Here is a 288,358-nt window from a genome sequence, read left to right as displayed (position 1 = left end):
TACACTTACATGTTGCATTTGATCATTCATTTGTTGTTATTTATATTTTTCTGTATAAATTATGTGATAATGTTCATCAGACATTGGTGTTAATTTTAATTAATTTTCAATCTATCAAGATAAAAAAAATTATATCAAAATCACATTCCAGGATGTTATTTATGTAGTTTGCTCATTTTCATAGGCTCCATCTAGTGGTACGCCAAAGAATCACTTGAATAAAGTACAGTGTTTTATTTTCTTGATTCAAACAGTGTTTTTTTTGTGTGTTTTTGATTGATTGAAGCATTTATTAGCAGATTGTGAGAGAAGTGAATACATCATATAAATCGGTACAGTTTACAGCAGGGGTGTCAAACTAATTTTAAAACGGGGTCCACATGGAGAAAAATCTACTACCAAGTGGGCCGGACTGGTAAAATCACGACGCGATAACTTAAAAATAAAGACTACTTCAGATTATTTTCTTTGTTAGCTCAAGCACATTCTGAAAATGTACAAATCATAATGTTGTTGTTGCTGTTTTTTTACACTTACATGTTGCGGTTAATAGTATTCTATCTTTATTTGTCATTATTTATATTTTCTGAATTAATTATGTGAAAATGTTCATCAGTCAACTCATTAGTGTTAATTTTCAATTTATCAAGATAAAAAAATATATCAAATTACAGGATGATATTTATGTAGTTTGATCATTTTCCTAACATCATGTGTTTTATCTTGTACATATGTAGCATCATCTACAAAGAATTGCTATTGCGACATCCAGTGGACACATTCAGAACAGTACCCGGAGGGAAACCATGATAAAAAGTCATAATTATGAGATACAAAAAAAACAAGTTATATTTATGAGACAAAAAGTCAAAATCATGAAATAGGAAAGTCGAGATTATAAAATATATACATTGAACATTTTAGATAAAAAATAATAATTATGACATTTAAAAGTGCTATAAATAAGAAGGGGGATCAAAATTATGGGATAAAAAGACAAAATAATGTGATAGGAAAGTCCAAATTATGAAGTAAAAAAGTCACAATAATGAGATCAAAAATCTAAATTATGAGATGAAACAAAATTATGAAAGACATTTTTAGATAAGACACCATTTTGAGATGAAAAAGCCCTTATGAGAGAAAAAGTCAAAATTCCGAGTCAATAAAGTCATAATTATGAGATAAAAAGTTTCAATTAAGACATAAGAGGTCGAAATTATGATAAAAAAAGTCCCAATTATGAGATACAAAAAATGCAGTTCTATTTATGAGATAAAAAGTCAAAATCATGAAATAAGAAAGTCGAGATTATAAAATATATGAATTGAAAATTTGAGATAAAAAGTCATAATTATGAGATACAAAAAATGCAGTTCTATTTATGAGATAAAAAGTCAAAATCATGAAATAAGAAAGTCAAGATTATAACATTTTTACATTGAAAATTTTAGATAAAAAGTCATAATTATGAAATTAAAAAGTGCTATAAATAAGAGGGAACGGGTGTCGAAATTATGGGATAAAAAGACAAAATAATGTGATAGGAAAATCCAAATTATGAAATAAAAAAGTCATGAGATCAAAAATCTAAATTATCAGATAAATCAAAATTATGAAAGACATTTTTAGAAAAAAGTCACAATTTTGAGATGGAAAAAGCCCTTATGAGAGAAAAAGTCAAAATTCTGAGTCAATAAAGTCACAATTATGAGATAAAAAGTTTCAATTATGACATAAGAAGTCGAAATGATGATAAAAAGTCCTAATTATGAGATACAAAAAATGCAGTTCTATTTATGAGACAAAAAGTCAAAATCATGAAATAAGAAAGTCGAGATTATAACATTTTTACATTGAAAATTTTAGATAAAAAGTCATAATTATGAAATTAAAAAGTGCTATAAATAAGAGGGGTGGGGGGTCGAAATTATGGGATAAAAAGACAAAATAATGCGATAGGAAAATCCAAATTATGAAATGAAAAAAAGTCATAATCATGAGATCAAAATTTGAAAGTATGAGATAAAACAAAATTATATACGTAGTATCATCTACAAAGATACAAATAATTGCCATTGCGACATCTAGTGAACACATTTAGAACAGCACCCGGAGAGAACCCATAATAAAAAGTCATAATGACATACCAAAACAAGGTTCTATTAATGAGATAAAAAGTCAAAGTCATGAAATAAGAAAGTCAAGATTATAAAATGTTTACATTAAAAATTTGAGATAAAAAGTCATAATTATGAAATTAAAAAGTGCGATAAATAAGAGGGGGGGTCGAAATTATGGGATAAAAAGACAAAATAATGCGATAGGAAAGTCCAAATTCTGAAATAAAAAAAGAGTCATAATCATGAGATCAAAAATCGAAAGTGTGAGATAAATCAAAATTACATATGTAGCATCATCTACAAAGATACAAAGAATTGCTAGTGCGACATCTAGTGGACACATTTAGAACAGCAGTTTCTTTCATTCAAAAATTTCAGGTTCATTTTAATACTTAGCAAACTCATCCCGCAGGGCGGATTAAAACCTTTTCGCCGGCCTGACCCGGCCCTCAGGCCATACATTTGACACCCCTGCATTAGAACAGTGCATCTTTCAGTGGGAGGTCAGTGGTAGCCTTGGGCTCTTTTGTTTTTGCTCAAGGGAACTTCAAAAAATGGTGCAGGGACTCAAACGTTAAACGCAGGGTGGAGTATTAGGTCAAATTGTTCAAACCCAGCTGGCAATTTCCTTTCAACAATGGAAATACGCCATGCTTTGTGCACAAAGAAGCTCATGCACACTTAAGTACACACGTCCAAGTGCACTTTGCAAAGAAGGAATATCACTCCACTGACCTGGCTGTCGTGGCGATCCCAGCGCTCTGCAGTTTTGCAGCGCGGCCACGAGAAGCCCCGCGAGGAAGAAGAAGTGGAGGTGAAGCCCACAGTCCATGTCTGCAGCACGCAGGACTTGAGGAACATGGAGGACTCACTTGTGTGACTTGACACTTCAGATCATCCGCGCCGAGGCTGCGGCGAGAGAACACGCGTCGTGGACGACGACGAACGTTTCATGCCTTCGCATGCCTTTGTGCTCCCAGTTGTCCATCCGCGCCGACAACTGGTGACAAGCCTGGAAAGTTTGCAAAGTTTGGCAGAAGAACCACCCCCACGGAAGGGTGGACCTAAGACAATAGGCGTTTTAAGGGGACTCGGAAGAAATGTGAGATCCGGTTGGAAGATGCAGGAGAGAAATGTGCAGTTCATGAACGAGTCGTTTTTCCCCCCCCTCACTGACTTGAGACTGGGTTGTACTTTTAAGTGTCTGTTAACTCTACTTCACTTACTCACAAAACATGTTTGGTTTAGTTTAGTTTAGTTTAGTTTAGGGAAGACCGTTTCCCGCTACAAAAATGTCATAACTATGAGACATAAAGCTATAATTGTGGGATAAAAAGTTTGAATTATGACCATACTTGCCAACCTTGAGACCTCCGATTTCGGGAGGTGGGGGGTGGGGGGCGTGGTAGGGGGGTGGGGCGGGGCGTGGTTGGGGGCGTGGTTAAGAGGTTGAGGAGTATATTGACAGCTAGAATTCACCAAGTCAAGTATTTAATACATACATATATATATACATACATACATACATACATACATACATATATATATATATATATATATATATATATATATATATATATATATATATATATATATATACACACAGATAAAAGCCAGTAAATTAGAATATTTTGAAAAACTTGATTTATTTCAGTAATTACATTCAAAAGGTGTAACTTGTACATTATATTTATTCATTGCACACAGACTGATGCATTCAAATGTTTATTTCATTTAATTTTGATGATTTGAAGTGGCAACAAATGAAAATCCAAAATTCCGTGTGTCACAAAATTAGAATATTGTGTAAGGCTAATACAAAAAAGGGATTTTTAGAAATGTTGGCCAACTGAAAAGTATGAAAATGAATAATATGAGCATGTACAATACTCAATACTTGGTTGGAGCTCCTTTTGCCTCAATTACTGCGTTAATGCGGCGTGGCATGGAGTCGATGAGTTTCTGGCACTGCTCAGGTGTTATGAGAGCCCAGGTTGCTCTGATAGTGGCCTTCAACTCTTCTGCGTTTTTAAGTGTGGCATTCTGCATCTTCCTTTTCACAATACCCCACAGATTTTCTATGGGGCTAAGGTCAGGGGAGTTGGCGGGCCAATTTAGAACAGAAATACCATGGTCCGTAAACCAGGCACGGGTAGATTTTGCGCTGTGTGCAGGCGCCAAATCCTGTTGGAACTTGAAATCTCCATCTCCATAGAGCAGGTCAGCAGCAGGAAGCATGAAGTGCTCTAAAACTTGCTGGTAGACGGCTGCGTTGACCCTGGATCTCAGGAAACAGAGTGGACCGACACCAGCAGATGACATGGCACCCCAAACCATCACCCAACCATGCAAATTTTGCATTTCCTTTGGAAATCGAGATCCCAGAGTCTGGAGGAAGACAGGAGAGGCACAGGATCCACGTTGCCTGAAGTCTAGTGTAAAGTTTCCACCATCAGTGATGGTTTGGGGTGCCATGTCATCTGCTGGTGTCGGTCCACTCTGTTTCCTGAGATCCAGTCTACCAGCAAGTTTTAGAGCACTTCATGCTTCCTGCTGCTGACCTGCTCTATGGAGATGGAGATTTCAAGTTCCAACAGGACTTGGCGCCTGCACACAGGTGTTGGGATGGGCGGGGGCGGGGTTAAGGGGGGAGGAGTATATTTATAGCTAGAATTCACTGAAATTTAGGTATTTATTATATATATATATATATATATATATATATATATATATATATATATATATATATATATATGTATATATCAGTGACGTGCGGTGAGGTTGATGGCTGGTGAGGCACTGACTTCATCACAGTCAGATTTACAAACATATGAACCCTAAAGAGTATCGTATTCACCATTTGATTGGCAGCAGTTAACGGGTTATGTTTAAAAGCTCATACCAGCATTCTTCCCTGCTTGGCACTCAGCATCAAGGGTTGGAATTGGGGGTTAAATCACCAAAAATGATTCCCGGGCGCGGCGCCGCTGCTGCCCACTGCTCCCCTCACCTCCCAGGGGGTGATCAAGGGGATGGGTCAAATGCAGAGGACAAATTTCGCCACACCTAGTGTGTGTGTGACAATCATTGGTACTTTAACTTAACTTTAACTTTACACATACAAACTGTAGCACACAAAAAAGCACATTTAATTAAAAAAAACATTATTATGGTCTTACCTTTACTTATAAGTGCGGGAACAGTGGTGTTCGTGTTGGAGGAGTTGTGAATGAATGAAATATAAAATCCGTGCTGCAGTCTGCAGGTGTACCTAATGTTGTGTCCCTGCGGTCGTTCACGGCTCCTCCGGCGCAAGCATTGTTGTTTTTGCACTTTTTGGCTTCTTGTTAAGTGACTTTTTTTGGTTGGATTCAGTCTTACACGTGGAGGGTTTGGGTGTGGGCTTTGGTTGGTGTGGCGCTCTCGCCAGGGGGTGCATTCTGCGGCGGGGTGCATTAACCGGCACCAGGAGGCGGGATTACTGTGAGCCTCACACAGTGCGTCTTCGCAGCAGTTTTATGATTGCTCAGCACAAGAAATACTCTACACACATACAGTTGTTGACAAAATACACTGTACATTATATACCTCAGCTAACTAAACTATGGAAATGTATAATATAATTCATTTAGCAATACGGTCTCACTGCACAGCAGGCCAGCAGTTAGCCGAGTCCGCAATCCATGTTGAGGCACAACTGAGTGACGTGCCTCAACTGGCTGCTGATCACCGCAAGTCTCTTCTCAGTATTTGAACGGCAAATGTGAAAATTCAGCGATTTTGAATAAAAATAATCTAAAACTGGTTAAGTTAAATGGAAAATAACGTAATAGTATAATCACTGAATACATATAACAATTTAATTAATTTTTTTTCTTTTCATGATGGCAGGTGAGGCCCCGCCTCACCAGTGACCGCACATCACTGACATATATATATATATATATATATATATATATATATATATATATATATATATATATATATATATACACACACATACATACATATAAATAAAATAAATACTTGAATTTCAGTGTTCATTTATTTACACATATACACTCATAACACTCCTCTTCATTCATTGTTGTATTTGAAAGTGCAATGCTTTGCAGCCAGTAGCACAGCCTTTGAAGGAACATAGGTATGGGCAGTGTAATATTCTGGGTTGGAGTCAATAACCAGGTGAGGTAACGAAGTTACGTCTCTTTACTTCATACTTCAGAACCGACTCCCACACTTGCCGTCAGGGTGCGCAATACAACGTAAACCGTTGGCCAACCAAAAAGTAACCACAGCACACTATAAGTTTTAATTGTGACATAAAAAGCCAAAATTGTGAGATATGAAAGTCTAAATTATGATAAAAAGTCATGAGATACAAAAAAAGATGTTCTATCTATGAGATAAAAAAGTCAAAATCATGAAATAAGAAAGTTGAGATTGTAAAATATAAAAATTGAAAATTTTAGATAAAAAGTCCAACCATCCATTTTCTACCACTTGTCCCTTACTCTGCATGTGTTCAAGACAGTGTCCAGTTCTTCTACATTCGCCACTGATGTATTGTTGTGTCATCTGCATACATAACAACATACATAACAACATGTCATTAATTAGAGATGGGATTTCGAAGGGAGCAAGATCTTAAGGGGCCATTCTTGAATGGCTTTTTATAATGGTTTTAAATCACTGGTAGCAAAAATGTGGCTGAACTTTACACAAATGTCACTCTATTGATGGGGATTATTCTAAAATATTGAATATCATTTAATTTTTGTTGTATTTTCATTGTAAATATTCCATAAGGTGTTGCCATATCCCCATGTTTTGACAGTGACGTCACTATTTTGAGTTTCCCTTAATGTCAGCTGTTGGCGTGATCCCGGGATGCAAAGAAGTGTAGGCAAAGTGCAATCATGGGGTCCCTTTATTCGCTACCAGGCAACAACACACACAAGATAATAAACCGGCACATAAAGAGGGAACAAGGTGGAACTAAATAGAACTAATTAACAATTAGGAACAAGTGTGTTGACAGGACAAGGAACCCAATGTAAAGATGCTTTAAAAACAGAGAGACTAAACAGGAAATAGTGACAAAAAAGGGCCACCAGGACAGGAAATGTTACCAAACACAGGTAATAAAAGAACTAAGTCCAAACTGTCAAGTGGGATCATGACATTGTTTTCTCCTAAAATAACACAAGAGCATTTTAATAAATAACAAATAATAGGTAAAAATAAAATATGTTTACACTGTATGTATAAAATAAAACATAATGGGCACCCTTGCTCCTGATGGGTCGTGGTTAGCACCTTGCATGTCAGCTCCCGCCATCAGTGTGTGAATGTGTGTGTGAATGGGTGAATGTGGAAATAGTGTCAAAGCTCTTTGAGTACATTGAAGGTAAAAAAGCGCTATACAAGTATAACCCATTTACCATTTAACAGTTGGGTTTCATATGACGTCATACTCGTTTTTCTTCTTCGCGGCTTAATTCACACGTTGTTCAAGCAGCTTGAGTGTATAGCATTAAAACAAGTGAGAGTGAGTGTAGAGTTTGAGCAGAAAATGCCGTATTGCTGTTTTGTTCTTGGGTGTTCCAGTCGTTCAAATAGAGAGATAGTAAAAAGCTTTCAAAGAGTCCCGAAAGAAGTCGGTTCTTAAAGGTCGTAAAGACAGGAAAAAAACAAACAAAAGTGCGTAAAAGGAAATGGCTCTTAAAAATACCACTTTAATCATCTTGTGGAATACAATCGGACCATGCTCGTGTCTGCAGCGATCACTTTGTAAAATGTTTGTACATTTGAGAAACTTTCTGTGATGCAATAGAGTTTATTCTCTTCTGTATTAGTAGTGTTTTAGAACGAGAACTAAACGTGAGAAAAGGACAAGCGATCGCATTAGTTTGTGTTCTTTTGTGGTTGCTATGCCTAAATATAACTACGAAGACCTGGTTGTGCAAACAAACTAACGTCATGTTAAGTCCTAGTATTAATATTGTGATTGTTGGTCCAATCCACTGTATTTTCATTGACCATTTTCACACGCACATACAACAAACTCTGGTAACATTTACATTGTTAATTCTACACATCGTCTTGCACCATTCCCGTTTAGTAGCATACACACCCCAACACCTCATCTGCATCAGTTTCAATAAACCTATTGAACTGATCTCTGCCGTTTTGTCGTCTCCTTCCCCCGCCGTACGTAACAATGCCTCAGGGATCTGTATTGGGGCCCCTCCTAATTATCTTATACATCAATGATCTCGAACAACATTTCTCTGATGTTAATATGCATTTTTATGCTGACGATACAATTATTTATTGCTCTGGATCAGTGGTTCTTAACCTTGTTGGAGGTACCGAACCCCACCAGTTTCATATGCGCATTCACCGAACCCTTCTTTAGTGAAAAACAAAATGTTGTTCTTTTTCAAATTCAAGACAAAGTTATATGTTTTTGGTAACACTTTAGTATGGGGAACATGTTCTAAGTAACAAATACTTAATTTAGAGTCATTTGGACACTAGGGGAACATATTCTAAGTAACAAAGACTTAATTTAGAGTAATTTGGACACTAGGGGAACATATTCCAAGAAACAAAGACTTAATTTAGAGTCATTTGGACACTAGGGGAACATATTCTAAGTAACAAAGACTTAATTTAGAGTAATTTGGACACTAGGGGAACATATTCTAAGTAACAAATACTTAATTTAGAGTTATTTGGACACTAGGGGAACATATTCTAAGTAACAGAGACTTAATTTAGAGTTATTTGGACACTAGGGGAACATATTATAAGTAACAAAGACTTAATTTAGAGTTATTTGGACACTAGGGGAACATATTCTAAGTAACAAAGACTTAATTTAGAGTTATTTGGACACTAGGGGAACATATTCTAAGTAACAAAGACTTAATTTAGAGTTATTTGGACATTAGGGGAACATATTCTAAGTAACAAAGAATTAATTTAGAGTTATTTGGTTAGGGCCAGGGTTAGAGGGTTTGGGTTATAATAAGGCCATGCCGAATAAGGCATTGATAAGTACTTAATAATGATCTTGTTAGGAGCCAATATGTTACTAATTTGCATGTTAATAAGGAAGTAATTAATGGTGAATATGTTCCCCAAACTAAAGTGTTACCATGTTTTCTTTACTGGTGCACAAAATGAACCGTGCATGAACATCACCTTGTTCAAAGAACAAAACCAACACAGTGCATAAACTCACAACAAATTACACACCTGCAAATCAGTGTAACTTTTGCTGTTGCCGTATCCGAAATACGCCGATAGGGAGAAGTTTTTATTTACACGATGAGTCGGGTGTGTTTTGACCACCGCCGAACCACTGAAGCCGAATCACCGAACCCCTAGGGTTCGATCGAACCCAGGTTAAGAACCACTGCTCTGGATCATCTGTTGAGCAGGCTGTTAATTCCCTGCAGAAATCTTTTGTCACTGTGCAGAATTCACTTACTGACTTAAAACTGGTTCTCAAGGGCTGCCAAGACAAAACTTATGCTGTTTTCCAAACATAAAAAAGGTGCCTCAAACTCCCCCGGTAGTGTCCACTCTTGAAGTGAATGTTATAGAAGTGGTGCATGAATATAAATACCTTGGTGTTTTAATTGATGACTCTCTCACTTTTAAACATTTTATTGATCAACTGGGGAAGAAACTAAAACTTAAATTGTTTTTTTTTCTTCCGTAATAAGAGATGATCTTTTTTATATGAATGCTATTCATTCCTGTCTACAGATGGTGGACTGTGTTTACTATGCTTCTTTGAGGTTCATCACCAAATGTAGAGCCATGACACACCACTGTGACTTGTACTCTCGGGTGGGATAGTCTTCTCTGTCCATTAGGAGACAGTGTCACTGGTACATTTTTATTTACAAAGCTCTTCTGGGACTATTGACAGATTTTATTTGTGCATTGATTTCACAGAGAAGTACAGACTCTTATACACTGAGATCCAACAATCAGCTTTTGCTCTCCCTTCCCTTTTGTTCGCACTGAGCTGGGGAAAAAAACTTGCGTCTATGCAGCTCCTTGTGCTTGGAACATACTACAAAGAGACTGGATTTGTATCCTTAAATGCATATACCGTATTTTTCGGACTATAAGTCACAGTTTTTTTCATAGTTTGGCCGGGCTCCAGTGCGACTTATGTTTTTTCCCTTCTTTATTATGCATTTTCGGCAGGTGCGACTTATACTCCGGTGCGACTTATACTCCAAAAAATACGGTATATATAAACTGAGAGCATTTGAAGGAGCCTCAGTTATCTGTAACTGTTTTACTTGATGGCCATCCTGTCATTTTAATGTGTAATGTGAATGTCTTTTTATGTGTTGCTGCCTCTTGACTAGGACTCCCTTGAAAAAGAGGTTCTTAATCTCACTGGGATTGTTCCTGGTTAAATAAAGGTTAAATGAAAAAAAATATATATATTATTATCTCGCCATTACTGAAACAATGAATTATTAAAATGGGAAATGACTGCCATATATATTTTCAGGAGCAAAAAATACATATACCACACTGCAAAACGTCAGTGTTCAAAAACAAGAAAGAAAAAAAAATTTGGGGTATTTTATTTGAACTATGCAAAATTATCTGCCAATACAACAAGACAATTCGGCTTGTCAAGACTTTCCAAAACAAGCAACATTAGCTAACCTCAATGAACCCAAAAATACCTTAAAAAAAGTATATTCCCACTAATAAGTGCACTTTTCTTGGTAGAAAAAAAAGACACCTTTTTTGCTCAATATGTTGAAAAATATTCTTAAATTAAGTAAATGCTAGTGCTATTTTCTTGACATAATGATACGCGCTCGGCATTACATTTCTTGAAACCGGCAAACTTATACTAAGACGGATTTATTGTTCTTAATGGAAAGGCAACAAGGCAACCGCTTGTTACTCTCGGGGTCTCCTAGCCGCTCAGGCGAATCATATGGTCTAAAGATGCATTTTTCCATCGATAACATGACATCATCGCGCCAAGTGTGTGCTCTTTCAGTCAATTAGAGCGCATATATACAGCCGGGCCCCCCGGCCAAATTTTTTTTATTGTCATTTTGAAGAATTTATCTGAATGTGCATGAACTATTTCTGTTCAAAATTGTTAGAAATGTCACATGTTAAATGTTTAAATATTAACTGTCAGTTTACTGCACTGTGCCAGCTGTACTACTATATGAGTACGTATATTCAATTGTTTCATTGAAAATAAAACAGCAAAGTCCATTTGGCTGTCATCTGTTTTAATTATGAGACACATTTGTGTCAAAATCATGATTTTTTTTTTTTCATGCTTGAAATAAAAAATGACTACTTTAAAAAAGTAGTTTTATACTTGTGAGTGTTGATGACACAGCTTTGCAACAGTTGATATTCTAGTTTCAAGCATGTTTTACTCAATATAGGTCATAAAATCTCAGCAACAAGCTATAATATCTTACTGAGATAATTTAGGACCAAAACGCTTAAAACAAGTAAAACACTAAAATAAAATCTGCTTAGTGAGAAGAATGGTCTTATCTGACAGAAAATAAGCAAATATCACCCTTATTTGAGACATTTAGTCTTACTTAGATTTCAGTTTTTGCAGTGCAAGTGGCATCTGGACGTTACGGATCCTTTAATGGATCAAACATCCATCCATTTTCTACCCGTTATTCCCTTCGAGGTTGCTGCAGCCTATCTCAGCTACAATCGGGCGGAAGGCGGGGTACACCCTGGACAAGTCGCCACCTCATCGGAGGGCCAACACAGATAGACAGACAACATTCACACTCACATTCACACACTAGGGCCAATTTAGTGTTGCCAATGAACCTATCCCCAGGTGCATGTCTTTGGAGGTGGGAGGAAGCCGGAGTACCTGGAGGGAACCCAAGCAGTCACGGGGAGAACATGCAAACTCCACACAGAAAGATCCCGAGGCTTAACTCGCTCACCCCGCAAGTTTCACTGACTCACTGATACCCGAGTCTTTGGGGGAACTCGTTGCGCTTCAGCGAGTTTTTGCACATGAGCCCAGCTGTGATGGGTGACTCGAGTAAATAGACTACCCGATTCACTTCAGTTTTTCAACACTAATGAAGATGCTGTACTTCTGACCCACCTTGACTCACAGCTTCAGGGAAAACAAACATACCTTCCCATTTCAAAGTGTGCAATAATATGGATGCGATACCAAGTATGATGTACAGTATTATCGATGCGATACCAAGTGAAATGTGCAATACTTTCGATGTGATACCAAGGTAGCTGTGTAACAAAATCGAAGCAATACCAAGTAAGACGTGGAACACTATCAATGTGATTACAGGTAAGATGTGCAACACTATCGAAGCGATACCTAGTAAGATGTGCAATACTATCGATGCGATTTCAAGTATATTGTGCAACACTATTTATGCGATACCAAGTTAGATGTGAAACACAATCAATGCAGTACCAAGATGTGCAATACTATCGATACGATACCAAGTTAGATGTGCAACACTATTAATGCAATACCAAGCAAGATGCGCAACACCATCGATGCGATACCAAGTAAGATGTGCAATATTATCGATGCGATACCAAGTAAGATGTGCAATATTATCAATGCGATACAAAGCAAGACGTGCAATAATATTGATGCGATACCAAGTAAGAAGTACAATATCATCGATGCGGTACAAAGCAAGACGTACAATACTATCGATGCGATACAAAGTCAGCTGTGAAATACTATCAATGCAACAAGATGTGCAATACTATCGTTGGGATACCAAGTAAACTGTGCAATCCTATCGATGCAATAACAAAATGTGCAATACTATCAATGCGATACCAAGTAAGCTGTGCAATACTATCGATGCGATTTCAAGTATATTGTACAACACTATTTATGCGATACCAAGTTAGATGTGAAACACAATCAATGCAGTACCAAGATGTGCAATACTATCGATACGATACAAAGTTAGATGTGCAACACTATTAATGCAATACCAAGCAAGATGCAACACCATCGATGCGATACCAAGTAAGATGTGCAATATTATCGATGTGATACAAAGCAAGACGTGCAGTACAATTGATGCGATACCAAGTAAAAAGTGCAATATTATCGATGCGGTACAAAGCAAGACGCACAATACTATCGATGCGATACAAAATCAGCTGTGATATACTATCGATGCAATAACAAGATGTGCAATGCTATCGATGGGATACCAAGTAAACTGTGCAATCCTATCGATGCAATAAGAAAATGTGCAATACTATCGACGCGATACCAAGTAAGCTGTGCAATACTATCGATGCGATACCAAGTAAGCTGTGCAACACTATCGATGCGATACCAAGTAAGCTGTGCAACACTATCGACGCAATAACAAGATACGTAATACTGTCGATGTGATACTAAGTAAGATGTTACCATGCCAAATAAGACATGCAATACTATCGATGCGATACCAAGTAAACTGTGCAATACTCTCCATGCAACACCAAGTAACTTGTGCAATACTATCGATGCAATACCGAGTAAGATGTGCCATACTATCGATGTGATACCAAGTAAACTGTGCAATACTATAGAATTGAAGTATTTATTTCAAACCTGCACAGTACAACAGTTTTTTTTACATTTTGGCAGAGACATTTATGCAAGGCTTGAAAATGCTTATATCCACCCTTCTCACTCATTCCACATTTAACCTAAACAAATACAAGAACAATACTATACAAACAAAAACAAGAAAAACTCCTGTACACTAACAATACAATAGTACCACTGTTACTATGAGACAAAACAAGACGAGACTGTCACAGAGTGTTGGTGACGAACCCCAAGATGCAGAGACGGCAGGCTTGGTGTAGGAAAACATAATTTAATGTCCAAAATAAAAGTAAAACACAAACCAGGAACCAGGAAAGGCCAACTGGTAACAGGAAACAGGAACCAGCATACAGGACACGAGGAACAAAAAGACAGCAATCTGCAAACAGCTACAGAATACAGCTTACCGTTACAACGACAGGTAGTAATGACATCGACAATACTCCAGCACAGACTGGATGGCAAGGCAGGTTTAAATAGTTGCTGGCTGATTGACACCAGGTGTGGCCAGGTGCCTATCAGCCGCAGCTGAGGGGAAACAGCGCTCAGGGAGACAAGCAGGAAACAACCAAAATAAAAGCGCTGGCAGGAAATAAAGACAAACACAGAGGAAAAACTAACATAACCAAACTGTCAGGGACAAACCTGACCCGCCTTCCAATAACGGATACCAGACGTTCTAGAACCCCCCCCCAAAAAAACAGTCCAAAGTCACGGGAGGGTGGAGGGAGGATAAGGCGGTGGGCCGCCAGGCCAAGTATCCCGCAACCAGCGGGGAAGAGTCAGGTGGCGACGGCGAGTTGAACGCCGCCGCAATTGGCGAGGCGGCTCGTCCGCCGGCGTGGGAGGGCCCACCAGACATGATGGCGGCGCCCTCTGCTGACCCACCGGAGAGGATGGTGGCGCCCTCTGCTGGCCCACCGGAGAGCATGGTGGCGCCCTCTGCTGGCCCACCGGAGAGCATGGTGGCGCCCTCTGCTGGCACACCGGAGTGCATGGTGGCGTCTGTTGGCCCACCGGAGATGATGGCGGCGTCTGTTGCAGACCCACTGGGGTGAGAGGTAGCTGTGCCTCCCCAGCTGCACAGCTAATCATAGCCCCCCCCCCTCAAGGGACGGATCCCAGATAGGCCCACAGACGAAAGGGATGCTTACCGTTACAATGACAAGTAGTAGCTACAACGACAGGTAGTAATGACATCGACAATACTCCAGCACAGACTGGATGGCAAGGCAGGTTTAAATAGTAGCTGGCTGATTGACACCAGGTGTGGCCAGGTGCCAATCAGCCGCAGCCGAGGGGAAACAGCGCTCAGGAAGACAAGCAGGAAACAACCAAAATAAAAACGCTGACAGGAAATAAAGACAAACACAGAGGAAAAACTAAAACCTAACCTAACTGTCAAGGACAAGCCTGACAGAGACAAAACACACACACACACACACACACACACACACACACACACACACACACACACACACACACACACACACACACACACACACACACACACACACACACACACACACACACACACACACACACACACACACACACACACACACACACACACAGGCCCAAACACTCTCTGACCATACACCTCTCTCTCATCGCTCTGTGCTGAGGGCATCACTCTCTTTCCTCCTCGTACTTCTTCAGTACTTCTTTTTTTAAACAGTGTTTTAAATTGAATCATGTTAGAACACGTTTTTAACTCGTTCCCTAAGTTGTTCCCCAGACTGACTCCACACACTGAAATGCACATTGATTTTAAAGTTGTTCTAAATTTAGGCAAATATAATTTGTTGTTTCCTCTTAGACTGCAACTATGGTGAGCATCTCTATCCTGGAATAGGTTCTGTATATTGGATGGTAGAGAGTTTTGGGATGCCCTAAACATAATTTGAGCAGTTTTAAAGTTGAGCACATCGTACAGTTTAAGTTGCTTTAACTCCATGAATAGTGGATTTGAATTATGTCTGTAGTGAATATTGGACACAATCCTAACTTTTATAGACTTTTATAGAAAGTCAATGACTTCACTATAAAAGTGGGTGACATTGTGATCACCAGGAAGGATGAGGTGACCTACCTAGGTTCCATTCTAGAGGCTAATCTTTTCTGTGATAAAATGGCAACCAAGGTAATCAAAAAGGTCAACCAACGAACGAGATTTCTCTATAAAATCTCCTCTCTGGTCAACAAAAGCACCATGAGGGTTCTGGTGGGAACTCTCGTTCAAGCCTTTTTCGATTACGCATGCACCTCCTGGTACCCTAGCACCTCCAAAACCCTCAAATCTAAACTCCAAACATCCCAGAACAAGCTAGTCAGATTACTTCTAGACCTCCACCCCAGATCCCACCTCACTCTTACCCACTTCTCCAAAGTGGGCTGGCTCAGGGTGGAGGACAGAGTAAAACAACTTGCATTGAGCCTAGTCTATAAAATCCGCTACATCTCCCTGATACCGAAGTACATGTCAAACTACTTCCTTAACGTAAATGACCGCCATAACCACAACACCAGGGGGAGCTCCACTAACCACGTTAAACCCAGATTCCGAACTAACAAAGGTCTTAACTCATTCTCTTACTATGCCACATCAATGTGGAATGCGCTCCCAACAGGTATAAAAGAAAGTGCATCTCTATCCTCCTTCAAAACCGCAATAAAAGTTCACCTCCAGGCAGCTACAACCCTAAACTAACACCCTCCCTGGATTGTTGTTAATAATCAAATGTAAACAATCAAATGCAGATACTTTTTCTTATGCCTTCTGATCTCTCTCTCTCTCTCTCTCTCTCTCTCTCTTTCTCTCTCTCTCTCTCTCTCTCTCTCTCTCTCTCTCTCTCTCTCTGCCCACTACTTGCTGTCCATATCCTACCAAGTCAGATCTACACTGTTCCAATATCCATTTCTCTGTTCTCAATTGTTGATGACTGATGATAACAACCAAAACCTAACCTTTTGTCCTCAGGTAACTTATATGAGGCTTCCATGAGATATTTTCATCTATTGCCACTCCTAAGAATGAATTTTGTTGAACATATTCTATTGGTGTATTGTCAATAACAATCCTGATGGGTATATTACTTTTGCGATTGCTAAAGAGCATGATTTTGGTCTTCTTTACATTCAGAGACAATTTGTTGGTATTAAACCAAGTTTTTAACTTTATCATCTCCTCAGTTACAGAGGCCAGAAGTTGCTTCACGTCGTCACCTGCACATGTAATGGTTGTATCGTCAGCAAAGAGGATGAACTTCAGCAGTGTTGATACTTTACATATTTCATTGATATACATTATAAATAGTGTGGGTCCCAGTATCGACCCCTGGGGGACTCCACAGGTTATGTTCATGAGTGCAGATTGATGTTGGTCGATCTGAACAATCTGCTGTCTCTCATTCAAGTAGCTTTTCAGCCATATCCCTGCCACTCCCCTTATGCCATAGTTTTCCAGTTTATTTACCAAAATCTGATGGTCAATGGTATCGAAAGCCTTTTGCAGGTCAATAAAAATTTCTATAACAAATTTGTTCTTCTCGATACCATTATCAATGTTCTCTATTAAATCACTTAAAGCTAATGAAGTTGACCTATTTTGTCGGAACCCATATTGACAATCAGATAATAATTTGTGCTTTTCAATGAAGCCACGAAGTCTATTATCAAATAATTCTTCCAATATTTTTGACAACTGTGGCAGAAGGGAGACGGGCCGGTAATTTGTGAAGTGGTGTTTGTCTCCAGATTTGAAGATGGGGATGACTTTGGAGAGTTTCATTAGTGAAGGAAATTGTCCAAGTTGAAAAGATAAATTGCAGATGTGTGTGAATGGTTTGATGATTTCTTCCGCTACGTTCCGGACCGTCCTCATGTCGAGGTCATAAATGTCACGTGATGTTTTGTTCTTGCTTTTCTGAGTAACCTTTAAGACTTCCTTTTCGACAGTCAGAGTAAGGAGTATCGGATAAGAATTTTTTTCAATAAGTTCTATGGGATTTTTTTTTTGCCAGCTCAGGCCCAATATTAACAAAACACATATTGAAGCCGTCAGCAATCATCTTATTGTAACTTATGATTTGGCCGTTCTCAACAAAAAACTCCGGATAACAAGGACTGTTTGAACCATGCCCAATAATTGTAATTAACACCTTCCAAATTCCCTTTATATCATTTTTCTTTTGGATTAATAGTTTGGTGGTGTATTCTTTTCTGCTTGCTCTTAATATGCTGGTTAATTTATTTTTTATATGTTTTTCACTTTTGTTCTGTTTCTATGGTTTGATGTCTAAAAAAAGTCCTACATAAATAATTTTTCTTTTTGCAAGCGTTCGCAAGCCCTTTGGTTATTGATGCGATACCAAGTAAGCTGTGCAATACTATTGACGCAATAACAAGATACGTAATACTATTGATGCAATACCAAGTAAGATGTGGAATACTATCGATGTGATACCAAGTAAGCTGTGCAATACTATCGACGCATTAACAAGATACATAATACTATCGATGCAATACTAAGTAAGATGTGCAATACTATCGACGCATTAACAAGATACATAATACTATCGATGCAATACTAAGTAAGATGTGCAATACTATCGTTCCGATACCAAAAAAGATGTGCAATAGTATTGATGCGACACCAAGTAAACTGTGCAATACTATCGACACAATAACAAGATACGTAATACTATCGATGCGATACCAAGTAAGATGTGCAATACTATCAATGCAATACCAAATAAACTGTGCAATACTATTGATGCAATACCAAGTAAACTGTACAATAGTATTGATGCGATATCAAGTAAGCTGTGCAATACTATCAACGCAACAACAAGATACGTAATACTATCGATGTGATACCAAGTAAACTGTGCAATACTATCGATGTGATACCAAGTAAACTGTGCAATACTATCGACGCATTAACAAGATACGTAATACTATCGATGCAATACTAAGTAAGATGTGCAATACTATCGTTCCGATACCAAAAAAGATGTGCAATAGTATCGATGCAATACCAAGTAAACTGTGCAATACTATCGACACAATAACAAGATACGTAATACTATTGATGCGATACCAAGTAAGATGTGCAATACTATCAATGCAATACCAAGTAAATTGTGCAATACTATTGATGCGATACCAAGTAAACTGTGCAATAGTATTGATGCGATATCAAGTAAGCTGTGCAATACTATCAAGATACGTAATACTATCGATGCGATACTAAGTAAGATGTGCAATACTATCGTTCCGATGCCAAAAAAGATGTGCAATACTATCGATGTGATACCAAGTAAACTGTGCAATACTATCGATGTGATACCAAGTAAGCTGTGCAATACTATCGACGCATTAACAAGATACGTAATACTATCGATGCAATACTAAGTAAGATGCGCAATACTATCGTTCCGATACCAAAAAAAAAGTGCAATACTATCGATGCAATACCAAGTAAGCTGTGCAATACTATCGACACAATAACAAGATACATAATACTATCGATGCGATACCAAGTAAGATGTGCAATGCTATCAATGCAATACCAAGTACATTGTGCAATACTATTGATGCGATACCAAGTAAACTGTGCAATAGTATTGATGCGATATCAAGTAAGCTGTGCAATACTATCAAGATACGTAATACTATCGATGCGATACTAAGTAAGATGTGCAACACTATCGTTCCGATGCCAAAAAAGATGTGCAATACTATCGATGTGATACCAAGTAAACTGTGCAATACTATTGATGTGATACCAAGTAAACTGTGCAATACCATCGATGCAACACCAAGACGGATGTGCAATACCATCGATACAACACCAAATCGATGCGATACTAAGTAAGATGTGCAATACTATCGTTCTGATGCCAAAAAAGATGTGCAATACTATTGATGTGATACCAAGTAAACTGTGCAATACTATCGACGTGATACCAAGTAAACTGTGCAATACCATCGATGCAACACCAAGAGGGATGTGCAATACTATCGATACAACACCAAGTAAGGCATGCAATGCTATCAATGCGATACAAAGCAAGATGTGCAATACTATCAATGCAATGCCAAATAATATCGGGCCAGTATTGTCAATACTATTATTTCAAACTCGGACATCATTGAAAATTGTATATGAAAGAAAAAAACAGGACAAACAAATATACTTGTAGCGACACACTTATTTCTGATCACTAAATGATTGTAACATACAATTGTTTATGCAACATAACGTTGAAATAATAACAAAGTAAACAAAAGCAAAAAACCCAACGTTTTGCATTCAAATCCCACAAATTCCGCCTGTGTCCAATACCATTTATTCCCAGAGGTTATGAATATATAGGAATACATATTCAAACAACTAAAATCAACATAGATTTGGGAAAACAAAGAAAAAAAATGAAAATGATTCTATTTTTCAATCCACCCACCTCCATTCTCATTTAAACTGTGTGCAAATGGGAATAACATACATTTTTTAAGTTGTGTATATTCTAGAAGACATTCCATTTACTACATTTGTCCAAATATGAGATGAATACAAAATAAAACAAAAATCAACATTTTGAACCCAACTGCTCTATCTAGTGGACAATATGGATACTGCGCACAGTTATAATATACCGTTATAGTAACCATCCATTTGCTACCCTTTGTCCCTCTCGGGGTCGTGACCCATACGTGATAATACTTGTTGAAATAAAAATTATTTTGTGAAAGATTAGGAAATACCTTTAAAAAAATGATGTTAATATTTTACGAGTGTTTTGACGTCTTAAAATTTTGATTAACAAGCTTTTATGAGATTTCAGAGTGTTGAAACATTGCGTGTTCAGTTTTCCTTCATGGTTCGCCTACTTTTAAATTGTCTACTTTATTGAAAACTGTTCCAAACGGTCAAGTATTTAGGATAATTGTGCGTCAACATCGTTTTGTACAGAATTCAAATCGCAGTAACAGCTGTCATACATTGAATAAAGAACGACACTGGTCGATAACCTCCCAGTATCAAATGAAAAAACAATATTGTGCTTATAATATGCCATAAATAATAGTCAACTAAAATAAATGTATGGAAGATTAGCTCTTTTTTTTTTTTTTAAAGAGAAAGTGTTGTTTTTCGAGAATTGACAAGGCTCACTGAGTAAAAGATGTGTTTGGAATGACAATAGAAGGGTTTGGATTTTTCCCCATTTTGCAGGGCGAGCGTCATTGTTCACGATAACGCTACACGTAACATTTCCGAACTATTCAGTGGAAAATAACATTGCACCGACTGTGATACGTTGGAGAAATACTGAGAGTCATTAGATAAAAAGTCCCTTTGTGCTTATTATAAGGCGCAAACAGTCGTAATTGGATGCAAGGATCCGTGCAATATTGACAAGTCTGAGTGGAACAAAGACCACGACGTCTTCCCTCATGTCTCAAACCCGGACTTTGGGAACGACTTAATTGTTCAACCCAGACCATTTTACACATTGAAACACTTTCAAAATAATAGGAGTCAAGACTGCTATGGCGGCTTTGTTTGTGGATGGGATAGTGACGTTTATGTTTATCTCTATAAACCCATAGTGGACAAGCCGGTCCATACTTGCCAACCTTGAGACCTACGATTTCGGGAGGTGGGGAGTGGGGGGAACGGGGGTGGGGGGTGTGGTTAAGAGGGGAGGAGTATATTTACAGCTAGAATTCACCAAGTCAAGTATTTCATATATATATATATATAAGAAATACTTGACTTTCAGTGAATTCTAGCTATAAATATATATTTATTTTATTATATATATATATTTATATATATATATAAATAAAATAAATACTTGAATTTCAGTGTTCATTTATTTACACATATACACACACATAACACTCATCTACTCATTGTTGAGTTAAGGGTTGAATTGTCCATCCTTGTTCTATTCTCTGTCACTATTTTTCTAACCATGCTGAACACCCTCTCTGATGATGCATTGCTGTGTGGCACGCACAAAAGTGCTTTCATCAAATGCACTAGAGTCTGGAATCTTCCATCTCTCCCTAGCATGGCCCAAAACCGGTCAATCTTTGCTTCCTGAGGAAGATCTTCACTGCCAAGCACTTGGTAGTCCACTACTTCTTCCCGGAGGCTATCCAGGTCCAATCGTAGCTGCGGCTTGGAACTTATAAGCGTATTTTTTCATCTTACTCGTCGTCGGCGTCGCCATGGCTGTATCTTCCTCTTTCTTCTGCTTCGTCTCCTTGTTGTGTGCGCAGTTGTGCACTGCACACTCTAAAAGCCGTAGATGTTATTGTCACATATGCATGTACAGTAGATGGCAGTATAGTCCTGTTTAAGAGTGTCACAACATTGCTGTTTACGGCAGACGAACTGCTTTACGGTAGACGAAAACGTGACTGCTGTTGTTGTGTGTTGTTACCGCGCTGGGAGGACGTTAATGAAACTGCCTAACAATAAACCCACATAAGAAACCAAGAACTCGCCCTCGATCATTCTACAGTTATAACGTGATTGGGCAGGCACGCTGTTTATATTGTGGGAAAGCGGACTCAGGTCCGCATGGAGCTGGAGGCCATGCCTCCTCCAGCTCCATGCGGACCTGAATTTCGGGAGGTTTTCGGGAGAAAATTTGTCCCGGGAGGTTTTCGGGAGAGGCGCTGAATTTCGGGAGTCTCCCGGAAAATCCGGGAGGGTTGGCAAGTATGAGCCGGTTTAGAGTAATGCACTCTCAGAAATGATCCGACTCAAGTTTGACACCCAGGATAACCACGGATAACCAATCTAATAGCATCTCAGCACACTGTGACTGTAAGGCAGGATGGAGATAATGTTGTTCTCATGTCGCTTCACTTTTGTTTTATGTGGCGACTACAGAGAATTGAGTACTGTATTTTTCAGACCATAGGGCGATTATAAGGCGCACTGCCGATGAGAGGGTCTAGTTAGGTATATTTTCATACAAAAGGCGCACCGGATTATAGGGTGCATTAAAGGGGTCATATTATTATTGTTTTTTTCTAAATGGAAAACACTTCCTTGTGGTCTACATAACATGTAATGGTGGTTCTTTGGTTCATAATGTTGCATAGATGATGTTTTACAGATCATCTTCAAGCCGCTTTCTGACAGTCGCTTCAGGATGCGCCGTTTTGCAGGCGGTCTTATTTACGTGGCTCACCATCGGCAGCGTCTTTTCTCCGTCATCTTTGTTGTAGCGGTGTAGCGTGCAAGGACAGGAGTGGAAGAAGTGTCAAAAGATGGAGCTAACTGTTTTAATGACGTTCAGACTTTACTTAAATCAATAACGGAGCATCATCTCCTCATCCAGTGGTTCACTAGTGCAACAACAACGCCGGAAATATGTCCTGTGAAAAACCGTCCGACCGGAACTCTCTAAACTGCAAAAATTTAAATCTAAGTAAGATTAAATATCTCAAATAAGGGTGATATTTGCTTATTTTCTGTCTGATAAGATTTTATGTTAGAGTGTTTTACTTGTTTTAAGTGTTTTGGTCCTAAATTATCTCAGTAAGATACTACAGCTTGTAGTTGAGATTTTATGACCTATATTGAGTAAAACATGCATGAAACTAGAATATCAACTGTTGCAAAGCTGTGTCATCAACACTCACAAGTATAAAAGTACTTTTTTAAAGTAATAACTTCTTACTTCAAGCTTGAAAAAAAAAAATCATCGCATATCATTAAGTCAAGATAATGGCACTAGCATTTACTTAATTTCAGAATATTTTTCAACATATTGAGCAAAAAGGTCTCTTTTTTTCTACCAAGAAAAGTGCACTTGTTATTAGTGAGAATATACTTATCTGAAGGTATTTTTTGGGTTCATTGAAGTTAGCTAATTTTACCTGTTTTGGAAAGTCTTGACAAGCCAAATTTTCTTGTTCTATTGGCAGACAATTTTGCTTAGTTCAAATAAAATACCCCTCATTTTTGTATTTTTTTTTCTTGTTTTTGAACACTGCCTTTTTGCAGTGTAATAACTAAAGTTCCTTGGGTGAATAATGTAAATTCACTACACCAGTATGTTTTTGCGCTTTCATGGTAAGTTTACTGACAGATATAAGTAAGAACTTTGCACTACTTTATATTAGAAATGGCAACAGCAGAGGAGGAATGTCACATAACAAGAAGATAGAGAAAAAAAAGAAGCTTATCGACTACAAAGGCGTCTGCCTTTGTCGTCTGAGATTTTATGACGTATATTGAGTAAAACATCCTTGAAACTAGAATATCAACTGATGCAAAGCTGTGTCATCAACACTCACAAGTATAAAACTACTTTTTTAAAGTAATAAATTCTTACTTCAAGCTTGAAAAAAAAATCATGATGCCGAGCGCATATCATTATGTCAAGATAATGGCACTGGCATTTACTTAATTTTAGAATATTTTTCAACATATTGAGCAAATTTTAAGAACTTACGCAGATCCCAAAAACAGATCAGCAGGTACCAGAAGGTAAGAAACGTTGCTTTTGCATAATATTGCGAAAAAAAACGCCAGATAATATGTCTTACCTTATACACACACCATAATAATACTTGTATGTTGAAGCACAGTACAATTCATCAAGCGGTGCGGCTTCATAGCTTACCAAAGTCGTACTAAAACATTTTGATGGATTTTTGAGCGCTGTGCGTAATATTCTATATTCTCAATGGAATATATAACATTTTGGTGTTGTTTACTTGAGTCATAATACAGTCTACACATATGTCTTATGGTCACACATATCATTTCACCATGTACCAAATAAAATAGCTCCGGGGTCGGTAAGCACAACCAAAATTATTCCGTACTTTAGGCGCACCGGGTTATAAGGCGCACTGTCAAGTTTTGACAAAATGAAAGGATTTTAACTGTGCCTTATAGTCCGACAAATACGGTACTATTTTTTATCAATACAACTATTATCAAAGTTTTATGACCAAGAACATCAAGTTAATGCAATGCAAGACTGTTATTTATGTTAGACTCTTTTTTACTTACAAAATATTGTACCCGAAATGATCTGAACAAACACAAAGTCATCAGCACGTCACATATCGGTTAAGTGCAGCAATCCATGCTGGTGATTGCCGTTAACTCTTCTTTTCAGCCGCTTTTGTTTGTCCAGAAATACACTCAAAAATGTGACACAAGCTAGGAATTCTGAATGTTACAGGATAAATTATCGGCGACAATTAGCGTTTAGCTTTTAGAAGGTAACTTTCGCCCTTCAATATGGATGCATTTTGGGAAATATAAAAAAATCCGAACACCTCCATACTGAAGAAAATCAACTATCGTAGTATTTGTTGTGTGTTGGTATCAACCTGGCGTCACAGTATCGATACTTTTGACAACCCTAGTGTTGCGTTCGGTTCGCACGTCTGCGACGGTCATGTTTTCAGGATGCAAAAAGACGGGAAGCGGCAGAAGCAGCGTGCAAGTACCGTATTTTTTCAGAGTATAAGTCGCACCGGAGTATAAGGCGCACCGGCCGAAAATGCATAATAAAGAAGGAAAAAAACATATATAAGTCGCATTTTTGGGGAAATTTATTTGATAAAACCCAACACCAAGAATAGACATTTGAAAGGCAATTTAAAATAAATAAAGATTAGTGAACAACAGGCTGAATAAGTGTACGTTATATGAGGCATAACCAACTGAGAACGTGCCTGGTATGTTAACGTAACATATTATGGTAAGAGTCATTCAAATAACTATAACATATAGAACATGCTATACGTTTACCAAACAATCTGTCATTCCTAATCGCTAAATCCCATGAAATCTTATACGTCTAGTCTCTTACGTGAATGAGCTACATAATAGTATTTGATATTTTACAGTAATGTGTTAATAATTTCACACATAAGTCACTCCCAAGTATAAGTCGCACCCCCGGCCAAACGATGAAAAAAACTGCGACTTATAGTCCGAAAAATACGGTAAGTCATTTCTTACACAAGTCGGAAACAAAGATGATGTGCCGCTAAGAAGCGCAGGGAAAGCTCAGGAAAAACTTTGAGAGTTAGCAACTCAACAAACCTAAGCAGCTTGTAGCAGACAAGGTGTACCTATACAGGTAAAAGCCAGTAAATTAGAATATTTTGAAAAACTTGATTTATTTCAGTAATTGCATTCAAAAGGTGTAACTTGTACATTATATTTATTCATTGCACACAGACTGATGCATTCAAATGTTTATTTCATTTAATTTTGATGATTTGAAGTGGCAACAAATGAAAATCCAAAATTCCGTGTGTCACAAAATTAGAATATTACTTAAGGCTAATACAAAAAAGGGATTTTTAGAAATGTTGGCCAACTGAAAAGTATGAAAATGAAAAATATGAGCATGTACAATACTCAATACTTGGTTGGAGCTCCTTTTGCCTCAATTACTGCGTTAATGCGGCGTGGCATGGAGTCGATGAGTTTTTGGCACTGCTCAGGTGTTATGAGAGCCCAGGTTGCTCTGATAGTGGCCTTCAACTCTTCTGCGTTTTTGGGTCCGGCATTCTGCATCTTCCTTTTCACAATACCCCACAGATTTTCTATGGGGCTAAGGTCAGGGGAGTTGGCGGGCCAATTTAGAACAGAAATACCATGGTCCGTAAACCAGGCACGGGTAGATTTTGCGCTGTGTGCAGGTGCCAAGTCCTGTTGGAACTTGAAATCTCCATCTCCATAGAGCAGGTCAGCAGCAGGAAGCATGAAGTGCTCTAAAACTTGCTGGTAGACGGCTCCGTTGACCCTGGATCTCAGGAAACAGAGTGGACCGACACCAGCAGATGACATGGCACCCCAAACCATCACCCAACCATGCAAATTTTGCATTTCCTTTGGAAATCGAGGTCCCAGAGTCTGGAGGAAGACAGGAGAGGCACAGGATCCACGTTGCCTGAAGTCTAGTGTAAAGTTTCCACCATCAGTGATGGTTTGGGGTGCCATGTCATCTGCTGGTGTCGGTCCACTCTGTTTCCTGAGATCCAGGGTCAACGCAGCCGTCTACCAGCAAGTTTTAGAGCACTTCATGCTTCCTGCTGCTGACCTGCTCTATGGAGATGGAGATTTCAAGTTCCAACAGGACTTGGCGCCTGCACACAGCGCAAAATCTACCCGTGCCTGGTTTACGGACCATGGTATTTCTGTTCTAAATTGAAATACCATGGTACACGGAGCTAGACCGTGTAGTATTTTATACGTAAGTAGTAAAACCTTAAAGTCACATCTTAAGTGCACAGGAAGCCAGTGCAGGTGAGCCAGTTCGAGACGAGACGTAACGAACGCATGAATAATAATACTTGATTTATTTTGTTAAAACCAAATGGGACCAAAAAGTGTTTAATAACAACTTTCTCAAATACTTTTTGGACCCATTTATCATATCATAATATCATTATGATAATGTTTTTATGAAAGCAAATGAATCCCTTCTTTTTCTTGTTATTCTAATGTGCAACCTAATGATTAGAGCTGCACATATGAATGTAAGTACAAAAAAAAAGAAAGAAAAAAACCTCCAAAAGTATCTTTGCCTCACCTGGTGTATAGTTCACCGCACGTCACTGGTCCACGCACAGTTCAGTGGGAAGTCTCGGAGCGTGTACTTTCCCCCCCAGCCAATCGTAGCCCAGCTGCGACACAACCAACATAAAAGCGCGGCTGCAGTCAGCCGTCTTTCAAAGACGGAGTGAAGATGGAGAACATCCCCGCCACATCCCGAGTGAGCTGACGATGCTCTGCGGTGTTTGCTCCTGTCCGAACTGAAGATGGACGACACGTCGAACCAGAGCGAGGCATCCAACGTCAGCACGCAGGCGGGCGATTATCGCTTGGAGGACATCGACCTGGGCGCGGACGGGAGCGCGTTTCTGCGCATCCTCATCTCCGTGGTCTACTCCGTGGTGTGCGCGGTGGGTTTGATAGGGAACCTGCTCGTCTTCTTCTTCATGCGGCTCCGACAGGGGCGCAAAAAGTCGGCCATCAACTTTTTCATCATCAACCTGGCGGTGACGGACTTCCAGTTCGTGCTGACGCTGCCTTTCTGGGCGGTGGACACGGCGCTGGACTTCAGCTGGCCGTTCGGGAACGCCATGTGCAAGGTGGTGCTGTCCGTCACCGTCATGAACATGTACGCCAGCGTCTTCTTCCTCACCGCCATGAGCGTCACCAGGTACCTGTCCGTCACCTCGGCGCTCAAGAAGTCCTCGCACCGGTGGTCGCGGTGCGTAAAGTGGGTGTGCGCGGTGCTGTGGGTGGCGGCCACGCTCGCCACGGCGCCCACCGCCGTCTTCTCTGCAGTGACTGTAGTCGCCGGGGAAAAACTCTGCCTGCTTAAATTCCCGGAGGGACACGACTGGCTCGCTCTTTACCACATCCAAAAAATACTGGTGGCGTTTATCATCCCGCTGCTGATCGTCTCCGTCAATTACATCATGCTTTTGCGCTTCATTAAGCGCAAAAGCATGCGCGCCAGCAACCAAAAGAGGAGATCAAAAGTCACCAAATCCGTCGCCATCGTCGTTTTGTCCTTTTTCTGCTGCTGGATGCCCAACCACGCCATCACCTTCTGGGGCGTCCTGGTCAAATTTAACGCGGCCAATTGGGATAAGTCCTACTTCATGGTGCACACCTACGTGTTCCCGGTCACCGTGTGCTTGGCGCACGCCAACAGCTGCTTGAACCCGGTACTCTACTGCCTCATGAGGCCAGAGATCAGGAAGATGCTCAGCGCGTTAGTCTGGAGGACTCCCAGTCCGTGCGCCAACACCAGCGGCAAGGCATGCAAGGCGCGCTCTTTTACGCGCGGAGACACCCGTGACGCAGCACGGACTGCCGAAAACGCGGAGTTGAACTTGTCCGTGGTGGACCACAAGGGAACCACTAGCTCCAAAATGGTCCCGTTCAGCTCTTAAGTCAGTGGTTCTTAACCTGGGTTCGATCGAACCCTAGGGGTTCGATGAGTCGGCCCCAGGGGTTCGGCGGAAGTCAAGACACACCCGACCAGGGGCGCCGCTAGGGATTTTGGGCCCCATGAAAATAATCTTTACAGGGCCCCCAACACATTGTCATTATTATTTCTGTATTATAATTTCATCATCATTAGGGGCCTCTCTGGGCCCCCCTCCATCATGGGCCCCTAGAATCCGTCTCCTTTACCCCCCCTTTTCGGCGCCCCTGCACCTGACTCATCGTGTATATAAAAACTTCTCGCTATCGGCGTATTTCGGATACGGCAACAGCAAAAGTCACACTGATTTGCAGGTGTGTAATTTGTTGTGAGTTTATGCACTGTGTTGGGTTTTGTTGTTTGAACAAGGTGATGTTCATGCACGGTTCATTTTGTGCACCAGTAAAGAAAACATGGTAACACTTTAGTATGGGGAACATATTCACCATTAATTAGTTGCTTATTAACATGCAAATTAGTAACATATTGGCTCCTAACTAGTCATTATTAAGTACTTATTAATGCTTTATTCAACATGTCCTTATTATAACCCTAACCCTCTAACCCTGACCAAATGACTCTAAATTAAGTCTTTGTTACTTAGAATATGTTCCCCTAGTGTCCAAATAACTCTAAATTAAGTCTTTGTTACTTAGAATATGTTCTCCTAGTGTCCAAATAACTCTACATTAAGTCTTCGTTACTTAGAATATGTTCCCCTAGTGTCCAAATAACTCTAAATTAAGTCTTTGTTGCTTAAAATATGTTCCCCTAGAGTCCAAATAACTCTAAATTAAGTCTTTGTTACTTAGAATATGTTCCCCTAGTGTCCAAATAACTCTAAATTAAGTCTTTGTTACTTAGAATATGTTCTCCTAGTGTCCAAATAACTCTAAATTAAGTCTTTGTTACTTAGAATATGTTCCCCTAGTGTCCAAATAACTCTAAATTAAGTCTTAGTTACTTAGAATATGTTCCCCTAGTGTCCAAATAACTCTAAATTAAGTCTTTGTTGCTTAAAATATGTTCCCCTAGAGTCCAAATAACTCTAAATTAAGTCTTTGTTACTTAGAATATGTTCCCCTAGTGTCCAAATAACTCTAAATTAAGTCTTTGTTACTTAGAATATGTTCCCCTAGTGTCCAAATAACTTTAAATTAAGTCTTTGTTTCTTGGAATATGTTCCCCTAGTGTCCAAATAACTCTAAATTAAGTCTCTGTTACTTAGAATATGTTCCCCTAGTGTCCAAATAACTCTAAATTAAGTCTTTGTTGCTTAGAATATGTTCCCCTAGTGTCCAAATAACTCTAAATTAAGTCTCTGTTACTTAGAATATGTTCCCCTAGTGTCCAAATAACTCTAAATTAAGTCTGTGTTTCTTGGAATATGTTCCCCTTGTGTCCAAATAACTCTAAATTAAGTATTTGTTACTTAGAATATGTTCCCCTAGTGTCCAAATAACTCTAAATTAAGTCTTTGTTACTTAGAATATGTTCTCCTAGTGTCCAAATAACTCTACATTAAGTCTTTGTTACTTAGAATATGTTCCCCTAGTGTCCAAATAACTCTAAATTAAGTCTTTGTTGCTTAAAATATGTTCCCCTAGAGTCCAAATAACTCTAAATTAAGTCTTTGTTACTTAGAATATGTTCCCCTAGTGTCCAAATAACTCTAAATTAAGTCTTTGTTACTTAGAATATGTTCCCCTAGTGTCCAAATAACTCTAAATTAAGTCTTAGTTACTTAGAATATGTTCCCCTAGTGTCCAAATAACTCTAAATTAAGTCTTTGTTGCTTAAAATATGTTCCCCTAGAGTCCAAATAACTCTAAATTAAGTCTTTGTTACTTAGAATATGTTCCCCTAGTGTCCAAATAACTTTAAATTAAGTCTTTGTTTCTTGGAATATGTTCCCCTAGTGTCCAAATAACTCTAAATTAAGTCTCTGTTACTTAGAATATGTTCCTCTAGTGTCCAAATAACTCTAAATTAAGTCTTTGTTGCTTAGAATATGTTCCCCTAGTGTCCAAATAACTCTAAATTAAGTCTCTGTTACTTAGAATATGTTCCCCTAGTGTCCAAATAACTCCAAATTAAGTCTGTGTTTCTTGGAATATGTTCCCCTTGTGTCCAAATAACTCTAAATTAAGTCTTTGTTACTTAGAATATGTTCCCCTAGTGTCCAAATAAGTCTTAATTAAGTATTTGTTGCTTAGAATATGTTCCCCTAGTGTCCAAATAACTCTAAATTAAGTCTTTGTTACTTAGAATATGTTCCCCTAGTGTCCAAATAACTCTAAATTAAGTCTTTGTTACTTAGAATATGTTCCCCTAGTGTCCAAATAACTCTAAATTAAGTCTTTGTTACTTAGAATATGTTCCCCTAGTGTCCAAATAACTCTAAATCAAGTCTCTGTTACTTAGAATATGTTCCCCTAGTGTCCAAATAACTCTAAATTAAGTCTTTGTTACTTAGAATATGTTCCCTTAGTGTCCAAATAACTTTTAATTAAGTATTTGTTACTTAGAACATGTTCCCCATACTAAAGTGTTACCAAAAACATATAACTTTGTCTTGAATTTGAAAAAAAAACAACATTTTATTTTTCACTAAAGAAGGGTTCGGTGAATGCGCATATGAAACTGGTGGGGTTCGGTACCTCCAACAAGGTTAAGAACCATTAGACAAACTGTCTTAAGTTATCGTGTTTATGTACTTTTGCGTGTCGCTTACTGTAAACTTAAAGCATGTGGTGACCGTGCGTAATTGTGTGTTGCTGATGTTTACACAAAGCGTTGCATCATGTAAGACTTGCTGGCTGGCACAAGAAAAAATACAATATTTATGAAGGGTGTAAATATGTAAAAACAATAAAAAATAAATACATATTTTCATTTATCTGTAAATATTGGCTATTTTGTGTTTGTTGTACAAGCCCCGATTCCATATGAGTTGGGAAATTGTGTTAGATGTAAATATAAACGGAATACAATGATTTGCAAATCCTTTTCAACCCATATTCAATTGAATGCACTACAAAGACAAGATATTTGATGTTCAAACTAATAAACTTTATTTTTTTTTTGCAAATAATAATTAACTTAGAATTTCATGGCTGCAACATGTGCCAAAGTAGTTGGGAAAGGGCATGTTCACCACTGTGTTACATGGCCTTTCCATTTAACAACACTCAGTAAACGTTTGGGAACTGAGGAGACACATTTTTTAAGCTTCTCAGGTGGAATTCTTTCCCATTCTTGCTTGATGTACAGCTTAAGTTGTTCAACAGTCCGGGGGTCTCCGTTGTGGTATTTTAGGCTTCATAATGCGCCACACATTTTCAATGGGAGACAGGTCTGGACTACAGGCAGGCCAGTCTAGTACATGCACTCTTTTACTATAAAGCCACATTGATGTAACACGTGGCTTGGCATTGTCTTGCTGAAATAAGCAGGGGCGTCCATGGTAACGTTGCTTGGACGGCAACATATGTTGCTCCAAAACCTGTATGTACCTTTCAGCATTAATGGCGCCTTCACAGATGTGTAAGTGACCCATGTCTTGGGCATTAATACACCCCCATACCATCACAGATGCTGGCTTTTCAACTTTGCGCTTAAAACAATCCGGATGGTTCTTTTCCTCTTTGGTCCAGAGGACATGACGTCCACAGTTTCCAAAAACAATTTGAAATGTGGACTCGTCAGACCACAGAACACTTTTCCACTTTGTATCAGTCCATCTTAGATGAGCTCAGGCCCAGCGAAGCCGACGGCGTTTCTGGGTGTTGTTGATAAACGGTTTTTGCCTTGCATAGGAGAGTTTTAACTTGCACTTACAGATGTAGCGACCAACTGTAGTTACTGACAGTGGGTTTCTGAAGTGTTCCTGAGCCCATGTGGTGATATCCTTTACACACTGATGTCGCTTGTTGATGCAGTACAGCCTGAGGGATCGGTGAATGCGCATATGAAACTGGTGGGGTTCGGTACCTCCAACAAGGTTAATAACCACTGGGTTCGTGCATGTGCCTCACAATATGAAGGTCCTGAGTTCAATCCCCGGGCTCGGGATCTTTCTGTGTGGAGTTTGCATGTTCTCCCCTGTGACTGCGTGGGTTCCCTCCGGTTACTCCGGCTTCCTCCCACCTCCAAAGACATGCACCTGGGGATAGTTTGATTGGCAACACTAAATTGGCCCTAGTGTGTGAATGTGAGTGTGAATGTTGTCTGTCTGTGTTGTCTCTGTGATGAGGTGGCGACTTGTCCAGGGTGTACCCCGCCTTCCGCCCGAATGCAGCTGAGATAGGCTCCAGCACCCCCCCGCCACCCGGAAAGGGAAAAGCGGTAGAAAATGGATGGATGGATGGATTATAGAAAATATTTGGTTGAATTGAAGTAAAAAGTGATTATTGATGATATGTTGATATACAACAAGTCAAAAATCTTCACATCTCATTTTTCCTGTTTAACTGGACTAACAGTGCATTACAGAGCACTGTGTTACGTGTACAGAAGGAGGAGACGGCAGAGACAGGAGGGGCGATGCTTAACTCTATTTGATATATACAGTATATATATATATATATATATATATATATATATATATATATATATATATATATATATATATATATATATATATATAAACCATGGTATGTGAATGCTCCCATTAAAATCTCCTGATGATTGAGGGAACCCCCCCTCATGAAACAGGCCTGGAGAGATGAAATAGTCTTGTGATTTTTTCCCCACACATACATATATATATATATATATATATATATATATATATATATATATATATATATATACATATACATATATATATATATATATATATATATATATATATATATATATGTGTGTGTGTGTGTGTGTGTGTAAATACAAAATAATAATATTAATAAACAAGGGCATGGAGTGTGTGAACTAATTCAAAAATGTATGGTGTGTGACTATGTGTGGAGATTACCTGAAGAGTGTTACACAAAGCGTTGCATCATGTAAGACTTGCTCAACACTTCGCTCAACCGGAAGTGTTGAGCGAGGTACGGTAGTCCGAGGGGGGGTGGGCAAGGCAAGCTCGGAGATCCGTCATACTTGCCAACCTTGAGACCTCAGTAATGAAAACACAGTTGTTCTACTAACTGTACTGTACTTGCTGGTCATGAAAAACATGTTTTTTTGTTACTGTCATTGTAAGAGGGCAAAATCACTTATATCAGAAAATTATTTTAATAAAATATTTAAATTGTTATGATGTCAGGTTTGGGACAGGTGTGACGCTTGTGTGGCCACAATGTGCACATCTGAAGTTTCTCACATGTGCTCCACTGAATGCTCAGGGAGTTTGTGTGTTTGCTCACACACAAGAAAAATTAGAGGGAACATTGCTGTACAGGACAGGTCGTTACGTTCTGGCCCTGGATAGCAGGTAGTGCTGCTTAAAGAAGGCAGGTCTTCTCATCAGCGACAGGTGCGTTGATTGCTGGCGATTGATTACAGCTGCTTGCTGCAGCCGGACTGGCGCCCAGCGCAGCGCACAGATGAATGCGCACTGGTGTGCGCCCGGGCCGTGACAAAATATTTCTTTAAAGTTTCAACACAGTCAAGATCACGGAGGGACTGGTGCAAATTGTTCCAGAGTCTGGAAGCTATAGCCTGGAATGCCAGGTCTCCAAAGGTTTTAAAACAAGTTTTTGGGATCTTTAGAAGACCCTGGCCTGAAGACCGGAGGCTGCACCCTGAAGAGTAGGGGCATAGCAAGTCAGTGATGTACTGAGGGGAATGTCAGGACTAATGCAAAATTTAACTGGAAGCCAATGAAGACTGGATAAAACGAGGGTAATATGGGCTGTTCTGGGTGCACCGGTCAAGAGTCTGGCAGTTGCATTTTGTACAGTCTGAAGTCTCTTTAGCGTTGACTTGTTAAAAAGAGTGAAAAGAGAATTGCAATAGTTAATACGAGATTAAGTGAACGCGTGAATGATCATTTCCAGATCCAATTTTGACAAGTATTTTCCTATGCAGTGGTATAGTTAAATTTGCGAGTGTTTTGAGATAAAAGATGTCCCTCTGCTAATTGTTATGCTTTAAGTTGCAAACAATAATTTGAGTTACAAGAATCCCCGACATTAGTTTGCATAGCAAATGTCACAGTGTACCCAGTAAGATCCGCCCAAAACACCCGGTCTTAGCCTATAGCTTTAGAGATTGACATACCTTTGTTTTCCAACCATGGGAAAAATGAGATTTAAGGACACAGATGAGAAGAAGAAGTGGATGACATTCATTGAATTAAATAAATAAATAATCAAAAACATGACTAACCTTGCAGCAATTGGAGTGTATCACTGCTAGTCTGGAGCAGAATGAGTCCAACGCCATCCAAGAATGTTCAAAGATTTTACAATTATTGGACAACATTTCTTTATGAGATTACTAGATGTTAAAATGGTGCTGTTTTTGCAATAATTAAATGTATTTAAATTCAAGAGTTTTAACTAAGAGCTCCATAACAGAACCAATTAAGCTTATAAATGGAGGTACTTTACATAAAGCTATCAGCCTAAATTATTTGTTGAGAACAGGAACATGAAATGCATCTGCACATCGTAGGTCTACAATCTGATGAATGAACACCGTCCAATTTTAGTTTGGCTTAATTATATATTGATCAAAACAGCACGATATGTAACATGCCTTTAAAAAAAAACAACTAGATAAGAACTATTATATAAAAACAATACAATAGAATGTACTACGAACAACTACAGTAGTTTTATGAAGTAATGTAATATTTAATAATGTACAACATTGACCATGGAGAGTGGACTTCTGTGGAATCTCCTTTCAGCTGCCTCTCTGTCAAACACATCTTTGAGCAGCTTTTCCATACTTTCGTGAATAAATGTCCGAGGTTTGGATATTCTTTTAACATTATTGGCTAGTGTTAGACTCGTTCTGCTTTGGTATGGTGCAGACTGGTGGTGATACGTTCTAACGGCTTCGATAGTTGGCGACACGCTCTGTCATGTTTTTGATTAATTTATTTATTTTAATTTAATGAATTTCATCCACTTCTTCGCATTGTCCTTCACACACACTCACTTCCCTCTTTTGCATGGTTGAAAACAAAATGATGTTGATCTCTAGCTATAAGCCAATGCTAGCGAGTAAGACCAGACATTTTATTGTAATCTAACAGGGTTCATTTGCTACATCAACTAATGGCGGGGATGCTCGTAACTCAGATGTTTGCTTGTAACCTAAAGCATAACAATCATCCGAGAGACTATCTCAAAACATTCTTAAATTGAGGTGCCGCTGTATTAATTTGATACATTTTCATATTTTGGCTACCTATCATTAAAGTTTCAGGTAGATCTCTGAGTGTAGTGCACTTCCACCTCCACTGCTGTAAACTACATCCATAACAATCATAAACGCATTGTTACACCTCTATGGCAGTAGTCAGTAATCCAATCCAATCCACTTTATTTATATAGCACATTTAAACAACAAAAATGTTTCCAAAGTGCTGCACAACAATATTAAAAAAACAATATTAAAAACAATATTCAAATATTATCCTTAGCTCCACCAATGACTGAATAAAAACAATAAATAAATAAATATAAAACAATATAAAAACAATATAATAATACATATGATCAAAAACGATTTTAAAAGGAAAAACCAATTAAAACAGTAAATAGAAATCAAAATGTATTAAAAAAAACACACAGAGGACAACAGAGGACAGAGGACCACACAACTCACGTAGTGTTAAAAGCCAAAGAATAAAAGTGGGTCTTAAGACGAGACTTAAAACACTCCACTGTGGGAGCAGTTCGAACATGGAGGGGCAGAGTGTTCCAGAGTTTAGGGCCGACCACAGAGAAGGCCCTGTCTCCCCTGGATTTAAGTCTGGTCTTGGGCACCACGAGCTGGAGCTGGCTCTCGGACCTCAGGGCGCGCACAGGAATGTACATTTGGATGAGGTCCGAGATATCATCAGAGAATATCAGTAAAAGCTCAGCATTGTTTTATTTGTAGATGAAGACATTTTTTTTTGGATGTCCTCTTTAGTTTGGTGGGATATTACCGCAATACCAAAGAGTGTGTCCTCACCAAAAAATTAAGCCTTGATGTTACTGAAAACAGATCTGTCATGAAAAAAAAAAAACATCATGTATGCTTGCAATTCCCAAGGACCTTTGATATTAGGCCCCCAAGCTTTAGCATGTTGTTCTCTCTTTCATTTAAGAAACATAATTTTGAATGTTCTATAAGATGGCTAAAGAAGTGGCAGTCGAAGGTCAACCCTATGAACTTAAACACATCTTTACTTAGTTTCAGGAGGGATTGCATTGAAAAGAATTGGGATGAGCTGACTTTGAAGATAACATCTTATAATTCACATCGTTTTCAACTCATCAAGTCACTCAGTAAGCCTTGAGTGTATGAATCTGCATTCATTATCTTTCAACTGTATTAATGCAGAGTTCATTAAAGTATTCTGCATAGAATATCAGCGTGTGGTATTTTTCTTCCCTATTAAATTCTTATGTCATAGTTCAGAACAGTGGTTCTCAAACTTTGTTCCCAAAGTACCACCTCGGAAAACACTATGCTCTCCAAGTACCACCATAATGACCAACATTAAAATACAATAGAGTACCTAAGTGTTCATTGAAAACAAGGCACAGGTTTTATTTAACAAATATATTTAGTATTTTTGGCCACTGTGTCATTAAAAATAATTTGAACAGTACCACTCCGAATATAGGAAAATAAATCACTGTACTTTTGTCAAGGCGTGGACTATGGGTTGTTTGTTTTCCCGAGTTGCAAGGAAAGTTGGACTGGACATGGCGTGAAGGTAAAGACATTATTTATTTTTAACACTAACAAAAGGTACAAAACTAAAGGCGGGCACAAAGGCGGAGAACAAACTTGACTAATGAAACAAAAACTAGCACTTGGGCAAAAAACTATGAACATGAAACAAATAAACACTTACTGTGACAGAACTCACTTGGCATGGAACTATGGTAGCATGGGTAACATGGGTAGCAGAAGTCAAACAGAGTTAATGTCGCCAGACAGACTGCCTGGCAACTGAAAGCTTAAATAATACCGACATGATTAGTGACAGGTGCGCGAGTGCAAAATGTGAGACAGGTGAAACTAATGAGTAGTCATGGTGACAAGGCAAGGGAGTGAAAGCAGGAACTAAAAAGTATCCAAAAACCAAGCAGAACATAACTAAACAAAAACATGATCAACAGACATGACAACTTTATACGAATGATTCTTTGACGTACCACTAGATGGTACATGTACCACAGTTTTGAGAATAGCTGGTTTAGAGGTTGCTCACTCCTCTTAGCGCTTCTCTGCACTCTATAAGTTGTTTGTTTGTCCTTCTAAACCGGTGGTCTGCAACCTGCGGCTCTTTAGCGCTGCTCTCGTGGCCCACCCCAAACTAAATGTGAGCGCTAAATGTTGAATGTAAATGTAAATGTAAATCTTAAATCCAAATCTAAATGGTAAACTTAAATCTAAATGTTAAACCAAATCCTAAATGTTAACTCTAAATCTTAAATCTGAATGTAAATCATAAATCTTAATCTAAATGTGATCACTAAATGTTCAATCTAAATAATAATGGTAAATTTTTATTTAAATCTTACATTTAAATCTAAAATTAAATCTTGAATACAAATGTTAAATTTATACCTAAAGGTTAAATCTAGATCTCAAATCTAAAAGTAAATCTTAAATGTACATCTTAAAACTAAATGTGAGCGCTAAATGTTGAATCTAAATGTAAATGTAAATCTTAAATCTAAATTTAAATGTTGAATTTAATTCTAAATGTTGAATCTAAACCTAAATGTTAACTATAAATCTTAAATCTGAATGCAAATCATAAATATTAATCTGAATGTGATCGCTAAATGTTAAACATAAATGTATGAGGTAAATCTAAATTTAAATCTTAAAAGTAAATCTAAAATTAAATCTTAAATCTGAATGTTAAATTTACACCTAAATGATAAATCTAGAGCTCAAATCCAAATGTAAATCTTAAATGTACATCTTAAAACTAAATGTGAGCTCTAAATGTTGAATAAATGTTGAATATAAATGTAAATGTAAACCTTAAATCTAAATCTAAATGTTAAACTTAAATCTTAAATGTACATCTTAAAACTAAATGTGAGCTCTAAATGTTGAATCTAAATGTTGAATCTAAATGTAAATGTAAACCTTAAATCTAAATCTAAATATTAAACTTAAATGTAAATGTTAAATCTAAAGCTAAATGTTAAATCTAAATCTTAAATCGGAATTTAAATCTTAAATCGGAATCTAAATCATAAATCTTCATCTAAATGTGATCGCTAAATGTTCAAACCTAAATTTAAATCTTAAATTTAAATCTAAGATTAAATCTTAAATCTAAATGTTAAATTTACACCTAAATGGTAAATCTGGATCTCAAATCTAAATGTAAATCTTAAATTTACATCTTAAAACTAAATGTGAGCTCTATACCCTTTTCTCAGTGGCCTAGTGGTTAGAGTGTCCGCCCTGAGATCGGTGAGTTCAAACCCCGGCCGAGTCATACCAAAGACTATAAAAATGGGACCCATTACCTCCCTGCTTGGCACTCACCATCAAGGGTTGGAATTGGGGGTTAAATCACCAAACTGGTTCCCGGGCGCGGCCACTACTGCTGCCCACTACTCCCCTCACCTCCCAGGGGGTGAACAAGGGGATGGGTCAAATGCAGAGGACAAATTTCACCACACCTAGTGTGTGTGTGACAATCATTGGAACTTTAACTTTAACGTTAACTTTGATATGTTGAATCTAAATGTAATGAAATTAATGTAATGAAATCTAAATCTAAATCTAAATCTAAATCTAAATCTAAATGTGAGTGTTAAATTGCTTGCCCAAGCACGACTCGCAACAATCAACCCTTCCTGTTGATTCCTGCGTTCAACCCTACCGCTTGTTTAGGCCAACGTTATAATGTTGCTCATATTCAAGCAAGAAACATGCGTGCAAAAAAAAAAATCGGGGCTGTTGTTTTCCACCCACTGAAGGAGCTGCGTATTCGACAACATAGCAAAATGCCACAGGTGGGGGCATGATGGATGTGGAGGAAAGCCTTCTGACTGTGAGGCACACTCCAAGACTGTGCACTCACAGAAACCGATGTATTCCCCGGTCCATTCATCAGTTTTCTATTCCAACTATCCTGTTCAGGGTGCAGTTGAGCTGGAGCCCACCCCAAACAGATGGTGAAAGACAGTGTTTGCAAATCAGTCGGAGGGCACATTTCCTCTTACTGTAAGAGCCAGCGTCCTCAACAGTTATGTTTTGCATAAAAGGGTTATTTTCTTACAGAATGTTTTAACTCTGACAAAAGAAACAGACAACACGTCCGCTGCAGATGACGCTCTTAGGAGGGTAGATACAGACTGCGGTAAATCACCAATGCTTAATATTTCATGCACAGAGAGGGAAGCTTTTGACGATGGTGAAGAGTAAGACGTTTGTAAAATTAATGTGTAAAAGTACGTTTAAATAGCCCCTTCGTTGCTGACAACATTGGTACTTGTTTCATAGTTGTGGACCTAAAATGTAATATCTATAGGTCAAATCCCCACAAAAAAGACAGTTTCGGCTTGTTTTTGTCAGTTTGGTTATGTTTTGTTTTTTTCCTCTGTGTTTTATTTCCTGTCAGCGCTCTTATTTTGGTTCCTTTTCCTGCACGTCTTCCTGAGCGCTTGTTTCCCTCACCTGTACCTGATTGGCAGTCTGGCACACCTGGTGGCAATTGCCAATCAGGCAATTGGGAGAGTGGCCGTACCAGCAACCTGAGGGTTCCTGGTTCAATCCCCACCTTCTACCAACCTAGTCACGTCCGTTGTGTCCTTGATCAAGACACTTCACCCTTGCTCCTGATGGGTCGTGGTAAGGGCCTTGCATGGCAGCTCCCGCCATCAGTGTGTGAATGGGTGAATGTGGAAATAGTGTCAAAGCGTTGTGAGTACCTTGAAGGTAGAAAAGCGCTATACAAGTATAACTCATTTACCATTTACTATTTATACCTGCCTCGCCCTCCAGTCAGGGCTGGAGTCTTTTTTGCTGTATGCTGTGAGCTGTTCCCTGGTTCCTGATTCCTGTTGGCTGTTTCCTGTTTCCTGGTTCATGTTTTACCTGCATTTTTTACATTAAAACTATGTTTTCCTGCATCAAGCCTGCCATCTCTGCATCTTGGGGTTCATCACCAACTCTTCCCGACAGTTTTCTCAGTACCTGTATTATGATTTTCCATATCAAATGAATACATACATTTTTTTTTTTTTTTTAAAGAAGAAATCTGGCTGCCAGATGCATTGTTGCAGGTTGTATCAATACAACTAAAGAAGGGGTCGGACTGCATACATTTCCAAATGATGGGAATTTGAGGAAAGTATGGACCTCACCAGTCAAATTGACTTATGCGAAATGAGACGAACCAAGCGAGATGAGTGTTATTTGCAGCACACATTTGAATGAACCTGACTTTAGAACAAGAATGTTTGATCGTATTACATCTATACTGGCTCACCTGCACTGGCTTCCTGTGCACTTAAGATGCGACTTTAAGGTTTTACTACTTAAGTTCAAACCCTGTTTCCATATGAGTTGGGAAATTGTGTTAGATGTAAATATAAACGGAATACAATGATTTGCAAATCATTTTCAACCCATATTCAGTTGAATATGCTACAAAGACAACACATTTGATGTTCAAACTCATAAACAATTTTTTTTTTTCAAATAATCATTAACTTTAGAATTTGATGCCAGCAACACGTGACAAAGAAGTTGGGAAAGGTGGCAATAAATACTGATAAAGTTGAGGAATGCTCATCAAACACTTATTTGGAACTTCCCACAGGTGAACAGGCAAATTGGGAACAGGTGGGTGCCATGATTGGGTATAAAAGTAGATTCCATGAAATGCTGAGTCATTCACAAACAAGGATGGGGCGAGGGTCACCACTTTGTCAACAAATGCGTGAGCAAATTGTTGAACAGTTTAAGAAAAACCTTTCTCAACCAGCTATTGCAAGGAATTTAGGGATTTCACCATCTACGGTCCGTAATATCATCAAAGGGTTCAGAGAATCTGGAGAAATCACTGCACGTAAGCAGCTAAGCCCGTGACCTTCGACCCCTCAGGCTGTACTGCATCAACAAGCGTCATCAGTGTGTAAAGGATATCACCACATGGGCTCAGGAACACTTCAGAAACCCACTGTCAGTAACTACAGTTGGTCGCTACATCTGTAAGTGCAAGTTAAAACTCTCCTATGTAAGGCGAAAACCGTTTATCAACAACACCCAGAAATGCCGTCGGCTTCGCTGGGCCTGAGCTCATCTAAGATGGACTGATACAAAGTGGAAAAGTGTTCTGTGGTCTGACGAGTCCCCATTTCAAATTGTTTTTGGAAACTGTGGACGTCGTGTCCTCCGGACCAAAGAGGAAAAGAACCATCCGGATTGTTATAGGCGCAAAGTTGAAAAGCCAGCATCTGTGATGGTATTGGGGTGTATTAGTGCCCAAGACATGGGTAACTTACACATCTGTGAAGGCGCCATTAATGCTGAAAAGTACATACAGGTTTTGGAGCAACATATGTTGCCATCCAAGCAACGTTACCATGGACGCCCCTGCTTATTTCAGCAAGGCAATGCCAAGCCACGTGTTACATCAACGTGGCTTCATAGTAAAAGAGTGCGGGTACTAGACTGGCCTGCCTGTAGTCCAGACCTGTCTCCCATTGAAAATGTGTGGCGCATTATGAAGCCTAAAATACCACAACGGAGACCCCCGGACTGTTGAACAACTTAAGCTGTACATCAAGCAAGAATGGGAAAGAATTCCACCTAGAAGCTTAAAAAAAATGTGTCTCCTCAGTTCCCAAATGTTTACTGAGTGTTGTTAAAAGGAAAGGCCATGTAACACAGCGGTGAACATGCCCTTTCCCAACTACTTTGGCACGTGTTGCAGCCATGAAATTCTAAGTTAATTATTACTTGCAAAAAAAAAATAAAGTTTATGAGTTTGAACATCAAATATATTGTCTTTGTAGTGCATTCAATTGAATATGGGTTGAAAAGGATTTGCAAATCATTGTATTCCGTTTATATTTACATCTATCACAATTTCCCAACTCATATGGAAACGGGGTTTGTACTAATGTACTTTTGGCAATATAGTGTAGGTGTGTAGCCTCTGTTTAGTCGTCATATGAGCTGTTGTTCTGCATGCTGGGGGAGCAGAAGCAATTCTTTGATTGTACTATAATTGCACTGCAACAAGGAACGTGCGATTACTGACGGCAGCTTATTGTTCTTGGCCCCTAATCAGAACTACTGTTCTAAACGACATGCCATATGGCAGCACAATATGGAGCTGGACCTTCTCAAGAGGGTGAGAGTTCTAATCTTGGTAACACTAGTGGGAAAAGGAAAAGAATGGCGAGAAGATGGCTGACAGCCGACAAATTTACACAATACATTGATTAATTTATTCAATGCCAACAATGGTTACACAAAGGCACCCAGCAACCTTTATATATAAAATATGTATGGAAGTAGGATCAGGCTCCTCGTACATTATACAGACTGTATAATGTAAGGAATTCACATGACGATGACCAGGGTAGCGGAACTAGACTGCATCAAAGGCTATGTCTGATATTCTGGTTACCTTGGGAGTTAGAAACACGCAGAAGGAATTTTATAGAGAAAAATAAAATCTTTCAGGGTGCTTCACCAGCCGGCCGTGACGGCTGCGGCGTCCTTCCTTCGAAGGGGGCGAGCAAGACCCGTGGGAGAGGATACTTGTGTGGGGTTGAGGACAGATTTTCAGCTTGGCGTGTGGCTTGACTTTTCTTTTCCATTCAAACTCCCGCCAAAATATTTCTTCTTTAAAGTCAATCAGTCAATCAAAGTATATTTATATACATCCTCGGCTCAGAGCCCACATCCGGGCAAGGAAAAACTCAACCCAATGGGCCACAATGAGAAACCTTGAAGGGGACTGCAGATGTGGTCAGCAGCGCAGAGACGTCCCCAACTGATGCACAGATGAGTGGTCCACCCCGGGTCCCGACTTTGAAAAGCTAGCGCGTCATCTGTGGTCACCTAATCTGCGAAAGAGAGGGGGGCAGAGCAGAAAAGAGACGGCAGATCAACTGGTCTAATATGGGGGTCTATTAAAAGGGTAGCGTATACAAATTAGTTTTAAGATGGGACTTAAATGCTTCTACTGAGGTAGCATCTCTAAATGTTACCGGGAGGGCATTCTAGAGTACTGGAGCCCGAATAGAAAACACTCTATAGCCCGTAAACTTTTTTTGGGCTCTGGGAATCACTAATAAGCCGGAGTTCTTTGAATGCAGATTTCTTGCCGGGACATATGGTACAATACAATCAGCAAGATAGGATGGAGCTAGACCGTTTAATATTTTATACAAACCCCGTTTCCATATGAGTTGGGAAATTGTGTTAGATGTAAATATAAACGGAATACAATGATTCGCAAATCATTTTCAACCCATATTCAATTGAATGCACTACAAAGACAAGATATTTGATGTTCAAACTCATAAACTTTTTTTTTTTTTTTTTCAAATAATAATTAACTTAGAATTTCATGGCTGCAACACGTGCCAAAGTAGTTGGGAAAGGGCATGTTCACCACTGTGTTACATGGCCTTTCCTTTTAACAACAAATGTTTGGGAACTGAGGAGACACATTTTTTAAGCTTCCATACATATTTTATATATAAAGGTTGCTGGGTGCCTTTGTGTAACCATTGTTGGCATTGAATAAATTAATCAATGTATTGTGTAAATTTGTCGGCTGCCAGCCATCTTCTCGCCATTCTTTTCCTTTTCCCACTAGTGTTACCAAGATTAGAACTCTCACCCTCTTGAGAAGGTCCAGCTCCATATTGTGCTGCCATATGGCATGTCGTTTAGAACAGTAGTTCTGATTAGGGGCCAAGAACAATAAGCTGCCGTCAGTAATCGCACGTTCCTTGTTGCAGTGCAATTATAGTACAATCAAAGAATTGCTTCTGCTCCCCCAGCATGCAGAACAACAGCTCATATGACGACTAAACAGAGGCTACACACCTACACTATATTGCCAAAAGTACGTTTGTACAAACCCCGTTTCCATATGAGTTGGGAAATTGTGTTAGATGTAAATATAAACGGAATACAATGATTTGCAAATCCTTTTCAACCCATATTCAATTGAATGCACTACAAAGACAATATATTTGATGTTCAAACTCATAAACTTTATTTTTTTTTTGCAAGTAATAATTAACTTAGAATTTCATGGCTGCAACACGTGCCAAAGTAGTTGGGAAAGGGCATGTTCACCGCTGTGTTACATGGCCTTTCCTTTTAACAACACTCAGTAAACATTTGGGAACTGAGGAGACACATTTTTTAAGCTTCTAGGTGGAATTCTTTCCCATTCTTGCTTGATGTACAGCTTAAGTTGTTCAACAGTCCGGGGGTCTCCGTTGTGGTATTTTAGGCTTCATAATGCGCCACACATTTTCAATGGGAGACAGGTCTGGACTACAGGCAGGCCAGTCTAGTACCCGCACTCTTTTACTATGAAGCCACGTTGATGTAACACGTGGCTTGGCATTGTCTTGCTGAAATAAGCAGGGGCGTCCATGGTAACGTTGCTTGGATGGCAACATATGTTGCTCCAAAACCTGTATGTACCTTTCAGCATTAATGGCGCCTTCACAGATGTGTAAGTTACCCATATCTTGGGCACTAATACACCCCATACCATCACAGATGCTGGCTTTTCAACTTTGCGCCTATAACAATCCGGATGGTTCTTTTCCTCTTTGGTCCGGAGGACACGACGTCCACAGTTTCCAAAAACAATTTGAAATGTGGACTCGTCAGACCACAGAACACTTTTCCACTTTGTATCAGTCCATCTAAGATGAGCTCAGGCCCAGCGAAGCCGACGGCGTTTCTGGGTGTTGTTCATAAACGGTTGTCGCCTTGCATAGGAGAGTTTTAACTTGCACTTACAGATGTAGCGACCAACTGTAGTCACTGACAGTGGGTTTCTGAAGTGTTCCTGAGCCCATGTGGTGATATCCTTTACACACTGATGTCGCTTGTTGATGCAGTACATCCTGAGGGATCGAAGGTCACGGGCTTAGCTGCTTACGTGCAGTGATTTCTCCAGATTCTCTGAACCCTTTGATGATATTACGGACCGTAGATGGTGAAATCCTTAAATTCCTTGCAATAGCTGGTTGAGAAAGGTTTTTCTTAAACTGTTCAACAATTTGCTCACACATTTGTTGAAAAAGTGGTGACCCTCGCCCCATCCTTGTTTGTGAATGACTGAGCATTTCATGGAATCTACTTTTATACCCAATCATGGCACCCACCTGTTCCCAATTTGCCTGTTCACCTGTGGAATGTTCCAAATAAGTGTTTGATGAGCATTCCTCAACTTTATCAGTATTTATTGCCACCTTTCCCAACTTCTTTGTCACGTGTTGCTGGCATCAAATTATAAAGTTAATGATTATTTGCAAAAAAAAAAAAAGTTTATCAGTTTGAACATCAAATGTGTTGTCTTTGTAGCATATTCAACTGAATATGGGTTGAAAATGATTTGCAAATCATTGTATTGCGTTTATATTTACATCTAACACAATTTCCCAACTCATATGGAAACGGGGTTTGTATTTGGCCACCTGCCTTAACTCACATATGAACTTGAAGTGCCATCCCATTCCTAACCCATCGGGTTCAATATGAAGTCGGTCCACATTTTGCAGCTATTACAGCTTCAACTCTTCTGGGATGTAAATATAAACGGAATATAATGAATATGGGTTGAAAAGGATTTGCAAATCATTGTATTCCTTTTATATTTACATGTAACATAATTCCCCAACTCATTAGGATACGGGGTTTGTAATTCATCCCAAAGGTGTACTATCGGGTTCAGGTCAGGACTCTGTGCAGGCCAGTCAAGTTCATCCACACCAGACTCTGTCCTCCATGTCTTTATGGAACTCGCTTTGTGCACTGGTGCACAGTCATGTTGGAAGAGGAAAGGGCCCGCTCCAAACAGTTCCCACAAGGTTGGGATTATGGAATTTTCCAAAATGTTTTGGTATCCTGGAGCATTCAAAGTTCCTTTCACTGGAACTTAGGGGCCAAGCCCAACTCCTGAAAAACAACCCCACACCATAATTCCTCCTCCACCAAATGTCACACTCGGCACAATGCAGTCCGAAATGTACCGTTCTCCTGACAACCTCCAAACCCAGACTCGTCCATCAGATTGCCAGATGGAAACACGTGATTATCACTCCAGAGAACCTGTCTCCATTGCTCTAGAGACCAGAAGCGACGTGCTTTACACCACTGCATCCGACGCTTTGCATTGGACTTGGTGATGTATGGCTTAGATGTAGCTGCACGGCCATGGAAACCCATTCCACGAAGCTCTCTGCGTACTGTACGTGGGCTAATTGGAAGGTCACATGAAGTTTGGAGCTCTGTAGCAACTGACTGTGCAAAAAGTTGGCGACCTCTTTGCACTATGCGCTTCAGCATCCGCTGAGCCCTCTCTGTCACTTTGTGGCTGAGTTGCTGTTGTTCCCAAACTCTTCGATTTTCTTATAATAAAGCCGAAAGTTGACATTGGAATATTTAGGAGCGAGGAAATTTCACGACTGGATTTGTTGCACAGGTGGCATCCTATGACAGTTCCACGCTGGAAATCACTGAGCTCCTGAGAGTGGCCCATTCTTTCACAAATGTTTGTAGAAACAGTCTCCATGCCTACGTGCTTGATTTTATACACCTGTGGCCGGGCCAAGTGATTAGGACACCTGATTCTCATCATTTGGATGGGTGGCCAAATACTTGTGACAAAATAGTGTATTTTGTAGGACCATTTTAATGTAACTCAATAAAATATTCTTCCACATATTCTGTCATCGATTTAATATCCTGGTACTCTGAAGATGACCCGGAAAGAGATAAATGTCCATTCCAGGTGTCACTTGGTATTGAGCGGGGATGCGCAGCCTTTTCTGTCCGCTCTACAAACAAAATGTAGACAAGCCTGAGGGAGTCTCAGGCGTCTGGGACTTTTGCCAGTTTTGTCCGCTAATGATGTCTGAGCCGTTCTCTTCTGTAGCCTTTACCTGTTATGGACCTGAGCCTCTGCATTGTGTTACAGTAGCTGTTTCAAAGCAGCTGAGGGCTGCAGCTTGGTGTTGGGGAATACAAAAGCGCTGATGTATCCAGTCGTACAACGCAGAAATCAATCATGTTGAATAACCTTAATGTGCAGTCAAAAATAGTCTTTTCTCAGAGCAGACCTTCATCAAGGCCAAACAACCTTTATTTGGACAAATTGAAGTCTTTCATCTACATGATATGTTTAAATTAAGCAATTAGTACTCTTGCATTATGAAAACTAAAGATATCAAAGTGGGAGGAACACCTCCCTGCAGGGGACCCGAGAAGTTCAGGGTAAGTGCAGTAACTGACTACAAATAAAGGGAGGACAAAAAAACCAAACAAAACTAATCCAAGTTATATTAAAAAGGGAACAATCATTATTTTCCAGTTCCCACTAAGAGAAAAGGAGGCTGGGGTGAGCAGAGAATCAATAAAGAATGATTTTGATGGTGAACGTTGTAAACAAATATTTTTTAAGAAACTTAAGTTATATATATATATATATATATATATATATATATATATATATATATATATATATACACTGCAAAAAATCAGTGTTCAAAAACAAGAACAAAAAATACAAAAATTAGGGGTATTTTATTTGAATTAAGTAAAATTATCTGCCAATAGAACAATCAAATTTGGCTTGTCAAGTCTTTCCAAAACAAGTAAAATTAGAGCTGCAAGCAGCGATGGACGGGACCGACTTTGACGGCACATAAAATCCAAACCGGAGCAGTAATTAAAACTCTTTGGTCAACTTTTAATCAGAAGGGTTCAATCTCTCTCCTGTGCTAGATTGAAGCCGACACGACAAACGCGCTCAGAGGAGATAATGTTTGAAAAAAGGTGACCGGTTTTTACAAAACTTTTGTTTTGAAGGGGGAATTGCAAACTTCCTGTTGATTTTGGGGTTGTCAATATATGAAATGTAGGTCTAAGTCAGACCTACATAGAGGTTTTTGTTTCATGTCTCTAAGACATTCCTACTGGAAGTTACAGGCAGTTTTGTCTGAGTTTTCTTCCTAGGAGCAGTTGTGTCTGTGTTTTCTTCGTAGGGGGCACTAGAGCACAATTTTGAGTTTTGGGGTTGGTTTTTTTTTATTAGTTCACAATTTTTGCCAGTCCTGATATGTGTGTTCAGTTTGGTGAGTTTTGAAGCATGTTAAGGGCAGTGATGTGCGGTCACTAGAGGCAGGTGAGGCCCCGCCTCACCTGCCATCATGGAAAGAAAAAAGATGTAAAAAGAAAACAAATTAATTAAATTGTTATATGTATTCAGTGATTATACTATAAAGTTATTTTCCATTTAACGTCACCAGTTTTTGATTATTTTTATTCAAAATCGCTGAATTTTCACATTTGCCGCAATCCATGTTGTGCCTCAACATGGATTGCAGACTCGGCTAACTGCTGGCCTGCTGTGCAGTGAGACCGTATTGCTATATGAACTATATTATAAATTTCCATAGTTTAGTTAGCTCAGGTATATAATGTACAGTGTATTTTGTCAACAACTGTATGTGTGTAACGTATTTCTTGTGCTGAGCGATCATAAAACGGCTGCAAAAGACGCACTGTGTGAGGCTCGCAGTAATCCCGCCTCCTGGTGCCGGTTAATGCACCGACGGGAGCGCCACACCAACCAAAGCCCACACCCAAACCCTCTACGTGCAAGACCGAATCCACCCCAAAAAAAGTCACTTAACAAGAAGCCAAAAAGTGCAAAAACAACAATGCTCGCGCCGGAGGAGCCGTGAACGACTGCAGGGACACAACATTAGGTACACCTGCAGACTGCAGCACGGATTTTATATTTCATTCTTTCACAACTCCTCCAACATGAACACCACTGTTCCCGCACTTATAAGTAAAGGTAAGACTATAATAAGGTTTTTTTTAATTAAATGTGCTTTTTTGTGTGCTACAGTTTGTATGCGTAAAGTTAAAGTTAAGTTAAAGTACCAATGATTGTCACACACACACTAGATGTGGTGAAATTTGTCCTCTGCATTTGACCCATCCTCTTCTTCACCCCCTGGGAGGTGAGGAAAGCAGTGGGCAGCAGCGGCGCCGCGCCCGGGAATAATTTTTGGTGATTTAACCCCCAATTCCAACCCTTGATGCCAAGTGCCAAGCAGGGAAGAATGCTGGTATGAGATTTTAAACATAACCCGTTAACTGCTGCCAATCAAATGGTGAATAAGACACTCTTTAGGGTTCATATGTTTGTAAATCTGACTGTGATGAAGTCAGTGCCTCACCAGCCATCAACCTCACCGCACATCACTGGTTAAGGGGGTCAAATTACAGCTCAAAGAGGCAAAAGTGACTGTTTTTACTACACTTTTGTTTTGAAGGGGGAATTTCCAACTTCCTGTTGATTTTTTCTGAAGGATGTTAATGAATTAAATTTAGGTCTAAGTCAGACCTACATAGAGGTTGTTTTTTCATGTATCTACAACATTCCTACCGGAAGTTAGAAGCAGTTTTGTCTGTGTTTTTTTCCTAGGGGGCGCCAGAGCGCAATTTTGAGTTTTGGGGTTTGGTTTTTTATTAGATAGCAATTTTCGCCAGTCCTGATGTGTGTGTCAAATATGGTGAGTTTTAAAGCATGTTAAGGGGGTCAAATTACAGCTCAAAGAGGCGGCGGAATAATAATAATAATATAAAACGCACGAAATACAATAGGGTCCTCTGTCCCAACGGGACATTGCGGTCTCTAATTAGCTAACCTCAATGAACCCCAAAATACCTTAAAATAAGTATATTCTCACTAAGACCAACTGTCCTACTATATGAGTACGTATTTTCTATTGTTTCATTGAAAATAAAACAGCAAAGCCCATTTGGCTGTCATCTGTTTTAATTATGAGACACAATTGTGTCAAAGTCATGATTTTTTTTTTCTCATGCTTGAAATAAGAAATGATTACTTTCAAAAAGTAGTTTTATACTTGTGAGTGTTGATGACACAGCTTTGCAACAGTTGATGTTCTAGTTTCGAGCATGTTTTACTCAATATAGGTCATAAAATCTCAGCAACAAGCTGTAATATCTTACTGAGATAATTTAGGACCATAACCCTTAAAACAAGTAAAACACTCTAACATAAAATCTGCTTAGTGAGAAGAATTATCTTATCAGACAGAAAATGAGCAAATATCACCCTTATTTGAGATATTTAATCTTACTTAGTTTTCAGTTTTTGCAGTGTATATATATATATATATATATATATATATATATATATATATATATATATATATATATATATATACATGTGTCTATTATGGCTCTTAGAAATGACAATGAATCACAATAAATGTTTGACAAAATAGTTATGCTAAGTATATTAAAATGTTTTATGTGTCATATATGTGTATATTGGCGACTTGTCCAGTGTGAAGCACCCTGAAAGATTGTATTTTTCTCCAAAAGTTTCCTTCTGCGTGTTTCTAACTCCCAAGGTAACCAGAATATCAGACATACCTTAGTCATCGTCATGTGAATTCCTTTGCACAGCCAGTCTGTATAATGTACAAGGAGCCTGATCCTACTTCCATACATATTTTATATACATCAAGGTTGCTGAGTGCCTTTGTGTGACCATTGTTGGCATTGGACACCCCACATCTGCGGTCCCCTCCAAGGTTTCTCATTGTCATCCCTTTGGGTTGAGTTTTTTCTTGCCCTGATGTAGGATCTGAGCCGAGGATGTCGTTGTGGCTTGCGCAGCCCTTTGAGACACTCGTGATTTAGGGCTATATAAATATACTTTGATTGATTGATTGTGCTGCAATGTTGTTTACAACAGTGGTTCTAAACAACACTCGCACATTTGGTCCCATCACTACGTTTGACCTTGCAGTCTTTTTTCGCGGTGCTGTTTTTGTTCTTTTTATGCACTGCAGTTTTTTGTTATCTGCCTAAGTTTTGCTCTTAAAGGGGAACATTATCACAATTTCAGAAGGGTTAAAACCATTAAAAATCAGTTCCCAGTGGCTTATTTTATTTTTCAAATTTTTTTTCAAAATTTTACCCATCACGCAATATCCCTAAAAAAAGCTTCAAAGTGCCTGATTTTAACCATCGTTATATACACCCGTCCATTTTGCTGTGATGTCACACAGTGAAGCCAACTCAAACAAACATGGCGCATAGAACAGCAAGCTATAGCGACATTAGCTTGGATTCAGACTCGGATTTCAGCGGCTTAAGCGATTCAACAGATTACGCATGTATTGAAACGGATGGTTGTAGTGTGGAGGCAGGTAGCGAAAACGAAATTGAAGAAGAAACTGAAGCTATTGAGCCATATCGGTTTGAACCGTATGCAAGCGAAACCGACGAAAACGACACGACAGCCAGCGACACGGGAGAAAGCGAGGACGAATTCGGCGATCGCCTTCTAACCAACGATTGGTATGTGTTTGTTTGGCATTAAAGGAAACTAACAACTATGAACTAGGTTTACAGCATATGAAATACATTTGGCAACAACATGCACTTTGAGAGTGCAGACAGCCCAATTTTCATCAATTAATATATTCTGTAGACATACCCTCATCCGTGCTCTTTTCCTGAAAGCTGATCTGTCCAGTTTTGGAGTTGATGTCAGCAGGCCAGGGAAGCTAGGGTCGATATTCTTCTCTTGATCATCTTCGGTGGCATACGGGACGGTGTGAGCCAAGACATCCAGGGGGTTTAGCTCGCAAGCCATTGTTTGCCATGCTACCGAGGCCCTTTGTCCCTGAATTGCTCACACACTCCGGCAGATTCAATGGGGGTCTGGCGGCAGATTTCTTTGACTTTATCGTTGGAAATGCATCTGCTTTGAGTGTCGCAGGATATCCACACATTCTTGCCATCTCTGTCGTAGCATAGCTTTCGTCGGTAAAGTGTGCGGAACAAACGTCCAATTTCTTGCCACTTTCGCATCTTTGGGCCACTGGTGCAACTTGAATCCGTCCCTGTTCGTGTTGTTACACCCTCCGACAACACACCGACGAGGCATGATGTCTCCAAGGTACGGAAAACAGTCGAAAAAACGGAAAATAACATAGCTGATTTGACTCGGTGTTTGAGAAAATGGCGGATTGCTTCCCGTCATTGCTCCGAGAGCGAATAATAGAAAGGCGTTTAATTCGCCAAAATTCACCCATTTAGAGTTCGGAAATCGGTTAAAAAAATACATGGTCTTTTTTCTGCAACATCAAGGTATATATTGACGCTTACATAGGTTTGGTGATAATGTTCCCCTTTAAACACTGTCTTAAGCAATAAAGTCAATTTTTTTGCATACTCTTACCTTGTGTTTGCATCTTGGGATCCGCTAGTCTATTGGTGAGTTTTACCAAGCGTGACAATGCTGTAAGTATATATGTAATATAGTAACGGGTACATTTAGGATAATATTTATTATTTACGTACAGTACAGGCCAAAAGTTTGGACACACCTTCTCATCATTCAATGCGTTTTCTTTATTTTCATGACCTTTTACATTGTAGATTGTCACTGAAGGCATCACAACTATGAATGAACACATGTGGAGTTATATACTTAACAAAAAAATGGGGAAATAACTGAAAACATGTTTTATATTGTAGTTTCTTCAAAATAGCCACCCTTTGCTCTGATTACTTTTTCACACACTCTTGGCATTCTCCCGATGAGCCTCAAGCACACCTGTCAAGTGAATACCATTTCTGGTGACTACCTCTTGAAGCTCATCGAGAGAATGCCAAGAGTGTGCGAAAAAGTAATCAGAGGCGCATTTTGAAGAAACTAGAATATAAAAGATGTTTTCAGTTATTTTTTTTTGTTCAGTACATAACTCCACATGTGTTCATTCATAGTTTTGACGTCTTCAGTGACAATCTACAATGTAAATAGTGTTGCGTTTGGACCAGTTGTTCCTCCCAGGGAATTCAGGTTTCTGGTCGTCGCTCCCAAGCTCTTTACGACACTTAAAGCTGAGTAAAAGAACCACCAGAGACACAATAGGTATTTTGTAATATATTTGCAAAGCTTTGTAAATATCATGAGACCAGTCCAGCATAGAACATTCAATCGCGCAGCTAAGATGGTCTGATCTAAAAAATGGAAACCTTCTCTTCTATAAAGTCTCTCTCCCTCCCACCCTCACTGTCTTGTCTTTCCAGCCCAAACACATGCCCATTGTCCTCCGCACCTGGACATAAGAAGAGTTAAAAGAAGGAGTACCTCTCCTCCTTACATTCCACACTCAAGGTTAGCACACAGTATTTGCAGACCACCAAAAGACCACAATTGGAAGAAAAACACTAGCTGTTTTGTAATATGATTATGAAAGTAAAGAAGTAACACTTAAATACGGATATATGTAAATATCTGCCTCCGACAATAGTCATGAAAATAAAGAAAACACATTGAATGAGAAGGTGTGTCCAAACTTTTGGCCTGTACTGTATTTTGCTCATTTTAAGCATACGCGGCACATTAATTTAAAAAACGCGTCACAACATTCGCCTTTTTTTTCAACATCACTGATTTTTACTCAATGCAGAACTCAGGTGAGCCAACAAACATAATAAAACATCACTTACTGTACAGTGTCTGCTGTCATTAGGATGCTAATTGATAGAATCGTTATATATTCCCCTTTAGATGAAGGATGACTCAAAATCATCGCGAAGCAAAAGGGGGTGGAGCGAAGCGTCTTTTGGTGTCGTTCCCGGTCTAAATTGGCTGTCAAAGTGTACCAACTTGTCGGAATACGTCCTCATCCTTTTACTATCCAGGGGAGAGGCATGGTTTATGATCTACAATAAACTTCCACGAATGAAGAAGCAGATGAACACTCGATGATGTCCATATAGTGTTGCCAACTCCTCAGCAAAGAAGTAGTTATTGGCTGTCCTAAAAGTCTCTAAGATGACGTCATCACCTCGCTTGCATAATGTCTTGCTGTAGGAGAGATACAAAAGTGAGTTTAAAAAAAGTATGATTAGAACTGCAAATTAACTTTCTTCTTTGATTCTTAGTTGGTTTTTTTTATATTTTTTTATGCATTGTTAAATATTTAAGTATGACATTTGATCAAAAGAATGGAGGGTTTTGATATTCACTAATGATCCAATTCTAATGACTGGCTCATTAACATGAACAATGGAATTGGGATGTTGCAGTCATTTATATTAGCTTGACTTGACAGTGAAGAAATATTTACACCTCGCTCTCTAAACCGAGTCGGAAAAAGTGGCGGCTTTGCGCATGCGCATCTCATTTGCAATCTGGAAGTGTGAGGGTCTCTTCTGCACTGAGACATGATGAGCTAGCTAGTTAGATGTTCAACTTTTGTCACAGAGAGACACACATACTTGTCGCCAGTAGCTGTTTACAAAATTGGAAAGTGAAATTAGCGACAAGGTCGCCAAATTGGCAACATTGTGCACACAAGTTGGTGATCACGGCGCCGCTTTAATTAGTCCAGTGGTTCTTAACCTGGGTTCGATCGAACCCTAGGGGTTCGGTGAGTCGGCCTCAGGGGTTCGGCGGAGGTCAAAACACACCCGACTCATCGTGTAAATAAAAACTTCTCCCTATCGGCGTATTTCGGATACGGCAACAGCAAAAGTCAGACTGATTTGCAGGTGTGTAATTTGTTGTGAGTTTATGCACTGTGTTGGTTTTGTTGTTTGAACAAGGTGATGTTCATGCACGGTTCATTTTATGCACCAGTAAAGAAAACATGGTAACACTTTAGTATGGGGAACATATTCACCATTAATTAGTTGCTTATTAACATGCAAATTAGTAACATATTGGCTCCTAACTAGTCATTATTAAGTACTTATTAATGCCTTATTCGGCATGGCCTTATTATAACCCTAACCCTCTAACCCTGGCCCTAACCCTAACCAAATAACTCTAAATTAAGTCTTTGTTACTTAGAATATGTTCCCCTAGTGTCCAAATAACTCTAAATTAAGTCTTTGTTACTTAGAATATGTTCCCCTAGTATCCAAATAACTCTAAATTAAGTCTTTGTTACTTATAATATGTTCCCCTAGTGTCCAAATAACTCTAAATTAAGTCTTTATTTCTTGGAATATGTTCCCTTAGTGTCCAAATAACTCTAAATTAAGTCTTTGTTACTTAGAATATGTTCCCCTAGTGTCCGAATAACTCTAAATTAAGTCTTTGTTTCTTGGAATATGTTCCCTAGTGTCCAAATAACTCTAAATTAAGTCTTTATTTCTTGGAATATGTTCCCCTAGTGTCCAAATAACTCTAGATTAAGTCTTTGTTTCTTGGAATATGTTCCCTAGTTTCCGAATAACTCTAAATGAAGTCTTTGTTACTTAGAATATGTTCCCCTAGTGTCCAAATAACTCTAAATTAAGTCTTTGTTACTTAGAATATGTTCTCCTAGTGTCCAAATAACTCTAAATTAAGTATTTGTTACATTTAATATGTTCCCCTAGTGTCCAAATAACTCTAAATTAAGTCTTTGTTACTTAGAATATGTTCCCCTAGTGTCCAAATAACTCTAAATTAAGTCTTTGTTACTTAGAATATGTTCTCCTAGTGTCCAAATAACTCTACATTAAGTCTTTGTTACTTAGAATATGTTCCCCTAGTGTCCAAATAACTCTAAATTAAGTCTTTGTTACTTATAATATGTTCCCCTAGTGTCCAAATAACTCTAAATGAAGTCTTTGTTTCTTGGAATATGTTCCCTAGTGTCCAAATAACTCTAAATTAAGTCTTTATTACTTAGAATATGTTCCCCTAGTGTCCAAATAACTCAAAATTAAGTCTTTGTTACTTAAAATATGTTCTCCTAGTGTCCAAATAACTCTAAATTAAGTCTTTGTTACATTTAATATGTTCCCCTAGTGTCCAAATAACTCTAAATTAAGTTTTTGTTACTTGGAATATGTTCCCCTAGTGTCCAAATAACTCTTAATTAAGTATGTGTTACTTAGAATATGTTCCCCATACTAAAGTGTTACCAAAAACATATAACTTTGTCTTGAATTTGACAAAAAAACAACATTTTATTTTTCACTAAAGAAGGGTTCGGTGAATGCGCATATGAAACTGGTGGGGTTCGGTACCTCCATCAAGGTTAAGAACCACTGAATTAATCTGTCTGCGTTAGCACTTATAATAACAATATCACTAACACTTAATATTCAAGTCTAGAAATGTAAATGGAGTATTGTTGCTGCTTTTTGGGTGGTTATTTTTGGGGTTTTATGGGCGTAAGCGGACATTTATTTGTTTGTTTCTGAGTTAGAACGCATTAAAAAAAACAAAAAAAAAAACATCCGTCGTCATGTCTTTGATAATGACTGTGAATGATAGGCAACATTCCCGAAAAAAAGTGCAGTGCCCCTTTTAGCAAGAAGCTTGGTGAGAAAGAGAGAAACAAAAAAAAGTCGATAGGAGCTCCTTTTTAACATTTAAGTTGGTGAGGTGAGGATGAATATAAGAAAAGCGAGTAACAAGGCCAGCATGGAAAGAGAGGAGCTGGCTAACAATCTCAAGGGAGCAAAATCCACACTCACCAAGAATAGAGTCGGCTGTAATGAATTGAGATCCTGCAAAGCCCGCAAGGCCCCTATAAAAAAGACATACTCTATGTAAATTGCTGGACGTCACTAAGATGATCGATAGAGGAGTACGACGGGGGCTTAGCTTCGAGGAGTGAGTCTAGTGCTCAAACTAGGATTTTTTTTATTTTTAATATAGCACCAAAATAGTCTTCATCAATGAATTCATGATTTGAAGAGCATTTATCAGGACTTTTCTGGCTCATTCCCTACCTTTCCTCTCTTAAATCTTCAGGATATCTTCTTTTCATGAAAAAAATAACACCATTCATCGAAACAAATACAATATCTTTTTTCAGCTATTAAATGTTAGTTGACCTTATACTACATCAACAACTAGAAAAGTACTCAGACCTCTAGTAAAAAAAAAAAGTCATGAATCCAGACGGTGATCCAGATCAGCCCCAAAATGTAATCACTTGTTCCTTATTCCATTTCTAACGCTCCCTGAAAGGTACATTTTTGAGCTTGCGTAAGCGGAAAGAAAGAAATGGAGTATAGTTTCTTGTCAGTCTTCCACTGTTTTTGTCTCTGTGGGTGGAGGTGGGGTACCTATCATACACACACAGAAGTTGGAAGCTGTACCGTACATGTAATGTACAGTAGAAATTATTTGGATGAGCACCAAATAGTAATCACTTGTTCTTTATCCAATTTCAGACATTTCCTGAAAGTTGGATAGTTTTGATGCCTTCAGTGACAATCTACAATGTAAATAGTCATGAAAATAAAGAAAACACATTGAATGAGATGTGTCCAAAATTTTTTGGCCTGTACTGTATATATATATATATATATATATATATATATATATATATACATATATATATACATATATACAGGTAAAAGCCAGTAAATTAGAATACTTTGAAAAACTTGATTTATTTCAGTAATTGCATTCAAAAGGTGTAACTTGTACATTATATTTATTCATTGCACACAGACTGATGCATTCAAATGTTTATTTCATTTAATTTTGATGATTTGAAGTGGCAACAAATGAAAATCCAAAATTCCGTGTGTCACAAAATTAGAATATTGTGTAAGGGTTAAATTTTGAAGACACCTGGTGCCACAAACTAATCAGTTGATTAACTCAAAACACCTGCAAAGGGCTTTAAATGGTCTCTCAGTCCAGTTCTGAAGCCTACACAAACATGGGGAAGACTTCAGATTTGACAGCTGTCCAAAAGGCAACCATCGACACATTGCACAAGGAGGGAAAGACACAAAAGGTTATTGCTGAAGAGGCTGGCTGTTCTCAGAGCTCTGTGTCCAAACACATTAATGGAGAGGCAAAGGGAAGGAAAAACTGTGGTCAGAAAAAGTGTACAAGCGATAGGGATCACCGCGCCCTGGTCAAGATTGTGAAAAAAAACCCATTGAAAAATGTGGGGGAGATTCAGAAGGAGTGGACAGCTGCTGGAGTCAGTGCTTCAAGATCCACCACCAAGAGACGCTTGAAAGACATCGGTTTCAACTGCCGCATACCTCGTGTCAAGCCACTGTTGACCAAGAAACAGCGCGCAAAGCGTCTCACCTGGGCTAAGGAAAACAAGAGCTGGACTGCTGCTGAGTGGTCCAAAGTCATGTTTTCTGACGAAAGCAAATTTTGCATTTCCTTTGGAAATCGAGGTCCCAGAGTCTGGAGGAAGACAGGAGAGGCACAGGATCCACGTTGCCTGAAGTCTAGATGGTTTGGGGTGCCATGTCATCTGCTGGTGTCGGTCCACTCTGTTTCCTGAGATCCAGGGTCAACGCAGCCGTCTACCAGCAAGTTTTAGAGCACTTCATGCTTCCTGCTGCTGACCTGCTCTATGGAGATGGAGATTTCAAGTTCCAACAGGACTTGGCGCCTGCACACAGCGCAAAATCTACCTGTGCCTGGTTTACGGACCATGGTATTTCTGTTCTAAATTGGCCCGCCAACTCCCCTGACCTTAGCCCCATAGAAAATCTGTGGGGTATTGTGAAAAGGAAGATGCAGAATGCCAGACCCAAAAACGCAGAAGAGTTGAAGGCCACTATCAGAGCAACCTGGGCTCTCATAACACCTGAGCAGTGCCAGAAACTCATCGACTCCATGCCACGCCGCATTAACGCAGTAATTGAGGCAAAATGAGCTCCAACCAAGTATTGAGTATTGTACATGCTCATATTTTTCATTTTCATACTTTTCAGTTGGCCAACATTTCTAAAAATCCCTTTTTTGTATTAGCCTTAAGTAATATTCTAATTTTGTGACACACGGAATTTTGGATTTTCATTTGTTGCCACTTCAAATCATCAAAATTAAAATGAAATAAACATTTGAATGCATCAGTCTGTGTGCAATGAATAAATATAATGTACAAGTTACACCTTTTGAATGCAATTACTGAAATAAATCAAGTTTTTCAAAATATTCTAATTTACTGGCTTTTACCTGTATATATATATATATATATATATATATATATATATATATATATATATATATATATATATATATATATATATATATATATATATCTCCTGACGATTGAGGGTACCCCCCCTCATGAAACAGGCCTGTAGAGATGAAATAGTCTTGTGATTTTTTTCCCCACACATACATATATATATATATATATATATATATATATATATATATATATATATATATATGTATATATATTAGAGATGCGCGGATAGGCAATTATTTCATCCGCAACCGCATCAGAAAGTCGTCAACCATCCGCAATCCACCCGATCTAACATTTGATCAGAACTGCATCCGCCCGCCATCCGCCCGCCATCCGCCCGCCATCCGCCCGCCATCCGCCCGCACCCGCCCCTTGTTATATATCTAATATAGACGATGCAAGGCATTAGTGAGGTTATAAAGCTTTTGCCTGTTAAAGAAAGGAGACTGATCCAACGCAGCACAGACATTCGCGTGCCACGCTGTCACAACCCAGACGCACACCAGTGCGCAATCATATGGGAGCCGCGCTGAGCGCACCTCCAAGCGCGTCTCACTGCCGGCGACGGCCGGGTATGGGCCCGACGCTCCAGCGCCATCCATTTTCAGGGCTAGTTGATTCGGCAGGTGGGTTGTTACACACTCCTTAGTGGGTTCTGACTTCCATGGCCACCGTCCTAGCTGCTGTCTATATCAACCAGGGTGAGCCCCACCCCTTTCGTGAGCGCACTGCGCGCGGAGTGACCCCTGTTACGTGCCCCCGGCAACAGGGGTGGCGGGCAGGTAAGCTGCGCGGGCGGAGCGCGCGGAGTGACCCCTGTTACGAGCCCCTGGCCACGGGGGTGGCGGGCAGGTAAGCTGCTTACCTGCTGCGCGTGACGCCGGCCGCGGCGAAGGCGGACGAGGCGGGGTGTCGGTGCGGTGGTGACCCTGGACGTGCGTCGGGCCCTTCTCGCGGATCGCCTCAGCTACGGCTCCCGGTGGGGCCCTCTCGGGGGAAGGGGCTTCGGTCCCGGACCCCGGCGAGGCGTCGGGGGCCTTCTCCGCTCCGTAAAAGTGTCCATCTCTTTTTTTTTTTTTCTTCTGTTGTGGCATATGCTGCAGGTGCCTGCTCGTTTTTCGTATGTGGGTAACAACATTTAACTATGTATATATATTTCCGAATTGGTTTAACTGCCACCCGCCTGAATCTATTTAAAATCTAATTTTTTTTAATTTCAATCGCCCGACCCGACCCGACCCGACCCGCTGATAAAATCTAATTTTTTAAAATTCCATCCGCCCGATACGCGGATAATCCGCGGACTCCGCGGTTGTGCCCGCAAACCGCGCATCTCTAATATATATATATATATATATATATATATATATACATACCGTATTTTTCGGACTATAAGTCACAGTTTTTTGGCCGGGGGTGCGACTTATACTCAGGAGCGACTTATGTGTGAAATTATTAACACATTACCGTAAAATATCAAATAATATTATTTAGCTCATTCACGTAAGAGACTAGACGTATAAGATTTCATGGGATTTAGCGATTAGGAGTGACAGATTGTTTGGTAAACGTATAGCATGTTCTATATGTTATAGTTATTTGAATGACTCTTACCATAATATGTTACGTTTACATACCAGGCACGTTTTCAGTTGGTTATTTATGCGTCATATAACGTACACTTATTCAGCCTGTTCACTATTCTTTATTTATTTTAAATTGCCTTTCAAATGTCTATTCTTGGTGTTGGGTTTTATCAAATAAATTTCCCCAAAAAATGCGACTTATACTCCAGTGCGACTTATATATGTTTTATTTCCTTCTTTATTATGCATTTTCGGCCGGTGCGACTTATACTCCGGAGCGACTTATAGTCCAAAAAATACGGTATATATATATATATATATATATATATATATATATATATATATTCCGCTCTACTCCAATATTGAGCACTGTTTAATGGTTAAACCAAAGCAACCTCGGCTATATGTATATATATATATATATATATATATATATATATATATATATTTATATATATATATATATATATATATATATATATATATATATATATATATATATATATATATGCATATACACATATAGTATATATACATATATATACTGTATATATATATATATATATATATATATGCATATATATATATATATATATAAGTATATATAAAATATGCATGCATATATACATACATATGTATATATTTATGCGCAAACTAATTTTATGCACATTGTGTGCACACTCTCTGTGCCTTTTTTACTCTAATTCTCTGTTTGTCTATGGACAATGGGCCTTTTCGCACAAAGAAGGGGGAGATTAGAAGAGAATGGCTATTTTTAAAACGTTTTAAAAAGTTTTCTAACTTGCACAAATAAAAATATTTGAAAATATCAAGCACGCGCACAAAAAGTATGGTTTTTACATGCAAGGATTTTGGCACCGTTTTGACGCCATATTTATGTTCCTCGAGGGAAAGCTCGCTTTGCAAACCTCTGTACTCTGCAATATGTGAAAAATGCAATATGGAAGAAGAGTTAAGGAGAGTAAAAGTCTTGGCTGTCTTCACGGATGCCAGCTGGTGCAGCTGTGCGAGAATATGTTGGTAAACTTCACTCCCAACAAAGCCATAAGCTTTTAGCTCGTTGGCCAGCGCGCTCGACTCTCAGTTTGCATCCCATGGTTTGATTTAGTGTGAAGGAGTCGGAGCCAGTTGGGTTACAGCTCTGCACACCAACATGTCATGGCTTCTTTTCTGGGCTCATGCCTTACTACCTCCATGAAGTTTTCTCAGTGAGAAGTTTCTGCATAATCCTGCCAGCAAATACACTTTCACAAACACTACAAGAGGTCATTTGTCTGGGTTTCTATGACAACCATAACCACATTTGGGAGTTGAGCACTGACCCGGGGTCAGTACACAGCAGGAGTTCTCCCCTCTGTCATCCAAACCTGCAGCTCTTTACACATCCATACATCACCTTATAGTGTAGACGCCAAAATCTTGTTATTCCCCAGGAACTTTCATCTGGCCACTCTACTTTTTTCAAACATTTTGGTCCAAACAAAAGTTTACTTGAAAAAATTATATTGATATTATGTGTGGTTCGCCTTTATATAAAAACATCCATCCAGATCCTGTATCGCTTGTCCTCAGTGGGGTCATGAATGAGTTGGAGTCTATAGCAGGGGTGTCAAACTCATTTTAGCTCAGGGGCCGCATGGAGGGAAATCTGTGCACACGCGGGCCGGACTATTAAAATCATGGCATTAAAACTAAAAAAATAAACACAACTTCAGATTGTTTTCTTTGTCTTACTTTGGCCAAAAGCATTCTGAAAATATTACAATAAAAATATATTTAAAAAAATACCGGCAGCGGTAAAGTTTAGATCCATGGAGGAAAGAAGAAATTGAATGAGTGTTTACAACTGAATACATTTACATATGCATAAACATTTGTTTTCTTTTGTATTATTTTTTAAATGAATTAAGTAACATTTATGGCAACCTTTTTCCAAAACACAATATAGAATGTGTGTTATGGTTCACACTCCTGCCGCGTCTCATCCTGCGGTGCGCTCTGCTGAGTGGGCGTTCCCCTCCGGCTGCAGAGGATCAGCAATCAACACACCTGCCCATGATGAGAGTCCTGCCTTCATAAGCCAGCACGTCCTGAGATCCAATGCCAGAACGTAGCTACTTGTACTCGTAGCTACTATTTCTTTACTTTATAAACAATATAAATGACAAAATATTTTGTGATGATAAAAAAATATTGATGCAATCATTGTAGTATCGACTCCATACGGCTCTTGTACTTGGTATCATTACAGTCGATGTCTGTGTCGATCCACCCATGGCAATTGTTTACATTCAGGAGCGCTAGCTTGGTGTTAGCGGATAGCTATTTTATCCTCCTGCATGTTTAGCTATTCCTCGTCCTGCGGGTATGATACTTGTAAGAAACACACTTTGTTTGTTGCCATGGAGACAAGGATTAGTGATTGAAAAGCACCTAAAACACTGCCGACTGCGGATGGACGCTAGCCGCTAGCTAGCTCGTCATGTTTTAAAACACCCCTTGCAGAGCGGCGCTTTGGTGTTTAAAGCTTCACCTTTATTGTCAGTTTTTAAGCCAAAATGCATCCATTCTCCCTTTCTGCAGGGTAAAATAGAGATAGAACTCATTAAATGTTTATTAAACTAAACTATTAGGGCTCTTTTAGTAATCGTACAATGTAACCATAAATTACATTCACAGTTATGAAGGACACTTAACATCTAAAACAAATTCGTAAAATCACAAGCTAATAAGGCCTTAAAACAACTGTTGCGCAACTTTTTGAAAAAAGCTGGCACAAAATTTGACATTTTAGGCCACAACAATTGTAGAAAAGGGGCCTGCAAAATTCTGGATGGACTGAATAAGAGCATTGGACACTGAACATATTTTAGTACAGTATGTTAAGTATTCGTACAGTACCGTATTTTTCTTACTATAAGGCACACTTAAAATCCTTATATTTTCTCAAAAATCGTCAATGTGCGCCTTAATACCCGGTCCGGTTAACTCTGGTTGTGCTTACTGACCTCAAAGCAATTTTATTTGGTACATAATAAGTAATGATAAGTGTGACCAGTAGATGGCAGTCGCACATACAAGATATGTGTGGGCTGCAGCTTGACGCCCCGTGTTCAATAAATCCAATCTGCTGGCAAGTACAAGTTAGCAAGCAATACCAAAACTTTGAATGTTCCATTGAGACTATAGAACATTACACTCGGCGCTCAAAAACCTGGCAAAATGTTTTAGTGCGACTTTGGTAAGCTCCAAAGCAGCACCGCTTAATGGATTGTCGGCGCATTACGACGACCGTAGTCAGACGTACTGTGCTTCAACGTATCGGTATTATTAGGGTTTGTGCAAAAGGACTTCTAAATTGCACCTATTAGGAGACATCATCTGGCGTTTTGTATCGACCCAATATCCAAAACCGACTTTTCTTACCCATTGGTACCTGCTGATGTGTATTTGGGATCTGCATAAGTCCCGAAAACTTTGTGCGCGTCCGCCATTGTAGCTCGCTCCGTAGTCAATTAACCCATTATTTCTCTCTCTTCTCTTGTTGTGTGGCATTCATCCTCCGCTGTTGCCATTTCTAATAGAAAGTATCGTACAGTTCTAACATATATCAGTCAGTAGACTCGCTATGGAAGGGCTAAAAACTACCGGTGCTACAAAGATGGCGGGGAGAAGACACAGTTGAAATGAAGCCACGATAATAAGACCGCCCACAAAACGGTGCATCCTGACTCGACTGTCAGAAAGTGGCTTGAAGATGATCTGTAAAACATCATCTATGCAACATTTTGACCAAAGAACCACCGTTACATGTTATGTAGACCACAAGGACGTGTTTTAAAGTACCAGTCGAGTGGGAAAACAAGTTGCCTCTATACTGAAGCTATTGAAAAACCAAAAGATTTCCAAAGTTTGCGAGTAAATAGATAAGATCAAAATAGCATCAATATAAATGGGATTCCCGAGCCATTTTGAGAGATAATGAGGAAGCCAGTTGTTATGTTGGGGGCGCGTGGCTGCGCTGAAAGTGTTCCCTCCAACGCAGAAAACAGGTAGGATTAAGGTTTTAATTAATTCAAAACTGAGGATGCTGCCAAGCGTGGAGCTAAAAAAACCCAAAATGTCACCAAGAGTGAAAAACAAGGAATGCTAGTGTGTAGTAGGGGGGTATCCCTTTATGGAGGATGCCTGTGAGTGACTTAGTTTAACCTGGGGAGACTGGTGCACAGACAGTCACCACACGATCCTTGACAGATCCGGGTCAGGGTCCAGTGGCATGGAGTCCAAGACGACTGGGGACCCTTTTCGGCTGCAGCCTTCTTCCGCCATTGTGACGCTCCATAGGGTTAGCAGTCATCCTCCGCCTGTTCCACCGTTGAGGTCTTGGGTTGTTATTTCCCCATAACTGGGCCCACATGGATGTGGGGGTGCCTTCTTCCGCCATCGCAGCCGTTGTGGTGGTTCATACATCTACCGTCTTCCGCCTGCTCTGCCGTTGAGGTCTTCACCGTATCCCTGGCTAGGGGGCAGTCAGGTACTAGGCCTTTGCCAAGGGCCACCTGGGATAACAGTAGTAAAGGGGTTAACCTCCTAGTGCCCCAAGACCCCATAGAGGAGCCTCCACTGCTGGATCCAATCCAATCAATCCAATCCACTTTATTTTTATAGCACATTTAAACAACAAAATGTTTCCAAAGTGCTGCACAACAATATTAAAAAACAATATTCAAATATTATCCTTAGCTCCACCAATGACTGAATAAAACAAAAAATAAATACATATAAAACCAATATAAAAAAACAATATCAAATAAATATGATTAAAAACGGTAAGGGTAAAACCAATTAAAACAGTAAATAGAAATCAAAATTTTAAAAACACAGAGGACAACAGAGGACCACACAACTCACATAGTGTTAAAAGCCAGAGAATAAAAGTGGGTCTTAAGACGAGACTTCAGTGACGTGCAGTCACTAGAGGCAGGTGAGGCCCCATGGAAAGAAAATAAATGTAAAAATAATTTTTTTTTATTAAATTGTTATATGTATCCAGTGATTATACTATAAAGTTATTTTCCATTTAACTTCACCGGATTTAGATTATTTTTATTTAAAATCGCTGAATTTTCACATTTGCCGTTCAAAAACTGAGAAGAGACGGTGCGGTGAACAGCAGCTAATTGAGGCACGTCACTCAGTTGTGCCTCAACATGGATTGCTGACTCGGCTAACTGCTGGCCTGCTGTGCAGTGAGACCGTATTGCTATATGAATTATATTATACATTTCCATAGTTTAGTTAGCTGAGGTATATAATGTACAGTGTATTTTGTCAACAACTGTATGTGTGTAACGTATTTCTTGTGCTGAGCGATCATAAAACGGCTGCAAAAGACGCACTGGCTGAGGCTCGCAGTAATCCCGCCTCCTGCACCCCCGCCGTAGAATGCAACCCCTGACGGGAGTGTTATATCAAGTAAAGCCCACACTTAAACTTTCCACGTGCAAGATTGAATCTATTTAAAAAAGTTATTTCATAAGAAGCCAAAAAGTGCAAAAACAATAATGTTCGTATTGGAGGAGTTGTGAATGACTGCAGGACCACAAAATTAGGTACACCTGCAGACTGCAGGTGTACGTAATTCACAACTCCTCCAACACGAACATGATTGTTTTTGCACTTTTTGGCTTCTTATTAAATAACTTTTGTAACCTATTTTTATGGGCTTTCCTCTTTGTGATGTTAAGTTCCTGTTATGCGCTGTTATACAGTATATGCCTTGAGCTCTTATTTTGAAGGCGCTAAGAGCGGAAGTGATAACACGTTGGAGTGGAGCGGAGGTTTTTGAAAGAAGGTAAATAAAGTGGTCCTCGTGTAAACTGGAGCCTCTGTGTTTGTTATTTTGTAGTTTCATACAGTATAGGCGACATTTATAAACCCTCGGTTACACTTTTTTAAATAGATTCAATCTTGCACCTGGAAAGTTTAAGTGAGGGCTTTAGTTGATATAACACTCCCGTCAGGGGGTGCATTAATCCAGCACAACAGCGGCACATGGACTTCATTTATAAGTAAAGGTAAGACCATAATAACGTTTTTTTAATTAAATGTGCTTTTTTGTGTGCTACAGTTTGTATGTGTAAAGTTAAAGCTAAGTTAAAGTACCAATGATTGTCACACACACACTAGGTGTAATGAAATTTGTCCTCTGCATTTGACCCATCCCCTTGATCACCCCCTGGGAGGTGAGGGGAGCAGTGGGCAGCAGCGGCGCCGCGCCCGGGAATAATTTTTGGTGATTTAACCCCAAATTCCAACCCTTGATGCTGAGTGCCAAGCAGGGAAGAATGCTGGTATGAGCTTTTAAACATAACCCGTTAACTGCTGCCAATCAAATGGTGAATAAGATACTCTTTAGGGTTCATATGTTTGTAAATCTGACTGTGATGAAGTCAGTGCCTCACCAGCCATCAACCTCACCGCACGTCACTGCGAGACTTAAAAAACTCCACTGTGGGAGCAGTTCGAACATGGAAGGGCAGAGTGTTCCAGAGCTTAGGGCCGACCACAGAGAAGGCCCTGTCTACCCTGGTTTTAAGTCTGGTCTTGGGCACTACGGGCTGGAGCTGGCTCTCGGACCTCAGAGCGCGCACAGGAATGTAAATTTGGATGAGGTCCAAGATATACTGAGGTGCCAGTCCATGTAAAGCTTTAAAAACAAACAGCAAGGTTTTAAAATCAATTCAAAGATGAACTTGGATGGATGCACTTTAACGTCATGCCCAGGACACAGAAAAAATCACTAGAGCGAGGAGAAAAAAAACAAAACCAGGAGAAGGTAACTGTTGCTTATAGCAAACATTGACCCAGCAACTAATGCTGGGTGACAGACAACTATAAAGGGGAGTGATCAATCAAAACACCTGGTGGGAACACTAATTGCTAAACAAAGACAGGTGAGGAGAATCAGTGCCCATGGAAACCAACAGTAAACAGGGATTAAAGAAGGTGCACCCAGGAAACAGACTAAAACAGGAAAACTACCAAACATAAATCATGCCATGACTCGGGTGACGGATCATGACCCCAGTCACGTAATCGTGTGACGCCGAGGTATGAACCCCAGATCCCTTCCCCACCAACAACAATGCAAACCATGCACATTGTGTGGGAGCTAATAACAACTAATTTTGGACAAATGTTCGTCCAGAACCTCATACTGTTGATCCTGAATATAAGCTCCAAGTTTTAAAAGCTCTGCTTAACAGATCCGGCTTTAGTGAAACACTAAGCATCGTGTAGCAGCATTGCTAAGTGCTAAAGAAGGAATACAAACTAAAAACATAATAAAAACGATAGCTTACTGTACAATGTCTGCTCTTACTTCGATGACGACTGATAGGACATCCTTATCTTCCTGTTTAGATGACGAATTAATCATGACGCACACCATACTTGCCAACCTTGAGATCTCCGAATTCGGGAGATAGGGGGGGTTTGAGGTGGGCGGGGTTGGGGGGGCTGGGTTTGGTGGTAGCAGGGATGTATATTGTAGCATCCCGGAAGAGTTAGTGCTGCAAGGGGTTCTGGGTATTTGTTCTGTTGTGTTTATGTTGTGTTACGGTGCGGATGTTCTCCCGAAATGTGTTTGTCATTCTTGTTTGGTGTGGGTTCACAGTGTGGCGCACATTTGTAACAGTGTTAAAAATGTTTATACGGCCACCCTCAGTGTGACCTGTATGGCTGTTGACCAAGTATGCTTGGCTTATGTGTGTGTAAAAGCCGCACATATTATTTGACTGGGCCGGCATGCTGTTTGTATGGAGGAAAAGCGGACGTTACGACAGGTTGTAGAGGACGCTAAAGGCAGTTCCTTTAAGGCACACCCCCAATACTGTTGTACGGGTGGAAATCGGGAGAAATTCGGGAGATTTTCGGGAGGGGCGCTGAAATTCGGGAGTCTCCCGGGAAAATTGGGAGGGTTGGCAAGTATAACGCACACAAAGGGTTAACAAGGAAAAGTCTCCCTGCAGACACTGTCTTCGGTTGTGTGTGTTTGTCTCCATCTCCAGGTATAAATTGAATGTTGCAGATGAAGTCATTCATGGCTAAATCCTCCTAATATCCAGATGAGAGGCATGATTTATGATCTAGAAAGACTCTGAGCAGTAGCATCGATGACGCAAAAGCCTCTTTTTCTTCTTCACAATTTTACGGCAGTTTGCATCCGAACATGTTGCCTTAATAATAATAGTAATAATAATAGATTTTATTTGTAAAAAGCACTTTACATTGAGTAAACAACCTCAAAGTGCTACAGTGTATTAAAAAAATAAAAATAAAAAGATAATAAGAAAATAACTAAAAATAAAAACTAGAACAGCCAAATAGCTAGAACTCGTATGCATATATTTAAAAAAAAATTTTTTTTTTAAAAGAAGGGTTTTTAAGCCTTTTTAAAAAGCATCCACAGTCTGTGGTGCCCTCAGGTGGTCAGGGAGAGCGTTCCACTGACTGGGAGCGGCGGAGCAGAAAGCCCGGTCTCCCGTTACTGCCATCTTCCGTTTCATTTTATGATTACATTAAAGTTTCTCCTTGAGTCCAGTACAGCATAAACTATAGCTAGCTCTCAGTTATCAATGCTAAAAAAAATGCTCTGTCTGCGTCAGCGCGTATAATAACAACATTATGAATAGTTGGTTATTATTCAGGTCACACAATGTATAAAGAGTATTGTTTGCGAGGTTTTTGGATCGTCATTGAGAGGGTTTTGTGGGCAAAACAGAGTGCCCCCATGGACTCCATTGTTAGCAGCATTTTTATATATTTATTCATTTACGACTAAGATTGCATAAAAATAGAAAAAACATGTGCTCATGTCCTTATATAGGGATTGTTAATGATAGACAGCACATCTCTTTCTAATTTGTGCGTATTTCCAGTATGACTGAGCTGATACTAAACGGTCAAAGTGCACAAGCTTTCCTGCAGTGACGTCAATCTCCGGAAATAGCCGAAGGTATTCGGAACGAAATATTAAAAATGGCTGACTAATTTTGTGGCATTTTCACATACTTTGCGGATTGTAAATACAACTGGATATGGTTTAATAGATACATGGAAACACAATTAAGCATATAAAGTCAACTTGTTTTTCCACTCTACTGTGTATGAAAACAGACCCACTCATCGGGTCTATACATTAATCCATTGCGCCCTATGGTCCGAAAAAAAATAAATGTATATATAACACCTCTGAATAAGAAGTGAATGTTTTCATGTCTAATCAACACAATTATATACAAGCATGGGTACCTTTGACATTAGAACACATTTCCTGGTACCTGGGAATCAATGGCACCATTTTTTGCCTCATTTGTGTGTTCATGAATGAATGAATGAATTAAATAAGTTCATTTCGGTCATATAATCAACCCATCCATCCATCCATTTTCTACCGCTTATTCCCTTCGAGGTTGCGGGGGGTGCTGGAGCCTATCTCAGCTACAATCGGGCGGAAGGCGGGGTACACCCTGGACAAGTCACCACCTCATCGCAGGGCCAACACAGATAGACAGACAACAGTCACACTCACATTCAACCATCAACCATTAACCATTTTGTGTGACCATGTTTCATGTGCTAATGTTATTTTCCATCCATCCATTTTCTACCGCTTAATCCCTTTGGGGTCGCGGGGGGCGCTGGAGCCTATCTCAGCTACAATCGGGCGGAAGGCGGTGTACACCCTGGACAAGTCGCCACCTCATCGCAGGGCCAACACAGATAGACAGACAACATTCACACTCATTTTGTTTAGTAAAAAAAACAACTTTTAAAAACATTTAACACTAAGTTGATAACAATGACTATGCTGTCTAATTGTTATTTATTGTTGTCTTACACTTCTCAGTCTCATTTGCAAGTATTATTGAGTAGTTGCAGTTCCAAGATATTAAACGGTGGTATTGTATAGACTATGGTTTGTTGCCTAGCCAGGAAGTAGTCTTTGCCATTTATCTAAATGTGTCTTTTGCTGAGCCCTACAATGTGTTGATACTGTAAGTATTGCCAGGGGCGCCGCTAGGGATTTTGGGCCCCATGAAAAGAATCTTTACAGGGCCCCCAACACAGTGTCATTATTTTTTCTGTATTATAATTTCATCATCATTAGGGGCCTCTCTGGGCCCCCCTCCATCATGGGCCCCTAGAATCCGTCTCCTTTACCCCCCCCTTTTCGGCGCCCCTGAGTATTGCACTTATTACACACCAGCTGTTTGACTGTCACGTGCATCTTAATTGTAGTTTTCATTACCAAAATTGGAGGTGTCGAACTCGCCATTTAAAATTGCTAATGCTGATCACTGGCATGTCAATGGCAAATCCAATTTAAACCATCATCGAGGTAGCGTATTTTGCACAAGTTCAAGCTTTTGTTATTAGGCATACTTGCTTTGTTGGTATGAAAAAAATACAACATTATCGAGAGGCAGTTTGGCTGAGTTCTCTCTGAGTTCTGCCCACCAAGTTCTTCAGCCGATACCCAGTTTGCAACCAGACATGACAGTGCAACAAAGTTAGCATTCATTTAATTTGATTAAATATAGACAAGTATAAAAGTACCGAATTCGGAACCCATCCCTATTTAATTATACGTTTGCATTTTATTAAACTTTAATTTAATTATTTTATCCATTATTTTTCTTCTACTGTACATCTGTTTTGTTCCCTGCAAAGGGTGGTTTGCATGCATCATACAAAAGGAAAAAAATAAAATACTCAAACACAATGTCAACAAAGTGTATTTAATTTCATGGTGCTCACCATCCCCATGCCTTTCGGTTTCTTTTTGCAAAACAGTGTTTTTTTTCCGCCTCGGGTAGAATTAAATAAGATACTCAATTAGGCAAAACCAACTCTGAGTCAATTTTTTTTAAATCAGAAATCTATTCAGTTATAATTGAGAAGAAGCACATCCAGAGACAAATACATGTTTTATTCATAGACCTATTACAGCTCTTTCAAACTCGTCCAACAAGACAAAGAAATATTCGTTTGCAGCCCGAAAAGGACGCTGGTACACCATGTAAGGAACACTGTGTGCATCACTTGACTTCATTATATAGATCATGTCAACGTCATTAGAACAGAAACATTTCTCCTGCATGAGAAACATGTGGCTGCAGTGTTTCGTCTTAATGTGTGACCAGGCGCTTATCTCTTCAAATATTCAGATTTTTTTATGGAAGCATTATTGTAGCAACATTCTTTGCAAACATGTATCTCAATCTGTGTGTGTGTGTGTGTGTGTGTAATCAGATCTGTGCTTGCCTGTCCTGATTTGTGTGTCCGTAAAATAAAACAAAAAAAACTGTCTGTGTAAAAAAAAAATGTAGCAGTCTTCAGAATTGTGTGAAGTCTTTTTACTCGTGACTTGTGAGTTCATATTCAGATTAGTTTGCGTGTAGTGCAATATTTCGTGTGCGTATCTAAATTTGTGTGCGTGTGTTAGTGTTGTCCCGATACCAATATTTTGGTACCGGTACCAAAATGTATTTCGATGAAATAAAGGTGAGCACAAAAAATGGCATTTTTGGCTTTATTTTAGCAAAAAATCTTACTGTACATTAAACATATGTTTTTTATTGCAACTTTGTGGTTGAATAAAATAGTGAACATACAAGACAACTTGTCTGTTATTAGTAAGTAAGCAAACAAATGCTCCTAATTTAGCTGCTGACGTATGCAGTAACATATTGTGTCATTTATCATTCTATTATTTTGACAAAATTATGAAGGACAAGCTGTAAAAAATGGATTATTAATCTACTTGTTCATTTACTGTTAATATCTGCTTACTTTTTCTTTTAACATGTTCTATCTACACTTCTGTTAAAATGTAATAATCACTTATTTTTCTGTTGTTTGATACTTTACATTAGTTTTGGATGATACCACAAATTTGGGTATCAATCCGATACCAAGTAGTTACAGTATCATACATTGGTCATATTAAAAGTCCTCATGTGTCCAGGGACATATTTACTGAGTTTATAAACATAATCTAAATAAAAAAAAGCGAAAGAAGATTTTGTGATGCTAAAAAATATAGATGTAATCATATTAGTATCGACTCCTGTACTTGGTATCATTACAGTGGATATCAGGTGTAGTAAATCCACCCATGGCGTTTGGGGACCTGTACTTTTTAGAGGCGGTATAGTACCGAATATGATTCATTAGTATTGCGGTACTATACTAATACCGGTATACCGTACAACCCTAGTGTGTGTATTAGACGGATAAAGTTCCTAGATCTGAATAGATCTGAAATACACTATATTGCCAAAAGTAAAGCGCTTTGAGTAGCTTGAAGGTAGAAAAGCGCTATACAAGTATAACCATTAACCATTATATTGCCAAAAGTATTTGGCCACCCATCCAAACGATCAGAATCAGGTGTCCTAATCACTTGGCCCGGCCACAGGTGTATAAAATCAAGCACTTAGGCATGGAGACTGTTTCTACAAACATTTGTGAAAGAATGGGCCACTCTCAGGAGCTCAGTGATTTCCAGCGTTGGAACTGTCATAGGATGCCACCTGTGCAACAAATCCAGTCGTGAAATGTCCTCGCTCCTAAATATTCCAAAGTCAACTGTCGGCTATATTATAAGAAAATGGAAGAGTTTGGGAACAACAGCAACTCAGCCACCAAGTGGTAGGCCAAGTAAATTGACAGAGAGTGGTCAGCGGATGCTGAAGCGCATAGTGCAAAGAGGTCGCCGACTTTCTGCACAGTCAGTTGCTACAGAACTCCAAACTTCATGTGACCTTCCAATTAGCCCACGTACAGTACGCAGAGGGCTTCATGGAATGGGTTGCCATGGCCGAGCAGCTGCATCTAAGCCGTACATCACCAAGTCCAATGCAAAGTGTGGGATGCAGTGGTGTAAAGCACGTCGCTACTGGACTCTAGGGCAGTGGAGACGCCTTGTCTGGAGTGATGAATCACGTTTTTCCATCTGGCAATCTGATGGACGAGTCTGGGTTTGAAGGTTGCCAGGAGAACGCTACATTTCGGACTGCATTGTGCCGAGTGTGAAATTTGGTGGAGGAGGAATTATGGTGTGAGGTTGTTTTTCAGGAGTTGGGCTTGGCCCCTTAGTTCCAGTGAAAGGAACTTTGAATGCTCCAGGATAACAAAACATTATGGACAATTGGTATAGATAATAATTAACGTTGCTCCCAACCTTGTGGACACACACATTTGTTTTTACACACACACCCAAATGGAAATATGGAGAAACATATTTTTTTTTACCCACGTACACATAATAATACGGACACACAAATTAGAACACGCACACTTGGATCTGATTCCACACAGATTGAGATACATCATACTTGCCAACCTTGAGACCTCCGATTTAGGGGGGGGGGGGGGGGGGAGATTGATACTTCAAACTTGCATAAATATAACATGAATATAACATAACTTGGCTTCTGAGAGCTTCAAAATGTAATGAATAAAATGCTAAAGTTGTTGATAAACAAGCAATTATTCTAATAATTAATTATGGTCATTTTAAATGAATTATTATGATCATTTAAAATTAATTATTTCAAACATGTTTATTTTAATGTACCAGTATAATTCTATGGCTGGATGTAATAAGGAGTCAGAAAATATACAAATAAAAATACAATTAATTTTAATGTTTTTAGCAAAATATAGTAAGAATGTATTTAGTTGTTTTTTTTAAATTAATAAATATATTTATTTTTAGGTAAGATAAACATAATAATACAATTTATGTCTAGTTTGGATGATTTAGTTCTTGTCACCCTGTTGTCCTCCCGTCGTGAAAAAAGGCTGTCCTCACTCAAGTCCGCATGGAGCTGGAGGGGGCGTGGCCTCCAGCTCCGGCTGAAAATCGGGAGATTTTGGGGAGGATATTTGTCCCAGGAGGTTTTCGGGTGAGGCGCTGAATTTCGGGAGTCTCCCGGAAAATTCGGGAGGGTTGGCAAGTATGGATACATACACACACATCAGTACACGGACACGTGAAGTGGATTACACACACAGAGTGAGATACGGGTTTGCAAATAATTTTGCTACAATAACATGTCCATATTCTTTATTTCTTTTCTTTTTTTTTTTTCAAACGTAATGCCACAAACCATGTGGAGAATAATAATATTTGAAGGGATATAAAAACGTATATAAATCTATTTACACATTCAAGTTAAATTTGTACAAAGTAAAAGTGCATCAAATAATTAAAGATCTTCTGGCTTGTTTTTGAGGCTGAAAGTATTTTTTTTTCTGAGAAAATAAAAGTCTCTTTGTGATAAAAACATCAATTTTCTTGGTGACTTTGAGTTGTACATTGTCATAAATTACTTTAAAAGTTGCTTTTTAACCTCAATTTAAACATACGGTAAAATATTTTACCTTTTCCTTTTGATTGACAAGTTGAGGTTGTTTCATGTACTATAAAATGTACTACGAGGTAAATAAATATGAGAAAATAAAAGAAACAGAGGAGAAGAGACAAAAGATTTGTGGGCCTGAAATTCTCCAAAGATTTCCATCTCTGTTCTTCCTCAGACCCGACAGAGCCCCAAAACCTGTGAGGGGTCGACAGGGAGGACGGCGAGATACGCGGACGAGGGCGGGCCCTGGCGCCGTAACAGTGCAGTTATGCTGTGGGTGTGACAGTGCTGACTCCCGGGGGTCAGGGGTCGTGGCGTGGGACAGGTCCAGTGTGCTGAAGAAGCCTCGACTCGGTGATCACGCGCAGCTGTCCAGGTGGCGCCACTCTGGGTGTTGGGGGGCGGGAGGAAGGAGGGGTGGTCCCTGAGTGTCGGCTCCCCTGTTGGGAAAGGTGTCTGCTGGGGGCCTCCAACCTGCGTTACCGCTCCTCCGGCATTTTTCCATTTGCTTCCCGCTCGTCCTCATCCTTCCTTTTCTGCCTCTGGAAGAAGCCCAACTAGAGAGAGAAGTACAGTCAAACCTCAGTTTTTTTTTTTCACCCAAGTTTTTGTGTACCCTCTTGGTTATTGTGAATAACCAACTGGCCCGCATACCATCGGTATAATCCAGTGCCCAAACATTGTCTCTGTGCTTTTTTTTAATTTAATTTAATTTAATTTTAATTACATTTTTCATTTCTGTTTTTTATTTAATTTGTTTATTCATTTGTTAATTTGTAGAGATGTCCGATAATATAGGACCGCCGATATTATCGACCAATAAATGCTGTAAAAAGTAATATCGTAAAATTATCGGTATCGATTTCCAAAAGTAAAATTTGTGACTTTCTAAAGCGCCGCTGTGTACACGGACGCACGAAGATTTACAGAGCGCTAATTAATCCTCGAAGGCGCTGCCTTTGCGTACCGGCCCAGTCACAGGCGCAGTTGGGTGTTCCAACAGGACAATGACCCCAAACACACGTCAAAAGTGGTAAAGGAATGGCTAAATCAGGCTAGAATGAAGGTTTTAGAATGGCCTTCCCAAAGTCCTGACTTAAACGTGGGGACAATGCTGAAGAAACAAGTCCATGTCAGAAAACCAACATATTTAGCTGAACCGCACCAATTGTGTCAAGAGGAGTGGTCAAAAATTCAACCAGAAGCTTGCCAGAAGCTTGTGGATGGCTAAATGTTCATTTATCCACTTATATGTAGAGAATCAGAATCAGAATCAGCTTTATTGTCATTACGCAAGGTAACGAGATTGAGGCCATTCCATACAGTGCGATGTGTGCATGCTAGAAAAACAATGTGCAAATATATAAAAATATAAAAAATGTAGAAGTGCAATGAATATGGTGTGAAATGAATATATACATGAAAAAAACAAAAACAGGGTGGTTGGTGGAATGGGTTATTGCACCGAAGAGAAGGCAGTTATGAGGGACAATGGGGCAGTCCGTTCAGGATGGTTATGGCCCTGGGGAAGAAGCTGTTCTTTAGCCTGTTTGTTTTGGTTTTAATGCACCTGTAGCGCTTCCCGGAGGGCAGCAGGTGGAACAGGTCAGAGCCAGGGTGGGTGCTGTCCTTGATGATGGCACTGGCTCTGTTGAGGCAGCGGGAGGTGTAGATGTCCGTCAGAGAGGGGAGAGGGCGGCCGATGATCTTCTGAGCCGTCTTGACCACTCTTTGCAGCCTCTCCCTGTCTGCTGCAGTGCAGCTGCCGTACCATACCGTAATACAGTAGGTCAGCAGGCTCTCGATGGACGAGCGGTAGAAGGTCAGCAGCAGGTCAGGCTTCAGGTTGTACTTCCCGAGGACTCTAAGGAAGTGTAGCCGCTGCTGAGCCTTCTTGATGATTGATGTGGTGTTGACTGTCCAGGAGAAGTCATTAGAGATGTGGACTCCAAGGTACCTGAAGGTGTGGACCCTCTCTACAGTCGTCCCTTACTACATCGCGCTTATTGTGGCTTCACCAATATTTTTTAAGCATATTCTATAAAATGTTTGCCCTAAATTAAGCATTTTTAGGCATAAAAATGGCTAAATGACCCAATGATATTAATACTTGTTGGCCACTAGAGGAGACCAAACCAATTAGAGCGCGCTGATCATGGCCACTGATAGGTTCAGCCTTTGGCAGCCTCACTAAATTGGATTAAAATAGCGTATAGGTGACTAAAGTGTCACATCTTGGCACTGCATTGGTATTTTTGTGTTCCCAGGATGCAGAAGGACAGGCCGAACGCAGCGTGCAGGTAAGACAAGTATCTACTTGAGACAAGGCAAAACACCAAAAAGAGATCGAGGCTAACTTAGCATAGAGAATTGAGCAAACACTTAAACCTAAGTAGGAGCATGAAGAATAACAACATAACAGGGGCATGTAGCGAACAATGGACCTGCAGTCTTAGGCAGGGTGACGCCGGTATATGAAGCGCTCTGATTAGTGATCAGGAGCAGGTGCGCCTCCTGAGAACCAATCAGAGGCAGGTGCGATAACCTGCACTTTTAATAATGAGAAAGGTAAATAAGGATGGAAGAAGCGCTGGCAACATAAATACATACTCAACCTAGGGCAGGGGTCGGCAACCCGCGGCTCCGGAGCCGCATGCGGCTCTTTGATCACTCTGATGCGGCTCAGCAGCTTACTTGCTGAACCCCCCAATTTTCCCGTGAGACTTCCGGATTTCAGTGCCTCTCGTAGAAAACTCCCGGGATTAATATTCACCGATTTTCACCTTTACAGCTATAATAAGGGCGTGCCATGATGGTACAACATTTGGCGCTCTCTACAATCTGTATTAACAGCTTGCCAGCCCAACACTTTTTATACGATATATACATCTTCTGCTTGCTCACGTAGGTGACAGCAAGGCATACTTTGTCAACAGCCACACAGGTTACACTGACGGTGATCATATAAAACAACTTTAACACTCTTACTAATAATGCGCCACACTTTGAACCAAAACCAAACAAGAATGACAAACACATTTCGGGAGAACATCTGCACCTTAACACAACATAAACACAACAGAACAAACACCCAGAATCCCATGCAGCCCTGACTCTTCCGGGTTACATTATACACCCCTGCTACCACCAAACCCCGCCCCCACCCCAACCCTGCTCCCTCACACATCAACCCCCCCTCTGTGCGTCGGTTCAGGTGGGCGGGGTTTGGTTGCGGGGGTGTATAATGTATCCCGGAAGAGTTAGGGCTGCATGGGATTCTGGGTATTTGTCCTGTTGTGTTTATGTTGTGTTACTGTGCAGATGTTCTCCCGAAATGTGTTTGTCATTCTTGTTTGGTGTGGGTTCACAGTGTGGCGCATTATTAGTAAGAGTGTTATAGTTTTTTTTTATACCGCCACCGTCAGTGTAACCTGTGTGGTTGTTGACCAAGTATGCCTTGCTGTCACCTACGTGAGCAAGCGGAAACACCATACAACGTGTGACTGATCAGGCCCGCTGGTTGTAGTGGGTGCTATATGCAGTACCATCACGGCACGCATGATGCTGGCAAGCGCCATTCATTTAAAACACGCGCACCAGTTTCCAAATTCCATATAAAGGTGTTGGCAGTGTGTCTGAGACCCCTGGTTTATACATAACACAAAGCAAAAAAAAAACTTTGTATGCAGTGTTATTTAATTTAAAATTTCAAAAAAATTTTGCGGCTCCCATTGTTTTCTATAATTTGCGAAACTGGTCAAAATGGCTCTTTGACTGGTAAAGGTTGCCGACCCCTGACCTAGGGAATAAATACAAAAAAACACGACAGAATGACACTAAAGGTTTGTTATTTCATCTCTAGATGGCTCTATTTAGGGATGGGAATCGAAAACCAGTTCTTGTTCAGAACCGGTTCCGAGTGCATGAATTCCTTGGACTGTTTGTTAAATTGAAACGAATGCCATCTCATGTAGACTTAGACTTCCTTTTTATTGTCATTCAAATTTGAGCTTTACAGCACAGTAAAACGAAATTTTGTTACATAAGCTCATGGTAGTGCAGGATACAAAAGCAATACGGTGCATATATAAATAAAAAAAAAAAATATAAATAATATATCAATATATATATAAAATAAATAATATATTAAATAATATATAATATATATATAAATATATATAAATACATAAATGAATAGATTACTGTACAGATAATATATTGCACTTTTTCACATGTAGATTAACAATGACAAGAGACAGATTCTGACTGGCTAGGAGGCGGGCAGCCTTAGTTCAGGTCTGCCGCTAGACCAGGCCTGGGCAATTATTTTGACTCGTGGGGGTCAAATTTAGAGAAAAAAAATTGTCTGGGGGGCCGGTATATCTATCTATCTATCTATGTATACATATCGATATATATGTATAACCTCACAATAATGTCGATTGAAAGACCGCCTTAAAAAACTGAATATAATTTAAATTGTTTTTACTGAATGAGATACCCAGAATGTACATGAAAATAAGGAATGTGGGACTTATTAACTATGAACGATAAAACACTGAATATTGACAACATATGAACGTCACACCCCCTCTCGATCGACATATTTTACTATCAAGCAAAACGCAACAAAAATGAAACAAATACAGCGAAATATAAACACGAAGGGTAAAGAAAAACCCCACCTACAATCTGATACATCTGATATATCACTAAGATTTAGAACTTGGCGTTAGCTCTTATAATAACAATATTGCTAATACTTATGTAGAATGCAGGTCTCGAAAGGTAAATAGAGTATTGTTGGCGGTTTTTGGATGCAAATTAGAATACACAAAAAAGAGAAAAACGTCTTGTCTTGCATAGGGATTGTGAATGATAGACAACATCGACGTCCCATTGGGGTGGTGAGTTTTTCCTTGCCCTTATGTGGGCTCTGTACCGCAGATTTCGCTGTGGCTTGTGCAGCCCTTTGAGACACTTGTGATTTAGGGCTATATAAATATACACATTGATTGATTGATTGATTGACAAAATGAGAAAAAAAGTGCAGTTCCCCCTGAACATCAATGTCCAAATCTGGACTGGAAAACATATCATTGAACAGAAACAGTTGCGTCCTACTCAAAGTCCTGTTGTGAGGTTTCTTCTGGGCACAAAAGTATGGCACACATTTAAATAAATGTCGCCACTTTACTCAAATTGCCGCCTGCACAAATTCAGTTTTTTTCCTGCTGGTTACAACACACTTACCTTCCAGAGCGCCAAACTGAGCAGAGCTAACAGTAAGAGTCCTCCCAGCGTGCTGCCCAGGATTATCCAAATTGGGATTCGGTAATCTCCTTCCTTTCGGACTTCCAGTATTATCTATAAAGTTGACACAGGAGGAAAATCAATTTTGTAAGTACAGTACTTAGATGAAATAGTCTATTTAAATCTATACTGCAATGCTAATTATGGTGGTTTACCACAAACAAAATGATAGGCAATACAGTTTTCGGTTTTCATACGCCTCACTTTTGATTGACTGATGATAATTTTCGCCAGAATGTTTACCCGGTTTTTGTATAATGTCTCAGTTATTGTACAGCCAAAACATTGCGTAAACATAGTCATTATTGTATCATTCCACAGAATCAGTATGACGGCAAAATAAGCCGCTATGGAGCAAAAGAATGTTGCCAGTGACAGCACTTTGATAAAGAAGGTGGGAAATACTATTGAATTCAAGAATGAACTCAGAGGAATCCGCATGCCTCTCCCCTCCCGGGCTCCCTCACAGCCTTCTTCGCCAACAGGAGTCTTCAATAAAGATAAAAGTGATGTTAAATGTTAATTTTCTTACGTCATATTTAGTTCATATTGATTTCTGCATTTGAAACTGTAAATATCAACTATAAAATATGTTTTGTGTTTATAAGTGTGGGTTTCTGGAACAAATTATTTGGATTTAAATGATATGGATATACAAAACCCAAAACCAGTGAAGTTGGCACGTTGTGTAAATCGTAAATAAAAACAGAACACATTGATCTGCAAATACTATTCAACATATATTCAATTGCAAAGACAAGATACTCGGAAAACTTTTTTTTTTTTTTTTTTTGCAAATATTAGCTCATTTGGAATGTGATGCCTGCAACATGTTTCAAAAAAGCTGGCACAAGTGGCAAAAAAGACTGAGAAAGTTGAGGAATGCTCATCAAACACTTATTTGGAACATCCCACAGGTGAACAGGCCAATTGGGAACAGGTGGGTGCCATGATTGGGTATAAAAGCAGCTTCCATGAAATGCTCAGTCATTCACAAACAAGGATGGGGCGAGGGTCATCACTTTGTGAACAAATGCGTGAGCAAGCTGTCAAACAGTTTAAGAACAACATTTCTCAACCAGCTATGGCAAGGAATTTAGGGATTTCACCATCTACGGTCCGTAATATCATCAAAAGGTTCAGAGAATCTGGAGAAATCATTGCACGTAAGTGGCTAAGCCCGTGACCTTCGATCCCTCAGGCACTGCATCAAAAAGCGACATCAGTGTGTAAAGGATATCACCACATGGGCTCAGGAACACTTGAAAAATCACTGTCAGTAACTACAGTTTGTCGCTACATCTGAAAGTGCAAGTTAAAACTCTACTATGCAAAGCCAAAGCCGTTTATCAACAACACCCAGAAACGCTGCCGGCTTCATTGGGCCCGAGCTCATCTAAGATGGACTGATGCAAAGTGGAAAAGTGTTCTGTGTTCTGACGTGTCCACATTTCAAATCGTTTTTGGAAACTGTGGATGCCGTGTCCTCCGGAACAAAGAGTAAAAGAACCATCCGGATTGTTATAGGTGCACAGTTCAAAAGCCAGCATCTGTGATAGTATGGGGGTGTATTAGTGCCCAAGGCATGGGTAACTTACACATCTGTGAAGGCACCATTAATGCTGAAAGGTACATACAGGTTTTTGAGCAACATATGTTGCCATCCAAGCAACGTCTTTTTCATGGACGCCCCTGCTTATTTCAGCTAGACAATGCCAAGCCACGTGTTACAACAGCGTGGCTTTGTAGTAACAAAGTTTGCGTACTAAACTGGCCTGTCTGTAGTCCAGACCTGTCTCCCATTGAAAATGTGTGGCGCATTATGAAGTGTAAAATACCACAACGTAAACCCCAGACTGTTGAACAACTTAAGCTGCACATCAAGCAAGAATGGGAAATAATTCTACCTGAAAAGCTTCAATAATTGGTCTCCTCAGTTTCCAAACGTTTACTGAGTGTTGTTAAAAGGAAAGGCCATGTAACACAGTGGTAAAAATACACTTGTGACAACTTTTTTGCAGTGTGTTGCAATTGTAAATTAATTATTATTTGCAAAAAAAAAAGTATGATTCTCAGTTCGAACATGAAATATCTTGTCTTTGCAGTCCATTCAATTGGATATAAGTTGAAAAGGATTTGCAAATCATTCGATTCTGATTTTATTTACCACTTACACAACATGCCAACGTCACTGTTTTTTTTGGTTTTGTACATAATTTACATTAATTGCTTTGATTTTCGTATGGATCGATCTTCTTACTGCACTTTAACATGTTAAATCCCCAAACAATGAGATACACAGAGGTACAGTAGGAAGGGGATTCATATGAACCCGAATCGTCACGGTTTACCTGACACATGAAACGTGACAAATTGGGAGGTTGCCGGCAGATGGCAGTAGGGTGTTGAATGTCAAAAAAAAAAAAGTTTGACAATTCCAACTCCGACCACAGCGTCAGTTGCTAATAGTGGCCCCTGCCATCATTTTCTGCAGACTGCATTGCAAAATTATTTACCCCCCACATCCCCTTTTCTTCCAGGAAATATTTGCAATAGCTATTGTTTATTTACTACTAATAATGTATTATTGGTCTTCTGGTAAAGCAAGTGACATATATTTATTTATAGGTGACAATTAAATGCTTTTCCACTGGAGGGCAGAAGTCACAGTACGTCATTAACCAGCATAGCCGCCTATGGTATACTCCAGTCCAAGGTCATGGCATGCTTGATACTGTTTTATTTTGTTGGTCACATTTAAATTTTATTAATGTGCATGTATGTGTGTAAGTGTGTGTTCTTGTATTTTTACCCTTCTTTAGACATCAACAAGGAAAAGTGCCGTCCATATGAGGACCGGTGAACCAGTAAGGACCGAAATAATGGTCCCAATATGGAAAAGCATTGCATCTAATAGAGAATGTCTCATTTGCACCCCTGGTTTGTGAAATCTATTAGAATTAGGGTGGTCCCAAAAATAAGGGATTTTTCAAATTTGACTGCGTCGGTTTTAAAAGTGCTTCTCCTCTGGTCAACTTATGAAATAACAAGTGTGTGTAACAATTTGAAGTGCTCTCCCCCTGGCCAACATATGTAATAACAAGTGTGTATAAACAATTTAAACGCAAACCCTTTGGCAAAAAACTAAACAAAAAACAAATATATAAATATGTTTATAGAGACATACTGTAATAACAAAGTAAATAATGAAGACTAAAAACCAATTACAAACAAAAAAAATAAAAAATTAAATAATTAACTAAAAACTTACCTTTTTCATATTTGCACAGTGTGTATATATCATTAATGTTGTAAATACAAATCTTTATATATCTAGAAAGGGTGGTCCTGAAGAGGTAGGCATTTTTCAGAGGTCTCAAGAAGGTAGGAAATACAAGAATGTGTGTGTGTGTGTGTGTGTGTGTGTGTGTGCGTGTGTGTGTGTGTGTGTGTGTGTGTGTGTGTGTGTGTGTGTGGGAGGGGGTTCAGAAGGTGACATGGGTTAAAAAGACATACATGTGTCTGGTTAAAAAATGTAATCAATGCTAGAGAGGGAAACAAAAACAAGTACAGTTTTTCTTAGTGTAGTGACCAATAGGTGGCAGCAAAGACAAGCATGTCATAGCACACAAGTTGTGCTGCAGGTCCTTTCGGTCCCTGAGCACCACACAGCTCATGAGCTCCCATACCAACTTTCTACTGTTTTTTTTTTAATTTCTTCTTTGCTTTAGGTTTACAGACATTTATTGACATTGACCACCAAGCACTTCAATAGGAAATGCTGCATAGGAAAAAAAATATCTACAACCAGGACTGAAAAGGACTGGCCAAGGATCCCACAGAGGTCACGTTGCATTCATTCAGTGGAAAATGTTGATATTAGCAACTGAGACAAATAATTTACAGCTGCAACATAACTGATTAAATATCGGATGGATGAAAAAAGGAAATAACGATTAACCCTATGCTAAGGTAATGCTGAATCAAGGTAGGAGTGTTAAATAAACGCCTAAATTAAGGCAGTTTTGCAATAATCATGTATAAATATTCCACAGTCTCTTTAATAAAAAACACAATGAGTAAAAATAACCTACTTTCTTGTGTCTGGTCTCCTCTTACACACATGGCAATTATCTGCCCAGACTTCCTGTCTTAACATGTCCAAAATGAAACAAAAAAAATAGCAAAACTGTTCTTTTCATTCTCGTGGTTTGTTTGATTTTGGATGGCACAATTCACAGCAGGTGTGTGATCTTTGATTGGATTAATACAAATCCTGGTTCAATCAGAAGGGGTATTTAAAAAGTCCTCGTTGTCCTTGTGTTGACATTTTGGTATCGAGACACGAGGACAACACTCATTGATCTACAGGATGTTCTTAGAGGGACGTGGCCACCGAGCTTAGAGTGTCACCAGCAGCTTGCAACAGGGATACCAAGAATTGAATCGTGATGTTGTGAATTTGCATCTGGTTCCTTGTTAGAGAACAGCAAAGCTGTCATAATGAAGGTTTTTGCATTAACCCTTGACCAAAAAAACTTTTCCTGCATTTTTCCCTCTCTTGACCAATCAGTGGTTATTTTTTTAAAATTAATAATTTATTTATTATATATATATATATATATATATATATATATATATATATATATATATATATATATATATATATATATATATATATTAGGGATGTCCGATAATGGCTTTTTGCCGATGTCCGATATTCCGATATTGTCCAACTCTTTAATTACCGATACCGATATCAACCGATACCGATATCAACAGATATATACAGTCGTGGAATTAACACATTATTATGCCTAATTTGGACAACCAGGTATGGTGAAGATAAGGTACTTTTTTTAAAAAACTTATAAAATAAAATAAGATAAATAAATAAAAAACATTTTCTTGAATAAAAAAGAAAGTAAAACAATATAAAAACAGTTACATAGAAACTAGTAATTAATGAAAACGTGTAAAATTAACTGTTAAAGGTTAGTACTATTAGTGGACCAGTAGCACGCACAATCATGTGTGCTTACGGACTGTATCCCTTGCAGACTGTATTGATCTATATTGATATATAATGTACGAACCAGAATATTAATAACAGAAAGAAACAACCCTTTTGTGTGAATGGGGGAGGGAGGTTTTTTGGGTTGGTGCACTAATTGTAAGTGTATCTTGTGTTTTTTATGTTGATTTAATTAAAAAAAAAAAAAAAAAAAAACAACAACAAAAAAAACGATACCGATAATTTCCAATATTACATTTTAACGCATTTATCGGCCGATATTATCGGACATCTCTAATATATATATATATATATATATATATATATATATATATATATATATATATATATATATATATATATATATATATATATATATATATATATAATGATAATTTATTAATCATTAAATGATTGAAGGGGGGAAATTTGGCCTAATATCTTTTAACAAGTTTATCTTTAAAATGGCATCATGGCACTTGTTGCAAAGTGATTCCAAATAGGAGATATTTATTTACTATACACTCTTACCCTTCACCCATTTTGGTTGCCCATTAAATCCCATTGTAGCACATATCTTTTAATGTACCGTATTTTCCAGACTATGAGGCACACTTAAATCCTTTTTTTTTCTCAAAACTCGACAGTGCGCCTTATAACCAGGTGAGCCTAATATAAGGAATAAGTTTGGTTGAGCTTACTCACCTCGAAGCTATTTTATTTGGTACATGGTGTAATGATAAATGTGACCAGTAGATTGCAGTCAAACATAAGAGATAAGTGTAGACAGCACTATGATTGCAATATGTCTCAAGTAAACAACACCAACATTTTAAATGTTCCATTGAAAATATAGAACATTACACACGGCACACAAAAATCCATCAAAATGTTTTGGTACGACTTTGGTAAGCTATAAAGCCGCACCGCTTGAAGGACTGTCGGCGCATTAAACATACAAGTATTATTATGGTGTGTGTATAAGGTAAGACATATTATTTGGCGTTTTGTTTCAATTTAGAAAAAAATACACTAATATGACTCCTTTAATGCACTCTATAATCCGGTGCGCTTAATATATGAAAACATATATTTTTTTTAAAAGACCATTCATCAGCAGTGCGCCTTATAATCTGGTGCACCCTATGGTCCAGAAAATACGGTACTATATATATATATATATATATATATATATATATATAGTGTGAGTTTTTGTTTTTTTCAATATAGTCATTGTTCCAAAAATAACAAGGCATCAAAATCAGTGTGTCATGTCTGTGTTGATCATGTTTTTGTTTGGCCATGTGCTGTTTGGTTTTGGACTCTTTTTAGTTCCTGCTTTTCACTCCCTTGTCTTGTTTCCATGGTTACCCATTAGTTTCACCTGTTCCACGTTTGGACTCATTGTGCACTCTTGTTTGTCACCATAGCAACCCATTAGTTTTCACCTGCCCTCATGACTCACGCACCTGTCTTTAATCATGTCACTATTATTTAAACCGATTGTTGCCAGGAAGTCTCCCTGGCGACATCATATCCCTGACATACCCCTGACACTCTACTTCATGCTCAGTTCACGCTGCTTTCTTCATAGTCCATGCCAAGTAAGTTTTTGTTTATTAATGCCACAGTTAGTGTTTTTGTTTCATTGTTCATAGTTTCTGCCTTTGTGCAAGTTTTGCATTTATAGCCAAGTTTTGTACCTCCACTGTGAACGCCTTTTGTTTGTTTCTTTTTTTGAGTGTTAAAAATAAATCATGTACTCCCCTTCACGCCATGTATGGTCCAAATCATTTGCACCAAGGGAGAACAAATCACGCCATAGTTCTAGTCATGACACAGTGCTCTTATGTATTATTTAAATACATTCATAATTAATAATAATATTATATATTAATAATATTCACCTGTAAAGATTAAAGTGGGAGTTATTTTCTTCCTGAAATTTCCCCCGAAATCTGAAAAGCTCTTACTTTTGGAGTAGTGCAAATACTGGAGCAAAACTATTTTTCAAATATCGTATTGAAAATGTATTATAGAAAATAAAGCGCCTCAGGCAGTGCTGTTGTTGACTCACATTTCTGATGGGTCGCTCTTCATGTAGAAACATGTGACTGGTGGAGGGCAGCTCCACTGTTGCACTGGTCACCAGTTCAAGGATTTTAAACTTCAGCTAAACAGGAAAGACATGTTTCATTTTACAAAACCCTTAATGTACTGAAGATTAACCAAGAGATACATTGATAGAAAAAGTGTTTATCTGTCCTCAAAAGTGAGTCATATACTTACTTCATGTAAAGTCTGTACTCGTAGAGCCCCAGTGATTCGAACTGAGATCTCTCTGTAGGAAGCCACATTGACGCTGCATTGTATCGGCAGTATCAGGGTGTTGGTTCGATTCTGTAACCACAAGGGTAAAAAATGTAGGTTAAAATCTTGTTTCTTAGTGATTCTGGCTGGGGTGTACTGTACAGTACCAAACGAGAGAAGCGGGTAAGGTCCTCGGGTGACGCCCTGCTCTGGGCCACATGCTGAGGTGGTAAACAGTATGTGCCATCTCTCTGGTAGACACGGGAGGGAAATATCTGTTAGCAAGAAAGTTCTGCATCTGTGCACTTGTGGTAGTTCTGAAGCAAATCAACTTTTCATTTGTTTGAAAAAGGTAATGTGGCAATCAAAAGTCAAACATTTGGACAGTTTTCTATGGCTGTTGTCATTCATCCAGCTTGTTGAACTCTCAGTGCATTCAATCGATCGTAACTGGACTGTTCAGTTTTTCTTAGAAGAAGTTTCGCCTCTCATCTGAACCGGCTTCATAGGCTAATAGAATTTGATTGGACTCAGACTAAATTTCACCAATCTATTGGACTGAAATTGGACTCTGACTAGATCTGACCAATCTCAGTGAACAGTCCAGTTGCAATCGGTTGAATACCCTTGGGATTTTGGACATTTACCTTGTCGATATGGAAATCAGAAATCTGTAGCAGCTGATTTCCATTTTTTGTCATTTCTGGGACCTCAATGTTGAGCTGTAGATCTTTAACAGGAAAGTAGCCAAGGTTCTGGATCTGAAACAAACAGCAATTTAATGGAGTTAATTGTGTTCTGGTTCAGTTCCTGCTTTTTGTTCCACCTGGGACACAAAGGTGGGTTGTCAAGCACGAGAGACAAAGCATGCTAGCTACCGAGCTATCAATCTGGTAACCAGCACTGCTCTTAAGGTTGCCAGGGAGTAAAGTACAGTCATGGTCAAAACTTTACATACACTTGTAAAGAACATAATATCATGGCTCTCTTGAGTTTCCAATAATTTCTACAACTCTTATTTTTTTGTGATAGAGTGATTGGAGCACATACTTGTTGGTCACAAAAATCATTCATGAATTTATTATGGGTCTACTGAAAATGTGACCAAATCCGCTGGGTCAAAAGTATACATACAGCAATGTTAATATTTGGTTACATGTCCCTTGGCAAGTTTCACTGCAATAAGATGCTTTTGGTAGCCATCCACAAGCTTCTGGCAAGCTTCTGGTTGTATTTGTGACCACTCCTCTTGACAAAATTGGTGCAGTTCAGCTAAATTTGTTGGTTTTCTGACATGGACTTGTTTCTTCAGCATTGTCCACACGTTTAAGTCAGGACTTTGAGAAGGCCATTCTAAAACCTTTAATTCTAGCCTGATTTAGCCATTCCTTTACCACTTTTGACATGTGTTTGGGGTCATTGTCCTCTTGGAACACCCAACTGAGCCCAAGACCGAACCTCCAGGCTTAAGATTTTAGGTTGTCCTGAAGAATTCGGAGGTAATCCTCCTTTTTCATTGTCCCATTTACTCTCTGTAAAGCACCAGTTCCATTGGCAGAAAAACAGGCCCAGAGCATAATACTACCACTACCATGCTTGGTGGTAGGCCTGGTGTTCCTGGGATCAAAGGCCTCACCTTTTCTCCTCCAAACATATTGCTGGGTATTGTGGCCAAACAGCTCAATTTGTGTTTCATCTGACATCACATGGACAAAGATAAGACCTTCTGGAGGAAAGTTCTGTGGTCAACATAATACATTCATAAAATAACCAAACTTCATGAATGTCTTTTGTGACAAACAAGTATGTGCTCCAATCACTCTATCACAAAAAAATAAGAGTTGTAGAAATTATTGGAAACTCAAGACAGCCATGAAATTATGTTCTTTACAAGTGTATGTAAACTTTTGACCACTACTCTATATCAACATACACATGACCAAGCCACACTAGTAGGCGTCCATTATACTTACGCCTCTAAACCTCACTCTCATCCGGGTCACGGCACCACTGTAATCTGCATGGTTCAGTCCCTGCTTTTTGGTACGCCCGTGACTCGAACCTGGGTCGTCGAGCATTCTAACTACCGAGCTAAAAGTCCAAGCTAGCTATTGTCAGGGAGTGAGGTTTACCCATGTACACATGGCACGGCCATGACACTACCAATGTTCTCTGACAGACTAAACCATGATAGCTCTCACCTGAAAAGTGAAGTTAAAAGGGGGTCCAGTAACTCCTGGCTCCTCCAGTGATAGCTCAGGCTTGATCTCATATCGAGTTGGATTTGAATCCCTTTTTGAAGTGAAGAACAAAAATTAACAACGAAAGGTCTGGCAAGCAATTAGCATTCACTGAATGACACACCTTGTGAAAAGAAGATCTGCCTCGTATTGCAGTGAGTAATAGATGTCATTGGAATTGTCAGCTGTGCTCACTTCCTCACCATTACTGTTGTAAGACACATTTATACAAGGAAAGTCATTCAAATGTGTTATTTTTTTGTTGAGAATCACGATGGGCACTAATGGCAAGACACATCCATTCATTTGTTAAGATGCAAACACAGTTTCGTGTGTACGGCATGTCCACACCTGCTTGCTTCCAGCATGACTCTGAGGTGATTGAGGAAAACGCTGCGGCTGAACTCAAACTCCAAACGAAACAAGACCTACACAAGAGAAATATATTTTCAATTGGCATTCTTGCACATTATGAACACACACAAGGCATGCTAACTTTTAGCTGTTGTCATCAGAGTTGAAAACTAGAAAAGCATTATTGGCAATCTGTAATTGGGCACAACCAAGCATTAAGCCTCTATCTAAATTATTAAACAATGCTCACACATAATCCATACATGAGACAGTGTTTATGGACTAACTAAAGCATTTGACACAATTAATCACAATATCTTAAAGGGGAACATTATCATCAGACCTATGTAAGCGTCAATATATACCTTGATGTTGCAAAAAAAGGCCATATATTTTTTTTAACCAATTTATGAACTCTAAATGGGTGAATTTTGGCGAATTAAACGCCTTTCTATTATTCGCTCTCGGAGCGATGACGTCACGTTGTGACGTCACATCGGGAAGCAATCCGCCATTTTCTCACTTTCGTCGGTGTGTTGTCGGAGGGTGTAACAACACGAACAGGGACGGATTCAAGTTGCACCAGTGGCCCAAAGATGCGAAAGTGGCAAGAAATTGGACGAAATTTGTTCAAAATACGAGGGTGTGGGGAAAGCCGACGAAATGGTCAGTCGTTTGTTCCGCACACTTTACCGACGAAAGCTATGCTACGACAGAGATGGCAACCGTCCATTATGCCACCGAAGATAATCAAGAGAAGAATATCGACCCTAGCTTCCCTGGCCTGCTGACATCAACTCCAAAACTGGACAGATCAGCTTTCAGGAAAAGAGAGTGGATGAGGGTATGTCTACAGAATATATTAATTGATGAAAACTTTATTCATTACTCGCGGTTTTACGTAAATTATTATACATAAACTGTGTTTACCAATAATTTAGCTTAAAAACATTTATTTTTTTCAATCATTCGAGTACATTCGGGTAGTCTTGTGTAATGCAGTATTTTGTGTCTATTTAGGTAAGGTTAACCTGAGTGCTGAAATCGAGGAAAAATATATGTTCTTAGCGTGCCTGAAATGGGCTGTCTGCACTCTCAAAGTGCATGTTGTTGCCAAATGTATTTCATATGCTGTAAACCTAGTTCATAGTTGTTAGTTTCCTTTAATGCCAAACAAACACATACCAATCGTTGGTTAGAAGGCGATCGCCGAATTCGTCCTCGCTTTCTACCGTGTCGCTGGCTGTCGTGTCGTTTTCGTTGGTTTCGCTTGCATTCGGTTCAAACCGATATGGCTCATTAGCTTCAGTTTCTTCTTCAATTTCGTTTTCGCTACCTGCCTCCACATTACAACCATCCGTTTCAATACATGCGTAATCTGTTGAATCGCTTAAGCCGCTGAAATCCGAGTCTGAATCCGAGCTAATGTCGCTATACCTTGCGGTTCTACCCGCGATGTTTGTTTGTATTGGCATCGCTGTGTGACGTCACAGCAAAATGGACGGGTGTATATAACGATGGTTAAAATCAGGCACTTTGAAGCTTTTTTTTAGGGATATTGCGTGATGGGTAAAATTTTGAAAAAAACTTCGAAAAATAAAATAAGCCACTGGGAACTGATTTTTAATGGTTTTAACCCTTCTGAAATTGTGATAATGTTCCCCTTTAATAAAAAAAAATTGAACTGTATGACATCAGAGGGTTGGTCTTAAACTGGATTAGAAGCTACTTAACCAACAGGAAGCAATATGTGAAGCTCGGCGAACACACATGCTAAATATATCCTGTGGCGCAGGGATCAATACTTGTCACGATTGGGTCACATGTTTATGCGTAGTAGTTCTCCCTGGATGCAGACGAGAAACTCCGGACGAAGCATGCAGGTAGGATATGATTTATTTTTCATAAATCATACAGCATACAAAAAGACAGGAAACAAACAAAAGAGACACATTCCGATCGCACAAGGCAAAAACTTAGCACAGGAATTAGGAGTCGAGAAACATAGAAGCAGGAATTCCTTATTGTACACTGCGAATAAGGAAGCCAGACCGAGTGTGGCGCACAACGTGAATAAGTAGCTCTCTGATTAGTGCACGGCAGCAGGGGAGCGTGCCGAACACTAATCAGAGGCAGGTGAAACTAATCAACACCCATGGTACCCAAAACACAAACCCAGGGGTGCTGAAAACAGAACTGAGGTAGTAGAACAAATCTAAACAAAACATGATCCGGGCTAAGACAGATTCCAGATATGCCCAGAATAAAAAAACAAAACAAGTTCAAGAGTCACGGGAGTGTGGAGGGAGGACTTGGTGGTGGGTCGCCAGGCCAAGTGTCCCTGAATCCACTGGGGACAAGTCAAGTGGTAGCAGGCGAGGCGAGTGACCACGGAACGGTGGACGCAAGTGGCGCGCAACGTGCATAAGTAATCAGGACAGTTCCCTCCCGCCCCCCTAAACAAACCCAGGGATGCTGAAACAGAACTGAGGTAGTGGAACTAATAGAATAAAACTAAACTAAACATGATCCGGGCAATGGATAATGACAATACTGGGACCAAAATTGTTCAATCTTTATATAAATGACATTGGTAAGGTTACAGAAGACTTAAAGGGGAACATTATCACAATTTCAGAAGAGTTAAAACCATTAAAAATCAGTTCCCAGTGGCTTATTTTATTTTTCGAAGTTTTTTTCAAAATTTTACCCATCACGCAATATCCCTAAAAAAAGCTTCAAAGTGCCTGATTTTAACCATCGTTATATACACCCGTCCATTTTCCTGTGACGTCACACAGTGATGCCAATACAAACAAACATGGCGGATAGAACAGCAAGATATAGCGACATTAGCTCGGATTCAGACTCGGATTTCAGCGGCTTAAGCGATTCAACAGATTACGCATGTATTGAAACGGATGGTTGTAGTGTGGAAGCAGTTGGCGAAAACGAAATTGAAGAACAAACTGAAGCTATTGAGCCATATCGGTTTGAACCGTATGCAAGCGAAACCGACGAAAACGACACGACAGCCAGCGACACGGGAGAAAGCGAGGACGAATTCGGCGATCGCCTTCTAACCAACGATTGGTATGTGTTTGTTTGGCATTAAAGGAAACTAACAACTATGAACTAGGTTTACAGCATATGAAATACATTTGGCAACAACATGCACTTTGAGAGTGCAGACAGCCCATTTCATTTTGCGAGTAATGAATAAAGTTTTCATCAATTAATATATTCTGTAGACATACCCTCATCCGCTCTCTTTTCCTGAAAGCTGATCTGTCCAGTTTTGGAGTTAATGTCAGCAGGCCAGGGAAGCTAGGGTCAATATTCTTCTCTTGATCATCTTCGGTGGCATAAGGGACGGTGTGAGCCAAGACATCCAGGGGGTTTAGCTCGCTCGTCTGCGGGAACAAACTGCCGCCATTGCTTGCCGTGCTACCGAGGTCCTTTGTCCCTGAATAGCTCACACACTCCGGCAGATTCAATGGGGGTCTGGCGGCAGATTTCTTTGACTTTATCGTTGGAAATGCATCTGCTTTGAGTGTCGCAGGATATCCACACATTCTTGCCATCTCTGTCGTAGCATAGCTTTCGTCGGTAAAGTGTGCGGAACAAACGACTGACCATTTCGTCGGCTTTCCCCACAGCCTCGTTTTTTGAACAAATTTCGTCCAATTTCTTGCCACTTTCGCATCTTTGGGCCACTGGTGCAACTTGAATCCGTTCCTGTTCGTGCTGTTACACCCTCCGACAACACACCGACGAAAGTGAGAAAATGGCGGATTGCTTCCCGATGTGACGTCATCGCTCCGAGAGCGAATAATAGAAAGGCGTTTAATTCGCCAAAATTCACCCATTTCGAGTTCGGAAATCGGTTAAAAAAATAGATGGTCTTTTTTCTGCAACATCAAGGTATATATTGACGCTTACATAGGTCTGGTGATAATGTTCCCCTTTAAAGTTGGTATTATTTGCGGACGATACAACAGCGTTTTGTTCAGGAGAGAACACACAGAAGCTAATGCAAATAATAACAGAAGAAATTAATAAATTAAAGAGATGGTTTGATAAAAACAGACTATCCTTAAATCTCAGTAGAACAAAAATAATGCTACACAAATACAAATAGACGGAATAGAAATTTAAGGGGTAAATGAAATCAAATTTTTGGTGTAATGATTGATGATAACATCTCATATAAAAAAATACATGAATAAAGCTAAATATCATTGGACCAAAAACACTTCATATTCTTTACTGCTCGCTAGTGTTACCATATCTGAGTTATTGTGTGGAAATATGGGGATACAACTACAAAAAAACACTTCAGTCATTAACCGTGTTACAAAAAAGATCAGTTAGAATAATACATAATGTTGGATAAAGAGAACACTCAAACTGTTTATTTATTGAATCGAAAATATTACAATTCCAAAATATATGGTGAATTTGCTAAAAGCTTAAATGATGTACAAAGCAAACTAAAACCTTGTACCCAACAACGTACAACAATTCTTCTCAACAAAAGAGAAGAAATATAACCCTAGAGAAAAATGTAGTTTAAAATATTTGTATGCACGTACAACACTTAAAACCTTGAGTATATCCGTATGTAGAATTCAATTATGGAATGGATTAAGTAAAAAAATCAAACAGTGTACTGAAATGATACAATTTTAGAAACTGAAAGTGTTTACAAAGTACAAAGAAGAAGAACCATGATAAACATTCTGAACTTATTGATAATCTTATTTATCTCATCATATGAAATACAACTTACTTCACTAATTATTTATTTTTAATATCATTTATGGAGTATATTGTAAGCTCTGCTTCTCCCTACTCCTTTTCGAACATGTTGAAAAGAGAAACTGAAAATAGTGATGTATCATGTTGTAATTGTATGCATGTTCAAAATAAATCTAAACCATAAACCATACATACTTTATCTACACAGTCAATCACCTTCCATGGGTCAAGGCTCAAAAAATACTTTTTTATATATTGGTGTCAGTGTACGGCCGTCCCTTGCCACATTGCGCTTCAAATATTGCGGCTTCACTACTTGCAGGCTTTTTCTCTCAATAAAAAAAAACATATTTTACATATTTTTGGCTTAGATTAAGTGTTAACTGAAGTCTCAAATGTATTTATTTCAGTGCAGTATTTGTCTTATTTTGTATTTTGTTGTGATGACCCATACTGTAGTCCCCAAGCAATACTTTTGGTTTGAGGTTAATGTTGACAACAACAGGCAGCAAATCTGCGACAATCAAGTTGACCTACTTTTTGCAGAACAGCATTTTGACGCACTTCATTTTCCCCTCCTACCTCATCGATAACACATCTCCACATTGGTAAACCTTTGACACGATCAATATCAAAAAACAACAGCGGCACAAACAAAGGCTTGATGTGACTTGATGCTAACACGACTGCTATCAGCAGCTGTCTGGTCAATGCTAAACTGAAATAAACTGTTGATTCAAAGATGCACTTTATCTTCGACATCCATAACACAGCTCCACATAACATTGGTGAGCCTTGTGAGCGATGTGGAATGACAACGAAATGCTAACAACACGGCTAATGGTCGTAGCTGCAACTGTGGAGTATTTGCAGAACAATGTGGTTTCAGCACATCCAAGCAAAGTTCTAATTTAGAGGAATTACCCAGGTTGTGCTGAAGTATTTCCACATAGCGGCGGCGATGTTGTAGTGGCCGGGTGACTGCTAAAGCAGTGACACTTGGAGGATCCTCTGGGTCAGTGTTTTTCAACCTTTTTTGAGCCAAGGCACATTTTTTGCATTGAAAAAATCCGGAGGCACACCAAATCATTAAAAAACTCAACTCAGTTGACAGTAAAAAGTCCTTGTCACCATTGTTGGGTATGACTTTAAACCATAACCAAGCATGCATCACTATAGCTCTTATCTCAAAGTAGGTGTACTGTCACCACCTGTCACATCACACCCTGACTTGTTTTGACTTTTTTGCTGTTTTCCTGTGCGTAGTGTTTTAGTTCTTGTCTTGCGCTCCTATTTTAGTGGCTTTTTCTCATTTTTTGGTATTTTCCTCTAGCAGTTTCATGTCTTCCTTCGAGCGATATTTCCCACATCTACTTTGTTTTAGCAATCAAGAATATTTTAGTTGTTTTTATCCTTCTTTGTGGGGACATTGTTGATTGTCATGTAATGTTCGGATGCACATCGTGGACGCCGTCTTTGCTCCACAGTAAGTCTTTGCTGTCGTCCAGCATTCTGCTTTTGTTTACTTTGCATCCTGTTCAGTTTTAGTTTCGTTCTGCATAGCCTTCCCTAAGCTTCAATGCCTTTTTTTAGGGGCACTTACGTTTTGTTTATTTTTGGTTTAAGCATTAGATACATTTTTACCTGCACACTGCCTCCCGCTGTTCCCGACATCTACAAAGCAATTAGCTACCTGCTGCCACCTACTGATATGGAAGAGTATTACACGGTTACTCTGCCGAGTTCTAGACAGCACCGACACTCAACAACAACACGTAATTTGCAGACTATAATTACTGGTTTGCAAAAAATATTTTTAACCTAAATAGGTGAAATTAGATCATCTCCAACGGCACACCAGACTGTATTTCACGGTACACTAGTGTGCCGCGGCACAGTGGTTGAAAAACCCTGCTCTGGGTTACAGTAGAACTCACTCAAAGCTATTATAATGGATGACATGAGTGTAAAGGCGATTATGGCTATGGATGTTATTTCATAATTAGAGGGCGCTGATTGTGTTATTTTTTTTTAACTTTAACGACTAAATTATTTGATTTATTAATAGTAATCGTACATTCGTTTACCACGGTCAGGCCTGGAATCAATTCCCTGCAATAAACACGGGACGACTGTATTGTATATTTTTTACAATCTATGTTCAAAATGCAGAAATATTATTTCTCTTGTTTTTCTGTGCACTCTTAAAGTAGAGTAACATTAAGGCATGAATAGTATATTTGAAACATATTCCCAATTGTGGGATTAGTAATGACCAAAATCTAAATTTCCATTTAGGTTATATGCACATTTTCCTGTGTTCTCCTGTGACTGACTGGTGTTTAGTCCAGCTTGGGAAATAATTCATAATTACACCTAAAGGGTATATAGGATTTAATAAAGCACATTTCCAGCAAACCTAACCCGAGCCCTGCTTCTTGTTTCTTTATAAATAATATGTTGTATTGCTTCAATTATGTGCAACCTGAGCTAATTCTCTGCCAACCAATCAACATACTTAAGTATGTCAATTGCTCGGGGTGTATTGTAATACATTCCGAAAAATGAGGATTGTACGCATCAATTATTTTAATGCACAAAATACGCACCATATCAAACTGAGCCTGAATTGTGGAAACAAGGCTTTAGTTTCATGCAAAAAGCAAGCAGTTCCTCTCAGGAACTGCTGAAGGCCATTTCACTTGTATAATCCACTTTATCTGGTACAAAAGAGTTGAGGTGGTTTCCGCTTTACATTCTAAAAATGCAAGTTTTTTCATTTGCGGTCAGACCTGGAGCAAAACCATTTATCAAGTACAAGTGACAGCACAATAGCAAATCGTTATATTATTGACCAGGGAAATGATTTGTTTTGGGGGCCACTTTTCCAGAAAGCAAAGGACGGGATGGCCTCTCCCTTCATTATTATTATTTTTTTGTATATTCTAAAGAACCAGCTTCCTCCACAGGAGACGTTTGATATTGATCTGTTTATCTTGTTAGAAACAGGAGCTTTTAAGAATGTTTTGCAAATGAGCAATGGACAGTACTCTAGTGTTTTTAAGAATCTGCTGCAAAATAGTGAATCTCTCAGAAGAAAAGAAACAGAGGACCTAAAATAGAACCTTGAGGAACACTACTAGTGTAACTATCAATCAATCAATCAAAGTTCACTTATATAGCCCTTAATCACAAATGTCTCAAACTACTGAAGTTGGAACAAATAACTATTGACTGCATCTGAAGTAAACAAGCAACAGCAACACCTTTGTTACTTATATCACGTTCCGAAAACATTGTGTCACTGCCAAAAAAGGAGAGGATTTAAAGGGATGCTTTGAGGAACACCTCAGTTATGTAAATCCCAAGTTTGGACGCCAGTCAACTATGTTTGCTAGCAATGTTAAAAATGCCAATGCAAAGATCTGTCAATGTGTTTACAGTGGTCCGAGTTCCTCCTTTTTTAAGAATTTGTTTAAAAAAACGTTTGTCTCCTAAGCTTGAATTAAATTTGGGGGCCGGTATGGTGGGATTCCTTGGCTGGATTTGGTAGGTGGGAAGCGGTGTATTGCGGCAGGTGTTGTGCTGGATAACGCACCCCCGCCGTAGAATGCACCCCTAGACTGTTGTGCCGGATAACACAGCCGGTGTTTCATTGTTTACATTCCCGGAAGATGACAGTCAAGCTTGACCATTGGCCTGTGGAGAACTGGGACAACAGAGACTCTTACCAGGACGACTTTGAGTTGGATTCGCAGACGCGGTACCGTGAGTACGCATGCAGCTGCGGCTTCCAAACATTTGATCGCTTGCCCGTACGTGCGTGCTGCTATGTGCATGACACGTACGTAACTTTGGGGACTTTGGAGAAATATATGTGCTGTATGAACTTTGGGGAGGTGAACGGTACTTTGGGCTGTGGGATTGAGTGTGTTGTGCAGGTGTTTGAGTTGTATTGGCGGGCTATATGGACGGGAGGGGGGAGGTGTTTGTTATGCGGGATTAATATGTGGCATATTAAATATAAGCCTGGTTGTGTTGTGGCTAATAGAGTATATATATGTCTTGTGTTTATTTACTGTTTTAGTCATTCCCAGCTGAATATCAGGTCCCACCCGCCTCTCACAGCATCTTCCCTATCTGAATCGCTCCCACTGCCCTCTAGTCCTTCACTCTCAATTTCCTCATCCACAAATCTTTCATCCTCGCTCAAATTAATGGGGAAATCGGCGCTTTCTCGGTCCGAATCGCTCTCACTGCTGGTGGCCATGATTGTAAACAAAGTGCAGATGTGAGGAGCTCCACAACCTGTGACGTCACGCTACTCGTCTGTTACTTACGGTACAGGCAAGGCTTTTTTATCAGCGACCAAAAGTTGCAAACTTTTTCGTCCATGTTCTCTACTAAATCCTTTCAGCAAAAATATGGCAATATCACGAAATGATCAAGTATGACACATAGAATGGACCTACTATCCCCGTTTAAATAAGAAAATCGCATTTCAGTAGGCCTTTAAGTACCACTGTAGTTGCTACAATCACACACTGCAGAGTAAAGATACACTTCTTAAAATCACTTGAATACCTTGGCATACATGGTCAAAACATATATTGTTCACAGATAATACTACTTCTTATCAGTCAACCTTGTCAGCCACCTGTTCTGTTGCCTGTGTATATAAGTAGTTTTATTTCTGCTGTCTGCTGATTGACTACAAGCTCGTACATAAAAGTTGTCTGGTACAGTTTCACGATATTATAGTCTGTCCAATCATTTTGTCCATAGAGGCAACCAGAAGTGTGTTTTTGGTTTGTAGAAGTTTGAATCAGGTAAACCAATCACGTCTGCATTTTAGTTGTAGTTAGTGCAAGTCACCACTATAACCTTACTGATTCATACACCAGTTAAAGCAGATTCACCACAGCTAAACTGTACCAAGTTAGCTTGGATTAGTTTGTTTGGTTTGCACTGGAGTTGGGTAACTGTGTTCACACCTGACCATAAAAACCGTACAAAATGAGTTCTGGGTTCTAGTAGGAGTGCACCGCTGCCATTTTCCATTTAAATGTGAGAAAAGCAACAGGGGGGAGAGTGACCATTGCTGTGGAGAAAAGGAAATTTATAGAGGAATCCAAAACGAAAACAAAGTCAGATCTCGAGAACACGTCCAAAGTCGGGGGAGGAGGGTTTAGCAGAGGGGATCATGAGAAGGCCGAATGGCAGCAGGGAGCAAAGCTGAGCGTCGTTCACTGTCCTTCATATGCTGTAATGAAATTCTGACCAATTCCATTCGAGCAAAAAGGAATGTTTACTGTAGCTTGCCTCCTCCACATAGCGTGACTCATCCCTGACAGACCACAGACATCGTGCATAAACAAATGGGAACCTCTTTCCTCCAGCCCCTTCCATTCTTTGGAAAACCCTAGAAAAAAATGCTTATCTTTTCATTTTCATGACCTCTTTCAAAAGACATGACTTGAGTGTCCATTAAAAGGAATGCTAAATAAAAATACAGTACACACAGATAATACGTGTACGTTTTCAACGCACGCCTCAGGGAAATCAAAGTAGTTGTATATTGTTGCAAACAGATGTGCGGCAAAGCATAGTGCACAGCCCGGCACTCCCAATGGGAGGTATAGGCGAACGCTAAGGGCTAAACGGCCCTTGGGGGGCGCCATGAGAGCGAAAAATAAAATCATTGGAGTACAGGGAAGAACAAAAAGAAAAGAAGAGAATGAAAAAACGTGATAAAAAGGTAAAATAAAGGAGTCAGCAATGAAAAAAACATCAGTTATTTAGCACAACGTATTGTTAAGTTGACAGCTGGCTTGCTTTCTGCGCAATTAGCCTCAACATGCTCATCAGTAATCAATCAGTTATATATTTCAGTTGCTTTTACAACGTGGGGGGGCTGTTTACTTTAATGATTTTTTTTTTTATAGAGATTTAACCTACACATTAAAGGGGAACATTATCACCAGACCTATGTAAGCATCAATATATACCTTGATATATACCTTGATGTTGCAGAAAAAAGACCATATATTTTTTTAACCGATTTCCGAACTCTAAATGGGTGAATTTAGGCGAATTAAACGCCTTTCTATTATTCGCTCTCGGAGCGATGACGTCACGTTGTGACGTCACATCGGGAAGCAATCCCCCATTTTCTCAAACACATTACAAACACCGAGTCAAATCAGCTGTTATTTTCCGTTTTTTCGACTGTTTTCCGTACCTTGGAGACATCATGCCTCGTCGGTGTGTTGTCGGAGAGTGTAACAACACGAACAGGGACGGATTCAAGTTGCACCAGTGGCCCAAAGATGCGAAAGTGGCAAGAAATTGGACGTTTGTTCTGCACACTTTACCGACGAAAGCTATGCTACGACAGAGATGGCAAGAATGTGTGGATATCCTGCGACACTCAAAGCAGATGCATTTCCAACTGGACTGGACAGATCAGCTTTCAGGAAAAGAGAGCGGATGAGGGTATGTCTACAGAATATATTAATTGATGAAAATTGGGCTGTCTGCACTCTCAAAGTGCATGTTGTTGCCAAATGTATTTCATATGCTGTAAACCTAGTTCATAGTTGTTAGTTTCCTTTAATGCCAAACAAACACATACCAATCGTTGGTTAGAAGGCGATCGCCGAATTCGTCCTCGCTTTCTCCCGTGTCGCTGGCTGTCGTGTTGTTTTCGTCGGTTTTGCTTGCATACGGTTCAAACCGATATGGATCAATAGCTTCAGTTTCTTCTTCAATTTTGTTTTCGCTACCTGCCTCCACACTACAACCATCCGTTTCAATACATGCGTAATCTGTTGAATTGCTTAAGCCGCTGAAATCCGAGTCTGAATCCGAGCTAATGTCGCTATACCTTGCTGTTCTATCCGCCATGTTTGTTTGTATTGGCATCACTGTGCGACGTCACAGGAAAATGGACGGGTGTATATAACAATGGTTAAAATCAGGCACTTTGAAGCTTTTTTTAGGGATATTGCGTGATGGGTAAATTTTGAAAAAAACTTCGAAAAATAAAATAAGCCACTGGGAACTGATTTTTAATGGTTTTAACCCTTCTGAAATTGTAATAATGTTCCCCTTTAAGGCTGTGTCTACACTAAGCCGGATAACCCCTTAAACAAATAATTTAGCCTAAGCCCCGTTTGAGCCACACTAAACCATTGTTTAAGGTTGCCCTCCTCGGATAACTTTTTAAGTTAAGTGCGCCGTCTATTTCTTGAATATCCGGCTCTTAGCTTTGTACGGACTCATTGATCGTTTACAAACTGGGTTCGGAGAGGAAGTGATGCCAGAAAGACCGCGCACTAGGGCTGGGCGATATGGCCTTTTACTAATATCGCGATATTTTTAGGCAATGTCACGATACACGATATATATCTCGATATTTTGCCCTAGCCTTGAATGAACACTTGCTGCATATAATCACACCAGTATGATGATTCTATGTGTCTACATTAAAACATTCGTCTTCATACTGCATTAATATATGCTCATTTTAAACTTTCATGCAGAGAGGGAAATCACAACTAAGTCAATTTACCAAAACTGTATTTATTAAACAGTTATTAAGCAGTGGCACAGACATTCATGTCATTTCCAAAACAGAAAGTGCAAGATTGTCAGAGACATTTTAAAACAAGCTATAAGTGCACTTTTGTGCATGATGTCACCAAGATGACATATCAAAACAACACTAAATTAAAGTGTACTTTTTGTACAGAACACCACTACAATAGTTAAAAACAAATAAAGTGCACTTTTGTGCATGATGTCACACAAGATATTTCAATAACTGTCAAATAAAAATGAGCTGCATAATAGGTTCCTGCGGACGTTATCTCCTTCTGTTGTTGACTTTTTTTTTTTTCATACGGTGTTGATCTGGAAATAGTTGCTTCGGCATTTTGTTGGTGTGGCACCGAACCGAGATGTTGACATGCAGTTTCAAGCACTCCTCATTCTCTAGCGGGTGAATTTTCAAATTATGCTACATTAGCAGTGCTGCTACTTTTTGAAGCAACGGTTTTGCCGCATAAATGTTGAACATATTCCCGCTTGAAGCCAAACCACCGCCGGACGATGCATCCCATGCTGTTTTTCTTGGGAATTAATTCTTCCTCCATTTGTTACCTGATTGGCACCTTCTTTCTCTCGTATTACCACTTGCACCTCACTGTTAGCACCACAGCTAACGTTACCATGTTGCTACCTCTCTGCTTCGCGGGAGCGTGTGACGTTGCACACGTGACGTGTGTAAGAAGGTGCGCTTGTTTTAACTCTCTGTGAGAAGGGGAGACAAGAAAGAGTGGGAAACGCATGCAGTGTAATGCCCGCAGCTAAAAGCAACTGCGTGAGAATGTATACTCGAATATCACGATATAGTCATTTTTTATATCGCACAGAGACAAACCCGCGATATATCGAGTAAATCGATATATCGCCCAGTCCTACCGCGCACCACACGGGAAGTGACATCAGAAATAATGCACCACAGCCAGCTTCATAAGAACCCATTCGGTAACTCCGCGGCAACCACTAGAAAGATGGTAGCGAATCATCCAGACATGCCCGTGTTTCTCCTTCTTGTACATGTACAGGCGCTTGTGGAAATCACACATGAATACCTTAAGAGTAGGAAACGGGCGATTGCAGCTATTTCAGATACAACACTTCTCAGACCGCAACAAAGACGGTGGAGCGACGGTTTTGGATAAGCCCTGGAAGAATAGCAGCCTGGTGGGATATGTTTGTCAACGACTGTGTTGTGTCACAGGAACGGCAAGAGAACTTTCGAATGTCCGGGTCAGCTGTGATTCTACTTCGTGAAAAACTTTGTCCATTTGTCGAAGGAGAGACAACGACAATGCGGGCTCCTGTGGACAAGGAAAGACTACGAAAAATAGCAAATGCATTTGGACTGGCAAAGCAGACTATCAGTTATTGTCCGCGATGTATGTCGAGCGATTACTCAACGTCTAGTTTTGTACTCCATAACTATTGTGAAGCCATGACGTGGTTGCGGCCGTCAAGTACAACCGCCAATTTCAGCCTACAAGCACAGTGTCCTGTTGTTGGTTGTTGTAAAATGTTATTTATCACATTATTTACTTTCACACGTCCATTAAAGATATGATTCATGTATGATGGCTCAGGTGTGATTCACTACAATAGTCTAACAGCTGCTGATGGTGAGGCAAGCAAGGTTTACGGTTAAGAGAAACGTGGCAATAGGCTACATTGAAACACAGGGTAAGGATACACTTCCAGGTCAGAGGTGACTATGATTTTATTTTAAAAAGGCATGTTACATGTTAAAATGGTGATGTTTTTGGCAAGCCACACACCAATTAAATATATTTTAATTAGAAATGTCCGATATTATCGGCCGATAAATGCGTTAAAATGTAATATCGGAAATTATCGGTATCGTTTTTTTTATTATTGGTATCGGTTTATTTATTTATTTATTTATTTATTTTTTTGTTATTAAATCAACATAAAAAACACAAGATACACTTACAATTAGTGCACCAACCCAAAAAAACTCCCATTTACACTCATTCACACAAAAGTGTTGTTTCTTTCTGTTATTAATATTCTGGTTCCTACATTATATATCAATATATATCAATACAGTCTGCAAGGGATACAGTCCGTAAGCACACATGATTGTGCGTGCTGCTGGTCCACTAATAGTACTAACCTTTAACGGTTAAGTTTACTAATTTTCATTAATTACTAGTTTCAATGCAACTATTTTTATATTGTTTTACTTTCTTTTTTATTCAAGAAAATGTTTTTAATTTATTTATTTTATTTTATTTTTTTTAAAGTACCTTATCCTCACCATACCTGGTTGTCCAAATTAGGCATAATAATGTGTTAATTCCACGACTGTATATATCGGTTGATATCGGTATCGGTTGATATCGGTATCGGTAATTAAAGAGTTGGACAATATCGTAATATCGGATATCGGCAAAAAGCCATTATCAGACATCCCTAATTTTAATACATTTCAGTGGGTAACAATGATTTGAGATACAAGTGTTTTGTGCTAAGAGCTTTGCCACAGAACCAGTTAAGCTTGTGAGTTGAGGTACTACTGTACATGGTGTATTATACAGGCCGCATACTGTAATAGACTACATATACTGGATTTATTCATCCTTTCATAGAACATTTTAATTATTTTTTTTTTAATCATACTTCTATGATAGCTTTAGTAACACTCCTCTTCACTCTGGAGATGGACTTTTGAGATATTCAAGTCCAGACTTGGTTGGTCCATCAACAAATACCAACCAGACAGCTTAAAGCACTCCCTCTGTTTTTATTTTGTTATTTCTTAATTACTTGTAATAAAAAATAATATGTATTTTATTTTTTTGTAAATGTATGTCACATTGTGTCGTAGTGTGTTCTTCTTGAATAAACTTGCCCTTCATCTTTCACAGATCATCAATCATTTGTCTGCCTTATTGACCATATAATAACCAAAAATCTGGCGGCACGGGCAATTGGATATTACGGGCGGCCGATTGGGACAACGCGGCGAAACGTTCAAACACTCTTAACACTGAAAAACACACCATAAAAAAACGGGAAAATTCCGCAAATTCCTGCGAAAATACATTTTAATCGCTGCTTAACACTTGTTCCCATTCTAAAACTTATATAGCTACATAAAATGGTTGATCGATAATACAGTAAAATATTACAGTATAGTGTTTATCTTACTGGAAAGTGCATTGAGTGCCTAGAAAAGTGCTATATCAAAATTAATCCATTATTAATATAATTTAAAAAAAATTGCATTCTGTCAACCGTCATTCTTCTGGGAATTATGTTTTTAAAGCGGGATGTTTTGGGGTTTGTGTGTGTTTTTGGCATTTCAAGCATTTTCATTTGGCTTTCGAGTTTGATCCTGCTATGTTTTTATGTTAGAACATAATTTTTTAATTTGTGGCATTTCCCAGTTGCATCTGTTTTATGGTGTTGGCTTTGGATCATTTCTGTGTTTGGAACATCTGGAAGTTGCTGCGCTTTTGCCCTTGTAGGCCACTGTTCAAAAGGTTTCAGTTCTTTCTTGTTATTGAACTCTTTAAACGCATCTGCATCCCATAATGGTTATTTCTTCTTCTTCTCTGTGGCGTGACTTTCTCCCATCATTTGAGTCCTTTCCTTCATTGAACAATCACGTTTTCATTGAGAAATGTTTGAAATGAGACTTTTACTACAGTTAAGTGCACTGCTGAACTCTGATCTAATGAACCTGTTGATATGTGATTAAAGTCTGTATTTTGACATAATATTGGTATAAGTATCATCATATCTGTCACTTTGCTTGCATGTTTTATCCTACCGTATTTTTCGGCCTATAAGGCGCACTTAAAATCCTTTTTCTCAATAATCGACAGTGTGCCTTATAACACGGTGCGTCTAATGTACGGAATAATTGTGGTTGTGCTTACTGACCTCGAAGCAGTTTCATTTGGTACATGGTGTAATGATAAGTGTGACCAGTAGATGGCAGTCACACATAAGAGATACGTGTAGACTGCAATATAACATCAGTAAACAACACCAAAACTTTAAATGTTCCATTGAAAATAAAGAACATTACACACGGCACTCAAAAATCTGTCAAAATGTTTTTGTATGACTTTGAAGCCGCACCGCTTGATGGATTGTCGGCCCATTACGGCTACCGTAGTCAGAGATACAAGTATTACTATGGTGTGTGTATAAGGACCGCAAATTGGCACCCATTATCAGACATATTGTCTGGTGTTTTGTTTTAAAATATTAAGCAAAACAACTTTTCTCACCTTCTGGTACTTACTGATCTGTATTTGAGATCTGCATAAGTCCTGAAAATGTGCGCACATTTGCCACTGTAGTCCGTGCCGACGCCGTAGTCGATAAGCTTTTTCACTATCTTCTTGTTATCCTCTGCTTTTGCCATTTCTAATATAAAGTAGTGTAAAGTTATAACTTATATCTCGCTATGGAAGCGCTAAAACTAAGGGTGTAGTGGGTTTACATAATTCACCCACGGAACTTTAGTTATTAGAGAGTTCCGGGCGGACACATTTCCGGCGTTGTCCGGCGTTGTTGACTTGAAGATGATCTGTTAAACATAAGCTATGCAACATTTTGACAACATTTTTTTTAGAAAAAATTATAACATGACCCCTTTAATGCGCCTTATAATCCGGTGCGCCCTATGATCCAGAAAATACGGTGATTGCTTCTAATTTGGCCATTTTATTGCCATTGCGAAAAATCATGCTGCCGTTCGTAATTTGCAGTTTCCCCTTTAAGAGCAGGTTGTGCTATCAATAATGTCGGAATTTTCAGAATTTAGCGACAATTGACACAAACGACTGTATGTTTTCTATGGCAGTATTTTAAGTTTATAGATTGGTCATTAATAAATAATTGTTGTCCTCTTCATTTAAAAGAAGAATGTACATGCATCGATGGTTTAGATAGATTTAGATTTTTTTGGTTTTGTTTGATTACTCAATGTATTTTTTTCTGCTTTGTAGAAACCATTCACATAAACCACTTAATCATAATCAATTAATTCAGGCTGTCAAATCATCGCGTTAATTGCGATCGACTAGTTACAGTCTTTAGTGTGTTATGTTTTTTAATTACATTAATCAAATGTTTCATCTCTACGTTACTGTCTCTGTATGCCCTCAATGCCTCGCCCTCTTCTTGTGATTGACTGAGAGCAATAACACTTGCTCCATGTGGCACAAAGATAATCTGTAGACATGGTGAAAAAGAGGTCTCACTCTGTCACGAGACTTGGCCGGCGGGGGCGAGTTGTGCCGATACCAATATTTTGGTCTTAGATTTATTTTGATACTTTGATACTTTTCTAAATAAAGGGAACTACAAAAAAATTGCATTATTGACTTTATTTTACCAGAAAATCCTATGATACATTAAATATATATTTAAAGTTAAAGTTAAAGTTAAAGTACCAATGATTGTCACACACACACTAAGTGTGGCAAAATTATTCTCTGCATTTGACCCATCACCCTTGATCACCCCCTGCGGTGGCCGCGCCCGGGAATCATTTTTGGTGATTTAACCCCCAATTCCAACCCTTGATGCTGAGTGCCAAGTAGGGAGGTAATGGGTCCCATTTGTATAGTCTTTGGTATGACTCGGCCGGGGTTTGAACTCAGAACCTACCGATCTCAGGGCGGACACTCTAACCACTAGGCCACTGAGTAGGTGTTTTTTTATTGCAATCAAATAGCAATTTTGTTCTTTGATAGTATGATAGTGCACATACTAGATACCTTCTATTTAGGTAGTAAGTAAGCAAAGGAAGGTTTCTAATTTGTCTGCTGATGTATGCAGTAACATATTTAGTCATTTTTCACAGTCTAATATTTTGTCAAAATTATGAAGGACAAGCGGTAGAAAATGGATTATTAATCTACTTGTTCATTTACTGTTAATATCTGATTATTTGTTTTAACTTGTTCTATCTACACTTCTGTTAAAACGTAATAATCACTTATTCTTCTGTTGTTTGGATGCTTTACATTAAGGTGTGGGGTTGTTTTTCAGGAGTTGGGCTTGGCCCCTTAGTTCCAGTGAAAGGAACTTTGAATGCTCCAGGATAGCAAAAGATTTTGGAAAATTCCATTCTCCCAATCTTGTGAGAACAGTTTGGAGCGGGCCCTTTCCTCTTCCAACATGACTGTGCACCAGTGCACAAAGCAAGGTCCATAAAGACATGGATGACAAAGTCTGGTGTGGATGAACTTGACTGGTCTGCACAGAGTCCTGACCTGAACCCGATTGAACACCTTTGGGATGAATTAGAATGGAGACTGAGAGCCAGGCCTTCTCGACCAACATCAGTGTGTGACCTCACCAATGCGCTTTTCGGTCGAAAATTCCTATAAACACACTCCGCAACCTTGTGGACAGCCTTCCCAGATGAGTTGAAGCTGTAATAGCTGCAAAAGGTGGACCGACATCATATTGAACCCTATGGGTTAGGAATGGGATGGCACTTCAAGTTCATATGTGAGTCAAGGCAGGGGGCCAAATACTTTTGGCAATATAGTTGTATATTTGCAGTCAGTCATGTCATCTTCTCGTCATTTAAAAAAATACAGAGGATATGACCTTAGTGTCCTTAATGGGAGTAAGGGCCATATGAGTACAATCAGAGCACGCTTATGGAGGACAATTGCTTGTCATAAGGCGCATGCATGCCCGACTGCCGCTGGATGAAATGAGACCAAAACTCGTAAATAGAAAATCTAATGTTAAATTAAGTTTAAAACATGAGATAAGCTATGATTGATAGTCAGCATCAAAGCTAATATTTTTTCTGAACTGTGGGGAATATTTTAACAAAGTTTAACATCTATTTATGAGAAATAAATACATTGATTTGTTAAATGTGTTCCCTAAAACGACTATTGGTAACATATGCTAGCACTGTGATTGATGGCTTTGTTTTATTTATCTTATATTATCTGAAGCAGAGGAACAGCAACAAGTTCCACATGCAATACTTATTGTTTCGAAAAGTGTTCCTCCTGTTTTTGATGTATAAACGTCAACACTTTATATGGGCCTGATGTTTTATTCTAGTAAACAACTGCATCTGTTCAAGTCTGTTAAAAACAATGTATGACTTTATTAGGCCACTTTTTTGCTAATGTATCAAGCCTACAATTTTAAATAAAAATACCTCAATTTGAGGTTTTCTTTCAGTATTTTTTAGGTGGGATTAAAAATAATTAGAATTAGATTAATTAATTACAGATCATAATTATTTGATGCATAAAACGCTTTATGCACTATTATCAAGCATAAAGAGCGGCATGAGTGTACATCATTGTTCAGGCGGGAAAAACTGGAGATTCAGGATTTGAATTACTTGCCTTATGCAGTCCTTTATAACAGGGCCGGCCCCTGGCATAAAGACTCTAAGAAGTCGTTTAGGGCCACATGATTATGCTACATGATTATGGCGACCAGTCACTTAAGTAGTTATTCATCAACATGGTTGTCGTGTTCGCTTGTTCTACTTTGATGGAGTGAATTGTTAGAATTATACTTTGTCTTTGCAAAACTTTGATTCAGCGTTGATCAACATGTCCTTTGTAATAGTTGTACTTAAGTTTAGCATCCCATAGAGATAATTGCTAATTTAGCTTATCTTCAAACACCGTGATTATTAATTAAAACAAAAAGAAATGTATAGCTAGAGCATAATCCTTTTTTTTCCTGACAGTGCACCTTATAACCCAGTGCGTCCAATGTACGGAATACTTCTGGTTTTGCTTACTGACCTCGAAGCAGTTTTATTTGGTACATGGTGTAATGATAAGTGTGACCAGTAGATGGCAGTCAAATATAAGCGATACGTGTAGACTCCACTATAATGGCAATGTGACTCAAGTAAACAACACTAACGTATTATTTGTTCCATTGAAAACATAGAACATTACACACAGTGCTCAAAAATCTATCAAAATGTTTTAGTACGACTTTGGTAAGCTATGAAGCCGCACCGCTTTATGCGCTTCAACATATGAGTATTATTATGGTGTGTGTATAAGGTAAGACATATCTGCCATTTTGTTTTGCAATATTATCCAAAAACAACTTTTCTAACTTTCTGATACCTTCTGATCTGTCTTTGGGCTCTGCATAAATCCTGAAAAATTTTGCGCGTCCGCTTTTGTAGTCCGTACACCGTAGTCGCTAAGCTTCTTGCTTTTCTCTATCTTCTTGTTATGGGGCATTCACCCTCCGCTGTTGCCATTTCTAATATAAATTAGTGTAAAGTTCTTACTTATATCTGTCAGTAAACTTGCCATGACAGCACTAAAACATACTGGTATAGTGAGTTTACATTATTCACCCAAGGAACTTTAGTTATGAGAGAGTTCCGGTCGGACAGTTTTTCACGGGACACATTTCCGGCGTTGTTTTTGCACTAGTGAACCACGGATGAGGAGACGCTGCTCCGTTATTGATTTAAGTAAAGTCTGAATGTCATTAAAACAGTTAGCTCCATCTTTTGACAATTCCACTCCCGTCCTTGCACGCTACACCGCTACAACAAAGATGACGGAGAAAAGACGCTGCCGAAGGTGAGCCACGTAAATAAGACCGCCCACAAAATGGCGCATCCTGAAGCGACTGTCAGAAAGCGGCTTGAAGATGATCTGTAAAACATAATCTATGCAACATTGTGACCAAAAAAACACCATTACATGTTATGTAGACCACAAGGAAGTGTTTTACATTTAGTTTAATTTAATAATAATAATATGACTCCTTTCAAGCGCCCTATCATCCGGTGCGCCTTATATATGAAAACAGATTAAAAATAGACCATTCATCGACTGTGCGCCTTATAATCCGGTGCGCCCTAAGGTCGGGAAAATACGGTAGATTTAAAACAAAAAGTTTTTAAACAATTACAAACAAATATGAGAAAACTAGTTAATTTATCTGTCCATGCAGCTAGTTAATTTTACTTGATAACCCATTTTAAATTATGATTTGTTGATCTAGAAATAGCAGGACTTTTAAGATTGAAATAAGAATTTTATTCTGAAAACAAGTATTTTACACTTGGAATTTTGCAGAATCTTTAAACAAGATTTTCAAAATGAGAACAAACAAAATATCTTATTTGAATAGTTATAATCTAAATTTTAAAGTTTTTAAACTATAATAGACAAATACATATTATTCATGGTAAAATTAAGATTATGATGTACAGCTAATGACAAAAAAAAAGGTAAATAGTCCTTAAATAGACATGCTCAGTGGCCTTGTGGTTAGAGTGTCCGCCCTGAGACTGGAAGGTTGTGACTTTAAACCCCGGCCGAGTCATACCAAAGACTATAAAAATGGGACCCATTGCCTCCCTGCTTGGCACTCAGCATCAAGGGTTGGAATTGGGGGTTAAATCACCAAAAATTATTCCCGGGCGTGGCCACCGCTGCTGCCCACTGCTCCCCTCACCTCCCAGGGGGTGGACAAGGGAATGGGTCAAATGCAGAGGACAAATTTCACCACACCTAGTGTGTGTGTGACAATCATTGGTACTTTAACTTAGCATCAAGGGTTGGAATTGGGGGTTGAATCACCAAATGATTCCCGAGCGCGGCCATCGCTGCTGCTCACTGCTCCCCTCAGCTTTCAGGGGTTGAACATGGGGATGGGTCAAATGCAGAGGATGATTTCACCACACATGGTGTATGTGTGACTATCGTTGGGACTTTATCTTTAAACTTTAAAACTAGGGAGATTTCTAAAGATAAAATGTTAAACCGTGGCAAGTGACAAATAATTTGTAAAGCAAGCTGCAAATATTGCAGCGCAATGTGGAGAGGGACGACTGTATTGCAATATTCACTTGGCTGCACAGAAGTAATTGTTTTGGGCCACGAAAACTGCTCTTATACGTTTGGATTACGTACCAATAACGCCTCCTTCAGCCGGCGTGGAAATAGGATGAATTAGAACATTGAGAAATTCGTGGTGGAGTTTATAGTCACTTACACACGTAAGGAGAACCTATTAAAGTCCCAACAAGTCTGACATGTTTACTTGGGTTCCACAACTATTTTAAAGGGACTGACATCAGAAAAGCCTTTACAATAAGCCTTGTTTGAACCCGCTCTGCATTCTGGAAGTTTCCTTGGACTTGTAGCTCTGGACGGTGTTCAGAGTGAATGACTGGGTATGAATCACATGGGAGATTTTAACACTGACAGGAGACCACTTGGTTCAGTTTGTCGGGAAGCGGCTATCGAGAAATGCGATATATTTGTAACCCGGGGGAACCACTGCTGTTTGTGATAATAGTGTGGTGAGGACATTGCGTAAACTCCTTCAGTCATTGTCTGAACTCCGTTGCTTGAGTCGTTGTCAGCAGTATGCCCAGACATCAATGGGATACATGGCTTATGCGTAATCTGCTTTCAGTTTTATATATTTTAATTGCACCATTCAGCGGACCATCAGTGTCATCCTTATCAAGGGTAATTCAAACATCACCTCCGAGTAAGAGAAATTCGACACCTTCCCGGAAAGTGCAATCGGGCAAGCGGTGCCTCATAAATAGATCACAGACATTAGAAGCCTTTGGAAAGTCTTGGAAACGACGACGACTGAGCGTAAGAATCAGAAACAGATGACAATGAGGAGTTTCTATTCTCTCACCTGTTCTAAGAGGCTGCTGAGGAAAGAACGGTTCTATTTATAAGAAGCAAAGGGCTCTTCCAATGATTTGTCCATAAATATCTTTGCAAAGTAAATTTGGCTTCAAAAAGTGAGCCTGACTCGCATGCAATGTGTACAAAATGGCAATGTGACAGGCATATGTTATGGCCTCATTCCCAGGAATTCTCCAAGCAACATAAAGCAAAGTTGTAAATCATACTCGTGATCATATGTCTTTTACGCAGGATGGTAAAAATACGAATAAATATTGCAGAAATGAGGTCCAGATTTGACCTCTGCAACACACATCGCATATAAATAACAAATGTTCTTTCCTATTTGCTTCCCTGACTTTCCCTAAAGCTTTTAACTCCTTTTTATGTCCATTAGGGACAGCAGTAGCTCAGTGCGCAAGGACTTATTGGAGAGATGCTAATCTGCTTAAAGACTACTACTGAAGTGCCCTTGAGCAAAGCACTGAACTCCCCCGCTCCCCCCCGTTTCAGCCAAAAGGTGCAGTTACGGTTTGCACGCCTCCTCACTCTGACATCTCTCCCTGACTGCATGTGTGTGGTCGACGTGCATGTAATATAAACATCAGAGTGTACATTGAATTTGACCTGAGGGATTATAATCAGTATATTCAACGTAACAAATGCATATTTTTTGCAAGCCTCGATACAAACTATAATGCTTTGCCTTCCTGAGGTCTTATAAGGTTACTTGAGGAAATTACCATTTGAGTGCCAGAACAGATTTTTGTTGGATGAAATGTAACCACACTCTAGAAAGAGACTAGTACAATTATAGATGGAAATTGGCTGTGTTAAAGTATTTCAAATGAATTCTGTTCAACGTTAAGGACTGAATTAATAACATTTATACAAATTCCCACAGTCATGCTCTATCAGTGAAGACTAATGTGACAGGCCAGCTTTCGTGTCAGAACTCCCTTTGCCATTACCAAAGCTCGTTCAGGCTTAGTCGGCGAAAAGCACTTTTCTTTCTTACGTTTTGCAATCGGAGGTTTAACAGCATTCTGCAAGCATAACGCAACCGATGCCGTCATAATATGCTCCGTGTGAGCCAAACTGTAAATAACGGTAGGTCATCATTTCATTAAAAATGCTCTTCTGTGCAAAATTTATCGTTGACGTGTTACAAATTCTGCAACGCGATTATGAGGCGCGACATTGGCACTGATGTCAAACAACAGAGCAAATGAGATCTTGGTCTGGCCTGTGGTTTTTAGCTTCCCAATGCGTGGGGTTTGTACTAAATTGTCGCACAATAAAAAGCTTTGTGTCTTAAATGTTTTGGGGTGAAAATAACAGTATTTATATTTATTTCTATAAAAACATTGGGCCTTACAATGTCTTGTTTTATATCCCTAGATTGCACATTTGAATGTGATTTCCTGATATCAGTAGAAGCATTTAAAGGCCTACTGAAACCCACTACTACCGACCACGCAGTCTGATAGTTTATACATCAATGATGAAATCTTAACATTGCAACACATGCCAGTACGGCCCTGTTAGCTTACTAAAGTGCAATTTTAAATTTCGCGCGAAATATCCTGCTGAAAACGTCCCGGTATGACGACGCCTGCGCGTGACGTCACGGATTGTAGAGGACATTTTGGGACAGCATGGTGGCCAGCTATTAAGTCGTCTGTTTTCATCGCAAATTTCCACAGTATTCTGGACATCTGTGTTGGTGAATCTTTTGCAATTTGTTCAATGAACAATGGAGACAGCAAAGAAGAAAGCTGTAGGTGGGAAGCGGTGTATTGCGGCAGGTGTCGTGCCGGATAACGCACCCCCGCTGTAGAATGCACCCCTTGACTGTTGTGCCGGATAACCCAGCCGGTGTTTCATTGTTTACATTCCCGGAAGATGACAGTCAAGCTTTACCATTGGCCTGTGGAGAACTGGGACAACAGAGACTCTTACCAGGAGGACTTTGAGTTGGATGCGCAGACGCGGTACCGTGAGTACGCATGCAGCTGCGGCTTCCAAACATTTGATCGCTTGCCCGTACGTGCATGCCGCTATGTGCATGTCACGTATGTAACTTTGGGGACTTTGGGGAAATATATGTGCTGTATAAACTTTGGGGAGGTGAACGGTACTTTGGGCTGTGGGATTGAGTGTGTTGTGCAGGTGTTTGAGTTGTATTGGCGGGTTATATGGACGCGAGGGGGGAGGTGTTTGTTATGCGGGATTAATTTGTGACATATTAAATATAAGCCTGGTTGTGTTGTGGCTAATAGAGTATATATATGTTTTGTGTTTATTTACTGTTTTAGTCATTCCCAGCTGAATATCAGGTCCCACCCGCCTCTCACAGCATCTTCCCTATCTGAATCGCTCCCACTGCCCTCTAATCCTTCACTCTCACTTTCCTCATCCACAAATCTTTTATCCTCGCTCAAATTAATGGGGAAATCGTCGCTTTCTCGGTCTGAATCGCTCTCGCTGCTGGTGGCCATGATTGTAAACAATGTGCAGATGTGAGTAGCTCCACAACCTGTGACGTCACGCTACTCGTCTGCTACTTCCGGTATAGGCAGGGCTTTTTTATCAGCGACCAAAAGTTGCGAACGTTATCGTCAATGTTCTCTACTAAATCCTTTCAGCAAAAATATGGCAATAGCGCGAAATGATGAAGTATGACACATAGAATGGACCTGCTATCCCTGTGGTAAATTTTAAATGTGCTTTATATATAAAGTTGATTTGATTTGATTTGATTTAAATAAGAAAATCGCATTTCAGTAGGCCTTTAAGTCCCATGTTAAAACTAATTTGTATACGCTAGCCTTTAAATAGACCGCTCTTTTAGACCAGTGTATCTGCCGTCTCTTTTTCTGCTCTGCCCCCCTCTCCTGCGTGGAGAGGTTATTTGGTGACCACAGATGAGGCGCTAGCTGTTCAAATTCGGGATCCTGGGTGGACCACTCATCCGTGCACCAGTTGGAGAAGTCTCTGTGCTGCTGACTTGTCTCTATTCAAGATGATCCCCTGCTGGTCCCACTATGGACTGGACTCTCACACTATTAACTAGATCCATTCGAGGGGGGGTCCCCTCCAAGGTTTGTCATTGTATCCCCTTGGGTTGAGTTTTTTCTTGCCCTGATGTGGGATCTGAGCCGAGGACGTCGTTGTGGCTTGTGCCGCCCTTTGAGACACTTGTGATTAAGGGCTATATAAATAAACTTTGATTGTTTGATGTAAATGTTCTTCATTAGTAAGTTACCTCAGTTTTTGTTAGCATTTCAATCCAAAACGTCAGACAAAAACCAAATCACGTGTTAACCAAATCATGGGGGTTATATTGATTTTGTACTCAATAAAAAGAGCACATAGACTGGGTCCTCGCAAAATGATACGTACAATGTTTTACCGTACAAAAACTAAAACGGTACTTAAAAACCGGGGCAACATTTTGGTGAAAGTTTTAATTGAAAACCAAATCATATATGAAGAGGGTCGTACGGAAAACAAGGTACCAGCAATTGCTTGTGTTCTGACAAGTGACTTCTTTGTGGAAGTGAAAATAAGTGGTGGTGAACCAAGTCAATATGGCTTGGTCCTGACTATCTGAGTACGCAAGAGGCCTAGATTTACCTGCAAAAGCAGATATGAGCAAAAAATCTAACTATACTTTATCAAAAAAAGATTTCTTGAGTCATATCAAAGATTAGCCGTTGGTCGCGTTCCCAGGCATGAAGTATCTTGTGCTCAAGACGCAAGTATACACGACAAAACAGAAGAAAACTTGGAAAAGCATGGAAGTCTACAACTTCTTTGTGTGTGGCTGAGTCAAGGAAATTGGTATAAAGACTCGCCCAGATAAATCATGCATTGTTTTTGCTCGGGTAGGGTTGCACTTCACCATTTAACTTTGCGTCTACAGCCACGTTTGTTGGTGTCCCATGCGCTGATTACAAGTATGCGTGTTTTCCCTGTCTTTATGAAAATATAACTGCAGATGTCAACATTGTGTATGTGCTGAAAGCTTCATTTATGATTGTTGCGTATGGTAAAAGCTTTAATCTTTTAGGTTTTGGTCACATTTGCTTTTTTTTATTTAGACTTGCCAAGTTGGTGCGTTTTGAAACACTCGTAGCAAAAACGTGTTTTAAGAAATACAAATAATATCAAGCTAATACTTAAATAGGAAATATTATATAACCAACCTTTAACGAAGTGATCACTGCAAACTTGTGGGTTCTTCAACTCTTGTAAAATCTTACTCTCTTCCGCCCTTCTTGATTACCTCTCGAGGAACTCTGAAGAAACGTTTATCCTTTTCGCAATTTGAACGGTTCGTACATCCGAAAACAACGCAAGCATAGGGTATTTTTCTTCGAGAAAGACTAAATGGTGCCTACTACCCATTGAGAACAGACGCTGGCTTGACCACCACGAGTATGCAATGATCCGGACTTGAGTCGGATGTGACGTCATATGCAACCCAGCAACTGATTATTGTAGTTATCGATTAATCTACCGATTAGTTTGTTCGATTAATCGAGTAATCTGTTAAAACACACTTTATAGCCTTAAGGCAGTGGTTCTTAACCTGGGTTCGATTGAACCCTAGGGGTTCGGTGAGTCCGTCTCAGGGGTTCGGCGAAGGTCAAGACACACCCGACTCATTGTGTAAATAAAAACTTCTCCCTATCGCCGTGTTATGGATACCCCCAAACAATATTCCCTTTAATTTTCCATCTGATTTGCAGGTGTGTAAATGTTAGAATAATTATGTATAAGTTATCACACAACTCTTATGCTTAAAGGCCGTTGCTATAATTATTATCAATTGTGCTGAAGTTGTACTTTTCTATCTGTGCAAAGGCACAACTTGTAATCTTGCTTTGCGAGTTGTCTCGTGTCAGCAGTTTGTTTCCAGACCCTGCCTGCTGACAGCCAAGGACGGACATCGAGTACCTCAACGCAGACAAAACAGAGACAAGGCGAAATCACGAGTGTCAGCACATTTCCATTCTGAATAATCATATATTTTGTCTACTGGGACTGCTTGCATTACCCCTCCCTTCCGAAGCAACCTCAGTGATGTTAACTAGGGACCTCCCGAATAAATAGAGGAGCACGTGGTGCTGTACCTTAGAGCGTAGGGGGAAACTGTAACTGAGTGTACAGCCCAATACGTCTCTCCTCATGAGTAAAATTCAACTCTGTCTCTGCTTGATTCCTTTCTTCTTGTCTTGTGTAATAGATAGTTTGGTGTTTGAACCTGACAGTAATTTGTTGTGAGTTCATGCACTGTATTGGTTTTGTTCTTGGAACAAGGTGATGTTCATGCACGGTTCATTTTGTGCACCAATAAAAAAAAAACATATAACATTGTCTTGAATTAAAAAAAAAATAATTTAATAATATTTTTCACTAAAGAAGGGTTCGGTGAATGCGCATTTGAAACTGGTGGGGTTCGGTACCTCCAACAAGGTTAAGAACCGCTGCCTTAAGGTAATATAGGGAAAAAAGTTGAGATGACCATATAACATTCATTGTATTCTTTCTCATATACTGTATTCACAGGATTAACAGTGAAATTAAAAACTTTTAACGTGTGCATTAATAAGAATTAAAAATAATATATCTGCAGTTTGCCGGCATACAGATCACGGAACCCACACACCACCGCACTCAAAATCAAATGAATGTTCCGGGCAAATCTTCTCCTTTTTTTTAAAATTAATTTGTATTAGTTGAACGCTTTAAAGATTTTTTAAATAAACAGAAAATATATCAAAGTTTTTTCTAATCAAATTATTCAATGTACCGTATTTTTCGGAGTATAAGTCGCACCGGAGTATAATTCGCACCTGCCGAAAATGCATAATAAAGAAAGAAAAAAACATACATAAGTTGCACTGGAGCCCGGCCAAACTATGAAAAAAACTGCGACTTTTGGTCCGAAAATTACGGTAATCGATTAATCGTTGCAGCTTTAGTGCCAATGTCCTTCCCTTATTCAAAGTGGACGTTATCTCACCTGTGCCTTCGACTTCATAAATGGAGCACTGACATTGCAGATCTTCACATGTCTCAGTTTGTCCTCGATGTAGCACTCAATCTTGACATCAGCATTGTCCTAGCACCAGCAATACACAAAGTCATTGTCTGTCTTCACAAAGCAGCTGGACTCTGCATGACGAGCACTTACCTTCAATATGAGGCTGGAGAAGCGCAGATTGGGAGAGTAGCTAATGTTGAGGCGAGCATTGTAAGCATTTTCTCCTTTATTCTCTAATCGAGCATCCACCACCATCCTTCTCCTGTTAGCTTCTAGAACCCGCAGAGATCCTTCAGTGCCTCCTTCGTTGAGATGGCGGCAGAAAGCGCCCCGAGATTGTACAGGCTGCGAGCAGAACTGACTGAAAGAACAGGAAGATGTATTAATAATATATGAATGTATATTTGTTCTGATGGATTATGCGTGTGCCTACGTTCGAGTCATCAGGTCTGTCATACTCTGCAGTGCGAGGTCCGGCACGCACCGGTCATCCTCGTCACAGCCATTCCAGAAAGGCAACTAGCAATAAAAAAACATTCTTTAAATATTGCTGTATCGGTACCTTTTTTTTTTTTTGCAAGTTCGAAGTTTTCTTCAGTCTCTCACCTCAGTTTTTGACACAGTTGGCCAGCTTTCATCGAGAACTGGTCCATTGTCCGCATCCCACAACCCAACTTGTACAGTAAACACAATTGGCCTTGCATAGTCTGTGGTTTCCTACGACATAAAACATTGTTTTTGTGATCAAGCAGCAGACTTAATGGCATTAAATGCTTGAATTTAACAAATGTATAAATATTTCAGAAAAGTTAGTGCGTTGAATGCAGGAGATCCAAATAAACCAAAAAATAGTTTGCTGAATGAACACATTATTTTAGATCAGGGATTCTCAAACTGGGATCCGTGGACCTTCAAGATTGGGGGTCGGTAATTTTCTTTTGCATTAAATTCATGAAGTTATGGCATATTTGCTCAGTGGATTTGTGGTTATAGAGTGTCCGCCCTGAGATCGGTAGGTCGTGAGTTCAAACCCCGGCCGAGTCATACCAAAGACTATAAAAATGGAACCCATTACCTCCCTGCACTCAGCATCAAGGGTTGGAATTGGGGGTTAAATCACCAAAATGATTCCTGAGCATGGCCACCACTGCTGCTCACTGCTCTTCTCACCCCCCAGGGGGTGGAACAAGGGGTTGGGTCAAATGCAGAGGGTAATTTCACCACACCTAGTGTGTGTTTGACTATCAGTGGTATTTTAACTTTTATTGTTAAAAAGTGTATAAAGTATATATAATATACTGTACACATATTCGTATATATGTTATATTTTATATCGCTATATTTAGCCTATTTATACCTGCATTGTCCTTTCCATCCTTACACTTTACATCATTGTAACTGAGCTACTGTGTTGAACAATTTCCCTTGTGGATCATTAAAGTTTGTCTAAGTCTAAGTCTATAACTGGACATGAACTACTAAGTCAGGGGTCTCAAACTCATTTATACCGAGGGCTGCTGGAGGTAGAGTCCGGGTAAGCAGGTTAATCACTTGAGAATCACGTTTCTACCACCTGAATAAATTGTTGACACTTCAGCTTGCTTAACGCTAGTTGCTCTTTGTATTGCCAAATTAAATTTTTGTGTTACAACGTTATTGTACATAATGTCTAGTTGGATTTAAGGTATATAATATATTTAACTATAGTGGTACTTCAACCTATGCATATTATGTGGTACAAGCTGCGTCTCGTATTTTTTTTTTTTTAATGATTAACTTGCGAGCATAAACTTAATTTACAAGCGTCTGTGTAGCTAGTGAGCGTAGTAAATGAAGTACGGAAAAGCTGCCCCCAAAGCATTCGGTTTTCTTGCTATCCATCCATTTTCTCTCTTTCAGGGTGACACGGGGCTGGAGCCTATCCCAGCTGCTCTCATTAGCTTAAACCGTATTTTACGGACTAAATAAGCCTAACCCACTTAATTTTAGAATACTTTTTTTTTTTCATCTGTAGATATATACCGGTACGTTGTAAAATGAGATATTAACATATAAATATTCTGTAATTGTTTATTTACATACTTTGTTTCTAAATGAGGCCTGTAACATGGCAGTAAAACGGCTGATCAAACAAAACAGAAATGTCATTGATGTCTTTATTCATCTTTTATGAGATGAATAAGATGTTCTCCTTTTTTTAATAAGGTTCAAGATGTTTATCAGGATTATTCTTCCTTGTACTTTGCAAACACTTTTGAGTTTGAACAGTTTCTTAAAGTGGATACTTTTAGAACATGGTTTCCTTTCTTTGCTTAATCCATTTCATAATTTAGCCGTTAGCGAAGAAATACTCATAGATTAGCCACACCTTTGCATAAGCCGCAGGGTTCAAAGCTTGGGGAAAAAGTAGCGACTTATAGTCCAGAAAATACGGTCGTTACAGATCGACATATATTTGCTCTCCAACCTTAGGAATTGTGTGTTAATGCTAAGAAATATAAGATATATCAGATTTGCACTGACTTTGCAAGGCAGTTCGAGCCTAACAATGCTAGTTGGAAGCTGGAAGAGCCACTGTATTAGCCATCACAATTTGCCATGGCGTTTGTTGGAGTTTTAGACATGACTCTAAATCGCTCATTTCGCGCTGTACACACTTAGGGCCTGGTCTGCTGACAGTTTGCGTGTACTAAACGTGCAAACTTCATAGTGCGCGCAAAGCTGATCTATGGGTGTCACATAAATATTGAAATATGTCAAAACATCTGTATTTTTGTCCGCATTTGGTTTATAACATCTGCTATATTTGCTGGGGTTTGTCTGTTTGTAGAGATGTCCGATAATGGCTTTTTTACCGATATCCGATATTCCAATATTGTCCAACTCTTGATTACCGATTCCGATTCACAGTTGTGGAATTAGCACATTATTATGGCTAATTTTGTTGTGATGCCCCGCTGGATGCATTAAACAATGTAACTTTACCATGAATTGATTAACGTGGACCCCGACTTAAACAAGTTGAAAAACTTATTTGGGTATTTATTATTGAAGTCACAAAGTGCATTATTTTTTTAACATGCCTCAAAACAGCAGCTTGGAATTTGGGACATGCTCTCCCTGAAATAATCCTAATACCCACTACAACTATGGGAAATACTATACTTTGACTTTCACAAAGTGCATTATTATTTTATTTTTTTAAACATGCCTCAAAACAACAGCTACAACAACAATGAATGCACACAGCTTCAGTCCAGAGTATTCTAGAGCATTGTTTTTCAACCACTGTGCCGCGGCACACTAGTGTGCCGTGAGATACAGTCTGGTGTGCCGTGGGAGATTATCTAATTTCACCTATTTGGGTTAAAACAATTTTTTGCAAACCAGTAATTATAGTCTGCAAATGATGTGTTGTTGTTGAGTGTCGGTGCTGTCTAGAGCTCGGCAGAGTAACCGTGTAATACTCTTCCATATCAGTAGGTGGCAGCAGGTAGCTAATTGCTTTGTAGATGTCGGAAACAGCGAGAGGCAGTGTACAGGTAAAAAGAAAAGGCATTGAAGCTTAGGGAAGGCTATGCAGAATGAAACTAAAACTGAACTGGCTGCAAAGTAAACAAAAACAGAATGCTGGACGACAGCAAAGACTTACTGTGGAGCAAAGACAGCGTCCACAAAGTACATCTGAATATGACATGACAATCGACAATGTCCCCACAAAGAAGGATAAAAACAACTAAATTCTTCTTGATTGCTAAAACAAAGTAGATGTGGGACATATCGCTCAAAGGAAGACATGAAACTGCTACAGGAAAAAAACAAAAAAAGAGAAAAAGCCATTAAAATAGGAGCCCAAGACAAGAACTAAAACACTACACACAGGAAAACAGCAATAAACTCCAAATAAGTCATGACGTGATGTGTCAGGTGGTGACAGTACACCTACTTTGAGACAAGAGCTATAGTGATGCATGCTTGGTTATGGTTTAAAGTCATATCCAACAATTGCGACAACGACTTTTTACTGTCAACTGAGTTTCGTTTTTTTTAATGGTGTCTGCTGGTGGTGTGCCTCCGGATTTTTTCAACGCAAAAATGTGCCTTGGCTCAAAAAAGGTTGAAAAACACTGTACTAGAGCATACTTGCCAACCTTGAGACCTCCGAATTCTGGTGATGGGGTGTGGGGGGGTGGGGTGGGGTGGGGGTCGGGGGGTGTATATTGTAGTGTCCCGTAAGAGTTAGTGCTGCAAGGGGTTCTGGGTATTTGTTCTGTTGTGTTAATGTTGTGTTACGGTGCGGATGTTCTCCCGAAATGTGTTTGTCATTCTTGTTTGGTGTGGGTTCACAGTGTGGCGCATATTTGTAATAGTGTTAAAGTTCTTTATACGGCCACCCTCAGTGTGACCTGTATGGCTGTTGACCAAGTATGACTTGCATTCACTTGTGTGTATGTCGAAGCCGCATATAATATGTGACTGGGTCGGCACGCTTTTTGTATGGAGGAAAAGCGGACGTGACGACAGGTTGTAGAGGATGCTAAAGGCAGTGCCTTTAAGGCACGCCCCCAATAATGTTGTCCGGGAGAAATTCGGGAGAATGGCTGCCCTGGAAGATTTTCGGGAGGGGCACTGAAATTCGGGAGTCTCCCGGGAATATCGGGAGGTTGAAACCGATACCGATAATTTCCGATATTACATTTTAAAGCATTTATTGGCCGATAATATCGGCAGGCCGATATTAACGGACATCTCTATCTGTTTGTTTACTTTTATTAATCACTGAACTCTGACTGACAGGGTACTAAATCCTGTCCCATAGCATAACATAGCTCAAAAAGTTAAAAGCAGATTTTGATTAAACTTTCAGAGAATGTCAGAAAATGTCATCACCCAGAGTGCACCTTCTGCATGGTAAAAATAAATTCTGTTGTCTAGGTGCTGCTTCTGTATAACCCAGAGAAGGTGGCGCAGATTATGCTATAATAATTATTCTATAACCCCACAGGTCGGAGCAGGATTACAGGAAATCAATGTCCCCATGGTGACAGCCGGTTGATTGCGTAAAAAACCTAAGTCTGCACAGCTTTATCAGTCTTAGTAGATCAACTGCAACATGCCCACTAATCGTACACACAATTGTTATAGTTTGCAAACATTATTTTTTACTTGTTATTTGGGATTTTAGTAGATCAGGTCCTGAGAGCCCAATTCGTGTTACTGATCTACAGTAGGGAATAGGGCTGTGAATCTTTGGGTGTCCCACGATTCGATTCAATATCGATTCTTGGGGTCACGATTCTATTCAAAATCGATTTTTTTCCGATTCAACGCAATTCAAAAACGATATTTTCCCGATTCAAAACGATTCTCTATTCATTCAATACATAGGATTTCAGCAGGATCTACCCCAGTCTGCTGACATGCAAGCAGAGTAGTAGATTTTTGTAAAAAGCTTTTATAATTGTAAAGGACAATGTTTTATCAACTGATTGCAATAATGTAAATTTGTTTTAAAATATTAAATGAACCAAAAATATGACTTATTTTATCTTTGTGAAAATATTGGACACAGTGTGTTGTCAAGCGTATGAGATGCGATGCAAGTGTAAGCCACTGTGACACTATTGTTCATTTTTTGTTATTTTTATAAATGTCTAATGATAATGTCAATGAGGGATTTTTAATCACTGCTATGTTGAAATTGTAACTAATATTGATACTGTTGTTGATAATATTCATTTTTGTTTCACTACTTTTGGTTTGTGTCTCCTCTCAATTGCTCTGTTTATTGCAGTTCTGAGTGTTGCTGGCTCGGGTTTGGTTTTGGAATTGGATTGCATTGTTATAGTATTGCTGTATATTGTTTTGTTGGATTGATCAATTAAAAAAAAAAAAAAAAAATTAAAATGAGAATCGATTCTGAATTGCACAACGTGAGAATCGCGATTCGAATTCGAATCGATTTTTTCCCACACCCCTATTAGGGAAGGTATTCATAAGGCACCATTCCTGGGTGGATCTCGCGTGGGATGAAGAGGTGGGTTAAGCAGTTTGCAGTGCAGTCTGCTGAAAATTATGGAAAGTGCCACTCTACATAGCAACTGATGCTGTGGTCAAAGTGAGAAATGCCACAAAACATTTTAAGACATACAACACTCTACTGCCTTTTGGCGGCGAAATTAATTAGTGCATGCCTCAAATTCGTCATGTTTCATGTGTCAGATAAACCGCGACGAATGGGGCCATATGAATCCACTCCCTACTTTAAACCACAGAATTGACAAATGCTTAAATCCATCCACTTCATCAAGAGGCCAGCAAAGGCCAAAGCAGTGAACCTTACAAAATATGATGACAGTGATATCAATCATCATTGTGTAAAAGTTCAACCAATTAAGTTAGCTTAAATTATTTATTTTTTTAAAGTGGCTTCATTTGGAATGCTAAGGTTGTGTTATTATTTTTTGAAACTTTCGTTTACACTGTGTTGTGAAGTATTTAGGTGTAAATGTTTGACCTAAAGATACTTGATATATGTAGCACAGAAGGCAGATTATTACGGCGTTGAGGGGCTGTGCCAGCAATTTGAGAGTTCCAGGTTCGATTCCAGTTTCCGCCATCCACTGTCATGTCCTTGGGCAAGACACTTCACCCACCTTTCTCTCAGTGCCGCTCACATTGGTGTATGAACGTGAATGAACGGTTGGTGGTGGTCGAAGGGGCCGTAGGCGCAAATTGGCAGCCACGCTTCCGTCAGCCTACCTCAGGGCAGCTGTGGCTACAAATGTAGCTTACGAGTGTGAATGTTGAGTGGATGTGAAGTGAATGAATGATGGGTCCTTAGTTCTCAGTGAAGCGCTGTGTAAATTGAAATCCATCATTATTATGCATATTATCTATCTATGGGCTAACAAGTGAGTCCTTAGAAAATGTTCCCTACCATAAAGAGTCTTGTAAGTTTGAAAACCTCTGCTTTCCATCAACATATTTAACATCATGGTGTAAAGTCAATGCCTTACCTGAGACACACTTTATTCATTATTCCAAATGCATTTAGTGAGTCTTGCTGAAATAGCTGCGAGAAAAAAAAACATTCTCACGGTCGCCGCTTTGTGCTTATTCGCAATCTCGAAACTTGTATTCAATATATTAATATATGTTTTGAATGAACTGTACATGTGTAAAAATGGGAAGTGTACGTCCACTCAAATCTAAATGAAATGCATTCATCCAGTAAATGCGTGGCGAAGTTGGTAGAGTGGCCGTGCCAGCAATCGGAGGGTTGCTGGTTACTGGGGTTCAATCCCCACCTTCTACCATCCTAGTCACGTCTGTTGTGTCCTTGGGCATGACACTTCACCCCTTGCTCCTGATGGCTGCTGGTTAGCGCCTTGCATGGCAGCTCCCGCCATCAGTGTGTGAATGTGTGTGTGAATGGGTGAATGTGGAAATACTGTCAAAGCGCTTTGAGTACCTTGAAGGTAGAAAAGCGCTATACAAGTATAACCCATTTATTTATTTATTTATTTCTCAATTATTTTCTGTTATGTTCCCTTTGGACGAAAACAAAATATGCCCCCCCACGCTCCACTGCAATATCATTTGTCTAAAAAATTGGCCTTGTGGTTAGAATGTCCGACCAGAGACTGGAAGGTCGTGAGTTCAAAGCCCGGCTGAGTCATACCAAAAACTACACTGCAAAAACTGAAATCTAAGTAAGATTGAATATCTCAAACAAGCGTGATATTTGATTATTTTCTGTCTGATAAGATCATTCTTCTCACTAAGCAGATTTTATGTTAGAGAGTTTTACTTGTTTTAAGGGTTTTGGTCCTAAATGATCTCAGTAAGATATTACAGCTTGTTGCTGAGATTTTATGACCTATATTGAGTAAAACATGCTTGAAACTAGAATATCGACTGTTGCAAAGCTGTGTTATTAACACTCACAAGTATAAAACTACATTTTTAAAGTAATAATTTCTTACTTCAAGCATGAAAAAAAAAATCATGATGCCGAGCGCATATCATTATGTAAAGACAATGGCTCTAGCATTTACTTAATTTAAGAATATTTTTCAACATATTTAGCAAAACGTTGGGTTTTTTTTCAACCAAGAAATGTGCACTTGTTATTAATGAGAATATACTTATTTTAAGGTATTTTTAGGTTCATTGAGGTTAGCTAATTTTACTTGTTTTGGAAAGTCTTGACAAGCCAAATTTTCTCGTTGTATTGGCAGAAAATTTTGCTTAGTTCAAATAAAATACCCCTAATTTTTGTATTTTTTTTCCTTGTTTTTGAACACTGACTTTTTGCAGTGTATAAAAATGGGATCCATTACCTCCCTGCTTGGCACTCAGCATCAAAGGTTGGAATTGGGGGTTAAATCACCAAAATGATTCCCGAGCGCGGCCACCGCTGCTGCTCACTGCTCCCCTCACCTCCCAGGGGGGGAACATGGGGATGGGTCAAATGCAGAGGATCATTTCACCACACTTACTGTGTGTGTGACTATCGCTGGGACTTTAACTTTAACTCTGCATAACATTGTATCATGTAATGTCTTTAATTAACAACCAAAAAAAAAGAAATATGGCTTTATCAGCATTGTTCTTCAGGGCATCAATTTTGACTAAAATAAAACCTTATTTAAACTGTAAAAAAATGTTTACATACATGAACCATTTGATATTGAATAAAAAAAAGGTAACACTTTAGTATGGGGAACATATTCACCATTAATTAGTTGCTTATTAACATGCAAATTAGTAACATATTGGCTCTTAATGAGTCATTATTAAGTACTTATTAATGCCTTATTCTGCATGGCCTTATTATACAACCAGTAAACCATTAACTAAGCGTCTTCCCTCAATAAGGTTAGGATTAGGGTACTTAGAATATGTTCCCCGGCTTGGCTGCGTGGGGGCGGTGGTCCCTGGTTCCCTGGGCACCACACCTACTGTTTGTGGGTTGGGCTCTCGGGGAGGCTGGGGCTGTGCTCTGGCTCCCACGCACACTGGGAGTCGAATATATTGTACATACAAATTCACATATACTCCCACATACATACACAAATACAGTACATATTTACATACTTAAAGTTCGTACATCCACACGCACATTCAATATACAAACATACACATACACATACTGTACATATACACTAACTGTACAAACACATATACACATTCTGTACATATACAAGTACATATGCATACGTACACTCATGCACATAATCACGTTTCATCAAACATATATTTACGTTGTTGCCCTAGGGTAAACTGGGTATAACACATGGCATACTGACAAAGCTTAACCTATTGTTACTATAACAATCTACAAGGTTAATGTAGGTTGCTTCTCTTTCTTCCCCTTCACTTTTCTGCATTCTTTCGTATCTCAAGTTATCATTACGTATATGTATTGTTGCATTTGAACAACTGTATTGTTGATAATAGAGGTAAATTATTGGTATTGTTCATTATCAATAGTGTTATTTCTATTGGTATTTGTATTGCTCCATTTGTAGTGTAATAATGCTCATTGTCATTTCTGTATTATTTTTTATTTTCGCTAACTGCTTATTTGCTATCACTTTTACCATCATATTTGTACATGTCGTATTTGCTGATGTTGCTCTATTGTTGCTGTTGTGTTTGCTGTTGTTGTTTTTGGCTCTCTGTCTAATCCCCCTCTTGTCCCCACAATTTCCCCCTCTGTCTTCTTTTTTTTCTCTTTCTATCCCCTCCTGCTCCGGCCCGGCTGCATCAAATGATAATATAAATAAATTTAATAAAGTCAAATACAAATAAGGCAACAAGAGAAGTATCCTACACTTTTCTTTTGTAAAGTAAATCTGAACAGCCGGCATGGGCATCTACATCAACTATATGATTTGCCTGAGAAGCTGGACAGGACAAAAAAAAGAAAAAAAGAAAAAAAAAAAGAATATGTGTCCAAATAACTCTAAATTAAGTCTTTGTTACTTAGAATATGTTCCTCATACTTAAGTGTTACCAAAAAAATACAAAACTCTATAATTAATACTAGATGTAAATTGATACGCATCATTAACAGCATTAACTTATTAACATATAAAATACTTTAACCTATAAAAAAAAAAAAAAAAAGAAAAAAAAAAGTTTTTTGTAAATGAAAATGAAGTCAGGATTGATGGCGACTAGGAGCACGGTTTGTAATGCACAGCTTTTGGAAACGGGGTTTGAAGCATGACACTGATGAAGCATGTTTCCTGGGGTCTGAATTTCCTCTTGGGGAGTAATAAAGTATTTTTGATTCTGATTCTGTAACATCGCACCGCGCCCCCTCAGGGCGACCCACCCCACTATTTGAGAGGAACTGGTTTAAAGTTTGTTCTTATACATCAAACATTCCAACCTGCAATTATTGATTGTATGGCAATTCTTAATAAGATTTAAAACAGTTTCAAAAATGTTTTCCAAATGAATCTTTTAAATTTGGAGCATTATGGTAGTCTGAGTACAGTAAGTGACATTTTCAACACAGGTCTTACCATGACATGGAAGTAGATGTGCTCACACCTTTCCTCACCGGGAAGAAGTGTCAGGTTTTGAGGCTGAGACTTGCTTGGGTTGTCCAGTATGGCCCGAGGATTGAACCGTCGCTCCGCAATGGAGACGTTATATTTGATCCCTGAGAGGTCACAAGAGGCGTTTGGACAAATGTTAGGAAAGATCCCACGAGTTTAAGTATCTCTGCTGTAGACTAAGGGTAGACTAATTGTAAATCCCTGGCTAATGGCGTCACTGTGGTGGTGCGCTGCAATTTTAAAGTGACCGACTCGTACAATCATCCGAATCCTCAACTCCAGAAATGACTCATTTCCAAACCACATTGTTTCAAACAATTTCCATGTCCTACTGGAGATTTTATTTGCAAATGAAAAAACTAAGTGATGGTGAACTTAAAACTAGGGTCAACCAGCGACTCAAAAGAGGTTCGCAGACCTTGCCTTAATGTGCTTCTCAATAATACAAACATCAGTTCATACTGATAAAAGTTCCTCATAGCCAGCTCGGTGTTTTTATTCTTTCAAGCAGCATTTATGTCGCCATTTTCTATTTCTGCAACCAGGGACTCCTTGAGACATTGTGCTTATAACTAGGAATTAGTGTTGTCCCGATACCACAATGTATTTCAATACTTTTTGATACTTTTCTAAATAAAAGGTAACCACAAAAAATTGCATTATTGGCTTTATTTTAACAAAAAAATCTTACGCTACATTAAACATATGCTTTTTATTGCAAGTTTGTCCTTAAATAAAATAGTGAACATACAAGACAACTTGTCTTTTATCAGTAAGTGATAAAACAAAGGCTCCTAATTAGTTTGCTGACATATGCAGTAACGTATTGTGTCATTTTCCATTTTATTATTGTGTCAAAATTATTAAGGACAAGTGGTAGGAAATAAATTATTAATCTACTTGTTCATTTACTGTTAAAGGGGAACATTATCACCAGACCTATGTAAGCGTCAATATATACCTTGATGTTGCAGAAAAAAGACCATATATTTTTTTAACCGATTTCCGAACTCTAAATGAGTGAATTTTGGCGAATTAAACGCCTTTCTAATATTCGCTCTCGGAGCGATGACGTCACAACGTGGCGTCACATCGGGAAGCAATCCGACATTTTCTCAAACACAGAGTCAAATCAGCTCTGTTATTTTCCGTTTTTTCGACTGTTTTCCGTACCTTGGAGACATCATGCCTCGTCGGTGTGTTGTCGGAGGGTGTAACAACACGAACAGGGACGGATTCAAATTGCACCAGTGGCCCAAAGATGCGAAAGTGGCAAGAAATTGGACTTTTGTTCCGCACACTTTACCGACGAAAGCTATGCTACGACAGAGATGGCAAGAATGTGTGGATATCCTGCGACACTCAAAGCAGATGCATTTCCAACGATAAAGTCAAAGAAATCTGCCGCCAGACCCCCATTGAATCTGCCGGAGTGTGTGAGCAATTCAGGGACAAAGGACCTCGCTAGCACGGCAAGCAATGGCGCCAGTTTGTTCCCGCAGACGAGCGAGCTAAACCCCCTTCGACCCTAGCTTCCCTGGCCTGCTGACATCAACTCCAAAACTGGACGGATCAGCTTTCAGGAAAAGAGAGCGGATCAGGGTATGTCTACAGAATATATTAATTGATGAAAATTGGGCTGTCTGCACTCTCAAAGTGCATGTTGTTGCCAAATGTATTTCATATGCTGTAAACCTAGTTCATAGTTGTTAGTTTCCTTTAATGCCAAACAAACACATACCAATCGTTGGTTAGAAGGCGATCGCCAAATTCGTCCTCGCTTTCTCCCGTGTCGCTGGCTGTTGTGTCGTTTTCGTCGGTTTCGCTTGCATACGGTTCAAACCGATATGGCTCAATAGCTTCAGTTTCTTCTTCAATTTCGTTTTCGCTACCTGCCTCCACACTACAACCATCCGTTTCAATACATTCGTAATCTGTTGAATCGTTTAAGCCACTGAAATCCGAGTCTGAATCCGAGCTAATGTCGCTATAGCTTGCTGTTCTTTCCGCCATGTTTGTTTGTGTTGGCTTCACTATGTGACGTCACAGGAAAATGGACGGGTGTTTATAACGATGGTTAAAATCAGGCACTTTGAAGCTTTTTTTTTTAGGGATATTGCGTGATGGGTAAAATTTTGAAAAAAACTTTGAAAAATATAATAAGCCACTGGGAACTGATTTTTAATGGTTTTAACCCTTCTGAAATTGTGATTATGTTCCCCTTTAATATCTGCTTACTTTCTCTTCTCACATGTTCTATCTATACTTCTGTTAAAATGTAATAATCACTTATTCTTCTGTTGTTCGATACTTTACATTAGTTTTGGATGATACCATTAATGTGGGTATCAATCTGATACCAAGTAGTTGCAGGATCATACATTGGTCATATTCAAAGTCCTCATGTGTCCAGGGACGTATCTACGAGTTTATAAACATAATATAATTTAAAAAAACCCAAAAGAAGATGTTGTGATGCCAAAAAATATTAACGTAATCATAGTAGTATCGACTAGATACATTCCTGTATTTGGTATCATTACAATGGATGTTAGGTGTAGATCCACCCATGGCGTTTGTTTACATTTTAATGCCGGTGTGCTACGGTGTGTAGTGAAACATGTTTAGCTATTCCTCGTCCTGCAGGGATGATACTTGTAAGAAACTTACTTTATTTGGCGCCATGGAGGCGAGGATTAGTGATTTAGAAGTAGCTACAACACTGCAGACTGCAGCTGGACTTTAGCCGCAAGCTAGCTAGCCATGTCTTAAAGCACCTCTTCCTGGTACTTTTCAGAGGCGGTATAGTACCAAATATGATTAATTAGTATCGCGGTACTATACTAATACCAGTATACCGTACAGCCCTACTAGGAATGAGTACCGTAACTCTGCACCGGTGTGGATGTAAACGGCAGTAACCTATGGCGTTATATTTGTGTCTTAATATTGATGTAGCAAAGGCAGATTTTAAGGACATAAAAATATGTTTTTTTCAAGCACAGACATTATATTTTGAAAATAAATTAAACTCACGCGAAAAATATGTTGTTCTGAGCAAATATTAAAAAAAAATAAAAGTGTTTGCTTGTTTGCTATTATCCATATTATTATTAAAACATCTAAAAGCAGACATGTAAAGCTGGGGTGACAGTAGTGATATACTGTATGGGTTAATATCAGAATGTCGAAGGACCTCCGTGCTCTTCGCTTCCTTTTGCACCGAAAGAGACACTAATATTCGACCATTGCAGACATCTTCATGCACGGAGCTTTTTTCAACGTTTAGAGCAGTGGTTCTTAACCTTGTTGGCGGTATCGAACCCCACCAGTTTCATATGCGCATTCACTGAACCCTTCTTTAGTGAAAAATAAAATGTTGTTTTTTTTCAAATTCAAGACAAAGTTATATGTTTTTGGTAACACTTTAGTATGGGGAACATATTCTAACTAACAAAGACTTAATTTAGTGTTGTTTGGACACTAGGGGAACATATTCTAAGTAACAAAGACTTAATTTAGAGTTATTTGGTTAGGGTTAGAAGGTTAGGGTTATAATAAGGCCATGCCGAATAAGGCATTAATAAGTACTAAATAATGACAAGTTAAGAGCCAATATGTTACTAATTTGCATGTTAATAAGCAACTAATTAATGGTGAATATGTTCCCCATACTAAAGTGTTACCATGTTTTATTACTGGTGCACAAAATGAACCGTGCATGAACATCACCTTGTTCGAACAACAAAACCAACACAGTGCATAAACTCACAACAAATTACACACCTGCAAATCAGTCTGACTTCTGCTGTTGCCGTATCCGTAATACACCGATAGGGAGAGGTTTTTATTTACACGATGAGTCGGGTGTGTCTTGACCTCCGCCGAACCCCTAGGGTTCAATCGAACCCAGGTTAAGAACCACTGGTTTCGGATAAAAGCCTTACATCTTATTCTTTTGATTTTTACACCTAAATAGCTTACTTCATGTCTTATTATATGTCTTACTAATGTGTGGCTCTAATAATGTATCCTTTTGAACTATGTTTTCAATTTAAATCATATTAGTTGTTCGTAGACGCTATTAAGACACAAATATGACGCCATAGTAACCAGGCCAAAATAAGATGAGGCTATCGGCGCCTCATTTCGGTGCTAAACAAATGCAGACTGCAACAAGTGCTTGAAATCAATACTGTGCAGAAAACAACTTGTAGGTATCGGCACGCAGAGAGTAACAGTCGTTTTAACAGCAGCTTGATTTACAACACCGCTAGAGCCGTAGCGCTAGTCACAACAACAACAACACTGCACTTCCTCGCTATGCATCACGATCAAAGTGAGTGTGGCGCATTCATGAACCCCGGAACTGTGAGCATTAACATTACAACACAAGCAAGTCAATTGTTCTATACGTGCTCTATTGTTGCTGGTTGTGCTGCATAAAATATGACAATTTTTTGATTTACTTATTTTTGACTGTGTTAAAAAACGTAAATTCCGGACTATAAGGTATGGCTTTTTCCCTACGCTTTGAAGCCTGCGTTTTGTACAATGCTGTGGCTAATTCATTGAGTTTTACGGGTTCATAAACTTCACATGCCACCAATAAATGTAGCTTCATAACGACAGACAAACAAAATTGCCAAACTAGTCACAGCGGACCAATGAAATTGTCCACATTAAATCAAACACAACCATCCAATCGTTCAGTCTGTCATTTAGCGTGTTATGGACTCACCCCCATCATGGCTAAGACACAATTAAATGCACACGGTGGAGCCCCAAAGCCAAAGGAAGCAGATGCCCCACTGAACTGCAACCCACCACCACTAACTGGCCCTGAAAGGCTGGACTTCCAGAGAGGGCACAACGAATCAACCGCAAGTCTCCGCAGAAAATGACCACAGGTACCCCTGCGCAGATACAGGCAAAGTCTCTGCTAATATTTAATGTTTCAATTTGTACACCTGCGGATTATAGACACGTGCAGCCAATACATCCATCCATCCATTTTCTACCGCTTGTCCCTTTTGGGTTCGCGGTAGGTGCTGGAGCCTGTCTCAGCTGCATTTGGGCGGAAGGCGGGGTACACCCTGGACAAGTCGCCACCTCATCACAGGGCCAACACAGATAGACAGACAACATTCACACTCACATTCACACACTAGGGCCAATTTAGTGTTTCCAATTTAGTGTTGCCAGTCAACCTATCCCCAGGTGCATGTCTTTAGAGGTGGGAGGAGGCCGGAGTGCCCGGAGGGAACCCACGCAGTCACGGGGAGAACATGCAAACTCCATACAGAATGATCCCGAGCCCACGATCGAACCCAGTACCTCGGTATTGTGAGGCACACGCACTAACCCCTGTACCACCGTGCTGCCCCAGACAATACATTTATAACATAAAATTAAGTTGGTGTGGCTTACTAGGTGCACTTTATCGTCTGGAAATTACGGTATTTATTATTTTATTCATATTATTGAAGTATTTAAATTACTAGTCCGTTCACAACTTCAACAGCACAAAATTCTGTGAGGATAAAAATGCATTTTTTTTTAAAAACAAAAAATGCATGTTTCAAAAGAAAATTAAAAATTAAAAAATTCTGGTTTGCACTGTTTCACCGGCACTGTTTAGAACAGTGGTTCTTAACCTTATTGGAGGTACAGAACCCCACCAATTTCATATGCGCATTCACCGAACCCTTCTTTAGTGAAAAATAAAATGTTTTTTAAATCAAGAAAAAGTTGTGTTTTTTTACTGGTGCACAAAATGAACTGTGCATGAACATCACCTTGTTCAAAGAACAAAACCAACACCGTGCATGAACTCACAACAAATCACACACCTTACACACATTACCATGAATTGATTAACGTGGACCCCGACTTAAACAAGTTGAAAAACTTATTGGGGTGTTACCATTTAGTGGTCAATTGTACGGAATATGTACTGTACTTTGTAAACTGTACTGTTTCATATAAAGTATTCTCTTCCTTTGCAATCTACAAGTAAAAGTTTAAATCGATCAATCAAAAAACCTGCAAATCAGATGGAAAATTAGAGGTAACATTGTTTGGGGGTATCCATAATAGGCTGATAGGGAGAAGTTTTTATTTACACGATAAGTCGGATGTCTCTTTACCTACGTGGCGGAGGCTCCGCCGAACCCCTAGGGTTCGATCGAACCCAGGTTAAGAACCACAGGTTTAGAAGTACTGATTTTGCTCAGTAGCCTTATGGTTATAGTGTCCGCCCTGAGACTGGGAGGTTGTTAGTTCAAACCCCGGCCGAGTCATACCAAAGACTACAAAAAAAGGGTTGCTTGGCACACAGCATCAAGGGTTGGAATTGGGGGTTAAATCACCAAATGATTCCCGAGCGCGGTGCACGCTGCTGCTCACTGCTCCCCTCACCTCCCAGGGGGTGAACATAGGGATGGGTCAAATGCAGAGGAGGTGTTTCACCACACCCAGTGTGTGTGTGACAATCGTTGAGACTTTAACTTTATTTTGTAGTAGTATAGGTACACAATCGGTAAACAATACCCATTCCGACTCATAACACCACTTTAAAAAACTCCTAATACAAATTTGCATGAAACTACAGTATCTCACAACCCCAGTTCGGTTTTCACTTCAAGCACATCTGTCGAGCGTTACTCGCCAGACATAACAATGAGTGGAAAATTAAATAAACGTGTTCCACTGTACGCAACCAGGGAAGACAAGATAACTCCCCCTATTCTCTTTCTACTTTTGTTTTGGCAAGTCTGATTTATTTCATGACGACGCATGGGGGTGAAGAGGTCAACTAAGAACACGTGCCCCCTTCACCTTGGCTTCCTTAGCGTCTTCTCATAGCGAAACAGGAACCTGATATCATATCCGTTCAAATAAACTTTTAAGTAAGGAATCCTTGAGAATGTGTGCAGGTGGCCACTTATCACTCATCTGACAGATTGAGTCATCAGTTTATCTGTGCAAAACAGATCAATTTACAGATAATTTGATGACGAGGTTCAAACAGTAAAAAAAAACAGAGCTCATTACCAGTACTTCATAGTAGTAGTAAAGAAACGTTTTTCTTTCAGTGCCACTTGTAATTAGCAGACATTGCACAGGAAAGCACACCCTGAAAAGTAAGCTTGAGGCAGGACATAGAGGATATACTGCACATGGTTTTATGGCCTTTTCCACTCAAAGCCAGCCATGTTTCTTCCTGTCATGTTTCATCAAGTACCAAAAAAAGTAGCTGACCAACTGCATATTGCATACAGTTGAACAGCTGTCAGCATATTTTGGTGTCAGCAACAGATTCTGATTTTGTTTTACATGTCTAAACAGGTTTAAATGAAAAACAGACGTCGACACAAGAGAAAAAAACTGGAAGCTTCGCGGAGACACTTTGAGAGCAAATGATTATTTTCGCTGGCTTACCGATTTCCTGCGTGGCGGCAATGGCCGTCCTTGCGGTGATGTTGAAGCACACGATGGCTGACATGCAGGTCACGTCTTTGCCACCCCTCTGACAGTCCTTCACAAAGATGTTGATCTTACTCGGTTCGAACCTAACTGCGGTGTATATGCGGACGACACTCTTTGACCTGTGAAGATATACACAACATATCACATAGCGGTCAATAGATCTGCTGAAAAAAATCTATTCACAGCAGAAAAAAAATCTTTTTTTTTTTTTATCGATTTCTGAATATTAACTGAATTTGATACTATTCAAAATGTTCAAAAATCTATAAAATAACCCATATTTTGAATCAATTTTTTAAATACGTTTTTCAGGCCATCTCCTGTTTAATAGCTGTGTGTATATGTCATACGTCAGTGGCCTTGTGGTTAGTGTGTCCACCCTGAGATCTGTAGGCCGTGAGTTCAAACCCCGGCCAAGTCATACCAAAGACTATAAAAAATGGGACCCATTGCCTCCCTGCTTGGCACTCAGCATCAAGGGTTGGAATTGGGGGGGGTTAAATCACCAAAATGATTCCCGAGCGCGGCCACCGCTGCTGCTCACTGCTCCCCTCACCTCCCAGGGGGTGGATGGGTCATTTCACCACACATAGTGTGTGTGTGACTATCAGTGGTACTTTAACCTGTTTTGAAAAGGTTACTTTACAGTGTGTTATGTCGTGGTCACATCCTGTTTTCCCAGGATGCAGACGGAAACTCCGGAGGCAAAGTGCAGGTGAGACGATGATTTATTGTCATAAATCAGGCAGGAAATGCAGATAAATAGAAAAGCGTGCCGCTAGCACAGGTAGCTATGGCAAAGCTTAGCACAGGAAGAAGAATTAAAGCATGGGTCACAAACGTAAATGTTGCATGAAGAAAATAAGACAGCCAGACTCAGTGTGGCGAAAAACAGGAATAAGTAGCTCTCTGATTAGTGCCCGGGGGCAGGTGAGCGTTCCAGACACTAATCAGCACCCATGGTAACCAAAAACACACGAACCCAAGGGTGCTGAAAACAGAACTGAGGGAGTCAAAAACTAAACAGAACATGATCCGTTGCACAATGTTCCATCCATCCATCCATCGATCTTCTTCCGCTTATCCGAGGTCGGGTCCCGGGGGCAGCAGCCCAAGCAGGGAAGCCCAGACCTCCCTCTCCCCAGCCACTTCGTCCAGCTCCTCCCGGGGGATCCCGAGGCGTTCCCAGGCCAGTCGGGAGACATCGTGTCCTGGGTCTTCCCCGTGGCCTCCTACCGGTCGGACGTGCCCCAAACACCTCCCTAGGGAGGCGTTCGGGTGGCATCCTGACTAGATGCCCGAACCACCTGATCTGGCTCCTCTTGATGTGGAGGAGCAGCGGCTTTACTTTGAGCTCCTCCCGGATGACAGAGCTTCTCACCCTATCTCTAAGGGAGAGCCCTGCCACCAGGCGGAGGAAACTCATTTCGGCCGCTTTTACCCGTGATCTTGTCGTTTCGGTCATGACCCAAAGCTCATGACCATAGGTGAGGATGGGAACGTAGATCGACTGGTAAATTGAGAGCTTTGCCTTCCGGCTCAGCTCCTTCTTCACCACAACGGATCGATACAGCGTCCGCATTACTGAAGATGCCGCACAGATCCGCTTGTCGATCTCACGATCCACTCTTCCCTCACTCGTGAACAAGACTCCTAGGTACTTGAACTCCTCCACTTGGGGCAGGGTCTCCTCCCCAACCCGGAGATGGCACTCCGCCCTTTTCCGGGCGAGAACCATGGACTCGGACTTGGAGGTGCTGATTCTCATCCCAGTCGCTTCACACTCGGCTGCGAACCGATCCAGTGAGAGCTGAAGATCCTGGCCAGATGAAGCCATCAGGACCACATCATCTGCAAAAAGCAGAGACCTAATCCTGCAGCCACCAAACCGGATCCCCTCAACACCTTGACTGCGCTTAGCACAATGTTTTCAAACCCAAATAACATACTGCGAAAATCGTTTTGAATCAACAATTGTGTTGAATCGGGAGTCAATTCCGAATCGAATTGTAACACCAAGAATTTGAATCGAATCGTGAATTGTTGTATGATTCCTGTACCTAGTGGTCATAGACTGAACATTTTCAAATTATCATTCTTAATCATGAGTTACCTTTGAAATATCATATGTTATTTTGTAGGGCTGTGAATCTTTGGGCACCACACCATTTGATTCAATTCATTCTTGGGAGTAACGATTCGATTCACAAATTACAAAAGATTTCTCAATTCAAAATCAATATTTTTTTTATAAGACTGAGTGCCAGTTCCATGATTAACTACATTCCTCAATAATTTAAACAAAATATGTCTGATACATTTATACATTACTTAAAAGAAAATTGTTTAATAAAATCAAATACAAATAAGGCAACAAGAGAAGTAACCCAAACTTCTCTTTTCTAAAGTAAACATCGACAGCAGATAGGGTCATTTCCATCAACAATATGATTTACCTGAGTGGCTAGACAGGACAGATTTAAAAATATATATTATTTATTAACTTTTTCATTGATTATGAATCGCTACAAATAGGAATTGCGACTCATTCATAAATCTATTTTTTGCCACCTCTATTATTTTATATAGCGTATTTTTTGGAGTATAAGTCGCACCTGCCAAAAATGCATAATAAAGAAGAAAAAAAACATATAAATCGCACTGGAGCCCGGCCAAACTATGAAAAAAACTGCGACTTATAGTCCGAAAAATACGGTACTGTAAATGTACATGTTATCTTTCTCTAGTTTTATAGATCTTCACAGTAAACTCACTACAGTACATACAATGGATAAAAGTTGTTGACACATGTACGGTGGGACCTCCGTTTTTGTATGTCTATATTTTTCGTATGGTTCAGTGTTTCTGGACATTTTTGTTAAAATGTTTTTCCAGTTTTCTTATAAGTCTTGTTTATCGTACATTGAGCATAACAAACGTGTCTGTTTTGCCCACGTATCATTCCACTGAATCGAGTGCCCAAACAAAGAATGTTGGTGACCACTGTTCCCACTGGACACAGGTAATTTCCGATTTCTTCGACCATATAGCAGATCTGATTTTTTTATGTCAGTGTGGTAAGGGAAAATCCAGATTTTTTTCAAATCCGATCAAGGGCTCTTTCATATGTAAATATGAATCAGATTTTTACGGATGCATTCCGTTAACATTTGACATACACAGAAGTTGAATATTTTTGCGGTAATGTGAACGACTACATAAAAAGATTGGATTTAATAAAAACTAATCTAAAATGGGTATCACACCCTGCATTGTGAACATAGCCTCAGTCTCTCAGTCGCAAAAAAGGCACACACAGGGCGAAAGAAAATTGAGCACTTTCATAAAGAAGGTGAGAAACACTATTACATTCAATGAAGAACTTGTAGCAAAGTACGACATTGCCGACCCCTGGAATCCTCCCTTTCCACTCGTCGCCAACAAGTGTCTTTAATAAAGGTAAAAGTGATACTAGATGTTTATTTATCCATCTAATCCATCATGTATATGATGTATTTTATATAGTTATGCATGTAAAAGTATAATTTATTGTCAACGTTGTGGGGTGTTTGGAACTGATTCATTGGATTTACTTTATTTCTCAAAGGGAACCAATTATGCCAAACCTACTTTTCCTACCTATTGGTACTCGGTTTTGTGTACTTGGGATCTGAAATGTGAAATCAAACCATGGGGCATGCTGGAGATATTTATAAAATAAAACTGCCTTCTTTCATACTTCCTCCAAACGAGTCGTTTGGATTTGCCAAATTTGTGACGTTTTTTAAGATTGTCTGTAAAACATCTTCGCAACATTTTGACCAAAGAACCACCATTCCATGTTATGTAGACCACAAGGAAGAGTTTTAAATGTAAAAAAATAAATCATAATATGACTCCTTTACGGGATAAGTTTCTTTGTTTTATGCACATTTGGGCCTTTGATCTTTTGGAATGGATTACTAACATAAGGCAAGGCGCTGCTGTATTTGTAAATAAATGTATGGTTCTTTGGAAATGTGTTCCAAATTGAACACTATTAAAAAGTCAATATTAACACAAAGGTTGTTATGGCCCACTGACTGTCAATGGAATTTTATAAAGGTACTTTGTAGCTATATAATACAGTAAGTAGCCGACTCCTAATCTAAAGTCTCTAATCCAGTGGTTCTTAACCTTGTTGGAGGTACCAAACCCCACCAGTTTCATATACGCATTCACCGAACCCTTCTTTAGTGAAAAATAAAATGTTGTTTTTTTCAAATTCAAGACAAAGTTATATGTTTTTGGTAACACTTTGGTATGGGGAACAAATACTTAATTTAGAGTTATTTGGACACTATGGGAACATATTCCAATAAACAAAGACTTAATTTAGAGTTATTTGGACACTAGGGGAACATATATTAAGTAACAAAGACTTAATTTAGAGTTATTTGGACACTAGGGGAACATATTTTAAGTAACAAAGACTTAATTTAGAGTTATTTGGACACTAGGGGGACATATTCTAAGTAACAAAGACTTATTTTAGGGTTATTTGGACACTAGGGGGACATATTCTAAGTAACAAAGACTTAATTTAGAGTTATTTGGACACTAGGGGAACATATTCCAAGAAACAAAGACTTAATTTAGAGTTATTTGGACACTAGGGGAACATATATTAAGTAACAAAGACTTAATTTAGAGTTATTTGGACACTAGGGGAACATATTCTAAGTAACAAAGACTTATTTTAGAGTTATTTGGACACTAGGGGAACATATTCTAAGTAACAAAGACTTAATTTAGAGTTATTTGGACACTAGGGGAACATATTAAATGTAACAAAGACTTAATTTAGAGTTATTTGGACACTAGGGGAACATATTCTAAGCAACAAAGACTTAATTTAGAGTTATTTGGACACTAGGGGAACATATTCTAAGTAACAAAGACTTAATTTAGAGTTTTTTGGACACTAGAGGAACATATTAAATGTAACAAAGACTTAATTTAGAGTTATTTGGACACTCGGGGAACATATTCTAAGTAACAAAGACTTAATTTAGAGTCATTTGGTTAGGGCCAGGGTTAGAGGGTTAGGGCCAGGGTTAGAGGGTTAGTGTTATAATAAGGCCATGCCGAATAAGGCATTAATAAGTACTTAATAATGACTAGTTAGGAGCCAATATGTAACTAATTTGCATGTTAATAAGCAACTAATTAATGGTGAATATGTTCCCCATACTAAAGTGTTACCATGTTTTCTTTACTTGTGCACAAAATGAACGTGCATGAACATCACCTTGTTCAAACAACAAAACCAACACAGTGCATAAACTCACAACAAATTACACACCTGCAAATCAATGTGACTTTTGCTGTTGCCGTATCCGAAATATGCCGATAGGGAGAAGTTTCTATTTACACCATGAGTCGGGTGTGTTTTGACCTCCGTCGAACCCCTGAAGCCGACTCACCGAACCCCTAGGGTTAAGAACCACCGGTCTAATCATTGGTTGAGGTTCAGCATTTTGTGAAAAAATGTATGCAATAATAGTCTTGACTCTATCCATCCATCCATTTTCTACCGCTTGTCCCTTTCGGGGTCGCCTATCTCAGCTGCATTTAGTGTTGCCAATCAACCTATCCCCAGGTGCATGTCTTTGGAGGTGGGAGGAAGCCGTAATACCCGGAGGGAACCCACGCAGTCACGGGGAGAACATGCAAACTCCACACAGAAAGACCCCGAGCCCGGAAATTGAACCCAGGACCTTCGTATTGTGAGGCACATGCACTAACCCCTATTAGTGCATGTTAACTTTTAACTCAACAGTTAAAAATTGTGAATGTAAATCCAGACTGTTTGTTACTGTCAATGGCATCATGGGTAATTCGAACATCTGTGAAGGCTCTACTGAAAGGTACATTATTGGAGTAAAATTCTACCTCTCAGTTGATGTATTTCTCGAGAAAAATCCTTACTGATGAGAGCATAAAAATGTCAAGTCGTATCTTTATTCGAAACGTTTAGGACTGTATGTACACGAAACACTCACCAGAGGAGAACAGCTGCACCAAGGGATCCTACTGCCAGATCAACTAAACCATCGTTGTTCATATCCATCATTCCGTGGATACTGCGGCCGAAGTACTGCAGGCCAGGTGCCAAGTCTGCCGCAGCGATCCTCTGGAACGAAAAAAAAAAAGAGAGCGCACAGTAGTGTGAGTCATTGCGTTTTTTATCAAAAACATGAACAATACCACGATTGCCACAAGGCCATCTTGACTGGTATTTTGTATTATTTTGTGTTTGGTATTCCTCTAGTCAGCTCGCTGTCAATACTTCCATGAGGTCGGTCTTTCTCACCGCCCTATTGTGCCACGTCCAATCACTAAGCGTCAGCTTTATCTGTTCTGCCAACTATCCCCTCGCGAGTCGCCACCAATCAGCCTCTACCGTTCCCTCACCCTTTCCGTCTGTGCCTTGTCTTACGATTAGTCTAAGGCTGATGGAACAGACTACCTGTCTCTCAAAGTCATTAGCTATAAATTAAAGAGGATGGAAATCAGATCCACCCAAAGACTTGTGCGGCCACAGAGGAGTAAACAACACACCACTAGCTTGACAAGGAGCCAGTATCTCCAGTTCTTTTTTCTTGTTGCATGTTTGTAATATAGCCGCTACGGCACCTCAGAGCCCACCATTGTTTATAAGTTGGCAAGATGGCACGGATGATAACGTGGCATAAATTCTATCATTTCCAGCTGCCTTGCAAGATTAGTTTACTGTTGTTTTCTGGGTTGCAGGTTATGTTACTGCCAGCTTCATTTCACATTCATTTGTGTTGGATGTTTGACCTGGGCCTGTTTTTCCCACATTGCAATTAAGAGTTTGGGACAGCGTTCAAATTCAGGAACTGCACTGATCTCAAATGTGTTAAGAAATCCTTCTGAAACACAATAACTCATTATTTTTTTCAAAAATGCTTTTTGTACATTTGCATTGAGCCATGAAGTAAAAAATGTTCATACACAGGCTAAATTCAGGCCCTAAGCAAACATTTACCGTACATCAATCGCAAAAAATTTTCCCACACCAATTTTAAACGATTTGTATACTTTTTGTAGGATTTTTTTAAATACCGTATTTTCCGCACTATAAGGCGCACCGGATTATAAGGTGCACCTTCAATGAATGGCCTATTTTAAACTTTGTTCGTATATAAGGCGCACCGCATTATAAGGCGCATAGAATAGACGCTACACTAGTGAAGTGAAGTGAATTATATTTATATAGCGCTTTTCTCTAGTGAATCAAAGCGCTTTACATAGTGGAACCCAATATCTAAGTTACATTTAAACCAGTGTGGGTGGCACTGGGAGCAGGTGGGTAAAGTGTCTTGCCCAAGGACACAACGGCAGTGACTAGGATGGCGGAAGCGGGGATCGAACCTGCAACCCTCAAGTTGCTGGCACGGCCGCTCTACCAACCGAGCTATACCGTGCCAGTAGAGGCTGGGATTGCGAGACCTGTTGTGGCTTGTTATTGGTCCATATATAAGGCGCACCGGATTATAAGGTGCACTGTCAGCTTTTGAGAAAATTGGAGGTTTTTAGGTGCGCCTTATAGTGCGGAAAATTCGGTAAATGTTTTGTACTAAAACAACATCATGGGAAATACATTATTCAACAGTATATGTTTCCTATTTCAAAATATTTACTTTATTTCTCAAAGGGAACCTACTTTTCTTACCTATTGGTACTCGTTTATGTGTACTTGGGATCTGAAATGTGAAATCAAACCATGGAGGCATGCTGGAGATATTTATAAAATAAAACTGCCTTCTTTCGTACTTCCTCCAAACGAGTCGTTTGGATTTGCCAAATTTGTGATATTTTCCCCCCAAGTGTGACATCAACAGATACAAAAGCGGCTTTAAGATGGTCTGTAAAACATCATCTTTGCAACATTTTGACCAAAGAACTACCATTCCATGTTATGTAGACCACAAGGAAGAGGATAAATAAATCATAATATGACTCCTTTACGGGATAAGTTGCTTTGTTTTATGTACATTTTGGTCTTTGACCTTTTGGAATGGATTACTAACATAAGCCAAGGCACTGCTGTATTTGTAAATAAATGTATGGTTCTTTGGAAATGTGTTCCTAATTGAACACTATTAAAAAGTCAATATTAACACAAAGGTTGTTATGGCCCACTGACTGACAAGGGAATTTTATAAAGGCACTTTGTAGCTATATAATGTTATATAATACAGTAAGTAGCCAACTCCTGATCTAAAGTCTCTAATCATTGGTTGAGGTTCAGCATTTTGTGAAAAAATGTATGCAATAATAGTCCTAACTCCATCCATCCATCCATCCATTTTCTACTGTTTGTCCTTTTTGGGGTCGCGGGGGGAGCTGGAGCCTATCTCAGCTGCATTTTCCTGGCACGAATGTATTTAACATTAAAGTACCAGCCTAGCACTAACACGGTGCACCATTAAAGACTAATAATGTAAGGGGAAAGTTCCCATTATATCCTTTTTGATAGTGGGAAGGGGCTTGGAGTATGTTTGTGGTAAAATGTCATATAAAACCCAAAGGTGGACATGAAGGGACCATAGACATGAATGTCAAAATAATATTGGGCTTTTTAATATATATATATTTTTTCTGGTGCAATGAAACATGTACATTTATGTAGTGATTTAGGAATACATTGACATTTGGAGTCTTCTCAAAATAAAACTGGGTGTAAATACACCCACATGGATTATCATTCCATATTGTCAGTGGTGTGCCGTCAGGGCCAGCAAATCCTTCTCTGCTGGCCTAACATAACCAGAAATCATGATCATAATTAAAGATAAAAGTATTTTTTTTATTTACTGTCCCTAAATATCTAAAATTATTCACATTATCTTCATGTCATATTATGCTCCTTCCAGCACTGTTGTTATTAGGTTATAGAGTTTTTATCCAATCAGAATTTAGCTAGCTTATGCTGTATGAAATCAGAGAAGTGATAGCCTCAAAACGGCAATATGAATGGGAAGCAAGTAAACGAATGAAAAAGTCAAAACAGCACGAGGTGCGTGCACCAATTGGAGGTGGCTTTGTTGTTGAAATAAAAAAGATAAAACTTTGTAGCATAAACACCTGAGCTTTTACCTTAATTTTGAAAGGGGCTCCAATTAGGCCAATTTGGGCGCGGTGAGGTCTCGGGGGGGTGGGAGTGGGGGGGAGCAAGGCACTTTTATTAGTGTCTTTTTTAATTCTTGAACGAGACACAGGCATCAAGCTTGGTGGCAGCACTGCTTGATGTAATCAACAGGCTCAACTACGAAATACGACCACTTATACATAAGTACACGATAAGGTGTTGGGCGGGGGGCGTGAGAAAAAAAATAGACAAGTAGCTGCTGGTGTCAGCAACTTAAAGAGTTTGTACGGATAAATAAATAAATAAATAAATAAATACATAAATACATAAATATTATCAGTTTCTCAATTGTATTTCATTTTAGGGGGGGCGGGAACAAAACGATGTCCCCATCATGACAAAGAATTAAGAATCACTGGTATAAGGTAAGTACACTTTCATGCACAACCTACCTGTTTGTATTTTCGCAGTATTCTGTTTTGCTGACTAAAGAAAACATAGATGGCTCCTTTGTGATCGTCTTCCAGTGGAGCTCCTACCACCAGGTCATTGAAGCCATCCCCATTTAAATCAGGGACCGGTGCAAGCGACGAGCCAAAACGAGCATTCTGGCCGCCATTAAGGATCTCCAATGCACCTTCAAAAATGAAGCGATTCTGAAATGAAAGATGTGAAAACTTACAAAGTACAAAATACTGGGAATACATTTTAGGGCCAAGCATTTGTGGCTATACATTTGAAATAATGCTGAAATCTTACAATACAGTTGTTCAAATGCAACAATACATATACGTAATGATAACTTGAGATACGAAAGAATGCAGAAAAATGGAGGGGAAGAAAGAGAAGCAACCTACCTTAACCTTGTAGATTGTTGTAGTAAAATTAGGTTAAGCTTTGTCAGTGTGCTATGTGTTATACCCAGTTTACCCTAGGGCAACAACATTAATATATGTTTGATGAAACATGATTATGTGCATGAGTGTATGTATGCATATGTACTTGTATATGTACAGAATGTGTATATGTGTTTGTACAGTGAATGTATATGTACAGTATGTGTAGAAGTGTGTTTGTACAGTGAGTGTATATGTACAGTATGGGTATCTGTATGTTTGTATAATGAATGTGCGTGTGGATGTACGAACTTTGAGTATGTAAATATGTACTGTATTTGTATATGTATGTGGGAGCGTAGGTACCTATGTATGTGTGTATGTATGTATGTATGTGTGAATTTGTATGTACAATACATTTGACTCCCAGTGTGTGTGGGAGCCAGAGTACGGCCCCAGCCTCCCCGAGAGCCCAACCCACAAACAGTAGGTGTGGTGCCCACGCAGCCAAGCCGGACAGCGACAGGAAGCCCAGAGCCCGGCCCACCGCGCCGCCCACAAGGGCCAGCAGCAGGCCACAGACAGACGCACCCGGTAGAGGACAAGGCACGAGAAAAGCAGGGGACAGCCAGACCCCAAGCCAGCGAGAGACCACACCCCACACGGGCAGAAAGGCAGGACGCCCCGCCCGGGGGGCCTGGAGACCCCCCGCAACCGCAGGACCACCCAGCACGGGGCCACGGGAACCACCCACCCCACCCGCAGGGACCCCAACGATGGAGATGGAACAACCAGCAACCGCCCCGCCCAGCTCCCCCCCTGAGGGAGGGAAAAAAAAAAAATATATATATATATAATAATAATAAAATATATAAAAAAATTAAAATAAATAAATAAATAAATACATTTAAAAAAAAAAAATTAAATCTGAAATCTTTGAAAGCTAATTAGAAGGTTATCTTTCATGACACTATACAAAAGCCTTTTCATGCTCTTATTGTGGAGGCAATTATAAAAAATCTTGCAGGCACAGTTGAAAGTGTTCCACCATTAAAGACGATTGATGTTACTAATGATTGAACTCCATTCAGCTCTTTTAGATATCTCAAAACCATTTTCACTCATAAAATGTAATTTACACAGGAAAGACTAGCTAATGGGTTTCCGATGTCTTTCATCTCAACAATCATAATCATAAGTTTGGGTCAGCTACTGTGTTTAATGTATTCATTGTGTCTGATTGAATGCCAACATCTGCGAACAAAAAAGTGAGGATTTTTATCTCATTCCAATAAAAGAATGGAGAATCGCTGTAAACCTTTGGTACAATTATTTATAGAACTTATGCCGATATGTTGCCTGTTACTCACTGAACACAAACAACAGGAAAGGAGACACATGGAAAAAGTTGCATTACACTTAGAAAAGTGCTTATGTCAGCGTCTGTGGCTTTCATGTCCTTGCTGATGAATTACTGCTACTGATCGTAACTTGGATAAGGAATTAGTCGGAAATATTTGCAGACGCAAGCAGGGTTCAAATGATAAAATCCCTCAAAATAGCTGTTCAGAGTATCTTTTACCACTCACTCATCTTTTCCGGAACAATATTATCACGCAGTGTGTTTATCACTGACATAATCCAGTCATGTGTTATTTAGTTTTGGTGATGATATCTTGCTAACATTCACAAATTGAGTTTGGTATAGGGAGTTTAAAAGCTAGATGAAACTTGAAAAGGTCTGATAACTCAAAAAAAAAAAAAAAGTTCAAGGTCAGATGGAATTGATTCAAGTTTATGGAAGTAATTAAGAGAGTGGAAAATGTATCAAAGAAAGCATTCTGGCTGAATGGAGAAAAATGCAACTGGACTGTAGTCATGCATATCATTGCTCTATTTGGCTGTTCAGTTCATAATAAAATCTAGAGCAGACAAAATATTAGATGGCTGTTGAATAAATGCGAATTACGTTGATTTGGGGCAGTATTTTCCTTCCCAGCTACCTGAAGTGACGCAACATGGGAGGACGATGGTCAAACATACAAACCCCAAAACCAGTGACGTTGGCACGTTGTGTAAATCGTAAATAAAAACAAAATACAATGATTTGCAAATCCTTTTCAACCTATATTCAATTGAATGGACTGTAAAGACAAGATACTTAACATTCGAACTGGAAAACTTTGTTATTTCTTTCAAATTTTAGCTCATTTGGAATTTTATGCCTGCAACATGTTTCAAAAAAGCTGGGACAAGTGGCAAAAAAGACTGAGAAAGTTGAAGAATGCTCATCAAACACTTATTTGGAACATCCCACAGGTGAACAGGCTAATTGGCTTCAAAAATTGGTCTTCACAGTTCCCAAAACGTTTACTGAGTGTTGTTAAAAGGAAAGGCCATGTAACATTGTGGTAAAAATGCCCCTCTACCAACTTTTTTGTACTGTGTTGCTGCCATTAAAATCTATGTTAATGATTATTAGCAAAAAAAAAATAAGTTGCTCAGTTCAAACATTAAATATCTTGTCTTTGCAGTCTATTCAATTGAATATAAGTTGAAAAGGATTTGCAAATCATTGTATTCTGTTTTTATTTACGAATTACACAACGTGCCAACTTTACTAGTTGTGGTTTTTGTATATTCTGAGGTGGTTGAAGGGACTAGAAGGGCCATAACCAGTTCAAAGTGTAACTACTATTGTGCATTGTTGTTTTAATTGTGTATTTAGAGGCTGCGTTTCCCAGACATTCATGTATTTATTTCAATTTGGAGCACCAACATTAGATTCGCCACTACCAAATGTACAATATTTGAATGATGTTCTGATAGCATTATAGTTGGAACGACATCTGTGTTTATTTAGTGACTTGCATCTGTCTTGCTAAAATAAATAGCTATTATGGTCTAACCCAGACCTGGGCATTCTGCGGCCCACGAGCCACATCCGGCACTTTGTGCGTTCCTGTCCGGCCCGCGTGAGGCCAATCTTAAATTACAAAATACATTTTAAAAAGTATCTATGTCGAGTGTGCAATACAACGGTGCTGCTTTTGTTTTGAAAAGCGTTATTTATATTACTTCCGTGTGGACGTATGCGCGTGAGTGAATGTGAACAGCGGCAATCACAAATTACAAAATAAAGTTTAAAAAACATCTATGTCGTGCGCGCAATACAACTGTGCTGCTTTTATTTTGAAAAGTGTTATTTATGGACGTATGTCCGGGTGTAACCTGTGAGTGAAGGTGCACAGCGACAAGTGATGCACGGTTTACCCCCGAGACGCTAAAAAGAGAAAAGATGATGACGAATGCTGTGTTTTCAACAAGACATGGACTGCCAAATATTTCTTTACAGAAATTAAAGGTAAAGCCGTGTGCTTAATTTGTGGTACACAGGTTGCTGTGTTTAAAGAATATAATTTGAATCGCCACTACATGACGAAGCACGAGGAAAAATACCGGAATCTGTCTGATGAAGAGCGCGCAAGGAAAGCTGATGTGTTGATGGTAAAACTGCAAACCCAACAAGGACTTTTTGCCATATTACACACCCCCAGAATGCAGTTGTCAGGACAAGTTTCGTCATTTCTCACAAAATCGCCAGAAAAAGTAAGGCGTTTTCTGACGGAGAGTTTATTAAAGAGTGCTTATTGGACTCTGTTGCGCTAAAATGCCCGGAAATTTGGAGCTTCAGCTGAAGAACAGAACGGCCGACTTTGACTGTTTTTTGCTGGCTTTGGATGAGAGCTGTGATGTACGTAATACCGCCCAGCTGCTCATCTTCTTACGTGGGATAACTGCTGACTTTCAAATCACGGAGTAGCTGGCAGCCATGCAGTCAATTAAAAGGGACAACCGCAGGTAATGACTTGTTCACATAGGTAAATGCGTGTTTGGACATGTTTGGACTGAAATGGGACAAGCTGGCAGGTGTGACAACAGATGGTTCTCCAAATCTGACGGGGAAAAATGTTGGACTTTTAAAGAGGATGCAAGATAAACTTTAAATTAACCCTGTGCAAAAATTGACATTTTTGCATTGTATTGTACATCAGGAAGTGTAGTGTAAGACAGTGTTAAAAATAAAACCAGCAAAAGCAATCTGCTTTTGTATAAAGTTAAGTTAAGTTAATTATTATTATTATTTATCTTACCGTATATCAAAAATAATATTGAGCAAAATGTAATTGAAATATTGTCGATGTGGCCCTCCAGCAGTGCTCGGGTTGCTCATGCGGCCCCCGTTAAAAATTAATTGCCCACCCCTGGTCTAACCTGTACACGTTTATTCAAGACTACAGTATAGTTTAATTGATACTTAAGCAGAGCCGTCATATAGGGGAAAAAGTGATGACAATAGCCTCTATGACAAAATGATTATACATACACAATACACGTGTATTTGCTGCCATTGTTTATACCAATATTCACTTATATAAATACAAAAAGCAGACATTAAGGTTTATTTCAATAGATGACAGAATAGTAACAATATATTGGACTTACGTATCATATACTAAAGTATATTGTCCCGATTTGATATTACTATCGGATCTCGGTATCAGAGTTTAGCAGCATACATCTAAAATGTCCGATAAAAGCCTTGGAGTCTGCCTACTGGCCAGTCCCTCCAGGTATTTGGGATTGCGCCAATTCACACACATACAACCAATCGCCACAAATTATGTATGGCCTTGCAAATTTGTCCAATGCTTGCAACTACTCCGCACAGTTTGGCCACTCAAATTTGTCCCCGAATGGCACTGAAATATCACAAATCTACATAAACTTATGTTTGTTTATTGTGTAAACAAAGCAGGAACAGCTACATGCAACAATATACAAATGTTATATTGCTGAAACTAAACAATTGTCATCGTCGTGCATAGCTCAGAGCTACTTCTGGTTCCTGTCTACGGGTTAGGGTTAGGTAGTATTTAAAGATTTATCAACGCAAAGGTGTCCTCATTTCCTAGGTTGTATCCATTTTTATAACAACTTAAATGTCATTTATCCAGGGAAAGGCAATTAAGGACATGTTTTAATTTGCAATGATAATCTAGCAAAGAGGTAGCATTTACATGACAGAGATGTTGAAGTGTGATAATAATCCCTCATCGTCTGTCATTTACCAACAAAAATTCAAAAGCTCTTAAGAGTTCACAAATGTTTTTAACGTGCGGGAATAAATGTGTTGGAACATAAAAGAATGGTTTAGATGGACAACAATTTTCAAGCATAAAACATACATGGAGAATGTTTGCAACTATTGGATGACAGAGAAGACAGTGGACAATAAGTGATGTTTCTTTCTGTAATTATAAATGTATATTACTATTATTAGTTATATTTAAACAGTATAGTAATTTGACAATAAACTCCGAATATGTGATGTCAGGGCATTCAATCGATCGCAACTGGACTGTTTGGTTTGTCTTAGAAGATATTTCGGCTTCATCAGTTAATGCTCATAGACTTAGATTCGTCAGATCTTGTTTTAGACTTAGAATGGTCAGATCTAGTCAAGTGGCTGGTGCCAAAACTCAAAATATTTATACTACAAAACCAAGAGGGTGTGCCTGGGCAAGGATGGTTTCGCCCTATTGTAGTGAGTATAAATATTTGGGGTTTTGGCACCAGCCGCTTGACTAGATATGACCAATCTAAGTCTATGAGCACGAACCGATGAAGCCTACTCCAATGAGCGGCAAAACGTCTTCCGAGACAAACCAAACAGTATAGTTGCGATCGAGTGAATGCCCTGAGATGACAATGACCTGGATGAATGAGAACATTCAACGAAATGCTCTGAATATGTGCTTTTACTGACATCTATTGTCTACTTTCAAGTCTGTACGGTATAGAGTGTAACGAGTAAACCATCAAAACAGTATTTGTTTTCCAATTTTAGTTAAAACCTTGTGCTTTTTGAGGTTAAAGTTACAAAGAACACTTAAAACAATGGCAATTCATAAAATCCCAAATTGATACGTTGGTTTTGAAAAAAAAGCCTCAACTTTAGAGAATATCTGTAGGCATTTTAGGCCGCTACAATCACAAAACAAGCCCACAAAACCCTGGAGTGGCTGTCAAAAGAAAGTGCTGATTGGGGTGGGCAATACTGGGAATTTTGGTATAGATCCGATACCAAGTAAATACAAGGCGAGTCTCGCTGAAACTAATACCGATAATTTTGACTTCAACGTCACGATCATTGAATAATTATTAAATTGCCTCTTGTTAGTTAATTATAGTTATGAGAACATAGGAAACATGTTGAGTAAATACAAATGGTTTTATAACTTAATAAAACAATTTAAAACAATGTTATCGTATATTAGTGTAAAAAAGAAAACTTGTTCTGTCCTACTACACACAATTGTTTGAGAAAAATGTAATATTTTCAAAATAACAAAAAAACAACAATGTAACAAAAATATAAATCTTAAAAGCACTAGTTCCATTGGCAGCAAATGCAACAAATATTGAGCTGTTTGCCCACAATACCCAGCAATATGTTTGGAGAAGAAAAGGTGAGGCCTTTAATCCCAGGAACACTATCCCCACCGTCAAGCATGGTGGTGGTAGTATTATGCTCTGGGCCTGTTTTGCTGCCAATGGAACTGGTGCCTGGTGTGATGACTGTATTACGATGATAGTATATATGATAGTATACATCTGTATCATGAATCAATTTAAGTGGACCCTGACTTAAACAAGTTGAAAAACTTTTTTGGGTGTTACCATTTAGTGGTCAATTGTACGGAATATGTACTTCACAGTGCAACCTACTAATAAAAGTCTCAATCAATCAATCAATCAAAAGCCTTAAATGGGACAATGAAAAAGGAGGATTACCTCCAAATTCTTCAGGACAACCTAAAATCATCAGCCCGGAGGTTTGGTCTTGGGTGCAGTTGGGTGTTCCAACAGGACAATGACCCCAAACACACGTCAAAAGTGGTAAAAGAATGGCTAAATCAGGCTAGAATTAAGGTTTTAGAATGGCCTTCCCAAAGTTCTGACTTAAACGTGTGGACAATGCTGAAGAAACAAGTCCATGTCAGAAAACCAACAAATTTAGCTGAACTGCACCAATTTTGTCAAGAGGAGTGGTCAAAAATTCAACCAGAAGCTTGCCAGAAGCTTGTGAATGGCTACCAAAAGCGCCTTATTGCAGTGAAACTTGCCAAGGGACATGTAACCAAATATTAACATTGCTGTATGTATACTTTTGACCCAGCAGATTTGGTCACATTTTCAGTAGACCCATAATAAATTCATAAAAGAACCAAACTTCATGAATGTTTTTTGTGACCAACAAGTATGTGCTCCAATCACTCTATCACAAAAAAAATAAGAGTTGTAGAAAGTATTGGAAACTCAAGACAGACATGACATTATGTTCTTTACAAGCGTATGTAAACATTTGATCATGACTTTACATGAAGTAAAAATATATGTAATGTAGTAACGAGCACATTTATAATGACATTTAATATTAACGTATTTTGCTCATTTTAAGCATACGCGGCACATTCATTTCAAAAACGCATCACCGCCTTTTTTTTTTAAACTACATCACTGGCTATTACTCACTCCAGACCTAATGAAAGCCAACAAACATAATAAAACATATATTCCCATTTAGATGAAGAATGACTCATAATCATGTCGTTCTCACCATTTCCGGGGCTAAACACGGCTGTCAAAGTGTACCAACTTGTCGGAATACGTCTTCGTTCTCCTACTAACCAGGTGAGAGACATGATTTATGATCTACGATAAAGTTTGACGAGCAAGGAAACTAGGAAGCAGCTGTCATTATTGGCACACACGCTTGTGATCACGGCGCCACTATAAATCGTTTTAATTATCCGTCCATCCATTTTCTACCGCTTGTCCCTTTTTGGGGTCGCGGGGGGTGCTGGAGCCTATCTCAGCTGCATTCGGGCGGTAGGCGGGGTACACCCTGGACAAGTCGCCACCTCATCACAGGGCCAACACAGATAGACCACGCAGTCACAGGGAGAACATGCAAACTCCACACAGAAAGATCCCGAGCCCGGGTTTGAACTCAGGACTTCTCAAGACCTTTGTATTGTGAGGCACATGCACTAACCCCTGTATCACCGTGCTGCCTAGTAGTAGTACATAGTACCGTATTTTTCGGAGTATAAGTCGCACCGCAGTATAAGTCGCACCTGCCGAAAATGCATAATAAAGAAGGAAAAAAACATATATAAATCGCACTGGAGCCCGGCCAAACTATGAAAAAAACTGCGACTTATAGTCCGAAAAATACGGTAGTTTTAAATAGTGCTTCACTAATACTTGGTTAATATTCAAGTCATGAAATGTAAATGGAGTATCGCTGCTGGTTCATTGGGTTTTATGGACGGAATACCCATTGGCTCCTCTGTAAGCATACTTTTTTACGTTTATTTATGAAATAGAATGCATTAAAAAAAATACAACCGTCGTCATGTCTTTCATAATGATTGTGAACGATAGGCAAAATTCCCCCCAAAAAAGTGCAGTTTTCCTTTAAGTACTATGGGGTGTGTTCAGTTAAATGTGGTTGGTCTATACCAGGGGTCGGCAACCCGCGGCTCCGGAGCCGCATGCGGCTCTTTGATCACTCTGATGCGGCTCAGCAGCTTACTTGCTGAACCCCCCAATTTTACCGTGAGACTTCCGGATTTCAGTGCCTCTCGCAGAAAACTTCCGGGATTAATATTCACCGATTTTCACCCTTTCAGCTATAATAAGGGCGTGCCATAATGATACAACATTTGGCGCCCTCTACAATCTGTATTAACAGCGTGCCAGCCCAACACTTGTTATACGATATACGTCTTCTGCTTGCACACGTATGTGACAGCAAGGCATACTTGGTCAACAGCCACACAGGTTACACTGACGGTGACCATATAAAACAACTTTAACACTCTTACTAATAATGCGCCACACTTTGAACCAAAACCAAACAAGAATGACAAACACATTTCGGGAGAACATCTGCACCTTAACACAACATAAACACAACAGAACAAACACCCAGAATCCCATGCAGCCCTGACTCTTCCGGGCTACATTATACACCCCTACTACCACCAAACCCCGCCCCCACCCCAACCCTGCTCCCTCACACATCAACACCCCCCCCACTCCTCTCTGTGTGTCGGTTGAGGTGGGCGGGGTTTGATAGCGGGGGTGTATAATGTAGCCCGGAAGAGTTAGGGCTGCATGGGATTCTGGGTATTTGTTCTGTTGTGTTTATGTTGTGTTAAGGTGCAGATATTCTCCCGAAATGTGTTTGTCATTCTTGTTTGGTGTGGGTTCACAGTGTGGCGCATTATTAGTAAGAGTGTTAAAGTTTTTTTTATACCGCCACCGTCAGTGTAACCTGTGTGGTTGTTGAACAAGTATGCCTTGCTGTCACCTACATGAGCAAGCGGAAGCTCCATTAATCCATACATGTAGCTGAACAGGCACGCTGGTTGTAGTGGGCGCTATATGCTGTACCATCTCGGCACGCATGACGCTGACAAGCGCTATTCATTCAAAACCTGCGTGCCGCACCAGCTAAAAAAATTCCATATAAAGGTGTGGGCAGCGTGTCTGAGACCCCTGGTTTATTTATAGCACAAAGCAAAAAAAACCCACCTTTGTATGCAGTGTTATTTCATTTAAAATTTCCAAAATTTTTGCGGCTCCCATTGTTTCTATAATTTGTGAAACTGGTCAAAATGGCTCTTTGACTGGTAAAGGTTGCCGACCCCTGGCCTATACCAATGGTTCTCAACCTTTTTTCAGTGATGTACCCCTTTTGAACATTTTTTTAATTCAAGTACCCCTAATCAGAGCAAAGCATTTTTGGTTAAAAAAAGAGATAAAGAAGTAAAATACAGCACTATGTCATCAGTTTCTGATTTATTAAATTGTATAACAGTGCAAAATATTGCTAATTTGTAGTGGTCTTTCTTGAACTATTTGGAAAAAAAAGATATAAAAATAACTAAAAACTTGTTGAAAAATAAACAAGTGATTCAATTATAAATAAAGATTTCTACACAAAGAAGTAATCATCAACTTAAAGTGCCCTCTTTGGGGATTGTAATAGAGATCCATCTGGATTTATGAACTTACCGTATTTTCCGCACTATAAGGCGCACCTAAAAACCACAAATTTTCTCAAAAGCTGACAGTGCGCCTTATAACCCGGTGCGCTTTATATATGGATTAATATTAAGATTCATTTTCATAAAGTTTCGGTCTCGTAACTATGGTAAACAGCCGCCATCTTTTTTCCCGGTAGAACAGGAAGCGCTTCTTCTTCTACGCAAGCAACCGCCAAGGTAAGCACCCGCCCCCATAGAACAGGAAGCGCTTCTTCTTCTACTGTAAGCAACCACCCGCCCGCGTAGAAGAAGAAAAAGCGCGCGGATATTACCGTACGTTTCATTTCCTTTGTGTGTTTACATCTGTAAAGACCACAAAATGGCTCCTACTAAGCGACAGGGATCCGGTTCATGAAAAGACGCAATCTCTCCATCCGCACACGGATTACTATTTCACAGCAACTGATATTCCTGTGAACCGCACTGTGGATACAACGGGAGCACGTACGGTGAATATTCGCACCACAGGGAATGAGAAGTCATCCTTCACTGTGGTTCTAGCTTGCCATGCTAATGGCCAGAAACTTCCACCCATGGTGATATTCAAAAGGAAGACCTTGCCAAAAGAGACCTTTCCAGCCGGCGTCATCATAAAAGCTAACTCGAAGGGATGGATGAAGAAAAGATGAGCGAGTGGTTAAGGTAAGTTTAAGTTTACGCGAAGAGGCCGGGTGGCTTTTTTCACGCAGCTCCGTCCATGTTGATATACGATTCCATGCGCGCCCACATCACGCTGGTTTTAATATATTATTAAAGTTTGACTGACCTATTTGACTGTTTTTTTGACAATCCTTTAGCGCAGTTAGATGCGGCTTACAACACGGGGCGGCTTATAGGTGGACAAAGTTTTGAAATATGCCGTTCATTGAAGGCGCGGCTTATAACCCAGGGCGCCTTATGGTGCGGAAAATACGGTAATTCTAAACATTTCTTCACAAAAAAATAAATCTTTAACATCAATATTTATGGAACATGTCCACAAAAAATCTAGCTGTCAACACTGAATATTGCATTGTTGCATTGTAATGAATGGAATAGCCTACTTGATTTGATGTTCAGTTTATGAACATACATTCATATTTTGTTGAAGTATTATTCAATAAATATATGTATAAAAGATTTTTGAATTGTTGCTATTTTTAGAATATTTAAAAAAAATCTCACGTACCCCTTGGCATACCTTCAAGTACCCCCATTTGAGAACCACTGGCCTATACTATATTTTTTAAAGTTTATTTATTAATACAATGAGCAAGACAGACCCAGAACGCTGAGAAATGTCCTTCCATTAGAGAAAGTTATCGCCTGCTTTGCGAGTTGCCGACAACGGGATTTAAAAGGGGGCAAAATAGTTTCCCGCTGAGTTCATCCTTTACATTATTGAAGTTGCACTGGCACGGCAAATTGTGCACTTTTTGATCTCCACTTTTGAACAAGTTGCTAAGTCATGAGGCAAATGTCTGCCGGCAGTTAACTGCGGTCCTGGAACGGAACAGACTGTTTCTTTGTGTGCCATCCGGCACTTTTTGCTGAGGTGTGTTGTGCAATTACTGAGGATGTCTGGAGCTTGAACAGGTGTTGACCCACTTTACCAACATGGTTACTTTGGTCCCAGACTGAATAATGCCACTGCAATATGTGGTCTGCCTGTGTGTGTTTCTGTAAGACTGCAGAGTTTATACCTACCAGCTCGGTCACTCTGTAGATGTAGACTTTGCCCTTCTCCATCCCTCCGCTGAAGAACATGGGTGCAGCCACCAAAAGGTTATCAGTCACACCATCTCCATCGATATCCACCGGTGCAATCTCACTGCCATAATATGAGCCAATCTAAAAAATATTCCAAACACAAACGCAGAGTTTAGAAAAAGTACAATCTGATGCAATGATCTACAAACCACGTTTCCATATGAGTTGGGAAAATGTGTTAAATGTAAATATAAACGGAATACAATGATTTGCAAATCATTTCCAACCCAAATTCAGTTGAATATGCTACAAAGACAACATATTTGATAATCAAACTGATAAACATTTTTTTTGTTGCAAATAATCATTAACTTTAGAATTTGATACCAGCAACACGTGGCAAAGAAGTTGAGAAAGGTGGCAATAAATACTGATAAAGTTGAGGAATGCTCATCAAACACTTATTTGGAACATCCCACAGGTGAACAGGCAAATTGGGAACAGGTGGGTGCCATGATTGGGTATAAAAGTAGATTCCATGAAATGCTCAGTCATTCACAAACAAGGATGGGGCGAGGGTCACCACTTTGTCAACAAATGCGTGAGCGAATTGTTGAACAGTTTAAGAAAAACCTTTCTCAACCAGCTATTGAAAGGAATTTAGGGATTTAACCATCTACGGTCCGTAATATCATCAAAGGGTTCAGAGAATCTGGAGAAATCACTGCACGTAAGCAGCTAAGCCCGTGACCTTCGATCCCTCAGGCTGTACTGCATCAACAAGCGACATCAGTGTGTAAAGGATATCACCACATGGGTTTAGGAGCACTTCAGAAACCCACTCACTAATTACAGTTGGTCGCTACATCTGTAAGTGCAAGTTAAAACTCTCCTATGCAAGGCGAAAACCGTTTATCAACAACACCCAGAAACGCCTTTGGCTTCGCTGGGCCTGAGCTCATCTAAGATGGACTGATACAAAGTGGAAAAGTGTTCTGTGGTCTGACGAGTCCACATTTCAAATTGTTTTTAGAAACTGTGGACGTCGTGTCCTGCGGACCAAAGAGGAAAAGAACCATCCGGATTGTTATAGGCGCAAAGTTGAAAAGCCAGCATCTGTGATGGTATGGGGGTGTATTAGGGCCCAAGACATGGGTAACTTACACATCTGTGAAGGCGCCATTAATGCTGAAAGGTACATACAAGTTTTGGAGCAACATATGTTGCCATCCAAGCAACGTTACCATGGACGCCCCTGCTTATTTCAGCAAGACAATGCCAAGCCACGTGTTACATCAACGTGGCTTCATAGTAAAAGAGTGCGGGTACTAGACTGGCCTGCCTGTCGTCCACACCTGTCTCCCATTGGAAATGTTTTGCGCATTATGAAGCCTAAAATACCACAACGGAGACCCCCGGACTGTTGAACAACTTAAGCTGTACATCAAGCAAGAATGGGAAAGAATTCCACCTGAGAAGCTTAAAAAATGTGTCTCCTCAGTTCCCAAACATTTACTGAGTGTTGTTAAAAGGAAAGGCCATGTAACACAGTGGTGAACATGCCCTTTCCCAACTACTTTGGCACGTGTTGCAGCCATGAAATTCTAAGTTAATTATTATTTGCAAAAAAAAAAATAAAGTTTATGAGTTTGAACATCAAATATCTTGTCTTTGTAGTGCATTCAATTGAATATGGGTTGAAAAGGATTTGCAAATCATTGTATTCCGTTTATATTTACATCCAACACAATTTCCCAACTCATATGGAAACAGGGTTTGTATATTCAAACACGCCTGCCTCAAAACTCGATGGCTACAGTATGTGTTGAAAAAAAATGGATAATGACTTAATGATCCCAATTGGCTCCATGCAGTCAATATTCTAAAATATTTGTGAATAGATCTGTTCTGACATATTTGTCAATGTTCAGACTGGGAGTGTTACTGCATGGAACATATTCCGTCAGAATTTGGATTGGAAACATCTGCCAATAAAAAAAAAAAGGACATTTTAATAAGAGTTGAGACATTTAAAAAAAAAGTTCCCATAAAAGAAGATCTGCTGAGATTAGTTTTTGCTGACTTGGTAGAATGTAAACTTCTACAGGCAAGCTTCAGGTTCGCAGCCCCCATGGTGAGTTGTCACATCTTCTTAAATTATTACATCTACTGTCCCAAAGACAGACACAATACTAGCTCTAAATGGGAATTCATCTAAAAAAAATAGCTGGCATGTTATAAATGACAAACACAGAGTCTTCAACTAAAAAAAAAAAAAGGAAAACATTTTGGCAGTCTTGTGATCTGTCTGAAATGGAATATACTTGAGCCAGCCCATGATAGATGGATGCAAACATTTAGTGTAATGATATGTTCCAGGACAAACCCAACATGTTGTGACAAATCGTACTGGTAGTAGTTTTACACACAGTGACGGACAAGTTACTTTATAAAAGGTACCATATTTTTCGGACTATAAATCACAATTTTTTTCATAGTTTGGTCGGTGGTGCGACTTATACTCAGGAGCGATTTATGTGTGAAATTATTAACACATTACCGTAAAATATCAAATAATATTATTTAGCTCATTCACGTAAGAGACTAGAGCAGGGGTCGGCAACACAAAATGTTGAAAGAGCCATATTGGACCAAAAATACAAAAACAAATCTGTCTGGAGTCGCAAAAAATTAAAAGCCATATTATATACAGATAGTGTGTCATGAGATATACATGGAATTAAGAGGACTCAAAGGAAACTAAATGAGCTCAAATATAGCTACAAATGAGGCATAATGATGCAATATGTACATATAGCTAGCCTAAATAGCATGTTAGCATCGATTAGCTTGCAGTCATGCAGTGACCAAATATGCCTGATTAGCACTCCACACAAGTCAATAACATCAACAAAACTCACCTTTGTGCATTCACGCACAACGTTAAAAGTTTGGTGGACAAAATGAGACAGAAAAAGAAGTGGCATAAAACACGTCCTAGAAAGTCAGAGAAATGTTCCATGTAAACAAACTACGGTGAGTTCAAGGACCGCCAAAATTAGTAGGACAAAACGGTGCACGCCAAATACTCAAATCAGTGAAGCATGTTTAATATAAACAGTGTGGTTTCTAACAATTAGGGAGGTTTGTGTCATGGTTGTCGTCCTACAGAAACCATATTAAAACAAAAAATATATTTTTTCCCCTCATCTTTTTCCATTTTTCACACATTTTTGAAAAAGCTCCGGAGAGCCACTAGGACGGCGGTAAAGAGCCGCATGCGGCTCTAGAGCCGCGGGTTGCCGACCCCTGGACTAGACGTATAAAATTTCATCGGATTTAGCGATTAAGAGTGACAGATTGTTTGGTAAACATATAGCATGTTCTATATGTTATAGTTATTTGAATGACTCTTACCATAATATGTTATGTTAACATACCAGGCACGTTCTCTGTTGGTTATTTATGCGTCATATAACGTACACTTATTCAGCCTGTTGTTCACTATTCTTTATTTATTTTAAATTGCCTTTCAAATGTCTATTTTCTTGGTGTTGGGTTTTATCAAATACATTTCCCCCAAAAATGCGACTTATATATGTTTTTTTCCTTCGGTAGAAAATGGATGGATGGGATGGATAAATGTAATTAAGCAAAAAGAGGACGCACTCCTGGGAGAATTGTAACAAGCTACACAATAAGCCAAACGGCAAAAGTAGCTTGTTACATCAACACTACATACTGTACGTACAAATATTTATCCCAACTTAATGTACAACTTGCTACAGAACAAATGGCAGAGGGAAAATGCTCAATTTGATTGTTTATCATAATAAATACAAACTGAAAACATGCCTTCTGTCTGGCTTCTTAACATTTCTTTTAACTTGCAAAGCTGCGGTACCATGTACAAAATGAGGGGAAAAAACACTGGAAACAGATTAAGTACAAATCAGTGAACCAATGATAATATTACATAAACTACAAAATATAGAATCTTTATTAGAATGGAGACTTTTCAGCCCGGGATAAATGACTTTTTCCACAGAAACCACAGTGGCAAAATGACAATAACCCAACCAAAGGAGAAATGCAAAACATTTGTCTCACAAAACAAACATTAACTATGTCCATCTTTACATGTTGACAACATGACAACAAACAACCTTTTTTTCTTCTTTTGCTGCAGCTGTTACATATACTGTAATATTGTACATGGTAATTGGGATTTGATATATATTGTATATATTTTATAAGAATGTAATATAAAAATATAATATATCAGTATATATTATATACTGCAGTGATTTTCAACCACTGTGCCGCGGCACACTAGTGTGCCATGAGATATCGTCTGGTGTGCCGTGGGAAATTATGCAACTTCACCTAATTGGTCCAAAAAATATTTTTTGCAAATCAATAATCATAATAATGTGCTGTTGTCTAGTGCCTGTGCTGTGTAGAGCTTGGCAGGGTAACTATGTAATACTCCATATCAGTAAGTGGCAGCAGGTAGTTCATTGCTTTGTAGAAGTCGGAACGCGTCGAGGATGGTTTGTCGTGATCCCAATATGTAGAGCACAGCGGGAGACAGCGTGCAGGTAAAAAGGTATGTAACGCTTAAACCAAAAATTAACAAAAGGCAAGTCCCGTTAGGAAAAGGCACTGAAGCATAGGGATGGCTATGTAAAACAAAATAAAAACTGAACTGGCTACAAAGTCAATAAAAACAGAATGCTGGATGACACCAAAAACTTACAGCGTGTGGAGCAAAGACGGCGTCCACAAAGCACATCCGTACATGACAATCAACAATGTCCCCACAAAGAAGGATGGTGTACGCACAACTTAAATAGTCTTTATTGCGAAAACAAAGCAGGTGCGGGCAATACCACTCAAAGGAAGGCGTGAAGCTGCTACAGGAGAACACCAACAAAACAGGAACGGTCACCAAAATAACAGCGCAAGACAGGAACTAAAGCACTACAAACAAACAACAACAAACTCAAAATAAGGCACGACAACCTGGTGGAGTTAATTTTTTAACCTTTTCTGCTGGGGGTGTGCCTTCGTATTTTTTTTATGGAAAAAAATGTGCCTTGGCTCAAAAAAGGTTGAAAAACACTGATATACTGTATATATAATATGTTAATATTACATATATGTTATATTTTATATTGCTACTATGGTACATTTGCATTATTCTTTCCAACCTTACCCGTTCCATCCTTTTTTAACTGAGCTTTTGTGTGGAACAAATTCCCTTGTGGATCAATAAAGTTAGTCTAAGTCTAAGTCTAACATAAATTAATAAAAGTGAACATATTTCTGTGCCAGGACTGGAATCCTATGAAACTTTTATACCAGTGTTAACTAAGCAGCATTGACTCTTTTCCATTGCCTTCCTCCTCCCTGAGTGGTTTGCTCGCACAGCTGTGCACTGTCAGGTTAGCCAGAACAAAACAGAATGTTTATGAAGTGCTAGAAATAATGTCAATTAAACAAAAGTATTGGTAAGTGGCCTATTGATGCACCCTGGAAGAATTATAGCTAATTAAACAAAGCAGCAAACCATGCATTGAAATACCATGTTTATGGAGTGCAAGGTTTTATTCTAGAAGCCGTTTCTAAAGTAACATTCTGTTACACTCTGGTTGAGTTTATACCCCTGCAGTAAATACTCTCATTGTTTCGTCCCAGGAGAGACGCTCTCTTTTCATGTGCTTTCTGCCAGCACTGTGGGCTGGCAATTGTGCTCAAATAACACCGTTACTTTAGAATATTATAGCTACAGGGGTTAGTGCGTCTGCCTCACAATACGAAGGTCCTGAGTAGTCCTGAGTTCAATCCCGGGCTCCGGATCTTTCTGTGTGGAGTTTGCATGTTCTCCGCGTGACTGCGTGGGTTCCCTCCGGGTACTCCGGCTTCCTCCCATCTCCAAAAACATGCACCTGGGGAAAGGTTGACTGGCAACACTAAATGGTCCCTAGTGTGTGAATGTGAGTGTGAATGTTGTCTATCTGTGTTGGCCCTGTGATGAAATGGTGACTTGTCCAGGGTGTACACCGCCTTCCGCCCGATTGCAGCTGGGATAGGCTCCAGCTCCCCCCGCGACCCCAAAAAGGACAAGTAGTAGAAAATGGATGGATGGAAGTAAAAGTAAAAAGTAGTCATTAAAGTAATGACTTGAGTAAGAGTAAGTATTCAGTGAAAAAAATACTCAAGTATTGGGTAACTTGTGAGTAACTTCCGATTTATTTAGTAGCTATTTTTTTAATGGCTCTTGGACTACAATTGTAGTGGATGTGAGCGTGCGTGTGTAAAACAATAAAATCACACATAGCTAAACATGCTTCACTACACACAAAATGTAAACAAACACCATTGGTGGATCTACACCTAACATCCACTGTAATGATACCAAGTACAGGAGCGTATCTAGTCGATACTACTATGATTACGTCAATATTTTTTGGCATCACATCTTCTTTAATTTTTTTTTATTATGTTTATAAACTCAGGAAATATGTCCCTGGACACAAGAGGACTTTGAATATGACCAATGTATGATCCTGTAACTATTTGGAAATGGATTGATACCCAAATTCGTCGTATCATCCAAAACTAATGTAAATTTTCAAACAACAGAAGAATAAGTGATTATTACATTTTAACAGAAGTGTAGATAGAACATGTTAAAAGAGAAAGTAAGCAGATATTAACAGTAAATGAATACGTAGATTAATAATGAATTTTCTACCACTTGTCCTTAATAATTTTGACAAAATAATAGACTCGAAAATGACACAATATGTTACTGCATATGTCAGTAGCTAAATTAGGAGTCTTTGTTTGCTTACTTACTAATAAAAGACAAGTTGTCTTTTATGTTCACTATTTTATTTAAGGACAAATTTGCAATAAGAAACATATGTTTAATGTACCATAAGATTTTATGTTAAAATAAAGCCAATAATGCAATTTTTTGTGGTCCACTTTATTTAGAAAAGTACCAAAATATTGGTATCGGGACAACACTAGTGTGTAGTGTGTATTATATAAATAAAAAGACTCAATCGTCCAGTTTATATTCCAGAGACAGAACAAACTGAAACACATTTAAGCAAGATGTGTTTTAATGACACACAAACGCGGCACAATGGATGTACGTCAGACGGCAACCAGAGACCTGTCAGTCACAGTGGATGCTATCTTGCTTCAAAGCAACTTTATAGATTATTGTTTTACCTCATTTTTCATGAGTGGATTAATATTGGCCTGTGGATTTATGGGTCGCTAGGAGGACGGTTGATAGAACGCGGTCGTGACTCGTGAGTGAAGTGTGTTCACCTCAAAGTGACACAGCGCGCGCGACTTTGAAGAGGAGATATTGTGTTAAAAAGGTTTGTGTGGTGTTGCATACTTATTTCTCATCATTCAAAGCTGATTTTATTTTGTAGCAGTGGCAGCTGAAATGAATGTGACAACGTATCATAATTACGCCGGCCAGCTGGAAAAAAAAAATACAGATAGCAGTTTCATTAGTCCAGAATCTTCACGGTCCTCATGGACCGACCTAATTAGGAACCCGTCATGATCCAATGCCCGGATCATGTTTTGTTTAGTTTTTGACTCCCTCGGTTCTGTTTTCAGCACCCTTGGGTTTGTGTGTTTTTGGTTACCATGAGTGCTGATTAGTTTCACCTGCCTCTGATTAGTGTTCGGGACACTCACCTGCCCCCGGGCACTAATCAGAGAGCTACTTATTCCTGTTTTTCGCCACACTCAGTCTGGCTGTCTTAATTGCTTCATGCAACATTTACGTTTGTGACCCATGCTTTTGATTCTTGCTAGCGGCACGCTTTTCTGTTTATCTGCATCTCCTTCCTGATTTATAATAATAAATCATTGTCTCACCTGCACCTTGCCTCCGGAGTTTCTGTTTGCATCCTGGGAAAAAGATCCGTGCCTTAACATGCGACCACGACGTAACAGAACCGGTACCAAAAAAAATACAGGTACTCTGTATACATCCCTGTGTTATTATCTGTAAATTTAATAATACCCATCAGCCATGTTGTAAACAAGTGGGTCGCGGGTGACATACAAAATGACAATATAATATTGTTCTTTGATTCTGAAGGGGATTTTGTTGTTGTCTTTTAAAGTATTTGAATACTGTTTTCAAATAGGAAGACCAACAAAGTTTGTTAGTAGTCTAAGATGTTGAATTTTGTTGAGCCTTAGAAAGTGTTTACATGTGAATATTTGCTGCTTATTATGTATTTGTAGTATGTTTATTTTACCTGTCATATTTGCAGGAGTTCAAAATCGCCATGTAAATTTGCTGATGCCAATCACGAGCTTGTACGTGGAAATTTCAATGTAATGCATTTGGGTAAACACATTTGTTTATGTCAATTATCACTGACAAAACATTTTGGATATGATGTAAGTTATAATTGACATGCTTTATTTCTTTTTAGTAATATTTATTTCTTGAAATCTCACTTTTCGGAAATGTCCGGATTTGGAAAAGGTTGACACATTTTGGGGCTAATCCGGATTTTTTATATTGCGCGACCTTACGTTTACATTAAGAGCTTCAACTTCAGTATGTATGCTTGAGGCAGCGCTTCTACTCAGAGAGACAACGACAGTAGACGATTGACAAGCTCGCTTCACTCCGTTTCTTTTATTCGCTATAAAAAATTCTAAAAATATGGGCGCTTTTCGGGCAGCACGGTGGCAGATGGGTTAGTGCATCTGCCTCACAATACGAAGGTCCTGAGTAGTCTTGGGTTCAATCCTGGGCTCGGGATCTTTCTGTGTGGAGTTTGCATGTTCTCCCCGTGACTGCGTGGGTTCCCTCCGGGTACTCCGGCTTCCTCCCACCTCCAAAGACATGCACCTGGGGATAGGTTGATTGGCAACACTAAATTGGCCCTAGAGTGTGAATGTTGTCTGTCTATCTGTGTTGGCCCTGTGATGAGGTGGCGACTTGTCCAGGGTGTACCCTGCCTTCCGCCCGATTGTAGCTGAGATAGGCTCCAGCGCCCCCGCAACCCCAAAGGGAAAAAGTGGTAGAAAATGGATGGATGGATGGATGGATGGATGGATGGATGGGCGCTTTTCGATTACACTTACAATAAATATCAGTCATGGGATAAGGAACAAGTGATTACATGTTTGGGGTGATCCAGAACACCGTCTTGATTCAGGATTTTTTTTTACTGTTAGGAAATTGTGTGCTGTTATTTTGCACTACCACTAATTCCGACTATTCTGTCTTTTCAATGAATATAAAATAAAAAAGAAATTTGAGTTGAAAAATATGGGCAACTTGGGTCGCTAACCAGTTGAGGACCACTGTTGTGGACAAATCTAATGTACAGGAAAGTAAACAGTCTACAGCAGGGGGGGGTCAAACTCATTTTAACTCAGGGGCCGCATGGAGGAAAATCTGTGCACATGCGGGCCAAACTATTAAAATCATGGAATTAAAACTAAAAAATACTTCAGATTGTTTTTTTGTCTTACTTCAGCCAAAAATAGAACAAACGCTTTCTGAAAATAGTACAATAAAAATATAGAAAAAAATAAATGGATGTGGATGAATGATTATAACTGAACAAATTTCCATAGGCATAAAAATGTGTTTTCTTTTGTATAATTTTTTTTAATGAATGAAGTAATGTTTATGACAACCTTTTTCCAAAACACAATATAAAATGGGAGATATAACAGGATAATGCATTTATCATTTGTTGTCAAAACGGTTACAAAAAAGTGGGACCCCCGAAAATCCAATTTTTTTACTTGATTTTGAAAATTTCTAGCGCCAACACTGATGGAGTCTTGGTGCGTGCAAAACAGCTGCAGGCAGCTTTGGCCTCCGGGCCGGTTCTAATACTAATCACATATCATCCTGGGGGTCAGAAATAATTCATTATCTATGACCTTGACTTTGACACCCCTGGTCTACAGTATCTGTGTCATGTCTGTGATCATGTTTTGTTTAGTTATGTCTTGTTCGGTTTATGGACTCTTTTTAGTTCCTGTTTTCACTCCATTGTTTTTGTCACCATAGCAACCATTAGTTTCACCTGGTTCACATTTTCACTCACGCACCTGTTGTCAATCATGTCACTGTTATTTAAGCCTGTCTTTTTCTGTTGGTCGTCCTGGCGACATTAACTCTGTTACCGCTGTTACCCTTGACACCCATGCTATCTGCTATTACCATAGCTCAGGGGTCGGCAACCTGCGGCTCCGGAGCCGCATGTGGCTCTTTGATCACTCTGATGCGGCTCAGCTGCATACTTGCCGACCCTCCCGATTTTCCTGGGAGATTTCCGGATCTTGGTGCCTCTCGCAGAAAACTCCTGGGATTAATATTCTCCGATTTTCACCATAACAATAATAATAAGGGCGTGCTATGATGATACAGCATTTAGCGCCCTCTACAATATGTACAAACAGTAAGCCAGCCCAGCCTTTTGTTGTATGCATCTTCTACTTGCACACAAGCATACTTGGTCAACAGCCACACAGGTTACACTGACGGTGGCCATATAAAACAACTTTAAAACTCTTACTAATAATGCGCCACACTTTGAACCAAAACCAAACAAGAATGACAAACATATTTTGGGAGAACATCTGCACCTTAACACAACATAAACACAACAGAACAAATACCCAGAATCCCATGCAGCCCTGACTCTTTCGGGCTACATTATACACCCCTGCTACCACCAAACCCCGCCCCCACCCCAACCCTGCTCCCCTACACATCAAACCCCACCCCCCTCCGTGCGTCGGTTGAGGTGGGCGGGGTTTGGTAGCGGGGGTGTATAATGTAGCCCGGAAGAGTTAGGGCTGCATGGGATTCTGGGTATTTGTTCTGTTGTGTTTATGTTGTGTTACAGTGCAGATGTTCTCCCGAAATGTGTTTGTCATTCTTGTTTGGTGTGGGTTCACAGTGTGGTGCATTATTAGTAAGAGTGTTAAAGTTTTTTATACCGCCACCGTCAGTGTAACTTGTGTGGTTGTTGACCAAGTATGCTTTGCTGTCACTTACGTGAGCAAGCAAAAGCCCCATGTGACGTGTGGCTGGGCCGGCACGCTGGTTGTAGTGGGCGCTAAAAGCTGTACAATCACGACACATTCGAGAGAATAGTTGCCCTGAAATTCATAGTCTGTCGGAATAATCGGGAGGGTTGACAAGTATGACGCTGTCAAGCGCCATTCATATAAAACTCGCGGGCCGCACTAACATTCAATTTTCATACTAAGGTGTGTGCCGCGTGTCTGAGACCCTTGGTTTATACATAGCACAAAGCAAAAAAAAAACTTTTTATGCAGTGTTATTTCATTTTAAATTCCAAAAGAATTTTGTGGCTCCCATTGTTTTCTTTAATTTGTGAAACTGGTCAAAATGGCTCTTTGAGTGGTAAAGGTTGCCGACCCCTGCCATAGCTCATGCTTCATGCCACGCCACAGTAAGTCCTTTTGGTTCATGTCCATAGCTTTTGCCCAAGTTCTAGTTTTTGCTTTCATTAGCCAAGTTTGTACTTCCGCTTTGTGCGCGCTTTTTGTTCACTCTTTTTGTTTAGAATTAAAATATATCTTTACCTTCACGCCATGTCCGCTCCAACTTTTCTTGCATCTCGGGAAAACAAACCCTCCATAGTCCACGTCGTGACAATCTGCTAAAATGTCATTCGTGACACATTTTTTAAGTCCAGAGAGGGGCAACTGTCTCTTGTACGCACATCAGTTTTACTGTTGTTGAATGTAAAGAACCAGTCCAAACACACCCAGGCAAATAAGCAATGTCCAAGTCTGAGTCGTATTGAACAAACCATGTCTTGTAACCATTAAAACAACTGTTTTCTGAGAAGAAAATGTTTTACACAAATAAGTATTGTTTTATGTTGTTACCTGCTGGCCTTTGAGGGAGTGGAGGATGGTAAGGTTGCCGGGGCTTTTCAGCGTGAAAATGATCACTTTGCCGGTATGGTTGAAGCGCGGAGCTCCCGCCACAAGGAGACGACCATTTTTGGCCGACACCACCGATGTCACCGTGTAACCTGATCAAGAAAAAAACAGAATTAGCTAACAGATAACCCTTTAAAGATTAGAAAGCAATATTTGCTGCACAGCATATTATCCTACATCTGCAGAAATGAAATAGATTGTCCCAACTAATGTGTGTTTATTAATATAAAGCAGTGACAATGAATTAAATAGTGTGTCTTCAGTCGTATTGATGCAGCAATGTCTGGTCAAGAATCTGACTCCAGTTCAGCAACATAGACAGACAGAACACTTTTTAAAAGGATTTTCTTTTGCACATTCCCACTGAAAATTCCACTTGATCAACATGTACTTTTCCACCTCCGTAATACCTCTTGTCTAGAATTTTGCTTCCACCTCATATTACAACTGAATCTTAAACTGCCAGAGCTGGCAGTCCGCTGGATAAGCTCAGTCAAACTAACCACAGATGGTAAAAACAGAGGTTTGTGGTGGAGATGGTTCTAGATGCAATGGAAAAGACTGAGTAGAGGGGCACCAGAGTCCTCCACATAGACAGACATTCATTCATTTTCAACTGCTTATCCTGTTCCGGGTCATGGTTGAGCTGGAGCCAATCCCAGCCAACTTGGGATGAGATGTGAGGTACAGCCTGTCCTGGTTCCAGCCAATTAAATGACACTTTAACAAACAACCTTTCACTCTCACATTTATGCCTATGGACAATTCAGAATCTCCACATAATGTGTTTTTAGACTATTGGAGGTAACAACCCACGCAAGCACAGGAATAAAACCAAATCAACTTCTGCAAACCATGAAAGTTTTTGATGTACTTTCGGAAAAGACGATTTTATTTTGTATAGATAGTTGAAGTAATAACCCTTAAGCTTCATTTCGCTACCGCACAGTCACTGCGCCCACTCTTCTGACGGCGTCTTGATCCTGTTACGGATCTTCGATGGGGGCTGAAAGCATGACCTGTAACTCTGTACCAAAACGCTAGGGGCAGTGTTTTTTTGAGATTGAGCAACCAGAATTCTTGTTGACTTGCTATTAACAGATAGTTGGTATGGTTGTTTTTTTTACCTCATCCTTCACTTTAAGCTTGAGTGACGAATGCATGAAGAATGCACTACCAACTTGATATGACATAATAAGTCCGAAAGAGAAAGAAATGATACAGCATGATCTGCTCACAGATGGTACTTGGTTTTGATTAATTGATTGATTGATTGAGACTTTTATTAGCAGATTGCACAGTACAGTACATATTCCGTACAATTGGCCACTAAATGGTAACACCCGAATAAGTTTTTCAACTTGTTTAAGTCGGGGTCCACGTTAATCAATTCATGGTAAGTGTTGCTTGTTTGATCAAACTGAAGCTGATCCTAAATAGTGTTGCTACCTAATGCTTCAGTCACACGTATACAACCTTACTCTACCTACTTTAGCTGCCTGTGTAGTAAAGAACACTGGCGACTGAAGTGACATCCACATTTGTATGCTTGTCCAACAGTTAAAACCTCTTGCATAGCTGTATGTATAATTAAATTATGGAATGGATTAACCAAATAAATCAAAAAGGCACCAATATGATTCAGTTTAAGAGACTGTTCAAACTACTAAGTTCACAAAGGACACAGAAGAAGAATTATGATGAACATCTTGAACCCTTTTTTTTTTTTTTGAGACAAAGATTATTGATGTATTTAATATTTGTTTGCTTACTATGGTATTTGGTTTATTTATTTGTTCACTGTTCTGTTACAGAGAACAAGGAAATGGGATAAAATTGCTATGGTATGAAAAGGTGTAGGATTAAATAAGCTCAGCTTCTTCCAACTCCTTTTCGGACATGCTGTAATGAAACAACTGGAAATATGTGATGAATTACATTGTATCGTATGCATGTTCGAAATAAACTGAACTGAACAACATTTCTGGAGCAAGCTTATTAGGTGCTGAATGCAAAAATAGAATCCGACTTTTCTAGCTGACGAAATATCTAGCTCACTTTTCTCACATTTAGCTCATTTTCTTTACATTTGACATATACATTAAAATGGTTAATCTAAATGTTAAATATAAATATATATTAGATTAACATTTAAATGTGTATTTAAAATGTAGATTCAAAATTTGGATTTAACATTTAGATGTAATATTTGGATTAAACATTTATATTAACGATTTAAATTTTACTTTAAAAATAATTAAATTGAGCTAAATGTGAGAAAATGAATAGGCAAGTGAGAAAAGTGAGCTAAGTATTCAAAGTATATCACTTGGAAAAGTGTGATTGAATTATTTTACATTGGGCAACCCAGACAAGTGTGCCCTGTGCAAAATTCCAAATTTGGAATTTGATTTCGTATTGTTATAAAATTGTATTGTCAATAAGATACATTTGTTGCAATTAAAACATAATGTGTACACAAATTTCTAAGTAAAAATATTTTTATGAAATATCTAATCATCATCTAATAATTTATTTACAGTAAAGCATGATTTGGAATACACCAATATTATCAATTAAAATTTAATAGAAATTCAATTATACTGTACTTCCTCCAATCTAAATTTAAATTGTAATTGCTATTCCTGTTTGCAACCTAAATTCAAATTTAATTCAAATTCATGGAGTTTATCTTAAATTTGGGACACTTTCCTACTTCATTTTGGAATTTTGCAAACTTTGTGGAACATCAATCTTTTTTGTAGTGGATGTTGCTCTGAAGCTGCTAATATTTATAGCATATTAATAGAGATGTTATGATATATGCGTTAAAATGTAATATCGGATATGATCGGTATCGTTTTTTTTTATTATCGCTATCGTTTTTTTTGTTTTTGTTTTTTAATTAAATCAACATAAAAAACACAAGATCCACTTAAAATTAGTGCACCAACCCAAAAAACCTCCCTCCCCCATCTACACTCATTCACTCAAAAGGGTTGTTTCTTTCTGTTATTAATTTTGTGGTTCCTACATTATATATCAATATATATCAATACAGTCTGCAAGGTATACAGTCCGTAAGCACACATGATTGTGCGTGCTGCTGGTCCACTAATAGTACTAACCTTTAACAGTTAATTTTACTAATTTTCATTAATTACTAGTTTCTATGTAACTGTTTTTATATTGTTTTACTTTCTTTTTTATTCACGAAAATGTTTTTAATTTATTTATCTTATTTTACTTTATTAATTTTTTGTTAAAAGTACATTATCTTCACCATACCTGTTTCTCCAAATTAGGCATAATAGTGTGATAATTCCACGACTGTATATATCGGTTGATATCGGTATCGGTTGATATCGGTAATTAAAGAGTTGGACAATATCGGAATATCGGATATCGGCAAAAAGCCATTATCGGCCATCCCTACATATTAATATAGCTGCTCATATTTGTGAATTTGTTCGCTGAAACACTTTTCCATTCACTCAATTGTTTATTTTGTTTTGGCAGCATTAAAGATGGCACTTTTGCAGGAAAACAAATACAGAAATCATGTCCTAAAAAATGTGTCAACACTGATGGACACACACTTCTAATCAAAACCCAAACTCTGCATTCCAGCTACACAATTAAAAAACTACAAGGGCAATTACTCATTTAATAAAATGACCCCACTGAAATGTCAATTATAATTATTATATTATTATTGGTAGAAATCCAAAACTTTAAAAAATGTACATTTTCAAAATTTTACAAGATGTCCTTGGTTATGATAAACTTCATTCATGATAACAGAGTTCTAAAAAATGTATTTTGGCATAAGACTTGTGAAAGATACTCACCCAAGTAGGCCCCATGGTTTTTGAGCTCCTCTGGAAACTCCTGTGTGTAAGCAGCTTTAGGAGGTACCACCTTCCCTTGTTTTGTTTCTTTCAGCACTGCCCCATTCCAGTCGTAAGCCCCAACCGCTCCCACCAGAGTCCCATCCTACAGGTAAAACATAATTCACTTGGCTGTTATATTTTCACAAAAGCTTGACAGAGTCTTGGCATAGATATTCAACTATATGTGTAACATACTTGGACTCGTTCAAGTTTAGTCTGGAGAGAAACAACGTTGCAATAGAGTCAAACCAATTTCTTCCTATAATGCTTGTGCTACAGTAGATTGATGATTGATAGTTAAGATGATTAAAGGACCCATAGTGTCTAGATAAGGGGTGTCAAACTTTTTATTGAGGGCCACATCGCAATTATGGTTGCCTTCACAGGGCCACTTTAATTGATGTGGCAGACCATGTTGCATGTTGTGACGGACCACGTTGAATGATGTGGCAGAACACATTAAATGACATGATGGACCACACAGAATGAGGTCATAGGCCAGTTTAAATGACGTGGGGGGCCACATCAAATTTAGGGGGCGCCTATAGTTAAGGTTAAGAAACCAAACCTGCATCTCAGGAAACAAGCCCAAGGCTCCCACTAATTCATCATTATGGAAAGTTGTATTTTTCATGCACTTATTTTTGTCGGCCATTCCGTAAAAAAATAATGCCTACATTAAAACGGTGCATGATGCAAAAAAGGTTGGGGGCCCCGATCTACAGAACTGGAGCCCATTTCCCTGCCTAGACACTGCTGATAAAAGCGAGTAAAACTATTATTTTGATCACTTAATCACATGTTTTTGTCACCCTGGTCCATGATTACGTCAACATTTTTATGGTTAACATTATAGGCCAAAAATTAATATAAAATAATCTAAATATTTAATGTTTTATTGAATTTTACAATATTTTGGAAAAACATGATGTTTTTGGAAGACGGGCCTGATTAAAGTTCCGAGTTGGAGATTTTCTATTTGGATTCTCCCAGTGAAGTACAAAACCCAAAACCAATGAAGTTAGCACGTTGTGTAATTTGTAAATAAAAACAGAATACAATGATTTGCAAATCCTTTTCAACTTATATTCAATTGAATAGACTGCAAAGACAATATATTTAATGTTCGAACTTAGAAACATTTTTTTTTTTTGCGAATAATCATTAACTTAGAATTTAATGGCAGCAACGCATTGCAAAAAAGTTGTCTCAGGAGCATTTTTACCACTGTGTTACATGGCCTTTCCTTTTAACAACACTCGTTTGGGAACTGGGGAGACCAAATTTTGAGAACAATTAGCCTGTTCACCTGTGGGATGTTCCAGATAAGCGTTTGATGAGCATTCCTCAACTTTCTCAGTCTTATTTGCCACCTTTGCCAGCTTTTTTTAAGCTTTTCAGGTGGCTATCTTTCCCATTCTTGCTTGATGTACAGCTTAAGTTGTTCAACAGTCCGGGGTCTTTGTTGTGGTATTTTAGGCTTCATATTGCGCCACACATTTTCAATGGGAGTCAGGTCTGGACTACAGGCAGGCCAATATAGTACCAGACTCTTTTACTATGAAGCCACGCTGTTGTAACACATAGCTTGGCATTGTCTTGCTGAAATAAGCAGGGGCGTCCATGATAACGTTGCTTGGATGGCAACATATGTTGCTCCAAAATCTGTATGTACCTTTCAGCATTAATGGTGCCTTCACAGATGTGTAAGTTACCCATGCCTTGGGCACTAATACACCCCCATACCATCACAGATAGATAGATGGATAGATAGATAGATAGATAGATAGATAGATAGATAGATAGATAGATAGATAGATAGATAGATAGTACTTTATTGGTTCCTTCAGGAGAGTTCCCTCAGGAAAATTAAAATTCCAGCAGCAGTGTACAAAATTGAGATCGAATTTAAAAAGTAAAAAGTAAATAATGGGGGTATAAATGGAAACAAAATAGAAAAATATTACAATGGAATAAAAATAAAAAGCAACAATGAGAATAAAAATATAACAGTAAAATAAGAATATAACAAGAGAAACTAGGCAGTAGTGACTATGTTATGAAAAAGTATTGCACTGTTATTTTTTTGCATCCCCTGTCATCCTAGTACCCCCCCCCCCTTCCCCCCAGAGAGGAGTTGTACAGTCTAATGGATGGTTATTTTCCTCTTTGTTCTGGAGGACACAACGTCCATAGTTTCCAAAAACAATTTTAAATGTGGACTCATCAGACCACAGAACACTTTTACCCTTTTGCATCAGTCCATCTTAGATGAGCTCGGGCCCAGCAAAGCCGGCAGCGTTTCTGGGTGTTGTTGATATATGGCTTTCGATTTGCATAGTAGAGTTTTATCTTGCACTTACAGATGTAGCGACAAACTGTAGTTACTGACAGTGGTTTTCTGAAGTGTTCCTGAGCCCATGTGGTGATATCCTTTACACACTGATGTCAATTTCTTTTTGATGTGGTACTGCCTGAGGGATCGAAGGTCACAGGCATTCAATGTTGGTTTTCAGCCTTGCTGCTCACCAGATTCTCTGAACCTTTTGATAATATTACGGACCGTAGATGGTGAAATTAGCCTAAAATCACTACTGTGTATATTTTGGGGTGAATTTTACCTGTAGACATCGTTTAATGGTCCAAAACTATGAAATAAGTGCCAGCGTTGTCGGCATTAGAGGGGACCCAAAGGAGTAGAAGAGTTATCTAATCGTGGTTCCCTTGTTCGAGATTGGTGTGACATTTAAAGACGACTTGTGCTGAATGTGTGGATTCTGCTGGGTTTGTCCATCAAGCCATGCATTAAGCATTACCATCTGAAGGTGAACCATTCAAAGAGATTTCCCACATGTGCTTCTGCGCGTATCAGCTTGGTAAAGATGACATTAATGCTGGATGTCAGGGGCCTATCCTCAGTTGACGTATCGCGGATACAGTATTGTTTGCATCTAAGCAATTAACTCCAACTACAAAGACTGGGGTTATGCATGCTAAACAAACAACATCTGGATAAACCATAAAAGCTGATGTATAAAATGTCTGCGAAGTATATGGCCCAAAAATCACCAAAAAACATCTGTGCCTTCAGGACATTTTTCCTCTTTTAAAGCCCCAACATTCTTTCCAATAAGTTATCCTTCTTTCAACTCTCAGGTTGACTGTTGAGGACCATCTAAGGAATCTGGCCTAGTGGACAGAATTTCCTAACTTTTCTGTCATCTATCTGCCAATAATCTTCTTTTTATATATTTTAAAAGGGATAAATGGATTTGTCTCTTGACAAATCCCACTGTGAAGGGACATTTGAAAGCTAACACATTTTTATTGGCACATTTCAAGTAAAACATTCATATAGTTTAATAAACAGTAGCTATGGTTGTTGCATAAGAGACATGCCTTCCATCTCCCCTCCTGCTGTGTCCCCCAGATGGTTGTCCCGAAGCAAAAAAGGAAAACAGCAACCCATGATGCAGCTTAAGTGGCCCAATGTATCCCAACTATTAACTAATATGTCTCCCTGCAGAGCAAGCCGCCTTTTATTTCCCATCGCCGCTTGGCTTAAGTGGAAAATCAGGATCACCGAGCCCTTTGGGCACCTCTGGAAGGGAGTGGGAAGTGATAAATGGGGGCTTATGAGGCGAAGTTATGACAGGATTGAGACATTATGTGTTGCTCCATATGATGACAGATGGTATGAGACAATCTGGTAGCATAAATACGACTTACCTCCACATTGTGAGCGGAGAATCCAGCTTGAGACATCTGGAGACCAAACGCTGTCCCATTTTTACTCGTTCCTGTGTCGACAAATAAATATGTACTGTAAGTAAGTTAATTGCACATCCCATACTTATATGGTGAGCGATCACTTTGATCAGATTTTTAATATAGCAGAATACATACTTTTTGAAAAAAACCCTGCAATTTGACGATCCACTATCAATCAATCAACATTTATATATATATATATATATATATATATATATATATATATATATATATATATATATACAGTACAGGCCAAAAGTTTGGACACACCTTCTCATTCAATGCGTTTTCTTTATTTTCATGAATATTTACATTGTAGATTGTCACTGAAGGCATCAAAAATATGAATGAACACACGTGGAGTTATGTACTTAACAAAAAAGGTGAAATAACTGAAAATACGTTCTATATTCTAGTTTCTTCAAAATAGCCACCCTTTGCTCTGATTACTGCTTCGCACACTCTTGGGATTCTCTTAAAGAACTTCAAGAGGTAGTCACCTGAAATGGTTTTCACTTCACAGGTGTGCTTTAAGCCCGTTGAGAGAATGCCAAGAGTGTGCAAAGCAGTAATCAGAGCAAAGGGTGGCTATTTTGAAGAAACTAGAATACAAAACATATTTTCAGTTATTTAACCTTTTTTTGTTAAGTACATAACTCCACATGTGTTCATTCATAGTTTGGATGCCTTCAGTGACAATCTATAATGTAAATAGTCATGAAAATAAAGAAAACACATTGAATGAGATGGTGTGTCCAAACTTTTGGCCTGTACTGTATATATATTTACTGTATTTCGTCCTGAGAACCTGCGTCCTCTGCAGTGGACATTTGAGTTTTGCAAAACATGGCTATTTATACCCCAAATTGTTAAACTCTGACAAAAGAAATAAACAAAAGTTAGTCGGTTCTCAGGACGATATGTAGCAACGTTATGACCACTCCGCAATCTAAAGAGAGCTAATTTGAGAAATATTTTACCAATGCTACCAATTTTATTGTGATTTTTAGTTAGTTAGTTAGTTAGTTAGTTAGCAGCATAACTCAAAAAGTTTGTAGGCGGTTTGTGATGAAACTTTCAAGAAGCCTCCGGAATGGGATAATAAACAAGTCATTAAACTTTGGTAGTGATCCGCATTATTTCTACTACAATATTATCCTACATTTATGTTACGATGCTCAACTTATCTGTGTTGGCAACCAATAAAGTCGAAGACTGATAAGAGTGTTCACTCCATTTATTTTATTCCAAACTCTCCTGCAAGCTGTTTGGAAGTGACAGAAGAACGTAAAAAATTAATAAAACATGCACAGACATGTCAATTTTATCATTAAGTAAATTCATTTGATTAATTGCCTCTGCCAGGAGGTTATCTATTTGTTGCGGTTTGTCTGTCTGTCTGTCTGTCTGTCTGTCTGTCTGTCTGTCTGTCTGTCTGTCTGTCTGTCTGTCTGTCTGTCTGTCAGTTTGCAACACAGCTCAAAAAGTTATGGGCCAATTCTGATGAGACTTTCAGGAAAATTGTATAAGGTTATGAGGGTAATCCAGATCACCGTCTATATTCAGGATTTTTTTTTGGGGGGGGGGGTTCTTTATTATTAGGAGATACTGTATGACTGAGGAGAAGTCTGCACTAATCATACTTGCCAACCCTCCCGAATTTTCCGGGAGACCCCCGAAATTCAGCGCCTCTCCCGAAAACCTCCCGGGACAAATATTCTCCCGAAAATCTCCCAATTTTCAGCCGGAGCTGGAGGCCACGCCCCCTCCAGCTCCATGTGAACCTGAGTGAGGACAGCCTTTTTTCACGACGGGAGGACAACAGGGTGACAAGAACTAAATCATCCAGACGAGATAAATTGTATTATTATGTTTATCTTACCTAAAAAAAAATATATTTATTAATTAAAAAAGAAAAAAAACAAAAAAACATTTTTACTATGTTTTGCTAAAAACATCAAAATTAATTGTATTTTTATTTGTATTTTTTCTGACTCCTTTTTACATCCAGCCATTAGAATTATACATTAAAATAAACATATTTGAAATAATTAATTTTAAATTATTATAATAATTCATTTAAAATGACCATATTTAATTATTAAAATAATTGCTTGTTTATCAACAACTTTAGCATTTTATTCATTACATTTTGAAGCTCTCAGAAGCCAAGTTATGTTATATTCCTTAATATTTATTTATGCAAGTTTGAAGTATCAATTATCTAAACACAGTTTTATTTGCATATTTTCAGGATGTAGATATATATATATATATATATATATATATATATATATATATATATATATATATATATATGTATATATGTATGAAATACTTGACTTGGTGAATTCTAGCTGTCAATATACTCCTCCCCTCTTAACCACGCCCTCAACCACGCCCTGCCCCACCCCCGACCACGCCCCCACCCCCCACCTCCCGAAATCGGAGGTCTCAAGATTGGCAAGTATGGCACTAATATTGCATGTTATTCTGGTAAGAGTGGTTCAGAACTGCATCTAAACATACTATTAGTGCTGTCTAATAATTTGACTGCAGCATATTTAAAATAGCTCATTTTCAAAGGTGACAGAGAGTAGCGGCATATCAAGCACTGGCCTGACTATTGGAGCTTATAAAGTAGTACAATGACAAACAGAACAATCGACAAATCATCTGCAGATTTTTGGGTGAGATTATTCTCGATCTTCTGAAAAAAAGCTCACCAGGACCAGGCCGGCAAACAGAGACTCAACTTGCGAAGCAAAAGGATTATCAAGCAAACCTTCTAAACTGAAGATTCGCTCGCCAAGCGCATCCACGATGTCCTTTAGTGCCGACTCATCCGTTACGTTAAAGAAGTGTTTGTCGTCCGGATCACTGGCAATGTATTTGATCTCATTGAGGAAAGCCTCAGGGTTGATTCCTCTTCGGTTGTAGTAGCCAAGAACCTGTGGAACACACACAATTCCGGATGGGCTTAAAGGAAAATATTTTTAGTCAAGGGCCATTCTCTCGAATCGGTGCCATTCACTTCCCTAGGAAATTTAAAAAAAACCATGTTTTTATCAGGCAGTTTCTTGCACATTTCTACCTAAAATATGAATGACCTTGAAATACCTTTTTAAAAATTATTTGTTGTCTGTCACCACTTCCTAAAATCAGATTTGACCATCATTTAAATAATTCAGATATGTTATCTTTTTTAAATGTTCCTGTTTCTCATTATCCCAACATTATCCCACGTGATCCGTGATGTAGCATTAGGAACCACAGATCCGTTCCCCATCAACAACAATGCTAATCAAGCAGACTTTGTGAGAGCCAACAATAATTACTTTGGGGAAAACTATGATCCTGAACCTTATATTTTTGAGCCCGAACACAAAGAAGATGAGCAAAACGTTTTAGAAGCCAAGTGCTAAAAGGATGCACCTTTATTGTAACACTACATAGCATCTGCAGCATTGCTAGATGCTAAAAGTACAAACTAACCATAATAAAACAAACACTTACTGGACAATTTCCACTCTCGCTGGGATGCTGATCGACGGGACTCTCACATAATTCCGTCTACATAAAGATTCAATCGCAATCCTCAAGAAGAGTTTAAAAAAAGGTTGGCGCAACTACATTTTTTTTGCCAAAAGTCAACCAGCCTCACTGTCCAGGCCAGATTTGTCTAATACCAGGTGAGAGATGCATTAATTAGAATTAACTTTTAGAAAGTTTGAGACGAAACAGAAGCAGTGTGTCAACAACTGCAGCGTAAATAGACCGTCTGCGTTGGCGCTTATAATAACAATATCACTCATATTTGTTTAATTTTCAGGTCACGACATGTACATGGATAATTGTTGGCGGTTTCTGCATGTTTTCTAGAGGGTATACTGGGTGCAATAGAAGACGCTCTCTCAATTGTTAGCTATTGACTGTATTTACGATTGTTAATGCAAAAAAAGAGCAAAGCTTATGTGTTTTTGTCTTACATAGGGATTGTGAATGATGAACAGCACATCTCTTTTAAGTTTTGCTTATTTCCAGTATGACTGATCTGATTATATGGTCAGAGTGCAAAAGTGTGATTAAAGTGATGTAGAATTTTCGGAAATTGCTGAAGATATTTAAAGCGGAATATACCTGTAAATAGCCGACTGAATTTGTGGCATTTTGTTTCGACGGTATTTGCACATACTTTGCGGATTGTAAATACAATTGGATACAGTTTAATGGATACAATGAAACAAAATTAAGCATAAAGTCAACTTGTTTTTCCACAAAAATACAATTCACACTTTAGTCATGTTTCTGAGTTTTCACTTAATCCTGTTACTCTAAGACGGTTGACGGCCATTTATTTAACGGCCTGTGGTACATTCTAAAAATAATATTACTGAACAAAATTTACTAATGAAAAATGATATAAAAGAGCACAATTTGTAACGAGAAATGTTGACGCTAATAACACAAAGCTGACATGCACGCTGTTTTTTAAGTTTTTTAAACAAAGCTGTAAATGATATTGATATTTATTATAAAAACATATCTATACTACCTTTGCATCCTTTGATTTTTCAACATACGGCTCTATTTGGAAAATAAAGTTTGGACACTAATGCCCAGAAAAAATTAATATTCTACAAATCACATTGTCCACAGGAAGTTGCATCATTCAGACACTCTGCAGGCCATAGAAAGTCCAAAAGTCATTATTAATTCTGTTCCTTAGATATTTTGACAATGACGAGGGGGAATTTTTTGTTTTTTTGTTGTTGAACCACGGTATTATACTTGATGTCAACATGTTATAAGCTTAAAGACAGTGTGGCTATATTTCATGTGTTTGGTCATTCTATGCTAAAAACTCATTATTTTACTTACTTTCAGTCCTGTTACTCAAAACGTGTCATCTACAGCTCAAATTGAAATAACGTTTCCGGAGATGGGCCAATACATATTTTGACTAGTTTCCCCTGTGTTTTATTAGGTTTAGAATGGAAACAAGAACAAGTAACATCACATCTTTGGTGGAATGGCTCTTGTGCACTTTACCAGGGCTCATTTTGTCTTATAATGGTTTTGCCCTCGCCAATTCCACTTGGCTTTAAAGACTACGTAGGTGGAATAATAGCAAATGCCAGTAGAGGCACAAACCACTGGATCACGTGGCCTGGATGACATCATTCAACACGTTTAATTGCACTTCCACTGAGCAGAGTTTGGGGCTTTGTGTTTTTTGGCTGCGGCGTTAACATAAGTGTCCTGCTTGAACCCATGAGGTCATTACTGTTAACAGGCTAGAAATTTAGTAGCCATCAGAAGAGTAAGTTGAGCCTCATAAAACAGGAGCCTAAACCCAGGTGAGTAATAGGTCTAGCAGACTCACTGCAATGGCGTAGCGGGTGATTCCATCCTTCTCACTCTCCTCTATGGCTGGTTGGAGATCGGGACTGTCATGTGATTCTCCGTCCGTTATTACGATCATCACTTTCTTGGCGCCACGTCGACCTCCTTGTTTGAACGCTTCGGAGCTGAAACAGAAGCATGCACTTTATTATCGTCACACATGGTCTTGAGAATCAGCGTCTTTGTTTTAGTTCATTACTTTAGTCAGAGTTACAAATTTCGGGAAAAAAATTGCCTTGTTATGCGAAACACAAACGGCAACTGCAGAGGATTCTGGTTCTCAGGAGGATGCAGAAAGCAAAGTAGCTAAGCTGCTCATGTATACACAGAATGGTGGTAGATACCGTGCTATGTTGATACCAAGAGCCGTGTTGGTCTCCTCGCCGCCTCGCTGGTCGATACTGCGAGCTCTTTTCACCACTTCCTCAACAGATTTGAAATCATTGAGTTTGAACTCGTGCACAACTTTTTCGCCGTACTGAACAACTCCAACCTGACCCAGAGAGACAGAATGACCGACCACAATCAGTACAGCTCCAGCAAAATGTTCTGAAAGTAAAAATGTCGACAAATGACAAAGCACAATTTCTTCATTTCACGTTTTACCCACCTGTATTTGACCCGGTCCGATATAGAACTTCTGAAGAATGTTAATAAGAAAAGCCTGCACTTCATACCAAGGGTAGATGGAGTTTGAGCCATCCAGAACGATCACAATGTCCATATAGGTCTCACATCCTAAGAAAACAGATCACAGTAATGAATGATAAATTATCCAGATGCCCGTTAGATATTTTATTAGTGAAGGTGGGCGTGACACTAACTCTGAAAGGCAGGTGCAATTGTTCTGGAGAACTTGAAGCTAGCGTTGACTCTGGAGCATATACCAGTGCTGTAGTAAGAGCTTCCACATTCATAGGACCAAAGTGGCCCACAGGCCTGAAACATCAAAGACAACTATTGAGTTTCAGTCCGTTTTTTAATCAAGAGCAGAGTCATTCATGTTAAGAGCATGACAGAATTGATGTTGAACGTTTAATCCTTCCACCTATTGTATTACTTTAAATCATTGACATCCGCATATTTGTAGATGAAAGTTAAAAATATGCTGTTAAACAACAGATTCAAAACCTCATAGTTTGATCTTGGAAATGTCCAGATAATGACATCTGTTTGCACTTGTATCTCAATATAATGTGAGCCTGATTAACTAAAGGTTTGCATGGATTAAAACATGTTCAAACTTGATAGCAGCACTACATTTCTACACATCAGAGCCATGGATAGAAAGAGTATGGCCAACTTGGTTTCAGAGTTGGTCCCAAAAATCACGTGAGGGGCATTTGACCAATCAGAGAGAGTCTGGCCGGACGATCTCCTAAATGATTGGTCAAAAGCCCCTCAAGTGACTGAAGGGCGCCATTTTTGGTACAAACTCTGAAACCAAGCTGGCCATAGGCTCTCTATACACGGCTCTTGTAAGTAGATGATTGTGTCACTGAAATTAACTGGAATGGAGAGCAGACTCAATTTAGTGTGTCTGTCTTTGTGTATATGCAGAATATATGACTTCAAGAAAAAAATTATGGAATCACCAGACTTGGAGGATAGTATGTTCATTTAGTTGTTTTGTTTTGTGGGGAAAAAAGCAGACACAAGACATGACACAAAACTATAGTCATTTCAAATGGCAACAGTCTGGCTATAAGAAACAATAACATCAATTAAAAATATAAACGGTGGCATTCATTAACAGTTTAATTTTTAGATCAAGGAGAAAATTATGGAATCACTCAATTCTGAGAGAAAAAATAAATTAAATACCCAATAAATGTTCATTTCCAAAGCTAACACACAAAAGTTTTCACACCTTTGAGAGCTGTTGCACCAGGTGGATTGGCATGAATCATTGACTCCAACACAAGAGATGTCAATTGAAACAAAGTATTAAACTTTTTCAAAAAAGTAAATCATCACACAAAGTTGTAAAAGATGTTGATTGTTCACAGTCAGCTGTGTCTGAAATCTGGACCAAGTACAAACGACATGGAAAGGTTGTAAAAGGCTATCATGCTGGTAGACCAAAGAAACACATCAAAGGGTCTAGACAGAAAATTTAAAGCAATATGTCTTAAAAACAGAAAATGCCAAAAATAAAAAAAAACTAATTAGGAACAAATGGGCAGAAACTGGAGTCATCGTCTGTGACTTAACTGAAAGAAACAGTAAGAAAAAGGAAATGGGATTTGAATACAAAAAAGCTAGAGGAAAGCCGTCATTAACACCTACACAGGCAAAAAACAAGGTTACAATGGGCTAAGGAAAAGCAATCATAGACTACGGATGACTGGATGAAAGTAATATTCAGTGATGATGCTAGAATTTTTGTTTAGTGTCGTTCCAATGAGATTTGCGAAGACGACCACTTGGAAAAAAACATGCAGATTTCCACAGTCATTGATGATATGAAGCTGCATGTCAGGAAAATGTCATGTCAAATTTATATTGACAATTTGAACAAATTTTTTTATTCCATCCATCAAAATTATATTTGTGGATGACGACATCATTTTTCAAGATGATAATGCATCTTGCCATAGAGCAAAAACTGTAGAAAAGTTTGTTGAAGAAAAAGATACATAAGGTCAATGTCATGTCCTGCAAATAGTCTGAATCTCTATCCAGTTGAACATCTGTGGTGAATGTTGAAGAAAATGGTCCATGACAAGACTACAACCTGCACAGCTGATCTAACAGCAGCAATCAGAGAAAGTTGGAGTAAGATTGATGAAGAAAATAGTTTGTAAATACTGTTTGTTTGTTTTTAATGTTTCCACAATTTTTTCCTCAGAATTGAGTAAATCCATATTTGTTTTTTTACTTTGCTTGATCGAGCAATTACATTCTTGGTTTCTTTAAGCCAGAAAGTTGCCAGTTGAAATGACTATAGTTTTGTGTCATGTCTGTTATCGACACAATCAAACAACTGAATGAACATCCTCCAAGGCTGTGGATCCCATAATTTTTTTTTCCAGGGGTTCAATGTTCATTGTCAGAATGCCCAAAATGCTATGAGGAGATGCAAATATGATAATTTAGCACTCGCAATGGGACTTATCAAGAATTCAACTGTTTTGCATCTACAAAAATGGCTGTGCGAAAAAAGGCGACAGCACTGCAAAGACAGACGATTTAGAGAGAGAATATTCCGTCTGTGCATGGACTGTCAAAAATAAAAACAAATATTAGACATATAGTCTGCTAAGCAAATACATTTTGTAATTCTGTAGTTGCTGAAGGATTTAAGGGGCTCATTAAAACAAATTCAATTGGTTTGTTTCGGTGTTTGCTGGCATTTTTTATACAAAAACTTCTTATAATGTGCATTTTTTTCATTTCCATTTTCCATCATACTGTAATACTGCAGTGCCTCCTAGAGTACACCTTCAGCATGCTAAAAGTAAGTTATATGGTCTAGATTGCGCTTCAATATAGCCCAGAAAAGATGGTAAATATTATATTAGTGTGCTGCATGTCAACAACATCACTAAACGCTACATGTTGGACCATATGATGCTACACATGCGGAGGCAAAAGAGTGTCTCCATGGTGACCGCTGGTATAGAGGCAAAAAGGGCGCTCTGCACCACTTTTGCAATTGTTATCTATTGCCCACTAATAGCACACACAATTTTATAGTTTGCACATTCCATTTAGCATGTCTTTAGGCCCTGTGAATAAAAACATTACCTGTACATTATTATGATAAAAATCGGGAATGTAGTGAATGCATTTCATCACCCTGCGGTCAGCTTTAGCCTTAAGCCTGCATGACAGGATAAGCAATTTAGAAAAGAAATGGCAATTAATAAAACGTTCAACCAGAGGGACTGATTATTTTATAATTTTTTCAATTTTATCTAACAGGGAATTTTTTATTATTATTTTTTTTAATCAAAACAAACTGAAGTCAACAGCCTCCAGGAACTGATTAAAAGATTCAATGCACAAATAAAAAAAAACCCACATTATTCTAACTGCAGGGTCATAATGAACTATCGCCATATAAAACACATTTAGGACCTAATTAGGCACCTGGAATAACAACATCAGCTGTCTTTGTTGGTCATCCTTGGTCAATATACTTATAGTTGGTATAGGTTGCATGCCTATCTCTTTACAGTGAATTCCTGGATAGCTGTGATTTAGCATTCACGTTATTTAAAAAAAAAAATGCTCATAGTTTGTTGTTTGCAATTATTTTTTTTTGGATAATAAGTGGTAAGCGTTTGTTTTTGATGAGTCGGGCCAAAATATTTTTATGATTTGTATATAAATGTTCAACTTTTGTAGACACATCCCACTATAACAATGCTAATAATTCAAAATTGGCAACTTATTATTTTTGCTTTTTCCCAGCCAACTCTTCATACTGGTGAGGGTATCGAGTGTGCACTGTGGTCAGTTATCCCTCAATTGGTGTGGGTGTCAGATGTCAAAAGGCCTTTAAGGTGTGACAAATTAAAATATAACATTTTGTGAATCCCAATGGAATGCTTGCATCACGAAATAAACTTTTTAAAGATTTTTTTGGCGGGAGGGTTAAAAAAAACCCAGGTGAAAGTCGGTAATAATTTATAAATACATGATTACAATGTCTAAATAGTACAACACTTAATATAACATACATGTACAATGTAACGTCAGTGCAAAATGGCATCGTTCTGTGTGGCCTCCAAAGCAAGTTTGTTTTTATCTGGTATCAAAAACATTATCTTGAGTTGTTACTGCAATTGCAACAGGCAAAAAGTGTCAGGTTGGACCGTGACAACTATTCTATAGACCATCTTTCTTTATCATTCACCAGTGGTGAGCGCCTATACATTTGATCATTTTAAACTACTCTGATAAGTATGTTGGAAGGGAATGATGGCAATTTAAGCGATACAGGTAAGGTCCTGAAGCTGAATCTAATATATTATTTAAAAATGTTTTTTGTTGTAATATGGTTTCTGTAGGACAAACACGACACAAATCTTCCTAATTAATCCACTGTTTAATGTGTTTGTGTTTATGCTTCACTGATGAGAGTATTTGGCGAGCGCCGTTTTGTCCTACTAATTTCAGCGACCCTTGAACTCACCATTGTGTGGACTGTGACTCAACAGTTTATTTACATGTACACCTTTCTCCGACGCTGCCACAGAAAAACGTGTTTTTTGCCACTCTTTCTGTGTCTCATTTTGTCCACCAAACGTTTTATGCTGTGCGTGAATGCACAAAGGTGAGCTTTGTTGATGTTATTGTTTTGTGTGGAGTGCTAATCAGGCATATTTGGTCACTGCATGACTGCAAGCTGAGCGATGCTAACATGCTATTTAGGCTAGCTGTATGTACATATTGCATCATTATGCCTCGTTTGGAGCTATATTTGAGCTCATTTAATTTCCTTTACTTATGGGTACTCACCGTATTTTTCGGACTATAAGTCGCAGTTTTTTTTCATAGTTTGGCCCGGCTCCAGTGCGACTTGTATATGTTTTTCTTCTTTTTTTATTATGCATTTTCGGCAGGTGCGACTTATACTCCGAAAAATACGGTAGTTTATTTTTCAATGTCTCATGACACATTATCTGTACGTAATATTGGCTGCATTTTTGATAGTTGTTTGTGGGCCATGTTGTTCCGGGCCACAGCAAACGTTACCCAGCTTGCCAAGATTGTAATAAATCCATTAGAAGAAGACAGCCTGACGTTTACATTAAACTTGGACACACACATCTATACCTTGACCATTCTAAGACAGTCCTTTCCAGGAGTTATCTCACCCTCTGAGAAGTTTTACTAATGTTTTCCAATGTTGTAAAAATGTGTAGAATAAATATTACATTTCAACATTTCTGTCAACAAAGCTTTGCGTCAGCCTGCGACACATAGTATTTTTTATAGTAGACTAATATAGCTAATTAGCCACTTACATCATGTTTTGTCTTCATTATAAGACTTATATAAGTCTTTTAATTTTTTGCGGCTCCAGACCGATTACTTTTTTGTATTTGTTGTCCAATATGGCTCTTTCAACATTTTGAGTTGCCGACCCCTGAGCTAGAAAGAGGGTTTGTAGAGGAAAGAGCAAGCGAGGATGGGTATAGTTTACATTTTAACTGATACTAGTATTAAATCGGTACTTTTGAAATGGTGTCAGTACTTTAAAAAAATGGGAAACATGCAAATGATTGTAAAAAAACCCAAAACAAAACTAAGTGACTTTTTAGTTTTATGGAATTTTGTGACATTCAAGTTGAACAGACTGGTAATTTAAATACTTAGTTATAATTTTATTAAATATTATTTTTAAGTGATACATTAAAAAATAAGAGATAAAATCCACAATAAAAACTGGCAGAAAATAGAGAATGTGTAAACAAAAAAACTTTCTTGTGGTGTAGTGCTCACAATAGTAATAATACTACTAATAATACTCACAATTCCAAGGTTTGTGAATGCACCTCGCTAGTCATGACCGGGATTTGTTTTGTGTTGTTGCTGCTAGCGGTGTAGGACTTTAACGACGCCGTTGGCGTATTAAGGTCGGCAACAAAGTTTAAAAAGAGTGTTAGATTCTGTGTGGCGACTTACAAAACATTACCTATACAATATCACCCTGAATCCCAGAAATCAGGCAGCTACTTTTTTTTTTGTTCTGATAACTATGCTTATCCAATAAGGATACCCATTTTGGTATCCATCCCAAGCGAGCAATGAACAGTGATGTCTGAGAATCCTGGGTCAAGTGTCAAGACATTTTTTGTCCTGTCTACTAATTACTAACATTTGCTTTTTGCTGATCATCTCAGAATCTAAAGGAAATCGATCCACAAATATAAGTAAACTCAACTGCAGATGTGTTATGTGGATGTCTCAACAAAAACCCGTTAAAGGGGAATTGCACCGATTTACAAATGTTGCCTATCTTTTACATTCATTATGTAGAACAAGAAGAAAGATGGATTTTTTGATGCATTCTAACTCGTTAATAAAAGTCCGCTTACAATAGAATCAATAGAGGTCACCTATTCAGCCCATAAAGCCCCCTAAATAACCATCCCAAAACTGTCAACAGTTGCTTGGATTTACATGACGTCACGTCTGGCTCATTAAATATGCGTGGTGGTCAAGCCAGCGTCTGTTCTTAATGGGTACTAGGCTCCATTTAGCCTTTCTCGAAGAAAAAGGCCCTACGCTTGCATTGGTTTCAGCTGTAGTGAAGTGAGTTACATTTATATTGCGCTTTTTTCTCAAATGACTCAAAGCGCTTTACATTGTGAAAGCCAATATCTAAGTTACATGTAAACCAGTGTGGGTGGCACTGGGAGCAGGTGGGTAAAGCATCTTGCCCAAGGACACAACGGCAGTAACTAGGATGGCGGAAGCGGGGATCGAACCTGCAACCCTCATGTTGCTGGTACGGCCGCTCTACCAACCGAGCTATACCGTCCCGTACGAACCGTTCAAATTGCTAAAAGGATAAACGTTGCTTCAGAGTTCCCTTTGAGAGGTAATCAAGAAGGGCAGAAGAGTGCAAGATTTGACAAAAGATGACGAGAAAAGTAGCATGCACTCCAGTCCAAGGGAACTGTTGAGTCGAAGAACGCACACGTTTTTAGTGATTGTTTCGTTTAAAAGGTTTGCTTGGTTTAACAATTTGCATTTCCCATTGCAATATTATCTTGATAATATTTGTATTTTACTTTTTAACAACGTATTGACTGTCAGGAAAGGTACTTCAATGCTTCCCCTCTTGTTGATTTTGTACACAATTGTGTCAGAGTACATATGACAACAGGACAAAAACAAACTATGGTAATGATTCAGTAATTGTTAGTTTGTGAAATGGATATGCAGTCCGGGAGAGTCTTGAAACCAAGTTCCTTGACCCAGCCACACACAAAGAAGTTGTGGGTCTCCATGCTTTTCCAAGTTGTCATCTGTCTTGTCGTGTAGAATGACATCTGGAGTACAAGATAGTTCGATGTGTCTGGGAATTCCGCAGACGGATAATCCTTGATATCACTCACCAAATCTTTTTCTGATAAAGTATAGGGATATTTTCCATTGCATAGTTAGATTTTTTGCTTGTATCTGCTTTTTGCAGGAAGATCTTTCTGTGTGGAGTTTGCATGTTCTCCCCGTGACTGCGTGGGTTCCCTCCGGGTACTCCGGCTTCCTCCCAACTCCAAAGACATGCATCTGGGGATAGGTTGATTGGCAACACTAAAATTGGCCCTCGTGTGTGAATGTGAGTGTGAATGTTGTCTGTCTATCTGTGTTGGTCCTGCGATGAGGTGGCGACTTGTCCAGGGTGTACGCCGCCTTCCGCCCGAATGCAGCTGAGATAGGCTCCAGCGCCCCCTGCGACCCCGAAAGGGACAAGTGGTAGAAAATGGATGGATGGATGGATCTAGGCCCTTTGCCTACTCACAGAGATTGCGCGCTGCTTGCTGCCCAACACAGTTTTTCACTGCCAGGAAGAAGTCTCATGACGGAATACAAGCAATACTCCATTTACATTTCGTGACTTGGATATTAACCAAGTAAGAGTGATATCGTTATTATAAGCGCAAACGCAGACAAACTATTTTTTAGCGGCGTTGTGGTCAGAGCGCTGATTAGCTTGTGCTGCTACATGGACATCATCAGCTGGTGAGCTGCTTTCTCGCCTCGAAAGTTTAGTCTAGATCAGGGGTCCCCAAACTGTTTGACTCGGGGGCCGCATTGGGTTAAAAAAATTTGGCTGGGGGCCAGGCTGTATATATATATATATATATATATATATATATATATATATATATATATATATATATATACATACATTGTCTTTATAATCCGTTTTGTCATTTAACATCAACTAACATTGATGTTCATCAACATTTAACATTGTCACATTATCGATGAGAAAATTCATTTTTAGACAATATGATTTGCCTGAGTGGCTAGGAGACACCAAGAGTAACACGCGGTAGAAAATGGATTAGAAAGGAAATATTACAAAAACAAACAAAAAAAAAACAAACAAAAAAAAAAAAAATTAAAAACAATTTTTTAACTTGGGACTTCCTGTGGGCCGTATTTTGGATGCTGGGGGGCCGGATCCGGCCCGCGGGCCGTAGTTTGGGGACCCCTGGTCTAGATTGTAAATAATGCCTCTCACCTTGATAATAGAAGCATCGGGACATAATCTGACAAGTTGGTCAACTTTGACAGCCAATTTAGACCCGTGAATGGCGAGAAATAACACAAAGAGACGATTGTTTCCAACCCCTTTTTTTCTTCGCGAGGATTATGAGTCATTCTTCATCTAAACAGAAATATATGAACATCCCATCAGTCGGCATCACATTGACAGCAGACATCGTACAGTAAGTGATCGTTTGTTGGCTCTCAAGAAGTCTGCCGTGAGCAGCAATCAGTGACGTTGTCAAAGGTTTGTGAAATTAATGCGCAAATTACCAAAATGCGTAACTATTACACATTTTTATAAATGTGCCTGTTACTACATTACATTTAATTACAGCGTGTACATGTATTTAAAAACTTGATGGAAGTGTTTGGATGCTTTTTAAGCGCTTTATAGGCAGAATAGATCAGCTCCTGTAGGCCCCATTGTAAGCTGACTTTTTCTTGCATTTATTTACTGGTTAGAATGTATAAAATTAAGAAAAAATGGTAACACTTTAGTATGGGGAACATATTCACCATTAATTAGTTGATTATTAAAGTAACAACGACCTATTTTAGAGTTATTTGGACATTAGGGGAACCTATAAGGGTTAGGGTTAGGGTTACTAATAAGCAATAATTCGGAGTTTATTAAGGGAAGACTCTTAGTTAATGACTTTCTGGTTGTATAATAAGGCCATGCAGAATAAGGCATTATTAAGTATTTAATAATGACTAATTAAGAGCCGATATGTTACTAATTTGCATGTTAATCAGCAACTAATTAATGGTGAATATGTTACCCATACTAAAGTGTTACTGAAAAAAATATATGTGTGCTTGTCTTGCATAAGGATTGTAAATAATAGGAAAAATAGCCCAAAAAAGTGCAGTTCCCCTGTGTTAAAGCATATTGTCGAGAATGACTTAATCCATGTATCCATTATTAAACAGGGTCTCTGGGGACTGAAAATGTTGAATCCAAATGTAAAAATACAATTTACCACAGGAAAGGTACGAAACACTAACATCCAACAATTTAAGTGTTGCTCTTAACATGAGTCTGCTCTATAGAAAAGCATTAAAAGTGGAAACAATGACACAGAAATGATATCAGGATCCTAATGAGGATCCATTCACTTTGAATTAAGATGGTCTCACCACAAAGCTGTTATCCTTAGGATTGGTTGTAAGTGTCATTCCCAACCTCATCTTGTCCTTCCGCTCTGATACATTGGTCAGAGATATCCTTCCTTGATGGAAAACAAGAGATACTCAAATTTACCACCCTCAAAACCATGCACAGGCCACATGGCACGTTCAATATCTTGGACTTGGTGGTTTGTTTTTTACGTCTGTCTGGCTGCACAAGTCAGCTAATTATAAGGCTCAGCACATGCAAACCATGTGACTCGACATTGACGTGCGGTGGCATTAGTTGTACAAAACACGTGGAAATAAACCATAAAACAGTAAAATGAGGAATGCTTGGTTGAGTAGCAATGTCTGTCTCACACATGCCACAATGTTATTTAACGGGACGCATGCAGGAGAACATGCAACATGTTACATAATGGGCACAGTGCTGGTGTTCCTATTTCATTGCAATATTCAGTGTATATACTTTACCTAGGTTAAGCTTGGTGCAGCCGTTTCCATTAGTCCGTTTGGTCAGTGAACATTTATATACATCCCCAGTCTGGTAAGCGCCATTCATTTCATAGGGTGCCCCCACCAATAACCTGTAAAAAACACAACATAAAAAAGCCAAAATTACACTTAACATTTGTTCTTATGAGAGCAGTAATCACAGGACTACCAAGAGAGAAATTCATGCCAATTATGAATTGATACATTTTTGGGTCGTATCATGGACATCATAACCCATGCAAAGCTCTTGGAGTAAACCTCTATAATGTATGGAGATATCTGCTGACATAACTACGGCAAAATACGTCACTAAAAGTAAATCCCAAATGAATAATTTGGCACAAGTTTGAGAAGAAACCAACAATTTCTTATAAATATCTTCGCTATTGATTTCAAATTTTTGGGACTATCCCAAATACGGTACACAAAATCAGGTGCTAACCGGTAAGAAACGTTGGTTGTGCATATTGTGGCCCCTTTAAATTGCTTTGTTTTAGGGGGAAATTGAGGTGCATCAGATTTGACCTCATATCTAATAAAATAAAACAAATAATTACCCAGATTGTGTTTTATAACCTCCTTTTAGTCGACGCGGCAAATATTGTAGATTGGCCCTTGTATATGGGGTACCGAATGTAAAAGTTCAGTTAAACTATTCTCGCAGATATATTTCTCACATTAAGCTCACTTTTAAGTTTAAATTAAATGTGGACTCTAAATATTATATTTAAATGTTGCATTTACATTTTTAAATATGAATCTTAATGTTAAATCTATATCCACATCTTAAATCTAAATGTTATATCTAAACCTAAATGTTTAAATCTAAATCTAAATCTTAAATCTAAACCTAAATATAATGTTAAATCTAAATATAAATGTTACATCTAAAAGTAAATGTTGAATCCAAACACAAATGTAAAATCTAAATTTTAAATCTAAATCTAAATGTTAAATCAAAATTAAAATCTTAAATCTGAATTTCAAATGTAAATCTTGAAACCCAAATATGAACGCTAAATGTTAAATCTAAATTTAAATGTGAAATCTAAATATTAAATCTAAATGTGAGCGCTAAATCTCTCGCCAAGTGTATAGATGAACATTTATAGAAATGCCAATTATCCACCAATCTGAGTCCTATCAGCCACAAAGCCGCGCCCACATCTCTGCCTCTCAGTGCACGACACTCCGGCATCTTTCTTACTGCAGAAGAAGGGAACATGACTATGACAAATGAATGTCAATAAAAGCTAGCAATGATGCTTGGAGGACCCTCCAAGCCTCTGGTGAGTACCGTATTTTTCGGACTATAAGGCACACTTAAAATCCTTTCATTTTCTCAAAAATCGACAGTGCGCCTTATAACCCGGTGCGCCTAATGTACGGAAAAATTCTGGTTGTGCTTACCGACCTTGAAGCAATTTTATTTGGTACATGGTGTAATGATAAGTGTGACCAGTAGATGGCAGTCATACATAAGAGATACGTGTAGACTGCAATATGATGGCAGTAAACGACACCAAAACTTTGAATGTTCCATTGAGAATATAGAACATTACACACGGCACTCAAAAATCTGTCAAAATGTTTTTAGTATGACTTTGGTAAGCTACGAAGCCGCACCGCTTGATGGATTGTCGGTGCATTAAACATACGAGTATCATTATGGTGTGTGTTTAAGGACGCAAAATGGCACCTATTAGCAGACATATTACCTGGCGTATTGTTTTGCAGTATTACGCAAAACCAACTTTTCTTCCCTTCTGGTACCTGCTGATATGTAAGTGTGATCTGCATAAGACCTGAAAATGTGCGCGTGTCCGCAACTGTAGTCCGTGCTGACGCCGTTGTCATAAGCTTCTTATTTTTCTCAACCTTCTTATGTGGCATTCATCTTCCGCTGTTGCCATTTCTAATATAAAGTAGTGTAAAGTTCTTACTTATATCTGTCAGTAGACTAGCTATCAAAACGCTAAAAACTGTAGTGGGTTTACATAATTCACCCACGGAACTTTAGTTATTAGAGGGTTCCGGTCGGACGGTTTTTTACGGGACTCATTTCCGGCGTTGATGTTGCATTATTGAGCCACGGATGAGGAGATACTGCTCCGTTATTGATTGAAGTAAAGTCTGAATGTCATTAAAACAGTTAGCTCCATCTTTTGACACTTCTTCCACTCCCGTCCTTGCACACTACACCGCTACAACAAAGATGACGGGGAAAAGACGCTCCATAAGGTGAACCACGTCGGTAAGACCGCCCACAAAACGGCGCATCCTGAAGAGACGCTCAGAAAGCTACTTGATCTGTAAAACATAATCTATGCAACACTTTCACCAAAGAACCACCATTGCATGTTATGTAGACCACAAGATAGTGTTTTACATTTAGAAAAAAATCATAGTATGACCCCTTTAATGCGCCCTATAATTCGGTGTGCCTTTTGTGTGAAAAAAGATCTGAATAGACCTGCTCATCGGCAGTGCGCCTTTTAATCCGGTACGCCCTATGGTCTGAAAAATACGTTACTGTAATCTACATTACAACACACTCAAGGCTACTATAGTGTGTTGTATAGTGGGTGCAAAGGTGACTATATGCGGGTTATTTCATTTTTCGAGCACTCTAAAGATGTTAAAATCATATTTAGAAGGTCGTAAACAATTTTTTATGCACGAACTATGACAATATTTACTGTGTTAATAATAAACCTAATCCGTACAAATGTTTACGCGGTCAGGCCTGAAACCGATTGGCCGCGATAAACGAGGAATGACCGTATCAGATAGTTTTCTTTTAATCGAGATGTGTATTATATCAGCTAGACCACTACCACATACTTGCCAACCCTCCCGGATTTTCCGGGAGACTCCCGAAATTCAGCGCCTCTCCCGAAAACCTCCCGGGACAAATTTTCTCCCGAAAATCCCCCGAAATTCAGGCGGACTCAGGTCCTCCACATTATAAAAAAGCGTACCTGCCCAATCACGTTATAACTATAGAATGATGGAGGGCGAGTTCTTGGTTTCTTATGTGGGTTTATTGTTAGGCAGTTTCATTAACGTCCTCCCAGCGTGGCAACAACACACAACAACAGCAGTCACTTTTTTGTATACCGTAAAGCAGTTCGTCTGCCATAAACAGCAATGTTGTGACACTCTTAAACAGGACAATACTGCCATCTAGTGCATTTGATGAAAGCACATTTGTGCGTGCCACACAGCAATGCATCATCAGAGAGGGTGTTCAGCATGGTTTGAAAAATAGTGACAGAGAATAGAACAAGGATGGACAATTCAACCCTTAACTCAACAATGAGTAGATGAGTGTTATGTGTGTGTATATGTGTAAATAAATGAACACTGAAATTCAAGTATTTATTTTATATATATATATATATATATATATATATATATATATAGCTAGAATTCACTGAACGTCAAGTATATATATATATATATATATATATATATGAAATACTTGACTTGGTGAATTCTAGCTGTAAATATACTCCTCCCCTTTTAGCCACGCCCCCAACCACGCCCACTCCCACCCCCCTCCCCCCACCTCCCGAAATCGGAGGTCTCAAGGTTGGCAAGTATGCACTACCATGAGCTTATGTAACGAAATTTCGTTCTTATTTGTGCTGTAAAGTTCAAATTTGAATGACAATAAAAAGGAAGTCTAAGTCTAGAGATCAGACGTGCCCATCACTACTTTTTCCCTTACAAAGAAAAGACTGTTTGAATCATATTCACGCCAATTTGACTCCTAAATGTATCGTTTTTTAAATATTTTCTACAAGGGCTAGTAAATGATAAAAAATAATATTCAGACTAATTACAGTTAGTTAATTAATTTAACATGATTACTCACCAATTGCCCTCAAATCTGAAATGTGTTCGGAGATGTTCTGTTGTCTAGATTTTTCTTGCCACGTTATGCGCACGGTGCTTTGTTATTTTCATTATATTTAGTAACACAGTTTTGTGTTAGTCTCTGCAGACTTTAATAAGCGCTTTTGTTCGAAAGCCTTAGCCTTAACCTCAGATTCCAAACATAACTGAGTGGTGTGGTTTCATTATATAGAGTGGTTACCATAAACCGTTAACGTTTTATTTTTGCCAGCCCTAATTTTTCATGTATGGTTCTTATTGCTTGGTCTGAAAGCGCAATAAAAAGCAAATCAATATAAAATCAGTACAAAATCATCGTTCAAAGGATCATATGATGTGGTTCAGTGACAGACGTAAACTTTCAATGACTTGACACTTGGGCAAATTGCGTCGCATAAATAATGTGTCAGTTGTTAAAGCATAGTAATAAAGTATGATATGAACCATTGCTCACAAGTGGTAGTATATAATCTATTCTTCAAAAATGATAACAGTCTTAGAGGGATTGTTAAAAGATAATGAGTGTCGTAAAGGCAACTAAGAAGGAGCTAGACCACCCGAGTATCCTATTAGGGTTTCCTCCTTTTCAAGGACGACATTCTTTTCTCCTGATGTAGTCTTTTTTATGTAGACACTAGACAGTCTCTCACTTGACTTGACTATGGGCTTCCTGAGTGGGGTCAGAGTCTTATACATGTCAATAAAGGGGTTTTAAGGTTTCTTAGATTGAAGAAAAGTTGAGAAAAATATATAATGTGAGGGATGTTTGCTTCAGGACTAGGCTTAAGTCAGGCTCAAAAAATAAAACATATGGGGAACATATTCACCATTAATTAGTTGCTTATTAAAGTAACAAAGACTTAACTTAGAGTTATTTGGACACTAGGGGAACATATAAGGGTTAGGGCAATGTCATGATGTGGAGGTGACGAACCCCAAGATGCAGAGATGACAGGCGGTGTACAAGAAAACATGGTTTTAATGTTAAAAAAAAGGTGAAAACAAAAAGGCGCACAAGGCAAAGGCACAACTTAACGCAGGAAACAAAAGCTAACACTTAGCCTAAACTATGGACATGAAACAAAAAGTCGCTAACTGTGGCATAGATAAACAAAACTTACTTGGCAAGGCACGAGCAGCATGAACTAAGCATGAAATCGTCAGCTTGAACTATGGTATCTCCAGAAAACAAGCATGAACAGAGCATTGCATGAAACAGGGAGTCCACAGCATACAACAAACAATACTCCAGCACTGACTGGAGGGCAAGGCAGGTTGAAATAATGCCTCTGATTAGTGCTCGGGCAGCAGGTGAGCGGGCGAACACTAATCAGAGGCAGGTGGAAATAATAAGTAACCATGGTAACTAAAACAAGGGTGCACAAAAACCAGGAACTATGAAGTCCAAAACTAACAGAACATAAAACATGATCCGGGACATGGATCATGACAGGTTAGAGTTACTAATAAGCAATAATTCTGAGGTTATTGAGGGAAGACTCTTAGGTAATGACTTATTGGTTGTATAATAAGGCCATGCGGAATAAGGCATTAATAAGTACTTAATAATGACTAATTAAGAGCCAATATGTTACTAATTTGCATGTTAATAAGCAACTAATTAATGGTGAATATGTGTTCTCCATACTAAAGTGTTACCAACTGTTCTTACACTGAAAAAAATGTTGCAAAATAAGCAATTAAAGAAAAAATAATAATTTGTAGTTGCTAAAACTTGTTTCATGCATGAAATGTCAAATTTGTTTTTCCACCTTGAAGCGGCAGTGGGAGCTACAAAATATATTTACTTGATATGCTACTGCTTTAATAGACATATATTGTGTAAGTACACATGTATATGTATATAAACACCTTTGACTCCTTCAGGCTAGACTACTGCAACACACTTCTTGTCGGGATCCCAAGCAAGAACATCCAGAAGCTGCAATGAATACAAAATAGTGCTGCTAGGATCCTGATGAGAGTGCGGAAATACGACCATATCACACCAATTCTCAAATCCCTTCACTGGCTTCCTGTTCCACTCAGAATTGAATACAAAGTCTCCTTACTAACCCACCAGTGCCTCCATGGAAATGCCCCCCTCTACCTCAAATAACTACTCACCCCCAAATCTTCCACACAACACCTCCGCTCTGGACAGGTTAACCTCTTCCAACCTCCGAGGACAAAGCTACGAACTATGGGAGACCGAGCTTTCTGCTCCGCCGCTCCCAGTCTGTGGAATGCTCTCCCTGACCACCTGAGGGCACCACAGACTGTGGATGCTTTTAAAAAAGGCTTAAAAACCCTTCTTTTTTCCCCCTTTTTTAAAAAAAAGCCTTTTTATAGATATATGCATACTACTTCTAGCTATTAGGCTGTTCTAGTTTTTATTTTTATTTATTTAATTTTTTTATTATATTTTTATTTTTTTCAATACACTGTAGCACTTTGAGGTTGTTTGCTCAATGTAAAGTGATTTCTACAAATAAAATCTATTATTATTATTATTATTATTATTATTATTAAACTCTCTTGTCATTTTGTGGCTTTATCTATTTGAATTCCTGGGGATGCTTCACTCCATACAATTGGACAAAACGGAATTTGAACAATTGAGCAGTCGGAGTGAATCACAGGAAAAGCAATGAAGACCCGAAGAGGTTAGTGTGCACCACAGGAAAGATACTCGACACCACCTTATTGCAAAAGCAGACCATGACCAACTTTGTGTGGACTTTTAGGTCAGTAGATCATAAAGAGATAAAAAAAAAAAAAAATACATATTTCTTGTGGCACATGTGCTTTGGTGCCCCCGGTTTCTAAAACACCTTCAAAAAAACATTTTTTTTCAGAAAGGAAGGTAAGATTGATTAGGTATTTTGTTGAGCTTTCTCTGCCATTGTCATGTAATTTTTCTGGTCTTCTCATTTATACATTTGGGATTTGGACTGACCACAAACTTTAGGGGGGACAAAAAAACAAACATTTATTTATTTTGATCAGCAACAGGAGTGACTTTGAACTGGCCATATACCTTATATTGCTTATACTGTATGTTGGGTTATTGATTTTGCTCTATTGCCCCACTCTACCTAAATAGCTGTGGAAAGTTCTAGGCCATTGGCAGGAATAAGAATTTGCCCGATATATCTCAAACATGAAAAAAATAATTTAACGTGTTGGGTTATGCAGGCCATGCAAGGACTGTGATGTTCTAAAGTTTCCTGGATTAATACAAATAATCTTGCAACATTGGGCTGTGCATTATGATTTTGTTATTATGAGGTGAGGGTGGCTGATACATGCCAATGCACACTGGCCCAAAATGGTCTAATCATAAAATATCTGTTTATAATATGCATTTATAAACTACTTTATGTCTGTAATCATATCATACCTACCACTATATCCATAGACCAGTGTTTTCAACCTTTTCTGAACCAAGGCACATTTTTTCATTGAAAAAATTCTGAGGCACACCACCAGCAGAAAGCATAAAAAAATGAAACTCAGTAGCCGATATTAACAATAAAAAGTTGTACTCACAATTGTTGGATATGGATTCAAACCATAACCAACCATGCTTCACTATAACTCTTGTCTCAAAGTAGGTGTACTGTCACGACCTATCACATCACGCCGTGACTTATTTTGGTTTTTTTTGGTGTTTTCCTGTGTGTAGTGTTTTAGTTCTTGTCTTGCGCTCCTATTTTGGTGGCTTTTCCTCTCTTGTTGGTATTTTCCTGTCGCAGTTTCACATCTTCCTTGAACGCTATTCCCCTCACCTGCTTTGTTTTCGCAATCAAGACTATTTAAAGCTATCCTTCTTTGTGGGGACATTGTTGAATGTCATGTCATGTACGCATGTACTTTGTGGACGCCGTCTGCTCCACATGCTGTAAGTCTTTGCTGTCGTCCAGCATTCAGTTTTTTTCAGTTTTAGTTTCGTTTTGCATAGCAATCCCTCAGCTTCAATGCCTTTTCTTAGCGGCACTTGCCTTTTGTTTATTTCTGGTTTAAGTGTTAGATAACTTTTTACCTGCACGCTGCCTCCCGCATATTGTGATCACGACAATCCATGTTCATGACATCGACAAAACAATTAGCTACCTGCTGCCACCTACTGATATGGAAAATAATTACACGGTTACTCTGCCGAGCTCTGGACAGCTCCGACACTCAACAACGGCACATTTGCGGATTATAATTACTGGTTTGCAAAAAATATTTTTTAACCCAATTAGGTGAAATTACATAATCTCCCACAGCACACCAGACTATCTGGCACAGTGGTTGAAAAACACTGCCCGCCAACCCAGTGTTGTAACTGCTGCTTACTGTTAATATGCATATTATTTATTGTATTTACATTGATCAGACATGCGAAACCAACAACATACTCACACATTTACACATTCAGCTGACAGCAAACCCAATTATATTCATGCACAGTATACTAGTGATGGGTCGGTTGCGAACGAGAGCCAGATTAGAGCTCCGGTAATAATTAACCTGTCATGATATTTTGTAAACAAATTAGTTTCTATGTAAACCCTTCTGTGTCTAATTTCCCATGAATTTAGAAATGTGTGGCTCTTTGAAGTGATCTTAAATCTTTTTTGTTTTTAATTGTCTTTTAAAGCCGCATTGGTCAACATGTGTGGCTGAGAGCGAGAGGAGTGCAAGAGGATTTTACCATTTTACCAAAGATGAGTGGCAGCAGGAGGAGTACAATTTGGACACATTTTGAAAGGCAGAGTCTACACTTTATAAAGTAAACATTTCAAATTGAGCAGGCTTCACAAACAACCTGCACTTTCACATGTCGACTGTGCATAGTAGCAACATCTGTTGCCTCAGAAAGAAGCTTCTCCGAAAAAGGGCAGATCATAACAGAAAGGAGAACAAGGCTATTGTTTTTTTCGAATGCCAATATTTGTTCAAAACCTCACCTGGATGCTGTTTTTTCTTTTTTGTTTTGCACATTTTAAATTATATTTTGTTGATTGAATTTTGAGTTTTTCACAAATTAAAATGGGTCTTTTTTATTTAAAATGTATTTATGTACATGTTAAGTTTATCAGTAAAGCCATATAAATACTATACCATACTTGCCAACCTTGAGATCTCCGATTTCGGGAGGTGGGGGGTGTGGTTAAGAGTGGAGGAGTATATTTACTGCTAGGAAGCTAGAATTCACCAAGTCAAGCATTTCATATATATATATATATATATATATATATATATATATATATATATATATATATATATATATATATATATATACATCCTGAAAATATGCAAACAAAACCGTGTTTAGATAATTGATACTTCAAACTTGCATAAATAAATCTTAAGGAATATAACATAACTTGGCTTCTGAGAGCTTCAAAATGTAATGAATAAAATGCTAAAGCTGTTGATAAACAAGCAAATATTTTAATAATTAAATATGGTCATTTTAAATGAATTATTATGATCATTTAAAATTAATTATTTCAAATATGTTTATTTTAATGTATTATTCTATGGCTGGATGTAATAAAGAGTCAGAAAAAATACAAATAAAAATACAAATAATTTTGATGTTTTTAGCAAAATATAGTAAAAATTTATTTAGTTTTTTTTTTTCTAATTAATAAATATATTTATTTTTAGGTAAGATAAACATCCATCCATTTTCTACTGCTTATTCCCTTCGGGGTCGCGGGGGGTGCTGGAGCCTATCTCAGCTACAATCGTGCGGAAGGCGGCGTACACCCTGGACAAGTCGCCACCTCATCGCAGGGCCAACACAGATAGACAGACAACATTCACACTCACATTCACACACTAGGGCCAATTTAGTGTTGCCAATCAACCTATCCCTAGGTGCATGTCTTTGGAGGTGGGAAGAAGCCGGAGTACCCGGAGGGAACCCACGCAGTCACGGGGAGAACATGCAAACTCCACACAGAAAGATCCCGAGGCCGGGATTGAACTCACGACTACTCAGGACCTTCGTATTGTGAGGCAGACGCACTAACCCCTCTCCCACCATGCTGCCTAAGATAAACATAATAATACAATTTATCTCTACTCTGGATGATTTACTTCTTGTCACCTTGTCTCTTCCACAAGGATGGCTCCATGACCTGGGCAAACGCCTGGAGATGCCCTACGTCAACTACACGGTCGGCGGCCCGTTGGTGCACAGCTCGTACATTCCCGCCCTCTACTTCACCCTCAGCAGCCTGACCAGCGTCGGCTTTGGCAACGTGTGCGCCAACACCAACGCCGAGAAGATCTTCTCCATCTGCACCATGCTCATCGGCGGAATGCCGGACGCCTCGTATGGAATAACGTGATTGGGCAGGCACGCTGTTTATATCGTGGGAAAGCGGACGTGAAAAAAGGCTGCCCTCACTCAGCCGGAGCTGGAGGCCACGCCCCCTCCAGCTCCGGCTGAAAATCGGGAGATTTTCGAGAGAATATTTGTCCCGGGAGGTTTTCGGGAGAGGCGCTGAATTTCGGGAGTCTCCCGGAAAATTCGGGAGGGTTGGCAAGTATGTACTATACATAGGTTATTTGTCATGTGTTTTTACATTAGTTATTCGTTTTATACATAATTTGGTAGTACATTTAAAAATGTATTTCCGTGAGAGCCATATAATATATTTTAACACTGAATACAACTAAATGCGTGCATTTTTAAGTAAGACCAACATTTTTAGAGTAATTATACGTTTCTTATTCTTTTTAATAATGTTGTTATTCTGAAGCTAATCAATAATAAATCAAATACTTCTTACCATTAATGCGACTTCTTGAACAGGTGCGGTAGAAAACGGATGGATGGATTAAAATGCATGAGGATGTTTTATATTTTGAACGTTATTTTTAACACTGTGATTACCAGCGGAATTACTCATTGCTTTTCGTGTTAAGCAATGTCAGTTAAGATTTTGGGGACGCGGTTGGGAGAGTGGCCGTGCCAGCAACCTGAAGGTTCCAGGTTCGATCCCCACCTTCTACCAACCTCGTCACGTCCGTTGTGTCCTTGAGCAAGACACTTCACCCTTGCTCCTGATGGGTCGTGGTTAGGGCCTTGCATGGCAGCTCTCGCCATCAGTGTGTGAATGTGGAAAGAGTGTCAAAGCGCTTTGAGTACATTGAAGGTAGAAAAGAGTTATACAAGTATAACCCATATAACCCATTTATCACAGAGCCAGATGCAGTCATCAAAAGAGCTCGAGAGCCATAGGTTCCCTACTCCTGGTCTAAAAGTAGCTAAGCAACAGGACAAGCTACGCGTTAAAAAAGTAGCTAAGCTACCGCCAACTTACTGGAAAATTTAGTTAAGCTACTTAGTTTAGTTACATGTAGCTTGTTACTGCCCATCACTGTTAATATATTAGTTTTGGGAAAGGGCTCTAGTTCTGTAGATGCCGTTACACCAACAGGAGGCGGCGTATCTCGCGATGGAAAGGGGGCGTTCTAAGTACAGTTAGTTATCTACCAATTACTCAAAATCTAAATGATATTGTCGGAAATTTCAGGCGCAAACAATACAAACCCTGTTTCCATATGAGTTGGGAAATTGTGTTAGATGTAAATATAAACGAAATACAATGATTTGCAAATCCTTTTCAACCCATATTCAATTGAATGCACTACAAAGACAAGATGTTTGATGTTCAAACTCATAAACTTTTTTTTTTTTTTGCAAATAATAATTAACTTAGAATTTCATGGCTGCAACACGTGCCAAAGTAGTTGGGAAAGGGCATGTTTAACACTGTGTTACATGGCCTTTCCTTTTAACAACACTCAATAAACGTTTGGGAACTGAGGAGACACATTTTTTAAGCTTCTCAGGTGGAATTCTTTCCCATTCTTGCTTGATGTACAGCTTAAGTTGTTCAACAGTCCGGGGGTCTCCGTTGTGGTATTTTAGGCTTCATAATGAGCCACACATTTTCAATGGGAGACAGGTCTGGACTACAGGCAGGCCCGTCTAGTACCCGCACTCTTTTACTATGAAGCCACGTTGATGTAACAAGTGGCTTGGCATTGTCTTGCTGAAATAAGCAGGGGCGTCCATGGTAACGTTGCTTGGATGGCAACATATGTTGCTCCAAAACCTGTATGTACCTTTCAGCATTAATGTGTCCTTCACAGATGTGTAAGTTATCCATGTCTTGGGCACTAATACACCCCCATACCATCACAGATGCTGGCTTTTGAACTTTGCCCCTAAAACAGTCCGGATGGTTATTTTCCTCTTTGGTCTGGAGGACACGACGTCCACGGTTTCCAAAAACAATTTGAAATGTGGACTCGTCAGACCACAGAACACTTTTCCACTTTGTATCAGTCCATTTTTCGATGAGCTCAGGCCCAGCGAAGCAGACGGCGTTTCTGGGTGTTGTTGATAAACGGTTTTCGCTTTGCATAGGAGAGTTTTAACTTGCACTTACAGATGTAGCAACCAACTGTAGTTACTGACAGTGGGTTTCTGAAGTGTTCCTGAGCCCATGTGGTGATATCCTTTACGCACTGATGTCGCTTGTTGATGCAGTACAGCCTGAGGGATCGAAGGTCACGGGCTTAGCTGCTTACGTGCAGTGATTTCTCCAGATTCTCTGAACCCTTTGATGATATTAAGGACCGTAGAAGGTGAAATCCCTAAATTCCTTGCAATAGCTGGTTGAGAAAGGTTTTTTTTAAACTGTTCAACAATTTGCTCACGTATTTGTTGACAAAGTGGTGACCCTCGCCCCATCCTTGTTTGTGAATGACTGAGCATTTCATGGAATCTACTTTTATACCCAATCATGGCACCCACCTGTTCCCAATTTGCCTGTTCACCTGTGAGATGTTCCAAATAAGTGTTTGATGAGCATTCCTCAACTTTATCAGTATTTATTGCCACCTTTCCCAACTTCTTTGTCACGTGTTGCTGGCATCAAATTCTAAAGTTAATGATTATTTGCAACAATTTTTTTTTTTTTTATCAGTTTGAACATCAAATATGTTGTCTTTGTAGCATATTCAACTGAATATGGGTTGAAAATTATTTGCAAATCATTGTATTCCGTTTATATTTACATCTAACACAATTTCCCAACTCATATGGAAACGGGGTTTGTACATACAGAGGACTTGTTAGTGAAATATCGGTCAATTGTACACTATGGGTCGTTTTAGAGCTCCCTAACATTGCACGCACCCAAAGTATTTCCTTGCAGCTTTACAATGAGCTATAAACAAGTTATTGGAAATGCACTATATTAAACTCTGTGATTTTAAGGGCCGCTTGCAGTTCTTTTTTGACATGCAAATCGTGCAGCTAAGCAAAGGGTCGAAGGTCAGGTCCCAAGCGACGAGCCGTGGAACAACAGCAGACAAAATAAACAGCGGTAGAAGTTTACGGAGGTGTGTGTTTCAAGCAAGCGTCGCCATGTAACTCATCACAGTCAAGCTCCTACCCAGCAGGGGGTTATGACGCCTCCCGTCAACTCCTCACAGGAAGTCTGCCAAGGCAGACAGTTTAGGGCACTACAGATCACAGAGTTTGCACTCGTAGCAGTGACACATTTTTGACAGGTTGGCCTCTTTTACTCCCTGTGTCATAAGCCTGAGTTTGCATCTCCATATTAATAATATATGTTTCTGTGCACTTCGGGAACATGTCGACAAAAACAATAACACACACACACACGCACACATGCTCTCGGCATTGAGTCAGGTTCGAGCCTTGAGGTTTGAGGTTGATTTTATTGGCAGCTGAAAGCTCTCGCATACAATACAGTCTTTCTTTTCAAACACATACACACAAGCAAAGGCCCTGACTATCCCAAGCTGCCTACGGCTGAAAGAAGATGAATAACATGGGAAACAGTAAAATAAATCAGCATGGGACACCACTCCAAGTATGTCATCTTTTCCATAAACACTGGCGGCATTATCTTACCAGTTTTGGCTTGGAGTGCATTGAAGCAACAGTGCCTCTGCAATTAGTTATTAATTATACTGACACTTATAATGGATAACATACCAGTTATGTTTGTTGAGAAAGAATGCTGGATTCAATATAGAATATACCAGTGGCAGGCCGTGCGTTTCTCACCTAGGCTTTCAGCGATGTCCTACTTAGTCCAACTTCACCTCTCAAAATACCGTAATTTATGTCACCACATGGACACGGCTGGATATACTATACATAAACCCACTTGCACAATACTGTGCATTGAATCCCCTCAGCAGTGGACAAAACAGTCTATTTTTCGGCGCATATAACATTCAATAAACCCGCTTCAGCAATTAAAACTACTAAAATTGGGGTGGTATAGCTCGGTTGTTAGAGTGGCCGTGCCAGCAACTTGAGGGTTCCAGGTTCGATCCCCGCTTCAGCCAACCCAGTCACTGCCGTTGTGTCCTTGGGCAAGACACTTTACCCACGTGCTCCCAGTGCCACCCACACTGGTTTGAAAATGTAACTTAGATATTGGGTTTCACTGTGTAGAGCGCTTTGAGTCACTAGAGAAAAGCCCTATATAAATATAATTCACTTCATTTCACTAAAACATATCTTACGTGGTACTGTCAAAATTAAAAGAATTGTATAAATCAAATGAAACATGAAAAAATTAAGAAATAATATATTTGAACTCAGAATTTGTAGCACCCATTTTGACGCCGTATAAGTCAATGGTACCACTCGTAGTCCGTAGTTGGTCATAATCAGTTGATTCGTGTGAATGGCGGGCAAACCATTCCGGTGTTGGCTGACCTAGTCTCACAAGATGTAGTTTCTCTTAAGTATCCTTCTTGAAAATGGCCTTGCAAATATACATCTGCCACCTAATCGACATTTTGCTCTCCTTCTTTCTGAGTTTTCTGTGGCTTTCTATGGCCTGTTTTCGCAACTTGTGATTGGATACTCACTTGGGACTCCCAAGTGAGTATCCAATCACAGCGTGAGGCCATCTAGAAGGGCTTACTGACAACAACTCGTGATCTGATTGGCTATGGCAATTGTCTATCAACTGTATGTGCCCGTTCTCTTACAGTGCACAGACGAGCGCATTGTTGATTCTGAAGGCCCCTGGCAGATTTCGTACAGCATGGCAACATAAGCTAGATGAATTCTGATTGGATGCAAACTCTAACCTAAAAACAACAGCATTGTTAGGAACATAATACGACATGATGAGAATATGAATACTTTCAGATATTAAGGGTTGTGAGTTCAAACCCCGGCCGAGTCATACCAAAGACTATTAGATTCAATATCCCGGTTCAAATCAAGACTCAAAACACACCTATTCCTGACTGCTTATTCATTGTAATCATCTTTTCTTTTCTCTTTGTTGTTTTTTTTTATCCAATTTCATTTTATTGTTGTGATTTTGTTCGGTGTCCTTGAGTGCCCAGAAAGGCGCCTTATAAATAAAATGTATTATTATTATTACTATAAACATGGGACCCATTACCTCCCTGCTTGGCACTCAGCATCAAGGGTTGGAATTGGGGGTTAAATCTCCAAAGATGATTCCCGGGCGCTGCCACCGCTGCTGCTCACTGCTCCCCTCACCTCCCAGGCGGTGAGCAAGGGGATGGGTCAAATGCAGAGGACAAATTTCGCCACACCCGGTGTGTGTGACAATCATTGGTACTTTAACTTTAACTTTAATTATGATCATGACTTCTGGTTATGTTAGGCCAGCAGAGAAGGCCTTGCTGGTCCTCATGGCCCCCCACTGGAATATACTATGTGAACATTTGTTCAATTCTGTCAGTCGTTGTTTTTAAAATAGCATATAAAGTCCCTATGGACAAAAGTTTTTACCCCTTTTTTTATTTGAATCAATCAGAAGTTGGATAAGAAATCTCAATTTTCATCAAAATCTTCTTCATCTTAATCACTTTAGAACATTCTATACTTCCCACTTTACTGGAACAGTTGTTGCTCCAGCATGACAGTGTTTGGTGTGGAACAATGTTCTTTTCAATAAATGTGCACAAATTCCCCAAGACACACTTCAACATCTTGAAGAACTTCTATCAAGAAGAATGGGAGCTTTTTTTTTTTTTTTTAAAGTTAACTTTACATTTGCTTTCATCTTGACTTCATTTTAGGGATGGGCATTTTACAATGTTTCCATAAATAACTATGGGGAAAATTTACAGGAATATGAATAGATTATTTTATTTTTAATAACAGAGAAGTTCCTCAACTTTCCATGCACTAGCTAATATAATTTCCAACCTCAAACTAGTTGAGACTTGGATTGCACAATAAAGACAAAATACAATATAACTTACATACATTTGGTAAAAAATTGAGCTTTTAATACTATTGCTATCTCATGATAATGCATGTTAATGACACAGTCCAGCTGTGTCGCAGTTAGGAATGTATATATGTCAAGATTTTATCGATACCAATACCAATATCGATATTCTCAATGATACCAGTATTCATTGGTGCAGAATATTGATGTAAAGAAAATATGTAAAAAAAAAAAAAGTTGTACAAGATGCCGGTTATATCTTGTAAAGACCACACGGATCCACCAATGTGGTTTTATAAATAACAATTACCGTATTTTTTGGAGTATAAGTCGCACCAGAGTATAAGTTGCACCTGCCGAAAATGCATAATAAAGAAGGAAAAAAACATATAAGTTGCACTGGAGCCCGACCAAACTATGAAAAAAAACTGCGACTTATAGTCCGAAAAATACGGTACACTCAGCTGGAAATAAGATTCATGTACGGCATTCATGTGCAGAGCACAGACCTTTTATATGATACTGTACATCATAAAAAATATATCATATAAATGGATAACAAAGTATGGATAGTCGTTTAATTTTTTTTAGAATCTGATTGATCCTGCTGGACCGACCCAATTAAAAAATACCAGTACTTGTCCTAGTGACGAGCCACCACATCCTCAAGGCAATGTAGCATCCTCACTTGCGGCTAATGTCCCTCCATAGTGTAAATCCGCTTCTAAATCACTAATCCCTGCCTCCTTGACAGGAAAAAAAAATATGCTTCCTACACGTAATATGATCACCGGAGGTTGAGAAATAGCGAGCCACCACATCCTCAAGGCAATATAGCATCCTCACTTGCGGCTAATGTCCCTCCACAGTGTAAATCCGCTTCTAAATCACTAATCCCTGTCTCCATGACAGGAAAAAAACTATGCGTCCTACAAGTAATATGATCACCGGAGGATGAGAAATAGCTAAACATGCTACACTACACACTGTAGGAGGATGCAATAAGCCATGCTAACCGGCAAGATAGAGCCTATGAATGTAAACAGAGGTGGCTGGATTGATACTGAGTAACGATATTAAATGTAGGTATCGGCAAATCTAATTTAATGTTTTTTCATGCCATTTTAATGCAACTTAAAACAAATATAGTGCCCATGTCCTACTATTGATTGTTATTATCCATCCATTTTCAATCGCTTGTCCCTCCCGGGGTCGCGGGAGTGGCTGGAGCCTATCCCAGCTGCATTCAGGTGGAAGACGGTACATAGTCAAAAGCATAGTTGTCTGTATAAACAAAATTGTAAGCATTTGGCAACGATAATAATAAGTTTACATTAACTGTAGCCAATTTAAGCACTAATGTAATCACAACATATAATAATATAATGCAAGTAACCCTTTCAAACGCAATACACATATTTTTCATTTCTGTAAAATTTTTAAACATTGTAATTGGAAGGTCAATAACTTAATTATCCTGAATAAGTAAACAAACACCAAAATATAAGAAACTCTCAATATTTGTCGGCAAAAATTGCTTTTCAATAAATATTGAACATCTTGAAGTGCAGTTTTTTGTTGTTTTTTTGTTGCCAATTGCAATTGTATGATTTTTTTAATGCCTCTGCACAACATATTTCAAATCCATTTAAGGCTTTCATTTACAGTTAGTGACTTTTAATGCTTTTAAAGGACCCGCGGAAACCCTGCATATGGTTGATACTACAATGATTAGATGGGTATTTTTTTATAGTTACAACATTTTTTTTTTCTGCCGTGTTTGTAATTTATTACAAACTGAGGAAATAAGTCCCTGGACACCGGATAACTTTAAAGACAACAATCCAAGATTTTATAGCAGAGACCAATAGTAGTTTTTGCTTTTGTTTAGTTATTTTTCCACTATCGACTTTACGCATTTTGGTAAAAAAAAAATTGCGTATAACAAAAGGAAGTACTGTCAGGAAATAATTTAAATATTTCATATTGGTACAACACCATCATGTGTTTTTGTGTGACTCAAATTGTGATAAAAAATGTCATAATTAAATGATCTTGAAATGTTTAAGTATCATTATCAGCATTGTTATGACCAATACTGCCCCTGTACTAACTTGGTATTGGGTCGATCAATTTGTAATATTGCCCAAAACTAATGTAAAGTATCCAAAAAACGGAAGAATACGTGTTTATTATATTTTAACACAAGTGTAGATTGAACAATGTTACAACAGAAAGTAACCAGATATTAACAGTAAATTAGCAAGTCTCATTATTAATAGCTTCGACATAAAAATATAACCAGGAATGATGCAATATTTTATCGCGGTCGTCAGCAGCCAAATTAGGAGTCTTTGTAACCTGTTTAAAAATGGTTCATTATCATTTACATACCAAATAGTATAATGTGATAGATATCGTGAAAAGCTAAGATGGCGGCGCCCTGATGGCAGCGGCTTGCAGACGCTCTTGGAAGTGTAGAGCGATTTGGCAAAAATATCCGTCAATTCTGTCTATTTCATGGCTGGCTCACAGCGTGGACACTTCGTGATCAGATACGACCGACAGACGATTCTGGATGTGGATAGATCGGGCCGTTATAGGCTGAAAGATGCGGGTACTTTCGACCTCCTCGCTAGCATGGGGATTCTTCGCTGGCTACATCCAGCGGCCTCCAAAGCAGCGGAGTTAAGTGCCAGCGTGGACCGTCAACGGAAGACACGTAAGCGGTGTGAGCGGAAGCAGAAGCGGGGATGCCGAGCGGGGCTAACAACAAAGCGAAAGGCTAATCCTCAAAGAAGCGCTAGTCCGGGTGAGAAGTTAGTTAAAATAGAACTAGCCAGCGCCAGGCTGGATAATACCTGCACACATAGCAACTATTTTAGAACAATACACAACTCAAAAAATGTTTTTTCTGTGTCAGAAGTAGACATGCACTCTACTGAGGTGGCAAGTTATGATGCGTTCGGTTTATCACAGCATCAAGCAAACAATCGGAAAATTCCCGTCATATCAATTCCTAGATATGGTCGTAATTATTTAAATTGCACTACACATAATAAACACAACATTATTAATATTGCTACTACGGATAATTTCAACAAAAACTCCTCAAAACAGCCCACTACCTATAATATGGGCTTCTTAAACATAAGATCATTATCTTCCAAAACGTTATTAGTTAATGAGGTCATTAGAGACAATAATCTTGACGTTATTGGTCTCGCCGAGACCTGGCTCAAACCAGACGATTTCTTTGCGCTGGGTGAGGCGTCTCCTCCTGGCTATGCGGGAGCGCATATTGCCCGTCCCATTAAAAGGGGTGGGGGAGTTGCACTCATCCACAATAAAAACTTTAATCTTACCCCGAACCTAAATAATAAATATAACTCGTTTGAGATGCTTACTATGAGGTTTGTCACACCGCTGCCTCTCCACCTGGCTGTTATCTACCGCCCCCCAGGACCCAATTCGGACTTCATCAGTGAATTTTCAGAGTTCGTTGCTGATTTAGTGACGCACGCCGACAATATAATCATAATGGGGGACTTTAATATCCATATGAATACCCCATCGGACCCTCAGTGCATGGCGCTCCAGACTATAATTGATAGCTGTGGTCTTACACAAATAATAAATGAACCTACGCATCGCAACGGAAATACGATAGATCTAGTGCTGGTCAGGGGTGTCACCACCTCCAAAGTTACGATACTCCCGTATACTAAAGTAATGTCCGATCATTACCTTATAAAATTCGAAGTTCTGACTCATTGTCAACAAACTAATAATAATAACTACTATAGCAGCCGCAACATTAATGCTGCCACAACGATGACTCTTGCTGGCCTACTGCCTTCGGTAATGGCACCATTCCCAAACTATGTCGGCTCTATTGATAACCTCACTAACAACTTTAACGACGCCCTGCGCGACACCATTGATAGTATAGCACCGCTAAAGCTTAAAAGAGCCCCTAAAAGGCGCACCCCATGGTTTACAGAAGAAACTAGAGCCCATAAATTATCATGTAGAAAGCTGGAACGCAAATGGCGCGCTACTAAACTTGAGGTTTTCCATCAAGCATGGAGTGATAGTTTAACAACTTATAAACACATGCTTACCCTAGCTAAAGCTAAATATTACTCAAATCTCATCCACCTCAACAAAAATGATCCGAAATTTTTGTTTAGTACAGTAGCATCGCTAACCCAACAAGGGACTCCTCCCAGTAGCTCCACCCACTCAGCAGATGATTTTATGAATTTCTTTAATAAGAAAATTGAACTCATTAGAAAGGAGATTAAAGACAATGCATCGCAGCTACAACTGGGTTCTATTAACACAGATACGACTGTATCTACGAAGGATACCGCCCTCCAAAATAGTTTCTCTCTCTTTGATGAAATAACATTAGAGGAATTGTTAAGATGTGTCAATGGGACAAAACAAACAACATGTTTACTTGACCCATTTCCTGGGAAACTTATTAAGGAGCTTTTTGTATTATTAGGTCCATCAGTGCTAAATATTATAAACTTATCACTCTCCTCTGGCACTGTTCCACTAGCATTCAAAAAAGCGGTTATTCATCCTTTGCTCAAAAGACCTAACCTCGATCCTGACCTCATGGTAAACTACCGGCCGGTGTCCCACCTTCCGTTTATCTCGAAAATCCTCGAAAAAATTGTCGCACAGCAGCTAAATGAACACTTGGTGTCTAACAATCTCTGTGAACCTTTTCAATCCGGTTTCAGGGCAAATCACTCTACGGAGACAGCCCTCGCAAAAATGACTAATGATCTACTGCTAACGATGGATTCTGATGCGTCATCTATGTTGCTGCTTCTTGATCTTAGCGCTGCTTTCGATACCGTCGATCATAATATTTTATTAGAGCGTATCAAAACACGTATTGGCATGTCAGACTTAGCCTTGTCGTGGTTTAACTCCTATCTTACTGACAGGATGCAATGCGTCTCCCATAACAATGTGACCTCGGACTATGTTAAGGTAACGTGCGGAGTCCCCCAAGGTTCGGTTCTTGGCCCTGCACTCTTTAGTATTTACATGCTGCCGCTAGGCGACATCATACGCAAATACGGTGTTAGCTTTCATTGCTATGCTGATGACACCCAACTCTACATGCCCCTAAAGCTGACCAACACGCCGGATTGTAGTCAGCTGGAGGCGTGTCTTAATGAAATTAAACAATGGATGTCTGCTAACTTCTTGCAACTCAACACTAAGAAAACGGAAATGCTGATTATCGGTCCTGCTAAACACCGACATTTATTTGATAATACCACCTTAACATTTGACAACCAAACAATTACACAAAGCGACTCAGTAAAGAATCTGGGTATTATCTTCGACCCAACTCTCTCCTTTGAGTCACACATTAAGAGTGTTACTAAAACGGCCTTCTTTCATCTCCGTAATATCGCTAAAATTCGTTCCATTTTGTCCACTAGCGACGCTGAGATCATTATTCATGCGTTCGTTACGTCTCGTCTCGATTACTGTAACGTATTATTTTCGGGTCTCCCTATGTCTAGCATTAAAAAATTACAGTTGGTACAAAATGCGGCTGCTAGACTTTTGACAAGAACAAGAAAGTTTGATCATATTACGCCTATACTGGCTCACCTGCACTGGCTTCCTGTGCACTTAAGATGCGACTTTAAGGTTTTACTACTTACGTATAAAATACTACACGGTCTAGCTCCAGCCTATCTTACCGATTGTATTGTACCATATGTCCCGGCAAGAAATCTACGTTCAAAGAACTCCGGCTTATTAGTGATTCCCAGAGCCCAAAAAAAGTCTGCGGGCTGTAGAGCGTTTTCTATTCGGGCTCCAGCACTATGGAATGCCCTCCCGGTAACAATTAGAGATGCTACCTCAGTAGAAACATTTAAGTCCCATCTTAAAACTCATTTGTATACTCTAGCCTTTGAATAGCCCCCCTTTTTTTAGACCAGTTGATCTGCCGTTTCTTTTCTTTTCTCCTCTGCTGCCCCCTATCCCTTGTGGAGGGGAAGACACACAGATCCGGTGGCCATGGATGGGGTGCTGGCTGTCCGGGGTCGGGACCCGGGGTGGACCGCTCGCCTGTATATTGGTTGGGAACATCTCTGCGCTGCTGACCCGTCTCCGCTCGGGATGGTTTCCTGCTGACCCCACTGTGGACTGGACTCTTACTGTTATGCTGGATCCACTATGGACTGGACTCTCACAATATTATGTTAGACCCACTCGACATCCATTGCATTCGGTCTCCCTAGAGGGGGGGGGTTACCCACATATGCGGTCCTCTCCAAGGTTTCTCATAGTCATTCACATCGACGTCCCACTGGGGTGAGTTTTTCCTTGCCCTTATGTGGGCTATACCGAGGATGTCGTTGTGGCTTGTGCAGCCCTTTGAGACACTTGTGATTTAGGGCTATATAAATAAACATTGATTGATTGATTGATTGGTTATCACAGGACGTTGCAATATATATATATATATATATATATATATATATATATATATATATATATATATATATATATATTTTAGGCCATATCTCCTATCCCGAGTTGAGACCGAATCAACAGTGCCTCTGTTGGTTGCAGATAAGTACTGCACATTTTGCATCAATTGATTCACCACATGGCTAATCAGCAATCATGTGTTTCACACATTCGAAAAATTTCCCTATGGGGACTGATTACATTGCACATCTTTACTTATTGATAAAATGGCCAACTGTCAAATTTTTTTACCCATATTGTTTATGTATGAATGCAACTAAAGCAACCAATAATGTAGATTTATGATAGAAAAATGTGTTACGATGCAAACTAATATCATACGTTTCTAGACTATCGTTTATTGTTCGTAGGACTGTTATGACCATTAGAGGGAACATATTGTCTTTCTGCTGGGTAAAGCCAGTTCAGTCATTGGAGACAGAACAGCAGAAAGAATGATTGCAGATGCACAAAGATCTAATAACCAAACTAATGCTTTTTACAAATGTGCGCACATGCACAGACAAGTCCTTATTGTACCAGGCTTTTCAGAGATATTTTTAGGATGTCAGGAACTAATTTGGGCCGTCACGCTGAGTCACTTGGCCGAATAATATGAGTGGGATTCAGCAAGGCGTGTGTATTATGATATAATAGTGTGGGTAGTCGCATGCAGGCAGGTTAATAAAAACAACAATAAAACAAATCATGTTAACATAAAATAAATAATATTGGTGCACTGAACTGTATTAAAAATTTGTTTTCATGTGTCTTCTGAATGGTCTTCGAAATGTTTCCTCAAGTGGTATGTTAAGTGTCATGATCCGTTGCCCGTATCATAGTTAGTTTACATTTCACTTGTTGGCTTAGTTCTGTTTCAGCACCCCTGTTTTGTGTCTCCTTGGTTGCAATGGCTATTCATTGTTTTCACCTGCCTCTGATTAGTGTTCGGGAAGCTCACCTGCTCCCGGGCACTAATCAGATAGCTATTTAGTCCTGCCTTTCGCCACACTCGGTCTGGTGCTTTGGTTTGCTTCCATGCAACAGTTTATGTAGATTACCCTTTGGATCCCTGAGCTAAGCTTTGCCTTATGCATTTCCTTGTTAGCTATTCCGTTAGCTCCCCATGCTATAGGCATTCCTCTTCTTGTGTTTGTTTGTTTGTTTCTTCCTGCCTGAATTATGAACATTAAATAATTTTGTTACCTGCACACTGCATCCGGAGTTCCGTCCACCTTTTTGGGAGAACAATCCGCGCATCACCATGCGACCGCGACGTAACATTAAGTATAACACTCACTACGTTTCCATGCCCTAAATTAGTTTGATTTCTCAAACAGATTTTTTTGGGGTATTTTCACACCTACCGTATTTTTCGGAGTATAAGTCGCTCCGGAGTATAAGTCGCACCGGCCGAAAATGCATAATAAAGAAGGAAAAAAACATAAGTCGCACTGGAGTATTAGTGGCATTTTTTGGGGGAAATTTATTTGATAAAACCCAACACCAAGAATAGACATTTGAAAGGCAATTTAAAATAAATAAAGAATAGTGAACAACAGGCTGAATAAGTGTACGTTATATGACGCATTAATAACCAACTGAGAACATGCCTGGTATGTTAATGTAACATATTATGGTAAGAGTCATACAAATAACTATAACATATAGAACATGCTATACGTTTACCAAACAATCCCGTCACTCCTAATCGCTAAATCAATCCCATGAAATCTTATACGTCTAGTCTCTTACGTGAATGAGCTAAATAATATTATTTTATATTTTACGCTAATGTGTTAATAATTTCACACATAAGTCGCTCCTGAGTATAAGTCGCACCCCCGGCCAAACTATGAACAAAACTGCGACTTATAGTCCGAAAAATACGGTACATGTGAAGTCCAAGCGTCCATGCACTCTCTCTAATGCGAGTATTGGTCATACGCCGTACACTGGGAGGCGCTTATCTTTTTCAGCGCAGATAAATGTATTTATTTTCCGGTTGACCTATGACAGGGGTCGGCAACCCGCGGCTCTTTAGTGCCGCCCTAGTGGCTCTCTGGAGCTTTTTCAAAAATGTATGAAAAATGGAAAAAGATGAGGTGAAAAAATATATTTTTTGTTTTAATATGGTTTCTGTAGGAGGACAAACATGACACAAACCTCCCTAATTGTTATAAAGCACACTGTTTATATTAAACCTGCGTCACTGATTCGAGTATTTGGCGAGCGCCGTTTTGTCCTCCTAATTATGGCGGTCCTTGAACTCACCGTAGTATGTTTACATGTATAACTTTCTCCGACTTTCTAGGACGTGTTTTATGCCACTTCTTTTTCTGTCTCATTTTGTCCACCAAACTTTTAAGGTTGTGCATGAATGCACAAAGGCGAGTTGGATATGACTTTAAACCATAACCAAGCATGCATCAATATAGCTCTTGTCTCAAAGTAGGTGTACTGTCACCACCTGTCACATCACCCCCTGACTTATTTGGAGTTTTTTTTTGCTGTTTTCCTGTGTGTAATGTTTTAGTTCTTGTCTTGCGCTCCAATTTTGGTGGCTTTTTCTCTTTTTTTGGTATTTTCCTGCAGCAGTTACATGTCTTCCTTTGAGCGATATTTCCCGCATCTACTTTGTTTTAGCAATCAAGGATATTTCAAATGTTTTTATCCTTCTTTGCGTGGACATTGTTGATTGTCACGTCATGTTCGGATGTATATTGTGGACGCCATCTTTGCTCCACAGTAAGTCTTTGCTGTCGTCCAGCATTCTGTTTTTGTTTACTTTGTAGTCAGTTCAGTTTTAGTCTCGTTCTGCATAGCCTTCCCTAAGCTTCAATGCCCTTTCTTAGGGGCACTCACCTTTTGTTTATTTTTGGTTTAAGCATTAGAAATCTTTTTACCTGCTGTTTCCGACATCTACAAAGCAATTAGCTACCTGCTGCCACCTACTGATATGAAAGAGTATTACAGGGTTACTCTGCCAAGCTCTAGACAGCACCGACACTCAACAACAACACATCATTTGCAGACTATAATTACTGGTTTGCAAAAAATATTTTTTTACCCCAAATATGTGAAATTAGATAATCTCCGAAGGCACACCAGACTGCATCTCACGGCACACTAGTGTGCCGCGGCACACTAGAGTGCACAGTGGTTGAAAATCACTGGTCTACATAACATGTAATGGTGGTTCTTTGGTCAAAATGTTGCATATATTATGTTTTACAGACCACCTTCAAGTCACTTTCTGACAGTCGTTTCAGGATGCGCTGTTTTGTGGGCGGTCTTATTTACATGGTTCACCTTCGGCAGCGTCTTCTCCCCGTCATCTTTGTTATAGCGGTGTAGCGTGCAAGGACGGGAGTGGAAAAAGTGTCAAAAGATGGAGCGAACTGATTTAATGACATTCAGACTTGACTTCAATCAATAACGGAGCAGCATCTCCTCATCCGTGGCTCACTAGTGCAAGAACGCCAGAAATGTGTCCCGTAAAAAAACGTCCGACTGTAACTCTCTAAAAACTAATGTTCTGTTGGTGAATTATGTAAACCCACTATACTGGTAGTTTTTAGCGCTTCCATAGCGATATATAAGTTAGAACTTTACACTATTTTATATTAGAAATGGCAACAGCAGAGGGTGAATGCCCCATAACAAGAAGATAGTGAAAAAGAAGAAGCTTACGGCATTGGCTTTACAGTGGCGGACCTGTGCAAATTTTCAGGACTTATGCAGATCTCAAATACACATCAGCAGATACCAGAAGGCAAGAAAAGTTGGTTTTGCATAATATTGGGAAACAAAACGCCAGATAATGTGTCTGCTAAATGGTGCCATTTTGCGGTCCTTATACACACACCACAGTAATACTTGTATCTCTGACTACGGTAGCCGTAATGGGCTGACAATCCATCAAGCTGTGCGGCTTCAAAGTTATACTCAAGCATTTTGACAGATTTTTGAGTGCCGTGTGTAATGTTCTTTTTTTTCCAATGGGGCATTTGAAGTTTTGGTGTTGTTTACTGGCGTCATATTGCAGTCTACGTGTATCTCTTATGTGTGACTACCATCTACTGGTCACACTTATCGTTACACCATGTACCAAATAAAATTGCTTCGAGGTCGGTAAGCACAACCAGAATGATTCTGTACATTAAGCGCACCGGGTTATACTGTCGATTTTTGAGAAAATGAAAGGATTTTAAGTGCGCCTTACAGTCCGAAAAATACGGTACCTGTTTTGTTCTCTTTCATCTCGTTCGTATTTTGTTCGGGAGTTCAGCATTCTACATTTTCTTAGATGAAGCTTTCCTTTTTTTGTCAATCAATGCACTTTAAAAATGTTCTCTTCTTTTACTTTGTGAAGCAAACAAACAGTCTCCTCTTCATTACAACTCTTGCTTATGTTTTTATTGAATGGTGTCTGCTCCTGGGTTATATCCCAAGCGTTAAGACTGGCGGTGGAGAGATCTGGTTTTCAATCGCATAATCCAGGTGTGTTAGTCCGACTTTACAAAAACCGAACAGATTAAGGTGTTTCCATGGGTTGTAGGATGCTTACAGTAGAGCCGAACTATTTGAGGAATCGGACTACTAGTTAGTGCATGGACACATATTGAATGATTCTGCACTATAGTCCTGGTTTGTAGTGGGCACAATGTGCAGTTCCAGTCCCTCGCTTACGGCCGGACGGATCTGCTTCTGACTATAAATTTAGTTTTAAAATTCTGCCTACGAGACAGCTTTTCTCTAAACGAGAAGTATATTCACATTTTAATGTAGTGAGATCGTGTGACATGTCAGACCTCTATTAATAATACAACACAAGCGCCTTTGTAACGTCTTAAATTAATGTGACATCATTATTCTTGCTAATCAGACAAAAAACTGCAGAGAAATGTCATAGTGCCAGGTGCACAGAACTGTGGCTCAACATTAGGGGGCGTACGTGAGCTGGCAGGGGTTTATTGCTGTAGTCTTTCTACAGAGAAGAAGAAGTGCAACTTAAAATAAAATAAAGATTTTTACAACAAAGTATCAGATATTTTCCTGAGAAAAAGTGCTGCGTTATCAACACACTGCCTAAGTCCAACAGTTTTTATTTCACACATTGACTCTACTTTTTCCCCAAATAAAGGGAAGACCACAAATGTTTTTTTGTGGTATAAAAAATTGCTTTTAAAAACAACATGTTTACTGTGGGGAGGCGTGGCCATGGTAACAGCCTCTCTGCTGGTTAATTTTGATGAGATTGTGGAATATTGCTGCTCACAAATACCTCACACCCTCAGGTCAGGGCTATATTGTGGGACAGTGCATGTGTGTGAGAATTGAAAATTAGTTACTAAAACTGTTGTACATTATGATAGACTATAATAATTATATAATAGTTAGCGTGCAGAAATATGAGACGATCAAAACACATGACTTGATCGTGCATGCTGTGTAGGATTAAAAATATTACGTTCTCTCAGAACATGTTAAAAAGATTTGAGAATTATGCATGAAAACATTTGTACCACATTTCAAAAGACAATATAAAATAATAGGAGTGCTTAAAAAATTGTTCTTTACTCGGATTCTAAATCGGCTCTGAATTTTCATGACTATATTTTATTGAAACATTTATCTTCATTTTAAGAATCTATTTTTAAATAAACATTGGTAGGCCATCTCCACGCTTACCCGCTGCGCGTGAACATCGTACTCCAGTAGCCAAGAGGAGCTTTTGTGACCTGTAGCCTGTTTTGAAAAGGTTTTATTACAATTTTATTACCAAATATTTTCTTCAAGAATCGATTTGAATCGAGAATCAATTAATAATAATAATAATAATAATAATAATAATAACTGGGTTTATATAGCGCTTTTCTAAGTACCCAAAGTTGCTTTTACATGTAGAACCCATCAATCATTCACACCTGGTGGTGGTAAGCTACTTTCATAGCCACAGCTGCCCTGGGGTAGACTAACTGAAGCGTGGCTGCAATTTGCGCCAACGGCCCCTCCGACCACCACCTATCATTCATCATTCAATTCACCGGTGTGAGCGGCACCGGGGGCAAAGGGTGAAGTGTCCCGCCCAAGGACACAACAGCAGCGATGTTTGGATGGTAAGAGGCGGGGAGCGAACCTGCAACCCTCAGGTTTCTGGCACGGTTGCTCTACCCACTACGCCATGCCGCCCCGTAAATCCAATCGTCACCCTCCAAAAATTGTTGCAAGAATCACATTTCCAATACATATGTATTTTACTTGATCATTATTTGTTTTTACACAAACAAGCTAAAACTTTGCCACAATAATATATTGATATCCTTTTGTCACAAATAATTGTTTGAGTAAAATAAGTCAATAGCTCAAATGAAGTAAACAAACCAGTTCTTTAGATTTTGGTCCACAAAACCCTCCTGTGTCCAATAACTTATTTAGTTTTTAAAACGATATTGTATTTTATATTTACATGATATATTTGAACAGCACAACAAAAACAGATGGATGTTTGTAAAAGTAAACATTGAAGAAAATTGAAAAATAATCACCTCATCACGCTAGTATTGATTCAGTGCGGATTAGGGTTGTACGGTATACCGGTATTAGTATAGTAAAGCGATACTAACTACCGTATTTTTCGGAGTATAAGTCGCACCGGAGTATAAGTCGCACCTGCTGAAAATGCATAATAAAGAAGGAAAAAAACATATATAAATCGCACTGGAGCCCGACCAAACTATGAAAAAAACTGCGACTTATAGTCCGAAAAATACGGTAATCATATTCGGTACTATACCGCCTCTGAAGAGTACCGGTCCACCACCCCCCGCTCCCCTGTCGTCGTCATTGCTGGTTTACGAGCAGAGGAGCATGTTCGGCAGCGCACAATCAAGGAGTACTTACAAACAGACACAGTGTGTGAACAGAAAAGTGAGAACAGACGCATTTTGGCTTAAAAACTAAAGATAAAGGTGATGTTATAACACTGAAACGCCCACCGGAACAGGTGCTTTAAAACATGGCTAGCTAGCTAGCGGCTAAAGACCAGCCACAGTCTGCAGTGTTTTAGCTACTTCTAAATCACTAATCCTCGCCTCCATGGCGATAAATTAAGTAAGTTTCTTACAAGTATCATCCCTGCAGGACGAGGAATACCTAAACATGCTTCACTACACATCGTAGCTCAATGTAAACAAAACGCCATGGGTGGATCTACACCTAACATCCACTGTAATGATACCAAGTACATGAGCGTATTTAGTCGATACCACTTCTTTCGTTTTTTTTCTGAATGTATACTATGTTTATACATTTTGAAAATATGTCCCTGGACACATGAGAACTTTGAATATGACCAATGTATGATCCTGTAACTACTTGGTATCGGATTGATACACAAATTTGTGGTATCATTCAAAACTAATGTAAAGCATCCAAACGACAGAAGAATACATATTTACTATAATTGAACAGAAGTGTAGATAGAACATGTTAAAAGAGAAAATAAGCAGATATTAACAGTAAATGAACAAGTAGATTAATAATCAATTTTTATAGTTTGTCCCTCATAATGTTGACAAAATAATAGAATGATAAATGACACAATATGTTACTGCATACGTCAGCAGCTAAATTAGGAGCCTTTGTTTGTATACTTACTCCTAAAAGACAAGTTGTCTTGTATGTTTACTATTTTATTTAAGGACAAACTTGCAATAAAAAACATATGTTTAATGTACCCTAAGATTTTTTGTTAAAATACAGCCAATAATGCAATTTTTTGTGGTCCCCTTTATTTAGAAAAGTATCGAAATAATTTTGGTATCTCCCACGTCTAGCTCCTTGGCTACACTAATTAATAGTTAGAGGTCACCTTTCAAACTCTCTGACATAAGTGGAAAACATAATTTCACGATTAAATAGGATGAGTATCTCACCATTTTTCTCCTCCAGCAGCAACATGTTGCTGAACCGTGTATCCAAACTGGGCTTGCTTTGGACCTTTGATGATCCTGTGTTTTGTTATGTCAATATTAAAGCAGTCGTGAAATCCTGAAGAAAGAAAGAAGAAAAACAAATTCAGAAACCACACAGAAATCCAACTGAGCATGTAGAAAAGTGTGAAATGGAACAAAACAAAAATAATGAATGGACCAATCAATACCAAAATATCCTCAACTGTTACTCAAATGTCAGAACATTGATTGCAGAGCTTTTAGGATCATACAGTTGGTATATACATTTAAAACCTAATAAGTTTCATGTCTCTCTAAGTTCTCGTTAGAATACAGAGTGTTTATTGAGCCACTTAAGGCACATAATATTATTTTACATCCTAAAAGTATTACTGTACGTTAAATATTGGATGACGTTAATTATCTACCTTTTGCCACGGAAGAGCATTTAACTGTGGCGCTTGTCACTAATATGTCGCTGGCACTAATAGATGAACAAAGATACAATATTTCAAGTTAATGAATACTAATTTATGTACAAATTTAGGAAAAAAATCAGAACAATGATGTCACCTTTTAATGTAGCCTGCTAATGCTTAATGCTAGCTAGCTAACCTAGACTGTGTTATTATTATGCATGGCATTAGTAATTAACTTATTTTTACACAGGTTTGAAACTTGGATTGTTAAAATAAGGTGACACAACTTTTACTATGCTGTCAGTCATTAAATTTGTTGAATATTGTTTTTAAAAAAAAAATAATTTTCAAGTGATTAGCTTACTTTGATTATTGTGGAGGGTTTTTCCCCCCGGTATTTCCAGTTTAACTGAGCTGAATTTGGGTTGACACATGGTTGTCATTTCCATTTTTTATAAAAAGGAAAATAGATCAAAATATGTAATTTAACAAGCTTGAGCATTTTGTCTACTGGTTTAGGAAGCCACAGTAAAACAATTTTAGGGAGGAAAATTGTTAACCAGTGTATATATTTGGATCAACAACTGACATCCACTGTAATGATACCAAGTACAGGAGCGTATCTAGTCGATACTTTGATTACATCGACATTTTTTAGCATCACAAAATATATACATATATATATATATTTTTATATCATGTTTATAAACTCAGTAAATACGTCCCTGGACACATGAGGACTTTGAATATGACCAATTTATGATCCTGTAACGACTTGGTATCAGTTCAGCTCAGTTTATTTCGAACATGCATACGATACAATGTAATGCATCACACAATTCCAGTTGTTTCATTACAGCACGTCCGAAAAGGAGTAGGAAGAAGCAGAGCATGTAAGAAAAACAAGTGTCAGTAATATATTATTCATATTTATACTTGCATATGGCATATAGTGGCATTTAACTACTAGAGTTTTCAACTGTCCCTTGACAAATGGAATTGTCTTCTAGTAAGAAATACAAGTATAAAAGTGTCTTTGACATCCCACTGGGTTGTGAGTTTTCCCCTTGCCCTTGTGTGGGCTCTGAACTAAGGATGTTGTCGTGGCTTGTGCAGCCCTTTGAGACACTTGTGATTTAGGGCTATATAAATAAACATTGATTGATTGATGTGTTCCGTATTGCGCTGTTAAGGGAAGCACTTTGTCCTATATTTGTATTGCCGTAAGAATTCGGAGATGGTTTTTCACGATCTCGTCCACAAGGTACATGCTGACTTAGCAGTTGTGCTCGATCAATTTTTTAGTAGTGTCTTTAACAACTGTGCTCTTTTACTGTCTTGTCCTCCAAACACTTGTGTATGTAAGTTGTTAAACATAAACATAATGTGTCCAGCGCTATTGATATTATGTATATCCTCTTATATAGTAAGTTAGAATATTGCAGCAAATACACAGCTAATACATTTGTCTGGAACATTCATGACTCTGAACTGTTTTGATGAAGTGCACACATTCTGCTGCCTCTACTGATATCATTATTTATTGTTTTGGAGACATTGATGCATGTTTTGATGATTTCCAATCACTTTTACAGGGCCAAAGAATGATGACTCTGCGTAACCCGAAATTTAAGCTCTCTAATGGTACAAAGGTCTAACTCAGGGGTCCCCAAACTAAGCGTCCAAAATTCGGCCCGCGGGAAGTCCCAAGTTTAAAAAATAAATAAATATTATTATTTTTTTTTTTTTAATCTGTCTTTTCTAATCCATTTTCTATCGCTTGTTACGCTCTGTGTCTCCTAGCCGCTCAGGCAAATAATATTGTCTAAAAATGCATTTTCCCATCGATAACGTGACATCCTCGCACTCGGAATATATATATATATATATATATATATATATATATATATATATACAGTTGAGGTTTCTGTGGCTTATCTGTTTCTGTGGCTTATCTGTTATACCTTTTCTTTGAACTTGGAAAAATTATAGTTTGAATTTGAGTGGAATATGTTGAAGGTGGAATCGGTTAAAAATGTAGGAATAGTGGAAGTTTGAAAAATGTCCATTTCATTTTGAATGGGAAAAATGACCCAGAAAACTGTGAAATCTGGGAATTTTTGGAATCTGTCGATGGAAAGCCTGCAATTCCCCAATAAGCTGAACAGTTTGAAGTTGGAACAGTTTGAATCAGCTGAAAAATGTGAAAAGTAGAGTGTGCCAAAATCTGGAGAATAATAATAATACAAATAAATATTAATTTTAGTGTAGAAAAACATATATGTGAATGCTTTGGAGCATTCACACAATAATAATAATAATAATAATGATAATAATAAATAGATTAATTTAGGTGAATGCTTTGTAGCATTCACACAACTAGCCAATCTCTAATGTAGACTACTTCAATCATATTTAAACAAATAATAACAGTTTATAATTATTTGTTTTCTGGCCACTTCATATTGAACTTGTTGGCACTTTTTCGTAAAAAAAGTAAGTCTTGAACTATAGAAAGTATTTCAATGGTTGAAATCTGCGCTTTTGAGTGTTATACGAGTTATTACAGTAATCTACGTCACAGCAGCTCAGACGAGGAACAAAGCAGAGTGGGCGGAGTTTGTGTTCAAAGCTTCCAACCCGAAACGTGTGTGTCAGAAACAGATGCAGAAGCAGATTTTTCCGTGATAATATATCATATCGTAGATGTTTATTACACTTTGTGATGTTCATATGTTGTTAATATTCAGTGTTTTATTGTTCATAGTTAATATTGTAAATCACACTATGTATTTTCATGTACATTTTGGGTGTCCCATTCAGTAAAAAACTGTAAAATTCCATTCCGTTTTTTTTTTTAGGTGTCTGTCATAATGTTTTTAGAATTCTATCGGACATTGTGACTTTTGGTATTAGTGTTCCTGAAAAAAAGGGACCCAAATACACATACTGAACAGCAGATTTTTACAGCTAAATGTTTAGATATAATGTATACACACATACACATTGGCACCACAGACACTTTTTTTCTCTCGAGTCAAAATATTTGCCCAGCTCTGGTATAGAAACTGTGTAGATTGTCAGTCAACAGGTTATGTGATCCACAAATCGATACAACTGGATTATTCTGAAAGGTTTTCAACAAACAAGAAGAGTCTCGTCGCCCGCATTCAACCTCTGCAGATAGCATAAAACTCCAAAAAAAATCGAGTCGATCAGCCCTGAAAGGTGTTTTTTATTTCCTTTAGAGAGTTGGCAACCAGTGTAACTACAAACGTTTGTACGTGTCATAATGTGCAAACCACAGCAGCTGGTACAAGTTTTCCTCATGGGATAGCATTTCCTGCTACAGTCCATATTGACACAGTCGTTTCCAGGTGATGCCCTGATGCAGTCATGTCAACGATCCGCTCAGTTTCATCCCCTATTGTTTGACACAACTAGTGTTGTCCCGATACCAAAATATTTCGGTACTTTTCTAAATAAAAGGCACCACAAAAAATGTAATTATTGGCTTTATTCCAACAAAAAAATCTTAGGGTACATTAAACATATGTTTCTTATTGCAAGTTTGTCCTTAAATAAAATAGTGAACATACAAGACAACTTGTCTTTTAGTAGTAAGTAAACAAAGGCTCCTAATTTAGTCTGCTGACATATGCAGTAACATATTGTGTCATTTATCATTCTATTATTTTGTCAACATTATTAAGGATAAGTGGTAGAAAATTAATGATTAATCTACTTGTTCATTTACTGTTAATATCTGTTTACTTTCTCTTTTAACATGTTCTATCTACACTTCTGTTAAAATGTAATAATCACTTATTCTTCTGTTGTTAGATACTTTACATGAGTTTTGGATGATACCACAAATTTGGGTATCAATCCGATACCAAATAGTTACAGGATCATATATTGTCATATTCAAAGTCCTCATGTTTCCAGGGACATATTTCCTGAATTTATAAACATAATATTATTATTTTTTAACTAAAGAAGATTTTGTGATGCTAAAAAAAATTGATGTAATAATCATAGTGGTATCGACTAGACACGCTATTGTACTTGGTATCATTACAGTGGATGTTAGGTGTAGATCCACCAATGGCGTTTGTTTATACTGTAGCGTCCCAGAAGTTCTGGGAATGTAATCTGTAGTGTTTGTTGTGTTGCGGTGCAAATATTCTCCCAAAATGTGTTTGTTATTGTTGTTTAGTGTGGTTTCACTATCTGGCACATATTTATGACAGTGTTGGCGTTGTTTATACGGCCACCCTTAGTGTGACATGTATGACTGTTGATTAAGTATGCCCTTCATTAACATGTGATCAGTGTGTTAAGATGGTTGCCTTAATGCAGTGGTTTTTAACCTTGTTGGAGGTACCGAACCCCACCAGTTTTATATGCGCATTCACCGAACCCTTCTTTAGTGAAAAATAAAATGTTTTTTTTTTTTCAAATTCAAGACAAAGTTATATGTTTTTGGTAACACTTTAGTATGAGGAACATATTCTAAGTAACAAAGACTTAGTTTAGAGTTTTTTGGACACTAAGGGAACATATTCTATGTAACAAAGACTTAATTTAGAGTTATTTGGTTAGAGGGTTAGGGCCAGGGTTAGAGGGTTAGCGTTATAATAAGGCCATGCCGAATAAGGCATTAATAACTACCGGTACTTAATAATGACTAGTTAAGAGCCAATATGTTACTAATTTGCATGTTAATAAGCAACTAATTAATGGTGAATATGTTCCCCATACCAAAGTGTTACCATGTTTTTTTACTGGTGCACAAAATGAACCGTGCATGAACATCACCTTGTTCAAAGAACAAAACCAACACAGTGCATAAACTCACAACAAATTACACACCTGCAAATCAGTGTAACTTTTGCTGTTGCCGTATCCGTAATACGCCAATAGGAAGAAGTTTTTATTTACACGATGAGTCGGGTGTGTCTTGACCTTCGCCGAACCCCTGAGCCCGACTCACCGAACCCCTAGGGTTCAATCGAACCCAGGTTAAGAACCACTGCCTTAATGGTTAATGATTGGACATAGTGAAATCATGTGTTGACTTCATCAATTATAGACAGGTTTTTACTCATCCTTCATCATGACTTCAATGTAGCATGCAGAGATATCACGCACCCTACATGGTTGATATTCGGAATAATAGTACTTGAATTGTCTCCATGGAGACACGGATTAATGATATTGAAGTAGTTACAACACTGCTGACTATGGACAGACAATAGCCGCTAACTAGCCAGCCATGTCTTAAAGGGGAACATTATCACCAGACCTATGTAAGCGTCAATATATACCTTGATTTTGCAGAAAAAAGACCATATATTTTTTTAACCGATTTCCGAACTCTAAATGGGTGAATTTTGGCGAATTAAACGCCTTTCTAATATTCGCTCTCGGAGCGATGACGTCACAACGTGGCGTCACATCGGGAAGCAATCCGCCATTTTCTCAAACACCGAGTCAAATCAGCTGTTATTTTCCGTTTTTTCGACTGTTTTCCGTACCTTGGAGACATCATGCCTCGTTGGTGTGTTGTCGGAGGGTGTAACAACACGAACAGGGACGGATTCAAGTTGCACCAGTGGCCCAAAGATGCGAAAGTGGCAAGAAATTGGACGTTTGTTCCGCACACTTTACCGACGAAAGCTATGCTACGACAGAGATGGCAAGAATGTGTGGATATCCTGCGACACTCAAAGCAGATGCATTTCCAACGATAAAGTCAAAGAAATCTGCCGCCAGACCCCCATTGAATCTGCCGGAGTGTGTGAGCAATTCAGAGACAAAGGACCTCCCTAGCACGGCAAGCAATGGCGGCAGTTTGTTCCCGCAGACGAGCGAGCTAAACCCCCTATCGACCCTAGCTTCCCTGGCCTGCTGACATCAACTCCAAAACTGGACAGATCAGCTTTCAGGAAAAGAGCGCGGATGAGGGTATGTCTACAGAATATATTAATTGATGAAAATTGGGCTGTCTGCACTCTCAAAGTGCATGTTGTTGCCAAATGTATTTCATATGCTGTAAACCTAGTTCATAGTTGTTAGTTTCCTTTAATGCCAAACAAACACATACCAATCGTTGGCTAGAAGGCGATCGCCGAATTCGTCCTCGCTTTCTCCCGTGTCGCTGGCTGTCGTGTCGTTTTCGTCGGTTTCGCTTGCGTACGGTTCAAACCGATATGGCTCAATAGCTTCAGTTTCTTCTGCAATTTCGTTTTCGCTACCTGCCTCCACACTACAACCACCCGTTTCAATACATTCGTAATCTGTTGAATCGCTTAAGGCGCTGAAATCCGAGTCTGAATCCGAGCTAATGTCGCTATAGCTTTCTGCTCTTTCCGCCATGTTTGTTTGTGTTGGCTTCACTATGTGACGTCACAGGAAAATGGACGGGTGTTTATAACGATGGTTAAAATCAGGCACTTTGAAGCTTTTTTTTTAGGGATATTGCGTGATGGGTAAAATTTAAAAAAAAACTTCGAAAAATATAATAAGCCACTGGGAACTGATTTTTAATGGTTTTAACAATTCTGAAATTGTGATAATGTTCCCCTTTAAAGCACCTCTTCCTGAGGGTGTTCTGCATGACACGACGTGAAGACGACGGGTGGGGGAGCCGGTATTTATTAGAGGCGGTATAGTACCGAATATGATTCATTAGCATCGCGGTACTATACTAATACCAGTATACCGTACAACCCTAGACACAACAAAGCAAGGCACTTAGAAAGCTAGGCACTGCAGAAATCCCAATAGCACTTGGGTTTTGTAGTGTGATTGCGGATCAAAGAGAATCTGTTTTCTCCATCGTGTGCTAACTGTCACTCGTATCAGCTAACAGCTTTGCGGGTGGTGGAAAAAGCGGCGAGTCTGTTTTTCATCAAAAGGCCAGACACACGAGGTCTTTTTTTTTTTTTTTTTTTTTTTTTTACAACATTTTACATGACACGCATAAGAGTCTTGTTGACATTTGCAGCTCAGGAAAAGAGTAATTTTTGGACAAAATGGGATGCTGAGATCTCAGAGTGGGGCTGTGAAGAGGGGGAAACGACAGCTGCGTACCTCTCAAACCAGCTCTCTCGACTCATCTGATATCAATTTCATCTTTTGTCACTGGTTGTCAGACCATTTCTCTCCACAGATTAGTGCTGTTTTAAGGTCAAGGATGTCATTGACTTTCACAATTGAGCAGACTGTCACTTTGAGGCATCCAAACCCAGAAAGTGAAGCCTATAGACACTTCATTTTCGAGTGAGATAATTGCCCAAAATCAGTCTCACAGCTGAGCCGAACACGAAAGCTTCTTTTTTTTCTGGTTGAACCACGTCAAACAAACCCTTCTTTGCGGCTCTTATCCATGCTGTGGGGCTTTATCAATTACTCAACCACATGCTAAACATCCTCTCGCATCTTTCTCTCCATCTGTGAGTCTTCAGGGTCACGTCAAGTTAAGCGAGCCTTGTTTCTCTACAGGGAGAATTTATGTTGACTGCAAACAACAAGGTGAAGGAATGAAGAACACGTGCAAGTCTAATTATGATACAACAGATTTCCGCTAGAGTGGAAGTTGAGTCGAGGTTATTTGCAACTGATTATTTGTGTATCCACTCAGTCGATAATGATGGTTGGACTCATATGTTCTGTGAGTTCTGTTTGCTGAGCTCAGTGGGCGATGGCAGTCTGACCCCAGATCCAAATGTTTTTCTGTTTCTAATATGACTCGAACATCTAATGCAGAGCAACTTTTTAAAGGGGAACATTATCACAATTTCAGAAGGGTTACAACCATTAAAAATCAGTTCCCAGTGGCTTATTTTATTTTTCAAAGTTTTTTTCAAAATTTTACCCATCACGCAATATCCCTAAAAAAAGCTTCAAAGTGCCTGATTTTAGCCATCGTTATATACACCCGTCCAATTTCCTGTGACGTCACATAGTGATGCCAACTCAAACAAACATGGCGCATAGAACAGCAAGCTATAGCGACATTAGCTCGGATTCAGACTCGGATTTCAGCGGCTTAAGCGATTCAACAGATTACGAATGTATTGAAACGGATGGTTGTAGTGTGGAGGCAGGTAGCGAAAACGAAATTGAAGAAGAAACTGAAGCTATTGAGCCATATCGGTTTGAACCGTATGCAAGCGAAACCGATGAAAACGACACGACAGCCAGCGACACGGGAGAAAGCGAGGACGAATTCGGCGATCGCCTTCTAACCAACGATTGGTATGTGTTTGTTTGGCATTAAAGGAAACTAACAACTATGAACTAGGTTTACAGCATATGAAATACATTTGGCAACAACATGCACTTTGAGAGTGCAGACAGCCCAATTTTCATCAATTAATATATTCTGTAGACATACCCTCATCCGCGCTCTTTTCCTGAAAGCTGATCCGTCCAGTTTTGGAGTTAATGTCAGCAGGCCAGGGAAGCTAGAGTTCATATTCTTCTCTTGATCATCTTCGGTGGCATAAGGGACGGTGTGAGCCAAGACATCCAGGGGGTTTAGCTCGCTCGTCTGCGGGAACAAACTGCCGCCATTGCTTGCCGTGCTACCGAGGTCCTTTGTCCCTGAATTGCTCACACACTCCGGCAGATTCAATGGGGGTCTGGCGGCAGATTTCTTTGACTTTATCGTTGGAAATGCATCTGCTTTGAGTGTTGCAGGATATCCACACATTCTTGCCATCTCTGTCGTAGCATAGCTTTCGTCAGTAAAGTGTGCGGAACAAACGTCCAATTTCTTGCCACTTTCGCATCTTTGGGCCACTGGTGCAACTTGAATCCGTCCCTGTTCGTGTTGTTACACCCTCCGACAACACACCGACGAGGCATGATGTCTCCAAGGTACGGAAAACAGTCGGAAAAACGGAAAATAACAGAGCTGATTTGACTCGGTGTTTGTAATGTGTTTGAGAAAATGGCGGATTGCTTCCCGATGTGACGTCACGAGAGCGAATAATAGAAAGGCGTTTAATTCGCCAAAATTCACCCATTTAGAGTTCGGAAATCGGTTAAAAAATATATGGTCTTTTTTCTGCAACATCAAGGTATATATTGACGCTTACATAGGTCTGGTGATAATGTTCCCCTTTAAATGCAAAATGAATATATACAAATAAACTAGTTTGTCGGACTTTGTATCGCCTTTGGCGCTCAGTGTGTGGGCACCTCAGAGTCTGTCCATCGTGAAAAGTGGGGACCTGTGCTATGTGGTGCAAACAATTGAGATCTGCCAATCAGTGACTGCACACAGGAAATATGTGATCAGGAAAACTACTCTAAGCAAATCTGTTGTTCTATGTTGCAACATTGCTGCTGTTATTCCTGACAACGAATCACAAATTATCTTTGGTTGTTAGACATACCCACTAGCTGCGGAGGCTCAGCCAATTAGCTAAACAGTGTCAGGCTTGTCCCTGACAGTTTGGTTATGTTTTAGTTTTTCCTCTGTTTGTTTTATTTCCTGTCAGCGCTCTTATTTTGGTTCAGTTTCCTGATTGTCTCCCTGAGTGCTGTTTCACCTCAGCTGCGGCTGATTGGCACCTGGCCACACCTGGTGTCAATCAGCCAGCTGCTATTTAAACCTGCTTTGCCATTGTTGTCACTGTAGCTGTAAGCTGTATGCTGTGGACTGTTTGCTGTTGCCAGTTTTCCTGTTTGCTGTTTCCAGTTCACCTGTTTTCCTGGTATCCTGTTTCCTGTCTCCAAGTTCCTGGTTTGTGTTTTTCTTGCATTTTTTGGACATTAAATCATGTTTTCCTGCACCAAGCCTGCCATCTCTGCATCTTGGGGTTCGTCACTAACACTACTTGACAAACAGACTCAATAAACACACAGTGATGTTTTGGTGAATTTACCAAAGTGAGACTATATAAAAAGAATGCCATTGTAAGTTAATAATACTAACACAGACAATTTTAAACGTGTTAGCATATCCTTTAATGCTAATGTTGTTAGCACGTACAAACATGCATGAAAACACTCCTAGAAACATCACACACGGGACGGTTTAGTAAGTACGTATTGTTTTAGTTGCATTGGAAAACATACAAAAGTTGTTTAGACAAAGACTTCCGGTTCAAGGAACGAAACAGGAAGTCCATTTTCAACTCGAAGCACCTGCAGTGAGTGAACTCATCCAATATAAGGTGCCATAGCACAAACAATAACACTCCTTTTCAGTGTCTCCGTCGGTGTGCTATGAGATCTATTTGTTGAATAGAAAAACATTGCAGCCATAGGCGAAGAAAAATCTATTATAAGCCGAATGGTCAAAGCGTGGGAAAAAATAGTGGTTATAGTCCAGAAAATACGGTATTTATAACAATCTCATGGAAAGAGAAATATATTTAAAGATACATTCTCAATAAATCAGACAGCAGGTCAGTCATATTTGACTTTTTAAGGAAAGGATTAACACAGTTCTTCTCAAATAATGGGTCGGGTAAAAGCTGAACATTTTGGCGTCACTGGTTTGCGATGAGCTTCCAAGAGCTTTACCCATGCTAAAAGGAGTCTAAGCGCCATCGAGCATTCTGAAAGGACATTGGTCAATGATGAAATTAGAAATACAGTCGTTTCTCGTTTTTCACGGTTAATTGATACGGACATGACCGCGATTTCCTAGAGTCAGGATTATTGTTGATTAATCAAATATTTTCATAGCGCATAAAATACTGTTTGCGACCTTCTAGATAAGTTTTATTTATTTATTTATTTATTTTTTAACATTATTATAGTCCTCTGAACATGACATAATAACCTTTACACCCATTGCACCCAATAAAGCAGCCTTGTGTGTGTTCTATTGTAGATTACAGTCCTCATTGGTAGCCCAGTGGATCTTCCAAGCCTCATTGCTATGGCCGTCACTGACTTAAACATCCATCCATCCATCCATTCTCTTCCGCTTATCCGAGGTGGAATTGCGGGGGCAGCAAACTAAGCAGAGAAGCCCAGACGTCCCTCTTCCCAGCTACTTTGTCCAGCTCCTCCCGGGGATTCCGAGGCGTTCCCAGGCCAGCCGGGAGACATAGTCTTCCCAACGTGTCCTGGGTCTTCCCCGCGGCCTCCTACCGGGCGGACATGACCTAAACACCTCCCTAGGGAGGCGTTCGGGTGGCATCCTGACTAGATGTCCGAACCACCTCATCTGGCTCCTCTCCATGTGGAGGAGCAGCGGCTTTACTTTGAGCTCCTCCCGGATGACAGAGCTTCTCACCCTATCTCTAAGGGAGAGCCCCGCCACCCTGCGGAGGAAACTAATTTGTATTCGTGATCTTGCCATTTCGGTCATAACCCAAAGCTCATGACCATAGGTGAGGATGGGAACGTAGATTGACCGGTAAATTGAGAGCTTAGCCTTCCGGCTCAGCTCCTTCTTCACCACAACAGATCGATACAGCGTCCGCATTACTGAAGACGCCGCACCGATCAGCCTATCGATCTCACGATCCACTCTTCCCTCACTCGTGAACAAGACTCCGAGGTACTTGAACTCCTCCACTTGGGGCAACTCGGAGATGGCACTCCACCCTTTTCCAGGCGAGAATCATGGACTCGGGCGAGAATCATGGACTCGGACTTGGAGGGGTTGATTCTCATCCCATGACTAAACGTGGCTATAATATTGTTATGGGATTTTTTTCCACATTAAAGCAGAGTAAAAAGTATAGGAGGTCTCACTCCCTATTCACTTTGATGTGATCTAGCACAAAACACAATGAGCACAACTGTGTGTTTTTATCTTTGCAACTACACACATGCTGTGTAGTCTCTTATTTGGTTTTGATGGTGAGAAGAGTTGCCAGGAACGAGACGACGCGAGAATGGACAAACGTGTGCGTGTTTCCAAAAAAACATGCTTAGGTTAACTAATAGTTTCATTGGACAACACATAAACAACTCCACCATGGATGGGCAGCAAGTAAGACAAAAGCAACCTAGCAGAGGGACAATCAAGAGAAAACAGCAGATGTGTAGGGCACAATCTTCTCTCCATTGCTGGTATTGCTACTGTTTGGACTTACTCTATTTGTACAAACTCCGTTTCCATATGAGTTGGGAAATTGTGTTAGATGTAAATATAAACGGAATACAATGATTTGCAAATCATTTTCAACCCATATTCAGTTGAATATGCTACAAAGACAACATATTTGATGTTCAAACTGATAAACATTTTATTTTGCAAATAATCATTAACTTTAGAATTTGATGCCAGCAACACGTGACAAAGAAGTTGGGAAAGGTGGCAATAAATACTGATAAAGTTGAGGAATGCTCATCAAACACTTATTTGGAACATCCCACAGGTGAACAGGCAAATTGGAAACAGGTGGGTATAAAAGTAAATTCCATGAAATGCTCAGTCATTCACAAACAAGGATGGGGCGAGAGTCACCACTTTGTCAACAAATGTGTGAGCAAATTGTTGAACAGTTTAAGAAAAACCTTTCTCAACCAGCTATTGCAAGGAATTTAGGGGTTTCAGCAGCTACGGTCTGTAATATCATCAAAGGGTTCAGAGAATCTGGAGAAATCACTGCACGTAAGCAGCTAAGCCCGTGACCTTCGATCCCTCAGGCTGTACTGCATCAACAAGCGACATCAGTGTATAAAGGATATCACCACAAGGGCTCAGGAAAACTTCAGAAACCCACTGTCAGTAACTACAGTGGTCGCTACATCTGTAAGTGCAAGTTAAAACTCTCCTATGCAAGGCGAAAACCGTTTATCAACAACACCCAGAAATGCCGTCGGCTTTGCTGTGCCTGAACTCATCTAAGATGGACTGATACAAAGTGGAAAAATGTTCTGTGGTTTGACGAGTCCACATTTCAAATTGTTTTTGGAAACTGTGGATGTCGTGTCCTCCAGACCAAAGAGGAAAAGAACCATCTGTGATGGAATGGGGGTGTATTAGTGCCCAAGACATGGGTAACTTACACATCTGAGAAGGCGCCATTAATGCTGAAAGGTACATACAGGTTTTCGAGCAACATATGTTGCCATACAAGCAATGTTACCATGGACGCTCCTGCTTATTTCAGCAAGACAATGCAGTGTTACATCAACGTGGCTTCATAGTAAAAGAGTGCGGGTACTAGACTGGCCTGCCTGTAGTTCAGACCTGTCTCCCATTGAAAATGTGTGGCGCATTATGAAGCCTAAAATACCACAACGGAGACCCCCGGACTGTTGAACAACTTAAGCTGTACATCAAGCAAGAATGGGAAAGAATTCCACCTTAGAAGCTTAAAAATGTGTCTCCTCAGTTCCCAAACGTTTACTCAGTGTTGTTAAAAGGAAAGGCCATGTAACACAGTGGTGAACATGCCCTTTCCCAACTACTTTGGCACATGTTGCAGCCATGAAATTCTAAGTTAATTATTACTTGCAAAAAAAAAAAAAAAAGTTTATGTGTTTGAACATCAAATATCTTGTCTTTGTAGTGCATTCAATTGAATATGGGTTGAAAAAGATTTGCAAATCATTGTATTCCGTTTATATTTATACACAATTTCCCAACTCATATGGAAACGGGTTTGTAGAAAAAAAAAGTATTCAATTTTACTCTACTTGCCTTATTTAGACAATCTGGGAGCCCCTTAAAAGGGGAGATCGAAATAAGATGAAACAACTTTGTCACATCTTTGCTAATATACTCAAAGTTAGAACTGGGCTTCCATGAGCTCAAACAACGGCCTGTTTTTTTCTGCAAAAACTTGGTCAACAACCGCAGATACGATCATTGGCTTTGTTATTACTTGCTAGCATTCCATCATGTTAGCGATGCGTTTCCTGCGTTGTCATTCCACATAGATCACGCCAAAGCACTGTTATTGATGTGAAAGATGAAGACTCAGAGCATCTTAAATCAAGAGAGTTCATCTCCTTATTGCCCAGACTACTGCTCTTAGTTGACAGTTTCTAGCAATCTCAGTTAGCCTGAAGTGCCGCGCCAAATGTTTGATGCAACGTCCCGCTGTTGTCTTTTGACATCGCTCACGTCAAAGTTGCACCAATGTGGAGATGTGCTACTGATGGTGCAGAAGATGAAGTTCATCCAAAAGTTCCTCTGTTAAAAGTTGGTGAACTTGATTGTCACAGTGAAGATACACTAGCACCAAGAGTGTTGTTGCTTGGTAGTGTTCACACTTTATCAAGCTCCAATATATATTAATAGGAAAAAGGACAAATACACACAATACATGAATAAAACTAAAATTAATACTTAATGTAGGCCAAAAAAACATGTAGAATATGCTTTAAAAAAGTTTTGAAAAATAGTTGGGGTTTATTCAAAATCTGCAATTTAGCTATGCCACGATATTTGAACCATGATGTATTTATATATTTATTATATATATTATATATTTAAATGGAGACTTCACATACGCATGTAAAAATGAAAGAGACCGATTTATTTGGGGAATGCGACTAATTTTTGTGCATGTAAACGTATTGTCTTAGCTGGTTGGCAGTGTTCCTAATAACGGCACTATATAATAAGTATTACTAGTAACAAGTCATCTAATTAATTACAAACTCCGTTTCCATATGAATTGGGAAATTGTGTTAGATGTAAATATAAACAGAATACAATGATTTGCAAATCATTTTCAACCCATATTCAGTTGAATATGCTACAAAGACAACATATTTTGTTCAAACTGATAAACTTTTTTTTTTTGCAAATAATCATTATCTTTAGAATTTGATGCCAGCAACACGTGACAAAGAAGTTAGGAAAGGTGGCAATAAATACTGATAAAGTTGAGGAATGCTCATCAAACACTTATTTGGAACATCCCACAGGTGTGCAGGCTAATTGGGAACAGGTGGGTGCCATGATTGGGTATAAAAACAGCTTCCCAAAAAAATGCTCAGTCTTTCACAAGAAAAGATGGGGCGAGGTACACCCCTTTGTCTACAACTGCGTGAGCAAATAGTCAAACAGTTTAAGAACAACATTTCTCAAAGTGCAATTGCAATACATTTAGGGATTTCAACATCTACGGTCCATAATATCATCAAAAGGTTCAAGGAATCTGGAGAAATCACTCCACGTAAGCGGCATGGCCGGAAACTAACATTGAATGACCGTGACCTCCGATCCCTCAGACGGCACTGTATCAAAAACCGACATCAATCTCTAAAGGATATCACCACATGAACACTTCAGAAAACCACTGTCACTAAATACAGTTTGTCGCTACATCTGTAAGTGCAAGTTAAAGCTCTACTATGCAAAGCGAAAGCCATTTATCAACAACATCCAGAAACGCCGCAGGCTTCTCTGGGCCCGAGATCATCTAAGATGGACTCATGCAAAGTGGAAAAGTGTTCTGTGGTCTGACGAGTCCACATTTCAAATTGTTTTTGGAAATATTCGACATCGTGTCACCCGTACCAAAGGGGAAGCGAACCATCCAGACTGTTATCGACGCAAAGTTCAAAAGCCAGCATCTGTGATGGTATGGGGGTGCATTAGTGCCCAAGGCATGGATAACTTACACATCTGTGAAGGCACCATTAATGATGAAAGGTACATACAGGTTTTGGAACAACATATGCTGCCATCTAAGCGCCGTCTTTTTCATGGACGCCCCTGCTTATTTCAGCAAGACAATTCCAAGCCACATTCAGCACGTGTTACAACAGCGTGGCTTCGTAAAAAAAGAGTGCGGGTACTTTCCTGGTCCGCCTGCAGTCCAGACCTGTCTCCCATCGAAAATGTGTGGCGCATTATGAAGCGTAAAATACGACAGCGGATACCCCGGACTGTTGAACAACTGAAGCTCTACATAAAACAAGAATGGGAAATAATTCCACTTTCAAAGTTTCAACAATTAGTTTCCTCAGTCCCCAATCGTTTATTGAGTGTTGTTAAAAGAAAAGGTGATGTAACACAGTGGTGAACATGCCCTTTCCCAACTACTTTGGCACGTGTTGCAGCCATGAAATTCTAAGTTAATTATTATTTGCAAAAAAAAATTAAAGTTTATGAGTTTGAACATCAAATATCTTGTCTTTGTAGTGCATTCAATTGAATATGGGTTGAAAAAGATTTGCAAGTCATTGTATTCCGTTTATATTTACATCTAACACAATTTCCCAACTCATATGGAAACAGGGTTTATACTTTTAGGTCCGCTACAACGCTGTTGGCGATAGCTTGATGTAACATGGCACGCTACTTTCGATGTGGTTTTATGTCCACAAGAAGACGGCGTCATAAGTGCAGCAAGTTAAGTTAAATCACCAAAATTATTCCCGAGTGCGGCCACCACAAAGGGAATATTAAGCAACAAGTCAATGATTGAATGATTGAAGTAACAAACTTGCCATCCAAAACATACCCCGTTTGTTGACAAGAAGATATGGCAGCCATCGAAGCACATTTAATGACTTTATTAAAAAATGGTAACACAATTCGGTGAAAAGACTCAAAGGAGCTGGCGTCAAAGCCGACAAAGTGCACTAATAACTGCTTAAAGATAAAAAACACAGCTCCATTGAAACCCTTGATGACGTCACACGTCACTAGGCCTCTGCACACTGTGCCCTTATATTAAAGATCTCTCAAATGCAAATGCCAGATATTTAATGTTTATTTTTGTTTTTTAAGTAACAGAAATTACTTTCCCTAGTAATTAATTACATTTATTAAAGAGTAATTACATTAGTAATTCAATAAAATTTTTGGTAAAGTAACGAGTAACTATAAATAATTAATTTCTAAAAGTAATTTTCAGCACACTGTTGGTTGGTACCACACCGGGTTTTTAGCATGTAAGGTCTAACCTGAGGGTCAGCAACCCGCGGCTCTTTAGTGGCACCCTTGTGGCTCGAAAATGGAAAAAGATGGGGGAAAATAATTTGTTTGTTTTAGTATGTTTTTTGTTTGAGGACAAACATGACACAAACTTTCCTAATTGTTATAAAGCCCACTGTTTAATATGTTTGTGTGTATGCTTCACTGATGAGAGTATTTGGTGAACATCCTTTTGTCCTACTAATATTGGCGGTTCTTGAACTCACCATAGTGTAACTGTGACGCAACAGTTTGTTTACATGTAAAATCTTCCACTCCTTATTTGTCTCATTGTGTCCACCAAACGTTTTATGCTGTGCGTGAACACACAAAGGTGCGCTTTGTTGATGTTATTGACTTGTTGGAGTGCTAATCAGGCATGTTTGGTCAGCGCATGACTGCAAGCTAATCAATGCTAACATGCTATTTAGGCTAGCTGTATGTACATATTGCATCAGTATGCCTCGTTTTGGAGGTATATTTGAGCTCATTTAATTTCCTTTACTTGTATCCTATTTGCATATAATTTAGTTTTGCATGCCTCATGACACATTATCTGTATGTAATATTGGCTGCATTTCAGATAGTTGTTTGTGTGCCATGTTGTTCCAGACCACAGCAAACATTACCTGGCTTGCCAAAGATTGTAATACATCTATTAAAAGAAGACAGCCTGCCGTTTTCCTTTAACTTGGACACACACATCTATACCTTTGGCCAATAAAAGCCAGTAATTTCCAGTTATCTCACCTTCTGAGTAGCCTCTGATTTACTAATGGTTTCTAATGTTGTAAAAATGTGTAGAATAAATATTACATTTCAACATTTTTGTCAACAAAGATTTGCTTCAACCCGTGAGACATAGTCATTTTGATAGTAGGCTATTATAGCTAATATAGACACTTACGTCATGTGTTGCCTTCATTATAAGACTTATATACGGCTTTTCATTTCCAGACAGATTTGTTTTTTGTATTTTTGGTCCAATATGGCTCTTTCAACGTTTCGGGTTGCCGACCCCTGGTCTAACCAATAAATGCACTCGGTAAATGATAGTGAACCTCGTATAAATGTTGGATTATGTTGCGCTACTCCAACTAAATGACAGTTAACATGTTAAAGGGGAACATTATCACCAGACCTATGTAAGCGTCAATATATACCTTGATGTTGCAGAAAAAAGAACATATATTTTTTAACCGATTTCCGAACTCTAAATGGGTGAATTTTGGCGAATTAAACGCCGTTCTATTATTCGCTCTCGGAGTGATGACGTCACAACGTGACATCACATCGGGAAGCAATCCGCCATTTTCTCAAACACATTACAAACACCGAGTCAAATCAGCTCTGTTATTTTCCGTCTTTTCGACTGTTTTCCGTACATTGGAGACATCATGCCTCGTCGGTGTGTTGTCGGAGGGTGTAACAACACGAACAGGGACGGATTCAAGTTGCACCAGTGGCCCAAAGATGCGAAAATGGCAAGAAATTGGACGTTTGTTCCGCACACTTTACCGACGAAAGCTATGCTACGACAGAGATGGCAAGAATGTGTGGACATCCTGTGACACTCAAAGCAGATGCATTTCCAACTGGACTGGACAGATCAGCTTTCAGGAAAAGAGAGCGGATGAGGGTATGTCTACATAATATATTAATTGATGAAAACTGGGCTGTCTGCACTCTCAAAGTGCATGTTGTTGCCAAATGTATTTCATATGCTGTAAACCTAGTTCATAGTTGTTAGTTTCCTTTAATGCCAAACAAACACATACCAATCGTTGGTTAGAAGGCGATCGCCGAATTCGTCCTCGCGTTCTCCCGTGTCGCTGGCTGTCGTGTCGTTTTCGTCGGTTTCGCTTGCATACGGTTCAAACCGATATGGCTCAATAGCTTCAGTTTCTTCTTCAATTTCGTTTTCGCTACCTGCGTCCACACTACAACCATCCATTTCAATACATGCGTAATCTGTTGAATCGCTTAAGCCGCTGAAATCCGAGTCTGAATCCGAGCTAATGTCGCTATACCTTGCTGTTCTATGCGCCATGTTTGTTTGTATTGGCATCACTGTGTGACGTCACAGGAAAATGGACGGGTGTATATAACGATGGTTAAAATCAGGCACTTTGAAGCTTTTTTTAGGGATATTGCGTGATGGGTAAAATTTTGAAAAAAACTTTGAGAAATTAAATAAACCACTGGGAACTGATTTTTAATGGTTTTAAGCCTCCTGAAATTGTGATAATGTTCCCCTTTAAGAAACTGCAGAGCACATAATCTCGTTTTAACATGATTGGGTGAAAGAGCTCTCAGTCTCTGCTCTCTCTCACACCCGGAAAGTTGAGCAGCTGTTTTCTTCCTTGAAGAACTTTTGGATCTGAACAGATGTTTGACAAAATGTGCATTCCTTAGATAGAGAAGATTTAGGCATGCTAATAAGTAGTATAAACAAACAGGATCTCAAACATCGACTTGCACTGTCCCATTGCAGGTATCTGGAAACATCGCTATGATTGACAGTTGCTGAGTCAATAGGTCAGTCTTTCTTCTCAATCAAGTTAGTCATGAGTGTCCCACGCTGACTGGCAAACGTTTTAGTCAATTTGCTTGGTTTTTATAAAATCTCCACTAAAATAAATAGTCATTACCGCCAAGTGAGCTCTTCATGTAAATATTGACACATTCTCCACATTGCTCATTTCCTGTTGTATCAATGCTTCCTATGTTAAGACTGAGTTTGATCTCACCCAAATCTGGCTGTTTATGTTTATTTAGAGACATTAAACAGTCGGTTTGAAATAAGTGTTTCATGCCCAAGTAGTATTAGTCAGTTTTATACATCACGGATCTACTCTTCCTCACTGTCCAATATCATTTTGCCCTTGTAGTGATTATTTTAATGCATTGAGACAGGAATTTCCAGAGAAACAGTAAGATTACCGTGAAAGGACTGAAAGCTTAGACGTAGACAGGAAAAAGTACGTAGCAAGTGAAAGTATGAGAATGGGCGGGGGATTCCAGTTTCCATTTCAGGCTATGAGAGTGGCACAGCAATTTAATATTCCAAGAAATATCAGCATGTGTTAAGTGCAAGGTCAGGGTACCTACTCTTGTGCCTATACAAATAAGCCTAAAGCCATGGTGGCTGCCGGCCTGACCCACATTAGTTCACTGCTGCATTTGGCCCCACGTCAAGCTGTAGGAGCTCTACCACAGACCCACTGACAGAAAGCAGCCACTGGAGTGAATTGTGTTAAGCACTGAATCATATTAGAAGTGCTGTTTTTTTTCAAATTCCAGCTCACACAGTGCAAGTTAATCGCCTGTGACGGAAAGTCAAAAGGTAATGATTGAAGAGTTCACATTGAGAGCCACGACTTGGCAGCTCGCACTGTTGCCACTGGGTCGCTGTTGATCCATTTAAGATGGGTACGCACTAGTGTTGTCCCGGTACCGGTACCTAAAATTATTTCGGTACTTTGATACTTTTCTAAATAAAGGGCACCACAAAAAATTGCATTGTTAGCTTTATTATAACAAAAAAATCTTACGGTACATTAAACATATGTTTCTTATTGCAAGTTTGTCCTTAAATAAAATAGTGAAAATACTAGACAACTTGTCTTTTATTAGTAAGTAAGCAAACAAAGACTCCTAATTTAGTCTGCTGACATATGCAGTAACATATTGTCATTTTCCATTCTATTATTTTGTCAAAATTATTAAGGACAATTGGTAGAAAATAAATTATTAATCTATTTGTTCATTTACTGTTAATATCTGCTTACTTTCTCTTTTAATATGTTCTATCTACACATCTGTTAAAATATAATAATCACTTTTTCTTCTGTTGATTGGATGCTTTACATTAGTTTTGGATGATACCACACATTTGGGTATCAATCTGATACCAAGTAGTTACAGGATCATACATTGGTCATATTCAAAGTCCTCATGTGTCCAGGGACATATTTCCTGAGTTTATAAATATAATATAAGTTTGAAAAAAAAACGAAAGTAGATGTGATGCCAAAAAATATCGACCTAATCATAGTAGTATCGACTTGATACGCTCCTGTACTTGGTATCATTACAGTGGATGTTAGGTGTAGATCCACCAATGGCGTTTGTTTACATTTTGACGCCGGTGAGCTACTGTGTGTAGTGAAGCATGTTTAGCTATTCCTCGTCCTGCAGGGATGATACTTGTCAGAAACTTGTTTTGGATGATACCACAAATGTGGGTATCAATCCGATACCAAGTAGTTACAGGATCATACAATGGTCATATTCGAAGTCTTCATGTGTCCAGGGACATACTTCCTGAGTTTACAAACATAATATAAGTTAAAAAAACAAAAACAAAAGAAGATGTTGTGATGCCACAAAATATTGACGTAATCATAGTAGTATCGACTTGATACGTTTCTGTACTTGGTATCATTAGGTGTAGATTCACCAATGGTGTTTGTTTACATTTTGACGCCGGTGAGCTACGGTGTGTAGTGAAGCATGTAAGCATGCAAATAGGGCGCTTAGCATCTACCTAAAATGTTAGGTTCACCTCAAAGATACTCAGTCTCAACTACCTGCAACAACGGATTGAAGGTAATATTTTTCAAGTAACGTCTGGTAAGTAACATGTTGCTTGATTACACAACTCCTGCATGTACTGTTAGCAATTAGCAAGCCTAACAACGGTAACCTAACAATTCCAATTAATGCACCCCTGATTTGGACCGCACTTTTAAACAAATGCACTGATTGGTGTTCATGGCTGTCAACCACACACAGCTCTGCTTCGTGTAGCGAATGTGTCCTCTCTCTCACGGCTGCCTTGTTTTTTCCTTACTGATCCGAACAGGGCATGAATCCGGGTCACCGGAGTAAGAGGCAAACATGCTGACTACTGAGCAAAAAGCATACGCAATACCGCAGATCGCTAGTACTATTTTTGAAGTTGATTGGCGTCTGTTACACTCGCACAGGCGTAGTGTGTGCTACTATATGTGCGACTTTAAAACCAACCATTTGCCGTTATACCTGGTGATATACTATAATAATTACCGTATTTTCCGCACTATAAGGCGCACCTAAAAACCTCCAAATTTCTTAAAAGCTGACAGTGCGCCTTATAATCCGGTGCGCCTTATATATGGACCAATACTGAGCCACAACAGGTCTCGCAACGTTTGATTTACCGTAACAGTATCAGCATACTTGCCAACCTTGAGACTTCCGATTTCGGGAGGTGGGGGGCGTGGTTGGGGCGGGGGTGAGGGTGGGGGGCGTGGTTCAGAGGGGAGGAGTATATTTACAGCTATAATTCACCAAGTCAAGTATTTCTTATATATATGTATATATATATATACATATATATATATAAGAAATACTTGACTTTCAGTGAATTCTAGCTATTTATATATATATATATATATATTTATTTTATTATATATATATATATATATATATATATATACACACAGTATATATATATATATATATATATATATATATATATATATATATATATATATATATATATATATATATATATATATATATATATATATATATATATATATATATATATATATATATATATAAGAGAAATACTTTAATTTCAGTGTTTATTTATTTACACATATACACACACATAACACTCATCTACTCATTGTTAAGGGTTGAATTGTCCATCCTTGTTCAATTCTCTGTCACTATTTTTCTAACCATGCTGAACACCCTCTCTGATGATGCATTCTGCTTCGTCTCCTTGTTGTGTGCGCAGTTGTGCACTGCACTCTCGAAAAGCCCTAGATGTTATTGTCACATATGCATGTACAGTAGATGGCAGTATTGTCCTGTTTAAGAGTGTCACAACATTGCTGTTTACGGCAGACAAACTGCTTTACGGTAGACGGAAACGTGACTGCTGTTGTTGTGTGTTGTTGCCGCGCTGGGAGGACCTTAATGAAACCGCCTAACAATAAACCCACATAAGGAACCAAGAACTCGCCCTCGATCATTCTACAGTTATAACGTGATTGGGCAGGCACGCTGTTTATATTGTGGGAAAGCGGATGTGAAAGCAGGCTGTCAACACGTCACTCAGGTCCGCATGGAGCTGGAGGGGGCGTGGCCTCCAGCTACGCCTGAATTTCGGGAGATTTTGTCCCGGGAGGTTTTCGGGAGAGGCGCTGAATTTCGGGAGTCTCCCCGAAAATCCGGGAGGGTTGGCAAGTATGAGTATCAGACTATTTTTTACGTGTTTATTGAATCGAGGAAAAGTTCCCCTCCACTATGTGATATAAATGTTGCACTACATGTTATACCTTGCTGTTGTTAAAAGATAAACGAAATACCACGTCACTGACTTTACCTAGGGGAAAATAATAAAACAGCTGTGTATTCATTTTGGGAGTGAACGGAGTTGTCAGAACGCTGGTTTGTAATCTATTAATAAAGTTTGACCGACCTATCTGACTGTTTTGTTGACATTCCCTTTAGTGCAGCTCCATCTAATGGATGCATAACGTAACCCCAGCCTCTTCGGGTAGTGTCTATTCTATGCGCCTTATAATGCGGTGCGCCTTATACATGAACAAAGTTTTAAAATAGGCCTTTGAAGGTGCGCCTTATAATCCGGTGCGCCTTATAGTGCGGAAAATACGGTATATGATAGTTAGCATGCATAAATATGATGGATACATCAATATATTAAATTCATTAGTTGAATGTGTATTATAGCAACATGTCTAGTTAGTTAGTATCAGGGAAATGTTGTCATGGTAGGCAGGTGAGGCGACGATGGAAAAAAATAATGAAACCATGGAATAAATATAAATATTTGTCCATCAAATTGTGTTGTATATATTTTTCTGTATGATTAGAATCGCTTTTTTTTTAACATTTACTCGAGCAAAAATGACAACATTTGCACACAAATTGATCATTAATCATCGGCTTAGGGTGTGGCTTAGTGCTGGTCTGCTGCCCGGTGTCGTTAAAAAGATGTTTGCAGATACATTTAATACACCATTAGTTTTGTGTGTACACTGTATAATCGACAGCCTGTTTAATGGTAATCTTGGTAATAGGACTCTAACATAGAGAAAAGAGAAGCTGAAGGCTCAAGTTCTCCAGTGCCTATGCAGTACTCAGATTCGCCATATTGGGAGAAGTGGGGGCGATGGTGAGCTGACAGGTGCATTTCTCTACAATGTTTGTTAGAGTGTCCGTCCTGAGATCGGTAGGTTGGGAGTTCAAATCCCGGCCGAGTCATACCAAAGACTATAAAAATGGGACCCATTACCTCCCTGCTTGGCACTCAGCATCAAGGGTTGGAATTGGGGGTTAAATCACCAAAATGATTCCCGGGCGCAGCCACCGCTGCTGCCCACTGCTCCCCTCACCTCCCAGGGGGTGATCAAGGGTGATGGGTCAAATGCAGAGAATAATTTCGCCACACCTAGTGTGTGTGTGACAATCATTGGTACTTTAACTTTTAACTTTTTTAACCAGCGAGGAAGCCGGCATTTTTTTTCAAACAACTTTATTTAAGACAAACATAGCATTTGTATCACAGGAAGTCAGCGTTCAAGTTTTGTTTGTCAGCCGCAAAAACGCTGCTTCAGATACAAATACAGAAAGTTAAGAAACACTCTTAATATTTTTTTTATTTTGTTAAAGCAAATAAATGTGACCAAAAAGTATTTGACAACCATGTTATCAGACACTTTTTGGCCACATTTATCTTACAACAATATAAATGTCATAACCTTTTATGAAAAGGAATTTAATTTCTTCTTGTTCATGTTATTTTATTGTGTAACCTGTATTAACAGAGCGGGGAACATTATCACCAGACCTATGTAAGCGTCAATATATACCTTGATGTTGCAGAAAAAAAGACATTTTTTTTTTTTTAACCGATTTCCGAACTCTAAATGGGTGAATTTTGGCGAATTAAACGCCTTTCTATTATTCGCTCTCGGAGCAATGACGTTGTGACGTCACATCGGGAAGCAATCCGCCATTTTCTCAAACACATCACAAACACCGAATCAAATCAGCTCTGTTATTTTCCGTTTTTTCGACTGTTTTCCGTACCTTGGAGACATCATGCCTCGTCGGTGTGTTGTCGGAGGGTGTAACAACATGAACAGGGACGGATTCAAGTTGCACCAGTGGCCCAAAGATGCGAAAGTGACAAGAAAGTGGACGAATGTTGTTCAAAATACGAGGGTATGGGGAAAGCCGACGAAAATGGTCAATCGTTTTTTCCGCACACTTTACCGACGAAAGCTATGCTACGACAGAGATGGCAAGAATGTGTGGATATCCTGCGACACTCAAAGCAGATGCATTTCCAACGATAAAGTCAAAGAAATGTGCCGCCAGACCCCTATTGAATCTGCCGGAGTGTGTGAGCTATTCAGGGACATAGGACCTTGGTAGCACGGCAAGCAATGGCGGCAGTTTGTTCCCGCAGACGAGCGAGCTAAACCCCCTGGATGTCTTGGCTCAGACCGCTTCTACCGTCCCTTAAGCCACCGAAGATGATCAAGAGAAGAATATCGACCCTAGCTTCCCTGGCCTGCTGACATCAACTCCAAAACTGGACAGATCAGCTTTCAGGAAAAGAGAGCGGATGAGGGTATGTCTACAGAATATATTAATTGATGAAAACTTTATTCATTACTCGCGGTTTTACGTAAATTATTATACATAAACTGTGTTTACCAATAATTTAGCTTAAAAACATTACAACACTTAAAAACAAACACATACCAATCGTTGGTTAGAAGGCGATCGCCGAATTTGTTCTCGCTTTCTCCCGTGTCGCTGGCTGTCATGTCGTTTGTCGGTTTCGCTTGCATACGGTTCAAACCGATATGGCTCAATAGCTTCAGTTTCTTCTTCAATTTCGCTTAAGCCGCTGAAATCCGAGTCTGAATCCGAGCTCATGTCGCTATACCTTGCTGTCCATCCGCCATGTTTGTTTGTATTGGCATCATTATGTGACATCACAGGAAAATAGACGGGTGTATATAACGATGGTTAAAATCAGGCACTTTGAAGCTTTTTTTTAGGGATATTGCGTGATGGGTAAAATTTTGAAAAAAACTTCGAAAAATAAAATAAGCCACTGGGAACTGATTTTTAATGGTTTTAACCCTTCTGAAATTGTGATAATGTTCCCCTTTAACCCATTGTTGGGCCGCGAGTGCCCCCTAGAGGGCCGTCAAAAAATATCTATTTCTCAGCTGTGGTCCATATGGGCCGCGGCCGTACTCAGTTGTAATACACTTTTCCACCACATGTGGCAGTAATGACACTCTCAAACAAAAACATAAGAAGTCTGGAACTAAAGTCATAGTAAAGTTTTTTTGAGCGCAAAAATTAGGACTAAAGTGGTGAAGCTGTATTTTAATTTGCACCTACCGTATTTTTCGGACTATAACTCGCAGTTTTTTTCATAGTTTGGCCGGGGGTGCGACTTATATTCAGGGGGCCCTGTAAAGATTATTTTCATGGGGGCTAAAATATTATAGTATGTGTGAAATTATTAACACATTACCGTAATATATCAAATAATATTATTTAGCTCATTCACGTAAGAGACTAGACGTATAAGATTTCATGGGATTTAGCGATTAGGAGTGACAGATTGTTTGGTAAACGTATAGCATGTTCTATATGTTATAGTTATTTGAATGACTCTTACCATAATATGTTACGTTAACATACCAGGCACGTTCTCAGTTGGTTATTTATGCGTCATATAACGTACACTTATTCAGCCTGTTGTTCACTCTTCTTTATTTATTTTAAATTGCCTTTCAAATGTCTATTCTTGGTGTTGGGTTTTATCAAATAAATTTCCCCAAAAAATGCGACTTATACTCCAGTGCGACTTATATATGTTTTTTTCCTTCTTTATTATGCATTTTTGGCCGGTGCGACTTATACTCCGGAGCGACTTATAGTCCGAAAAATTTGGTATATATATATATACAGTATATATATACAGTATATATATATATATATATATATATATATACAGTATATATATATATATATATACACAGTATATATATATATATATATATATATATATATATATATATATATATATATATATATATATATATATATTCCGCTCTACTCCAATATTGAGCACTGTTTAACGGATAAACCAAAGCAACCTCTGCTATATATATATATATATATATGCATATACACATATAGTATATATACATATATATATACTGTATATATATATATGCATATATATATATATATATATATATATATATATATATATACATATATATATATATATATATACATATATATATATATATATATATATATATATATATATATATATATATATATATATATATATATATATATATATATATAGGTATATATAAAATATGCATGCATATATACATACATATGCACAGGGGCGCCGCTAGGGATTTTGGGCCCCATGAAAATAATCTTTACAGGGCCCCCAACACAGTGTCATTATTTTTTCTGTATTATAATTTCATCATCATTAGGGGCCTCTCTGGGCCCCCCTCCATCATGGGCCCCTAGAATCCGTCTCCTTTATCCCCCCTTTTCGGCGCCCCTGCATATGCATATATTTATGCGCAAACTAATTTTATGCATTTTCGGCCGGTGCGACTTATACTCCGGAGCGACTTATACTCCGAAAAATACGGTAATTTTATTGACAGTTTAGTTAAGAAATATCCATCCATCCATCCATTTTCTACAGCTTGTCCCTTTCGGGGTCACGGGGTGGGGGTGCTGTAGCCTATATCAACTATTTATTATTAATTTAGTTCATTTTTTTTTTAGCACAATATAATTGTATCTACATTTATTTTTGTCAGATGTTTAGGAATCTTTTCATATGCAGAATATTTGGTTAGTGCTTAGTTTTCTAATCAGCCTGACCTAAGCCTGAGGTTTATGTGTTAAATACATTATAATCTTTGTGCTTAGCACATGGTTTCATATCATCTGACAAGGTTATAAAAGTAAACCTAAAAGTAGGTTAGATGTAATTATTGAATATGATTACAATCAAGAGTAACATTACTAATTCAGGGTTAATATTTGAGTGGGCCACGGGCCCCTCTGAAATGGAAAAGTTGGGCCCCGAAGTCAAAAAGGTTAAAAACCTTTGGATTAGAGCTTTTGAATTTAAGTTAAAATAATGAAAACAATCTTAAAAGTCATCTATTCCGCACATGGTGTAAAGGTCAACATACGTTACTGGTTAAATAATTATACATTCTTTCAACATGCAGCATCCTCTTAGGCTATGTGTACACTAAGCCAGATAACTCCTTAAACTAATAATTATTTAGCCTAAGCCCCGTTTCAGCCACACTAAACCATCATTTAAGGTTGCCCTCCTTGGATAATTTTTTTACACAGGTAAGTGCACCGTCTTTTTCTTGAATATCTGGCTCTTAGCTTTGTATGGACTCATCGATCGTTTACAAACTGAGTTCGGAGAGGAAGTGACATCAGAAAGAACACGCTACAGTCAGCTTCATAACAACCCGTTCGGTAACTCGGCTGTAACCACTAGAAAGATGGAGACATCCAGACATGCCTGTGTTTCTCCTTCTTGTACATGTACAGGCACTTTTGGAAATCACACATGAATACCTTAAAGGGGAACATTATCACCAGACCTATGTAAGCGTCAATATATACCTTGATGTTGCAGAAAAAAGACCATATATTTTTTTAACCGATTTCCGAACTCTAAATGGGTGAATTTTGGCGAATTAAACGCCTTTTTAGTATTCGCTCTCGGAGCGATGACGTCACAACGTGACATCACATCGGGAAGCAATCCGCCATTTTCTCAAACACCGAGTCAAATCAGCTCTGTTATTTTCTGTTTTTTCGACTGTTTTCCGTACCTTGGAGACATCATGCCTCGTCCGTGTGTTGTCGGAGGGTGTAACAACACGAACAGGGACGGATTCAAGCTGCACCAGTGGCCCAATGATGCGAAAGTGGCAAGGAATTGGACGTTTGTTCCGCACACTTTACCGACGAAAGCTATGCTACAACAGAGATGGCAAGAATGTGTGGATATCCTGCAACACTCAAAGCAGATGCATTTCCAACAATAAAGTCAAAGAAATCTGCCGCCAGACCCCCATTGAATCTGCCGGAGTGTGTGAGCAATTCAGGGACAAAGGATCTCGGTAGCACGGCAAGCAATGGCGGCAGTTTGTTCCCGCAGACGAGCGAGCTAAACCCCCTGGATGTCTTGGCTCACACCGTCCCTTATGCCACCGAAGATGATCAAGAGAAGAATATCGACCCTAGCTTCCCTGGCCTGCTGACATCAACTCCAAAACTGAACGGATCAGCTTTCAGGAAAAGAGCGCGGATGAGGGTATGTCTACAGAATATATTAATTGATGAAAATTGGGCTGTCTGCACTCTCAAAGTGCATGTTGTTGCCAAATGTATTTCATATGCTGTAAACCTAGTTCATAGTTGTTAGTTTCCTTTAATGCCAAACAAACACATACCAATCGTTGGTTAGAAGGCGATCGCCGAATTCGTCCTCGCTTTCTCCCGTGTCGCTGGCTGTCGTGTCGTTTTCGTCGGTTTTGCTTGCATACGGTTCAAACCGATATGGCTCAATAGCTTCAGTTTCTTCTTCAATTTCGTTTTCGCTACCTGCCTCCACACTACAACCATCCGTTTCAATACATGCGTAATCTGTTGAATCGCTTAAGCCGCTGAAATTCGAGTCTGAATCCGAGCTAATGTCGCTAAAGCTTGCTGTTCTATGCGCCATGTTTGTTTGTGTTGGCTTCACTATGTGACATCACAGGAAAATAGACGGGTGTATATAACGATGGTTAAAATCAGGCACTTTGAAGCTTTTTTTTTAGGGATATTGCGTGATGGGTAAAATTTTGAAAAAAACTTCGAAAAATAAAATAAGCCACTGGGAACTGATTTTTAATGGTTTTAACCCTTCTGAAATTGTGTTAATGTTCCCCTTTAAGAGAAGCAAACGGGCGATTGCAGCTATTTCAGATACAACACTTCTCAGACGGCAACATAGCAATGTTGAGCGACGGTTTTGGATAAAGCCTGGAAGAACGGAAGTCTGGTGGGATATTTTTGTCAACGAGTGTGAGGAACGGCAAGAGAACTTTCAAATGTCCTGGTCAGCTGTGATTCTACTTTGTCCATTTGTCGAAGGGACGACAACGACAAGGGAAGACTATGAAAAATAGTGAATGCATTTGGACTGGCAAAGCAGACTATCAGTTATTGTCCGCGATGAATGTCGAGCGATTACTCAACGTCTAGTTTTGTACTCCATAACCATTGTGAAGCCATTACGTGGTTGCGGCCGTCAAGTACGACCGCCAATTTCAGCCTACAATCACAGTGTCCTGTTGTTGGTTGTTGTAAAAGGTTCTGTATCACATTGTTTACTTCCACACGTCCATTAAAGATATGATTCATGTATGATGGCTCCGGTGTGATTCACTACAATAGTCTAACAGCTGCTGATGGTGAGGCAAGCAAGGTTTACGGTTAAGAGAAATGTGGCAATAGGCTACATTGAAACACAGGGTAAGGATACACTTCCAGGTCAGAGGTGACTATGACGCGCGGTGTACAGAATGGGTTGAGGGGGTCTTAAACAACCATTGTGTGTGTGTGGACACGGATAAGATTAGGTGGGATTTACCCTAGATAACCTTTTAACTGTGGTTATTTAGTGTAGAAGGGGCCTTAGAATTCACAAAACTCCTACTAGTGTATACACCAAGGAATCCAGATACTGTATATTATTTTTTTCTCCCTGAACGTTCATCTCTTTTGCAGGAATCTTTGAGGTGAGTCCAATCTTTAGTCATGTAAACACAGGAGCACAGCTGCGGTAAAGATCTGCTGGGCTCATCTGCCAATCGATGATTAATTTTCAAAAAAGCCAATAACGACCGGATCCAATACCATTATCAGGACCCGGTCATCTCTAAGCAACACATTTTTAATGATAAAAATATAGCAAATAGATACTCAAATGAATCTAAAAGTCAAATGTGATGCTATTGTCGAGCAGCTTGAGCAAGGCACCAGGGTGATCACTGTTTGTGCGCTCCCTCACTCCTTGCATGCCTGTGTGTGGTCTGATTCTGTGTTGTATACTGCAGAGTGTCAATTGAATTTCCTCTTGAGGGATTATAATCAGTATCATCATTTAAAAAAAAAAAAAATGACAAGGGTCCAATGAAATAAGGCCAAAACACAATCAGTTTCCATCCGAATGGAATCTCCAAATCTACAGTGCACAGTGTTTTCCATTGATCCACCGGGTTTTCTATTTCAATGTTTTTTCCTGAAAAAAAACACTTAACAGTGGAACGATACTTTGTTATTAAACACCTTGGCACCTCATATTACGATTAGGCCATGCCAACGTAAACACTGTGAGAAATGCCGTATCTAAAACCAGATGTTCGTTACGCACAACAGCCAACTGTGCTCTGCTTAACAGGCTGTTAACCCTGTGAACCAGTAAAAGGCTCTCAAGGCATCTGACCCCGGTTTCTATGGCGACACATTATCAAACACCAATGTCTTTCATTCATAGGTCAGAACACTGTGTAACCATCAGAACACACACTACATTGTACAGTCACACATCCCACAGTAGTATGTTGTGGTTGGGGATTACTTCCAAACAATGTTTGTTATTCAGACATTTTACGGCTTCATTGTAATGGTTAGAACAATAGTGAGAAAAAAAAAAAAAAAGATCAAAGAGAGCCAGATAAATAAATCATTAATTTGTGGAGACATAGCTACTTCTGCATAAACATATTAATAATTAAAAAAAAGGCGAAATTAAATTAATGATGCTTGTAAATAAAGTCAATGAAGGCACATAGCAGCTCCCGATTGGGCGATTTGACAATTGCAATTCATTCAGAACTGAAAACAGCAATAAACACTTTGAAATATGCCAAAGACATGTGCACGGAGGCAGAAGCGTTGGAAGAACACTGAGGGGAAAACAACAGAGCAGCAGTGCCAAATTCTTGGAAGTATGTGGTCTGACGTCACACGAAGATGGTCCATTACTGTCTGGAATAGGGATGGGCAACAAAATCCGGGTCCGTAATGGCACAGGTGCCAACGTAAACAGTGGTAACCAGACCAACCAAAAAAAAGAAGAAGCTATAAATGCTTAATTTTGGTGCTAAATAACTGCAGACTGAAGAACTTGCAACAAATGCCTGGCAGTGGTATTTTGCAAGTAACGTCTTGGAATTAATGTAGTGTCCTCACAGAAGCACACAGAGTCCGATGTGCTTTTTAAACTTTATTGCCGACCTCAAAAGGCCCCTCTGAAGTTGACAACATTGGCATTATTTTCATAATTCTGGACCGAGAAATTATGTCTATAGGAAAAAATGTCCCCTAAAATAGACACAGTAGTGATTTCAGGCTTGTTTTCGAAAGAGTTTCGACACAATCTGGAACGCTTGTTTTTTAGCGTCGCAATGTGGGCCGGCCCGCGTCAGCCTGCTGACGTCACCTACGGGAGATTGGAGGCAATTTCATATTGTGTTTTGGCAGCATCTTCATCCCAAATCCCGTTATTTCAACGCGGAATTTGCATGAATGATCACTTATGGCTGCCAGATGCATTGTTGCAGGTTGCAAGCTTGCATACATTTCCAAATTATGGGATATAAGGAAAGTATGGACCTCTGCAGTCAAAATGTGCAATTTGCAGCGATCATTTTGATGATTCTGACTTCAAAGAAAAAAAAGTTTATGTCGGAGTTTAGAAAGAAAATCAAAAGACTGAAGCCAAATGCGATCCAAAAAATCAGGAGCAGACTGAGCGGAAAAATGGAGAAAAAAGAGCAGACAAGGTGCTCAAAAACGAGAGAAAAAGAAGACAAGCCGCTAGTATTCTATTGTGCGTCCTCTTCTACTGATGCTTTCCTCAAGATGCTTGAGAAAACACAGGCCATGGTGTCTATGGAAGAGCAGGGAAGTCTGGAAATTATGATTTTTTTATGTTTCTTTTTGCCTTATAATTTTAACCAGTTTTGAAATAATCATGGACGAGGGCAACAAAAATATGCAATTAAGTGATCAAAATTGTCACGGCGCGTGCACAATCCCACGTCATCTGCCGGCACCTTCGCTAGAAGCGCGCCGAGACACGCCCCTGCTCGTCCACACGCCTGCAAGGCTGCAGGCAATCGTCAATCCGCACCCCTGGGTCTGATGAGGGCAGGCAGCATAAAGACCAGCGGACCCGAAGATCCAGTGCCGGAACGTAGTTCACTTTTGCAGTAAGCATCCCGTCTCTGGCTTCCCTCCCGCGTACTTGCTCTCTCTCTGTGCTTTCCCTGTTCCCATGTCTTATGGCCTTTGTGTTTCCAGTAGTGCTTCCCCTGTTTCCCGTGATTGAGCTGTGTGCCTCGATTTCCCTCTGGATTCCAGACTGCCTCCCTCGATCCTCGACCCCTGCTTGGACACTGACCTCGTTGCTTCTCTCCAGCCCCCGACCGCTTGCCTGCCCACTGACGGCCTTCTCGCCTTGCCCCTTTGGTCTAAAAAAGGATCCATCCAACACGCACATACAACAAACTCTGGTAACATTTACATGGTTAATTCTACACATCATCTTGCACCTTTCACTTAGAGTAGCATATACATCCCACCAGTGTCAATAAACCTATTGAACTGATTCCAGCCGTCTCGTCTCCTTCCCCCGCCGTAAGTAACAAAAATAATTGTTTTACATGCTTTTATCCGCACTGTCTATGCGAGGAAATGGGCTCCAGTTCTGTAGATGATGTCACACCTAGAGGGGGCGACATATTGAGTCTGGTGATGGAAATGGGGCGTTCCAAGTACAATTAGTTATCTACTCATCACTGAAAACTAACGCATATTACGGGAAAATGACTGCCAGGAGCAAAAACACCTAAAGAGAATGTGTTAGTGGGTCCTACGGGTCCTTTAAAATGACAACAGCAGGCCTTACTACCTATAACAACACAGCACTTTCTCATTATTCACAAATGTCAGTAATGTCGGGCGAGGTTGCATTTACGAACCCCCAGAATTCAACATTATCAACATTAAAACACAAGTAAGTCGTTTTTTGCACATTTGTTATGTTTTGTACTGCTGCAAAAATTATGGAATTGTGTTCAAGGACGTATTTCTTACGTTCAATGTATTACTTAGTTGTATCATTCAATTTATACAAATTCTGTTTCCATATGAGTTGGGAAATTGTGTTAGATGTAAATATAAACGGAGTACAATGATTTGCAAATCCTTTTCAACCCATATTCAATTGAATGCACTACAAAGACAAGATTTTAGATGTTCAAACTCAAACTTTTTCTTTTTTTTTTGCAAATAATGAAATTAGAATTTCATGGCTGCAACACGTGCCAAAGTAGTTGGGAAAGGGCATGTTCACCACTGTGTTACATCACCTTTTCTTTTAACAACACTCAATAAACGATTGGGAACTGAGGAAACTAATTGTTGAAGCTTTGAAAGTGGAATTCTTTCCCATTCTTGTTTTATGTAGAGCTTCAGTCGTTCAACAGTCCGGGGTCTCCGCTGTCGTATTTTGCGCTTCATAATGCGCCACACATTTTCGATGGGAGACAGGTCTGGACTGCAGGCGGTCCAGGAAAGTACCCTCACTCTTTTTTTACGAAGCCACGCTGTTGTAACACGTGCTGAATGTGGCTTGGCATTGTCAGTTTGAACATCAAATATGTTATCTTTGTAGCATATTCAACTGAATATGGGTTGAAAATGATTCACAAATCATTGTATTCCGTTTATATTTACATCTAACACAATTTCCTAACTCATATGGAAACGGGGTTTGTACAATTGAAGTATTTTAATCACTGATCTGGTCAATATAAATGAAAAACGCCCTAAAAATAAATAAGCAGTTTTAATTTTTTATAAAAATCTGCAAGTTTTTCTTATTTATGTACCAGTTCACGGACCATTCAAGCACCAGCAGTAGGGATGTATACCATTAGGATGTTATTGATACCAATATTGATATTCCTTATCAATACTGGAATTCATTGGTACTCTTATGGTACTATATGTAATTTGTGTAAATGAGGATGGAAAAAGGCATTTTTTTACATCCAATTTTTATTTGCACAAGAGTTTGTGCACCAGCAACATCATGAAACATCTCAAAGCAGTGAAGTATTTCAACAATACCTGCTTTTTAGGTCTTAAACAAGTCAACAAAATACAGTTTTTAGGTCATCATCTTGTAAAGACCACACAGCTCCATCACTGTGTTTCTATTCATTACAATTACACTCAGTATATCCAGCAATCATTTTGTACTGATTGTCCCTATAATAATAGGTATTCACGTTCACTTACAGACCTTTAACATGATAAATTAGATCAAATATATGATATAAATCAATACAATCAATTAGCATGTTAGGCGAGTGTGTATTTTCTATAGAAATTGTTGTTTATGTTGCACACGGACCTATTTGAGCAACGGACCGGAAGCCAGTATTGACAGCCACCAACGCACAGTATATCTGTATGTGTCGTGTGTGTAATATATACAGTGTTGGGACTAACGCGTTACAAATTAACGCGTTACTGTAACGCCGTTACTATCGGCGGTAACTAGTAATCTAACGCGTTATTTTTTATATTCAGTAACTCCGTTACCGTTACTACATGATGCGTTACTGCGTTATTTTGCGTTATTTTTTATGTAGTATCGGCTAGAAACTGAGAAGATCTGAGTGTTGCAGCGCTGCTGAAGAGGCGACAAAAAAGAGGCGCGCCGCGCGCTGTCTGTGTGTACGTGTGTGTGTGTGTGTGTGTGAGTGTGTGTGTGTGGGAGGGGGCGTGTCTGTGTCTACTGTCAAGACGTCATGGCGAACCCCGAAGCCGAGTTTCTTAAAATGGAGATATTTTCAGTACGTTTCTTTTATCGACCACAAAGAAAAGAACATTTTAGTTGAATGTAAGTTTCAAATATGCTGAAACAGCGACAAAAACAACATGCTTCGACGAAGCTAGTAAAGAGACACACACTTCACCTCCAACAGCGGCTGGATTTTAATGAGGCACTGCACACTGAAGGTACACACACTCTGTCAATTCTCTTATATACTCTTTCATTTTAAACTTTTAGAGTGTTTGATTATCACATCACTCTAAATGTTTAGACTATAAAGTTCACAAACCTAAAGAGGGATACTAGTGGGCCAGGCTAATATTTCCTTTTCTCTAAACTAAGGGGGGAAATGTGTAGAGTGTTCTGGGCTTCAGACATGATTTTATTTCAGAATTCCTTGAGAAAACGCCTGGTTAGGCTTTATGTATGTAGTGTGTGCCTTTCTTGTTTTACAGCTATGTTGTTATTAGGCTGTTTGTTACTTATGTATGTTAAGTTGCAGCTATTTAAAATAGTTTTGGCAATTTGTTCTGGTCTGAAACAAATTGGCCCTTTAAAACATATCTTTGTCTTTGTGTGTTGTATGTAGACCACATTGCTTAGCAGAGTTCAGTGATGCAAATGCATGTCAAGTTGATCAACAGATTGTATTATTCTCCAGTGCAATAACAGTACTAAAATGAAGGCTAAAAGGGCATTAAATGGGGCCTTAAAAAAATAAAATAAAAATATATAAGTAACTAAATAGTTACTTTTCACAGTAACGCATTACTTTTTGGTTTAAGTAACTGAGTTAGTAACTGAGTTACTTTTGAAATAAAGTAACTAGTAACTAACTAGTTACTGGTTTTCAGTAACTAACCCAACACTGAATATATATAAATAAAAAGACCCAGTGATTATTTAAAATTATGACGTTTTGAGTGGATTAATATTGGCCTGTGGACTACTGCATCGCTTAGAGGATGGTCGGGTTGATGAAGCGCGCTGTAGTGGCGGTCGTGAGTTAAGTTGAGTTCACTTCAAATTGACACTAACTCTTACTAACGTTCCTGACTTTGGGAACTAGGAGGAAATATTGTTGCGTTACAAACTTTTGTGTGGGGTTGCCTCCTTATTTGTGATTATTACAAGCCGATTATCATCTACCCATGCCTACTGCGTAGTAGTGGCACTTAAACTCAATGTGACAGTGTGTCATAATGACGACTGTCAGCTGGATTAAAAAAAACTACAGATAGCAGTATCATTGGTCCAGAATCTTAACGGTCTTCCTGGACCGACGCAAAAATACCGGTATGTGGGATACATCCCTAACTGGCAGTGTTTTTCAAGTACAAGTTTGATACTACAATAATATTAGTTAAAATGTAAACAATACCCCTAGTCTATGGGGTGCAGATATATTTCTCAGACTTAAGTCACTTTTCTCAGATTTAGCTCATTTTCATCACATTGTAATGTTTACTGTAAATATTATATCTAAATGTTAAATCTAAAACTAAATCTTGAATCTAAACCTGTATGTTAAATTTAAACTTAAATGTTAAATCTAAACCCACATCTTAAATCTAATATCTAAAACTAAATGTGAGTGCTAAATCTTAAATCTAAACCTAAATCTTAAATATAAGTGTTAGTGCTAAATCTTAAATCTAAACCTAAATGTTAAATCTAAATCTATATCTAAATGTGTGCGCTAAATGTTAAATCTAAATCTATATCTAAATGTGAGCGCTAAATCTTAAATTTAAATCATAAATCTAAATCTATATCTGATTGTGAGCGTTAAATGTTAAATTTAAATCTTAAATCTAAATTTGAGCGCTAAATGTTCAATCTAAACCTAAATCCTAAATATATACCTAAATCTTAAATCTAGATCTAAATCTAAATGTGAGCGCTAAATGTACAATCAAAATCTTGAATCTAAATGTGAGCTCTAAATGTTAAATTTAAAACTAAATGTTAAATCTAAAACTAAATGTTAAATCTAAAACTAAATCTTGAATCTAAAACTAAATGCTAAATCTAAACCTAAATGTTAAATCTAAATCTATATCTAAATGTGAGTGCCAAATGTTAAATCTGAATCTTAAATCTATATTTGAGTGCTAAATGTTGAATCTAAACCTAAATCTTAAATATAAACCTAAATCAGTGGTTCTTAACCTTGTTGGAGGTACCAAACCCCACCAGTTTCATATGCGCATTCACCAAACCTTTCTTTAGTGAAAAATAAAATGTTTTGTTTTTTTCAAATTCAAGACAAAGTTATGTTTTTGGTAAAACTTTAGTATGGGGAACACATGCTAAGTAACAAAGACTTAATTTAGAGTTATTTGGACACTAAGGGAACATATTCTAAGTCACAAAGATTTAATTTAGAGTTAATTGGACACTAGGGGAACATATTCTAAGTAACAAAGACTTAATTTAGAGTTACTTGGTTAGGGTTAGAGGGTTAGGGCCAGTGTTAGAGGGTTAGGCTTATAATAAGGCCATGCAGAATAAGGCATTAATAAGTACTTAATAATGACTAGTTAAGAGCCAATATGTTACTAATTTGCATGTTAATAAGCAACTAATTAATGGTGAATATGTTCCCCATACTAAAGTGTTACCAATGTATTTTTACTGGTGCATAAAATGAAGCATGAACATCACCTTGTTCAAAGAACAAAACCAACACAGTGCATAAACTCACAACAAATTACACACCTGCAAATCAGTCTGACTTCTGCTGTTGCCGTATCCGTAATACGCCGATAGGGAGAAGTTTTTATTTACACGATGAGTCGGGTCTGTCTTGACTTTCGCCGAACCCCTGAGCCTGATTCACCGAACCCCTAGGGTTCCATCGAACCCAGGTTAAGAACCACTGACCTAAATCTTAAACTAGATCTAAAACTAAATATTACATCTAAATCTAAATCTTAAATGTAAATCTAAATCTAAATCTTAAATCTAAAAGGGAGTTAAATCTGAGAAATATATCTACTAGAAAAGTGTGCCTGGACTTTTCCATTCGGCACCCCATACTAGTCAGATCCTGAGAATTTAATAACAAATCTGCCAACGCAAAGTTGTCTAATGGGATCATCAGATTTGAGTCCCCAGAATACACAAACCGTGACAAAAACACAGGCAGCCCTTTCTCATTTGATGAATACCTCTGAGACAAAAAAAACATCCTCCCACAACAAAACAGCATCATCTCCTCTCCAAGGTCGGAGTCTCCCTCCCTTTTGGCACAATTCCTGTTACTACTTCCCACATATTCAAGCTTAATATTTAGACTAGAGATTTCTTCTCATCCACTATGGTTTTGTGCTGGCTACTAACTGTTGGAACTAGAGCTGTTTGACTGATAAAGAATGTTGTTCTATCAGCAGTGATGGGATGATGCATCACCGGGTGTGTACAAAGTACGGAGATGTAGTCAATAAGTACACTGCATAGAGATCTTGTCTTTTAAAGTCAAAAGTATTTTGGAACATTTGTCTGATCCAAGATGCTACAGCGTGTGGTTGACAATGTAACAGTTTTTCACACTGTCTGTCTGCTACAGTGACTTCACCCATGATTGACCGCACTTCTGGCTGAGAACCCAATCTCCTAAAGTCGCTGGAAACTTGACTGCGAGAAGATGGCATCAACTTTCTTTTTGAACATACGTTGGACGCCTGCTTCTAATGAGACCTCTATCGGTGTGAAACTGTCAAAGTACTTGAAGTGGTCTCCACACTCTCCTCCCTACTGCCCACCGTGACACAAGGTCAATATGTCAGGATGTTACTGGTTCATTCAGGTAGCTTTGAATTATTCAACAAATACAACATGTACTGCAGTAACATTTCTAATACAAAAAAAGGATGTGAAAGTTATTATCATATTGCATAACTGTACAAGTACAGTATATGCACATGCATGGTTGTCAAAGTAGATCCAGACCTATACACCTTTCACTCACCTAACAGATGGCTGCAGATCCAGAGCAGAAGGAAGTAGTACTCCATATGTTGGCCTATGCACGCATGCATGACTGCAGTGAGTGTGTATGTGGTGGGCTGAGGCGAAGAGACCCCGTGGAAAGCGCAGTTAAAGATCCCACTCTGATTGACTGCAACTCCTAGTTAAAGTGCCTGCCTAGGTCTCGGGGAAGTAGGAGGGGACTGCTGCTACACGAGAAGGAGGTCCACATCTAGACAGAGGAAAGTCATTCAACAAGTTTCCCAGGAATTAACTTTAGAAACATAGAATATTGTGAATATGTGTCAGATTTTGTTACTGTGGGAACTTTTTTCCTGACCATACAGCATTGCAAAACTGGATTTATATTTTTCAACTCAGCTGGAAAAACACCATCGCCACAACCTTCTCTTATTGCAAAAGTCTCAAGTCTAACTTGAGCTATTCATCATGTTCCAACCACAACCTAATCAGGGTATTAACAGTGGAACACAAACGTGGGCTTTGTATGTTACCTCATACCCTTGCAGTTAGACCATCCAGTCCTAACTACAGAATGCATAATGACCTCCGCTTGCATAATATTGCATACTCTATGTACATTAGCTTCCCTGAAATCCATTTGTGGTCATCTTATGTATCTTCACTTCTTAATGTGCATCTTTTCTTGCAAAGACGTCATGGAAAAGTTTCTTCTTGGTATTTGAAATGAACACACAAAATGACCCTAATGTCTGTATATTCTCAAATAACTATGGCACTGGTACTAGAAATAACTATGGCACTGGTACTGGTACTGGAGTTCTCGTTACACAGATCACACAATCCAAACTAAGTGTGCGTACAAATATTGAACTAATAATAAACTAAAATGGAACCTGGATTTACGAACCCCTCATTGTTCAAACTTTTTGATTTACGATCCACAGACCGAATAAAAAAATGCTTTGCTGTGCGAAAGTATCATCTATCCATTGTGTGCCTTGCAGCGCAGCCATTTTGTGCCCGGCAGCACAGTCATTGGGGGCAGGATGATGGGTCTCCTACCGTGCTCAGTGCCACTTTGTGTGATTTTTAAATGTTTTCAGCCTTTTTTTTTCCCATTTTTGTAGATTTTCTAGCTCAATGACAAGGGATGATTCAGAAATAATCTACAGCGTTGTTGACACTGCTTCTCCTCCTCTCCCTTCAGCATCATGCCAAGAAGATTCATTGACAAAATAAAGTGGATTAAAATGTTATTACTAATCATTGTGGTGTTAAATAATTTCTGTTAAAGTTAAAGAGTTTTGTGACTATACGAGTGCATTAGGGGGCTAGTGGCAATGTGTGTGTGTGTGTCGGCAGGGCGGCTGTATATGAGGAGGACAAAACAGCTTGTTTTTGTTGTTTTGGCTTTGTTATTAAATAAAAAGTTGATACATTACCCCTGTGTTATGTTTGTTTGCTATACAATACTGTATAGCACTTGTTTGTTGTGTACACATTGTTAGTAAATTATGAAGTTTATTAGAAGCTGGAACCCATTTTCATGTTTACATTGCTTCTTAAAGAGACATTTGCTTCAGTATACAAACTTTTCTATTTACAAACCATGTCTAGGAGCAAATTATAGATGTATTTTTTTAAAAGCCGGTAAAAAAACAAATTTGTTTAAGTGTGCATTCCTGTACTATTAACTTTTTATATTTATATTATTTTTACTATATTTATTATTACATTTTGCAATATTTCTGTTGTTGCATCATGTTGTATGTTTGTTGTGATTGTACTATTTGTATTTTAAACATGTGAAGCACTTTGTGAGATGCTATATTTGTGCTATATATATATATTTTTTTTTACTTATTTACTAAATCAAGATTCCACTGTACATAGATATCAACATGAGTAAACTATTGCTGTGGAACAATAATGTTAAATCAGATTAATTAGTGTTACTGTGGATTAATTTGGATTAATCACAATTAAATAACATACATTTTCATATATGTTAGTTGTGTTTTATTTTCCACGAGCAAAGAAAGTCAAGGAAGATTGGAATATTTTAATCAATCAATAGCCATATGTACATGGACAGAACATTTAATCTGATCCTCATTCGGATTAGAATGTTCCTGTGTACATGGACCTTGAAAAAAATAATCTGATTACAACGTGCGTTTTCATGCATCACACCTTAAATCGGAATACTTTACCTTGACATGCTCAGCAAGTGCCGTTAATGGAATGATCAGTTATTGTTTGTGCTATGGCGCCATCTTTTAGACGGGTTTGCTCACTGCATGTGCTGAAGAAGCAGTAGGCGTCCGCTGCAAACAAACATGGCTTTGTGCATTTCTGCTTGTCCGACGTTATCGCAGTATTTATTCATCATTTATTTTCCTTCTGTTCACTACTTTTGTTTTACCTCTCTTTTTGAGTGTTGTGATTATGTATGTATTGCGGTGTGTCTTCGTGTTACGACATTCTGTGTATGTGTCTGAGGCTATCAGTAAGTACTTAAAGTCGCTGTAAGGTCGTGAATAAAACAGCTTGTTTAGACGACAACTGGATCCCTTCTTTTATTGTAACATCGACCCATACCATACTTTTGTTTTTGCTAGTCTCGTTTTAAAGCAACAAACTCAACAGGATATAACGCTACGTCTGTACATGTTAAATGGGGGGAGACAGCGGCAAGACAATCTCTTTTTTCCGAGACGAATACATTTAGTCCCCCTCACAACCAAAGTGTATCTGACATCAAAGACATGCGCAGTAAGGATAATTCCAACCCGAATTTTAAAAGATGTGTTTTCATGCGCAAAATCCGAGTTACTATTGGCATACATCTCCCGTCTCGATCGGAATTTAATTTTGATCCGAACGTGTGTGCTCGGGTCAGATTATTTTGAATGGCCGGTTTACATGAAACATTTTTTCTCTGCTTAGGCTTTTAATCCGATTAAATGTGTCCATGCGCACATAACTAATGAAAACTTTATTTATACAGCACGTTTCATACACAAAGTGCTTTACACCATTTTAAAAGGAAATAAAGAAAACACTCACACACCACTATTGACAACAACAAGACATGGTATGGGACTGGGAAATACCTAAAAATGTGTCATCTAAAAATATATCTATATTTTTTAAATAAAATAAAATATAAACAAAAAAAACTTTAAACAACATGAATAATAGTAGTAAATAATAGCAACACATGCAATATGAAATAATATTAAAAATTAAGAACTTCAGAAGAGTTTAAAATGATCGAGCCTGATCAAAAATATGTGCTTTTAATCTCTTTTTGAAACGGTGGTCTGTGCTGAGCTTCTGTGGTCCAGAAGCTCTCCGGCAGGCTGTTTCGCAGATGGGGGCCATAATGGCTAAATGCTGCCTCAGCATGGGTCTTTGTTCTGGTATTTAGTCAAGATAAAAGGAAGGTGCCAGAGGACCATGGGATCCACAAGGGTTGCTATAGTAAAAGCAGGTTGGATAGATAAGAAAGCGCAAGGCCATTAAGACATTTAAAATACTTTAAACCGGAGTAATGTGGTGCCGCCCTCAGCATGTGTGTGTTTGAGCTTTTACACATTTCTAATATTCTATTTAAAAAGACCAGAGAATCGGGCAGTGCAATAGTCTCAACAACAGAAAATAAAAGCATGCACAGAATACCACAATTCAAACAATACACCGTTAAAAAACGTTCGACCGGAACTCTCTAATAACTAAAGTTCCTTGGGTGAATTATGTAAACCCACTACACTGGTAGTTTGGAGCGCTTCCATAGCAAGATGTAAGTTAGAACTTTATGCTACTTTATATTAGAAATGGCAACAACAGAGAGCGAATACCCCATAACAAGAAGATAGTGAAAAAGAAGAAGCTTATTTAAGTCTAAGTCTTATCGACTACGGCATCGGCACGGACTACAGTGGCGGACTTGCGCAAGTTTTCAGGACTTATGCAGATCTCAAATACACATCAGCAGGTACCAGAAGGTAAGAAAAGTTGGTTTTGCATAATATTGTGAAACAAAACAACAGATAATATGTCTGCTAATGATTTTGCGGTCCTTATACACACACCATAGTAATACTTGTATCTCTGACTACGGTAGCCGTAATGGGCCGACAATCCATCAAGCGGTGCGGCTTCAAAGTCATTCTAAACCATTTTGACACATTTTTGAGTGCCGTGTGTAACGTTCTTTATTTTCAATGGAACGTTCAAAGTTTTGGTGTTGTTAAATGGCGTCATATTGCAGTCTACACGTATCTCTTATGTGTGACTGCTATCTACTGGTCACACTTATTACAACATGTACCAAATAAAACATTTTGAGGTCGGTAAGCGCAACCAGAATTAATCCGTACACTAGACGCACCGGGTTATAAGGCGCACTATCGATTTTTGAGAAAATGAAAGGATGTTAAAGGCCTACTGAAATGAATTTTTTTTTATTTAAACGGGAATAGCAGATCCATTCTATGTGTCATACTTGATCATTTCGCGATATTGCCATATTTTTGCTGAAAGGATTTAGTATAGAACAACAACGATAAAGTTCACAACTTTTGGTCGCTGATAAAAAAAAAGCCTTGCCTGTACCGGAAGTAGCGTGACGTCACAAGTTGAAAGTCTCCTCACATTTCCCCATTGTTTACACCAGCAGCGAGAGCGATTGGGACCGAGAAAGCGACGATTACCCCATTAATTTGAGCCAGGATGAAAGATTCGTGGATGAGGAACGTGAGAGTGAAGGATTAGAGTGCAGTGCAGGACGCATCTTTTTTCGCTCTGACCGTAACTTAGGTACAAGGGCTCTTTGGATTCCACACTCTCTCCTTTTTCTATTGTGGATCACGGATTTGTATTCTAAACCACCTCGGATACTATATCCTCTTGAAAATGAGAATCGAGAACGCGAAACGGACATTCACAGTGACTTTTATCTCCACGACAATACATCGGTGAAGCACTTTAGCTACGGAGCTAACGTGATAGCATCGGGCTTAACTGCAGATAGAAACAAAAGAAATAAACCCCTGACTGGAAGGATAGACAGAAAATCAACAATACTATTAAACCATGGACCTGTAACTACACGGTTAATTCTTTCCAGCATAGCGAAGCTTAACAATGCTGTTGCTAACGACGCCATTGAATCTAACTTAGCTATGGACCTCGACAGAGCTATGATAAAAACATTAGCTCTCCACCTACGCCAACCCTCATCTGCTCATCCACACCGCAGCTCACCTGCGTTCCAGCGATCGACGGAGCGACGAAGGACTTCACCCGATCATCGATACGGTCGGCGGCTAGCGTCGGATAGCGCGTCTGCTATCCAAGTCAAAGTCCTCCTGGTTGTGTTGCTGTAGCTAGACGCTAATACACCGATCGCATCTACAGCTTTCTTCTTTGCAGTCTCCATTGTTCATTAAACAAATTGCAAAAGATTCACCAACACAGATGTCCAGAATACTGTGGAATTTTGCGATGAAAACTGAGCTTTTTGAATTGGATACAATGGCGTCCCAATACTTCCGTTTCAACCATCGACGTCACAAGCATACGTCACCATACCTAGACGTTTTCAACTGGAAGTTTTGCAGGAAATTTAAAATTGCACTTTATAAGTTAACCCGGCCGTATTGGCATGTGTTGCAATGTTAAGATTTCATCATTGATATATAAACTATCAGACTGTGTGGTCGGTAGTAGTGGGTTTCAGTAGGCCTTTAAGTGTGCATTATAGTCCAAAAAATACGATACGCAGTTTTTTTTCTCTTTTTTATGATTAGAGTCACATCAGTGTCACCTTATCATAATCAGCCGTTTGTCAACATGTATAACATTGTATTAGATACCTGTATTTTGTGCAATATTGTCTGATCAGCCTGTGAGTGTTTGTGTCCATATTGTGTTGAGATGTTTAAAAAAGCTTAATGTTTAATAAACAAACATTTGCATAAATATAACAAATTGCACATTAATAGTATTGTAATATTGAACATTTGTCTAAAAGGTACACGTATTAATTATTAAAAACTTCTATCTGTGATTAATCCTGATTAATTATGGGTTAACCAGGGACAAAGTGTGATTAATCACAAATCAATATTTTAATCATTTAACAGCCCTAGTTTTAGAGGGATCATATTATGATTTTTAAAACACTTCCTTGTGGTCTCCAGAACACCTAATAGGGGTTGTTTTGGGTCAAAGTTTTGCAAAGATTATGTTTTACAGACTCTTTCAGGATGCGCCTTTTATGGGCGGACTTATTTATGTGGCTCCACTTCAACGGTGTCTTTTCCCTGCCATCTTTGTTGGAATTTTTAGCGCTTCCATAGCGAGTCTACTGACAGATTAATGTTGAACCATACGCTATGTTGTTTTAGAAATGGCAACAACACTGTACAAACACATATACACATTCTGTACATATACATTCACTGTACAAACACATACACATTATGTACATATACAAGTACATATGCATACATACACTCATTCACATAATCACGTTTCATCAAACATATATTAACGTTGTTGCCCTCGGGTTAACTGGGTATAACACATGGCACACTGACAAAGCTTAACCTATTGTTACTATAACAATCTACAAGGTTAATGTAGGTTGCTTCTCTTTCTCCCCCTCCATTTTTCTGCATTCTTTCGTATCTCAAGTTATCATTACGTATATGTATTGTTGTATTAGAACAACTGTATTGTTGATAATAAAGGTAAAGTATTGGTATTGTTCATTATCAATAGCGCTATTTCTATTGGTATTTGAATTGCTCCATTTGTAGTGTAATAATGCTCATTGTCATTTCTGTATTATTTTTTATTTTCGCTAATTGCTTATTTGCTATCACTTTTACCATCATATTTGTACATGTCGTATTTGCTGATGTTGCTCTATTGTTGTTGTTGTGTTTGCTGTTGTTGTTTTTGTCTCTCTGTCTAATCCCCCACTTGTCCCCACAATTTCCCCCCGTCTTCTTTTTTTCTCTTTCCATCCCCTCCTGCTATGACCCGGCTGCACTAAATGATAATATAAATACATTTAATAAAGTCAAATACAAATAAGGCAACAAGAGAAGTATCCTACACTTATCTTCTGTAAAGTAAATCTGAACAGCCCATATGGGCATCTACATCAACTATATGATTTGCCTGAGAAGCTGGACAGGACAAAAAAAATAAATAAATAAATAAATAAATAAATAAATAAATGGCAACAACAGAGGATGCATGTGCATCTACAAGCCAGTTTGCCCCACAAGAAGAGGATGGAGGGGAAAAAAAGACCTTATTGAATCCAGCGTGGACTACAATTGTGGACTCGTGCAAAGCACTTTTGTTTAATCTATACCATACATGGATAATCCGTTAACGTCCCCAAGGGAAAGGTCTCACCAATGGGGCAAATTCCAAACGGCTGTTTCCCGTACCTAAAAATGTCCCCGCTGTTTCTCTGACATGCTACCACGGTTTGATTTCAAATTTTTGGGACTTATGCAGATCCCAAATTCACAACAACAGGTAAGAAAACAAATCCCTGGGCCAATGAGCAATTTCTGTTCAATATAATAAGTAATTGTGAATGATTTTGACATTTAAAAAATATATCTGTCCTGTTAAACCCAGTGGTGTGTCTTCACGGCCAGCAAGGCCTTCTCTGCTGGCCTACCATAAGCAGAAATCATGATCATAATTAAAGATAAAAGTATTTTTTTAATTTACTTTCCCTAAATATCTGAAAATATTCATATTCTCTTCATGTCATATTATGCTCCTTCCAGTGCTGTTGTTTTTAGGTTATAGAGTTTATATCCAATCAGAATTCAGCTAGCTTATGTTGCCATGCTGTACCAAATCTGTCCGAGGCCTTCAGAATCAACAACGCAGGCGTCTATTATGCACTGTAAGTGAACGGGCACATACAGTTGATAGACCGTTGCAATAGCCAATCAGATTCCGAGTTGTTGTCACTAAGGTCTTCTAGCTGGCCTCACGTTGAACGTGATATTTACGCGTCCTGTGATTGGATACTCACCGGGACCGTTAGAGGATGAATTTGAGAACACAGAGTTGATAGACAGTCGCGATAGCCAATCAGATCACAAGTTGTTGAAAGTAGCCTATCTAGGTAACCTGATGTTAACGAGACTGTGATTGGATACTCACTTGTCATTCCAAAGTGAGTATCCAATCATAAGTTGCAACTTTGCAGGAAGCAGAACAAAACGTTGATTAGGTGGCAGATATATATTTGCAAGGCTATTTTCAAAAAGGATATTTGAAGAGAAACTCCACCTTGTGAGACGATGTCGGCGATGAAATGGGGAAATGCCCGCCATTTCCACTCGAATCAGCCGACTACGAGCGGTACCACTGGCTTACACGGCGTCGAATAGGTGCTACAAATTGTGAGTTCAAATATTTTATTTCTTTTTTTTTTCAGGTTTGATATGTTTTCGGCAATTTTAATTTTGACAGTACCACATAAGATATGTTTTAATTGCTGATGCAGGTTTATTGATTATTAAATGCGCCAGAAAATAACCCGTTTTGTACACCGTCGAGGTGGTTCAATACCCAGTAGGGTGTAAATGTGTTTCTGTATAGTATTTCTCCAGCAATGGTCATGTGGTGACATCAATGATGGTATTTTGAGAGCTATTCATTGAAGTCGGACATCACTGAAGGCCTAGGTGGGAAACGCATGGACCGCCACTGGTTAAACCATTAATTATAATATTAACTAGTCAGTGGTGTTCTTGCTATATTTTTAGGAAAGTTGCAAACAGCCCGTATTTATTAAATATCATGTTCATGTTGGCTCCGTCCCGCTCGCAATCCCGAGAGGGACAAGTGGTAGGAAATGGATGGATGGATGTTAACAAAAAACGTGTCTAATTTTCTGAACATTTTTCCGCGTTAATATTACTCCTTTTGTGTTATTACTGTGCTTTTTCAAGCCTGAAGGGATTATTGACGGTGGGAGTCTTTCCTGCAGAGGGTGCGTAAATTACTTTATGTTTGTGGACTGATCTGTTTTGGGTTTTTTGTACTCCGATTTTCCAAAAATGCTTTGAGCGTCTTTCATACTGACTTGATTGGTTCTATGGTCTAAAGTCTCAACCACTCATCGTGTGCCTGGCAGCACAGTCATTGTGCACAGGCTGATCGTCCCCAGTGTCCTTTAGTCACTGTGCTCAATGCTGCTTTGTGTGTTTTTGTTAAATGTTTCTTAGCCATTTTTACAACATTTTCCTAGCTCAATGACAAGGAGGGTTGCCAACTTCCTGAAAAAAATAAATAAGAGACACCTTGTTGGCAGGGCCGGTGTTCCAAAAGCATGTGCTGCTTCATTAAGATATGCAAGCATTTGCATAATCCGTTATCAACATAAGTAATGAATCCAATTTTCAGAAAATGTTTTAACATATGCTTTTGTAGTTTTCATTGATATTCATGTATGAACTTGTCAAAATACTTGCTGACCTTCATACTGTCGCCATGCAATATAGACCTGGGATTCTCAAACTGTGGTAGGAGGGCCACAAGCGGTAGACCAAAGAATCACTTAATTCAATATTGTAATGTAACTAGAGATGTCCGATAATATCGGACTGCCGACATTATCGGCCGATAAATGCTCTAAAATGTAAGATCGGAAATTTTTGGTATTGGTTTCAAAAAGTAACATTTATGACTTTTTAAAACGCCGCTGTGTACACGGACATAGGGAGAAGTACAGAGTGCCAATAAACCTTAAAGGCACTGCCTTTGCGTGCCGGCCCAATCACATAACATCTACGGCTTTTCACACACGAGTCAATGCAACGCATACTTGGTCAACAGCCATACAGGTCACACTGAGGGTGGCCGTATAAACAACTTTAACACTGTTACAAATATGCGCCACACTGTGAACCCACACCAAACAAGAATGACAAACACATTTCGGGAGAATACCCGCACCGTAACACAACATACACACAACAGAACAAATACCCAGAACACCTTGCAGCACTAACTCTTCCGGGACGCTACAATATACACCCCCCGCTCCTTCCCTCAACCCCGCCCACCTCAATCCCCTCATGCTCTCTCAGGGAGAGCATGTCCCAAATTCCAAGCTGCTGTTTCAAGGCATGTTAAAAAAAAAAAAGCACTTTGTGACTTCAATAATAAATATGGCATTTGTTGGCATTTTTTTTCCATAACTTGAGTTGATTTATTTTGGAAAACCTTGTTACATTGTTTAATGCATGCAACGGGGCATCACAACAAAATTAGGCATAATAATGTGTTAATTCCACGACTGTATATATCGGTATCGGTTGATATCGGAATCGGTAATTAAGAGTTGGACAATATCGGATATTGGCAAAAAAAAAGCCATTATCGGACATCTCTAAATGTAACAGTTTTATTTTTGTACTGTATTCAGACACAGTGTTACTGTTCAAACTGTGGGTAATGTTCCAACATACTTGATAAATACAACTTTTTCCTTGTTTTTAATGAAGACATAGGCCTACAATGGTACTGAATTTCAATTTTGGGCTTTATGGTGGTACTTGGAAAGCCAAATATTTTCTGAGGTGGTACTTGGTGAAAAAAGAACCACTGATTCCCAAACAATCAGCCATGCATTTTAGGTTAATCAAGGTGTGGAGGGGGCGTGGTCGGCGTGTCTCCTGCGGGAAGGGCGTGTGCAGGAGCCGGCTACGAAGCAGCTGACAGTTGAGTGGATTCCCCAGCTGAAGTGGGTTATTTAACCACCTGTCTCCCTTATTAGCAGCGTCCGGGACTATGAGGGGGAAACGGACAGCGGAGAGGGAGCACGCGCGAGCGAGAAACGGGGGAGAAAAGACCAGAGAAACTGAAATAAAAGAGACTGTAGAGCCTGAAAGTGCCGGGTCCATCCATCCATCCATTTTCTACCGCTTATTCCCTTTGGGGTCGCGGGGGGCGCTGAAGCCTATCTCAGCTACAATCGGGCGGAAGGCGGGGTACACCCTGGACAAGTCGCCACCTCATCGCAGGGCCAACACAGATAGACAGACAACATTCACACTCACATCCACACACTAGGGCCAATTTAGTGTTGCCAATCAACTTATCCCCAGGTGCATGTCTTTGGAAGTGGGAGGAAGCCGGAGTCATCCATTCTAAACGAGCCACAAAAGAACCCTGACCTCCAAAACTGCCACACAAGGTTTATACCGTTTTTGTTTTGGTTTGTTTCGAAAAATGCTAAAATAACGACATAGGAACCTTTTTTACCTTATTTGCTATGATGATTTTGTTTGAGGAAACCTTTAGCGTTGATGGGCATGCTAAATAGCGTTGGGTAGCAATTTTTTACGGGTAGCACATTTTCTTAAAACAATGGCCAAACTTATCGTTATCACCCCTATATTTTTTGTGAAACAATACTATTTGACTCAAACTTAGATTTAAATAAATGCATGTTTTGGACTAATATGAATAGGCTACATGGGAAACAATATGCTAAATAACTTAAGTTTATTGCACAATTTAAAAATATGAAAATTAAGTAAATATAACTCTTAAAGATAATTGTTGCCTGATGGACAAAACAACGATCAAGGGTTCCACTGGTTTTGTCGTGTCTGATATTTTTCCTTATGACCACTACTAGTATAAACATGCCGTTTAACGTTACACTTGGGCAATAGAAAAACGTGGCTGCAAACCACGCAGTGCGCTTTGTAGACATAATTGCTCACCATTTTACAGCCACATATTTTCCCTTTCCCAATCGAATTCGTAGTTCTGCAGCATTTTCATTTTGTTCCTCAGAGGAGAATGCCTATTGAGGTTGCTGCTTGTATGCGTGGCACTGATCTCGGCGTCAACCCTGTCAGCCATGCTTTTGTGTTCTTGTCTGTTTTCTTATATTGTATATTTCGTATATTTTACCTTTGTCGCACACGCCGATGCCTCAACCAATGAAATGAGACAAATTCTGTGTTGTAATGGTCATGTACATTAATTGGCCACCCATCCAAATGATGGGAATCAGGTGTCCTAATCACTTGGCCCGGCCACAGGTGTATAAAATCAAGCACTTAGGCATGGAGACTGTTTCTACAAACATTTGTGAAAGAATCGGCCACTCTCAGTGATTTCCAGCGTGGAACTGTCATAGGATGCCACGTGTGCAACAAATCCAGTGGTGAAATTTCCTGGCTCCGAAATATTCCAAAGTCAACTTTCTTATAAGAAAAGTGAAGAGTTTGGGAACAACAGCAAGTCAGCCACCAAGTGGTAGGCCACGTAAACTGACAGAGAGGGGTCAGCGGATTCTGAAGCGCATAGTGCAAAGACTTTCTGCACAGTCAGTTGCTACAGAGCTCCAAACTTCATGTGACCTTCCAATTAGCCCACGTACAGTACGCAGAGAGCTTCATGGAATGGGTTTCCATGGCCGAGCAGCTGCATCTAAGGCATACATCACCAAGTCCAATGCAAAGCGTCGGATGCAGTGGTGAGCCACTGGACTCTAGAGCACTGGAGTGATAAATCACACTTTTCCATCTGGCAATCTGATGGACCAGTCTGGGTTTGGAGGTTGCCAGGAGAACGATACATTTCGGACTGCATTGTGCCGAGTGTGAAATTTGGTGGAGGAGGAATTATGGTGTGGGGTTGTTTTTCAGGAGTTGGGCTTGGCCCCTTATTTTCAGTAAAAGGAACTTTGAATGCTCCAGGATACCAAAACATTGTGGAAACAGTTCGGAGCGAGCCCCTTCCTCTTCCAACATGACTGTGCACCAGTGCACAAAGCAAGATCCATAAAGACATGGATGGCAGAGTCTGGTGTGGATGAACTTGACTGGCCTGCACAGAGTCCTGACCTGAACCCGATAGAACATCTTTGGGATGAACTAGAACGGAGACTGAGACAGGCGTTCTTGACCAACATCAGTGTCTGACCTCACCAATGCGCTTTTGGGAGAATGGTGGAAAATTCCTATAAACACACTCGTCAACCTTGTGGACAGCCTTCCCAGAAGAGTTGAAGCTGTAATAGCTGCAAAAGGTGGATCACATCATATTGAACCCTATGGGTTAGGAATGGGATGGCACTTCAAATTCATATGTGAGTCAAAGCAGGTGGCCAAATACTTTTGGCAATATAGTGTATGAGGGTGCTGTCAGCTCATTAGTCTTGGAACAGGTAAGGGCTGTCGCTTTACCGTAAAATGCAATATAAAACCACCTTGTCATGCAATAATTCCATTGATTGTTTTTGATTTACACGGTAATACGGGACAAAGTGCGTCCCTGTACCGATTGATAAGGGACGTGCACTTAAGTTACTAAATACGGGACGATTCCGGTTTTTCAAGGGACAGTTGGCAACCCTAATGACAAGCAATGGACAAGGGATGTGTGGTTTGAAACAATCAGAAAGTATTCACAGCCGCATCAACCCCAAGATTAACCAACAAAACGAAGTGGATTCAATTTCATTCCTAATCATTGTGGTGACTCTGCCGTTAAAGTGAAGAGTTTTGTGATTTCAAGCTGTGAGCGAACTAAAGGGCGAGTGACAATGTGTGCGTGCGTGCGTGTCGGCATATGAGGACAGTTCAGCTAGTTGTTGTTTAGACTTTGTTATTAAATAGAAAGTTGAAGCATCATTCCATTGTTGTGTTTGTTTGATATACAGTAGTGCAGTGGTTCTTAAAGGGGAACATTATCACCAGACCTATGTAAGCGTCAATATGTACCTTGATGTTGCAAAAAAAAGACCATATATTTTCTTAACCGATTTCCGAACTCTAAATGGGTGGATTTTGGCGAATTAAACGCCTTTCTAATATTCACTCTCGGAGCGATGACGTTTCAACGTGGCGTCACATCGGGAAGCAATCCGCCATTTTCTCAAACACCGAGTTAAATCAGCTCTGTTATTTTCCGTTTTTTCGACTGTTTTCCGTACCTTGGAGACATCATGCCTCGTCGGTGTGTTGTCGGAGGGTGTAACAACACGAACAGGGACGGATTCAAGTTGCACCAGTGGCCCAAAGATGCGAAAGTGGCAAGAAATTGGACGTTTGTTCCGCACACTTTACCGACGAAAGCTATGCTACGACAGAGATGGCAAGAATGTGTGGATATCCTGCGACACTCAAAGCAGATGCATTTCCAACGATAAAGTCAAAGAAATCTGCCGCCAGACCCCCATTGAATCTGCCGGAGTGTGTGAGCAATTCAGGGACAAAGGACCTCGGTAGCACGGCAAGCGATGGCGGCAGTTTGTTCCCGCAGACGAGCGAGCTAAATCCCCTGGATGTCTTGGCTCACACCGTCCCTTATGCCACCGAAGATGATCAAGAGAAGAATATCAACCCAAGCTTCCCTGGCCTGCTGACATCAACTCCAAAACTGGACAGATCAGCTTTCAGGAAAAGAGCGCGGATGAGGGTATGTCTACAGAATATATTAATTGATGAAAATTGGGCTGTCTGCACTCTCAAAGTGCATGTTGTTGCCAAATGTATTTCATATGCTGTAAACCTAGTTCATAGTTGTTAGTTTCATTTAATGCCAAACAAACACATACCAATCGTTGGTTAGAAGGCGATCGCCGAATTCGTCCTCACTTTCTCCCGTGTCGCTGGCTGTCGTGTCGTTTTCGTCGGTTTCGCTTGCATACGGTTCAAACCGATATGGCTCAATAGCTTCAGTTTCTTCTTCAATTTCGTTTCCGCTACCTGCCTCCACACTACAACCATCCGTTTCAATACATTCGTAATCTGTTGAATCGCTTAAGCCGCTGAAATCCGAGTCTGAATCCGAGTTAATGTCGCTATAGCTTGCTGTTCTATGCGCCATGTTTGTTTGTGTTGGCTTCACTATGTGACGTCACAGGAAAATGGACGGGTGATTATAACGATGGTTAAAATCAGGCACTTTGAAGCTTTTTTTTTAGGGATATTGCGTGATGGGTAAAATTTTGAAAAAAACTTCGAAAAATATAATAAGCCACTGGGAACTGATTTTTAATGGTTTTAACCATTCTGAAATTGTGATAATGTTCCCCTTTAACCTTGTTGGAGGTACCAAATCCCAGCAATTTCATATGCACATTCACCGAACCCTTCTTTGGTGAACAATAAAATGTTTTAATTTTTTTTCAAATTCAAGACAAAGTTATATATTTTTTTTACTAGTGCACAAAATGAACCGTGCATGAACATCACCTTGTTCAAAGAACAACACCAACACAGTGCATGAACTCACAACAAATTACACACTTGCAAATCAGATGGCAAATTAGAGGGTACATTGTTTGGGGGTATCCATAATACTTAGACTTAAACTTATTTTTTATTGTCATTCAAATTTTATCTTTACAGTACATATACGCCGATAGGGAGATGCTTTTATTTACACGATTGATTGATTGATTGATTGATTGAAACTTTTATTAGTAGATTTCACAGTACAGTACATATTCCGTATAATTGACCACTAAATGGCAGAGGTGGGTAGTAATGCGCTACATTTACTCCGTTACATTTACTTGAGTAACTTTTGGGATGAATTGTACTTCTAAGAGTAGTTTTAATGCAACATACTTTTACTTGAGTATATTTATAGAGAAGAAACGCTACTTTTACTCCGCTCCATTTATCTACATTCAGCTCGCTACTCGCTACTGATTTTTATCGATCTGCTAATGCACGCTTTGTTTGTTTTGGTTTGTCAGACAGACCTTCAAAGTAGGATCTATCGCATGCCTGCGTTTCACCAATCAAATGCAGTCACTGGTGACGTTTGACTCTGTTTCACCAATCAAACAGATTCAGGCGGTCACATGATTAACTGCACATAAAGTTTCAGCGGCAAACAACAAGCTTAAGCTTACATGAACTCAACGTCAAATTTGAGGAAGCACATCGCGGTAAGTAACGTTAGTAGATATTTTGGCTGTCACCGTAGGCTGATGTTAGCTTCCCTGCTATGAATCACTGTCAAATGTACATCGTGTGGGGACATTTATTAAAGCACTGCAGCCTCATAGACAGACAGAGACACACACACACACACACACACACACACACACACACACACACACACACACACACACACACACACACACACACACACACACACACACACACACACACACACACACACACACACACACACACACACACACACATGCATGCATACAAACACCAATCAGAAGTGCACAGTGTGTTCTCAGGTGCAGCTTACACCTATCAGAGTTTATGGTTTGCGTAAAGGCTAAGTTGTTATTTTCTTTTGTAATCTCTACCTACTGAGCCTATAGTGCTGTTAAGTTATTGTGGCTCAATTTGCCTCAATGTATTATTATTTAATATATATTATTGTTTTAGTTGCTTAAGAGATATTCCTGGCTCTGAATTTGCTCATTGCTATTTTTATGTTTTTGTGCATTATTTGTTGCCGCCATCATTAAACGAACAGGTTACTCATCAGTTACTCAGTACTTGAGTAGTTTTCTCACAACATACTTTTTACATTTACTCAAGTAAATATTTGGGTGACTACTCCTTACTTTTACTTGAGTAATAAATCTCTAAAGTAACAGTACTCTTACTTGAGTACAATTTCTGGCTACTCTACCCACCTCTGCTAAATGTTTTAGCAGAGGTGTTTTTCAACTTGTTTAATTAAGTCGAGGTCCACGTAAATCAATTCATGAGTCTGGTGTGTCTTGACCGCTGCGGCGGAGGCTCTGCCGAACCCCTGAGGCCGACTCACCGAACCCCTAGGGTTCGATCCAACCCAGGTTAAGAACCACTGCAGTAGTGTGTAGCACTTTATGTTAAACTTTTCTATTTAAAAACCCTCTGCAAGAACAAATTATATCTGTAAATCAAGGTTCACTGTATGCATTTAGTTTACCGTCACATGCTTTGAGCGTCTTTTATATTGACTTGATTGCCTCAAGTCTCATTCATTCTCATCGGAACCACATACTTTTTTTCTGTGTTAATGGGTAGATAGGTAGAGTTAGACAGCCCTAAATAAAATAAATACATTTCCTGACAACTTGACATTAGAGCTTTTAAAAGGTGCTGATCCAACGCCAGCAGAACTATTCCCAAATAGGAGAAATGAACAAAAGGCTGCAGGGGTTGTTAATAATTAAAACATAAAAGCATTCTTCATGAACAAGTGGTCCTTAATGAGAATTTTTTTCATGCTTTGTGGTTTCAAAGATAGCTTAGAAATACCCCAGGGCTTACAAAACAGATGCTAAATTTGATTGGCTCTTCCTATTAAGATTGGCAAATAATTATCTTATTGTTTTTTCCCCAAACTATGATTGTCTTGAGGATTTTAGCCCACCAGAAGATGATCGGTAATGGGTAACCAGACAGACTGTGAACAAATATATTTTTTTACATTTCATGAAATGCCACTCTTTTTCCAAAAACTTAATCCCCACAAAGTATCAGAGTGGAGGGTAAACTATAATCCAGTGCTACTTACTTCACCTTTCTGGACCCTCTCCAACACCGAACCACAACTGCAAGCAATTACTTGAATCCCCCTGGATTATCCTTTTTTTTCAGGGATATAGGTCTGTCTCCTCAGGCGAGAACGGTAGCTTTACTCAGACACAAGACAAGGCCTCTGGGATCAAACGTAAAGAAGCAAATGGATATCCCCCATAAGAGTTTAGGCTGTATGCGTGCCTCATGTTGAGGCTCAGCATCTATTACCTATCAAAATGTTGTCAATTCTGAGGACCTCCAACCTTGGTCCAAGTAGGTTTCACTCAGATGCTTCTGAACCTAAGAAATCATTACTTAGTTTAGTTTGACTTGCTAGTGGTTTAGGAATATTTGTGACTGTTGATTCGGTTTTTAAAACTTCTGGGATTACATTAATTAAATAATTTTTTTTACAAGAACTGCATTCATCCATTTTCTACTACTTATCCTATTCAGGGTCATGGGGAAGTGGAGTGTATCCACTTACAGCAAAAGCGGACTACACCAGGAACAAATATTTTGACAATTGAGTATGTTTCTGCTTGCTCAAGTTTAAAGGGCTCCTTTGATGCGGGCAACATGTTTCTTAGGCCTGGATGTAAAAATTATTTCTTCAGGCATACTTGCCAACCCTCCCGAATTTTCCGGTAGACTCCCGAAATTCAGCACCTCTCCCGAAAACCTCCCGGGACAAATATTCTCCCGAAAATCTCCCGAAAATCTCCCGATTTTCAGCCGGAGCTGGAGGCCACGCCCCCTCCAGACCTGAGTGAGGACAGCCTTTTTTTAATGACGGGAGGTGACAAGAACTAAATCATCCAGACTAGAGATACATTGTATTATGTTTATCTTACCTAAAAATAAATATATTTATTAATTTAGAAAAAAAACTAAATACATTTTTACCATATTTTGCTAAAAACATCAAAATTAATTGTATTTTTATTTGTATTTTTTCTGACTCCTTATTTCATCCAGCCATAGAATTATACATTAAAATAAACATATTGGAAATAATTAATTTTAAATGATCATAATAATTCATTTAAAATGACCATATTTAATTATTAAAATAATTGCTTGTTTATCAACAACTTTAGCATTTTATTCATTACATTTTGAAGCTCTCAGAAGCCAAGTTATGTTAAATTCCTTAATATTTATTTATGCAAGTTTGAAGTATCAAGTATCTAAACAGTTTTGTTTGCATATTTTCAGGATGTAGAGATATATATATATATATATATATATATATATATATATATATATATGTCTTAATAAGGTTATCCAAAAAATAGTGCTCGATACCGTAGTAGAGCGCAATATATGTATGTGTGGGAAAAAAATCACAAGACTACTTCATCTCTACAGGCCTGTTTCATGAGGGGGCTCCCTCAATCATCAGGAGATTTTAATGGGAGCATTCACATACCATGGTTTATATAGGGCACAGAGTGGGTGGGTACAGGTGTAGGGGCGTGGTGATTGGCTCATGTGTTACCTAGGAGGTGTTTCCGTCTGTGGCGGCATGCTGATACAATTTCGCTGCGCTTGTTGAGGGATGACAGGTCTGGGCGGTATATAATATACAGTTTCTCTTTCAAGCATAGGTTGCATCTTTTATTACCACTATTGTAAGGTGTGCTGGATGCAAGAATTTGCCATGTTATTGAATATTCAACATTATTGAATCACCACGCCCCTACGCCTGTACCCACCCACTCTGTGCCCTATATAAACCATAGTATGTGAATGCTCCCATTAAAATCTCCTGATGATTGAGGGAACCCCCTCATGAAACAGGCCTGTAGAGATGAAGTAGTCTTGTGATTTTTTTCCCACACATACATATATATGTATATATATATATATATATATATATATATATATATATATATATATATGTATATATGTATGTATATATGTATGTATGAAATACTTGACTTGGTGAATTCTAGCTGTCAATATACTCCTCCCCTCTTAACCACGCCCCCGCCCTCAACCACGCCCCCGTCCCACCCCCGACCACGCCCCCCACCGCCCGAAATCGGAGGTCTCAAGGTTGGCAAGTATGTCTTCAGGTATGCCCCCAAATAGACACAATAGTGATTTTAGGCTTGTTTTCTATTGAGTTTCGGCACATTTTGGAACACCCATATGTGGACGGACCTCAATCAGCAAGCTGACGTCACCTATAGAAGATTAAGGGCAATTTTATGATGTGTAGTAATAAGACTAGAAATTACCACATGCTAAATAGCATGTGCAAACTATAAAATTCCATGTACTATTGGTGGGCGTGTTGCGTGTGGTCTACTAAAACTATGTGTACAATTGATAACTGGTGCAAAAGTGGTTTGGACCGCCCTATTTAAATTAGGTTGTTGCGTGTACTACCCAGGTTTCACCATGGAGACACTCATTTACTGCACATCCATGTTATCATGCACCAATCATTGGTATTTTGTTATGTTTTGAAACAAGCAGCAAACATGAAACACTTTTTCTGGGCATTTTAAGAGACAGCCCTGCAATACAATCTACAACAGAACTTCCTGTTTTAGCACGCTGAAGGGGCGCCTGGGGATATGCCGGCAATAGACGCAAGAAAAGTTGTTTTTTTCATACAATGAAAATTAGAAACCATTAAAAAAAAAACACCAGCAGACATCAAAATAAGCCAGAAGAAGAAAAAGAAGGGTCTTGGTCAAAGTTTAGAAGGAGAAAAATGAAAAGACTCAAGCCAAATGCGATCCCGAAAATCAGCGTTACACTTGACGGGAGAAAATCTATGTCAGAAACTGCAGAAAAACAGAGGAAGAAGTGCGCACACTTTCAAAATGGTAGAAAAAGAAAGTAAGCCACTAGTATTCTATTTTGCATCCTCTTCTGCTGATGTTTTCTTCAACATTCTTGAGGAAATTCAGTCAATCCACAGCGATCGTTCTGCCACACAATACCTAAATGCTAACGAGGGAAATTCCAACAGTCGTTGGTATTGACAGTGGGATTGCTCGTTTGTATCTTAAGAGATGTTTTTCCCACTACGATAGGCCAAAAACATGCTTGCCCAGGCACACACCCCTGGTGTTGAAGTATAAATATTATGGGTTTTGGCACGGGCCGTGATGAGATCGGACCAATCTAAGTCTGAGACTAGGTTTTACCAATCTCAGTCTATCAGCATGAACTGTTGAAGCCTCCTTGGATGAAAGGTAAAACGTCTAAGTTAAACCAAACAGTCCAGTTGCAACTGAGTGAATGCCCTGAGAATACATTGACCTGGATGAATGAAAACATCCGTAGATAGTTTAGATATATATTAATGAATCGGATTAAAATTACGAGTAACATTACTAATTTAGTGTTAATATTTGAGTGGGTCCAGGGCCCCACTGTAGTGGAAAAGTTGGTCGCCGAGGTCAATAAAATTAAGAGCCCCTGC

General features: G+C 39.0%; 3 protein-coding genes across 3 annotated transcripts in view; 1 reads left to right on the top strand and 2 right to left on the bottom strand.

Moving 5' to 3' along the window:
* adamts7 (a disintegrin-like and metallopeptidase (reprolysin type) with thrombospondin type 1 motif, 7) overlaps nt 1–3,165 on the bottom strand; it is a 310,295-nt gene extending 307,130 nt beyond the window's left edge. The window contains exon 1 of the mRNA XM_061974905.2: nt 2,859–3,165. Coding sequence (XP_061830889.2) covers nt 2,859–2,955 — 97 coding nt within the window. The 5' untranslated portion in view covers nt 2,956–3,165. The remainder of the gene's footprint in view (nt 1–2,858) is intronic.
* Nucleotides 3,166–27,600: 24,435 nt separating this feature from the next.
* Nucleotides 27,601–29,299, top strand: LOC133616217 (relaxin-3 receptor 1-like). The gene has a single exon (XM_061975377.2). It carries the CDS (start codon nt 27,601–27,603, stop codon nt 28,744–28,746), a length of 1,146 nt encoding a protein of 381 aa, XP_061831361.2. The 3' UTR covers nt 28,747–29,299.
* A 46,598-nt stretch (nt 29,300–75,897) lies between these two features.
* On the bottom strand, nt 75,898–267,593 carry itga11a (integrin, alpha 11a). Its single transcript, XM_061974906.2, has 30 exons — nt 267,363–267,593; nt 227,059–227,173; nt 196,395–196,507; nt 195,927–196,018; nt 186,371–186,485; nt 186,157–186,284; nt 185,891–186,039; nt 185,527–185,671; nt 182,926–183,091; nt 180,099–180,169; nt 176,328–176,472; nt 172,420–172,568; nt 160,471–160,614; nt 148,217–148,420; nt 144,649–144,779; nt 138,557–138,723; nt 131,078–131,217; nt 121,143–121,253; nt 120,970–121,055; nt 120,687–120,897; nt 120,516–120,614; nt 91,452–91,528; nt 91,225–91,308; nt 91,062–91,152; nt 89,508–89,621; nt 89,028–89,111; nt 88,840–88,950; nt 88,628–88,723; nt 81,477–81,590; nt 75,898–76,780 (listed from the first exon to the last, which is right to left on the bottom strand). Exons 1-30 carry the CDS (start codon nt 267,430–267,432, stop codon nt 76,703–76,705), a joined length of 3,600 nt encoding a protein of 1,199 aa, XP_061830890.1. The 5' UTR covers nt 267,433–267,593; the 3' UTR covers nt 75,898–76,702.
* Between the last annotated feature and the right edge of the window lie 20,765 nt (nt 267,594–288,358).

This window comes from Nerophis lumbriciformis, linkage group LG15 (assembly GCF_033978685.3).
Source record: "Nerophis lumbriciformis linkage group LG15, RoL_Nlum_v2.1, whole genome shotgun sequence".
Lineage (NCBI taxonomy): Eukaryota > Metazoa > Chordata > Actinopteri > Syngnathiformes > Syngnathidae > Nerophis > Nerophis lumbriciformis.
Note: the sequence above shows the minus strand (reverse complement) of the source record. Positions and strands in the feature narration are given on the sequence as shown.

Coding starts and splice junctions, on each gene's coding strand:
- LOC133616217 (XM_061975377.2), top strand. CDS start 27,601: ATGGACGACACGTCGAACCAGAGCGAGGCATCCAACGTCAGCACGCAG.
- itga11a (XM_061974906.2), bottom strand. CDS start 267,432: ATGCATGCGTGCATAGGCCAACATATGGAGTACTACTTCCTTCTGCTC. Junction 196,508..227,058: donor GCTGCTGGAGGAGAAAAATG/GTGAGATACTCA, acceptor TGTTTTTTACAG/GTTATTGGTGGGGGCACCCT. Junction 76,781..81,476: donor TCAGTTTGGCGCTCTGGAAG/GTAAGTGTGTTG, acceptor TTCTCTCTCTAG/TTGGGCTTCTTCCAGAGGCA.